Source organism: Ursus arctos, unplaced genomic scaffold (genome assembly GCF_023065955.2).
Source record: "Ursus arctos isolate Adak ecotype North America unplaced genomic scaffold, UrsArc2.0 scaffold_36, whole genome shotgun sequence".
In the NCBI taxonomy this organism is placed as follows: domain Eukaryota; kingdom Metazoa; phylum Chordata; class Mammalia; order Carnivora; family Ursidae; genus Ursus; species Ursus arctos.
Genome location: NW_026623050.1, coordinates 7,059,999 through 7,347,612, shown reverse-complemented (window position 1 = coordinate 7,347,612; position 287,614 = coordinate 7,059,999). Strand labels below are relative to the sequence as shown.

Sequence of the window (287,614 nt, the reverse complement as noted above, 5' to 3'; positions counted from 1 at the left end):
AGATCAAGAGTCACATGCTCTACGCACTGAGACAGCTAGGTGGCCTACATCTTTCAAATGTGTGTAAATGTGGCATTATATTCTACAATTTATCTATATTTGTTTCAATATTAAAAAGCTTGTTATTTTTCTTTAAATCACCCAGTAAAAACTTGATGGGCCCCATTTATTCTGTGGCTTCGAAGACCTCTCTGTATACCACCGTATACTCCTGTAAGAGAAGCTTGGGCTCCATCAGTGCAATACAATGTCAATGTCAATTTCAACTTGTGTTGAATGAAAAGAGAAATTCAATTTCAATTTCTGCAGTAGTGTTGCAAGGGATTGGGCAATCCCATACATGGATCAACGAGGGCAGAGGGAAATCTAACAAATAGCCAAGGAAAGGAGACAAGAGGCATGGGGACAAAAGTTAAATCTTGCACTAAGCCAGCTGTCTACCCTTACTTAAGTCACATCCAGAATCGATGGAATTCTAACAGCAGCTGAGACTGCCATTCTCCCTTATAGGTGGGGCTAGGTCTTACTCACTGTTGTTGCTCTGGCACTCACCACACCGCCTGGTGGACGGTAAGCATTCTATGAATTTACAGGATAATATTAGCAGCTAAGCTTTTTATTGCTGGGTACTTGACATAGTCTAACTCATTTAATCATCACAACATCTTTAGGTGAAACCCCTTAACATCCCATTTTACACAAGAGGAGACCAAGGCCCAAAGATTTTAAATAATTTGCCCAAAGTCACGTGGCCAAAAAGTGGCAGAGCTGGGATTCAAAACCCAGTCCGTGTAATTTCACATTCTGAGCTCTTAATCACTATGCTCTTGTAAATGCTTGCTCAATGAATGAATGAGTAAATAAATGATTTGTAAACGCAAGTGAAAGCAAATATTTTAAGCACAAAACTTCTCCTTACAGTGCAGTTTGTTGCTTCGGCTATTGAGTGGTTCTGGTCCATTCACATCTTTGCTCTTTTCATTATCCTCAATGGGTCGAAAATGAGCCAAAGTTCTCATGAATCCACGGAAGTTTACCTGGTCCTCTCTGATTGGGAAACAGAATAAACAGAACACCATCTCAATCAGGGGATTCTTTCTTATGAATCCAATATACTGGCAACAGTTTTAGCTAGAGTGGCTTGAAAGTCCATTCAATGAGGTCTTTCCCCATGTGCACGATTCTTTAGAGCTCATTAAAATACCTTTATTAGCGTCACCCCAACCTTGTGAGGTAGGTATTATTTTTCCCATGTTATAAATGATTAATCAGACTTAGAGAGGTAACGGAACTCAGCAAAGTCACCTACTGAAGTTCCTTATAGCTCTTTTCTCAAAGGGATTTCAAGCAGCACCAGGGCTACACTATCAGGCAAGTCAGGACCGGAACTCACTGCTTCGAAATCTACAGTGAGCAGGAAGTTAAGCTGTGTCAACCCAATGACTCCCCAGGCACCTCTCATGTTTCCCCTGCACGCACATACACCTAGTGGTATTTTAAGGTTAAAGTATACTACGGAAATGCAGCTTTTAAAATAAGTACTTTGCTATAAAGGCAATAAATACATTTTTGGAAATTTGGGGGAAAAGAGTAGAAAGAAAATACCATTCCTAGCTCTAGCAATTACTACTATTGTTAGTATCTTTTCTTCTATTCATTTTTCTATGATTTTTAGAGAACTGTGAACATACTGCATATCCAATTTTCTACCCTGCCTTTTTAAACTTTTAAGCATGTCTCCAATCAATAGAAACACTTTGAAACATTTTAAACATCTGCAAAATAATTATGTTACTTATTATGATTTTATTATCCCCTCACAATTGGATAGATTTCTCATGATCATAATGCTGGGAGGACTCTTGTAAAAGGCTTTTCCGGTACTTAAGACTACAGAAAATCTTTCTATCATACCACAGGCAAATCAGTAACCCTTTGAGAAATAATTCTAAAACCTGAATGAACAGCGAAGAATATCCAATGTGACATAGTTATTTATCTATGGCAGTCATGTAAAGAACAGGCTGCCTGGTTCCTGTGACTACCTAAAAGTAAATCCCATTCTTTTCTTGCCCCACTGAATCGTTGTGATATGTCAGGTCTCATAAGTGCCAGGCAGAAACACAGATCAGACTTTCTAAGGGCAGCTATCAAATGCCAGCTCATGAGCCCACTGTACTCAAAAGAATGACCGTTAGTTTTTCAAGTCAGCTAGATGGCTAATGGAGCAGATCTGAGGAATCAAGTAATGTGGAATAAGATTTGAGTCATATGCCTGAAAAACAGATTAATGAGTACAAATATTACTGCCATCAGTCTCTGAGTAAAAGAGAACTAAATACCAATGCTCCGCTCTCAAATCTCATTTAAAAAATTCCACATGCATAAGACTAGATAGAGAAGAAAAAACCCAGAACCTGAACATCTGTATCTTATTAGAGTAAGCAGCAGAAGTGCAGCTTGCGGAGAGCTTCGTGGTGTAGCCCAGTGCGGGCCTCAGCTTCCTCGTGTACACCTGCCTGGTGTCCTTAGCAGAACATGACCTAGGATGGCAGGCGACACTGGAGTCAAAACCGCTTGCCTCAAGCTGTTTTTTCTAATAACCAGTGGTTACTGTGGAACTCTGAAAAAAAGTGTTGGCAAAATGACTCTGCTGGGTTTACTTTTCATTGGATAAGGTTTGGATACAAAGCATAGTTGTGAAAGTTATCTCTGGACAGGGTCAATGCTCTGCATGGGCTAATGAGGAGGAAGTAGGAAAAAAAAAATCTTGCATTGCAAGATTGCAGCACAAAAGCCACACCTGAAACAAACAGGGCAGTTCATGGAGAGAAAAAGGGAATAATGAATATGGGCAAGATATTCCTCTGGTCAACATGAATCTGAAGAGAGCAGGTATCAGTTTGATTCAATTCCTGTCTTCACATAAACCAGCTGCTAGTCTTCCCTGTCACTCAGCTTTACTGAATGCCTAACTTCTCAACTCACAAATTCTTTTGCTTTCAGTTCAGAGTTCTAAAATTTCCTCTCCATTTTATCTGATAATATCCTCACTGACACTTAGTCTCATTATTAAGAAATTGGCAACCACTGAACTTTTTAAAGTCCTTTGGGTCATACGGATAAGTCACAAGGAACCAGGAAGAAACTGTTAAAGAGATTACTTAAAATAATATAACATAATAAGCTTTATTCAGAAAAAGGTACCTAATCAAATCGATAAATATTTACTCAGTACTTTGAAGTCAGTGTATTAGGTAGTGAAGCATATCGAAAGCCTAGTTCTACACTAGACAAGCCCAAATCTAGTTGATAAACTGTGTGTGTGGTGGAGCCGATGTTGTAAAAGAAAAATAAAGGCTGTGGAAATGGTCCACATTAAAGGAGGCCAAAGAAACACGACAACTGACCCACACTGGATCCTGTACTACACAGGGAGAAAGTGTTATAAAGGAGATTAAAATAGGAACATGACGGATATATAAGAATAAAATAGACAATGGGAGAAACAGGTGAAGGTGGTCAAAGGGTACAAACTTCAGTTATAAGATGAGTAAGTTCTGGGGATGTCACGTACAGCATGGTGACCATAGGTAACGGTACTGTGCTGTGTATTTCAAAGTTGCTAAGAGAGTGGATTCTAGAAGTTCTCATCCCACAAGAATAGGAACTATGTAAGGTGATAAATGCATTAACTAACCTTACTGTGATAATCATTTCACAATATATACATATATAAAACCACTGTGCTGTATGCCTTAAACTTACACAATATGAGTTATTTCTCAATAAAGCTGGAAAAAAGAATACATAATATGTTATATTAGTATTACAGCAGCTGATCGGTGCTGTAGGTATAAACTACACATAAGATTTCAGAGACTTAATATTAAAAAGAATGTAATAAATTAGTAATGTAAATATATTGATTATATATTAAATGATAACATTTTAAATACACTGGATAAATAAAATATATGTTGACAAAGTTAATTTTTACTTTTTTTATGTGGGTACTATTATAATCAAGTATGTGACTTGATTATATTTTCATTGGCTAGAACACAGGGAGACAGAGAGCACATGACAATGAGGCAAAAGGTTACCGATTTAACAAGAGATGCATCTGGGTCAAAGACATACAGAAGTTCTTTGTATTGTTTTCAATTTTAGCAACTTTTCTATAAATCTGAAATTATTTCCAAATAAAAGTTTTTTAAAGATTTAGTTTTACATTAAAGATAAACAGAGATTAAAGACAGAATTTTGAAAATAGGCTCATATCCCTACTTTAAGAGATATTCTAGATACAACCAAGTTAAGGACGCCCAATATAATCAGGTGGATCGTGGCCTAAAATGACCCCACCAATAACATTATTCCAGATTTGCCTCAGAAAGGAACCCAACCACTGCAGGGACTCACCCCTCTGGAAAGAAGGCATTGATGATCCGGTCCCCCAATGGGTTGATAGCAAGTTCCGGAATTCGCTGGAAATCTTCCCGGCTGCCAAGAGAATCACCTTGAATTAGAGACTACTGGCCCTTAACAGGAACTCATTCGGTCATGCAAGAGTACAACCTAGCAGGAATATTACCTCGTGGAATTTACTTCTGTGGCAAATTATACCAAATAACTGCAAAGAATAGCACTTTAGCAGCTGCCAAGTGTTTCCTGCACCAACTCAGGAGTGGAAGAAGCCAGATTTGACTATGCCGCACTCCAGTGAATTCAGCACACAAGTTACGTCAATAAAACAACTGACGGGCAAACACTGAGCTGTCCCTGTAAATCATTCTTTGAACATTACCATTTTGTACCTAGTTATTAAGTTTGGAGAGTGAACAGCAATGCGAACTATCAACACCACAGAGCTTGGGTATAGCAGCAAAACTCCTGTACCCTTGGTAAGATTTACAATACCTATGAAATGCAAGCAATTCTTAGGCAATGTCCAAGGGAGGAATAAAATGTGACAACTAACTGATTTCCAAACTTCTTGCTCTGATTCTGGCCTTTTCTCCATTGCCTTCTACAGACTCAGACCACAGGAGTATTTAAGCCTTGAGCCTGGCAAGAGCAGTCAACCTCTCGCAACTTGGAAGTTATGCTGAAATGAATAGCATTAGCTGCCATTCACTGTACACACACCATGTGCTGCTCTGTTTATACACATTATCTCATTTCTTTAGGCCAACATTTTACCTGCACCTTTTTCAAGTTGAGGAAACTGAAGTCAGTGAGATAAAGAAACTTGCCCAGTGCTAGGAGCTAGTAAGTGGCAGAACTATGATTTAAATCTAAATTTAAATTTAAGTCAAAGCACATGTTCTTTTTTCTAAAAAAAACAAACCAAAAAAAAATTAAAAACCACCCCAAAACACATTTCTGGGGTGCCTGGCTGGCTTAGTCGGCAGAGGGCATGACTCTTGAGTTTGAGCCCCACATTGTGTGTAGAGATTACTTAAAAATAAAATCTTAATAAATAAAATAAAATAGTATAGAATAGAATAATTAAAAAAACACAGGGCACCTGGGTGGCTCAGTTGGTTAAGTGTCTGCCTTCGACTCAGGTCATGATCTCAGGGTCCTGGGATAGAGTCCCATTTCAGCTCTCTGCTCAGCGGGGAGCCTGCTTCTCTTTCCCCTTCCTCCCATCCTCTCTCAAATGAATAAATAAAATCTAAAAAAAAAAAAAAAAAATACCCCACACTTCTTGGGGTGCCTGGGTGGCCAAGTTGTTTAAGCATTCAACTTCAGGTCAGGTTACGATCCCAGGGTTGTGGGATCCAGCTGCACCCGGCTCTGCACTCACCCAGGAGTCTGCTCGAAGTCTGATCCCTCTCCCTCACCCCCTCTTGCTCTCTCTCTTTCACTCTCTCAAATAAATAAATGAATAAATAAATAAATAAATAAATAAAATATATTTAAAAATTTGATTATTTATTTTAGAGAGAGAGAGAGCATGAGCAGGGGGAGGGGCTGAGGGAGAAGTATACTCCCCACTGAGCAGGGAGCTCAACTCAGGGCTCGATTCCAGAATCTCAGGATCATACCCTGAGCCGAAGGCAGACGCTCAGCAGACTACGCCACCAGGGCGCCCCAATACACACACACACACACACACACACACACACACACACTTCTTTCCCATATTAAACATTCTGAAAGAAAGGTGGTCTCCCAAAAAACGTTTAGTTAGGTATTTTCTAAAAACTTCCTAGTTGATATTCTGTGACAAGAATATAAAGCTGTCCATAATGTATCTGTCCTGTACTCAAAAAAATGAATGTCATGAAGGACAGAGAAAGGCAGAGGATTGTTCCAGGTCACAGGAGACTAAAGAGATACACAACTGAACTCAAGGCATGATCTAGACTAGGAATAACATTGCTACAAAGGACATTACTGAGCCAATAGGTGAAAATGGAACACAGGCCATATAGAATATGGAATTACATAATAGTACTATATCAAAATGCTGAATTTCTTGACTTTGTCACACTGAAGTATGTAGCAAAATATTAACAATTGGTAAATCTGGATATCAAGTATGTGGAAGTTCTTTGTATTATTCTTGGAACTTTTCTGTAAGTTTGAAATTAATTTCAGATAAAAAGTAAAGGAAAAAAAAAGAGAGAAAGAAAAATAGAACTCAAATAAACCTGATTCCTGCCTTCAAGACGTTTACTAGCAGAAGAGATAAAACTTATTCCCCTACCTGCTCTGTACTAAGTGCTAATGAAATATCCCTATTTTATCCAGAACCCTTCTCTGTTTCTCTTAGAATGGTTTAACATTTAGATAGTGCTGAATTAATTCAAGAAGCTCAACTCCAGCACATCCGGTGGTGACACAGGTTGAAACTGACCTAGGGGACTACATGCAAAGCTCTGGAACAATAACTCTGAATTCTCATCTTCCTTGATCACTTAGGGTAATAATGTTTACATCAATGAATGAACCCGAAGAAGTCATTGCTTAAGATGAAAAAAGATAAAGGAAATTACAGAGGTCCTGATTATTTGGTTCCACAAACATGCACTAAGCTCTTATTACATAACTTGTTCTGTAATACGAAGTCCACATTATCACCCAAAATGGTTCCTCTTCTTTGACAGAGGTTAAGAAACAATAACCACTTCCTTTTAAATGAAGATTAAGGCTCATTTGAATTGCATAGCCACATACCTCAGCTTAATGTATAACAAGCTGGAGTAATTTTAGCTGAGAAAAGGCACAGTTTAAATACCAGGTCTAATATTAGGTGGTGAGTACACAACGTAGCCTGAACTTCAGTCTCAAAAGGGATCCAGTCTTGGAATTCCAATGTTAGTAAGACCTAAACCTGTCCTTTGACACTTTTTTTTTTATTCTACTCTTGGAATTTAGATTGTATATACAATGCAGTTCTAGAAGACCAAGAGGAATACTGTTGATAGTATCAAAATTAAAATGAAAGAGTATAAAACAATAGTTGGTAAAATGCTAAACAATACACAGTTCGTTATTACTAGTTCTTCTACAGAAGAATGGAGATCATCTGGGCAATTTTTCTAAAATGTAGCTTCTTAAATTTGTCCACTAACATGAACCTAATAGAGAAAAATATATACTCTTAGCAGTCCACACACAAGTATTTGTTCAAAATTTGCGTGCGCTCATAAAAAAAGCATCCCAATATTATATTCTACCTTACAGTAGACCTAGGAAAATCTTTCTCAAAGATACCTTTTTCCCTCAAAGAAATTTTACGAAAAGATATAACTAGATGTAGGCAAGTCTGAGAATAGAATCGTATATAACAGCGTTCTTTGTGGCCAAGAAATTCCCAATGAAGGGGCGCCTGGGTGGCACAGCGGTTAAGCGTCTGCCTTCGGCTCAGGGCGTGATCCCGGCGCTATGGGATCGAGCCCCACATCGGGCTCCTCCGCTGTGAGCCTGCTTCTTCCTCTCCCACTCCCCCTGCTTGTGTTCCCTCTCTCGCTGGCTGTCTCTATCTCTGTCGAATAAATAAATAAAATCTTAAAAAAAAAAAAAAAAGAAAAAAAGAAATTCCCAATGAAGAGTGGTTTTCCAGACCTTCATAGGCATAGGGACGTTTGAGAGACCAGAGTAACCAGAAGTGCCAGCCCTCTACACTGATCTTCACGATACAGGCCTTCTCTTACCTGGAGAATCAGCCTCAGTTAACTGTTTATATTTCAGGACCCAGGGTCGATGGTGAGATGACTTATACATAACGAGGACATTAAAATCTGTTAAAAGGACGTACTTGTGGGAAAATATTCAATGAAGAAAAGTGTTCTATATTTAAGTGATATAATAGAAATAAATAACTTATTATTTAGATTTAACATTGAAATAATTTCCATTTGAAGCATTTAATCGATATTTTAGTTTACATTTTTTAGTAATCTCTACACCCAACGTGGGGCTCAAACTCACGACCCCAAGATCAAAAGTCACAAGCTCTTCCAACTCAGCCAGCCAGGCACCCCCACTTAATTAATATTTTGAATTAAACTGATAATATAATTTTGTTGTTGTCTTGATAACAGAACCATGTAAAGTGTCAACAGGTGCCAAATCGAGTCTTTGCTAGTTGTTTTAGCATTGCAGGGCCAGACTGGCTAGGCTGCAAGGCTGCATGTGACTTTTGGTTGAATACAGTGGGCACATACACATGTACCTTCTCTCATTCTCTAAAACCACCTGAAATGTCAAGCAGAAACATACACATGGGAATATATCCCTGACATAAACAACCAGGGTGGGAGGAATGTGCTTGTAAACAAGGGATTGTGACAAATTCTGGAAGTCAGAAAATAAATGCAAACGTAGTAACAAGTAAGTCAAAGTAGAGGAGGGCCCATGAAGAGGCTGCAGCACAGCTGAGAGCCATTCTGTCCTACAGAATCTCAGCAAAGCATCACACTCAGAGGTGCCAGGTAAGGGAAGCAGCATTTAGGGCAATTAATTAAAGGAATTTTTAAAGAATAGGCCAGCTGCCCACTGCTGCTTAGTGCCCATCCTAAGACTATAAAACCATCTGTCCCCAGGAGAAAAATGGAGAAGGGTTATGGAAAGAAACAGAAGGTCCTACCTGGGCAGGGCTGCAACCAAATATGGGAAGTTGGCCTCGGCGGAACACAGTCCTTTTATTTGGGGGAAGGGGGCCACTAGTCTGTTCCCTTGCTCCTTGACCCTAAAGTGAGGTCTACCAACTTATTGGCCCTGCTCAGAAAATAGAGGGCCTGAAGTGAGCCCTTCCATCCAGGGAAGACCTGTGGAGAAACCAACCACAAACAAATCCATGCCAGTTTTCTACAGTAATCCATGCAGGTGTTTTCATAAATATGAATGGACAACCAAAGCTCACCAGATATTTTGGGAAAATTAATAGCATAAAAGAACAGGATCAAGATGAATAGAGATAATGATAATTCAGGGAACACATAAAGTTCTGAAAGACTCTAGTAAATAGCCCAATAAACATTCGATACATTTTTACATCTGTAAAGCAAAAATAAGCTACTATGACAGAACAGAGGTGAGAAAACAAGAAAGGTTCTTAGAAGTTAAAAATAAGACTGTGGACTAATAAGAAAATTCATCAAAAGAACTGAAAAATATATTCAAGGATTTCTTTCAGAAAGCAAAGGAAAAAGTCAGTCAGGAATTATGAGTGAAAAGCTGAGTCTTGATGGTCCAATAACCAGCCAACAGATATCCCATAAAGATTTAAAAAAAAAAAAAAGGAGGAAGAAGGAAGGAGGAAATAATAAAAGAAATAACAGAAGAAAAACTTTTCAGCTAAGGGACATATTTTTAGATTGAAAATGTTCATCTAATACTGAGCAATGAATAATGACCCAAAAAACCCCACAAAAAGGTACATCTTTGTGAAGTCTCAGAACGTCAAAAGATTATTTGAAGGTTTCAGAGAGGAAAAAAAGGGAAAAAAAGATTTTCTACTACAAGAGTGAGAATTAGACTGGCATCATGGTTCTTATGTGTGAAACTTCGTTCTGGAATGACTAATAGCAGTGTGTACAAAGCAAATGCTTGTCTGGGACATTGAAATCATCTGTCCTCTGGATGAAGTCAAAAAATAAAGTGAACTTCAAAAGCACTCAGTGTTAAAGCAGATAAATGGCTACCATTCAGGACACAAGCTCCTGCAATTTACAGGTAATTTTTTTAAAGTGATATGTAACAATACAGCCGCTAGTATTTCTCAGTAATAACGTACTTGCAGAGTTTAGTTGGCTTGCACTATCCCCTGTAGTCAACTTAACCTGCATGATTTAATATCCAGAAATATTTTTCATCATTACTTGGAAAAAGTATTATCTGACAAAGAGTCAATATTAAAATTGCACAATACAGAAGAGATTTTTCAAGTAAACTTTTACTCAAGTATAATATACGCATAGAAAAGAGCACAAATCACAAGTATTTGGCATGATGAATTTTAACCGAGTTAAGAGTATAACCAGCCCCCAAATCAAGAAACAGATTATGATCTGTACCCAGTCACCGCCTCACGGTCCTTTTGTCTCTACCTGATCCCCTCCGCAAAGGGTAATCATTATGTTGACTTTTAACACCATACATTAGATCAGTACAGAAGATATTTTTCTTTAAAGATTTATTTATTTATATAAGAAAGCAAGAGAGAGAGAGAGAGAGAGAGAATGCACGAGCCAGCATGAGCAGGGCAGAGGGAACAGAGGGAGAGGCAGACACCCCAATGAGCAGGGCTCCCTCTAAGGAACCTGGGATCGCGACCCGACCGGAGCCAAATGCAGACACTTAACCGACTAAGACACCCAGGTTTCCCAGTACAGATGATATTTAAACAAAAGAAATCATGTTTGTATTCAGATGCTGACCAGATTCTCATCTTGACCTGACCTGCAAAGGGCCACTGTAAGACCTTCACAAGACAGATGCCATTTCAGGAAATCAATTTCAACAGCACTGGTAGAAACATTTTACCCAAAATAACAGCATCTGAAGAAAATAAGATTTATGAGGTTAGAGTATATTCTTATATTCTATGAAATACCAATCAGAAAGATGATCCACGCAAAAAGGAGGTCTATAGGAAAACTGCAAATCATTTGACAAATACTGTTTACAATATTCCCTTCTTGAAGAGGCCCAATTCACTTGAGCATTTTAAAGATGCCAGGAAATTCCATAAAAAAGAAGCCTGTTAAACCTTGCTCATGAAGCTTTGCACTAAGTTCAGTTGATAATTTTTTTTTCTTCTTTTTATTCAACACCTATTGGTCGACCAACAAACTAGTGTTCTGTTAAACATATTTTGGGGTGCAATGCTCATAGCAGCATTGTCCACAACAGCTAAATCATGGAAGGAGCCGAGATGCCTTTCAATAGATGACTGGATTAAGAAGATATGGTCCATATATACAATGGAATATTATTCAGCCATCAAAAAGAACGATTTCTCAACATTTGCTGCAACATGGATGGGACTGGAGGAGATAATGCTAAGCCAAATGAGTCAAGCAGAGAAAGACAATTATCATATGGTTTCACTCATTTATGGAACATAAGAAGTAGGAAGATCGGTAGGAGAAGAAAGGGAAGAAGAAAGGGGGGGGTAAACAGAAGGGGGAATGAACCATGAGAGACTATGGACTCCGGGAAACAAACTGAGGGCTTCAGAGGGGAGGGGGGTGGGGGAATGGGATAGGCTGGTGATGGGTAGTAAGGAGGGCACGTATTGCATGGTGCACTGGGTGTTAGACACAAGAATGAATCATGGAACTTTACATCAAAAACTAGGGATGTACTGTATGGTGACTAACATAATAAAAAATTATTATAAAAAAGTAACTAAAAAAAACACAACAACATACTTTGGGGTGAACTCTGAAAGCACTCCGGAGAGGCTCCATTTCTAATGAAAGCTTTCCATAGTTTCTGCTTTATGTTCCCCCAGGGACTGACCCTGCAAAGGCATACAAATGCTATGGGTGGTACACGGTATAGCCTCTTGCTCTGTAGATCTGGTTTCAGGCCTAGGCCCAGAGCACCACGGAGGAGGGAAGTGAAGAAAATGTAAAAAGGAAATGATCTCTGCTAAAAGCCTTCTTAAGAAAGTGGGCAGGCAACAAAACATTGGTCACTTGCATTTGGCTAAACACCCTGATGGGTTCTGGAAAGGTCAAGACAGGACTTGGGCTGGGTTGGGCAGTAAAGGCTAGAAAGAGCTACATCATACTACACTACAGAAGATTTTAGAGTCCAGTAGGTATTCTCTAAGGCTGGAGGGAGCAGAAAAGAAGATGTGGCTGAGGAGGAGGGTAAGACAATCTACGAGATGGCCAGAGGCAGAGATGGCTGTTGTCCGGAAGCACAGGCAGAGATGGCTGTTGTCCGGAAGCACAGCCAGAGTGACACCCCTGATAGTGGGTGGTCCAACAAAATGATTGACATGTAATATGCTTGTTGTTTACTATGTAATACAATGGGGTAATTTCTTCTTGTATTCAAGGTAGCCTGGGGCTTCTCCCATATTTGAATCCACACCACATGGAGGTCAAAGCACAAATTTAGGACCTAGTGCTTTGTAAAGCTGAGTACAAAAAAATCAGTTAGATACAGGTAGCTGTGAAAAAAAAATTATCACTTTCTACCACCTCTTCCCCAAGAATATGTAGAAACAAGCACTGAGAACAGTGCCTAGCACATCACAGATAACCAAATAATACCTATCAAATGAGTGATTAGCCCACTGGCTTTCCATAGAGCATGAAACAGTGTTTTAAGAATTGAGCAAATCTTAGATTTTAATGAACGGGTAAATACTAGCTGACATCTGCAAAGTTTTCATCCCTTCTGAGAGACAGCTCCTTTTATAAGAGTCTTTCCACTGTTTTTCAGCAAATAATCAAAGTGATTTAAACACACACACATTTACGTATCACTCAGTTTCCACAAAGAAAAGGACTCAAAATGAATGTGAATTTTATATCTTTTTTTTTAAGATTTTATTTATTTATTTGACAGAGAGAGAGAGACAGCCAGCGAGAGAGGGAACACAAGCAGGGGGAATGGAGGGGAAGAAGCAGGCTGCCAGCGGAGGAGCCTGATGTGGGGCTCGATCCCAGAACGCTGGGATCACACCCTGAGCCGAAGGCAGACGCTTAACGACTGAGCCACCCAGGCGCCCCAAATGTGAATTTTATATCTTTACTCAGTGGTTAAATCTGAATTTATGAGGAAGATGTAACCCCGAATTCAAGTAAATAATTAAAGTATTAGAGCTGAAAGAAAAAAAAAAAGATTTCTGGGGTACCTGGCTCACAGTCCGTACAGCAAGCAACTCTTCATCTCGGAGTTGTGAGTTCGAGCCCCACATTGGGTATAGAGATAATTTAAAAATAAAATCTTAAAAAAAAAAAAGATTTCTAGTCTGATTTATTTCTTTTTCTTTTTTTTTTAGCTTTTATTTATTTATTTGTGAAAGAGAGAAAGTGCGCAAGTGGAGGGAAAAGCAGAGGGAAGGGACAAGCAGACTCCACGCTGAGCCCAGAGCCAGATCCCATGACCCCAGAGATCATGATCTGAGCCGAAATTAAGAGTCAGACGCTCAACCGAATGAGCCACCTAGGCACCCCTGATTTATTTTTTCAAGTGCAAATCCACATAGTCTCTTTAACAAATGGTACTGGGACAGGTAGATATCCACATGCAAAAAAATATATATATAAAAGTTTGACTTCAATAACCTCACATCATATATATATAGTACATATGTACACACACAAAATTACTCAAAATGAATCAAAGACTTAAACAGAAGAGCTAAAACTATACAACTCTTAGAAGAAAATATAGGGGTAAATCTTCATGACTTGGATTTGGCAATGGTTTCTTAGATAATGACACCAAAAGCACACAGACCAAAAAAGAAATTAGATAAATTAGACTTCATCAAAATTTAAAACTTTGGTGCTTCAAAGAATACTACAAAGAGAATGAAAAGACAATTCACAGAATAGGAGAAAATATTTGCAAATCATGTCTTTCATAGGATCTAAAAGCTAGAATATAGGAAGAACTCCTACAACTCAACAACAAAAAGACAACCCAATTAAAAAATAGGCAAAGGACTCGAATAGGCATTTCTCTAGAGAAGATATACAAATGGTCAAGCATGAAAAGATGTTCAATATCAATAGCCATCAGGGACTGCAAATCAGTACCACAGTGATATACCATTCACACCTACCAGGACAGCTAGCATCAAAAGACAGATAGTAAGTGTTGGTGACGATGTGAAGAAATCTGAACCCTCAATACACTGCAGGTGGGAATGTAAAACAGTGCAGCCGCTGTGGAAAACAATCTGGTGTTCTTCAGTAAATTACGCATAAAACTACCAAATGACCCACAATACTACTCTTTTTTTTTTTTTAAAGATTTATTTATTTATTTATTTGACAGCCAGCCAGCAAGAGAGGGAACACAAGCAGGGGGAATGGGAGAGGAAGAAGCAGGCTCCCAGTGGAGGAGCCCCATGTGGGGCTCGATCCCAGAACGCTGGGATCACGCCCTGAGCCGAAGGCAGACGCTTAATGACTGAGCCACCCAGGCGCCTCCCACAATACTACTCCTAAGCGCAAGTCCAATGAGAATTAAAACATATGTCCACACAAAAATGTTCACAGAAATACTATCCATGATAGCCAAAAGGTGTAAAAAACCCAAATGACCATCAACTTATCAGCGGATAAACAAAATGTGGTATATGCACACTATGGAATATTATTCAACCATAAAAAAGGAATGAAGTACTGATACTTGCTATATTGTTGAAGAACCTTGAAAACCCATGTTAAATGAAAGAAGCCAGTCACAGAAGGCCACCTACTATATGATTCCATTTATATGAAATGTCCAGGGAGAGAAAAAAGTAGATTAGTCTTTGCCCTTGACCCTGAAATAGGAAGTGACTGCTTATTGGGTACATGGTTTCCATCTGGGGTGATGAAAATGTTCTGTGACTAGATAGTAGTAATGGTTATAAAACATGTGAATGCACTTAATGCCAATGAATTGTATACTTTAAAACCGTAAATTTTATATTATTTGCCTCAATGTAAAAAAGAAGAAAAAGCACCCAGTGTGGTCTTTGCACATGGTAGGTATTCCATAGTTGTTGACAGTAATGACTAAATACAGCATGGTTTGAGTCCATCGCAGCTTCTAGTGACAGCAGATTTTGCCCTGAACAAACATGGCCCTATGGATTTACCAGCATTCTCTAGCTATTCTGCTTGAGGATTATGTACAAAGGCTTAGCAACTATATTCCCCCTTTAGACCACATCCCACAACTGTGCTAGAAGTCTTCCAAAGAATTCCCAAACTACTTCTTGCTTCCTGCCAGCCACCAGAAAAGCTCAGCTTCATTCTATATTAGTTAAAGCTGAGCTTGCTACTGAGTTAGGGTGGGAGGTGATGGTAAGGTGATATTTCACTGGACTATGATAAGACAATTACAAATATGAAGCGGTATAACATCACATTACTCTAAGTCAATTATTAACTCTAGACCAGAGCTTCTCAACTTCGGCATGTTTGATATTTAGGGAAGAATAATTCTTTGTTGTGGGGTGCCTGTCCTGTCTATCACAGGATATTTAGCCGCATTCCTGGCCTCTACACACCAGACATCAACGTCACACCCCAGACAGGACAATCAAACACATCTCCAGATATTCTGTTGCCTATGAGCAAAAGAGCCCTCAGTTGAGAATCACTGCTCCAGACTAAAACACTGAACATCTTATCCAACATTAATACATACAAAGTGGTGTGTGGACCTTAGGGTTAGGGGGCTGGACTGGGAAATGAGAGGAGAAGGCAAAACAATCTAGACCACCTTGGAATGCTAATGGTCGACTTTCTGAAAGCTAACACGTTTGGGAAAGGGCCATGGGAAAACTCAAGCAGAGAGCGCTGAATTCTCAAAAGGAAGTTCGTAGGACCAAAACAATGGCCACCCAAGCTAAGGGGAGTTAAGAGTAAGGCAGAAAGTACCAAGTGATAAACGTAATGCCATTCTTCTGCTTATTTAACTCCCTTGTGAATCCATGATGCTCAAAGACAGTGAAGAACTGGTCCCTGCTCTCCGCTCTCTAGATGCCTATCACTCTGCCCTGGGGATAAAGGCACCTGGTTCAGATATTGCCCGAAAATAAAGATGGGAACTGCCTACCTGAGAGTCCCGTTCTCTCCTTTGTCCAGGCTGGTGAAGCGGCTGTAGAGGCGAGTGATCTGACTGTGGGAAACTAAAGAACACAAAATTAGTCCCATTTGGAGAAGTCACCCTCCACTCAGACAACTAGAGTGTGGCCCTGCAGAAGTCAACTGCCCTTCTGGTCCCAGCCCACCATACACTTCAAAGAGAGTAAAATGGGGAGCTGTCTCAATTCTAACTGATTTCTAGAGTGTCAAAACAGAAATTTTAAAAGCTAAAGAAAGAAAGGAGTTAGAAAATAAATAGAGAGCAGTCAAAATTGACTCTCAGGAATAAAATCTAGGCTTCATTAGGACTATATATTAAATGTCAAGTGGTTAAGATTTAACAAAACAAAACCAAATTTAGTTTCAAAGGAAACTGTGAAATTTTTACCTTTTTTCACATTTTCACCTGACTTAGAGGCTATTAAATGTACACTTTAATTAAAAACACACACCTATTAATCATTTTGATGTTTCAGGCTGGCAATGCCAGGCTGGTTAACTTATACTTAATTAAAGATTGGGGCAGATTCCTCTTCTTCTTCTTCTTTTTTTTTTTTTTTTTAAGATTTTATTTTTAAGGGGTGCCTGGGTGGCTCAGTCGTTAAGTGGCTCAGTCGTTAAGAGTGTGCCTTCGGCTCAGGGTGTGATCCCAGAGTCCTGGGATCGAGCCCCACATCAGTCTCCTCCGCTAGGAGCCTGCTTCTTCCTCTCCCACTCCCCCTGCCTGTGTTCCCTCTCTCACTGGCTGTCTCTGTCTCTGTCAAATAAATAAATAAAATCTTAAAAAAAAAAGATTTTATTTTTAAGTAATCTCTATACCCATTGTGGGTCTCGAACTCACAACCCTGAGAACAAGCGTCGCAAGCTCCACCAACTGAGCCAGCCAAGTGCCCTGGGACAGATTCTATTTTTAAAATCTGGTTTGCTCCTGCACCAGGCTTTAGTGGCTTTCTTTTCCCCCACGACTGACATTTAGGTAAAAGATCACAGGGTCAGGTCAGCCTCTTTCCTGTGATTCCATGAGCTCCACTGAGTTCCCAGTAAAGCAGTGGGCTCCCAGAAAGCAAATTAAGCTATCTGTACAAAGATCAGGTTATCAAGAAATGATATCTACAAGGAAGCTATTTTCCTCTTCATTTTTTAACTCAAGCACAAGCTGGCAATTAAAATGAGGTAATAACCACAGGTACACAGTTAGAGTTTGAAAATGCAAAAAGGAATTTCTGGGAAACAGTTTAGCTTCCTGGCTGATGGGAAGTAGGAGGGTAGAAAAAGGAGAGTTATCAAAAGGGAAAAGACAGGAGCCAAAAAGGGTGTGGTAAGTGTGGACTTTGTCCTAGGCTGTACCTTCAGGGGCTTAAAAGGGGTGGCTGAAGGCGTTCTGATAGTAGCCCTCCTCCCCCAAGCTCAACAAAATCTACTTGCAGTCTTAGGAACAATGGGACAAAGTAAACCGGGGCACAGCGGGAGAAGCAGGAAGTGAATGGCCTAGAGCTAGGATGAGAGGACACACTAGGGGCAGCAGTGAATTCTTCAGCATCAGATTTCACCCCAAGCTGCGCTGTTGGGTACTAGCTCTCCAAAGAGAGCAGAGAAGAATCAATCTCAGCCAGCGCAGAGCCAGCAGGTGCCAGGCAGTGAGAGGCAGCTGTGGACCCACTGCCAGCCAGCGCTCTCTGGTGAGGGTCAGGTAACAGACTGATCCCATTCATGGCACCACCGCCTACCTAGTGAGGGGTGAACAAAAAGGGCTGCGGAGAGCACTAGAGGAAAGCACTTTGGCAGAGTGTCTGGTACAGGGTAAGCACTCCAGGTTAGCCATTATCATCATCGTCCTCACATTGTGAGCCTGAAGGTACATTTCACTGCTGTGCTAATTAATCTCCACCTTTCTCCTGACGCTGGCAGCTGCGTCAGTTTTCTTCAGGAACCTGACCTGTTTACCCTGGCTCTGGCCTCTGGCCTCAAAGGATGCTCTAGAACTACAGTTCCCTTTAGTTTAACAAAAATAAGTCAGTTAAAGAATGACTAACTTTCCCGAACGATTTTTTGAAAGAACAAAACTTGTTCACAATCTCGACACCACTGTTCTCTTTTCTTTATGTACCATCTAGTATCAGCCACTTGTACACTTTCCATAGTTAGAACAGCTTCTCATTTATTCATTTATAATTTTTCTGTGTTGTTTTGGAGTTCTTCTTAATAATTGCAGAATATTTAATCCACTGGGTCAGTTTTTAGCACTTAGACTATTATATATTTCAGATTACTTTCTTTTTAACAAGGAAAACATTGAATTATATTTCTTTTTATACTAGTTTTTCTTTTTTTAAGATTTTATTTTTTAAGTAATCTCTACACCCAACATGGGTCTCAATTCACAATCTGGCAAGAGTTGCATGCTCTACAGACTGAGCCAGCCAGGAGCCCCTTTTTTTAATTTGAGAAAATAATCCACACACATTGCAAAAATGTAGATAGTACAAAGTGTACACAATGAAAAGTCTCCCTAACAATCAAGTTTCCAGTTTCCCTTGCTAGAAGCAAACACTATTACCAGTTTTTGTGAATCCTTCTACACATTCCATATATGTATATGTAAGTATATATAGCTATTGATACAATTTTAAAAATGGCAGGAATGTTGTCATCTAGTCCAACCCCTTCAATTAACAAGTGAGCCATCAGACATCTTTCTAATCTAGATCATCTCAAAGAACCTCTTAAAGTACGATTCTAAAAATTCCCTTACTAAGTACTGATATGGTATTACATCCCATATTTCAGAAAAAAGATCGGCTTATGGCTGGCTTCCTTAAAAATATGGAACGCTTGGGGCACCTGGGTGGCTCCATTGGTTAAGTGTCTCTTGGTTTAAGCTCAGATCATGACCTCATGGGTTGTGGGATAGAGCCCAAAATCAGACTCCAAGCTGGGGGGGGCTGGACATCTGCTTGAAGATTCTCTTCCTCTGCCTCCTCCCCCCTTGCGTGCACATGCTCTCTGTCTCTCAAACAAACAAACAAATAAATAAATAAATCTTTTTTTAAAAAATGTGGGACACTTCACAAATTTTTGTGAACCATAAACCTGCTATCTTCCAGAAGGAACGGGGCTATATGGAAATCACTGGAGAAATGTACAACCAAATGTCAACTTTTAATACAACTCGATATGGTAAAATCTCAATCTATGTTCTAAACCTCAGAAATAATGTTTTGGTTTTTTTTTTTTAAGTTTTTACTTATTTATTTGTCAGAGAGTGACAGAGCTCACAAGAGCATAAATAAGGGGAACAGCAGGCAGAGGGAGAAGCAGACTCCCCACAGAGCAAGGAGCGTGATGTGGGACTCCATCCCAGGACCCTGGGATCATGACCTGAGCCGAAGGCAGATGCTTAACGACTGAGCCACCCAGGCATCCCCAGACTGTTTATTAACAAGAAAGAGAAGGAGAAAGAGGAGGAGGAGGAAAGCAAGCTTTAATTTGGGTGTTTAAATCCACCATGACAGAGAATATAAAGCAGTCTCCAAGGTATAGAGCTCAGAGCAACTTCATGGAGCAGAAAGATATTGGAACTGCCACAAATGAAGGCAGGACAAGTTTCCAGTAAACTCTTCTCACCAGGAGGCACTAGGCTAACAGAACAGGTGCCCCAAACCTGCACCAATTCTTGGTAACCCAAAGGAAGTCTCTGGAGTTGACCTCTCAGAAAAGGCTGTGCACATAGTCATGTCTTGAATGAAACTATATTCTTCTCCACTAATGTGTAAATAATTATTTTATTCTGTTGAAAGATTACTTGAAAGACCCTGCCAATCTGACTTACAGAACTCTCTATCATCACTGCCTCATGCTCAGAGGACAAAGGCATTTCAGAGAAGTACCAAGCACGAGGCAAGAATGACAGAGGGAAGAATACAATGGAAAGGGAGTAAGAAAAAAGTTATTTTTCCCTCACCTTTATCCTAAATCTTAATACAGAAGAACAGACTGATAACCTAGGTAAAGCATACTAATACAACCAAAGGGAACTCCAGATAAAAGATTGAGAAGTTGAAGCCTGAATCTCAACCATTCCACACCCGAACACTTCCTATTTCCCGACAGAGGACTTCAAGGGCTAGCCTACTCTCTAAGAGAACCTATAGATTAAAAGAGACTTAAAAGACATTAAAACAACAACAACAAACCACCTTCTTATAATTGGGGAAAGCTGAATATGGACTAAATGGTAGATAGTATTTTAAAATTACTGTCAATTTTCTTAGGTGTTATTATAGTACTGAGGGTATGTAGGAAAAAAAATCCCTATTCTCAGAAGATACATGCAGAAATATTTAAAGGTGAAGAGTTCCGTTATCTGCCTTTTAAATGGTTCACCAAAAAATAAATATATATATATACACATATAAATAAAGCAAATACACAGCTAAAGCTATATATATTTATATGTAGATAAAGCAAAATGTTAACTGTTGAACTGAAGTGGAAGGTATATGGATGATCATTACACTACTTTAACTTTTCTGTATATTTCAAAATTTTCATAGAAATTGGGGGGAAAAGTACATAGCTTTACAAATCACTTAACCTCAGACCAGCTAAACGTGTTAGTTATATGTGCATTTCCATTTCAATAGGAGCCGGAAGATAGCACCTTCAGGCAACATGGCTTTGCAGGTAAGGGCCCTGAAGGAGTTCTTGCATTTTGAAATAGCAGGAGCCTGAAATTGAACTTCGTGTACACTCTAATCCAGGAAATTATTCTCAAGCAATTGCCTTTGCCAGACTTGTGCTCTTTGTTGAAACTACAGAAAAACCCACACTAGTTCTATCACCACTATACCTTCTCAAACAAAACCTCACCAGCCTGTAAAACTTACTTCCTAAACCTGTTCAACACCATCCCCATATCACACAACACACACCAGAACTAGAAACTAAAATTAAATGAATGTAAAAAATAATAATTAAATTAAATGAATGGGCATTCATTACTACTTCATTGGTTTGAACTGCTTCTCACAGATTAAGTGGCTACTTTTAAAAAATGGTTTTAAGTAATTCACAGCCAGTTTATTGCTACAGTTAAGTCAACTAAGAGTGGAGATTACAGAAACTCCCAAGACCGTTGTGATTTTCCCCCCAATGACAACTTTTATTCAGCTGGGCTTTAATATATGAAAATGCTAATGTATGAAAGAAGGTAATAAAACAAAGACAATATAGCAAATGTTTTATGCCAACGCAAAATGTTTTAAGGGGTGGCTCAGGTGGTTAAGCGTCGGACTCTTGATTTCGGCTCAGGTCATGATTTCAGGGTTTGTGAGATCAAGCCCTGCATTGGGTTCCGAGCTGGGCAAGGAGCCTGCTTAAGATTCTCTCTCTCCCTCTCCCTGTGCGGGGGAACCCCCACCCCCCTTACCCCCAGCCAATCTCTTGCAAAAAAAAGAAAGAGAGAAAGAAAGGGAGAAAGAAAGAAAGAAAGAAAGAAAGAAAGAAAGAAAGAAAGAGAGGGAGGGAGGGAGGGAGGGAGGGAGGGAGGAAGGAAGGAAGGAAGGAAGGAAGGAAAATGTTTTAATTTTTTTAGAGTGGTTTTTTTTATTTTTTTTTTAAAGATTTTTTATTTATTTATTTATTCGACAGAGATAGAGACAGCCAGCGAGAGAGGGAACGCAAGCAGGGGGAGTGGAAGAGGAAGAAGCAGGCTCATAGCAGAAGAGCCTGATATGGGGCTCGATCACACAACGCCGGGATCACGCCATGAGCCGAAGGCAGACCTTAACCGCTGTGCCACCCAGGCGTCCCTAGAGTGTTTTTTAAACTGTTAGAAACATTAAGGAGTCTATTCCTTTAAAGGTTTTACTTCTGTAGAGTTGGGAAAACGACTTGATTTCTATTCCGATGCTCCCTGAAAATAGGAAAACATAAAATGGGGGTGCCTGGGTGGCTCAGTCATTAAGCATCTGCCTTAGGCTTAGGGCGTGATCCCAGAGTCCTAGGATGGAGCCTGAGCCTGGCATCGGGCTCCTCCTCTGGGAGCCTGCTTCTTCCTTTTCCACTCCTCGTTGAGCTCCCTCTTTCGCTGGCTGTCTTTCTCTCTGTCAAATAAATAAATAAAATCTTTAAAAAAAAAAAAAAAGAAAGCATAAAATGCTTTCACCTCTCCATTTATACAGCCCTAGACATAGTTTTATAACTAGCACACACAAATATTTTCCCAATAAGATGACTCTTATCTATGGTTCAAAATAGTAGCTGACACTTACCTGATACTTATATATATCAGGCACTGTTGTAAGTAGTTTACATAATTTATCTCATTTAATCCTCATAAGAATCCTATGAAGTAGATACTATTATTATTCCCATTTACAGATGACAAAAGTGAGGCTTACAGGTAATTCTTACCTAGAATTAGTTTGCCAAACACTTGACAGATTACATTTGAAATACTGGCTAAACCAGTCATGCAAGAATTCTAATCAATTTAGACTTACGGAAAATATGTTTAAATATAATCATCAATTCCAATGCAAAGCTTTCATATTCAATATAAAGTCAGTTTTCCTCAATTATGCCACATTTTCTTACTGGCAAAGGAAGTAGTGAGATGTCATATTACTTGTTCTTAACTTGAAGTATTTCTGATTGATAGGTCCTTAAACTCTTAATGGAACAAGAAGCAGATGAAAACTGGACAAATTCCACTTCTCCACCTCACCCTTGGGTATCTGTTTTTAGTCTTCTAAACCTTTTTTGTATCACGTTACAATTACTGCTTTAAAAATCAACTCCACTGAGGGACACTAACCGGATAAAGTGATAGCTCAACTCCCAGGGCACAGGAATGACTGTGTAGCAAGCTGAGGGAGAAAGCCTGGAAGCCACCCAAAATGCCCTAGGTTAATGTTTCTAAATCTAATTCATTCATGGCTGTATCAGAGCCCAATTCCTGTCCTCTCCCAGCCCAGCCCACAGACTCGGTCTTCCTTGAGACTGAAGGCGCAAGGTACACAATTTCAGCTACCTTATGTGGTAATGCTAATCCTAACTCCTAGGGGCATCTTTTGTCACCATCTGCTTTGAGTACCTAGCACAGTACTAATCACAGACAATGCAAAAATTCAATAACTACTTGTTCTTTAGGCTTTCTGGCTTAACATCATTTGCACTGGTTGTGGTTGAGAATCTCCTTCAGGCTTGATTCACTTTTTGGCAACTAGGAAAACAGCTCTTCCAGAAGTATGCAGTGTTGTTCCTCCACAAGCCACAGTAAACTAACTCCAGTCCTTATAGAGTCCAAGGTCTGCCATTTTGTCAAAGGTAAATAAGCCCAAATGGGATTAGTGCTCCCTTCATCTTGAGGCAAAAATAGCTTTTTCCCATCCTCACTATGGCTTGCACTTTATTATGTGACTTTCTATTTTAAGTATGAATGCTTTAACTGGTGTCACCTTAGACCTAAAGTAGTTCTTACATTTACAAGTGTGGCCAGAGGTCATGACCACAAAATTTAATAAAATGCTTGCTGACTCCAAACTGCCTACATTTCTACTCTTAAGAGTCAGAATGAGTCATCAAATGACCATAAGGTCAAGTAGCCAAACAAGTATCATACATTATAACCAGCTAACTACTTTCTGTCTTCCATCCAAAATCAGTAGGTGGTATGCTCATCATCCTTAAAGGTATTTATGGAGAGGCTATTGGCCATGTGTTAGGGGATGCTAAAAGCAGTAAACCAATCTGACAAGGGTGGGGGCTAGATAACATCCCTTCCAAACTGAAGATTCTAGAAAGTTAAATTTTTTTCTCTCAGGCCACCACTGCCTGTGTAATTCTGTAGTTCCCCCAGCACCCTTTGACCTTACCTGCATATGGGCCACTGGGTTACTTACTGGTCACCTCACTATGAAAGACAGGTTATCCAGAGGGGAGGGGGCTGAGGGGAGGGGGTAACAGGGTGATGGGTATTAAGGGGGGGCACGTGTTGTGATATGCACTGGATGTTATATGTAACTAATGAATCACTGAACACTACGTCAAAAACTAATGATGTACAATACAGTGGCTAACTGAACACAATTAAAAAAAAAGACAGGTTATCATGAAGAGACAGAGCTCAGACAATTACATAACTTATGTAAAATACAAGAGTCATAATGGATTACTGAGAAAATAGTGTATGCATTATCAAGGGCTATACAAAATTGTGTGATGATGTTACACAGAGCTTCTGAATTCCCAAAGCCCTGTTGCCCCTATGTTCAGGCTAATGAGGAAGAGACTGGACTATAAAAAATCAGTTCCTAGTACAAATTTGCACTGAGACTTTGGAGCACATCCAATTTCCATAGCGACTGCATAAAGTACACTAGCATAGAAATCAATATATCTGAAATTAGGATGCAAGCTTTCTCAGTGTGAGTAAAAAAGCTGGTGGTCACAGCATCTGTGCTTTTTTCTCCACAGCCTCAGAATGAAAGAAGTCTCACAATCTCCGATCCCTCATTCTTTTTTAAAGGTCTCCTGTCACCAGGTCACGTCTTCCAAAGCATTACTATAGGATCTTGCTTTCTGGATTTATTTTCCCAGTTGAAGAAAGAATTTATTTGTCATTTCCCACAGTTGACAGTGATTTTAAGTGCTTCCCCAGAAACGTCATAGGAGCGGACTGTTTTCTACAGGATCCATCCAGAGCTCCTGAATTCGAGGTTGGTGAGAGGAAAGATAAAGGAGTTCGGAGGCTTTCATGAGCAGGGGGTAGAGAAAAGAGCGGTGCCTCTGCTCTAAGGGTGATCATGAATCCTGCCTTTGAGGGGAAGGACAGCCCCACAGGAGCCAGAGCCCCGCTCCAAGTAGCCGTAAGAACAGGTCCTCCAGCCCTCGGCCACGAAGCGCCAGCGCTGGAGGCTGCCCAGTACCGGCAACCTCTGGGCACCCCAACTCCGGACCTCAACGACAGCCGCCGTCGGTTCTGAGGCCAGCCAGAGGCGCCCGGCCGCTTTCCCACCCCCTACCCGAACTCACAGCCAGTCTCCTTCTTGATCTCCTCGAGCTCTTCGTCCCGCAGTAACGTGGAAGCCCGAGACCCCATCACCAAACCGGGAGCTCCTTCGGGAGCAGGGGCGTCTGAAGCGACAGCGGCGGCGGGAGGGAGGGTGGGAGGGAAGGGAAGGCCCAGGGTCAAGAAGCGAGAGGGCAGTGTTTCTACTGCGGACCCGGGAGGGAACCCAGGGGTAGCAAGAGGGGGAGGGCGGTCCCCGAGAATGAGCCAATGAGGAGCGAGGCTGCGCCCGGCGCAGGAGCCGACGTCGGCCGTTCCAGCCCCAGCCCCCGAATGAATCAGCCCAGCGCAGGGCCGGGTATTCCTAAGGACGGACCACGCCCCCGGAAGCGTGATGCCACCGGCCTTAAAAAGGCGATGCCACTCTGGCTCTACCGACCGCAATTAAAAGGGAAACGCCATCAACCCACAGTTTTACAGCGAGCTAACCTGAGGCAGGGAGCATAGCCAACCCGTTTCTCACAGAACTCTGAAAGTGGAAACCCCACCCACAGGTGGCACGGATTGCAGAGAGAAACTATAAAAATAGACCAAACATCTCTTGGGGCAACTCTAGGGTGTGTCTCTTGGGAACTGCATGCTGGGAGTTCCACCTCCTCCTTTTTTCTGGAGGTCCTCCCACCTCCTGGCCACTGGGGGCGCTCGGGAGCAAGCCTCCGGGTCGAGCGCCGATTGGCTCCTCGGGAAACAGCCGGGACCTCTGGTTCCGCCAAGCTGGCGTCCGCTCTGCGGTGTGGGTTTTCAGTCCCGTGTACTTTTCTCCTGTTTTTTCGGCTCTGTCCTTTGATAACCGCCAGCGCTGGCTTGGAACACCCTGAAAGTTCTTCCTTACCAGCAGTACCTCCTTTTTTAGTTCAAGACTGAAGCTGAAGGAAGTCACCATTTGGCTGAAATTGGGACAGGATTTCCCAAACTTCCTTCGGGAAAAAAATAACCTAACGGTGGACAAGATTGAATTCCTAGCGTATGGCCCGCCGTTTATTTGGAGTTTATTGTTTTGTCTTAAAAATGAGGAGTTTTGCATTTTATTTTTATATTTTTCTTTGTTTTTCTTGAAAATGTTTAAGCCGCCCGTTAACTAATTTAGCCCTCTGCGTGAACCGGTTCTTTTTCTGTGGCTTTAATGCCTTTTCACCCTCTCTCCACCCTTCTGAGTGTTGCTTTATGCATAACCGGTTTGAGATACGGAAGAACCAAATTCTAACCACTGTCGTTTAGTACCTAAACTACTTTTAAGCTTTACCTACGGTTTTGACGACTTAGCATGAGGCCAAGGTTCTAGTCTCACTGAGTTGTTTTCATGATTGACCTGCTCTTGTCTGTTCTAGTGTTGTCTCCTTTCAAACGCACTGACATGGCAGCCGGATTGGTCATGCATAAATTGTGATAGTTCTAAGCGTCTTATGCTTTGGTTGGTAACAGTGTCAAATTCTGGAAATGTTACTAATGCATAAGAGGCCAGAAGAATTTAGATCCTAGATATTTCTGGGTGGGCAGCTTATGGCAGCATGTATTGGCAAATATTTTGCCAGCATCAGTTTTTTTCACTTGTTTTTTTTTAGTTTTTCTTTCTTCTTTCCTTCCTTCCTTCCTTCCTTCCTTTTTTTTTTTATTGGTGTTAAAAAGATATATGTACGTGCCATTTAAAATCCTCTAAAATGTTCTGCTTGTTCCACTTAGCTAAGGAATGAAAGGTAGTATTACCCCATTTTATAGACAAAGAAGTCAAACCTACAGTGCCTGAAGTCTTATGGCTTTCAGTTTCCCATGTATAAATTAGAGTTGGGGCTTGCAATAGTCCTTTTCTCATTATTGTTCTAAAAAGATGAGCAAAACTGAATTACTCTCATTTTTCTTTTTCTTGTCCCTTCTAGGTATGGGGAAAGGGAAAATAACCTCATTCCCCCCAAAATATTTTTTTAAATCCTGGATCTCTTTTATTTTCAAGTGTTTGGATACTTAAAGAAGATTATTTGAAGACTGCTTTTGGAATCAAATAGCATGGATCCCAGCAGTGACTACCATTTCCTCAATCAGATTTTGTGGAGAAGGGTGAAACTCACATTGGTTTGTGGCATATTTGAGGGGGTACTCCAGCATGTGGACCCTAACAAGATTGTTGTCCTGAAGAAAGGTCTCATTTTATTTGTCGTTATCTTTTGCCTTTAAGAAATTAATAGTTAAGTTTGGGTGAGGGCTCTGGGGGCTTCATTAGCAACTGGGAGGGAGGCATTCCTATTCTAGGGAAGAGTTAAGAGGAAGATTAGAATGCTGTTTTCCCTAACAGAAAACATGGCTGCATCTGTGGGCTTGTCCCCACTTTTATACTTTTATTGACATGATAGTGGAAATTTTCAGTGTATAGATTCTTTTTCATTGGGTGCTTCTTTTAATTGCTTACTATATGCATATTGAAATTAAAATTAGCCACTCTATTAAGTAGAATTACTTTTGGCTTAAACAGACAAATTCACAAAGACAGGGGTTAATTTTTGACATGCAAAAGGTAGTCCAGAGGTAGGCTGCTAAGGAATAGTGCAGTGGCTTGAAGATGCGGGGAGGGACCAGGTGTCTTGTGATTTTGCCACCTCAGGGATGATGTATTATCCTCATGGTCACAAGGTAGCCTCTAACCTCCCAGCTTCAATTCTGTTCATTGTAAGGGTTGCAATTCAGGAACAGTCAAGTGGAAGAGATGCATAGGTCAAGGTCTGTGGGAAGGAGCTCAGAGTGTCCATGCGGCCTCTGGGTGTACCACCCTCCTAGTTCCTACATGTGCTCATCTTTAAGCTCCAATATATAGTTTTTTTTTCAGCTAGAATGTTAACTTGCTAGGGTAGTTGTTCACCTGGCATACGTTTCAAGTTCACAATTGAAACATGTATAAATGGCATTTGAGAGATTAGTGTTATTGTTAAGCCATATTATAAGTTAGAATAGACCTTTGTGGACCATGGTGGGGCTATACCAGACTTTTGTAATATTAATTCATTCAGTAATCATTTATTGATAGTTTTGTATCACAGACACTGTGATAGGTACCAGGGATATAGATAAGAATAACATGGTCCCTGTCCTTAAAAAAACTTAGTGTGGTAAGGAAGTAGAAAGGTATAATGCAGTGTGGTATCCTCTCTGATAGAATGATGCACGAGATGCTATGGAAACACCAAGGTTTGGTTAATTCAGATCTGGGGGTGGTAGGGTTAAGATAGTGGGGAAGGAGTCCCAAAGGTGAGTAAGATTTAACTGGATGGGGAAAGAGTGGTAAATGTTTTAAGCCAGTGATTCTCAAACTTTATCTGTGTATCAGAATCACCTGGGGGACTTGTTAAAACACAGATTGCTGGGCCACCCTCCAAGAGTTTCTGATTCTTAAGGTCTGGGATGGGGCGTAAGAATTTACATTTCTAACAAGTTTCCTGGTGACGGTGGTGCTCAGCAGGAGACCCACACTTTGAGAAAACCATAGTTTTACGTAGAAGTAGCGTCATGTACAAAAAATGTAGACCCATGAAAACTTGGTTCATTCAGAAAACCTAACTAAATTTCCCTATGGGGATGTAGTGAGACTTAAGGATGGAGAAGTGGGTATGGGACTGATCAAAAGGCCTTACCTGGGGCGCCTGGGTGGCGCAGTCGTTAAGTGTCTGCCTTCGGCTCAGGGCATGATCCTGGCGTTCTGGGATCGAGCCCCACATCAGGCTCCTCTGCTGGCAGCCTGCTTCTTCCTCTCCCACTCCCCCTGCTTGGGTTCCCTCTCGCTGGCTGTCTGTCTCTGTCAAAAAAAAGAAAAAAAAGGCCTTACCATATTATAGAATTTGGACACTTCTGAAAGCAATGAGGAAAAATTTGAAAGATTTTTTTTAAGTAGGCTCTAGGCCTAGTGTGGGGCCTGAACTTATAACCATGAGATCGAGAGTTGTTTGCTCTACTGCCCAAGCTAGCAAGACACCCCACAATCTGAAAGATTTTTAAGTGGGAGACATCTAAGTTTTCAGACTCATTGTCTGAGATTTTTAATGCCGTGTTAGTTAGGAACCATGCTCAGCTGCTGGAAAGAGATTCATGTACAGTGGCTTAAAGTAGGAATTTATTCTCTTATATAAAAGAAGGCAGGCCTCTCAGGGCTGCTGTGAGTCTCCCCAGACTTGGCAGAGATCCAGGATTATCCATCTTTATGCTCTACCATTTTCATGACTTCAAACCTCAAGATCCTGTGATGGCCTGGTAGCTGGTAGACATTACAGATAGGAGGAAGAGGAAAGAGGGGTGGGAGGGTGTTCCCCCTAGCTGAGTCAGTCCCCTTAAAGAGATGCCCTGGAGGTCCAAGAAACCACCACTGTCTGTGGGGAGACTAAGCTCATTGCTAGCCTGAATAAATGACATTGAGTTGAAAAGAATCAAGATATGCCACATGCTTGTTCAACATAGCATTCAGTTTAAATGAAATATTTTGGTATATTTCTCTCTAGTCTCTAATTACATAGATTTTATATAGTTGACATAGTAATTTAGGTATATCATATTTTTTTTACTTAACATGATAAAAAGCATTTTCTCATGTTATTTGAAACTCCAATTTAATAGCTAAACTTTTGATTTTTAAAAAAATTTTTTCTTTTTTTTAGAGAGAGAAAGTACACATGAAGGGGGTGGGGGGCAGAGGGAAAGAAAATCTTAGGCAGGTTCTATCCCAGGACCCTGAGATCATGACCTGAGCCAAAGGCAGACACTTTACCAACTGAGCCATCCAGGTGCCCCTAACACTGGAATTTTTTTTTTTTAATGCTGATGTGTATCTTTCCTAAATTTTTGCTAGTTTTATAGGTAAAAAGTGATATTTCATCTTGGCATGTTTAAAAAATATTCCTAAAGAAGTTGAATATATTTCTTTACACTTCTTTACTAAATTTATGCACTACTGGGACAAAGCAGGGAGTATTTTCACTATGACAGCAATGTGAAGGAAGAACTGAATTAGGGAGAAACTAGAGGCAAAAAGCAAGGGATCCAATAAAGGGAACATGATGGGGGTCAGAGCTAAAGCTCAGCAAGGAATGGAAAAGAGAAGACAGATTTTAGAAATACATAAGAGATGGGATAAGTAACCTGGTAATCAGTTAGATAATTAAAGAGCAATGGAAGGGTGCCTGGGTGGCTCAGTCAGTTAAGCATCCAACTCTTTTTTTTTTTTTTTTTTCTGCGAGAGAGCACGAGCAAGGGAGGAGAGGCAGAGGGAGAAGGAGAAGCAGGCTCCCTGTTGAGCAGAGAGCCCTACGTGGGGCTCGATCCCAGGACCCTGAGATCATGACCCAAGCTGAAGCCAGATGCTTAAACACCTGAGCCACCCAGGTGCCCCTAAGCATCCAGCTCTTAATTTTGGCTCAGATCATGATGTCAGGGTCATAAGATTGAGCCCCACGTTGGGTTCTACACTGAGCGTGCAGCCTACTTATGATCCTCTCCCTTTCCCTCTGTCTCTCCCCAGCCCTGCACACGTGCTCTTAAATAAATAAATAAATAGCAATGGAAAATGACTACTACATTTATGACTCAGAAGATTAGGTATATAGTACAGTTATTTTTTTTTAAGATTTTATTTATTTATTTGACAGAGATAGAGACAGCCAGCGAGAGAGGGAAAACAAGCAGGGGGAGTGGGAGAAGAAGAAGCAGGCTCATAGCGGAGGAGCCTGATGTGGGGCTTGATGCCACAACGCCGGGATCACGCCCTGAGCCAAAGGCAGACGCTTAACCGCTGTGCCACCCAGGCGCCCCTATAGTACAGTTATTAATTGATAGAAATTGGAAGAGGAAGTTTGTGGGTTACTAGGAGTAGATAATGATTTCAGTTTGAGAATCTTATAGTAAGCCTGCTACTAGTCATTTGGAAATGAGTGGAGCTCAGAGAAATAATCTGTGCTGTAGAAATAGTGGATATTGAAGGCACAGTCCAAAGAGCATGTGACTCTTGATCTCAGGGTCGTGAGTTTGAGCCCCACATTGGGTGTAGAGATTACTTATGTTTAAAAAAAAAAAAAAGAAAGGAAAAAGAAATGGGGGGGGTGAGGATGTCAGAGGTAGTGGAGGCAGTTGAAGAGATGGGAAGGAGCAAATGAGGGAGACTGTCACATTGGTTCAGAGTTGCATATTAAAATACCCGAGGCCTGGGTTTGAATCCTGACTCTGTCTTTAATTAGGGTGATCTTGACCAAGTTATTCAACCTTTCTCAGTCTCAGATTCGACCATAACAGAGATAATGAAGTGCCTCTCTCGTTATGTTACTGGAGAATTAAATGTAGGCAAATAATTAGCATGGTGCCTAGCTCTGAGTCGGTGCTCAGTATGGTAGCTCTACGAAATTAGTAGGAAAGAACTAAACTTGAAGTGTGTCCTATAAGCCAAAGAAGAAAGGAAAGAACAGTATTGTCAAAGGATACATGGGAGCCAAGGGTGATAAGACTATAAACTTCTTTTTGGATTTGAAAAATAGACAGTTGTGGGGTGCCTGGGTGGCTCAGTTGGTTAAGCATCTGCCTTCAGCTCAGGTCATGATCCTGGGGTCCTGGGATTAAGCCCCACATCGGGCTCCCTGCTGGCCCGGCGGCGGGGGGAGCCTCCTGCTTGCGCTCTCTCTCTCTGTCAAATAAATAAAATCTTAAAAAAGAAAAAGAAAGAAAAATAGGCAGTTGTGATTTTTGACCTCAGTAAGAATATATTCAGTGGAACAGGAGGGTGGAACTCAATTATTTTGGATTGCTGAGCGATATGGAAATATACAGCTGCTGGGACACTTACATCTAGAGAAATGACACCATATTGTAGATAAGACATCTAAACTGCTCCTGACTCTCTTACCTACTCACAGAAGAGCCCTATATTTGGGCTAGAAGTTGGATTATTGTCCTTGACAGTATTTTCGAGCATGTAGCATGGCATGAAACAGGGTGTGGACTCTAGAAGTAGTCAGCTGCCTTAAAATTTTATCTGGAATTAGGCAGAGTAAAAATCAATAGAAATATAATAAATAGATAGTCCTGAGCCTCAAGGGCCCCAAGAGTCTTGGGAGAAGTTTAAATGTACCGTACTACTCCTGCCCTTTAAGTTCCTCTTGGACCATTCTGAGGTTCCCTCTGTTCGTTGTCCTTCTTGTTTCAAGGCTATAGCTTTGTAATTTATTTTTGAGTCTTCATTTCTTGGGGAAAATAATTTGGGGATTTTTATAAAACTCAGATATGGTGCTTTTTAAAAAAGATTTATCTATTCTAGAGAGAAAGTCAGTGAGTGGAGGGAGGGACAGAGGAAGAGGGAAAGGAGGAAGAGAATCCTCAAGCAGAGTGGGGAGTCCGACACAGGGCTCGATCTCAGGACACTAAGATCATGACCTGAGGGGCACCTGGGTGGCTCAGTTGTTAAGGGTCTCCTTGGACTCAGGTTATGATCCCAGGGTCCTGGGATCAAACCCTATGTCAGGCTCCCTGCTTGGCGGGGAGCCTGCTTTTCCCTCTCCCTCTGCCTGCTGCTCCCTCTGCTTGTGCTCTCTCTCTCTGTCAAATAAATAAAAAAAAAATCTTAAAAAAAAAACAAAGAAAAGATCATGACCTGAGCCGAAACCAAGAGTTGGACGCTTAACCAAATGAGCCACCCTGGCACTCCTAGGTATGGCACTTTTGAGAGGCATTATTTTCTTATAATTTTAGGGAAATGCTATTTTTTATTAACTGAATGAATTGTTTTCCGTAACAGTGAAGAATGTGGAGACTGGTCGAAGTGTTCCAGGAGTGAAGATGTTTTTTGGGCATGAGATTCTGAACGGTGAGAGCTGCACGTTCCCTGACTGTTGGTAGTGGGATTTGTGGTAGTCGTAAATTCATTGCTCTGCCTCATTCCAGTATTTGAAAAAAGAAAAAAAAAAAAAAGAGATGTTGTGTTGCCTTTAATATTGCTCTTATGAACTCTTAAAGTTCGTATTTGAGACTTGACATGTATCTTACTTTTTCGGTGGGTACTATGAGAAGAATCGTCATAGAGAATTTTAATCATCTTGGTTTTACAGTGTGAGGACGGCTGGTGCTCGTTACTAGAGACTCAGTCAGTGGGTAGTTAGGAATCTCAACCGCAAGGAATTGTCTTGCTCAGCAATTGAATTTAGCACTATGGAATCAGTACCTTCGCTGTCCCTTATCTGAGCCCTGGGGGCCAAATGTTTCAGAATTCAGAAATCTGGATTTTTGGAAAATCTAACACAGTATATACTCTTTATATTATATAAATCTCAAGCAGTTCTGGGAAACACTCTGTAATAACACATTTCTACAGGGAAACGGGTGGATAATCATTCTAAATGGAATAAAATAGGACTATAAATAGTATGCAGTTAGGTTTTGCTGCCAAAATTTTTAGTTTTTTAGTTTTCAGAGATTTTTGGATTTGGGAATTGCAAGCTGCAGCTCTGTTTTTCACTTCTGCCAGCAAAAACCATTTAGCAAGAGTAGGTCCAACTGTTTGCCAAAAAGAGTAGATGTGGAAGCTCTTCTGGTCAGTGTACTTCAGACGAGCCAAATAGGATAAAAGACACGGGAAGCAAGAGGTGTTCTACTTTCAAGAACTCAAAAGCAGAAGGCCCTCCAAGGAGGAGTAAAGATCAGCATAGGGTGGAGGAGTGGGGAGAGCTGGAGATCTGGGACCTAATAGAGCCGTTCATGTCTTACCAGTGGGGCAGATAGGAGGAAAGGAAAGGACTCCTGCAGACCAGAGGCTACTGCTGCTCAAAAGATTGCTTTGTTTTGTGAGAGAAGTAGAATTGAGAGACAGATGGAAGTCTCACCAAATTAATGACTGCCAATCCAGATTTATTTCAAGGCAGACAGTTCCAGCCAGCTATCTAAGTGTCCTTTCTCACGGAGTATGCTACTAGAAACACTCGTTGTCCCTCGAACACCTTTTTGTAGTGGCTGTGAGGGTGGTGGTTGTAGTGGGATTCTTTTTTTTTTTTTAAAGATTTTATTTTTAAGTAATCTCTACACCCGACATGGGGCTCAAACTCACAACCCCAAGATCAAGAGTCGCATGCTCTACCAACTAAGCCAACCTTGCGCCCCCGTGGTGGAGTTCTTACTGTGTTTTAGCTATTAGCCTTTGCACTGGATCAGAGCTCTGGACTGGAACAAAGCTAGGCTATGGATGGGTTTGTAAAGAGAAGTAAAGGAATCGCTACTACCATCTCCCTAGTTTCAAAGAAGGCTAACTGTTTGACCAGCTTTGTGAACTGTATACATGGATTTCATCTCTTTCTAAATTCTTAAGACTTGGCCTTTGTTCATAATTTTTAGTGCAAAGGACTTCTCCTGCTTTGCCCTGTGGTTCAACCAGCCATGGGTTGAGACTTTTTCTACTCTCCCTGAAAAGCACTTTGAGTAAGAATTATTGAAATGAAGAATAATACTAACTGGAATTTAAACAAAACCTTGAAACAAAAATAAATTTAAAAAATTAAATCAAGAAGAATAATTGACTAGTCAGTATTTTTAGTGACTTTCACTTTATCTGCCCCAGACTCAGCATCTCAATGGTGCTGGTACAGGGGAAAGGGACATTTTGAAACATAGTGACCCCTGAGTGGATCTTCTCTGAGTAATCCTTAAGTATACTTAATTGACTCTAAAATGCCGTTAATTATAAATACACTATTACTTTTCACATCCCAAGAAAGAAAAAGTAGCTGCCAATTAAACTGTCATGTGCACTTACTGTAAATCGTATCTGATTTCAGAGCTGTTTAAAATGTGCACCTTAGACTCAATGATATGCAATATTGCCCTACATTCCCTGCACTGTTAAGTTAAAAATAAAATTTTTCAGAATCTGTGGAATGTTTCATATTTCTTTTGTGATTTCTAGTCTAGCTTTTATTGCCTTTCATGTCACTGAACTGTTTCAATTCACAATAATGGCACCTCGGATAAACCTCAGTGGCTTCGGTACTGCCACTGTGCAAAACTCGCATCACTGAACTGTTAATGCACCAGCTTGTGAGAGTGCAAGGGACCGATCCGGGAAGGATGTGAGAGAAAACCCCCAAACAGTACACGGTGTGAGGGAAGATGCATTATGGTGGGAATTAATAGGAAAGAAAACCTCTCTCTAGAACCAATCTGCACGACTACAGAGGTGCCCCGGACCATGTAGGGAGCTTTCTAATCCTGCTGAATGACCAGTGAAGCTAGGTAGGAACATAATATCAGGTATCTTCAGTACTGTGAATAGGCTCTTCCGCTCTATTTATTGCTCTCCAGTGAAGGACTCTATGGACTAATATTTCATTTCCAATTACTGTGTATGGTACCTAGTCAGACTGTGGTAGAGGGAGACAGGGGAGTGGTTAATTGTGTTCAGATTGGAAACTCTGTTGGAAGCCATTTGGTTATTTTACAGTGGAACTGCTGGATGAAGTGGAACAGGGTGCGATGAGAGAAAAGGCATCTTCTGTCAGGTATGGTGGAATAATTTTCTTAATTATGATTTTAGTCAAATGTACACATTAGGGTAGAAAGCCTTACCTCTAATTCATTAGCTATGTAATTTCTCAAATGGTCTGGGGTAATAGAAATGAGAAGAAATAGATGGGTATTTTCTTCCATCTTTAGATGGTATCTTCAAATCAGTGTAAAAGCACTGGATGAGTGTGGGTCCTCTATGAAACGGAGGTCTAGATTCTTTGCCATTGATGCGTGGCAAAATCTGTGTAAACATCAGCAACAAAGAACAAGTTCATCTGAGTGTTGTTTTTTGTAAGCATAGTCTAAATACAGAAAGAACCAGGATGGATAAAGGTGAAGACCTAGACATATGTGAGCCTCTTTCTCCTGCCTCTGAGCCACCAACCACCTCTCTGCTGAGTGACCTCAAGTACAGCCCATCAGGTGAGTACTGGGGCTCTGAATTGTCTAGCCTCTCTTTATTGTGGTTCAAAACTCTTTAGAGTTGGCATAACTCTGAGTTAAGCTTCTTTTTTTTTTTTTTAAGATTTTATTTATTTATTTGATAGAGAGAGCACACAAGCAGGGGGAGTGGGAGAGGGAGAAGCAGGTGCCCCAGTGAGCAGGGAGCCACTCAATCCCAGGATCCCAGGGTCATGACCTGAGCTGAAGGCAGATGCTTAACTGACTGAGCCACCAGGTGCCCCTGAGTTAAGGTTCTATATGTAATGCTGAGCTAGGCCATTGCTTCTAGGCTCTGAATTAAGATAAAATATTGTGATTCATTTATTTAATAATTGAGGGCACACTATATGCCAGACATTGGAGATGCCAAAACGTGGTGTCTCTGCCTTCACTGAGCTCTGATACAGGAAACGGACACTAAGATAAAGGAGTATAACATAAAATATGCTAGTGCCAAATGCTAAGGAGAAAAAAATAGAAGGAAGAAAAGTGTGTGAAGAGGGTGGTTTAACAATTTTAGGGTGTTTAGGACAGGCCTCACAAAAAATGGTGACATTTGAGCAAAAGCCTGAAGGAGATGAGAGACCAAGCTGTGTGGCTATCTGGAGGAAATGTTTTTTAGGCAGAAAAAAGAATGAATCTAAAGGCCCTGAGATAGGAACATGCCAGGATCTTGAAGGAGCAGCCAGATCAGTGTGATCAGTGTAGTTGGAGCAAGGAGAGAGGTAGTTGGAGCTGAAGTGGGGTAGGCATATCACGGAGGTCATCCTAGATCATTGTAGGGACTTGAGCTTCTACTCTGAAGTGAGAAGGGGAACCATTGGGAGATTTTTGGTTTTATCATTTCTCTAATGACTAAGTATGTTAAGGATCTTTTCATGTCCTTATTTGCTAACTGAATATCTTTGGTGAATTGTCTGTTCACATCTTATGTGTATCTTCTTATTGGGTTGTTATTTTTCAGTGTTGGAAGTTCTTTATACATCCTGGATATAAATCTTTTCTCAGATACATGCTTTACAAATATTTCTGCAAGTCTGTGGTTTGTCTTTTTATTCTCTTAAAGTATCTCTCAAAGAGCAGACTTTTTTTTTTAATTAAACTTAATTGTATTTTATTTATTTGAAAGAGAGAGAAAGCAGAGGGAGCACAAGTGGTGGGGAGAGGCAGAGGGAGAGGGACAAGCAGGCTCCCCACTGAGCTCAGCCCCAAGCCCCCTAAGGATCATGACCTAAGCCAAGGCAGACGTTACCCCCTTCCCCGACTGAGCCACCCAGGTGCCCCAAAAAGCAGACATTTTAAATTTTGATAAAGTACAATTTATCCTTTTTTTTTTAAATGGATTATGCTTTGGAAACCATATCTAAAAAATTTTTTCCTGCTTGGGCACAAAGATTTTTTTCCTATGTTTTCTTCTACAGATTTCATGATTTCAGCCAACATTCGGACCTATGATCCATTCTTAGTTAATTTTTGTACATGCTGTGAAGTATAGATCAACAAGTTTCTTCCTTCCTTCCTTCCTTCCTTCCTTCCTTCCTTCCTTCCTTCCTTCCTTCCTTCCTTCCCCCCTCCTTTCTTTTTTTTGCATATGGATAGCCAGTTGTTCCAGCATCCTTTGTTGAGAAGACTGTATTTTCTCTATTCAATTACCTTTGTACCTTTGTCAAATTTAGTTGTCCATATATGTGTAGGTTTATTTCTGGACACTATATTCTGTTACACTGATCTATTTTTTTGTCTTTACACCAATATTAGAATGTTTGTTTATTGTTTCTTTTGTGTTTTTTTAAGACTGTTGTGGTTTACTGTTGATTGATGATAGATCTTAAAATCTGGTAGTGTTCGTTCTCCAACTTTGTTCTTTTTCAGAGTTGTTTTGGCTCTTCTGTGTTCTTTGCATTTCCCTATGAATTTTAGAATCAGGTTGCCAATTTCTACAAAAAAAAATCCACTGGAATTTTTACTGGGATTGCAACGAATCGATAGATCAGTTTGGGGAATATTGGCATCTTAACGATATTGACTATTCCAATCTGTTAACCCAGTATATCGCTCCATGAGATCTTTAATTTCTCAGCAGTGTTTTGTAGTTCTTAGACATCTTTTGCTGTGTTTATCCCTAAGTATTTCATATTTTATACTATTATCAATGGTATTTTTAAAAATACTTCTTCCTGTTGGATAGTTTTGAGCAGAAGAGTAACATGATCTGACTTCTGTTTTAACAAAGTTACTCTAGATACTGTATGGATACTGAGAGAAGGAGAAAGGTAAAAGCATGAATACGTATTAGGCTATTGAAATAATTATAAGGCGCGTTGATATGGTGGCTGGGACCGCAGTGGTAGCAGTATGGTTGGTAAAAAGTGATGGACTCCTGAATGTATGTTGAGGTATAGCCAACACAGTGTACCGGCGTATTAGATGTGGATGTGAGAGAAAGAGAATTAAGGGTGACTTCCGCGGTTTGGGTCTGAGTATAGCCTGAAGTATGGAGTGCTATTCAACTGACCTGGGGATACTTCTGGGCAGAACAGGTTTTGGGAAGGTGATTAAGCGTTTAGGTCCACGTAAGTTTGAATGTCACCCTAGAGAGGAGGAGAAAGGTCTGAGATGGAGTTACAAATGTAAGAGTTAGCCGATAGATGATAGTTACGGTGTTGAGACTAGATGAGATCATTAGAAAAGTGAGTAACAATTGAGAAAAAGAGGTTCGTGGACTGTGTCCTGTGCCGCTCCTAAGTTTTAGAGGTTGGAGATGAAAAGAAACTATATGTTATGCTATACCTCTAATCTTTTAAATTACATGATTTAAAACCATAATTAACGACCCAGAGAATTCCAGTAGTGTGGACTATGGCCCATCTCCAGGATTGATTTATTTTAAACCATTATTTTTTATTATGAACATCCTTTTAAAAAGTGCATGTCTTGAAATACTTAAGACCTAAATCTATGAGGAGGGAAACATTACTAGATTTTTCACAGGAAATGATTAAATAGTCTAATAGGATGCTAGAGTGTTCACTGTGTGTTGGGCTGACGCAGGTGATAATGAAATAGCATTAGACCTTTGAGCTGCAATAGAGGAGGAATTTATGAGGATGGCTAAAATGAGTGGGAGGGCTATTCTTTTGCCGAGGAAGAAAAACATATCTATTACCATCATTCTCCTGCAGAGGAAGAAGAGGTGACATACACAGTCATCGATCAGTTCCAGCAGAAGTTTGGTGCTGCAGTAAGTATTGCCCTTGATCATTCCAAGTATTGTGTGCATATGGATATCATGTTTATATCTCATACATTTCTCTGTTCTTATAAGATCATTGATGTTTTCCCTAATAAATTCCTAATAAAATATCTGAGTGCCTGCTAAATGTCAGGCATTGTTCTGAGGTCTAGGGTAAAATAAATAATAAAGAGAAAGTTCAAACCATCAAGGAGTTTACATTTTACTTTTTTTCCAAGATTTATTTATTTAATCTCTACACCCAGTGTGGGGTATAAACTCACAATCCCAAGATCAAGAGTTGCATGCTCTTCTTACTAAGCCAGCCAGGCACCCCAAAGAGTTTACATTTTAATGCAAGAAAATAAACAAACAATTGTCTATCAGCTGGTGATAAGTGCTATGAAGAAAAATAAAGTGTGATTTGGAGATTAGAGTTACAAGGAGTTGCTATTTTGTGTAGGGTGGACAGAGAAAACCTCTGTGAAGAGGAGATGTTGGAACAGACATCTGAAAGAAGTAAGGGAGCTAGCCAGGTAGATATTCAACTAAAGAACTTTTAAAAAGTGTGATTAGCAAGTGCAAAGGCCCTGAGGCTGAAGCACACTTAACTTGTGTGAAGGAAAAGCAGGGAGGCAGGACCACAGTGAAGAAGAGTGATAGGAAATGGAAGGGGTCAGAAGGCATATCAGGTAGAGTTTTTTGGACATTGTAAGGAGTTTGAGTTTGGTTTGAATAGATTGGAAAGCCATTGGCAGTTTTAGAGGAGAGTCAGGAATTTTTTTACTTTTAATTTTTTATTTATTTTTAAAGATTTTATTTATTTGACAGAGAGACAGTGAGAGAGGAAACACAAGCAGGGAGAAGAGAGGGAGAAGCAGGCTTCCCGCTGAGCAAGGAGCCTGATGTGGGACTCGATCCCAGGACCCTGGGATCATGACCTGAGCCAAAGGCAGATGCTTAACGACTAAGCCACCCAGGCGCCCCTACTTAACATTTTTTTTTTATTTTATTTTATTTTATTTTATTTTATTTTATTTTATTTTTAAAGATTTTATTTATTTATTCGACAGGACAGAGACAGCCAGCGAGAGAGGGAACACAGCAGGGGGAGTGGGAGAGGAAGAAGCAGGCTCATAGCGGAGGAGCCTGATGTGGGGCTCGATCCCATAACGCCGGGATCACGCCCTGAGCCGAAGGCAGACACTTAACGACTGCGCCACCCAGGCGCCCCCTACTTAACATTTTTTAAAGTCCATTCTACATGCTGTGTATAGGCAGTTTCTGTATAATCATTTATGAGTTTCCAAACATGACAGTAACTATTCAGCCTAGCATACGTTCACAGATGGACTTCAGGGGACTCATTAAGCCTCCTGTAGACGCATGGGTGCATTTCTTTAAGGGAGAGTTAGCTTTCCACAGATTCTTTTTTCTCTAACCACTTAAGTGAGATATAGTTCACATACCATTAAATCCAGCAATTTAAAATGTATAGCTCGCTGAATTTTAGCATATTCACAGAGTTGTACATCCATCACAATGAATTTTAGAACATTTTCTTTGTTTTTTTTTAAGATTTTTTTTTTAAAGTAATCTTTACATCCAACGTGGAGCTTGAACTCAGCCCTGAGATCAAGAGTCACATGCTGTACTGACAGAGCCCACCAGTGCCCCTAGAGTATTTTTGATACCAACAAAAGAAACTCTATACTTCATAGCCGTCACCTCCATGCCTCCCCAGTCTCCCAGCCCTTGGCAACCAATAATCTATTTTTTGCCTCCTATGGTCATAAAGACAGAAATCTTTTGCTGTAGCATGAGTGGTAACACAAGGTATCTGAGTTTTCAACTCCTGTTAGCATTTATGATGATATGAATGATTTATTTTCCAGTTGTGTTACAATTTTGCAAAAACGAAAAAGAAATTAGAAATATTCGGTGTGCCGTGTGTGTGTGTGTGTGTGTGTGTGTGTGTCTGTGAAAAAGAGAAGCTGACTTGTGTTTTGGATTAGTCAAATTGTGTAAGTTTAAAACATCCACTTTGTTAATTGCTAGCCATTTGACTTGTGCCTTTCACGATGTCGTAATCACAGCATTTATTATCTGGACATTTTCCCCTGTTTCTCCCTAGATGCTTCACATCAAGAAGCAGACGGTGCTGAGTGTGGCAGCAGAAGGTGCTAATGTGTGTCGTCATGGCAAACTATGTTGGCTTCAGGTAAAAGATACTTTCAACTCTTTATCTTGAAATAATTGCAGGGGCGCCTGGGTGGCACTGCGGTTAAGCGTCTGCCTTCGGCTCAGGGCGTGATCCTGGCGTTTCGGGATCGAGTCCCACATCGGGCTCCTCGGCTGGGAGCCTGCTTCTTCCTCTCCCACTCCCCCTGCTTGTGTTCCCTCTCTCGCTGGCTGTCTCTATCTCTGTCGAATAAATAAATAAAATCTTAAAAAAAAAAAAAAAAAAGAAAGAAATAATTGTGGATTCCCTGGCAAATTGTTTTTTGTCCTCTTTATGTCACCTCAGTGTCACTATCCTCTAATTTGTTTAGAATGTCCTTTACTCCTCTAGTACTTAGTTTATTCTTTTCAAAAGGAAAGAGCTTCTGTCTCTTCGTAGGTTCACTTTTATAATCAGCATTGCTGTCTCACAGGCTCTGCTTGACGTCTTCTTTCCCAGCTCTTTTCTCTCATCTTAGATACATGAGGAATTTCAAGGGCGGCTAGCTAGCTCAGTCAGTGGAGTGTGCAGCTCTTGATCTTGGGGTTATATAGAGATCATTTAAAAATAAAGTCTTTAATTTTTTCAAGTGAACTCTACACCCAACGTGGGGCTTGAACTCACAGCCCCGAGATCAAGAGTTGAACACTCTACAGACTACCAGGTGCCCCCAAAATAAAATCTTAAAAAATATATATGAAGATTTTTTTTTTTACATGAAGAATTTTTATCTTTCCTTCTGGTTGGTAGCACTCCACAGCAGGATTCTGCCACATCATTTTCATTTTCCTGGGCGTGGGAGATGTCAGGTGAGGATCTCCATTGTGTCAAAAGCTTGTAGTGAGCCTCGAATAGCTATAGGTTGGGCAGCTGCTTTTGGATCAAACTCGGCAGCATCAGTTTCTAAGGAGGGCCGAGAAAGCAGGCTGAATCCCCAACCCATGTCTTCTATTCTTTGAGTCAGGACCTACCGCCACCTACTGAGAGAATAAATGTTATTAGGATTGGCAGAGTGCCCACTTCTCAGGGCCTCATCAAGGTATCTACCCTAAATAATTCAAAATATGAAAAAAATCATGTGAGAACCTAGTGATCTTGGCATCATTTTATGGTGAAAAATCAGAAACCATGTAAGTAGTGAACAATAAGAGACATTACTGTAGTTTCGATAGATCTTATGCAGCTGCCAAAACTTGATGACGAGTGCAATGCAGGAAAATGTTTGCGAAGTTACGAGTGGAAAAAAGCAGGGTATAGATTGGAATGCATATTATCAGAGCCATCTGCATTGTTTGCTTATGAAAAAGGAAGGGAGAGTCGTATGGCATGCATTGGCTCGCTGAAGAAATGTCTAAGCCATCCATGGGCTTGGTTCTGTTCTAGTCGATGCATGTACAGTGGTGAATCCAGCATAATCTCCCCTCTCGCGGAGTTTGCAGTCTAGCAGAGAATTATTTTTCAAACTTTTATAATGTGTCTATTCAGTTTTTATAATTAAAGAGGTAGAGAAAAAGAGCAAGGAGTGACTATATTAGGGGTCCGGTTCTCACAAACAACATGAAAGTTCTGAGAATGGGTGTCAGGTAGGCTTGGCAATTGCAGCAGTATCAACGCTTAGCTCCTGAAATGACAAAGATGACATCAGACTGCCCTGTCGCTGGCTCTCTAGACCTATTAGGATCTCTTTTTGCCTCATTCCCTGACTCCAACCATAGTACTGCCTTTGTGAACTTTATGATCAGAAACAATCTAAGATTCTTATGATTATATAAAATTGATCTAAAAAGTAGTGTCTCACATCCTACCATTTGTGCCAGTTTATTTCTTGCCTATTTAAAACTGCTAGAGAGGGGCACCTGGGTGACTCAGTTGGTTAGCAACTGCCTTCGCCTTGCGTCATGATACCGGCGTCCTAGGATCAAGCCCTGTATTGGGTTCCCTCTCAGCAGGGGAGTCTGCTTCTCTCTCTCCACCCGCTCATGCTCTCTTTCTCCTTTTCAAATAAATAAATAAAATCTTAAAAAAAAAAAAACTGCTAGAAAGCAAGGATCTTCTCTTATGAGTAATTTTATGTAACACCTAACACAACCATGCATATTATGAGACTCAGAAATAGCATGTTGTGTTACTAACAATGAAATGCTGTTCATTCCTCTTAAATCTGTAATCCTTGGAGTATTAAAATGCCATGGGTGAGATGTAAAACATTATATTTGGGACTGTAAAAAGCAAAAGGCTAAATCCACCAGCTTGTCTCTTTCTGCCCTTTTGAAAAATCACAATGAGGGGCACCTGGGTGGCTCAGTTGATTAAGCATTTGACTCTTGATTTCAGCTCAGGTCATGATCTTGGGGTTGTGGGATTGAGCCCAGCGTCAGGCTCTGCACCTGGCATGGAGTCGGCTTGAGATTCTGTCTCTCCTCTCCCCCTCCCCCTGCTCATGCTTCCTCTCTCTCTCTTTCTCTCTCTCTCAAGATCACAAACGATAGTTTCTTTTCTTTATTTAAGGTCAACTTAAATTTGTTTTCCCTAAGAATCACTGAATGCCTATTGTTTTCTTTAAAATGAGGATGTGAAATGTGTTGTCATATACCTTTCTTGATCTCAGATCCCTTCCTTAGTTCCTTTTTACCCTATAATATGTATGTCTGGATGGTCTATTGTAGGTGGCCACAAATAGCCGAGTTTACTTATTTGACATTTTCCTTCTGGGAAGTCGTGCTTTCAACAATGGACTTCAGATGGTATTAGAAGACAAGAGAATTTTGAAGGTGAGTGTGTAAGCTGATTCCCCTGCTAGTGAGATTAGCAACCAGGTTCTAATTACTCCGTCTTTCTTCTGATTCCTTAGGTTATCCACGACTGTCGTTGGCTTTCTGATTGCCTCTCTCATCAGTATGGAATTTTGCTGAATAATGTCTTCGACACACAGGTACAGGAAACCATGATTCAGTCCAGCATATATAGCTCTTTTAGAAGACAGGTCTCTTCTGGTGAGTGATTGAGTCTTTTTGTGTGTGTGTGCCTCATTTCTGCCTTCTTCTTCATGTAAGATGTCTATACGAGAGGTGAGACCATTTGGTGAACTATAAAAGCACTACAGAAAAGTTATGTAAAAATATTTAAAGGGTGCCTGGATGGCTCGGTTGGTTGAGCATCTGAGTCTTGATTTCGCCTCTGGTCATGATCTTGGGGTCCTAGGATGGAGCCCTGTGTCACCGGGGAGTCTGCTTACCTCTCTCCCTCTGCCCCTCCCCCTGCTTATATGCTCTCTCTCTGTCTCAAATAAATAAATAAATAAATAAATAAATAAATAAATAAATATTTTAAAAAAATATTGAGGATTTTTTCCCCCTCATTTTGCTCCAGAATTTGTCAAATATAGAAGCAAGCTCTGGGGCACCTGACTGGCTTAGTCAGTAGAGCACGCAACTCTTGATCTTGGGGTTGTGAGTTCGAGGCCCATGTTGGATGTAGAGTTTACTTAAAAAATAAATAAATAAAATCTCAAAATTAAAAAAAGAAGAAGAATAAGAAGAAGCAAGCTCCATACTCTATAGCATTCAGGAACTCGAAGAGTTTGGGGGTCTTTCAGAAGTTCAACATGAGACACTTAGGGTGAGGTGAATAGTCACATCTGTGCCTTAAGGTCATGTGTATCAGTTAAGACTAATACCTAGTTACTATCTACCTCAGAGGTGCAGGTTATCTTAAACATACCCCAAAAGCCTATTCTGGGCCAAAATAGTCTGATTATGTGTGATTTTTCTCTGCCCTAAAGAATCCTAGAGAAACGAGAAGTCCTTAGTCTATACTAACTAGCTCTTAGAGCTGATGTGAGTTTCTGGTTTGGCTGTGAGAATAGTAAAACCACTAGCTTTCATTATGTTTTCTTTATGTTCTTCTAGTCTTCTAGGTTTATGCCAGTCAGAGGGGACATGTTGAATACATAAGTCTAGAGCCTTTGGAGAGGGGTTAAAATAATGAGTTAGCTGGTTATTTATTATTATTATTATTTTAAGTAATCTCTATACCTCTAGCCAATACTTTTGAGCAAAAATTCCTAAATGCTCAACTTTATGTTATTAAATATGGTTCAAGTTTGCTCTTTATGTATCTTCCCATAATGAACTTTATGCCACTTCTCTTGTTGACATGTTCCTTGGGCCTTTCAGGATCTTTCACTATATAGAGATAATTTCTAGCTTACTCCCAAATGTAAGAGAATTGCTCACTGTTCCCCTGAGGCCATTAGGCTTCTTCATTAGACCCCATATGAACACATTGGCACATCTTTCCATATTTACTTTTCAGATTTCCATAGTACAAGAAGAAAGAATTCAGAATTTTTCTAATTTTTCCCCCTTTAACACAGTGTATTCGCTTTCCTATTGCTGTTGTAACAAGTCACCACAAATTTAGTAGCTTAAATCAACATAAATTTATTCTCTTAGTTCTGGAGGTCAGCACTCTGAAATCATTTTCACTGAACTAACATCAAAGTGTCAACAGGGCTGGTTTCTTTTGGAGGCTCTAAGAGAAGTCTGTTTTTCTGCCTTTTCAGCTGTCACCTGTATTCTTTGGCTGTGACTCCTGCCATCTTCAAAATGCACCACTGCTTGCAGTCACAAATCGGTAGTCACTCGGTGGGCTGGACCGAGAAAACATAAACCCAGTGACATTTGGCTCTGGCCAGCAACTAGAGGGAGATATATAGCTATATAAGTATATAGAACTCTATTTTATTTTAGTTTTGTTTTGGCAAAACAGAGAAATGAGAAAAGCATTTTAAATTTCTCCTGAGTGCTTACGAGCTTGTTGGCGTTTGCTCCGTGGCAGTGGGGTGGGGGTAGAAGGTTAGGAAGGAGCGGTTATTGAGAGCTAAAGGAATCAAGAAGTCTGGAGAACTTCGAGTTTTGCGTGGAAGTGAGCAGTGTTGTTGGCATGAACGTTTTCTAGAGTACCAGCTTTTTTATTGAAACCTTTTTATTGGTCCCAATAAGGGAGGACTGCCCACCGATTGCCCTGAAGCTGAAGTGTTGTGACAGCACATTTGTCTTTTAATAGTACTATGATATTGGCATAAAGAAGTGTGAGTGTGTATGCAAGAAAGAAAGAAAGAAAAAAATTGTATTCGTATTTGGGGAATGACATAATTTTTTTTCTGGGAAAGAATCCCTTTAAAAAAAACGTCTCTAAGTTTTAGAAAAGATGATCAGTTGATTCTGATTGTTTTCAAATAAACAGTTCGTTCCTTTGTTTGTTAAAATACAAAAACAAAAACGTACGCTGCAGTCTCTGCTTCCATCACCCCATCGCTTCCAGTGACTGTAGCCAAATCTCCCTTCGCCTCCCTCTTATTACATTTAGGACCTACCCAGATAATTCAAGAAAATCTTCCTATCTCAAGAGCCTTAACTTAATCACTCCTGCAAAGTCCGTTTTGCCGTATAAAATAACACTTACGGGTTCCAGGGATTAGGATGTGGACATCTCTGGGGGCCATTATTTAGCCTACCACACACAGATAAAGAATTAGTCCAATTCTTAATTTTTTCAAAGATTTTTAAAAAATATTGATTTGAGAGAGAGAGACAGCATGTACACAAGCAAGGGCGAGGGACAGAGGGAGATGGAGAAGCAGACTCCCCACTGATCAGGGAGCCTGACACAGGGCTCAATCCCAGGACCCTGAGATCATGACCTGAGCCAAAGGCAGACACTTAACCAACTGAGCCACCCAGGCATCCCAAGATTTTACTATTTTTAAGTCATCTCTTCACCCAATGGACTCAAACTCACAACCCTGAGATCGAGTTGCATGTTGTACCAACTCGGCCAGCCTGGTGCGCCTCCAATTCTTAATTGTATTAGCTCTCCTTACCTAAACTTTGCCAGAGTTTCTGATAAGTAATACAAATAATTCTTGAAATTTATCTTCCTTTCCCCATTGCCTAAGGCACCAAGGAGTACTAGATAACCATAAGGCAGGCAAACAAAAGGGATGGAAAAGAAACTAGCCAAGGATACATTAGAGTTGGGTGATCCTTTTTTTTTTTCTTCCCTAATTTTTCAGAATTAGTTGACTGAACAATTTTTCCGAATGGCATTTTCTATCATGTGGGTCCTTGGGGAAAATGGTATTTAAATACATTTTTCTAAATATATTTCTGCTATTTCTGCCATGAGATACCTTTGTGTATATTCTATAGACAGGCTTCTGTTTTGTTTTGTTTTGTTTTGTATGCCACAGGTAGCAGATGTCCTTCAATTTTCCATGGAAACAGGTGGCTTTCTTCCAAACTGCATCAGTTCTTTACAGGAGAGTTTAATCAGACATCTTAAGGTAGCCCCTAAATATCTCTCCTTTCTGGAAGAAAGACAAAAATTAATTCAGGTGAGTATTAAAGCATGTCCCATATGACATTAATTTTTCCCAGGGTTTTGAGAGCGGGATCATAAGCATATTATATAGACAAATGACAGCTGCTTCGTAAGCATATGAGCATTGCCAAAATTTTAGCTGTTTCAAGTGGGAAGTTTGTGATTTCAAGTGGATAAAAGCCAGGATTTAGATTTGTTGGTTATCAGAAAGTACTCTGAAATAAAGTTACAGTCCTCCAGGGGAGGTTTTTGTTGGGAATGTTGATTAAGGTGGTAGAAGAAAAACCATCCCAATTATTTCTCCCAAAGTAAGATAAATTTTCCTTAGCTCCTAATAGCCTCACCTGCACACTTAGGTCATGACCATATTGGTTACAGTTTTGGTCCTATAATCAAGTCTACTGTCTTCAGTTTTGAATGAGAAGCCCTGATCGATTGATCAATGGATTGATCTTTCTCTCTCCCTTTCCCTCCCTTCCTCCCTGTCACCCCATCTTTTCCCTCTCACATAGACACATTTACTGTATACATACATAAGGGGTGTGTGTGTGTATTTTCAGAAATATACTATCGTTGGAGAAAATGACGGCAATAGTGTTTCAAGTTAAGCAATCCTTAGATGAACAGTTACCTTTAAAGTTTTCCTTATTATTCAGAGAAAATTGTTTTGGTATTTCTAGGAAAATCCAGAAGTGTGGTTCACACGACCTCTTTCACCCTCCTTACTGAAAATTTTGGCCCTGGAAGCTACCTACCTACTACCCCTTCGTTTGGTGCTCCTGGATGAGATGATGTCTGATCTAACCACCCTTGTGGACGGGTACCTAAACACCTACCGAGAAGGGTCTGCAGATCGCCTGGGAGGCATAGAGGTAGGTGCGGCTGTCTGTGACTGTGTGTTTAGGACTTCCATTCCTGCGCCATTCCTCATGGAGGGCACAGTGATGCCCCTTCTTCACAGCTACAGCAAATCACAAGGCTGACTTGGTAATAAATATTTGAAGGGGCTATAGCTTGAGTTTCATTCGTCTTCTTGAGTACTTTTGCGCAGTATAAAGTTATATTCTGTCAAAGAATGGATAAATTTAAGATTTCATTACTAATTTGTAAGAAGCCAGCACAACATAACAGAACTATAGACCCGGAGCTGGCAAACTATTGCCCGAAGGCCACATCTGGCCCACAGCCTGCTTTTGTACAGCTCACAAGGTAAGAATGCTTTTTATGGTTTTAAAGGATTGTTTAAAAAAAAAATAAATGCAACAGAGACCATTTGTGGCTAAAATAGTTACTGTTTGGCCCTTTACATAAAAAGGTTGCCGTCTGGGGGCACCTGGCTGACTCAGTCAGTGGAGCGTGTGACTCTTGATCTTAGGGTCATGAGTTTGAGCCCCATGTTGGGTGTAGAGATTGCTTAAAGGTAAAATCACTTGAAAAAAACAAACAAGGTTGCAGTCTGCTGCTATTGCCGCTATTAGCCGTTCGTTCTTACTTAGGAATACTAAAGCAAAATCCTAAATTAAAAAAATAGCATTTTTTATATGATTCCTACTTAGATATATTATACTTCTCTTTTTATGTGTTGCTGATTTCTACTTGCAAGCCTGGTACAGTTAGGAAATTCTCCATTTTCCTAGAACAAAGAAAGTCTTATGATTATCTCATATATGCTGAAAAAAAATGTAACCTTTCTGTATTTTGCTCTGACTGTTAAAAAAAAATAGCAACATAAAAATCCTTGCATACTTTGTTCAATCGGAGAATTTAAATGTCTTTATCATTGTGAAACCAAGGAGTTTTATAGCTTTTTGTATTTTGCTCTCACTGTTTAATGCTGAGAAAATGTGATAATATCCTATATACATTACTGATTAAAGTTGGAATAATGATAAAACGTATATCAAGTGAAGCAGTTTGGATTCTCTAGAAGCAGTGTGGAGATGGAGTTTGGGAGCAAGATGTTTGCATGTATGTATATCCTATATACATTTACTGATTAAGGTTGGAGTAATGATAGAACATACATCAAGCAAGAAGTCTACCTAATGTTTGGGAACACTAAAAGCATTCCCATTAGTATTAAGAAAATACAAAAATTGTGACTACCACCACCACTTTAACATTTTTTGAAGCTATTAGCCCATGAAATTTGAAGAAAAAAAAAGACAAACTATAAAAAATGAATAGGAGGAATCAGAACTCTGACTTGCCTATGATACAACTGAAAACTGTAGAAAATCAATGGAAGAAGATTACTACAAACAAAAGAACAATTTGGTAAAATGTGTACAAATATAACATGAAAATTGATAGTTTTCTTGCATCCATATACACAGCAAGAAAATACAATGGGAGACAACATCCATTTTTAATTGTAACAAAATGATAGATTTCCTAGAAATAAATCTTACAAGAAACGTGAAATATAAAGAAAACATTAAAATATTACTGAATGGCATAAAAGCAGACTTAAGTGAATGGGAACACTAAGCATTTTTAGCTATCCATTACTCCTAAATTAACTTTTGAATTCACCTCTATTCCAAGAAAAATACTAACACCAGCATTATTTTGGCAAACTGTGATTATAGTGTTTATAAAGATAAATACATATAAAGAGGAATAGTCCTGTCAGATATTAAGTCATATAAGTCTACATCAAATAAAAATCATTTGTGGGGCACCTGGATGGCTCAGTTGATAGAGCATGAATCTCTTGATCTTGGGGTTGTAAGTTTGAGGCCCATGTTGGATGCAGAGATTAGTTAAAAAAAAACCAACAGTTTGTGACTGGTACATGTGTAGGCGGTTCAGTGGAACATAGTAGAGAACCCAGCAATAGATCCAATATATATCTGCCAGTATGGGGGCGCCTGAGTGCCTCAATCAGTTAAGCATCTGCCTTCAGCTCAGGTCATGATCCCAGGGTCCTGGGATGGAGCATTGGGTTTCCTGCTCACCAGGGAGTCTGCTTCTTCCTCTCCCTCTGCCTGCCGTACCCCCCCACCCCGCTGTGCTCTCACCTGCTCTCTCTCTCTGAAATAAATAAATAAAATCTTTAAAAGAAAATATTTCCCAGTATCGTTGGGATAAAGGTAGAATTTCCAGTTAATGAGAAAAAAATAATCAATAAATGGCTTTAGGTAATTGACTAACCATTGGATGGGAGGAGAGTCAGAGCGAGATTACCAAAATAAATTCCTCAGATCAAGTATTTATGTAAACAATGGGATTATAAAATTATTAGTAAAAACAAAATTGTTTCACAGTAAGGAATGCTTTTCTCCCCCCCCAAATTCATTGAAGAATAATTGACAAAAATAATTGTATATAGTTAGTGTACGTTGTGATGATTTGATAGACATATACATCGTGGAATGATTATCAAGACTAAGATAATTAATGTGTCCATCATCTCACATAATTAACTCTGTGGTGAAAATGCTAAAGATCTGCTCTTAGCAACTTTCAAGTATACAAACCAAATTATTATAGTAAACATGCAATACATTAGATCCTCAGAATTTATTTTTTTACAGTTTATTTTTCTTGTAATTGAAAGTTTGTACCCTTTGACCTACATCTCCCTCTTTTCCCTTCCCCCCAGCTGCTGGCAACCTCCCTTCTGTACTGTTCCTATGAAATCAGCTTTTTTTTTTTTTTTTTAAAGATTCCACATATAAGTGATACCATACAGTATTTGTCTTTCTCTGTCTGGTTTATTTCACTTAGCATAATGCCCTTTTAGTACATCCATGTCACAAATGGCAGGATTTTCTTTTTTTAAGGCTAAATAATAGTCCAGTGTGTGTGTGTGTGTGTGTGTGTGTGTGTGTGTGTGTATCTTACATCTTTTTTTAATCCATTCATCCATTGATGTAAACAGGTTGTTTCTATATGTTGGCTATTGTGAGTAATGCTACAGTGTAAAGGGAATGCAGATATTTCTTAAAGATAGTGATTTTATTTCCTTTGTATATATACCTAGATGTGGAATTGCTGGACTGCATAGTAGTTCTATTTCTAATTTTCTTAGGAACTTCCATACTATTTTTCATAGTAACTGTACCAGTTTCTATTCCCACCGACCATGAATAAGGGTTTCCTTTTCTCCACATTTTTGCCATCTTTTTGACAATAGCCATCCTAACAGGTGTGAAGGGATAACTCCTGTGTTTGGGGTTTGCATTCCCTGATGATTAGTGATGTCAAATACCTCTTCATATACCTATTGGCCATTTTAATGTCTTCTTTGGAAAAATGTCTATTCAGGTCCTTTGCTCATTTTTAAATTGGATTATCATTTGCTTTTTTGCTATTCAGGTGTGTGAGGGAATGCCTTTCTATGCAATGCAAAAATACTCTGAACTCATAGGAGATTAATATATTTGACTTTATTTTTTTTTTATTTTAATAATGATTTTTTATTATATTATGTTAGTCACCATACAGTACATCCCCGGTTTTCGATGTAAGGCTCGATGATTCATTAGTTGTGTATAACACCCAGTGCACCATGCAATACGTGCCCTCCTTACTACCCATCACCGGTCTATCCCATTCCCCCACCCCCCTCCCCTCTGTAGCCCTCAGTTTGTTTCTCATAGTCCATAGTCTCTCATGTTTCATTCCCCCTTCTGATTACCCCCCCCTTAATATATTTGACTTTAAAGTTTTTCTGTGGTGAAAATACTGTGATGAGGGGCGCCTGGGTGGCTCAGTCGTTAAGCGTCTACCTTTGGCTCAGGTCATGATCCCAGGGTCCTGAAATTGAGCCCCACATCAGGCTCCCTGCTCAGCGGGGAGCCTGCTTCCCCCTCTCCCACTCCACGTGCTGGTGTTCCCTCTCTCACTGTGTCTCTCTCTGTCCAATAAATAAATAAAATCTTTAAAAAAAAAAAAGAAAATACTGCGATGAAAGTCAAAAGGCAAGCAACCTGGGAAAAATTATTTGCCTTATATAACAAAGAGGACATTTTCTTAATATAAACTTTACTGTAGCATTTATGTAATGACAGAATACTGGAAACAACCAAATATCCATCCATATGGGTTTAGTTAAATAAATTATGGCATATCCATACAGCCCTTAAAAATGCTAATAGGGAAAAATCTCCAAGACAAATTTTTTAGCTTAAAAAATCAAGATGCAGAAAAATATATAATACTATGATACCATTTGCATAAAATAAATTTTAGAAAGAGTTTTCAAAACAAAAGGTTGGGGGAAAACTAAAATTGAAAAACGCAAAGCAATGAAAAGATAAACTCTTAGTAACGGATCTATATACACAAACATGGGAGGCTATGCAAGAAACTGCTTTCTAGGGGCGCCTGGGTGGCACAGCGGTTAGGCGTCTGCCTTCGGCTCAGGGCGTGATCCTGGCATTATGGGATCAAGCCCCACATCAGGCTCCTCCGCTATGAGCCTGCTTCTTCCTCTCCCACTCCCCCTGCTTGTGATCCCTCTCTCACTGGCTGTCTCTATCTCTGTCGAATAAATACATAAAATCTTTAAAAAAAAAAAAAACTGCTTTCTAGAAGATGCACTCGCTAAGGCAACTGGGAACAGGTTGGAAGGGACACTTACTTTTCATTGTTAATCTTTACACATGCACACACACATGCATAACACACAGTGCACAACACACACACATAAACTGCGGATTCAAAATATTTAACTTAATCAAAAATAGTACTACCGTAGTTGAATACGCTAGAGGGAGCCGTAAGAACACGTTTGAAGTGATCCTCACTTGCCAGATACTGGGAAGTGTAGAAGCGGTCTTAAGGACCATATTCAGAAGTTTAGTTACAGCAGACTTATTTTCCTGTTCTTTTCTTAGCCTACATGTATGGAGCTTCCAGAAGAACTGCTTCAACTCAAGGACTTCCAGAAGCAGCGCAGAGAGAGAGCTGCAAAAGAATATAGGGTGAATGCACGGGGACTCCTAATAAGGACAGTGGTCCATCCAAAGAAATCAGTGACAGAGACAGCAGGGAAAGAGGGGCAAGTAGGGGTTTCCTTACTTTGTAAAAACTCTATGCTAGATGAAACTGCAAGTTTCACATCTCATCAGGACGTAAATTTGCTGAAGGAGGAATCTAAAATTGAACAGACTCCCGCAGAACCTCAACGTCTACCTCCCGTGAAGGAAGAAAGCAGTGAGGGTTGTATCAACAAGCTCATTTGCCCTGAGTCACAGAGGCTAGAGGACCAGAGGATAATAATTCAAGAAGAACATGGTAAGATACCCAAACAGGAGTTTCAGACAAGTTTATCTTTGAAAGAGGAGATAGAACAATTACTGACGGTGGAAAACAAGGAAAATCTAAAATGCACAAAACGAGATGTTTCAGTGTCTCCTTCCCTTCCTCCGGAAACCGGAGTGTCTCCAAGTGACACCTTTCATCCTTTTAGAAAAGCTGTGCTTCCCACACTTCCTCCTTGTCCAGCCTTGGAGAAAACTGATTCTTGGATAAATACTTCTCCAAATTTATCTTAGAGATGTGCAGTTTATTCTTGAGATGGTGAAGGTGGCTCATTTCCTCTACCAATAGGGCCTTCGTCAGTGCTTAAGTTTGTCATGTTGTAAATTTAGTTTTGCCTCAATCACAAAGGAAGGAAGGCTTCAGCGAAAAATTATAGGCTCTTGCTTACTCCTACATGCCTAGAATTTGATTAGGAGGGAAGGAATACGTTAAATAATGGAAGAAGTAAATGTTTTGATTATGTCACTGTGCAGAAATGTTCCCAGTGGTCAGAGTGAATGATTTCTCATAATTTGGGTTTAGAGGATTTGAGGAAGGAAAAAATCTTGGGCTTAGTATCTGGAAGAATCTATACTTTTGAACTTTTTTTTTTTTTTTTTTTTTGGTTAATGTAAGCTCTATGCCCAAAGTGGGCTCAAACTCACAATACCAAGTTCAAGAGTTGCATGCTCTACCAACTGAGCCAGCCAGGCACCCCTACTTTTAAACTTTTGTTGTGTTTTTTGGTTTGAAGGGGGTTGGTAAAAGTTGTATCAAGAAGTTAAAAAAATTGGTGCCTGATAACTTTACCGGTACTTTTTTCTTTTTAAAAATACTCTAATTTGTCAATTATACCTCAAAAAAGCTGAAAAAAAATACTGACTTTAGTTCTGAATTTTTATGTTTTGTCTGTCTTATGTCATAGACAAACAACTAGTTAATGTTATTACAGGAATCAGTATCCCAGTTTTCATTTCTTTTAATTCCATTTACTTTTAGGAGGTTTTGTCCATTTTTGTAACAAAGAAAAGACTTCTTTTGAGTACGTCTGTTATGTAAATTAAAGTTTGATTCCACTCTATTTTCCTGGAGTTGGTATACTTTCCTTTTTTGTTTAAAATTTAAAAAAATAAATAAAAAATAAAATTAAAAAAAATTTTTTATGTAGGCTCCACTCCCAGTGTGGGGCTTGAAGTTACGACCCTGAGATCAAGAGTCGCATTCTCTACTGACTGAGCCAGCCAGGTGACCCAGTTTGATATACTTTCTTAGGGTGAAAGGAAGTCAGCTTGTACTGAGCCCTTTTTATATTGAATACTTGCAAGTTGCTCGCATTCTTTTGTGTATAATGACCAATAAACCTGTTGTGCCATTGGATTATCTCTTCTCTTCATTGGGTCACAGTAGGAATAAGTTGGAATATGTCTGGATTTCTGGGTCTAGAGTCCAGTCTAAAAATCTGTAAGTTGACTCTCATACAGGACTGTATTATTTATTGTGCTTATGGGAAATTTTGGGACAACCTACAATTAGGAACAACCTTGTCTGCACTCGCCAATTCTGAGTGCCACTGAAAAAATAGCCGTGCCCTTCCAAACTTCAGAATGCAGATCTAGTCTAAACTAAAGATGAAGGCAGGTCCAAGAACAGTCAGCTCATCCCTGCAGTTGTGGTTGTCTCACTTTGTCCTTAGTTTAAAAGGTCACTTGGGGGGCACCTGGGTGGCGCAGTCATTAAGCGTCTGCCTTCGGCTCAGGGCGTGATCCCAGCGTTCTGGGATCAAGCCCCACATTAGGCTCCTCCCCTAGGAGCCTGCTTCTTCCTCTCCCACTCCCCCGCTTGTGTTCCCGCTCTCGCTGCCTGTCTCTGTCAAATAAATAAATAAAAATCTAAAAAAAAAAAAAAAAAAAAAACTTGTTTTAAAAATAAATAAATAAATAAATAATAAATAAAAGGTCAGTTGGGGCCAGGGTGGTTTCTGGTTCATCTTGGGTGAATACATCTTCAGGTTGAGCCCAGAATGTGGTTAATCTAGGTTTACTCTGGAAAGAGCATGAATTCTTGTAAAATTCCTAGAACTGAGTTAACTTCCTATAGAACCATTAAATTACCACACACAACATATACACATAAAGGCTACAAAGAAAAACAAAATATTCTTCATATTAAAAAAAAAAAAAGAATTCTTGTTTCACTAGGTATGTTTGGCTATATTTGAGAAGAACTGGGGTGACTGGGTGGCTCACTCAGTTAAGCAGCTGACTCTTGATGTCAGCTCAGGTCTTGAACTCATGGACTATGTTAGGCCTTTGCTGTGCTGCCCTATGTGGTGGCATAGTCATATGTGTGGCTATTTAAATTTAAAATTAAATTAATTAAAATTAGAAATTCAGTTCCTTATTTGCACTTGTCATATTTCTAGTACTCAATAGTCCCATGTGCCCAGAGGCTATAGAGTATTGAATGTCACAGGTGAAGAACATTTCCATTGTTTAAGAAGGTTCTTTTGGACCGTGCTAGTTGAGAGGTACTTTGACTCCCAGAACTAAATGAGCCTTTTGGGTTTCATCACAGTATTTTCTCAATGAAACATTCATACCCGAGAACTACACTCTTCTCCATAACCTCATTATAGCCTGAAGTGCCAACCTAAACCCCATGTGTGCGCCCAGCTCCCACCATGAAGTTCTGTTTTAGCTAGAGTAAAAAAAATCCCTGCATTGTTCAAGCCCTGTTGCTAGTGTTCTGTGCCTTTACTCAGACTTCTTGTCTAAATATTGCCCAGAATTTTGGGAAATCCTGTTCTTGTCCCAGTCTATCACTGAGTTCTTTACTTGGTGTTTTTCTAGTTGAGAGTTAATAAACCGCACTACTTGGTTTCCCAAACTCTTGGGGTCTTGTTTCAGTCTACACTAATTTCATGCATCTCTTCTACTCACGTGTGACTTTTCTGGTATCACCTTTATATATATGACCTACAACTAGAACTTCTTACAAGTAACCTGACCCTTTTACTTCGGGAACTAGGAAACAGAGTTAAATGACTTCCTTGGAAAAAATGCAGAGAATAGAACCATGGTTGGTTTTTGGTCCATTCAATGTTCTTTCTACGTTATGATGAAAATTCACTGCAGCAGCTTTGCGTCCAATCAAGCTGTGGGCTTGATAAATCCTAAAAGGACACAATTGAATTTTAATGCCCTATAGACCTTTCATTGTTTTGACACAAGGCAAGTCCCAGTAGCAAGCAGAGATGAGGCCTGGGGCGAAGTAGGGGGCCTCAGGGTGATTAGCGAAGTATACTCATCATAAAGACATTTATTAAAATAGTAACACAAATAAATACCTTAGAGGAAATTTAGAGAATAGAAAAAAAAAATAACTACCATCCCATATTATATAACCCTTCCTAGTATTTTGGCATTTTTCTTTCAATCTTCTTTCATTCTCAGTGTCTCTCTCTCTCTCTCTCTCTCTCTCTCCCTCCCCCCCTTCCCTCCCTCCCTCTTATCTCCTCTCTCCCTCTCCGCCCCCCCCCCACTTGAAGCAGTCATATCATAATATAAATACACTTACTGTGCCTTTTATATCATGTATTTTTTCATTTCATTATCCTAACAGACTACTCTTTTAGTAGGTATTTAATTTTAATATTTGTATACTATTAAATGGAATTTAGAAAATACTGGAAAATAAAAAATTTACTCTAATTCCTCTAACTCAACAGAAAAAGCAGGTAACAGTTTTGTTAATTCCAGTGTTTATGTGTAGTTCCCCCATATCATTGTAATCATACATATATGAATATATTCTTATGAAGGTTTTCCTATCCTGTTGTACAACCTTTGTGAAGATTTTTAATGACTGCATAATATGTTTTTTAAAGATTTATTTATTTACTGTAGAGAGAGAGAGAGAGCACGAGCAGGGGAAGGGGCAGAAGGAAAGGGAGAGAGTATCTCCAGCAGACTCTCCACTGAGGGCAGAGCCCAATGTGGGGCTCGACCCCAGAACCCTGAGATCATGACCTGAGCCAAAACCTCAATGACTGCCCAATATTTCTAAGCGAATGCTGTATGGTTTGTTTAACTATATTGGGGTACATTCAGCTTGTTTCCATTTCCTCATTTCATGCTTTTTCAAAGCTATCTCAAAGCTTTTTCATGTTTTGGATCATTCTGTTAGAGTGAAATTGCAGAAACAGAAACAGCAGGTCATAGAGGTTTTCTTGTTTTTGTAATTACAAAAATTTTTTAAAGCTCTCACTAAGTTACTTTCCAAAAGTGTTAACCAAGTATATTGCCACCTCCAATTTTTGTAGTAATGATGTACCATTGAGAGCATTAGATTTTTTTCTTGAGAAGCATGGCATACTTTTGACTTTCAAAATTCTAACTTCTTCATTTATACATGTGAAAGGATTCCTGTCATATTTTGTAACTTACCTGCATTGGGTATTATGAAGATTAATGAGAACGTAAATACTGGGGACATTTGAAACCCAATTAATGTCCCTGATCTCTAAGTAAGGACAATATTATAGGTAAAATATTAAATCCTAGGAATCCTAAAATAAAACCAAGGTCTCTATATTCATGACAAAATGTATCTTTGAAATGTCTCAGAGCTCCCTTTAGGGGTATCATAGAAAGTGATGTTTACTGTTATGTAAAACAAGAATCTTAGCTAAATTGGTAGGTTCACCCTAAGATAAAGTTTGATACATTCTATTCCACATACTCAGGATTTGAGCCTGTGACTCTACAATTTAATACACCTACTCAAACAGGAAGAGCTGTCAAATTGTAATCAAGGCATAATCAGCAATCTGATCTTAAAATAACAATCTGATCTTAAGTCATCGCAAAAAAGAATCTATACTGTGCTTCAGTTTAGTCAGTCATGAGCAGCATTTTCTTAAACAATGGGATGGAATAGAAAATATCAGAGTGCATTGCACATATTAAGGGAAAATATTGTTTTGTGAAACTTTTTTTCTCGGTTGTATGCCTGGGGTATGTGTACTTTTACTGTTGGTTACAGTAAAAAAAAAACAAAAAAACAGCTAAAGTTAAGCATAGAAGGAAATTTATATCTTTAAACACTTACACAATAAAACAAAGATCTAAAGTCAATGATCAGGGGCGCCTGGGTGGCACAGCGGTTAAGCGTCTGCCTTCGGCTCAGGGCGTGATCCTGGCGTTGTGGGATCGAGCCCCACATCAGGCTCCTCCGCTATGAGCCTGCTTCTTCCTCTCCCACTCCCCCTGCTTGTGTTCCCTCTCTCGCTGGCTGTCTCTATCTCTGTCGAATAAATAAATAAAATCTTTAAAAAAAAAAAATAAAATAAAGTGAATGATCATAGCTTCTATCTTAAGCTAGAAAAAAAATAGTAAAGTTGGGGTAAGTAGAGGATAAAATGAATAATGATTAGAGTAGAAATCAATAAAATAAAAAAGTGGACAGAGAAAAGCAATAAAACTGAAACCTGATTGGATCAGGCTGAAAAGATCAATAAAATTGCTAAACCTTGGGTGCCTGGGTGGTTCAGTCAGTTAAGCATCTTCCTTGGCTCAGGGCATGCTCCCAGGGTCCTGGGATTGAGCCCCAAATCAGGCTCCCTGCTCAGGGGGAAGCCTGCTTCTCCCTCTCCCTTTGCCCCCTCCCCCTCCCCCCTCCCCACTTGTGTTCTCTCACTTTTTCTCTCACTCTCTCTCTAACTTGTGTGCTCTCTCTCTCTTTCAAATAAATGAAATCTTTAAAAATTGCTAAACCTTTGGGCTGCCTGGGTGGCTCAGTTGGTTGAGCACCTGAGTCTTGATTTTGGCTCACATTCTGATCTCAGGGTTTTGAGATCGAGCCCTGCATGGGGCTCCGCAGTCAGGAGGAGTCTGCTTGAGTTTCTCTTCCTCTCCCCCTCTCAAATAAATAAATAAAATCTTTAATAAAGATTTATTTATTTATTTGACACAGAGAGAGAGCACAAGCAGGGGGTGGGGGTGGCAGGCAGAGGGAGAGGGAGAAGCAGGCTCCCTGCTGAGCAGGAAGCCAGATGCGGGGCTTGATCCAAGGACTCTGGGATCATGACTTGAGCCGAAGGCAGATACTTAACCAACTGAGCCACCCAGGTGCCCCATAAATAAATCTTTTTAAAAAATTGCTAAACCTTTATACTGAGCAAGACAAAAACCAAAAACATGAATTACCAATATCAGTAATGAAAAAGAGATTATTAATACAGATAATGCATATATTAAAAGGATAACAAGGGACTACTATGAACAATTCTGTGCCCACAAATTGAACAACTTGGGTGAAATGGACAAATTCACTGAAAAACACAAATCACCAAAACTAATTTAAGAGGAAATAGAATACCTAGGGGCACCTGGGTGGCTCAGTCTGTTAAGCGTCTGCCTTCAGCTCAGGTCATGATCTCAGGGTCCTGGGATCAAGCCCTGCCTCTGGCTCCCTGTTCTCCCTGCTTGTGCGCACGCATGCGCTCTCTCTTTCTCTCTGTCAAATAAATAAATAAAATCTTTTTTAAAAATAAAAAAAGAAGAAATAATAAACCTGGGGCGCCTGGGTAGTGCAGTCATTAAAGCGTCTGCCTTCGGCTCAGGGCGTGATCCCGGCGTTCCGGGATCGAGTCCCACATCCGGCTCCTCTGCTGGGAGCCTGCTTCTTCCTCTCTCACTCGCCTGCTGAGTTCCCTCTCTCGCTGGCTGTCTCTCTGTCACATAAATAAATAAAATCTTAAAAAAAAAAAAAAACCTGAATAGCCCTAAATCAATTAAATAAATTGTATTCATAATTTGAAACTTTCCCTAGAGCAAACTTCATACCTAGATAGCTCTATGGTGAATTTCTAAGGAAGCAATGATAGTAATTCTTACAGGAAGTAAAAAAGGAGCTGTCACCTCTCAACTCATTTTATGAGGCCATAAATATGGTATTACTCTGATAGCAAAAGTAGACAATAATATTGCTAGGAAAGAAAACTATATTCCAGTATTCCTCACAGAGATGCAAAAGTCCTTAACAAAATATTAGCAAATAGAATCTAGAAATATATAAAAAGGAAATACATCATGGCCAGGTGAAGTTTATTCCAGGAACACAAGTGTAGTTTAACATGAAAATACAATCCATGATTTTAACAGAATAAAGGAGAAAGACCACATTAACATCTCAATAGCTACTAAAAAATATTTTGGAAAATTATATATCAATTCATGGTAAGAAGAAAAACTTTAAACAAACTAGGATTAGGAGAGTACTCCATTACCTAATAAGGTGCTTTAAAAAAACCAAAGGTCTTAAAAAAAACAAATCAATGTAGGTCTGGGCACCAAAAGAAAAAAATAGACAAATTGGGCTTTGTGATAATTTTAAAAATTTGTGCATCAAAAGACACTATTAAAAGAGTAAAAAGGCAACCCACAAAATGGGAGAATATAGTTATAAATCATATATTAATAAGGGATTCATATCCAGAATATATAGAGAATTCCTAAAATTCAACAACAAAACAACAACCTGACTCAAAATGGGCAATAGGCTTGAAGAGACACTTCTCCAAAGAAAATATATAGATGTCCCATAAGTACATGAAAAGATGGTCAATATTGCTAATTATTGGGAAATGCAAATCAAAACTACAATGAGATACCGCCTCATTCCCATTAGAATGGCTACTATCAAAAAGCAGAAAATAGGGGCACCTGGCTGACTCAGTTGGTAGGGTATGCAACTGGATCTCAGGGTTGTGAGTTCGAGTTTACTTTTAAAAATCATAATAAATAATAAATAAAAAATAGCATGTATTGGTGAGGATATACGGGAATTGGAGCCCTTGTGCACTATTGGTGGGAATGAACAATGGTATAGTTGCTGTGGAAAACAGTACCATGTTTACTCAAAAGGTTAACAATAGAATTACCAAATCATCCTTCAACTCTACTTCTGCATATATACCCAAAAGAATTGAAAACAAGGTTTTGAAGAGATATTTGTGCCCCATGTTCATAGCAGTATTATTCACAATGGCTAAAACATGGAGACAACCCAAATATCCACTGACAGATGAATGGATAAGCCAAATGTGATACATACTTACAATGGAATAAGATTTAGCTTTGAAAAGAAAGGAAATTCTAACATATGGTAAAACATGGATGAAACTTGAGGATGTTATGTTAAGTGCAATAAGCCAGTCACAACAAACAAATCGTGCTACCTAGAGTAGAATGAGAGAATAGATGGTGGTTGCTGGGGACCGGGGAGAGGAAGGGATAGGGAGCTACTGTTTAATGGCTATAGTTTCAGTTTTGCAAGATGAAAAGAATTTTAGAGATTAATGGTAGTCATGGTTCCACAATGATATGAATGTACTTAACACCAGTCCTCTGAACATGTGCAATGAACACGATGGTAAATTTTATATGTATTTTACCACTTTTTTAAAATTAGGGGGGAAAAACCCTATTACTAACAGCTCACTTGCCATGTTGAAAGCCTGAATGTTTTCCTCATATGATTTAGAAGAAAGAAAGAATATATGGTCCCACTACTTTGACATATACTATAGTTACTAACTAGTGAAATCAGGCAAGAAAAAAAAAAGCATATAGATTAGAAATTTTAAAAGTAAAATTGTATTTTTTTTAATGACTTTTCATTCATGAGAAAGAGAGAGGGCACATGCTGGAGAGTACAGGCAGGGGAGGAGCAGAGGGAGAGGGAGAGGCAGACTCCCCACAGCTGAGCAGGGAGCCTGACGCGGGGCTTAATTCCAGGACCCTTGGATCACGACCTGAGCTGAAAGCAGACACTTAACCAACTGAGCCACCCAGGTGCCCCAAGAACTGTCTTTTGAACAAAAGTCTGCCAAAACAACTAGGCATCCCTATAAAAAAAGAAAGCCAATCCTTATCTCATACCATCCAAAAATTTAACTCAAAATGAATCATAGACCTAAACGTAAAAGGTAAAATTATATGGGGTGCCTGGCTGGCTCAGTTGGGAGAGCATGTGACTCTTGATCTCAGGGTCATGAGCTTAAGCCTCATGTTGGGTGTAGAGATTACTTAAAAACGAATAAACTTTAAAAAAAGATAAAATTATCAAAAATGTCAGAGGAAACAGAATCCTCATGACACTGAAATAGGCAATAATTTCTTAGCATACAAAATGCACAAACTATAAAGGAAAAAAAACCCCTATGAGTTGGATATCATATCACATCTAAATGTTCTGCTCTTTGAAAGATTCTTCAAAGAAAATGAAAAAGCAAGCCACAAACTGGGAGAAAATATTTGCCATACTTATATTCTGACATAGAATTTGCCTTTAGTATATATATAGAAATCTTATAATTCAATAAGCCAATCTAATTTAAAAATGGACAAAAGATTTGAACAGAAATATCACAAAAGAAGATAATAAGAATGGCCAGTAAGCACTGTATTATTTGTTATCATTCATTATCAGAGAATACAAATTAAGCTCACAAGATACCACCACACACTCACTGCAGTGGCTAAAAATAAAAACCAAACCAAAACAAAAAACTACCACCACCAAATATAGGTGAGGATGTGGAGCAACTCGAGCTCCCGTACACTGCTGGTGGGAACGTAAAATGGTACAAACACTTTGGAAAAAGTTCTGGCTGTTTCTTAAATGTTCAATATTCACTTACCAAACAACCTGGAAATTCAGCTCCTACGTATTTATGCATCAATTAAGTTGATTTTTTAAAAAGATAGATCGATCGATCAATTGATTTTAGAGAGCCCAAGCAGGAGAGGCAGAAGGAGAGGGAGAGAGAATCTCAAGCAGACTCTGTGATGAGCACAGAGCCGGAGCCGGACTCGGGGCTCCATCTCACAACCCTGAGATCACAACTTGAGATAAAACCAAGGGTCAGAGACTTGACCTACGGCGCCACCCAGGCACCCGGATAGCCTTATTCTTAGCCCTAACCTGGGGTCCAAAATTCCAACAACAGGCAACTGGATAAAAAAATAGTGATATATCCATACAATGGACTAATGCTTAGCACTGAAAAGGGACAAACTACAACTCACACAACCTGGACAACTCTCAAAAACTGTTGCTGAGCAAAAGAAGCCAGATGCGAAAGAGTACATACTACACGATTCCATTATATGAAACTCCAGTAAAAACAAAACTAATCCAAGGTAACAGAAAGCAGATCAGTGGTTGCCTGGGACTAGAGGGTGGAGTTGAGGACTGATTGCAAAGAGACATAAGGTATTTTTTCAGGTATATGAATGTTATATATCTTGATTGTGGTGGTTGTTACACCAGCGTATGCATTTGTTGAAACCCATGGAGCTGTACATGCATTAGTATTATTGTACATAAGCTGTGCCTCAAGAATTTATTTTAAAAAACATTTAGAAGCCACTGGTCTAGTGGGTAGAGGGAAGAGAATCATTAGGATTACAACATTCTGTTAAACGATGCCAATGAACAGAAGCCAATGTTATGTTGCTAATGTAATCAGATAAAATTCAAACAAAATTTAAGAAGAAATAGTAATATATGCACATAGTTATAAAATAGTACAGAAGGGCTGAGAGTGAAAATGGGTATCCCCTGCCCCATCCTTCCCCAGCCTCAGCCCTTTTCCCCAGATGCATCCTCTGAATATTTTAATTTCCCTTCCTCTTTTATCCCCAATGAACTGGAGTGTGAACAGATAGATATGGAACCGTTAATGAAATGCACTTAATTGCGATGTAAACCAGAAGGGCCAAGAACAGGCAGACATGGCTCATCTCTCCCCGTTGCAACAGTAGCCTCTCTGATTTGGAGGAGATAACTTCCACATTCTGGAGTTCTCACATTCCCCAGAGTGCTTATTGTTTATAACTTGAAAGCCACCTGATGGCCAAACCCTGAATGTTTTAAATAAAAGCTTTGTAATGGAAACAAATTCTAATGAAAACATTCCTCAGGAAGAGCCGAGGCGGGAAGTTCCAGGAACGAGGGAGATCAGGGAAAAAGCTCTACTAGTTATTGTGTAACTTGTACGGATGCCATCCATAGTTTGCTTTTTAAGAAGCCATTAACATAGCAAACTTTTGACAGAGGCGAGGAAACTTCCTCAGTCCTTTCTGAGAAGGTATAGGTCCATAAAAGAAGTAAAATATGAATGAAAAGATTACATATATGAGTAGCTCATACTTATACTTGCCTCTAAAATATTGAACACCACGCCGTGGCTGTGAAGCGGCTTTAGTGCGGTATCCAACATAGCAGGCTGCTTTTTTGCATTCATTAGAGAACGTTTTGGACACCCTTTTTGGAGCTAGGCACTGGGCTGGTTTGGGGAATCAGAGATAAAAAGACACAGTCCTGGGGCGCCTGGGTGGTTCAGCCGGTTAAGGGGGTTGTGATCTCGGGGTCCTGGGATAGAGCCCAGCATTGGGGCTCTGCGCTCAGTGGGGAGTATGCTTGTTCCTCTGCCCCTCCCTGTGCTCATACTCTCTCTCCCCTTCAATCTCTCTCTCAAATAAATAAATCAGTCTGAAAAAAGAAAAAAGACACAGCCCCTAGTCTCAAGGAACAAAGTGTAGCGGGAGACACGTACAAAATATTATAATTGAAATAATAGTTATGTTCAAGGTGTCCCAGTGCATGGGCGATGGGGGGTGGGAGTAGGGGAGACAGAATAGCCTTGGAGAGGAGATAGCAATTACCCTGGAATTGAGATGTGTGTCAACAGGCTTCTTAAGAGGTAGGGAAGGGTCCTTTTGGTTAAGAGAGCTACAAGGAGTTCACTATTGTGAAAGGGGAAAGCATATAGGGTATGATGGTGAGAGGTAAGGCTGAGAAACAGGGTCCGTGTCTGTTAAGGTTTTTTGGTCATAAGCAAAAAAACTGACTTGGCTAATATGAATGAAAAGAGAATTTATTGGAAAGATTAGTGGCTACAGAATTGACGGGAAAGCTGGAGAACCAGGGCTGGAAATAAGATCAAGGACAGCTGTACAACTCTGGGCAGCAGAAACCACTCAACTGTTTGAGGGAATGAGTGCCAATGCATTTTTTCCCCTTCCCTGCATAATTTGACTCGGGATTCAAAATCCTGAGAGAGAATATAATTGACTTTATGTCATGCACCCACCCATCTAGGCCACCTTGATTTATTGTCCTACTAACATTGCCAACACTAGGGAAAAGGTAATTCCCAAAAGAAATCTTAAGTGCCCTGCCAAAGGAAGGGGGACTTGAGGATATGCCTTGTCGAATTTAGGTTTTATGGTCCTGTAGACCATAGAAAACCATTGAAGAATTATGAACAAGAAACCAAGATGATAAGAAAAGTAGACTTTAGATCATCTTGGTTTAAATTGGAGGATGGATTGGAAAGGGTCAAAAATAGTATAAGGGGGAATCATATAAAAACTCTTGCATTGTTTCAGGTGGGAGATGGTGAATGCTTGAATTTTTATAGGGATTCTTAAATACATTCATATTTAAGAATGAATAGGAGAATGAACCAAATGACCAAATGACCAATTGAATATGGGTGGTAAAGGAGGGGGAGAATTCTTGGTTGATTCCCAGGTTTCTTACTTGGACATCTGTTTGAAAGTTGGCCATTACAGACAGTGCATTGAGAGGGCAGATTAAGGAATGGTGACTCAATGTAAGTTGAATTTTACATGTTTGCCATTTAGGATCCATTTGGAATTTTGAAATGGATATGTTTAATGGGCAGTTGCATATATGGGGATAAGGAGCAAGAAAAAGATCTGAGCTAAAAAAGATTTGGAAGATATCACCATGTAAATAGCCTTTGACGTTATAGACATGTACCATGTTTACCAGCGTTTGAGTAGAGAATAAAAGAGAAAGGAAATGAGAATCACATTCAAAAAGGAGGGTATGGAGAAAGAAACACACAGATACCAAGAGGGAGCAGACAAAGAGGAAGAAAATTAGAATAGTATCACGAGGGGCGCCTGGGTGGCTCAGTTGTTAAGTGTCTGCCTTTGGCTCAGGGCGTGATCCCGGCATTCTGGGATCGAGCCCCACATGAGGCTCCTCTGCTGGGAGCCTGCTTCTTCCTCTCCCACTCCCCCTGCTTGTCTCTCTCTCACTGGCTGTCTCTCTCATTGGCTGTCTCTGTGTCAAACAAATAAATAAAATCTTTAAAAAAAAAAAAAAAGAATAGTATCACGAAACCAGAAGATAACTCACTTATGGTTTGATGAACACTTACTGTGAATATATCCACCACAAACTCTTTCTAATAGCTCTACTGAGATATAATTGACATAACATATAATTCACTCACTGATAGTATACAATTCACTTTTGAGTATATTCTCAGGGTTGTGCAACCATTAACACAACCTAATTCTATTCTCCCCTAAAGGAAGCACCATACCCATTAATTGTCACTCCTCATTTCTCTCTTGTACCTCTTCTCCGACATAAGCAATTACCAGTCTGAATATTTCATATAAATGTAATCATACACATTGTGGTATTTTGCGACTGGCTTCTTTCATTTAGCGTAATATTTCCAAAGTCATTTATATTTGTATCATGTAGATATACCATTTATTTATGTATTTATTTATTTATTAAAGTAAGGTCTAGCCCCAATGTGGGGCTCAAACTCACCGCCCCAAGATCAAGAGTCACATGCTCTGCCGACTGAGCCAGCCAGGTGCTCTGTACCACATTTTATTTATCCATTCATCAGTTGATGGATGTTTGGGTTGGTTTTACATTTTGTTTATTATGAATAATGCTACTATGGACATTTGTGTGCAACTTTTTATGAGGACAGTTTTCATTTCTCTTGGGTATGGAGTGGAATTGCTGCATCCTATAGTAACTATATGTTTAACTTTTTGAGGAACTGCCAAAGTGTTTTTCAAAGCACATTATTATTATTATTATTATTTTTTTAAAGATTATTTGACAGAGATAGAGACAGCCAGCGAGAGAGGGAACACAAGCAGGGGGAGCGGGAGAGGAAGAAGCAGGCTCATAGCGGAGGAGCCTGATGTGGGGCTCGATCCCGTAACGCCGGGATCACGCCCTGAGCCGAAGACAGACGCTTAACCACTGCGCCACCCAGGCGCCCCCAAAGCACATTATTAACCACAAATTATTTTAAACATTTCTTTAACCAATGTTTTGTTTTATTATTATTTTTTATTTGTTTATTTATTTTTAAATAGTCTTCATGCCCAGCATGAAGCCCAACCGGGGGCTTAAACTTAAGACCCTGAGATCAAGACCTGAGCTGAGATCAAGAATCAGACTGATTTAACCATCCAGGTGCCCCTCTTTAACCAATATTTTAGATGTATAATTGCTTTAGAACATAAGCATTTTTAAAAGAGATTTTATTTATTTACTTGAGAGAGAGAAAACACGAGTTGCGGGGAGGGGCAGAGGGAGAAGGAGAAGCAGACTCCCCACTGAGCAAGGAGCCTGATGCAGGGTTTGATCCTAGGACTCTGGGATCATGACCTGAGCCAAAGGCAGATGCTTGACTGACTGAGCGACCAGGTGCCCTGGAGATATGCATTTTTTAAAAAGAGTTTATTTTTAGGGGAGACTGGGTGGCACAGTTGGTTGTCTGACTTTTGGTTTTGGCTCAGGTCGTGGTCTCAGGGTCATGAGATTGAGCCTATTGGGCTCTGTGATCCACACAGAATCTGCTTGGGTTTCTCTCTTCCTCTCCCTCTGCCCCTCCCTCCCCCGCTACTCTCTCAAATAGATAAATAAATCTTTTTTAAAAAAGATTTTATTTTTAAGTAATCTCTATACCCAATGTGGGGCTCAAACGTACAACCCTGAGATCAATAGTTGCATGCTCTTCCAACTGAGCCAGCCAGGCGCCCTTAGGAGGTATTCATTTTTATAGCTTAGGAAGATAAGGTGAACACTCTTATAGCAACCACCCAGGTCATGCAAAAGAACTTGGCAGACACTTCAGAGGATCCCCCACATGCCCCAACTCAAGTACAGTCCTTAACTTTTCTCCAAAAGTAAGCACCATCCTGATAATTGTATTACCTCTGTATCTCTTCCACATAAAGAATTCTGGTTCCTAAGGGCATGGGGGGATGTTAGAATTAGACTATCCTGTAACAACTCATTTCTTTATCAACTTTACACAAGTTTGCACAAGTTTTATAGTATATATTTTTTTAAGATTTTTATTTATTTGACAGAGAGAGACAGCCAGCAAGAGAGGGAACACAAGCAGGGAGAGTGGGAGAGGAAGAAGCAGGCTTCCAGCGGAGGAGCCTGATGTGGGGCTCGATCCCAGGACTCTGGGACCACGCCCTGAGCCGAAGGCAGATGCTTAACGACTGAGCCACCCAGGCGCCCCTATAATATTGATACTAGTACCACTACCACCACCAAATTATGATTACTAAAATCAAAGAATAGTTTTTGCACGGACTTCCCAATCTCCCCATTCTGTTTAATAGTTGTATTAGATCTACGTTGCCAGATCATGTAGCTATTACATACTATTATCTAACTCTTCGCCTTCATTTAGTCTTAGTTCTATAAAAAGCCATGTAATTAATGTTTACTACCAGCTCTTATGTCAATGACTTTCTAGTCATTTTGATTGTCTGAAGATCTTCTTCTAGTAGATTCATTAGCAGGGGCTCATGGAAGCAACCTTCCCTGAGTTCTTGCATGATGTAAAAAAATTTATCTATGCTTTATATTTACAGGTCAGTTTTCCTGGATATAAAATCCTTGATTTGCATTTTCCTTCTTCTAGTATATTAAATATGTTACTCCATTTTTTTCTGGAACAACATGTTTCTATTAAAGTCTAAGTATACTAATCCAACCTTCTTTTTTTCTTTTTCTTTTCTTTTTTTTAAGAGAGAGAAAGAGGGGTACCTCGGTGGCTCAATTGGTTAAGTATCTGCCTTCAGCTCAGGTCATGATCCCAGGGTCCTGGGATTGAGCCCTGAGTTGGGCTCCCTGCTCAGTGGGGAGCCTGCTTCTCCCTCTCACTCTGCCCTCCCCATGGCTCGTGCTCTTTCTCTCTTAGTCTCTCTCTCAAATAAATAATATCTTTAAAAAAAGAGAGAGAGAAAGAGAACACATGCGTGCATGCTCAAGCAAGGGGTGAAGAGGGGCAGAGGGAGAGGGAGAGAGAGAATCTTAACCAGTCTCCATGCTCAGTGTGGAGCTCAAGGTGGGGCCCCAGTTCACAACCCTGAGATCATGACCTGAGCTGAAATCAGGAGTTGGACACTCATCTGACTGAGCCACCAGGCACCCCTAACATTATTTCTAATTTTATGTCACAAAGTCTTCTTGCCTGGACGCCCAAAGTATTTTTTTATTTTTCTTTAAAGATAAATAATTTAAAAAAAAAGATTTTTGGTAATCTCTACCCTCAATGTGGGCTCAAAATCAGCACCCCAAGATCAAGAGTCACTCAGTCCCCTGACTGAGCTAGCCAGGTGCCCCTATAGCATGCCTTTTTAATATGTAGTTTTAAGCTTGTTTTTTAAATTTCAGGAATGATTTCTTAAATTATATTTTTAGTATTCTTTTCCCTTGCTTTGTTTTTATTCTTTAAATGCTTCTATTTTCCTTGTGTTGGATTTTCTTTGCTTGTCCTTCCATTTGCCACTTTCTTTCAAATCCTTTTACTTTCCTTTCACATGTCTTTTTTTAATTTAAAGAATGTTCCTCCTTTTCTTCTCTTTTTCTTGATGTACGCTTGTGTTTATTTGCTTATGTGTTGCTTCCAGTTTAGTCTTTATTTTTAAAATGGTTTATTAAATTGGATTTCTAATTCTCTTTCAGGTTTTGTCACCTCATTTCTGAATATTTCTAATTCTTATTACGTTCTTTCTTATCTTGTATAATATATTTTTTAAGTAGGCTCCATGCCCAATGTGGGGCTTGAACTCAAGATCCTGAGATGAAGAGTTGGACGCTCTACCAACTGGGCCATTCAGGCACCCCTTGTAAAATATATTTTTTTAAGATTTAATTTATTTATTTTAGAGAGAGAGAAAGAGTGAGCAGGGAGAGAGGCAGAGGGAGAGAATCTGAAGCAGACTCAGTGCTGAGCGCAGGGAGCCTAACACAGGGCTCAAACCCATGACTCTGAGATCATGAGCCAAAATCAAGAGTTGGTCACTTAGCCAACTGAGCCGTCCAGTGCCCCTCTTGTATAATATTTTAAATGACTTCTAGCTTGTTACGCAATGGTACATTTGAGTGTTGGTCTGTTTTTGAGTATGTCTCTTTGGCATGATCTCGCTGGGATGTTATTCTGGTTTTTATTCTCTTTTTCCTTATAATAAACTCGTATGGGATTTGAGTGGCATGCTTTTTTTGTTGCCCATATTTACGTGAAAGTAGTTTTCCTAAAATTTTGGTAGGAGGCTTGATTCAATTGTTTTTTTTTAGCTTCGCAGAGCTCCCACTTTTCTTGTTTCTGTATCATGTTAAAACGACTGTGATTTTCTCTCTGAGATTTCCTGGCTCTCTTTTTCTGCTGCACTTCTATCTTGAGCTTCTTTTTCTTTTTTGTTGTCTGCGTCCTACTCAGTTTTGACTCCATTTCTAACAGTTTCTCTTCAGTGTGGGACCCTATCCAGAAAGGGGGCCATGGTTGATTCTTTTCTGGAATATAGGGTCTAGGCTGTTCAAGCCAAAATAAACCTTCACATCGTGGGTACCTTACACTCTTTTGCTATTGGAGTGAACAAAACCCTCTCAGTTTCAGTCTTTGTTGTTGTTGTTGTTTTAAAGATTTTATTTATTTATTTGACAGACAGAGAGACAGCCAGTGAGAGAGGGAACACAAGCAGGGGGAGTGGGAGAGGAGGAAGCAAGCTCCCAGTGGAGGAGCCCGATGTGGGGCTCGATTCCAGAACGCTGGGATCATGCCCTGAGACGAAGGCAGACGCTTAACGACTGAGCTACCCAGGCGCCCCAGTTTCAGTCTTTGTTCTCAAATTGGCCCTTACTTTCTAATGAATAACTATTAGCTATTTTATGGGTTTCTTTTTAGGTCTGTCACATGTCCCATTGTTTCTGTTTTTTCTTACATGGATCCCGGTAGCTCTTGGTGGTTTGTCCTCATCAGCTTTTAAAGTTTACAGAATACTTTGTCACAGAGTTTTGTTGCGAATATTTTCAAGGGTTTGAGGTTATTTAATTATTCTGTTTTTGTGTGGGAATTTGGGAAGATTTAAAAACTATGCCATCATAGCTACTGCTGCCATCCTCCCAGAATCTTGGTATACACTTATTTTCACTGAAAAGTCCAATACTGTGGCTTCCTTCTTGGGTACACTTTCCCTCACTTGCTCTGAGGTAAGTCAGCTTTTGCGTCAGTAGAACACTCGGGCAGTCCTATGGAGAGGCCAACCTGGCAAAAAAAACCCTTAGAACTCCCTCCAGTAACCTGTGAGGGACTGTATCTTGCCAACAACCACATGAGTAACCTTGGAAGTGCATCCTCCACAGTCAGGCCTTCAGATAACTTGCAGCCCCAGCCACCAGCCTGACTGAAATCTCACGAGAAACTCTGAACCATAACTACCCAGGTAAACTGATTCTTGATTACCAATCCTCCAAAATTTTGAAATAATAAATGTTTGCTGCTTTAAGCTGCTAAGTTTTGGGGTAATTTGTGATCTAGTAATGGATAACAAATATACTTAGAAACAGATGATCTCACTTTGTGGGCCTAGATAGCTTGCTGAATTCAGTGTTATTTTTCTAACATCTTATTGTAGAAAATGTCAAACATACAGCAGAGTCAAAAGATTTTACAGTGAATTCCCATGAACCTACCACCTAGATTCTATCAACATTTTTCTGTGGCTTTTAATGACATCATGTAGAATTTGTAAGAAAACATACTTTTTGTAATAATTCAAAATATTTACAGAATTATGGATTCTACATTTGCTGCTTTTCAAGGCAAACTGTTCCCCTTTTTAGATAGTTCTGTTTATTTAAATGTTCACCTTTATTTTGAGTTGAACTTCATTTTACTGAATTTTCCATCTGTTGATCCTCCCATAGTGCCATGGACAATAAATCCTTTCCTTCTCCCAAGGGGTAGCCCTTTGACTTTTTGGAGGTGTTATGACTTCTCTGAGTCCCCCTTTTCCCCCAGGTCCCTCCATTTCTTGCCCTTTCCCTATTCTCCGACTTGTGCTGTTTTCCTGCTGGTGCTGGCTAGTGGGAAGCACTGGGGGAAGATAAAGAGAGGGAGAAGCCCAGCTATTCATAGCCCTTCCCCACTTTGCACCCTCGGTGGTATCTCCAACATTGACCCATGGCTTCATTGCCAGCCTGCCAGGCCTGTCATGGTTTCAGCTTCTATAGACTGATCCTGGCCCCGGTAATACCACTTCCTCTAAAGAGAGGAAGTTATTCCAGTGTAGGTATAGTAAAGCATTCCTGTTGTTGATCATCTCTGGACTATCTCACTATCCACTGTTAACTTCTCATTTCCTCCATCAGCTGTGCAATTAATTTCCTGCATTAAATTCCCTCTGTCTCAAATACGTAGAGTGTTCTATTTTCCTAGTTAGATCCTGACTGATACAGGGATATACTACATAATTTTTGAAGTATATCCTAAGAGGGTACCTGTAGTGTTTACCACAAGCATGTGTGATTTCTCTCAGAGACAGGAAATGATATTGTATGGATTTATGTTTGTGTTATCTGTGCCCTGCCACCCATGTCATGCCTGAGGGTATAAGGGAAACCCTGTTTTCAGATATGCAGTTGGAATTAGATGAGGAAAACTTAAAATGATGATATTTTAGAAAATATTATATTAATGAGTTGTAACTGATGGAAAGGAAGTGGTCTTTAGAGTGATATCCTATAAATGAAGTTAGAAGAAACCTGATAACGAAAGAGGAATTAGGAAGTTAAAGTCAGGCAGATGACTGAAAGCTGAATGTACATTGAAAATCTCTCTTCAGGGGCGCCTGGATGGCTCAGTCAGTTAAGCGTCTGACTTAGGCTCAGGTCTTGATCTCAGGGTCCTTGGGTCTAGCTCTGCACTCAGCGGGGAGTCTGCTTCTCCCTCTGCCCCAACCCCTTCCCCTGCTCATGCTCTCTCTCTCTAAAATAAATAAATAAAATCTTTTAAAAAAAGAATAAAAAGAAAATCTCCCTTCAAGGGTGCCTGGGTAGCTCCGTCGGTTAAGCATCTGCCTTTGGCTCAGGTCATGATTTCATGGTCCTAGGATCAAGCCCTGCTCAGCAAGCAGTTTGCTTTTCCCTCTCCCTCTGTCCCCCTCCCCGCCCCTGCTTATGCTTTCTTTCTCAAATAAATAAATAAAATATTTTTTAAAAAAAGAAAGAAAAGAAAATCTCCCTTCCGTAAGAAAAAAAAAGGCCCAGTTGTGATGGAAGGCAAACAGCAGTAATATTGTACGACTCATTACTCATGTTTAAAGCCAACAGGGAAATCAAAGCATTGTGCATTAGTATCACTTCTCATCATATGACCTTGTTTAAATATTCTTTTTTTTTAAATTTTATTTATTTATTTTAGAGAGAGAGAGAAAGAGCGCATGCATGCGTACAAGTGGGGAGAGGGCCAGAGGGAGAGAATCCTACGCTGACTTCCCACTGAGTGCAGAGACCTACACGGACTTGATCTCATGACCCTGAGATCATGACCTGAGCCAAAATCAAGAGTTGGACGCTCAACCAGCTGAGCGACTGAGGCACCCTGACATTGGTTAAATATTATATTGTAATTTTTCTAAAATCTTAACAATATATCATGGTTATTTTCATTCATCTCCATTTATCCTGTGGGTGTTGAATGAATGATAGGAATTAGGGAAGAATGGGTAATAAATATGTGAATTTCAAAAAATATGTTTCTGGAAATCACCATCATGCAAACATGATCTTAACGCTACATAAAATAGTGGAATAAATATTTTAAAAGAAAAATATGTAGCCTCTAAAGGATGAAGGAATTCTGACTAATCAACAGCAGTGATGAATTATAAATAGTGGACCTTGCCAGATTGGTGTGAACGGATTTCTGGGGGGTTTTTGGATTATGAATTCCAGGAACAAGAGAACAGAAGTGTTAGATAGTCTAGATTGGGCTATCAGTAAAGCATTTTGATCTAGCATCTTGGGAAATCTCAATTACGAAATTAACTTATAGTGATTTCCAGGTGAGAGTGGTAACTGGAAAATTTCAAGGAAGACTTAGAGGAACAAATGAGCAATGACAGGGAATTTTTAAAAACTTTTTTATTGTGAAATATACATAGAAGTTTATATAATGAAAACTTACTGTTTAAATAAAAATCTTAAGTGAACACCAGTTCAAGAACTAGAACATTTCCACTACCATAGAATCTTACCTTGTATCCATTTTCTATTACAACTCCCTCCACAACCCCACCCCTAGACATAACAACTATCCTGACAACCATATCCTTGCTTTTCTCTACAGGGTCGCTATCTGCCTATCAATTCCACAACAGGCAATTAGCTTTGCCTGGTTTTGAACTTTATATACATCGAATTATAAAGTATGAGTTCTCCTGTATTGGCTTCTTTTTATGCAATATTATTGTTATATGTTGTATATGGCTGTGTCTCATTAAGTTTCATTTTTGGTATATACCAAATTTATCTATCGCTGTGTCTGTGATGATACCAGTCAGGAGGGAGTGACAGGAATTTCTACTGGTGAAAAGATTACTTCTCAAATCAGTGTCTTTCAAAGTCTGGCCCAGGGCTGCCAGCATCACAAGCACTGTGTGCCTATTTATTTATTTATTTATTTATTATTTATTTTTAAAGATTTTATTTATTTATTTGACAGCGAGAGAGACAGCCAGAGAGAGAGGGAACACAAGCAGGGGGAGTGGGAGAGGAAGAAGCAGGCTCCCAGACAAGGAGCCTGATGTGGGGCTCGATTCCAGAACGCTGGGATCACGCCCTGTGCCGAAGACAGACGCTTAACGACTGAGCCACCCAGGCGCCCCTGTGTGCCGATTTGTAATGAAGATTCTGGGGCTTCTCTCAGGCCCTTCCGAGTCAATTTCTGGAGCCGGGCTCAGGGAGTCTGCCCTTGAAAAGCTCCTCAGCTGGTACCCTGAGGTAAGCTCCCTGTAACAGTTTGCTCCGTCAAACTGGCTATGTGTGAAACTTCCACCCTCTACAACGAACAGACTTGTGGCTCTGTTCTCAGAGACTGGGGTTCAGTAAATTTAGGGTGAAGCCTGAAAATATATGTAGTCAAAAAGCAGGTGCAAGTCCAGCAAGCACAGAGTATATTTGGACATACCGACTTGCCCAGTGTGATTGGCAATGAGAATTTTTTCCCCAGCAATTTATGAGAATAGTCATGAAACCCTCTCATTTATTACATATTCCATAAGTCTATTATTATTTACTTTATGCAAACAATGTGCTAAGTAGTGTGAGAAGTGGGAAGATAAATTAGACATAGCTTTTACGTTTAAGGCTTTTAAATTTTTTTTATTTTAAGTCATCTCTACACCCGACGTGGGGCTCAAACTCATGACCCTGAGAACAAGAGTGACATGCTCCACTGACTGAGCCAGCCACGCACCCCTATGTTTAAGGCTCTTAAAATTGGAAAAATAAGATGTGTGGACATAATTGTTATAATGACATGGCTCTCAGATCCACATGCTGGGACCTTCTAGTAAGGACCTTAGAATAGGGGAGACCAGGATGAACATGGGGGCCTGGGTTGAAGCCCCATCACTGAGTCCAAGTTAAATTGTTTGGGGGTCAGTCTCTGAAGGCCCCAAAGCGAGGGGTTCAGGACATGGTTACAGGATTTCTCATCAGCAGATACTGGCCAACAAGTAGAAGAGAAAGAATTATAAAATCAGTGTAAGTAATACTGCATAAAGGGATGGTGAGAAACTTTGCAAGGGGTCAGAGCGTTGACTGAAAAACAGGCTCCAGGGGCAGGATGCAACTCTGGAAGGAAACTGGAGTGAGAATCAAGGACCCAGGCCGGAGGTCTTTGTCTAGACTGATCATGCACGCTGGAGGGGTAAACAGGAAGACCTAATTCAGTGTTCTGCAGACATCCAACACTGTCCGCACTAGGCCAAGGGCAGCAGACTATATCCTCAGCAGAGGAAAAGGAACAGGAATTGTGCCAGGTCAGATCCTCATTAGTTTGGGGCTGCTGGGGCACAGTCTGTAGGTAACAGGCTCTCAGTGCCTACAGATGTCTGGGGCAGGGGCAGGAATAAGCAGGAAGCTGTTCATAAGAATGTGATGGGATCCAGTTTGACTAGAGTTAAAGAGAGAGAAGGAGGAATCAGGAAAAGTTTTATGGAGGTGTAGGAATTTGAAAACAGCTTACGAAATCAATGCTAAGTAGGGAAAATGAAACCTACTGGTCAGAGTTCACAAGGTCACTTCTGGAGCTCTTCTCAGGATTAAGAATTGTGTAGCAAATTCATCAAATCTTGGCTCAGTGACCAAGTTAAATTTTTTCACTTTTTGTATGCAATTGAATCCTAGCATTTTTAGAAATCTGGAATGTATGCCATTTGATTCCAGTGACTTTTTTCCCAGTATCTTATTATAAAAATGTCAAACATACGCACAAATTATTCTATAGTGAATACTACATCTAGTACGTAGATCTTACAATTGCCATTTCATCGTTGCATGCTTTTCAGAGTAAGTTAGAGACAACAGAATACTTCGCCCAAACACTTGAGCTACGTAATATTAAGTAGTAATCAGTATTTGGTTATTTTTTAAATAAAATTTACATACCATGAAAGGTATAATCATTAATGTACCATTCGATGACTTACGACAGATGTATACAACTATGTAACCCCAAACCTCTATGAAGAGTCAGAAGATCCTGAGCAATCTAGAAAGTTCTCTCATGCCCTTTCTCAGAAACATTGCCTCCACCCTTCAGAGGCAACCTCTGTTCTGATTTTTTCCATCATAGATTAATTTTGCCTATCCTAGAACTTCATATAGACATACTGTACAACATGTACTCTTTTTTAAAATATTAGTTTCAGAGGCAGAATTTAGTCATTTATCAGTTGCATATAACACAGTGCTCATTGTTATCAGGTGTCCTCCTTAATGCCCATCACCTAGTTACCCTGACCCCCCACCCCTCTGCTCCAGCAACCCTGTTTGTTTCCTAGAGTTCAGTGTCTCTTATGGTTTGCCTCCCTCTCAATTTTCATCTTATTTTATTTTTTCTTCCCTTCCCTATGTTCGCCTGTTTTGTTTCTTAAATTCCACATAAGAGCGGAATCATATGGTATTTGTCTTTCTCTGATGGAGTTATTTCACTTAGCGTAATACCCTCTAGTTCCATCCATATCATTGCAAATGGCAAGATTTCATTCTTTTTGATGGCTGAGTAATATTCCATTGTCTATATACACCACCTCTTCTTTATCCATTCATCTGTCGATGGACTTCTGGGCTCTTTCCATAGTTTGGCTCTTGTGGACATTGCTGCTGTAAACACTGGGGTGCATGTGCCCCTATGAATCACTGTATTTGTTTCCTTTGGATAAATACCTAGTAGTGCAATTGCTGGGTTGTAGGGTAGTTCTATTTTTAAGTTTTTGGGGATACTTCAGACTGTTTGCCAGAGTGGCTGCACCAGCTTGCATTCCCATCAACAGTATAAGCGGTTTCCCCTTTCTCCACATCCTCGCCAACATCTGTTGTTTCCTGACTTGTTAATTTTAGCCATTCTGACTGGTGTGAGGTAGTATCTCATTGTGGTTTTCATTCGTATTTCCCTGATGCCGAGTGATGTGGAGTGTTTTCTTCGTGTGTCTGTTGGCCATTTGTAACAACACGTACTCTTTTGAGTAGGGCTTCTTTCATTCGGCGCAATGTTTTTGAGATTTATCCATGTTGTTCCATGTAGTTTGTTCTTTTTTGTTGAAGAATAGCTTTTCATTATATGGTTATACCACACTTTGTTTATCGTTTTTTGAGTGTTTTTTATTTTGACATAATTTCAGATTACAGAAAAGTTACAAGAATAGCACAAAGAATTCCTGGACATCCTTCACACAGATTCTCCAGTTGTTAACATTTACCTATACTTGCTTTATCTCTTCTGCCCTCTCTACTTTTTTTCTGAATTATGTCAAATTGCATACGTGATGTCCCTTTCCTCCCTAAAACTTCAGTGTATATTACCTAAAACAAACAAGAAATACTCTTATACCACTGGCGTACATTTAACAAAATCAGGGGATGAGAGGGACACAATGTGATTTTATAATCTATAGGCTTTGTTCAAATGTTGCCAATTATCTCAATAATATCCTTGATAACAAAAGAAAATCCAAGATTCTGAGTTGTCATGACACTTTAGTCTTCTTTTTTCTGGATCAGTTCCTGAATCTTTCTTTATATTTCATGACATTGACTTTTTTTTTTTTTTAAGAATATAGGCAAGTTATTTTTTTTTTAATTTTTAAAGTTGGCTCTATGCCCAACATGGGGCTTGAACTCACAACCCCAAGATCAAGAGTCACATATGCTCTTGACTGAGCCAGCCAGGTGCCCCTAGGCAAGTTATTTTTTAACTAAGTTCTTAATGTGAGGTAAATATAGAGCTGCATGCAGTTCTAAGGAATATTGTAGCGAGAGCTCATGTACCCTTTTCCCAGTTTGCCCCATTGGTAACATCTTGCAGAACTGTGGTATAATATCAAAAGCAGGATATTGACATTGATACAGTCAAGATATGGAACATTTGGGGCACCTGGGTGGCACAGCGGTTAAGCGTCTGCCTTCGGCTCAGGGCATGATCCCGGCATTATGGGATCGAGCCCCACATCAGGCTCCTCTGCTATGAGCCTGCTTCTTCCTCTCCCACTCCCCCTGCTTGTGTTCCCTCTCTCGCTGGCTGTCTCTATCTCTGTCAAATAAATAAATAAAATCTTTAAAAAAAAAAAGATATGGAACATTTATCACCAGAAGTTTCCTTCATACTGCCCTCTTACAGCCACCTTCATTTCCCTCCCACCCCTATCTCCTCCTTAATCCTGGAAAGCAGTACACTGTTCATTTCTCTAATTTTGTTTCAAGAAAGTTATATAGCCAGAACCATATGGTATGTAACATTTTGGATTGGCGTTTTCCACCCAGCACAGTTCTCTGGAGATTCATGTAGGAATTGTTGCGCGCAGCAATCTTTCCTTCTTGCCGAGTACTATTTCATGGTATGGATCTACTGAAAGACATCTGGGTTGTTTCCAATTTTTTTACTGTGATGCATAAAGCTAATATAAACACTTATATAGAGGTTTTGCTGTGATCCTAAGTCTTTCTCTGGGAGAACTACCTAGGAGTGCAACTGCTAGGTTGTATGATTGTTATATGTTTAATTTTTAAAGAAACCATCAGATTGTTTTCCAAAGTGGCTATACCATTTTGCATTCCCAGCAGCAATGTAGGAGCAATGCAGTTTCACCAAATCTGCGGTGACACTTAGTATTGTCTGTATTTATTATTTTTGCAGTGTGAATGGGGTGAGGTGGTAGCTCATCAGGATTTTATTTTGCATTTCCCTGATGGCTATCGATGTTGAGCAGCTTTTCATGTGTTTATTTGCCGTCCGTATATCTTCCTTGCTGAAATGTCTTTTCATGTCTTTTGTCCATGGATTCTTTGCTTTTGGACTGTTTGCTATTTAGATTGTTTCCTATCTACTGTTAAGTTTGTTGTTCTCATTGTTATCTCCATTGCTTAAAGTAGAAGGGCTGGCATTGTTTTTTTGTTTGTTTTGTCACTAGATGTCTTGGATGAGCCACTCAAGGAATATCACCTAGTCCAACTGGATGCAACCTATCCCACTGCACACTGATGCAAACACTGCTGTCACTTAACTGAGGCCTTATTTCCAGACCAGATTGTGCAAGATTTGAGCAAAGGTAGCAAGAGCAAGCACCTGGCTGGATTCTCATGAGTGGCTTCAATGGAACTGGTGGTGACCCATCTCGCTTTAATGGATGTGAGAAGGCAAAAGGCTACTGTTGAGTTTTGAGAGTTGTTAATATATTTTAAATACTTGTCCTTGGACAGATATGTGGTTTGCAAATATTTTCTTTCAGTCTGTAGTCTGTCTTTTCATCCTCTTAATGAAGTCTTTCAGAGAGTTTTTCATTTTGATGAAGTAAAATTCATCTGTTTATTTTTATGGATAATGCTTTTGGTTTCAAGTCGAAAAACTCTGCCTAGTCCTATATTCCAAAGATTTTCTGCTATATTTTTTCCTGAGAGTTTTGTAGTTTTACAATTTACATCTAAGTCCATGATCCACTTTGAGTTAATTTATTATGTGGTGCGAGACTTAGGTCAACGTTCATTTTTTTCCCATTATAGGTGTGCAGTTACTCCAGCACCATTTGTTGAAAAGGTTATCTTTCTTACAATGATTTGCTTTTGTAATTCAGCTGGTCTTTGTGACCTTGGGTTTAGCAATGGTTGCCTGGATATCATATCAAAAGCACAAGCCACAAAAGAAAAAAAATATATATGAGGGTGTCTGGCTGGCTCAGTTGGTGGAGCTCTTGATCTCAGAGTTGTGAGTTCAAGCCCCATGCTGGGTGTAGAGATTACTTAAAAATAAAATCTCAAAAAGAAAGAAGAAAGAAAAATATATGAATTGGACTTTATCAAAATTAAGACTTTGTGCTTCATAGGTTACAATGCTAGATTTATACGTAAATATTTCTTTTATTTTCCTGAGTGATCTAAATGCTATTGTATTTTAATCCAAGTGTCCACATGTTCATTGCCAGTAAATCAAAATGCAGTTTATTTTTATATGGTTATCTTGTATCCTAAGATCTTACTGACCTCGCATATTGGTTCTTAAATTTCTTTGGTAGATTTCTTTTCCTTTTTTTTCTACGTAGACAATCATGTCATCTACAAATGGGGCAGTTTTATTTCTTCCTTTCCAATTTGAATGTGTTTTATTTCCCTTACTTGCCTTAAAGTACTTCTAGAACTGCCAGCATTCTGCTGTTCCAAATATTTCCTCTACATATATTTAGAACATCAGACAGTGATTGTCTTAGTCCATTTGGACTACTATAACAAAATACCATAGACTGGGTGGCTTTTATTTATTTATTTATTTTTAAAGATTTTATTTATTTATTTATTTATTTGAGAGGCAGAGAGAGAGTACAGGCAGGGCGGGGAGGAACAAAGGGAGGGGGAGAAGCAGGCTGCCTGAGCAGGGAGCCTGACATTGGCTTGAACCAAGGACCCTGGGATCATGACCTGAGCCAAGGGGAGACGCTTGCTTAACTGACTGAGCCATTCAGGTGCCCCAGACTGGGTGGCTTCTAAACAACGGAAGTTTATTACTCATAGTTCTGGATGAAGTCCAAGATCAGTGTGTTGTCATGATCAAGTTCTGGTGAAGACCTTCTTTTGGGTTGCAGATTATACTGACTTCTCACTGTGTCCTCACATGGTGGAAGGGGCTAGGGAGTCCTATGGGGTCTTTTTTTATAAAGCCACTACTTCCACTCATAAGAGCTATAACCTCATGACCTAATCACCTTCTGAAAGCCCCATCTCCTAATACCATTACCTTGTGCATTAGGTTTTCACTATATGAATTTTGGAGGGACACAACATTCAGCCCATAGTAGTGGTATAGTTTTTGCCTCAACTGTCAAACATAATCAGCAGGAATATGTTTGACAAACATACAACAAACACTAAGTCAAACAAAATCGAGGAGAAAAAAAGCCATATATATATTTTTTTTTTTTTAAGATTTTATTTATTTATTTATTTGACACAGACAGAACACAAGCAGGGGGAGCTGCAGAGGGAGAGCGAGAAGCAGGCTCCCCACTAAGCAGGGAGCCTGACCCCAGGACCCTGAGATCATGACCTGAGCTGAAGGCAGATGCTTAACCGACTGAGCCATCCAGGCGCCTCTACCTTACATTATTTTTACTTATCGTGTTCCTTTTTCTTCCCTGATGTTCGAAGTTCCCTTCTTTCATAATTCCTTTTAGAGAACTCCTTTAGCCATTCTTTTAGGACAGGTCTTATGACTACATAGTCTCTTAGTTTTTCTTCATCTGACAATGTCTTGATTTCCCCTCCAACCCTGAAAGATATTTTCACTAAGTATAGGATTCTGAGTTGGCAATTCTTTCATCATTGGAAAAATATTGTGCAACTCTCTTCCTGTCTCCATGATTTCTGATAAGAAATTCACTGTAATTTAGGGGTACCTGGCTGGCTTCGGTTGGTAGAGCATGTGACTCTTGATTTTGGGGTTGTGAGTTTGAGCCCCATGTTGGGTGTAGAGATTACTTAAAATAAATAAATAAAATTTTTAAAAAAGAAATTCACTGTCATCTCAATTATTTTTCCTGAATAGGAAATGTGTCACCCCCGTTATTTTAGTCTCAGCTCTATTAATAGTCTTTTTATCATGAAGTTAGAGATGTTAATTCTTGGTGATTCTCCACTGAAACCTGGACATTTTCATCTGTGTCTTCAAATATGATTCGCGGTCTTTTTTAGCCTGTTTTAGTTGGCCTTCTCTGACAGCACGCCAGCAGGGGAAGGGAGTTGTGCCATCTTGTTACTGTCAGGTGGAGGTAGAAATTCAGGTTCTTCACTTGGTTTCCATTGATATCTGAATGTGGGGGCTCCCTGTTAGGCTGGTGGGAGGTTTGAGTTCCATATCTCCACATGGTCTCTCTCCACTGATGTCTTGGGGTAGGAGGACTTGCTACCCCAAGATAGGATGTAAGTCCTGGCTCCCTACTTGGCTTTCTTTGGTGCTATCTCATAGGGGTGTTGGGGCACCTTGTTATAGGCTGCAAGGGCGAAAGTCTAGGCTCCCCAGCCAGCCTTTGCTGGCATGGATGTGGGCTGGGCCATAGTTTTTTTCCTGTGTTATTTGGCTGGAGTGTGATATTTTGTAAAAATTTTCTGTCTTGCCAGGCTGCCCTTTTCCTGGTTCTTTGGCTAAAAAGTGGGTTTTGGGGGGGCTTTTTTAATCTGTACCCATTGGTTTCAAGTTTGCCAGCTTCTTCAGATCCAAACCTGGTACACAAGACAAAAAGAAAATCCAGGGATCTTGCCACTATGTCATTCCTGATGTCCTGGTGTTCCTTGCTGGTTTGTCTTCTGTCCACCATTCAGAGTCTTATGTTTGTTTTCTAAATAGTGTTTTGGGGGTTTAGTTGTAATTAACAGGAACAGAGAAGTTTGTTTACTCACCATCTTTTAAACCTAGTTAATTTTTGAGCTAATGTCTCTCAATTTGACCTTCTCTGACATTAGATTTAGGTTATGTTAGTTCAGCTGTAGTTCCACAGAAGTGATGCCAAGTTCTTTTCAGTGCGTCGTAGCAGAAGGCTCACACTGTCAATTAATACCATTAGCAGTCCCTATAAAACAAGTGCACACTGCCTGTGTCCTGGTCAATAACTTGGGCTCTGGGCATCCCCACAACCTCTCCTCATCAGAATGACGAGAAGGAGAAATCCCCCCCAGCAAAGAAAAGATAATGAGTCTGTGGCCTCTGCCACAGAACTGATGGATATGGATATAACCAAATTGTCAGAAATGGAGTTCAGAGTAACAGTGGTCAAGATGATGTGTAGGCTTGAAAAAACTATTAATGAAAATATTAACGAGAATATAGAATCTCTAAGGGCAGAAATGAGAGTGAGTCTGGCAGAAATTAAAAATGCTATGAATCAAATGCAGTCTAAACTAGACGCTCTGACGGCCAGGGTAAATGAGGCAGAAGAACAAATTAGTGAATTGGAGAATGGGATGGTAGAAGAGAAAGTTAAAACAGAAACTTGCCTCAAAAAAATCCAATCTCAAAAATTTAGATTACGGGAGATTACTGACTCAATGAAACATTCCAGTGTCAGAATCATCAGCATCCCCGAGGGGGTGGAGAAAGAGAGAGGTCTAGAAGAGATATTTGAACAAATTGTAGCTGAGAACCTCCCTAATCTGACAAAGGAAACAAGCATTTGTGTCCAGGAAGCAGAGAGGACCCCTCCCAAGGTCAATGAGAACAGACCTACATAATGTCATGTCATAGTGCAATTCGCAAATATTAGATCCAAGGATACAGTATTGAAAGCGGCCAGGGGGAAGAAAATCCTTACGTACAGAGGGAAAAATATCAGAATAACGTCAGACCTGTCTACAGAGACCTGGCAGGCTAGGAAGGGCTGGCAGGGTATTTTCAAAGCTCTATCTGAGAAGAACCATGCAGCCAAGGATCCTTTATCCAGCAAGGCTGTCATTCAGAATTGATGGAGAGATAAGGACCTTCCAGGATCGGCAGAAACTGAAGGAATTCGTAACCACCAAACCAGCCCTACAGGAGATATTAAGGGGGGTTCTATAAAAGTAAAAAGGCCCCAAGAATGATGCAGAACAGAAATTTACAATCTATAGAAACAAAGACTTCACAGGCAACATGACATCGTTAAAATCATTTCTTTCAATAATCATTCTCAATGTGAATGGCCTAAATGCTCCCATAACGCCACAGGGTTGCAGATTGGATAAAAAGACATGACCCATCCATTTGCTGTCTGCAAGAGACTCATTTTGAACCTAAAGATACATCCAGACTGAAAGTGAAGGGATGGAAAACCATTTTTCATGCCAATGGACCTCAAAAGAAAGCTGGGATAGCAATTCTCATATCAGACAGAGTAGATTTTAAACTAAAGACTGTACTGAGAGATGCAGAAGGTCACTATATTATTCTTAAAGGATGTATCCAACAAGTGGATATGACCATTGTAAATATCTATGCCCCCAACAGGGGAGCAAATAGATACATAAACCAACTCTTAACCAGAATAAAGAGACCTAGGGATAATAATACATTAATAGTAGGGGACCTCAACACTCCGCTCTCAGCAATAGACAGATGACCTAAGCAGAAAATCATCAAAGAAACAAGAGCTTTGAATGACATACTGGAACAGATGGCCCTCATATATATAGAACACTACATACTGGAACAGATGGCCCTCATAGATATCTATCTATATCTATATCTATATCTATATCTATATCTATATCTATATCTATATCTATATCTATATCTATATCTATATCGAACACTACACCCCAGAACAACAGAATACTCATTCTTTTCTAATGCACATGGAACTTTCTCCAGAATAGACCATATACTGGGTCACAAAACAGGTCTTAACCGATACCAAAAGACTAAGATTATTCCCTGCATATTCTAAGACCACAAAGCTTTGAAACTGGAACTCAATCACAAGGAAAAATTGGGAAGAAACTCAAACACTTGGAAACTAAGAACGATCCTGCTTAAGAATGATTGGGTAAACCAGGAAATTAAAATTCAGTTTAAACAATTTCTGGAGACCAATGAGAATGAAAACACATTGGTCCAAAACCTGTGGGACACTGCAAAGGTGGTCCTAAGGGGAAAATACATAGCCATCCAAGCCTCACTCAAAAGAATAGAAAAATCTAAAATGCACTTTTTATATTCTCACCTCAAGAAGCTGGAGCTGGAACAGAAGAACAGGCCTAACCTAGACACGAGAAGGCAGGTGATCAAGATTAGAGCAGAGATCAATGAATTAGAAACCAGGAGCACAGTAGAGCAGATCAACAGAACTAGAAGCTGGTTCTTTGAAAGAATAAATAAAATCGATAAGCCACTGGCCAGACTTATTCAAAAGAATAGAGAAAGGACCCAAATTAATAAAATTATGAATGAAAGGGGAGAGATCACAACCAACACCAATGAAATAGGAAGGATCATTAGAAACTTTTATCAACAGCTTTATGCCAATAAATTAAACAACCTGGAAGAAATGGATGCCTTCCTGGAAACCTACAAACTACCAAGACTGAAACAGGAAGAAATTGATTATTTAAACAGACTGATTAATTATGAAGAGATTGAAGCAGTGATCAAAAACCTCCCCAAAAACAAGAGTCCAGGGCCTGACGGATTCCCCGGGGAATTCTACCAAACATTCAAAGAAGAAATAATATCTATTTTCCTGAAGCTGTTTCAAAAAATAGAAACAGAAGGAAAACTACCAAACTCATTCTATGAGGCCAGTATTACCTTGATCCCCAAACCAGGCAAAGACCCCATCAAAAAGGAGAATTACAGACCGATTTCCCTGATGAATATGAACGCCAAAATTCTCAACAAAATCCTAGCTAATAGGATCCAAACGTACATTAAAAGGATTATCCATCAAGACCAAGTGGGATTCATCCCTGGGATGCAAGCGTGGTTCAACATTTGCAAATTGATCAGTGTGATAGATCATATCAACAAGAAAAGAGTCAAGAAACATATGATCCTCTCAATTGATGCAGAAAAAGCATTTGACAAAATACATCATCCTTTCCTGATTAAAACCCTTCAGAGTGTAGGGATAGAGGGTACATTCCTCAATTTCGTAAAAACCATCTATGAAAAGCCTACAGCGAATATCATTCTCAACGGGGAAAAGCTGAAAGCCTTTCCCTTAAGATCAGGAACACGACAAGGATGCCCACTCTCGCCATTATTATTCAACATAGTACTAGAAGTCCTTGCAACAGCAATCAGGCAACAAAAAGGGATAAAAGGTATCCAAATCGGCAAAGAAGAAGTCAAACTCTCTCTTCGCAGATGACATGATACTCTATATAGAAAACCCAAAAGACTCCACCCCCAAACTACTAGAATTTATAGAACAATTCAGTAATGTGGCGGGATACAAAATCAATCCTCAGAAATCAGTTGCATTTCTATACATGAACAATGAGACTGAAGAAAGTAGGAAATCCATTACATTTACAATAGCACCAAAAATCACACATTATCTCAGAATTAACTTAACCAGAGACGTAAAGGATCTATATTCTAGAAACTACAAATCACTCTTGAAAGACATTGAAGAAGACACAAAAAGATGGAAAAATATTCCATGCTCATGGATCGGAAGAATAAACGTAGTTAAAATGTCTTTGCTATCCAGAGCAATCTACACTTTCAATGCCATCCTGATCAAAATACCAATGACATTTTTCAAAGAACTGGAACAAACAGCCCTTAAATTTGTGTGGAACCAGAAAAGACCACGAATCTCCAAGGAATTATCGAATAGGAAAAACAAAGCTGGGGGCATCACAGTGCCAGATTTCAAGCTATACTACAAAGCTGTGATCACAAAGACAGCATGGTACTGGCACAAAAACAGACACATAAACCAATGGAACAGAATAGAGAACCCAGAAATGGACCCTCGGCTCTCTGGGCAACTAATCTTTGACAAAGCAGGAAAAAACATCCAGTGGAAAAAAGACAGTCTCTTCAACACATGGTGCTGGGAAAATTGGACAGCTATATGCAAAAGAATGAAACTTGACCACTCTCTCACACCATACACAAAGATAAACTCCAAATGGTTGAAAGACATCGATGTGAGACAGGAATCCATCAAAATCCTAGAGGAGAACAGGCTGCAGCCTCTTTGACATCGGCCACAGCAACTTTTTTCATGACACATCTCCAAAGGCAAGAGAAACAAAAGAAAAAATGAACTTGTGGGACTTCATCAAGATAAAAAGCTTCTGCACAGCCAAGGAAACAGTCAAAAAAACTAAGAGGCAGCCCACGGAATGGGAGAATATATTTGCAAATGATGCTACAGAGAAAAGACTAGTATCCAAGATCTACAAAGAACTTCTCAAACTCAATACACGTGAAACAAATAAATCAATAAACGGGCAGAAGGTATGAACAGACAGTTTTCCAATGAAGACACAGAAATGGCTAACAGACACATGAAAAAATGTTCAAAATCATTAGCCATCAGGGAAATTCAAATCAAAACCACATTGAGATACCACCTTACGCCAGTTAGAATGGCAAAAATTGACAAGGCAGGAAACAACAAATGTTGGAGAGGATGTGGAGAAAGGGGATCCCTCTTACACTGTTGGTGGGAATGCAAGTTGGTACAGCCACTTTGGAAAACAGTGTGGAGGTCCCTTAAAAAGTTAAAAATTGAGCTACCCTATGATCCAGCCATTGCACTACTGGGTATTTACCCCAATGATACAGATGTAGTGAAGAGAAGGGCCATATGCACCCCAATGTTCATAGCAGCGTTGTCCACAATAGCTAAATCGTGGAAGGAGCCGAGATGCCCTTCAACAGATGACTGGATTAAGAAGATGTGGTCCATATATACAATGGAATATTACTCAGCCCTCAGAAAAAACGATTACACAACATTTGCAGCAACATGGATGGGACTGGAGGAGATTATGCTAAGTGAAATAAGTCAAGCAGAGAAGACAATTACCATATGGTTTCACTCATTTATAGAACATAAGAAATAGGAAGATCGGTAGGAGAAGGAAGGGAAGAATGAAGGGGGGGTAAACACTTGATCTTAGCCAAAAGGCTGAGAAGCGATTGAAGGGGGGGGTAAACAGAAGGGAGAATGAACCATGAAAGACTGTGGACTCTGGGAAACAAACTGAGGGCTTCAGAGGGGAGGGGGGTGGGGAATTGGGATAGTCTGGTGATGGGTATTAAGGAGGGCACATATTGCATGGTGCACTGGGTGTTATATGCAAGTAATGAATCATGGAACATTGCATCAAGAACTGGGGATGTACTGGGGCGCCTGGGTGGCACAGCAGTTAAGCGTCTGCCTTCGGCTTAGGGCGTGACCCCGGCATTATGGGATCGAGCCCCACATCAGGCTCCTCTGCTATGAGCCTGCTTCTTCCTCTCCCACTCCCCCTGCTTGTGTTCCCTCTCTCGCTGGCTGTCTCTATCTCTGTCAAATAAATAAATAAAATCTTAAAAAAAAAAAGTTAAAAAAAAAAGAACTGGGGATGTACTGTATGGTGACTAATATAACAAAATAAATATTATTTTAAAAAATACCATTACCAGTGATGTTAACTTCCCTTGCTTTTGTTCACTTGGTTAAGTTGATGTTTGCCACGCTTCTCCACTATGAAGTTACTTTTTTGACCTTTTTTGGTTAATAAGTATTTTGTACGGAGATACTTTGAGACTGTGTAAATATTCTCTTACTCTTCGAACTTTCACCTGCTAGTTAATGCAGTGATGATACTTGCCTGAATCAGTTATTATGGTTTTCAAATGATTTTCCAATCTTATCATTCCTTCCTCATTTATTAATTTACATTTAAATGAAAGAAGAGCTTTCCCTTCTTCACCATTCATTCACTCGTTCATTCATTTATCTATATATCTATTCATATCAGCTTATGGAGTCTTTTATTATAATAATAATTCTGTACTATGAGTATTTATTTTGATGTTCAAATTGCCCCAGATTTGGCCAGTGGGATCCCTCTTTAGTTATCTCTTATATCCCTGTGACATGTCTTTATTCAAAGACAACAAGATCAGGGGTGCCTGCCTGGCTCAGTTGGTAGAGCATGTGACCCTTGATCTTGGGATCATGAGTTCGAGCCCCATGCTGGGTGTAGAGATTACTTAAAAAAATTAAATTGAAAAAAACAACAACAAAGACAACATGATCATCTACATAGAAAATCCTAGAGAAGCTACAAGAAAACTACTAGAACTGTGAGAATAACAGTGTTTTAGGATACAGATTAATAGACTAAAATCAGTCATAATTCTACATAATAGGAGCAAGCAACTGAAAATTAAAGTGTTAAAAATACCATTTACAAGAACAAAAATAACATGAAATATCTAGGGATAAATCTAACAAAATATGTGCCAGATTTGTATTTTGGTTTTTTTTTTTTTTTTTCAGATTTGTATTTTGAAACTACAGTTGATAAGATAAATTAAGGAAGACTTAAATAAATGGAGAGACCTACCTGTTTATGTATTGAAGAGTCGTAATTGTTAAACTGTTAATTCTTCCCAAATTTTGGGTAGAGATTGGTAAGCTGATTTTAAATTTATATGAAAAAACAAAGATCTCAAATAGCTAAAACAATTTTGAAAAAGGACATAGTTGGAGAACTCATACTATCTAATAAGACTTATGCTAAAGCTATAATAATCAAGACTACGTGGTATTGGTATAAATATAGACAAATATGTAAATGGAAAAAAATGAGTACAGATTGTCAATTCATTGTCAACAAAGTTTCTAAGATGATTCAATAGAGAAAGGATAATCTTTCAAAAAATGGTTGTGGGAACTATTGGACATCGATATATAAAAAATGAGCCTTGACACTTGCCTAACAACAGATTAAAAAAAGTAACTTAAAATGGATCACAGACCTAAATCCCTAAAACCTAAAATATAACTTCTAGAGGAAAGCACAGGAGAAAAATCTTTGTGATATCGAATTAGGAAAAGATACCAAAAAGAGGACACAAAAATAAACTCAGTAGCAAGAAACCCCAAACAATTCCTTTAAAAAATGGGAGGAGTTGCTGAATAGACATTTTTCCAAAGGAGGCATATAAATGGCCAATAGGTACACGAAACAGTACTGCACAGTATTAATCATCAGGAAAATGCAACTTAAAACCACAGTGAGATATTACCTCACACATATTAAAATGGCTATTATCAAAAAGGTAAGTGTTGGCAAGGATGTGGAGAAAACTGAACCCTTGTGTACTGGTGGTGGGAATGTAAATTTATATAGCCACTATGGGGGGTCTTCAAAAAAATTTAAAATGGAACTACCATATGATCCAGCAATCCCAATTCTGGGTGTATATTCAAAGCAAATGAAATAGATCTCAAATTGACACCTGCAGTCCCATACTCATTGCAGCATTATTCACAATAGCCAAGCTATGGAAACAATATGAGCATCTGTCTGATATTTCTTCTCTGTTAGTTAGTAGCCAGCTTATGATTAGATACAGAAAATCTTAAATCCCTGCAGTTTATAATTCTCCCTGACTTTTCCAAAAGGCTCTGTATGTCTATTTGGGTACACCTTTAATGCTCTAGCTTTCTCTTCTGGCTTACATATTAGGTGTGAAACAAAGGATCGATGGTATTAACAAAATGAATTCTGTTGAGCCACCCTACAGCCAGAAGAGAAAATACAAAACTGTTGAGGCCAATAACTATAGAAAGAAAACTGGCTAAAGAAACCCAAATCTAGTAGCATAGCTGGTTGAAATGGGGATAAGGTGCCAGAGTCAAACTCTAACATCCCCTGGATCAAGGCATAGTAGGTCACCTGAAAGGACTTGCCACGGAAACACTGTTTGAACCCTTTCACTCTCTCTACATCCAACTAGTCAAATTGACAATCGTTATGTCTTTTTCTCCAGGGGATCGATGGGTTAGTTTTATCACTGTGGTTGGGTAAAAACTGAGTTTCTAAGATCAGTCAATATTATAACTAGAGTGTGCTGACATATACTAGACAGAACTTTTCCCCTTTTTTAAAAACCTTTTCTGGGACGCCTGGGTGGCTCAGTTGGTTAAGCATCTGCCTTCAGTTCAGGTCATGAACCCAGAGTCCTGGGATTGAGTCCCGCATCGGGATCCTTGCTCAGCAGTGAGTCTGCTTCTCCCTCTGACTGCGGCTCTCCCTGCTTGTGCGCTCTCTCTCTCTGGCAAATCAATAAAATCTTAAAAAAAAAAAAACCACCACCAACAAAAAACCTTTCTTACGGAAAATGTCTAACACACTTTAAAGTATGTAAAAGAGTATAATAAATCCCCAGGTACTCATGATTACACTTGCATAATTATTAATATTCTGTCATTCTTGTTTCATCTATTCTTTTCATTTTTTCTGAAGCATTCTTTAAAGATTTATTTATTTATTTATTTATTTATTTATTTGAAGGGGCGGGAGAACCTTTATCGTTTTATTTTTCCATTTGACACTTTTACATTTTTGGCGACCCAGAGGAGCACCCCATGTTTTTGGAAATCTGTTGTCCCCCTCTACAATCCGATGGTTCTGGTAGTGGGTTGTCTGTTGTAACCCACTGCTCCAGTTCAGCCCGTTGCGGATCAGAAGCTCCTTGTGTATATAGAGGAAATTTCGCTGGCATACTGTAGTCTTATTACTGATATTTACCTTGATCACTTGGTTAAGGTGGTTCTGCCAAGTTTCACTACCGTAAAGTTACCACCTTTCTCTTTTGTGCTAAAATATATCTTGGGTGAGACCCTTTGAATCTATATAAATCCTCAAATTTTCACCAGCTAATTTGGCGTCCATCAGTGGGTTTTGTCTGCAACAGTTATTACTGTGGTGTTTGCTTAATCGTAATTTTTGTTATCCTCCTACCTTCTATATTTATTAAACGGAATTCTGCTCTGAGAAAGAGCTGTCTGGGGGCACCTGGCTGGCTCAGTTGGAAGAGCATGTGACTCTTGATCTCAGAGTTGTGAGCTCGTGCCCCACATGGGGTGTAGAGATTACTAAATAAATAAATAATGAAAGCGCTGTCTCTTCTCCCTTATTCATTTAAATAACCAAGTACTATATCAGGATAGACACAGAACTGTTAAAAATAAATATCTTTGGGTCATAATGCAATACTATCATTATGTATTTTCTGTTTTGGCTGTTAGGAGCTCTTTCAGGTTGGCTCCTGTGTTTTCGTGATGTCCTTTGTTGAGTATTGTTTCCTGGCATCACAAGATATTCCAATCTCATCTTGAATCAATCATTTCTTCAAGGTTCTCCTGTTCTTTTTATTGGAGAATGGTGTTTAGAAATCAGTGTCTGGGGCGCCTGGGTGGCTCAGTTGGTTGAGCGACTGCCTTTGGCTCAGGTCATGATCCTGGACTCTCAGGATGGAATCCCACATCAGGCTCCCTGCTCAGCAGGGAGTCTGCTTCTCCCTCTGACCCTCCTCCGTCTCATGCTCTTTCTCTCTCTCTCAAATAAATAAAATCTTAAAAAAAAAATCAGTATCTGTGTACTAGGTATCCTCATTGCTTGTAGATACTCTCAGCAGACAACTAGCAAATATATATGTTTATTTACAAATATATTTATATTAATCCACACATACACACCAATCTATATTTCCGTACTTGTACATATATTAAAAACCATAATCTTATACTGATACCTCAGATTGCAGTCCAACACCACAGGCTTCATTTTAGTTTTCCCCTTTTCTTTAATAACTTTTTTCTTCAACATTGAGAAACTCCGCTCATGATCTACAATATATTTGTTTAATTCTAGCATACACATTAGTTTCAAATTGCTCATCTACCTCCCACACCCCTGAAAAAAACACTTAGTATGTAGACGACAGCATTTCTGTACAGTATATTTGATCTTACTCTTAGGTATCCAGTCGATATACTATTTACCTCGGTTATTTAGGTGATTTCTTTTCTTCCCTATCCTCTGCAGAGTGCCTAGGTATAATCACAAGGATCCTGAAAAGGGTAAGAGTTGGTTGGATATGATGTGAGAAGGATCCAACCTGCCATTGTTGGCTTTGCAGATGGGAGGCTTTGGAACTGGAAGCCGAAGAATGCGAGCAGACTCTGGAAGCTGGAAAAGGAAATAATTCTTCCATAGAACCTCCAGGAAGTAAGACAGCCCTGCCAACACCTTGATTTTAGCCCAGTTTGAGATCTATTTCAGTTTTCCTATCTATAGAACTTAAGATTATAAGTTTGTGTTATTTTAAGCCACCGCATTTGTGGTACTCTGTTTGCACACTGATAGAAAAGAAATACAAGAGTCATCCTATACTTGAACTTTATTTTTTAAAAGATTGTATGTATTTGACAGAGAAAGCGAGAGAGCACAAGCTGGGGAAGCAGCAGAGGGAAAGGGAGAAGCAGCCTCCCCAATGAGCAGGCCCCTGAATCATGACCTGAGCCAAAGGCAGAGGCTTCACTGAGCCACCCAGGCGCCCCTACACTTGAAGGTTCTACATCTTGGTCCCTCTAGGGGCTTACTGACTTATTCCCTTTATTCTTTTCCTTTCGGTCTATGCTACAGTCAACTCATTGTTACTCAAATATTATCCTAGTTGTTTTAGGTGTTTATTTTTGGGGGTATGTGAAACACAACTATGGTTCAAAGAGTCCTATACAACAATATTTACCACACTCTTCTCAATCTTGTTACCTTGTTCCCATTCCTCCCCACATTCCCACCCTTCTAAGACACCATCACTTTAATTTCTAGTTTATTCCCCCCCCAGCCCCGCAACAGATACTTGTGTGTTTTCTTATGTCCTCTTTGTTGTTTCACAAAGGGTACTGTCTGTATTTTTGCCTTTAAGCAAAACTTTCCGAAGTGCAGTAAGTTTAGCACAAGAAGAGTACTGAATGACCTTATGGAAATACTGTTCTACTTAAATGCGAAGGGCCAGATCGAAATGAATTACAGCATTAAATGTGAGGGAACTGAAACACTGTAGCATAGTTAACTTTCAAGGAAATCTAATTCTTATCTTCAGTTAGGCTTTACACTAGGTACTTCTAATCACAGATCCTGGTAACTGAATCTCACTAACTTTAGTAAACGTGGGTAGCGGAGGGCTTGAACTGTGGAGCTGGCACAGACAAATCAGGCTGAGTGGGTGGGTTTGAAAATAGAAGACATTTCCGCTGACAGGTCTGTGAGTTTCCACGTCCTTGAATCCTGGAGCTTTCACTTAGGCATCTGCCTAACTATGCCACAGCATCGTGGTCTTGGTCCCTAAGCCCTAAAGGGGAGCTCAAAACTGTACTGTACTGAATGAGCAGCTCCACATAGCGGCACTTTCCCAACGATGTACAACCACGCTCAACGTGGCCACAAACAGGATAAAATATCGTACCCCAGCCTGATCTTTCCCTCAAGTGATCTCAGGGTTCAGTGGCCCCTAGCAAACTAATCACTAGCATCCTCCCACCGCCTGCCTGCGGAAACGAATATTCCCAGGATCCCGGGCCGTTTCGATTGACGTTACTTCCGGGGAAAGTAACCTTTCTCCGGCGGTTGCAGGACCGGAGAGGTCTCGCGACATTTGCTCCCGCGAGATCTGCTTGCTCACTCTAGCGATGACATCCTCCTCCTCCTCCCCGCCGCCTTTCGGCAATCTTCGCCAGTCCCAGCCCCGACCAATCTGCACTCAGATGGCATGGATCAGGGTCTCCCCCCGAACCCCAGTCCGCACTGGGCGTCAGGCGGCAGCGGCGGGGTGCGAGCTGCACGAGGCCGACGGCGGCGGCACTGCGGGAGGCCACGGGCTGGCGACGATCTGCGAGCGTGGGCGGGGCAGGGGTAAGCTAGCTGAGTAGCGGCTCGATTGTTCTGGCCTGGCTATGGCGCCTCTCCTCCCCCCCGCCATGGCTCCCCGTGTCCCTGCTCCGCTCCTCTCAGTGAGTGAAAGTGGCCGCCGCCGCCGCCGGCCCAGCGCCCGCAGCCGCCTCAGCGCCGCCGCCATCTTGGGGTCCCAGGAGCCGCCGAGGGAGCGAGCTAGGAGCGTCCACGCCCAACGCAGTCACCGTCCCCCGGCCTCAGAGAGCGAACCGCGGCTCCACCGTCGGCGGGGCGACCCCCCCCTTCGGACCCCGCCCGCACCCCGCCCCCCCTCCGCCGCCGCCGCGGCGGCGGGGCCCGGCGGCCCGAGGTGAGGCTACTAGACGTGGGCGGGCGAACGGAGGGGGGGTTGTGTAGGCCCCGTTGCGCCCCTCTCTGCGGGCGACGACTGGGCCGCGTCTTAAAGGGGCCGTCGCCCCCGGCCCTTGGATTTGTTGGGGTTAGTGGGGAGGATGGGTGTGGACACTCCACGTAGGGTTGGGACCTCAGGGACTTGGGCCTCGTCCTTTCCCCTCTCATACCTCTAGAGACCCGGGGTCACGCGGTGACCTCAGATAGCCGAGGAAGCCCGTGGGGCGCCCACACGTGGGGAGTGTGTTAGACCAGGTGCACGTGGGACCCGGTGGGGCGGTGTCGGGCTAACACGTGTGTGGGTTTGGGGGTGGGGTGGGTCAGGGCGGGGGCTGGTTGAGCTCGAGTGGGAACCCTGTGAGGGCTTTATCTGTCCTCTTAAACAAATGAGATCTAAGAGCTTGGTAGTATGTCAGTTTAGGGGGAGCAAGTTGGGTTATGGGTAAATAAATGGTGCATGCTGCTTGTTGGTGTTAGGTGGGGACAGCCTAACACGTGTACTACTTAGGAGTGTGTAGGGGATACCCTTTGTGGTCTTTTAGGCTTTTGTAGAACGTCTAGGCAAGTGTCATCCTATTTTGACATTCCTTCTTGAGCTTGCTGATGAAAACTACTACTTCCGTAATCAGCTAGGGTGGAAGCCCCCTATAGTTAAGGAGTGATAGAGCCCAAGAAGGCACTCACTATTTTAGTTTACAGCCAACTGTGCCCGAATTTTTTGATTCATACACTGCCTAGTTTCATGTTTGAGTACTTGTTGGTAGGATTTGGAGATGGAATTAGTAGTTAGACTTCTCTAGAATCACAGGTAACCAGCTTACTTTTCCAATCAGTGACTTTTCATGATTTCCTTTTCCAAGGAGATTTTCCTTGTGGTTTGTTGGTGGCCGCATTTTATTTATTTTTAAGTAACAACTTTTTTGCAATATAATTCCCATACCAAAAGACTTACACTTTCTAAGTGTACAGTTCCGTGATTTTTAATATACTCATAGAGTTGTACAGCTTTCACCAGTATGTAATTCATCACCCCAAAAAGAAGCCCCCTTAGCAGTCACTTCCTCATCAGCCCTTCCCCTGGCCCCTAGCAACCACTAATCTATTTTCTGTCTTTATAGATTTGCCTATTTGGGGTATTTCGTACAAAGGGAATCATACAGTGTGTCTTTTTGTGACTGGCTTCTTTCACTTAACATGCTCTCAAGGTTCATCCATGTTGTAGCATGTGTCAGGACTTTGTTCCCTTTTGTTGCCAAATAATATTCCATTCCCATTGTGTTTTATGCTTGAAATTCTCAAGCTTTCCTTTAAATCAACAATTTGTGATTATTATATGTGGTAAAAGTCACATGCCTACTACATAATAAAATGAATTTGTGCTTTGGGGTTAAATTCTGTTATTTTAGTTTCCTGTGTTCTTTTCCTCTTTATTTTGCTTCAGAAGAATCCAAACTAATATTTAAAGATCCATGTCTTTTAATAGGAAGTAACTATAAAGAGCACAAATTGATTCGAAAACTTTATGACTAATAAAAACATTTTGAGGACATAAGGTAGAAATGTGAATAAGTCTAAGCAACAGACCATAAACTATGGTGTTATAGCTTCACTTAATAAGAATTTGTCATAGTACTACCAAGGAATGGTATTGTAACAGCTTTTGAGTGCTGTTACTTGTGTAGACATAGGGCTAAGGAGAGAGTAATAGACACCTCTCTGCCCTCCAGAAGATTAAAACTGGTTTGGGGTTTTAACATGTCAACACATGAGTTCACACAAAATATAAATGCTGGGATGCAGTGAATTTTTGAGATATTGGACGGGATAGGGTTAATGTGACACTTTGAATTTGTGTGGGAAAATCAGTGAAGTTGATGACAAGTTTTAAAGTTGAATCTTAAGCATGAGCATTTTGATATGATAGGCTGTAGCATGCAGAGGATGAGAAGAGCATAGTTGCTAATACTTACTAAACACCTGTTGTGGATACTCATCCTAATCATGAGGGCTCTGGTCCCCCCCAATACCATCATCTTTGTAGTTAGGATTTCAACATATGATTGGGGGAGCACAGGCGTTCAGACTGTGGCTGTACATTAAGTTAGGAATTCAGCTATAGAGCTTTGGATTCGCTTGCTAATCTTGATGGCGTAGGTTTGCTTAGTGTTGAAAAGATCACAAACCTTAATGCTTGGCTTTAATAAGTACGTTAGAGAGATTTCTATATATGTTAGGTCAGAATTAGGAGATCAGTAATAGTAAATAGTTGACAAATCAGATACTAAAAAAAAAATCATTGGGACTAAATGCTATCCATATTTTCAGTGGACTAAAAGACAGTGAATCAACTGTGTGACATGCTTTTATAAACCTTCAGTACCAAGGATTGATAGCCTGTGTGATGGTCTATAAAGCAGGGTTCTTTTTTTTTTTTTTTTAAAGTAGGCTCCACGCCCAGTGTGGGGCTTGAACTCACAACCCTGAGATCAAGGGTCGCATGCTCTACCAACTTGAGCCAGCCAGGCACCCCTATAGAGCAGGGTTCTTAATGTTTTTTATGTGTCCTGGACCCTTTGCAGTCTAAAGAAGCCTGTGAATGCCTTCTCAGAATATGACATTTAAATGTATAAATATAGTTCACATATTTAGAAAACAATTAATGATGTAAGAAATTTCCTTTTTATTACTGAATTAAATGACTAGTGAAAGTCTCATACCTATGGGCTTTGCTGCCTACATTCAGAACTGAAGGAAATGCTAATTTCAGTTATAGGTTAGTGAAAATAAGGATGGAAATTTTTTTCCATCCAGGTTTATGGACGCGCTAAGTGATTTCATATGGGGCAAACCAGTGTTTTCCTATCAAGAAGTAGGATTATTGACTCTTAAGTTCATGTTCACAAGAACATGAACATGACTTCTTATGGAAAGAGCAAGGGATAGTTTAGCTAAGGGGAAACCTGGTAGTGTGATATAGGGACATTGTTTTTAGGCTAAAAAAGATTTGGGTTTGAGTCCCACTTACCTATTGGGTAAGCTGCTCAACTTTTTTTTTTTTTTTTTTGAGATTTACATATTTATTTTAGACTGAGACAGTGCACTCGGGAGTGTGAGTGAGGGGAGGGGGAGAAGGAGAGAATCTCCAGGCAGACTCCTTGCTGAGCATGGAGTCTGACACAAGGCTCGATCCCAGGACCCATGAGATCATGACCTGAGCTGAAACCGAGTCAGATGCTTAACTGACTGAGCCACCCGGGTGCCCCAAGCTACTCAACTTCTTTCAGTTTCAGTTCTCCTTATATGTAAAATGGGGATAATGATTTTCTCTTCTGAAATTAAATGACATATTAACTATAAGACAGCATATTGATGAATGTTGGTTTATTTTTGTCTTTGAGGAAATAAACACACCAAAGGCCATGACGTACATTTAGTTTTTATTTGGGAGACGGGAAACTATTTGTTATGTAGTAGAAAGGAACGGTCCATATGGCATATGGGATCTACTCAGGGTATTCAGATCTAGAGTTCATCTTTGATGGTACTAATCTTTTGGTGGTAATGGTACTAAAACTATTTTTACTTTTTGTAAAAGAACAAACAAGGCACCTTCAGGTTTGCATGTGCGAGCTAGCTCTTCTGTGGAAGAAGGTGGTAGCTAAGTAGACCAAACTGTGGGTAAATCTGTCATATTTTTGTGCACGAACAGAAAAATGACTAGTGAACAGCAGTATGGTAGAAAGAACGTTTGGGTCACTTTATCCCTGAGAATGTTGCCTGAGTGTTGCCGGAAAGCCAACAAAATGTTAGTCATTCCCTGGAGAGGTATGTAAAAGAAAATATAAAAACGGACTGCATTATCTTGGTACAAAACCACAATACATCCACTCGTAGACTATAGAATGGATTCCAATTATTGCACCTCAAGGAAGAATAAATTTATCAGGAGGGAAGTTTTCAGAAAATGTCAGTATAAATATGAAGGCACTGGTAAGGCTTTCACCTGAAGATAAAGAAATTTGACTCGATAATGGAATGATGAAGACTGGGATGGACTGTGATTAAATTATATTGAATTAGGAAAACCATGCATTGTAATCCTGGAAAATTATAACTAGCTTGAAAAATGAATATTGTTTGACAGGTGTATAATGAGTGGTTTGTTTATGAAACTTATTAGGACAGAAGGTTGGTTAAGGCTCAAGAACAAGCCAGACACAATGTAAGGGTTACAAAGCCAGAGACTTGTGATCCAGTCCTAGTTCATTTCAGGTCAACAAACCATTTAATGATGCTTGTACCTAATGGTTTATGAAACTCCTTATTTTGTTCATTCAATAAATATTTATTGAACGCCTAATGAGTGCTTTTTGACCCTCCCAACAACAATTTGTTGAGCATCTGCCACACTCAAGGTACTGCGGTAGACTCTGGGGGTTTTCAAGTGAATTAATCCAGGTGTGTGTGTTTGTATGGAAAGTGCAGAGGGGCTCTGCAAAGATAAACATGTGGTTATGCAAACTCTAGGTGCCATAGAGAAGTATGAACCTAAATATTCTTTTGAGTTGCTGATAGGAATTAGTAGTACTTAGTTGTTTTTTTATTTAGTAAAGAATTTATTTATTTGTCAGAGAGAGCATGCGTGAAACAGCACAAGCAGTGGCAGCGCCCCTCAGAGGGAGAAGCAGGCTCCCTGCTCAGCGAGGAGCCCGATGTGGGGATGTGGGTTGTGGGACTCCATCCCAGGATCCTGGGATCATGACCTGAGCCGAAGGCAGACACTTAACAGACTGAGCCACCCAGGCGTTGAGTAGCACTTAGTTTTTAGTCTTAAAAAAAAAAAAATTATTGAGACCTTGTTTTTATTTGTTTAAAGGCCCGAATCTGCCTTGTTAACAGAGCATTGTAATCTAGTGGCAGTGTATTACAGTTGAGCCCCTTCTAGATCCTAGAGCCAGATTAGCTGGGTTCGAATTTTAACTCTCCCTCTTATTAACTGTATGACCTTTGGAAAGCCATTAAGCTTCAGTTTCTTCATCTGTTAAATTAGGAGAATAATTGTACCTACTTCGTAGAGGATAATCGTGAGAAATAAATGAGTGCATAAATGAGTAATTGCTTAGAATGATCTCTGGCACATAGTGCTTTCAACAAGTGTTAGCTATGATTGAGGGTACCGTTTTATTTTCACAGTTTAATTAGTTTTATCTAAAGTTTTAGTTTATAAAGTATTGAAATCTGAACCTTTTGAGCAGAAAATATCTCCGATCTTTTTCTTAGATAAGGTGGGGACAAATACACCAATGAAGAGAATAGTTACAGCGCATTAACCTTTGTGTTGATGTAATGCATACTATTAGATGTCAATAGAAATATCTTTCTAGTTAAGATTATAACTCAAAGAGGTGGTATTTTGCAACATTAAACATTTTAGTTCAGGGTCTAAAATGTTTCTGTCTTGGATGTTATTCTAATATTAGTAATAGTTTGCCTTTTTTAGGGTCATTCTTATAGTGTAATAGTAGACTCAGGCTTTAGAGCAGGGCTTGGAAATGTTTTCCTGTAAATGGTCAAATAATAAATCTTATGTTTTGGTGGTCATACTTTCTCTGTGGCAACCACTGGGCTCTGCCCTTCTACAGTGTGAAAGCAGCCATAGTCAATATGTAAGTGGATGAGTGGGGCTATGTTCCAATAAAACTTTATTTATGGGCCCTGAAATTTTAATTTCGTATAATTTTCACATGTCATGAAATATCATTCCCCCCATATTTAAAAATGTAAAAACAATTCTTTCCTATCAAGAATAAAAAAATGGGTGGTGGGCTGGATTTGACATGCAGGCCATACTGTCCTGACTCCTGCTCTAGAGTCTTTACAACTCCCTGGCTAGGTGATTTTCTGCAAGCTAGTATGAAGCCTTAATGTCTTTTTTTTTTTTCCTTGCGATTTTATTTAAGAGAGAGAATGAGCGGTGGAGAGAGGCAGAGGGGGAGAGAGAGAGAAAAGCAGACTTCCACTGAGCAGGATACCTGATGCAGGGCCCAGTCCCAGGACCCTGAGATCATGACCCCAACTGAAGGCAGAGACTTAACCAACTGATCCACCCAGGCACCCCCTTAATGTCATCTTTTAAATGGAGATAATAGTATCTACTTCATATAGTTGTTAGGAATAAGATAATCTATGTTAAATACTTAGCACCATCCCTGACACAGTGTTTAATAAATGCTATATATATATATATATATATATATATATATATATATATATATATATATAATTATCTAATTGAACCCCCCTTATTTTACAGTGAGGCTCTTGGGACCCTGAGAGGATAGCCAATAGTCCTGAAGTCTATCTGTGGCTTGTCGATAGCATTAAAGTCACAGGTCTTGACTTCAACTTCTCTACCCAACCATGTTCCTTCCATAGAGGATTGTAGTACCTTGTAATTTATTATTATTTTTTTTAAGTAGGCTCCAACTCAAGACCCTGAGATCAGGAGTTGCATGTTCTACCAACTGAGCCCACCAGGTGCTCCTAGTACCATGTAATTTAGTTAAAATATTGCTTGATAAAACTATTTTATCGAATACCGTAATGGTGGATAGGACATGAATTTTTCAAAACCCATAGGGCTTTATGGCACAAAATAAACTTTAATGTGTACAGATTAAACAAAAATCAATTGGGAGGTGGAGAGGTCCCAGGAAGGAATGTAGGCTGTGACAAGAGAATCTGATTGTATTAGAAATGTATGAAGAAGGGGTGTGCTGACCTAAGGAACCTTGGAAATGAGTGGAATCTAAAACGAAAGGAATTTTACATAAGCACTGTAATCTAATTCATAAAGTTGTATCCCATGAAGGTACAGGTTAATTTTGATACTGTTATACATGTATACTGCAATTGAACAGTTAGTAAATAGATGGTAAGAGACCGGCTTCTCACTGTTAGTGTGTGAATTTACAGATAAGCAAGGGAAGGAGGCTAGAATGATTCATGTGGTAATAGATTAGAGTTGGGAACATTAGCATGAACTCATGTTTAGCTTAATACAGATGGTTACATGGGGTGCCTGGGTGGCTCAGTCGTTAAGCGTCTGCCTTCGGCTCAGGGCGTGATCCCAGCGTTCTGGGATCGAGCCCCGCATCAGGCTCTTCCGCTGGGAGTCTGCTGCTTCTTCTCCCACTCCCCCTGCTTGTGTTCCCTCTCTAGCTGGCTGTCTCTATCTCTGTCAAATAAATAAATAAATAAAATCTTTAAAAAAATACAGATGGTTACATATTGAAATACTTATATACCTGTATACATGCTTGAGTTTATACCCACACACTGTGCTGTATCAGCTGAAGTTAAAAGAAACCCAGGAGCAACACCTAAAACCCAGATGTTAGTTTCTAATACCATTACTTAATACAAGGAACAAGAGCTCCTTAGAGAAATGGCTGATTCTAGGACGGGGCAGGAAATATACAAGATGAGCCTGGAACATCCTGTAGTGCCAGAAGGTAAGGAAGTGCTCTAACAACAACCACCCACCACCACCACCACAGCACAACCCCATGATGAGGAGGCTATGTCAGAGGAGCACAGCAGCCAGCTGAAAGAGCTCTCAGTGGCCCAAACTGCAATGATTTGAGCAGCAAAATAAACTAAGCAGCATTGGATTATAACCCATAATATAAAATCAATATTTTTTAGTCTAAAATGCTCTAAATAAATGGTTAGATAAATGAATATACTGTTTGGAGTACTGCATTAGCATAGTTTTATGTCCTCAGAGCCACTGGTTTGCTTGAGGTCTTTCAGACAATACTGGAGTTTAAGCATGTGGGGCTTTGGAGTCAGACTTCTTGGATTTCAGACCTGGCTCTGGCACTTCTGGCTGTGTGACCTTGGGCAGGTTATTTAAGCTCACTTTCTTTATCTGTAAAATGAAGGTTATAATAGTGCCTCTGTCATAAAAGGATTAAATAACTTATTGCACATTTAAAGTACATATGCATATAAAATGTTTGGCACATAGCTTTCTTTTTTTGTAAGATTTTATTTATTAATAGAGCATGAGCAGAAGGGGGGGTAGAGGAAGAAGGAGAAGCAGACTCCGGACTGAACAGGAAGCCCGATGTGGGACTTGATCGCAGGATCCTGGTTTTATGACCTGAGCCAAAGGCAGATGCTTAGCCGACTGAGCCCCCAGGCATCCCTGGCACGTAGCTTTCAATAGAATGTGTATATAGCCTCCTTATTACAGTGGTATTTGATAGAACAAGATCAAAAAATTTGGAATCCCATTTGGAATTGTTTGTAATGGAGTCTCCCTCCTTACCCCTCACAGTTCTTGAATAGAAGAAAAAGTCTAACTTCAATTTAACAAATGTTCATCGAGGGTAGTTTGATGTACACATACCTGCTTTTCCTAATTGACTGTATAGACTGTATAAGGAAGAGAATGAGAGTGAATTTATTTAGTGTTAATAAAATCCTTACACATCTAAGTGACTGAAATATCTAACCAATAAAAAGCAAGATCCATTTAGTATACAGTTCAACTTGTGCTTATTTACAGATGGTGTGTCCCTAGGAAGAATTACCCGAACTTTGATTTCTCAGGCTTCTTTGGAGACCACAGTTCAACACAACTGCTCTGTTAGTGTGTTCACTTTCAAAATGAAAACTGACTTTTAGTATAGGACAACTAAATATAAAAGTGAATTTTGGAACATTGAGTATTTATGGATACCTCTTACTTTTTATTCTCGGTAATAACCTTTCACCATCACTCATGTAATAATGGAGGATTAACTGTATGGAACTGAGAGCTAAACTTTCCCCGCACTTTGTGAGGCTTCTCACTTTTTCACAAGTAACTGTTAAGCAAGCTAATGGTATCTTCCCTTTGCTGAGGAATGAAATGAGTTGCTCACGTTTTCTGGGCTGCTGAGTTCAGTCCTTTAATTTGTCTCTTCTATGGGAGCGTCTTTTTCTCAGCGGTCTCATTCCTTGGAAGTGATGGATCTAGCTGTGAAATTTGTTGAAATAACTGGTTTTTCAGTAAGAGATCTTCAGCTATGTTTTCAAATTTTTATTTTGATAAATTGTTATTAAATGGGTGCTTTTCATTGTAAGACTTATGAAAATATAACCCAGGGACCTCTGTCATAGCATAACTTTAAAAAAATAATATATTTTTAAGTTACCGTGTGGAAAGGTCCATTAGATACCTCAGGAAACAGTTCCTCCCTTTTGGATTTTTGATTTACTAATACATAAACCCGAAATGCTTAAATGAGGATTAAACTTGTTTGACCAAAGGTTCTGTCTGTAGTGTATACTATAGAACTCCATAGAGGCAGTCGTGCTAGTAAAGAGACTTCTTTTATTATCCGGTAAGATGTTTTTGTTCCCTATCTTGGTGAAGATACTTTTCCAGGAAGTTGAAATGGTACTTTCCTAGAGGAAAGTACATGCATTGTAGTTGATTCTACATGCATTGTAATTGATTCTTTTTCATCTTTGGTACCGTATTTCATTTTGGTATAATAGTCCAGTGTCATTAATGAAGAACAGTGGGGAAGGGAAAATGTGGATAAGCATTTTTTTCTTCCCCACAATATGCCTTTGAAGTAGGCCAAAATATTTTCTTTGCCATTTTTGAAATTTATGAAAGGGCTATCCTTTTTAAGCTAGAAGTTCTTTATTCTGTTTAAAATGCGGGTGTTATTATTTCTGAAACTTTGTGTTTTGGGTAAACTCTGGGCTTGTTAATTTGCTAGACTGTACCCATGCTATTATAGTGATTCCTTTGAGTGATTGTTTCTGGCCTGCTTGTAGAGGGCTCTGTCAGCCTTTGTTCCTTGAGGACAAGGTCTGGTATATAGTAGCCTTTTAGTGAATATTTGATGGTCCGAAAGGAAAGTTTTGGTTCAACTAGGGTTTTATTTAAAGAGCGCTTTGTGATTTATTTACTTCTTACTTACCATGTGCTGGGGTGACCAAAAGTTTATTGTTCAATTGTGGATACTTTTGAAAGTGAAGGGTGAGGGACTATTAGTAATTATGCTTAGGACAGTGAACTTACACGGTGTTGGCAAACCAAGGAGGAGGTGTGGTCACCCAGATAAGGAAGCTTCTTTGCTTTGGTTACAGAGGTCTGGTGGTGAAGAATTGGAAATTTGGTGTCACCAGCAATAGATCTGAGTTCTAATTCTAGCTTGGGCAAATTATGTAGCTTAACTAAAATGAGAAAAAGATTTCAATTGTTGTGAGGATTAAACGGGCTAGTATTATCATGAAAGCACCCAGGAAAGCCCCTCACGCTAATGTCCTCTTGCTCAGTGTAGGTGCCTTGTCTTCTCCCATCACGCCACCCTAGAGTCTCTGCTTTCAACTGAGGCTGGCTTTGAAAGCTTTTTTAATGGTTAAGAGTAACTGAAACATTGTACTAAAACATTTTAGTGAATGCAGGAATGTTTCCCAGCTAAGCCAGTGAGCTTATTTTTTGTTAACTTGTGTAATATGGTGAGCCGGAAATGAATGCTCAATGAAACCTAATTACTCTTACTCTTTCTCAAAATATTCATGAAAAACTTTTTTTCCCAATTATCTTTTGCAGAATTGCTGAAAGATGTTTTAATAGTTTCATTTTGGCAAAATAGTCACTTGTAACCTTTATTTCAACTTAGTGGATGCATACAAATTTTACTGGTTAGGGAAAAAAGGATTTAAATGAAAATTTCATTAAGTTTCTTATCAGTATTTATACTGTGCAGAATTATGTTTTCTCTTTGGGTATTTAAGTTATTTTTCCCCCGTATTTTTTGATATTTTGCTCAAATTTTAACTTTTTAAAATTTAAAATTTTCAAATCTTAATCTTGCTCAAAGTCAGTTTTAATTATTTGTGATTTTTAAAAAAGGAAACCAAAGAAAAACAGTCTTCATGGACTTCATGCCTTTAGTATAGCATCCACACTGTGAACCAAGGGGAAGTATTCTGCTACCAAGACCTCCATCTGCTTCTGGTATTGCCTGTGATTCCTTACTTACCAAACAGCAGATAAGAAAATAATGTAGAAAGACCTAGGGTTAAAAACAATACAGTGATATAGCTGCAACTAAGAGAAAAGGGTATTACTTAGTTTGCTACTTTTGGCGTACATTAAATTCTTGCTTCCTGTAAAATATTGGAGAGTTAGGGAAGACACTCTTGTTTATTTTATCAGTAAGGAGTATTACTTAAGCACAGTGTATGTTGTGCGAGCTTTTAGTATCTACCTTAGATTGGTACCGGAAGAACACAAAAAAATACTTTTAAGGCCACGGCTGGAAGTTGGATCCTAATTTGAGCTGCAAAAGAGAAAGTGTACCAGGATCTTTTGGGGTAAACCTGGGTGGCCTTGGAACTCCTCAGACTTCATGAGAAGCCTGATAAGGTTATGACATTTGTGTTAGAGGGAATTTGTACCTCTATTTGGTATAGAGTTGCAAATGGAGCCACTTAGCTTGATTACATATTATTTGCATTGCCCTCTGCAGGCTGACTTTTTTTAATGTCCTTGAAAACTGATAAAGAATAAAACCAAGCAAAGAATGATTAACAATTTTTAAAAAAATATTTTATTTATTTATTGGACAGAGAGAGACAGCGAGAGAGGGAATACCAGCAGGGGGAGTGGGAGAGGGAGAAGCAGGCTTCCCGCTGTGCAGGGAGCCTGATACGGGGGCTCAATCCCAGGACCCTGGGATCATGACCTGAGCTGAAGGCAGGCGCTTAACGACTGAGCCACCCAGGCGCCCCTAACAATTTTTTTTATGGAAGTTTTTAATTTTCATTAAGTCAGTTAGTATTTTCTCTCATGGTTAGTGCTTTCTGTGTCCTAAGAAATTTTTTTTTTAAGACTTTAAGTATTTATATTTTTGGAGAGAGAGCGAGAACAAGAGCAGGGCGGGGAGGCAGAGAGAGAAACCCCAGCAGACTCCAAGTTGAGTGTGGATCCCACCACAGGGCTTGATCTCATGACCCTGAGATTGTGACCTGAGCTGAAATAATCGGACACTTTATCTGAGCCACCCACACACCTGTGTGTCCTAAGAAATTTTTACCTGCTCCAACTCACAAATATACGTTCTTAATGTTTTCTTTTAGAAGCTTTATCATTTTCGCTTTACATTTAAGTCTGTGCTTAATCTTTCACTTCATTTTTGTATATGGTATAAGGTAGGAGTTTGAAGTTCACGCCCCCAAATATGGATTTCCAGTTGTTTCAGCACCATTTCTTGGAGAAACTTTTCTTTCCCTGTTGGATTGTTCCTCAAGAATTGGTGTGACCATGTAAGTGTGGGTCTTTTTCTGGACTGTGTTCTGTACCATTGGTTTGTCTGTCCTTAGGCCAGTGCACTATACCATCATGATTACTGTAACTTTTAGCAATTCTTATAATCACATAGTGTGAACTCCCAGTTTTGCTCATCTTTTTCAAACTTGTCTGTGCTGTTTTGCTTTTCCATATAAATTTTAGGCTGAGCTTGTCAATTTCTTCAAAAATCCTTCTGGTGGGGCAACAGGGTGGCTCAGTTGGTTAAACGTCTGCCTTCGGCTCAGGTCGTGATCCCAGGGTCCTGGAATGGAGTCCCGCATCGGGCTCCTTTCTCATCGGAGAGCCCGCTTCTCCCTCTGCCTGCCGCTCCCCCGCTTGGGCCCCTCTCCCCTGACAAATAAATCAAATCTTTATTTGTTTTTATTTTTTTTTAAAGATTTTTATTTATTTATTTGACAGAGAGACAGCTAGAGAGGGAACGCAAGTAGGGGGAGTGGGAGAGGGAGAAGCAGGCTTCCTGCCGAGTGGGGAGCCCGATGCGGGGCTCGATCCCAGAACGCTGGGATCATGACCTGAGCCAAAGGCAGACGCTTAATGACTGAGTCACCCAGGTGCCCCTAATAAAATCTTTAAAAAAAGAAGTACTATGATTAGGATGTTGGGCTCCCTGCTCTGCGGGGAGTCTGCTTCTCCCTTTCCCTCTCCCCGCGGCTCCCCCTCTTGTGCTCAGTCTCTCTCTGTCAAATAAATAAATAAAAGCTTAAAAAAACCCGGAAACAACATAACCCAAAAAAACCAGAAACCCTTTTGGCATTGGATTGGAAATCTATAGATGAGAGGATATATAGGAGACAACATCTTAATAATAATGAATATTCCAGTCCATGAACATGTGGTAATGCTAACACATATGTCTGACAAAGGAATTATTTGTATAATATATAAAGGACTTCTGTAACTCAGCATTTTCAAATGTGGTCAAAAAACTTTAACAGATAGTTCATAAAGGAAGTTACATAAACAGCCAATAAGTATGTGAAAAGGTGCTCATCAGTCACCAGGGATGTACAAATTAAAATCACATCAAGGGACGCCTGGGTGGCCCCGTCGGTTGAGCGTCTGCCTTTGGCTCCTGTCATGATCCCAGAGTCCTGGGATTGAGTCCCACGTGGGGCTCCTTGCTCGGTGGGGAGCCTGCTTCTCCGTCTGCCTGCCATTTCCCCTGCTTGTACTCTTGCTCTCTCTCTCTGGCAAATAAATAAATAAAATCTTTTAAAAAAAATAAAATCACAGTGAGATACTATTATAACACCAGGTGTTGGCAAAGATGAGAAGCAACCAGAATTGCTGTTCATTGTTGGTGGGGGATGTAAAACAGCAGAACCTTTTTTGGAAAGTTTTTGGTGGTTTGTTATAAAGTTAAACATATGCATCTAACTGTGGCCTAGCAGTTCCATTCCCAGGAATTTACCCAATGTGAAATGAAAATCCAAGTATCCATCAACAGGTGAATAAACTCTGGTTATAGTCATTCTTATGATGGAATCTGTTTCAGCAACAAAAAGTAGTGAATTCCTGATGTATGCAGTAACATGGATAAATCTCAAAAACATGCTTAAAAAAAAAATCCAGACACAAAAGTGTATGTGCAATATGATTCCCTTTTTCTAAATTTCTAGAGCATACTAGAAATTAGTTAATCTGTGGTCATAGATATCAGAATACTGGTTGCCTCTAGGGTAGGAGCAATTGACTGGGAAGAAGCACAAGCCTGAGAGAACTTTCTGGGGTAATGAGCTATTCTTATATACCTGATCGGGATGAAAATTAGACATGTGTGTGCATAGGTCAAAACTCATCAAACTATGTATTTAATATTTGTTTCAATATATAAGCTATACCTCAATTTAAAAATCTTCATAATTTTTCATTTGAAAAAATTACATGCAGTACATGGTAAGAATTTTGAAAAATATTGAAATTAAAAAATAGAAAACGGAGTTCCCTCTTGGTCCAGTTCCCAGAAAGAAACACCTTAAGTTGTTTGAGATGTAACTTTTCAGACATTTTCTAATCTTACGGTGTTAACGGTTAAAGATGAGGGTTTGGGGCAAGCTCTCCCTCTGCTCAGCGGCAAGTCTGCTTCTCTCTCTCCGTGATCTCTCTCCCTCTCAAAAAATAAATAAAGTCTTTAAAAAAAAAAAGAGGGGGTGCCTGGTTGGCTCAGTCAGTTAGGCGTCTACCTTCAGCTCAGGTCATGATCTTGGGGTCTTAGGATCGAGCCCCGCGTGGAGCTCTCCACTCAGTGGCAAGTCGTCGTCTTCCTCTCCCTTTGTGATCTCTTTCACTGTCTCTCAAAATGAATAAATAAAACCTTTAAAAAAAATGATGAGGGCTTGGGGGTCAGATTATCTGGATTCAAATCCACATTCCATGTTAAATTGTACAGCCTTGAGCAAGTTACTTAAAATGTGTAAGTAACGTGGTTCCTCATCTGTAAATGGGATAATAGTAACAATCTCTGTTTTTTCCTTTTTTAAACATTTAAATTCACTTAATTAGCATAATCTTCACTTTTTTATTTAAATACAATGAATTAACATATACTGGTAACAATCTCTTTAAACAGTAAATTATTGGGCAGGTTCTGTGTTCTTAGAGGTCTTATAGTATTGCTCAAATTTTTTGAGAACCGTCTGTATGACACTTAAATTGGTAAACTTGTAAACATTTTTCACAATTTATCATTTACTTTTTATCTCTGTTGTTTTGTCTTGTGCAGAAATAATACAATTTAAACATGTTTATTGAGATATAATGCTCAGTCTGTAGAATTTACCTACTTAAAGTATATGTGGTTGGAGCGCCTAGGTGGGTCAGTTGGTTAAGCGTCTTTCTTTGACTCATATCATGATCTCAGGGTCCTAGGATCCAGCCCTGCATGGGCTCCCTGCTCAGCAGGGGAGCCTGCTTCTCCCTTTCCCACTGAGTGCTACTCCCCCTGTTTGTGCTCTCTCTCTCTGTCAAATAAATAAATAAAATATAAATAAAAAATAAAGTATATGTGGTTTTAGTATGTTCATTATCTTTAGTATATCCACAGTTACAACCACCACCACAGTCTTAAGTTTAAAACATTTCCATTAGCCCAAAAAGGAACCCCTACCCATTAGTAGTCACTTCCCATCCTGCCACTGCGCAGTACCACAGTCTGCACCTCCCCCTTCCCCATGCAACCACTGATCTACTGTGGCGTTTTCTTTTTTATGGTTATTTCTTGTAAATGGTATATTACGATATGAGGCCTTGGTTGAGTAGCTTATTTACCTAGCATAATGTTTTCGGGGTTCATCCATGTTGTAGCATCAGTTAGTATTTAGTTCCCTTTCAGTTACCAAGCAATATTCAATTATGTGGATATATCACATTTTATCCATTCATCACTTGGTGGACATTTAGGTTGTTTCCATCTTTTGGCTGTTGTGAATGTTGCTGTGAAGATTCATGTCTGAGTTTTTTTGTGGACTTAGTTTCCATTTGTCTTGGGTACACCTAGAAGTTACATATGGTAACTTTATGTTTAACCTTTTGAGGAACTGCCAAACTTTTCCAAAATGGCCACACCATTTTACATTTCCACCAGCAGTATAGGAGGGTTCCAATTTCTCCACATCCTTGTCAGCTCTTCTTATCTTTCTTAAAATCTATACTAGTAGGTGCTCAGTATTATCTCATTGTGGTTTTGATTTACATTTCCCTGTGGCTAATGATGTTAAAACTTCTTTTCATGTGCTTATTAGCCATTGGTATATTTCCTTTGGAGAAATGTTTATTCAGTTCTTTGGCCATTTAAAAATTTGGTTACTTGGGGTGCCTGGGTGGCACAGCAGTTAAGCGCCTGCCTTCGGCTCAGGGCGTGATCCCAGCGTTCTGGGATCGAGCCGCACATCAGGCTCCTCCGCCAGGAGCCTGCTTCTTCCTCTCCCACTCCCCCTGCTGTGTTCCCTCTCTCCCTGGCTGTTTCTATCTCTGTCGAATAAATAAATAAAATCTTTAAAAAAAAAAATTTGGTTACTTGCCATTTTATTATTGAGTTTTAAAGAGTTTTTAAAAAATACTTTTAGGATATCAAACCCTTATCAGATAATATGATTTGGAAGTCTGTCTTCCCAAGTGTTGGTTTTCAGTTTCTTGTAGCTTGGTTTATAGCACTAAAGTTAATTTTGATGAAGTCTAATATATCTATTTTACCTTTTGTTGTTTTTGCTATTGGTATAATATCTAAGAAACCATTACCTCATTCAAGGCCATGAAGATTTACCTCTCTGTTTTCTTCTAAGAGTTTTATAGTTTTAGCTCTTAAATTTACCTCTGTGATCTCTTTAGTGTTCATTTTTGTGTATAAAGAAGAGATCCAACTTCATTTTTTTGCATGTGGCTGTCTAGTTGTCACAGTACCATTTGTTGAAAAGGCTCTTCTTTTGCAATTGAATTATCTTGACAGGCGTGTTGGTAATCAGTTGACTCTCAAGTTAAGGGTTTATGTCTCAGTTCTGTTCCATTGATCTATATGTCTAGCCTTATGTCCTAGCACATGTCTAAACTAATGCAGCTATGTAGTAAGCTTTGAAATTGGGAGTTTGAGTCCTCCAGCTTTGTTCTTCATTGTCAAGATTGTTTTGGCTATCCTAGGGCCCTTGCCCTTCCATATGAATTTTAGGACCATCGTGTCTATTTCTGCAAAAAAGCCAGCTTGAATTTTGTTAGGTGTTACATTTAATTTATATACCATTACTGTCTTCCTAATATTAATCATTTGATCCAAGAACCATAGAATGTTTTCTCATTTAATCATTTTCAGTAATGTCCTGTTTTCAGTATAAATGTCTTGTAGTACTTTCATTAAATTTGTTCCAAAGTCAGTCTTTCTTTTCTCTTTCCTTTTTTCTTTTCTTTTCTTCTTTTGTTCTTGTATTTCTTCTTTCTGTGTTTTGTTCTTTTTGATGCTATTGTAAATGGAATTATTTTCTTCATCTTATTTTCAGATTATTCATTGCTAGTATATAGAAATAGTACTGATTTTTGTATATTGGTCTTATAGCCTACAGGATTACTGAGCTTGTTTGTTAGTTATAATCATTTTTTAGTGCATTCTTTCGGATTATCTATCTATCTATAAGTATCTATAAATAATAGTTTTACCTCTTTCCAGTCTGGGTGATGTTTATTTTAATTTGTTTTGTTTTGCTTTCCTAATTGCTCTGGCTAGAACTTTAAGTACAGTTTTTTTGTTTTTTTTTTAAAGATTTTATTTATTTATTTGACAGAGAGAGACAGCCAGTGAGAGAGGGAACACAAGCAGGGGGAGTGGGAGAGGAAGAAGCAGGCTCCCAGCAGAGGAGCCTGATGTGGGGCTCGATCCCATAACGCCAGGATCACACCCTGAGCCGAAGGCAGACGCTCAACTGCTGTGCCACCCAGGCGCCCCTAAGTACAGTTTTGAATATGAGTTATGAAAGCAGACAACCTTGTCTTATTCCTGATTTTAAGGGGGATAGCATTCTTTCACCATTAGAATGATTTTGTGAGTGTTTTGTAAGTGCCCTTTATGGGATTATGGGAGTTCCCTTCTAGTTTGTTGAGGGCTTTTATTTTGAAATGGTGCTGGATCCTGTCAAGTCATTTTTCTGTGTTAATTGAGATGCTCCGGTGGTTTTCATCCTTTGTTCTGTTCATGCGGGTGTAGTACATTAATTTGCAGGTGTTCTACAAACCTTCCATTCCTAGGATAAATTCTGCGTGTTAATGGTGTATAATTCTTTTTATCTGTTGCTAGATTTAATTGTTAATATTTTATTGAGGATTTTTGTTTCTATAAGGGATTTTAGCCTGTAGTTTTCTTGTGATGTCTTTTTGTGGCTTCAGAATCAGGATAATGCCCATCACATAGAATGATGTGGCAATTGTTCTTTCTTCTGTGATCAGGAAAAGTTTGTGAAGCATTGGTATTAATTCTACTTTAAATGTTTGATAAAATTCACCAGTGGAGCCATTTGGTCTGGGCTTTTTTTTTTTCTTTTCCTTTCTTTTTCTTTTTTTTTCTTTTCTTTTTTTTTTTTTTGGTGGGAAGTTGGAAACATTAAATTTTATATGATCATCAGACTACTTGTTTTCTGTTCTTTTGGTCATAAATACATAGAAGGATCTTCCATATCCTAACCTGCTGTTTCCTCATCAAAGATGTAGATATATATAACCTAATGTAGACAGTAGGATTGACCGATTCCTTATATGACATTTAACATGGTCTAACACTCATAAATATTCATTTTTTCCTGAACTCCGTGGCACTTTATCTGTACATCTTTTAAGTGACTTCCCAAGTGTGGTTTTTATTGTTATTTATGTTTGAGTCTTAACCTCCTCTATGAAACTGAATTCTCTGAAGGAAATACCTTCTGTCTACACTGTGCTTAGAGTTCAGCAATTGAATGGCTGAGTGAATGAAAATGTTACTCTAATGTTTATGTTAAAATTACATCCCACTTCTTTTTGGTCTTATTCTATCTGTTAAAATATTATGAAGTTCATTTATTTGGCCTGATCCTGCTATTTGTGCTATAGTCCTGCAAATTATCCGTGTAACCTGTTGATCTGATTCGGTAGATCACATTCAGTCATAACGGGTTTGGGCTACAGAGTGTCTGAGTTACAGGGGAGCAGAGGTGAGAAATTCAGTTATTTTGTTCCCTTAATGGTTTGGCCTTTTGTATAAGCTAGAGCCCATAGCTCCTACAGGCTATCTTAGTCCTGCAAATGCTTTCGAGCTATGTAGTTTGGGGATGCCCCAGGGGCTCAGTCTGTTAAGCATCTGCCTTCGGCTCAGGTCATGATATCAGGGTCCTGGGATGGAGTCCTGCATTGGGCTCCCTGCTCAGCGGGGAGCCTCCTTCTCCCTCTCCCCAGCCCCCCCCCCACTCTCCCTCTCTCTCTCTCTCTCAAATAAATAAATAAAATCTTTAAAAAAAAATGTACTTTTTTTTAAGCTTTTTTTTTTTTTTTTGTTAAGAGCTATACCTTCTTTTGGCCTTTTCTGTATTAGTCTTGGTAAGTTTAAGAATTATTTATTTCTTAAAAAAAAAAAAAGAATTACTTCTTAAAGGCATATATAATTGAACTCTTTTTAGATATTTGACTGAATCATTGATGCCCCATCTGGTCTTCTCTGAGTTATTTTGATAGGTATTTTGACGAAAATGGTCAAATAAGTTTGGAATTCCTTTTGGAGAGAGACTCTGAGTACGTTAGCATATTGAAGAGGAAAAAATTTTAGGCCTAACATTAATGGACTTTTGTATTTTTTCATTTTAATGGACATTTGTTAATATCTTTTTTTTTAAGATTTTATTTTTATTTATTTGACAGAGAGTGAGTGAGCACAAGCAGAGGGAGCAGCAGGCAGAGGGAGAGGGAGAAGCAGGCTCCCCGCTGAGCAGGGGCTCCATCCCAGGACCCTGGGATCATGACCTGAGCCACCGAGGTGTCCCCCATTTGTTAATATCTTGAGCTAGTATTCAGAGAAGCAAAGTTGGAGAAATGCTTCTATAAATGATTGGTATGAAACCAATTTTGGGCAGTGTCTATAAAGAGAAATCAGAAGTGAAAGTAGAGTTAAGTGTGGAAAGGTTAAATGTGTAGTTGTTCAGACAAGTACTTGTTAATGGCCATCATTGTAATTGTAGTACTTTATGAGGGGGTCATTATTTGTCACGTCCTTACCATTGCTGTTAGGAAAAAAAAAAAGATTAAAAGTCACCCCCACTCTATTTAAAAATAAAAAACATGGGGCGCCTGGGTGGCTCAGTCGTTAAGCGTCTGCCTTGGGCTCAGGGTGTGATCCCGGAGTTCTGGGTTCGAGCCCCACATCGGGCTCCTCCACTAAGAGCCTGCTTCTTCCTCTCCCACTCCCCCTGCTTGTGTTCCCTCTCTCCCTGGCTGTCTCTCTCTCAAATAAAATAAAATCTTAAAAAAAAAATTTTTTTTTTAAACCAAACTAAAAACTGTTAGATTAGGCTACCATTTGAACAGTGCTTCCTAGTTTATCTCCGTCCAGAGATAGGGTGGCTTTCTCTCCAAGTAATTTTTGTTAGGCTTTTTATTTGGAAGAAGATGAAAATCCTGTCCTTGTGTAAGAATTGGCAGTTGGTGCAGGTATCCTTCAGATTCTTGTCTAGAAGTAACACTTTGATCTCCTCTCACCTCCCAGTATTTATCTAAAGCTTGTCTGATACACAGTTTTTATGTAGGATTGCCCAGAAGATTTTTAGTACATGCATTCTCCTGTTCAGCAAGTATGGATAATGGATGATCGCACCCATTCTGCTTAACTTTGTTACCTGATTTTGTATCTTTTCATTTGTTTCATTTAAACTTTCATCCCCAAATCGTGTGTCCAGGATAGAACTAGAGCCCCATGGTCATGGACTATAGATTGTCTTTATATAGGATCTAACATTAGAACTAGAGTTTTGTAGCCTTGACCTTTGACACTATGCATAAAAAAGCAGATTAATATGGTTATTTGTAAATATCAGAACCATATAGATTCATGAGATAGGGACGCTGCTCAAATAGTGTATAGTTTAGTAAGAGATAAGGCATGCATGTATATAGTAAATAGACTGTAAGATCATATAAGTGCCAGGCTTACTATAAATAACCATTTAGAACTTCAAAGAAGAGAGAGAATAGCCTTAGCTAAGCTAGGAATAATCCAAAAGTATTTCCTGGAATGGGGTGTTTCATTTTGTCTTTGAAGGATTTTGGTTTAACTTGGTAAGACTTCTTACAGAAACATCATTCACAGGACAAGGGCAAGACAGCTTCCATAGAGACATAGCAGTAATTAGAGAGTGCAAAGCAATCAGTCCAGGATCACACATGGACACAGGTAGGGTGTATGTATGTGGGTGTGATTCAGAAGCAGACACTTTACCATGGATATCAAACTGAATCAGGGCTGCTGAAGTATGATCAAAGTCCAGTTGAGGATAACCAGGATTAAAGAGCCAGAGTTCAGGGTATGGACCAGGCCAATCAATGGTGAATTGCTCTAACAACATATATTAATACTCCTTCCATTCTTTGAAATTGTTAGTATGACCCTGTGATCAGATGAATTTTAAAGAGCTCTTCACTTGAAGATTAGGATGGGTCTGACGGGTAGTTAAGAGACATCTTCAGGATGTTCTTAATTTATCTGGAGTGTGGGGGGATAGTAAAAGATTAAATTGGAAAGGTAGCTTGGAGCCAGATGATAAAGGTCTTTGAATTTCAGGCAGAGGAATTTAGACTTTATTGAATTTTGGAAGCAAGTTGGAAAGCAGTTGAGGGATAACAATGTAATCAGAGTGATGTTTTGGTAATACTGAGATTAAAGTGAGAAGAACATAGAGGTGGGGAGCCAAATTAGGTTGCAGTAGTTTAGGGGTGATATGATAAGAACCTAAATGAAAACAATAATAAGAGAAGGACAGATTCTAGACATCATCCCTAAAGAAGTATTGACTAGACATCGAGACCGTTTGGGTGTAAAGAGAGAGGTAGAGAGGAATGTAAAAACTGATGCATAGATTTTGAGTCTGACTAACTAACTGTTGTGTAAATAGGAAAGACAGATGGACTAGCTGCTGTAGGGGCAGATGAAAAGTTTTGAGTTTGAAGGGGTCAGTTGTCTATCAAGGGTGGAATATGCAAGCATCAAGAAATGTAGATTGTGTACTTTTAAAATGGAGGCCAGAAAGTCAGCCATACAGCAGTACTTTTTTTTTTTTTTTAAGATTTTATTTATTTATTTGACAGAGAGAGACAGCCAGCGAGAGAGGGAAGACAAGGGGGGGAGTGGGAGAGGGAGAAGCAGGCTCCCAGCGGAACAGGGAGCCCAGTGCGGGGCTCAATCCCAGGACCCTGGGATCGTGACCTGAGACGAAGGCAGGCGCTTAACGACTGAGCCACCCAGGCGCCCCAGCCATACAGCAGTATTAATCCAAGTTAGTAGCGGATGAGGTTTACTAAGGGGTAAGAATGGATGACAGAACTTGGGTGGACTCCACATTTAGAATAAAGAAATTTCCATTAAGGAGGTAAAGAAGTAGTTGAAGAAGTTGTCAAAGACATAGAGAGTATCCAGAAGCAAGTGTCAGTCAACAATTTTGACTTCTGTTCATACGTTTTGATAAACAGTGCTTTATCAGACAGAGCGGTTCTCAGCCATTTCAGACCCAACTCTCCCTTTTTTATTATTTATTTTATTTTATTTTTTAAAGATTTTGTTTATTCACTTTGAGAGAGAGAGAGCATGAGCAGAGGAGGATCAGAGGGAAAGGGGGAAGCAGACTCTCCCCTGAGCAGGAAGCCCAATGTGGGGCTCCATCCCAGGACCTGAAGATCACGACCCGAGCGGAAGGCAGATGCTTAACCATTTGAACTACCAGGTGCCCCCAACTCTCTTTTTTTAAAAAAATATAGTATTTTCTTTTCTATCCTTAAAATAAAATCTATAGGTAATATTTTGTACATAAGTATGTATCAACTTATATGTATATATAAAATTAAAAAGCAGTATGATGCCCCAATTGTAATATATTGGGGGAAAAATAAAATAATTTGTAATAACTCATGTATTTTAAATTGTGACTGCATGGGTCTGACCGACAGTGGATGACGTAATGAAGTAGTCCTATTTTTACACCAGACGTAGAATACCTTGACGGGAGAGTTATAATGTAGACTGATAAAGTCTACTTGTATTTGTGGCTCAAATACCACAAAGAATAAGAGAAGAAAAGAGGGAATTATAGTAGAATAGAAAAGAATGGAGAGATTTGCTTCTCCTCAAGCCCTTCCAAGATGAGGGGGAATGAGTTCAGAATTTTGAGGAAGAGGGGAAAATGTTTGAAATAATCTTTGTAGGGAATGAGAAACAATTGATAAGAGGTGGGTAAAAGGGTTTTTGAGAAATGTCATTTGCTCTGTTGAAGTTGGATAACAGCTCGTGGGTCAGGTTAGCATGGCCCTGTTGTTTCCTTGTGAAGAATGAGAGAAAGACAAGTTTAGGAGGTGAAAGTATAGGCTATTAGAGAAACAGCTTTTTTTTTTTTTTTTTAAGTAGTCTCTACATCCAACGTGGGGCTTGAACTTACAACCCTGAGATCAAGAGTCTCGTGCTCTGCTCACTGAGCCAGCCAGGTGCCCCAGAGAAGCAGCTTTTAGCAGACTGTCCAAGGCAACTGGGTTGAATAGAGAGGCCACTAGTTTTAAAAGATGATTAAAAATATAATTGAGGATGGTGGTGATGGCTGATTGGCACGACTATGTGAATGTACTTAATGCTACTAAACTGTACACTTAAAATGATTAAAATGGTAAATTTTACGTTAAAATATATTTTACCACAATAAAAGGAATCTAATTGAACACTTAAAAATATTCCTTTACTCTCCAGGTATAATCTTAAGACTATTTGTGGAAATATGTCAGAAACTTCATACTTGAAGTACCTCCTCTCTTTAGCCTTGTGGAAATAAGGGAGTGCATCATGCTTGCCATTTCAGCCATTAGTGGTGATATGCTACAAAGTAATTCTGGGAGACTCTCCCAGAATTGGGATTGATGGGTACTGGGAGTCACATGGAGACACATATTGAGTATCATGAGACTGTAGAAGTAACTGCGATCTTTCCTGGACAGATTGGTTTTGACTTCATGTTCATATACAGCTTAGTTACTGAGGAATTATTTTTTGAAAAGAGTTCTTTTTGAATCACCCAGTATTACTTTGTAGTCATACCTTCATACTTTCTTAATCATTTTCATTATCAGCCAAAATAAGTACATGAGATCAATTATTATTTTTTTTTTAAAAGATTTTATTTATTTATTTGACAGAGACAGCCAGCCAGCTAGAGAGAGAACATAAGCAGGGGGAGTGGGAGAGGAAGAAGCAGGCTCCTAGTGGAGGAGCCTGATGCGGGGCTCGATCCCAGAACGTTGGGATCACGCCCTGAGTTGAAGGCAGACACTTAATGACTGCGCCACCCAGGCGCCCCGAGATCAATTATTTTTTAATGAAACATTTAGGAGGGAGCCAAGTAGCAATTTTATATGCTTTGATTTTTATGTATGTATATCTAGATGAATTATATGCATTCTCTTAGAGAATTTTGCTGTGTTTTTAAAACTGTTTCTTTGAAATCTTTTGGAATGGGTACATGTTAGCTCTCACACTGAAAAGTAGAACCTATTGAAGTCTTTAAAAATATTCAACATTCTTTTCTCTTTGACTGTGTTACTAAAAACTATTTTAAATTCATGAAATTTATCTCATTTATATGTACGATTGAGTGATTTTTATCAAACTTACAGAATTGTACAACCATCAATCCAGTGTGCGTTTAGAACATTTCCAACTTCCCTAAAAAAGAGGTCTCGTATCTATTTACAGTCAGTCCGCCTTTGTACACCTAGCCAACCACTAATCCACTTCCTGACTATAGATTTCCTTTTCTGGATATTTCATATAAATGGAATCATACAATATGTGGTCTTTTGTGCCTGGCATTTTTTTTTTTTAACTTAGCATAACGTTTTTGAGATCCATTCATGTCGTTGCATGTATTAACATGTTTATTACTTTTTATTACTAATAATATTCTGTTGTGTGGGTGTACATTTTGTTTATCCATTCACCAGTTGATAAATGCTTGGATTGTTTTGCTTTCTTTTCTTTTCTTTTTTTTTAAGATTTTCTTTATTTATTTGACACAGAGAGACAGAGAGGGAACACAAGTAGGGAGTGGGAGAGGGAGACACAGGCCTCCTGCTGAGCAGGGAGCCTGATGTGGGGCTCGACCCCAGGACCCCAGGATCGTGACCTGAGCCAAAGGCAGACGCTTAACAGCTAGGCCACCCAGGTGCCCCTGGATTGTTTGCTTGTGAATAGTGCTGCTGTGTTCACATTAAAGGCTTTGGGTGGACATATGTTTTTATTTCTCTTGAGTAAATAACCAGGAGTGGAAGTGCTCGGTCATATGGTAACTTTATATTTAGAATTTTAAGAAAGTGCCAAACTGTTTTCTATAGTGACTATAGTAGTTTACATTTTAACCAGCAGTGTGTGAGGGTTTCAGAAATTGTTATAATTTTTCTTTTTTATTATAGCCATTCTGGTGAGTGTAAAGTGGTATCTCACTGTAATTTTAATTTGCATTTTTTTGATGTTGAGCATCTTCATATACCTATTAGCCATTCGTATTTCTTTGGTAAAATGTCCGTAAAAGGTCTTTTGCCCATTTTTTAGTTGTCGTCTTTCTGAGTCATAGAGTTCTTTATGTATTATGGATACAAGTCTGTGTTCCCCTCCCCGATTGAAACCTAGTAATACTTCCTTATATAATTCACTTGAATACAAAGTTTAGATGAAATAGGTTATATAGTGAAGATTTTTGCCATCTGAGCAGTTAAAAAAATCTTAGCTTTATGAGCCTTGCCACCGTTCTTCTATTTCTTAAATTCTCCCAGTGAGATTCTGTTTGAGTAGACATAGCGTAGATTCAACCCAATGTCCAAAAGGGTTTTTTCCGTCTAATTTATTTATTTCAGAGAGAGAGAGAGAAAGATTGCGAGCAGGGGGAGGGCCAGAGGGAGAGGGAGAGAGAAAATCCTCAAGTAGACTCCGGCTAAGCTGGGAGCCTGACGTGTGGCTCTATCCCAAGACCTGATACGATCCGAGCTGAAATCAAGAGTCAGCTACTTCACCAACTGAGCCACCCAGGTGCCCCCAAAAAGGTTTTCTTCTAACATATAACACTATAAACAAATTAATGTGTTGCCTATTTAATCTAAAAATTAATGCCGGCATCCTCTTCAATAATTCCAAGACTAAATTTTTACATCAATATTGAATTGAACTTCAGGCAGGAGTATTCCACTATTAACATGTTATTCTGCTTTAGTGTCTTTGTAATCACATCAGTTAAAAAACAATGATTATTGACAGCTTATATTGGCCATTTATTGACCTTGAACTAAGGGCTAATCTGTTTAGCTTAACATAGATCCTATTTGTTCTTTTATAAAACCCTGCACCTCAATGAGCAAGAATGGTTTCTAAACAGGTATTTCAAATAATGCAAATACTAAGTGATCTTTATTCTGTAGAATTGGTGCTTTAAAAATATTTGGCTCTTGGGATTGTGTTCTTCACAAGATCAAAGCATACACTCGAGCAGCTTAAGAGGTAGATCCTGTCTAGGGAGACAGTTTGCCGAGATTGAAGAAGTACTGGTTTAGGAACTAGGAACCTGGCTCTGCAAAAGAGCTCACATTATTTAATCTTTCTGGTTTTTAGTTTCTTCATCTGTAATATGACCCAGTTGGACTGGATAATCTCGGTGACCCCTCCCAACTCTGAATATGTGAGCATACACTGAAAATACTTTGGCATTTCTTATAAAGCTCTTTCACATATACTTCATTTTGTCCTTAAAAGATTGAAGTAGAGAAGGCAGGTGTTTTTTAGAGGATAGATAGAAAAGTTGGGTATCCCGTTTTTATTATTTTTTAAAAGATTTTATTTATTTATTTGAGAGAGAGCATGAGTGGGGGTGGGGAGGAGGCACAGACAGAAAGGGAGAAGCAGACTCGCTGTTGAGCAGGGAGCCCCATGCAGGGCTTGATCCCAAGACCCTGAGATCATGACTTGAACTGAAGGCAGATGCTTAACCGACTGAGCTACCCAGTCACCCCTATTATTTTTTTAAATATTAATTGAAGTATAGTTGATATACAATGTTATATTAGTTTTAGGTGTACAACATAGTGATTTGACAGTTCTATACATTACTCAGTGCTCACCACTCAGCATAGTCCCCTTCTGTTACTGTTGTTATATTATTGACTATATTCTCTATGTTATACTTTTCATCTCCATGACTTTTTTATTTTATAATTAGATATCATATACAAGTCCTTTATCAGATAGACAACTTGCAGATATTTTCTTCTAGCCTGTGGCTTGTTTTCCTCTTTTTAATAATACTGCTTAAATACAAAAGTTTAAAATTTTCATGGCCTAATTTGTCAGTTGTGGTTTTTTTTTTTTTCAATGGATTGTGCTTTTGATGTCATATCTGGAGACTTTTTGCTTAACAAAGATCATGAAGATTTTCCCCCATGTTTTCCTGTAGAAGTTTTACAGTTTGGGGTTTTACACTTAAGTGCCTGATCCATTTTGAGTTAATTTTTATGTATAATGTGATGTAAGGTTTTTTTTAAAGGTTTAAATTAATCTTTTTGTATGTGAATATCCAGTTGTCCAACACAGTTTGTTGAAAAGACGGTCTTTTCTCCCATTGAATTGCCTTGGCACCTTCATTGAAAATTGACTATAAGTGTAAGGGTTGTTTGTTTGTTTTTAAAGATTTATTTATTGATTTATTTATAAAGATTTTATTTATTTATCTGACCCAGCGAGCAAGCAAGAGAGCACAAGCAAGGGGAGTGTTAGGCAGAGGGAGAAGCAGACTGTGACTCCCTGCGGAGCAGAGAGCCCCATGCGGGACTCAGTCCTAGGGTCCTGGGATCATGACCTGAGCTGAAGGCAACGCTTAACTGAGCCACCCAGGCGTCCCATAAAGATTTATTTATTTATTTTAGAGTGAGAGCGTGCAAGCACGAGTCAGGGTGAGGTGGGGGGCAGAGGCAGAGGGGAGAGGGAGGGAGCGAATCTCAATCAGACTGCGCTGAACACAGAGTCTGACATGGGGCTTGATCTGATGACTTGATATGGCCTGAGGAGAAATCAGGTGTCAGACGTTCATCCAGCTGAGCCACCCAGGTACCCCGGTTTGGTTTTTTGTTTTTTTTACCCCAAATATTTTTTTTTTGTTTTTTTTAAAGTCAGCTCTATGCCCAGTGTGGGACCTGACCTCAAGACCCTGAGATCAAGAGTCACATGCTCTACCAACTGAGCCAGCCAGGCACCCCTGTAAGGGTTTATTTCTGGATTCTCAGGTCTGTTCTATTGGTCTATGTGGTTATCCTTATGCCACTATCACACTGACCTGATTACTGTGGCTTTATAATATGTTTTAAAATCAGGAAGTGGGGGTACCTGGATGGCTCAGTTGATTAAATGTCTGCCTTCAGCTCAGGTCATGATCCTGGAGTCCTGGAGTCCTAGAGTCCGCTTCTCCCTTTCCCTCTGCCTCTCCCCGTGCTTGTGTTCTCTCTCTCTCTTCCTCTCTCTCTTTCACTCAAATAAATAAATAAAAGCTTTTCAAAAAATAAATAAAATCAGGAAATATAAGTTATTCAACCCTCTTCAGTTTTTTTTTTTAATATTTTATTTATTTATTTGAGAGAGAGAGAGCATGAGTGGGGGTCAAAGCGAGCGGGAGAAGCAGGCTCCCCAATGAGCAGGGATCCTGACCTGAGGCTCCATCCTAGGATCCTGGGATTATGACCTGAGCTGAAGGCAAACACTTAAGCAGCTGAGCCACCCAGGCACCCTGAACCTTCTTCTTTTTCAAAATTATTTTGGCTATTTTTATTTCTTTGCATTTCCATATAAATTTAAGAATTAGCTTGTCAGTTTCTGAAAAAGAAAAGGAAGCCTGCTGGGGAGATTCTGTTCACTCTGTACATCAACTAGAGTAGAATTTTTAACATGTCCTTAAGAATAAAGATTATATAGGAAACTTTTAAAAACTGTAATAAAAAGAGAAGATGCTCAAAGGTGTTATGATTTCCTTTAACACCACAAGGTAGCAAAGAAAATGCTCAGGCTGTATACCTCTGTTTCTCACTCTTACACTCTCTTTGGTCCAGTTTTCTAAATCATTTCTTTATTTTACACTTTAAAGAATGTTTACAAGTAAGTAAAATACTCTGACAATATCTCTCTTCCCTTGTAAGTGGAATATCTCATACATAATGTACAAAGGTAAATACAAAATGAAAAAGGAAGAAGCAGCTGTTTTGAAGGTGATGCTGGGAACAAGTGTTCCTCTATGAGGTGTGCAAGAGAGCTTGTGGTGTAGAGTTAGATGATTGTGACTAATTGTTAATTGTAGGACAAAAGGTAAGTGGGTGTAAATTTTAAGGTACTCTTTCAAAAAAGTATAATATGAATTTTTGTTCTGACATATGACAGTATTTCTATATTTTGATGTTCTCCTCATTCTTTTAACTTCTGCCTTTGCATTAGAAAAAAGTGCCTAACGAGAACTTTATTATGATCTTTCCATAGACTGCTGTCTTCTTGACTTGTGTTCTAGAAGGTCCGATTTCTCTTCACATTGATAGTAAGCAAGCAAAATAAAGGGAGAATAAATTGTATTCTGTCTTTCACTTCATCTCCATTCTTCAGCCGAGAAGTCGGAGACCCTTGTGCATGAAGACAGATTTGTTCTATGGCCTCGGAGTTGGGTGCCGGGGACGATGGCGGCTGCACTGAGCTGGCAAAGCCCCTCTATCTTCAGTACTTGGAGAGGGCCCTCCGGTTGGACCATTTCTTGCGACAAACATCAGCCATCTTCAACAGGAATATTTCTAGGTATGCAGTTACATATTCCCAGTATAATGTTTGACCACTTTCTGATTCCCATTATCTCTGGTTTTAGGGTTAAAGTATTTTCTGATTTTTGGTATGTTGGTATTTTTTTCTTCCTTCTTTCAATAGAACACAGTCAACTTTATTTAAAGGATCAATTTCTTCTGTCTGCTAACCGTGTAGAATTTTGCTGGATTAGCTGTGATTGTAGATTTATTCTTCAATTTATAGTGATGAGAGTGAAGATGGACTGGATGACAGTAATCCTTTATTGCCCCAGTCTGGGGATCCCTTAATACAAGTTAAGGAAGAACCTCCAAATTCATTGCTTGGAGAAACTTCTGGAGCAGGCAGTTCTGGAATGTTAAACACATACTCGCTGAATGGAGTTCTACAGTCAGGTCAGTGTGGTGTGAGATCCGTCTGTGGGCTATCAGTTCTCTTGGGGCAGTCTTCCTTTCATTTTTGTTATTCTTTATGTTTCTTTACACAGAATCAAAATCTGACAAAGGGAATTTATATAACTTCTCTAAGTTGAAGAAAAGCAGAAAGTGGCTAAAGGTAAGAGATAAGGCAAATGCTTATAATTCAAATAACCTACTAAAATTACAAATAGAAGGGAAGGTTATTGACTCATTCTGACACATTAGCGGATATTTTTCTAGACGCGAATCTTCTACTGTGGGTGTGATTTTTTGTTGTTGTTTTCTGAAGAGATTATAGAGGAAAATCTAAAGGCCTCAATGAAGTTCATTTTAGCAAACATTTTTGAGTATAAAGCACTGTGCAGAGCAAAGGAGTAAAAAAATAGGTAAGATCCTTGCCCTCCCTGGCTCACATTGTAATCAGGATTATTAGTGTCCTTTTCATTAGTTCTTGAGTTGTTGAGATGTTGATTGAGTATATCCTACCTCCAGATACTGTTGTAAACAGACAGGGTTCCCGTACTGTAGAGCTTACATTCAAATGGGGGGAGGCAGTGAGTAAGTCTATAAACAAAAAAATAAAAATGGCTTCTTTAAAGAGGTAACATTTCAGCTGATTTCTGAATGATCAGAACTATGTGAATGTTTAAGATAAGAGCATTTCAATCGGAAGGAACATAACTGCAAAATTCTTGAGAAAGGAAGCAATTCAGTATGTTTGGAGGAGAAAGAAGGCTAGTATAGCTGGAGCACAACGAAAGAGGGGATGGTAGAAGATGACGTACGCCATGTTAAAGAATTTGTATTTTACCCTAATAAATTTCTGTTCAGTGTTTATAGGCAATATAGAGTGTTTCTATATTTTCCGTGAGTGTTTATAGGCAAGGAAATGGTAGACTCTTGTTTACAGTCTTACAAGAGTACTGTCATTGGCCCAACTGAGTTAAGGCTAGCATTTCTTCTGTTAAAACTAATTATTTCTCTATTGCTTTCTTTTCTTGTGAAGAGCTCAAAGTAATTTAAAGGTACTCTTTCATTATCATCATGAAGTCCTTTAAAAGGTTTGTGTATAAAGGGCCTAATTTGATTCCTATCAGTGAGGCTTTAAGCTGTTGGCAATGCAGAAATCTTTGTTTAGCCATCACATTTTTAAAAATTGAGATACAATCCACATGCCATAAAATCTACCCTTTTAAAGTGCGTATTGTAGTAAAGTTCTGTGCAGCCATCACAACTAATTCCAGAACATTTTCATCACTCTAAAAAGAAACTCTGGTTATTAGCAGTCACTTCCCATCGCTCCTGGCAGCCACTAATCTGTTTTCTTTTCGCACGGATTTGCCTATCCTGGACATTTCATATAAATGGAATCCTATAATATGCAGCTTTCTGTGCCTGGCTTCTTTCACTTAGCATAGTTTTCAGTTTCGTTCATGTGGCACATATCAGTACTCCATTCCTTTTTATGGCTAAATAATACTTCATTATTTGGATAATAACAAAATCAATTAATGATTTTTTGGGTTGTTTCTCCTTTATTAGCTATCACGGCTGGCTTGCTTTCTATATTCCTTTATACCCTAAAGGTTGTGGGGTTTTGGGGGGTTTTTTTGGTTTTTTGTTTTAGTTTTTTGCCTTAAGTATTTGACAGTTAAAATATCCTACATATATTTGTTAAGTACTTAGTGAAATCTAGCTTTGTTGCTGTTTCTAGCATTTCCATATGTTAGTGCTCTTGAATTCATGCCCACTAGGTTCAGTTGGTATCCTTTTCTTTTCCACATGAATTGGGAAACTGGAGTGACTCTCTTCCAGCTGTTTTTGTCCTTGTGTTGGGAAAAGATGCTTGGGTCATAGAAGTTCTTGCTCCATAGTGACAGATTCCATTCCCATTTCCTCCCATTTGCAGAGCATTCTGCTAAGTGATGAGTCCAGTGAGGCAGATTCTCAGAGTGAAGACAACGAAGAAGAAGAAGAAGAGGAAGAGCTCCACCTCAGCAGAGAAGAGCTTCATAACATGTTGCGACTGCACAAGTATAAGAAACTTCACCAGAATAAGTATAGCAAAGACAAGGAGGTAAGAGAGTTTCAGGGGGAATCTCAGACCTTTGCGCTGGGTATTTAATTTAGCCTTTAGTTAACATTCATTGAAGACGTGTCATTTCACCTTTATATTTAGATGGTGGTAGTGGTGGTTCTAATACAAGCTTTATTGAAATATATTTCACATACCAAAAATAGCCTTCTAAAGTGTACAGTTCAGTGGTTTTTAGTATATTTATAGAGATATGTAACTATCATCACTATATGATTCCAGAATGTTTTCTCACTCCAAAAAGAAGCCCTACTCCCCTTAGCTGTTGTCTTTCATTTTTTTCCATTCCCCTCAGTCCTAGGAAGCCACTCAGCACTATAAATGTGCCTGTTCTAGACATTTCATGCAAATGGAACAACATGTGGTCCTTTATGTCCATCTTCTCACTTAGCATGTTTTCAAGGTTCATTCATGTTGTAGTGTGTATCAGTACCTCACTCCTTTTTACTGCCAAGTAATATGCTGTTGTGTGCAGACACACTGCATTTTACTCTCCATGTATCACTTAATGAATTAATTGGATTGTTTCTACTTTTTGGCTTTTACAAATGGTAGCTATGAGTAGTGAGTTGTTTCTACTTTTGACTGTTACGAATAATGCTGCCGTGAAGATTTGTGTACAGGTTTCAGTGTGGACATTTGTTTTCATTTCTTTTTTGTGTATACCTATAAGAGGAATCAGTGGGTCATATGGTAACTGTGTGCTTATCCTTTCTGAGGCACTGCCAGGCCGTTTTCCAAAGTGGCTGCACCGTTTTAATCTAGGGGTTCCTTTTTTATTGCACTTGCTCTTTGGAAGTGTCCCTATCTTGAAAAAACTCCTTTTCTTTACGTACTAACATTAGATTGATGATAGTTTTTAGTGACAACTATTTGAATATTGTTACCAAAGGCGCCTGATTTTTGTCAGAAGTGTGGTGCTTTGAACATGATGAGCAATAGCATATTTGAAGACCGAAATTCTTTTTAACAACTGATTAACATTCAAAGTTAGTTCAGAAAGCTTTGAATAATATGCTAAAGATTTGGGGCGCCTGGCTGGCTCAGTTAAGCATCCGACTCTTGATTTTGGCTCAGGTCATGATCTCAGGGTTGTGAGATCGAACCCTGGGTCAGGCTCTGCACTGGGCATGGAGCCTGCTTAAGATTCTGCCTCACCCTCTCCCTCTGTTCACCCCGCCCCTCACCTCCCCACTTGGGTCTCTCTCTCTAGGGGAAAAAAAATAGGTAGATAGATAGATAGACAGACAGACGTGTATATAAATGGTGAAGTTTATAAACATGCAGAAGTAGTAAATAGTAAGATATCTGACTATTTTTGACTTAGAGTTCCTTCTTAAAGTACAGTGCTAGGCATTTGGTACTTGAAATAGTTGGTCTTTTTTTTTTTTTTTTTAGCGTAGTTGACGTAAAATAATTAGTTTCAGTTATACAACATAAGTGATTTAACATCTCTATACATTATATTGTGCTCCCAAGTGTAGCTATGATCTGTCACCATACAACACTATTATAATATTGACTGTATTCCTTGTGCTGGGCCTTTTATTCCAATGATTTACTCATTCCATAACTGGAAGCCTGTATCTCCCACTCCCTTTCTCCCATTTTGCCCAACCCCCGTTACCCTCTTCCCCTCTTGATAACCATCAAGTTTGTTCTCTCTTCAGGTCTGATTCTGCTTTTTGTTTGTTTTTTAGATTCTGCATATGAGTGAAATCATGTGGTATTTGTCTTTTTCAATCTGACTTATTTCACTGAGCATGATACCCTGTAGGTTCATCCATGTCACAAATGGGAGGAGCTCATATACATGCGTACGGGTGTGTACGTGCACGTGCGCCACATTTTCATCCATTCACCAGTCAGTAGACACTTAGGTTGCTTCTGTATCTTGTCTGTTGTAAATAATGCTGCGGTAACCATGAGTGCATGTATCTCTCTCTCTCTCTCTCTCTCTTTTTTTTAACATTTTATTTATTTGTCAGAGAGCACAAGCAGGGGGAGCGGCAGTCAGAGAGAGATGCAGGCACCCCACCGAACAAGGAGCCCAGTGTGGGGCTCGATACCAGAACCCTGTGATCGTGACCTGAGCCGAAGGCAGCTGGCTAACCGACTGAGCCACCCAGGCGCCCCGCACATACCTCTTTGAATTAGTCTTTTTATTTTCTTTGGGTAGATACCCAGTAGTGGAATTATTGGATATGATTTTCCCACTTTTAATTTTTTGAGGAACCTCCATACTGTTTTCAAGAGTGGCTGTACCAATTTGCATTCCCCCCAACAGTGCATGAGGATTCCTTTTCCTCTACATCCTCACCAACACCTGTTATTTCTTGTGTTTTTGACACTAGCCATTCTGACAGGTGTAAGGCGATATCTCGTTGTAGTTGATTTGCATTTTCCTGATGATTAGTGATGTCGAGCATCTTTCCATATGTCTGTTGGCCGTCTGGATGTCTTTTGGGAAAGTGTCTATTTAGGTACTCTGCCTATTTTTTTAATCATCTTGTTTGTTTTTTGTTGTTGAGTTTTACAAGTTCTTAACGTATTTTGGATATTAACCCCTCTTTGGATATATAATTTGCAAATATCCTGTCCCATTCTGTAGGTTGTCTTTTTGTTTTGTCGATGGTTTCTTTCACTGTGCAAAAGCTTTTTATTTTGAAGTAGTCCAGTAGTTTATTTTTGCTTTTGTTTCCCTTGCCTTAGGAGACATATCTAGAAAAATGTTGCTATGGCTCATGTCAGAGAGATTACTGTCTCTCTTCTCTTCTAAGATTTTTATGGTTTTAGGTCTCAAATTTAGGTTTTTAATCCATTTTGTTTGTGGTGGTAGAAAGTGGTCCAGTTTCATTCTCGTGTATGTGGCGGGTCCAGTTTTCCCAGCACCATTTATTGAAGAGACTGTCTTTTCCCCATTTTGTATTCTTGCCTCCTTTGACATAGATTAATTGGCTATATAAGCATGGGTTTATTTCTGAGTTCTCTGTTCTGTGTTGAAATTATTTGTTTGTTTGTTTGTTTATTTATTTATTTTAAAGTAAGCTCTATGCCCAACACGGGGCTTGAACTCATGACACTGAGATCAAGAGTCACATGCTCTACCAACTGAGCCAGCTCGGCGTCTCTTATTTCTGGGTTCTCTGTTCTGTTCCACAGATCAGTGTGTCTGTTTCTGCACCGGCACTGTACTGTTTTGATCGCTGCAGCTTTGTAGGATACCTTGGAATCTGAAATTGTGATACTTCCAGCTTTGGTTTTCTTTCTCAAGATTGCTTTGGCTACTTGGGGTCTTTTGTGGTTCCGTACAGATTTTAGTGTTGTTTCTTTTAGTTCTGTGAAAAATGCTGTTGATACTTTGGTAGGGATTGTAATACTTGGTCTTTTTTTTAGATTGAAGTAAAACATATATGGGAAAGTTCATAGATTTTAACTATATAGCTCAAAGAATGCTCATATAATTTTGACCATTGACAGGGGACCTCATGATAGTTCTCCATGTCACTCTTCTGTCCTAGTTTCGGTTCTTGAACTGGCTGTAATCTAGGAAGGAGATTCAACAGTGGACTGTTTAATTTTATATTCATATTTATCCATTAGTAATAAGTGAGACAAAATCAATGTGAGCTTTGGGGGTCAGTTTAAATGCAGTGTTTGAAAGAATCTCTGCCTGGACAGAAAAAAAAAAATCGATCATTCATATGTTAGGAATCTGACAATGTAGGCATTATCCATAATATTGTCAACCTCTATTAGCGGGAGATATAAAGAGTGAAAAGACTTGAAAGATAGGAGAATTGGGATGGCTAGTGACTCTCTGAACCAGATAGAAGACCAAAAGCCAGAATAACAGGTATCAAAACCTTATTAAATCTGAGGACCTATTGGTAAAAGAAATACGGTTTCTTTCTTATTGATGACTTCCATGCAGAGCCCTTTCTGCAGTTAATTGTATCTCTCAAATATGTGTCAGTTCCAAACAAATAGTCTGGTGGAAATTCAGAAGCATGAAGCGTTTTCCTTGTTTTCAGCAGTTTACCATGTACATAGCTGATGAACCCATTTTGTTTTGAAGTAAGGAAATAATTCACCTGGAGATACTGAATCTTTATTGGTCTTTTTGTGGGATGAACACCATATTTAGGATCTGTGGTTTTTCTCTGGCTCAGCTTTTTGTAGTGAAGGTGATGTGAAGGCAGGCTTAGAGCACAGACGAGCCCTTGTAAGCCTCCCTGTCTTTGCCTGCTTCAGTTGCAGCAGTACCAGTACTACAGTGCAGGCCTGCTCTCCACATACGACCCCTTCTATGAGCAACAACGGCACCTACTTGGACCTAAAAAAAAGAGATTCAAGGAGGAAAAGAAACTTAAAGGTGAGCATACTGACCTGCCTTCTATAGTTCCTCATTCTTAGTTTCAGGGTTGTGCGTAGCCTTTTGGTACATTTGGACTTTGAACATAATCCATGTATTAGAAACTTGCTTTATCTGAGAAACCCTAGTCTTCCCTATCCAAGTAATATGGATTGTTAACCTTATTTCGTATTTGGTTTATGATCTTTTCTAGCATTATAAAGACGTAAGGACTATGGATTCCTAGCCAAAGGTTTAAGCCAATTAGTTTATTCCTTTTGTCTTCTGCACACTCTTCCAAATGTTGAAAATGTTCTGGGAGAGGAAGAAGTTGGTTATGCGCAGGGAAGTACGAAGAACAACCCGAAGTCTTGGGAATAAGTCATAATTGTTGCTGTATGTGGAACTTTTAAATAGATCACCGCTTGCTAATCTTGTGTAGTGTTTGTTTGCATGTTTGCCAGGAAGTGTGTTTTCCTCCCTTACTGAGCTCCAAACAGCTGGAAATCAGGAAGGAAGTAGGAAGGGAAAGTTTTAAACTATCTGTGCGAGACAGATTTTATTCCCCTGAAGGTATGAACTCTACTCAGAATTTCTGTTCAGCCTTCTTCCCTTTCTCCCACATCTGCTAGTTTATCTCTGTTTTCTCATCCTCCACACTCTCACCGCCAAATAAGTTTTTTATTCCGTGTATGATTTTCTCTTCATAGGTCATAATGTCCTATCAGCTCGTTTTTTTCTTTCTTTGTTATTTCTCCTTAATCACCTTACATTGCCGCCAAGTAGAAATGTTTCCTTCCTCTTGGCTATTACTTGAGTTCGTGGTACTTTGTAAGTCTCCCTTCCTGTTGTTGGGTTCGACAGAAATTCAGTTTTTAGATTTTATTTTGTGTTTCTCTTTCATGTAAACATAGGGAGTATCCAGTTTTCTTTTCCAAGGTAGTAAGATCTTCCTCTTGGAATATTCATAGTCCTGAATAGATAAAGAGATAAACATTGTCAGCCTCAGGTGGAAGGAGGAGAGAACCTTGAATTGTCTTAGAGCGAGGGATGGGCAGAAATGCAAGATTCTCAGTGTCTGTTTCCTTTGCAGCCAAGTTGAAAAAAGTGAAGAAAAAGAGGCGAAGGGATGAAGAGCTTTCCTCTGAAGAATCTCCTCGTTGCCACCACCATCAGACCAAAGTCTTTGCCAAGTTCTCTCATGATGCACCTCCTCCTGGCACCAAGAAGAAGCACTTATCCATTGAGCAGCTTAATGCTCGTCGCAGGAAAGTATGGCTCAGCATTGTGAAAAAGGAACTACCAAAGGTACGTGAGTGCCTCCAGCGTAGGGGATGGCAAGAGTATTTTGTCTCCCTGCCCTCTAAAGAGGAGCTGTGAGAGCTACATACCTTCACAGTGTTCAGAAAGGAAACTGATCTCTTGGAATTAAGATCTTGTTGAAGAATACTCTTGTCAATCAACTGTTTCCCTAGATTTTGGTGAGAATTTACAAGACAGTTGTTATATGATGTTCCTTGTCCAAAAAATGGAGGGAAACTTCTTTGAGAAAGGAAAGCAGTTTTCTTACTTATAGCAATAGAGATCTGACAGCAAATTGATAGGTGATAATAGAGGAAATTAAAATGAAATGGTAGAGTTATGTTTCTTGGAGAATCTAGAAATACTTGGATGTTACTGAGTAATCACAGGCATTAGGAAAAAATGTGAATGATGTAAGAGAAAGATATATAAGCATTCTTTTTGCTCTTTTAATTTGTTTGGTTTTGATAACATTTTATTTTGATATAACTTCAAGTTTGAAAGTTTCAGGAATTGTTAGAGGAATGTCCATATACCCTTTATTCAGTTACTCACCAGTTGTTTGCATTTTACTTAGTTAATAGCCTTATAAATTGTGTGCGATCCTAATAGAAAAATGAACAGGCTATTTTCTGAATTTAGAAAAGTTGATACTAACCTCAAGGAAAAAGTCAGTGTGTAAGAATTGCTGGAGAAACACTGAAAAAGCACAGTCAAACTCTAAAATATACTATAACCCTCTGTAATTAAAACAACGTAGTACTGCCATATGAATAGACAAATAGAACAGTAGAGTAGACTAATGCACTTTTTAATAAATTGTGCTGGAACAAATAGGTAGCCATTTGGAAAAAAATAAAATTAGATGTTTCTCACTCATATACTCTGAATGTATTAGGGTTCTCAATGTAAAAAATGAACCATACAAAGACTAGAAGAAAGCTATTACAATCCTATTTAATCTTGTCATAGGAAAAGTTTCTATGTGTGTCCCAGAGGCAATGAAAGAAAACATTGGTAAATTTGACTAAATACAAATAAATTTTTTATGACAAAAGACAACTGACAAAGTGGGAAAAGTTATTTACTTTGTATATCACAGTCAAAGGGCTATTATCTCTAATATATAAAAAAACTCTTAAAAATTGAGGGACACTTTTGACACAGGACCAGAGCATGGGGACACAGCTAGATCGCAGGATGTTAGGCGCAGGAGACCTTCCTAAAAGTAACTTTGTGAGAGAGGAATTTTAGTCATCACCGACTATGCTTGGAACTTCTGAGCCTGCAGCAGCAAATGCAGGTTTAAAGGAAAACACCAGAAGCATTCACAAAGGAAATGAACAATGTTCACTGAGAAACACTTGGCAGATTTGGAATTCTTGTTCAGGAAAAACCCCTACCCTGCTCCCAGCCTTAAGAAAGAAGTGGTTTGAACACTGGAGATACATCCCACAGTACTTTGGGTTTGGTTCAAGAACCGTAGAGCAAAACTCAAGAAAGCCAAACAACAGCAATGAGCTGTGGTGGAAGGTCCAGACCAGCTCTTCCAAGAGAAACATGGATGCACCTCCAGCATCCCCCAGTGGTGCCTGCCCTGCTTCCCTGTTATATACAGATCATCCAGTACGTTCCTTCCAACTCAGCATACGCTCCAATTTTAAGGCTCTCCCAGACCATTCTTTTGGCCACAAAATAGTCCATTTTGTCTGCTGGCAAGATCCTAACATCTACTCCCTTTGTCCCGTTATGGAATCTCAAATTCTTTCCACGAGCTTCACTGCTAATTCTTTTGGTTCTTCATCTCCACAAAGAACTTAATGAGAGAAACCAGACACAAAAGGTCCCATATTGTAATGATTTCAAATGATTCCCATACAAGAGACAGATATGAGATCTACACAATGTGGGTGCATTTCAAAAACATGCTCCGTGAAAGAAAAAAAACACAGAAGTGCCCTTGTGGTGGAATTGAGTGGAAAGAGGCACTAAGCAAACTTATTGTGATGGGGATGTTCCATGTTGTAATTAGGATGGCAGTAAGCTGCATGTATAAATTCATCTAAAGACACAGAACTGTCATACTATATTACGTACACTACAAAAAACAACCGTGACGGGATGGAGGTGTCAGCTAATGCTGTGGTGGTAATCATTCTGAAATGTATCAGATCAACATGTTGTACACCTTGCATTTGCAATGGTGTACGACAGCTGTGTCTCGGTAAAGCTGGAGAAATTTTTTAAATTACAAAAATCTCAATAAATGTATATAATGAAAAAAATCGAGGGACAAAGGACCACAGATTCAGTAGACAAAATGACATGAATAGAAATTCACAAAGAAAGTATAAAAATGGCCCTTGGGGCACCTGGGTGGCTCAGTCAGTTAAGTGGCTACCTTTGGCTCATGTTATGATCCCAGGGTCCTGGGATTGAGCTTCACATTGGGCTCCCCGCTCAGCGGAAAGCCTGCTTCTCCCTCTCCCTCTCCCTCTGCCTGCTGCTCCCCCTGCTGTGCTCTCTCTCTCTCAAATAAGTAAAATCTTTTTTTAAAAAAAATTGGCCTTCAAACATGAAAAAGGTTTAAAGTCTCTCGTAATTGGAGTAATCTAAATTAAAATAATACCTAGATACCATTTTGTACTTAACCACAGTGGCAAAAATTTTTAAATATGGTAACACATTCTGTCAAGGAGGCTGTGAGGAAGCGGGCACTTTCATACATTGCTGCTAGGAATGCAAATTTGACAGAACTCTTCTGGAGGGCAAGTTGGCAATACTTAACAATCTCCATATGCATTTACCTTTCAAACCAGCATTTCCGCTTCTAGAAATTACCCTGAGGCTAAATCTCTGGCAATACAAAAATACATGTAAACAGAGTTACTCATTGCAGCATTATTGTTACTATTTTAAAATTTATTTATTTATAATTTCTACACCCAAAGTGGAGCTCGAACTCACAATCCCAAAATCGAGAGTAGCAAGCTCTACTGAGCCAGCCAGGTGCCCCACAGCATTATATTTAATTGCAAAAGAAACAACTTAAGTACCTATATGTGGGGCTTGAATTGAACTATGGTAGATCTACACAGTGGATTATTATGCTGTAGTTAAAAAGAAATAATGAGGAAGGCCTTCTTGAGATGATGTGGAGTAATTTCTAGGACGTACTGTTAAGTGAGAAAAGCAAACAAAAACAGGTATCTGTAGTATTTACCTTTCATGTAAGCAAAAGAGGCATATAAGAAAATATATAAATAAATCCTCATTCATGCAAAAGAAATTCAGGAAGGGTAAACCAGAAATGTGGATTTTTTATAAGGGGCAGGTTGGAAAAACGTAGAAAGAAAGGGGGGAATGGACAGGTTAGCAGGGATGAGGGGGCAGTCTTTAAGTACATCTTTTATGTATAGGGCTGACTTTCAGAATCCTAGTAATGTTTCATGTACTCCTCACATACTCACATACTCCTATAGTAAAACCATTAAAACCAGCCAGGATGTGGGTGAAGAAGGAGGTTGAGGGGATATGTGGGCAAAGTTGAATAAAGACAGGAGCAAGTGCTTAACTGCATTAGAAATGAGTAACATAATCAAGTTGCAAGGAGTGGGGAAAGAAAAGGACTCATTGAAGTAACGGAGGAAATCAGTATTTTGACTGCATATGTAAGGCTAAAGACCAAAAGAACTATACATAAATGCTATGATTAGTATAGTGAGTGTTTCTTACAAAGGAGTAGGTTAGTAATTTTAGAACTACTTTAAATGAGCACTAGAATTGAACAAATAAATATGTTGTAGTTGACAGCCAGTTTGTGACTGTTGGGAATGCTAAAGTGAAGCCTTTGAAATTTGATTGGAATCAGAGCTATCAGTATAAATTCATGGGTTTTTATATATATACAGATAGATATGTACAGAAATATAGTTGTGTGTGCATGCATAGGTTAGTATGCATATATACTTACTTTTTAGCTCTGTTTGCTGAGAGTGCCTGGAAACAGTGACGCCCCAGTAACAGTGTGGGTATCTTGTGCCCAGGTCTTGATTTCTAAACACCTTTTATTCTCTAATAAAATGAACCAGAGCTCCTTGGAGAAGTAGTTTATACCAGAACTTGGCAGGGAAAATACAAGATGAGCCTTAAACATCTTGGAGTACCAGAAAGTAAGGAAGTGCTTAAAGAAATTTGAGTGTGTGGAATTGTCAAAAAAACACAGGGGCAACTTGAAGGAGCTCCTCATGGTCAAAGTTAGAATAATTGAGCACCAAAATTGATAATGATAATATTGGGGTACCTGGGTGGCTCAGTTGGTAAGCATCCACTCTTGATTTCAGATTAGGTCTTGATCTCAGCGTTTTGAGTTCAAGTCCTGCAATGGGCTCCACACTGGGCGTGTGGCTTACTTAAAGAAAAAAAAAAAAAGATAATACTGAATTTTAACACATAGATTTAAAGAAATACTTATGAGTCCATACGGTTTTAAATAAATAAGCAAATAGATAAGGTAGAAGGAACAACTCTTCCTGACAGTAGAATTCCAATTAATGAGTGCAGAAGAAAGGAAGTAGAGAGCCATCATTACACAAATACCACAGTGATAATTGTTGCAGACTGGATCCATTGATGTAGACTGAAATTAGAGGATGAAGGTTAGAAGAGAAGCAGTTTGCACAGACTAAAAGCATCTACTCAGCATACATATTAGCACAAAAAGAAAGATAGTAACTATTATGGTGAAAATTGGCAGAATCTACTTTACCCAAATGATCTAGGGAGTCCCTTGTAATATAAATGTTGACATCGTGAACTTGACGTGATGCATGAAGAACACATCATTTCTGTGGTATTCTTGCCAGAATGCATAACATCATTCCATTCATGAAAAAATACCAGAAAATCACAAATTTGGGGACATTCTACAGAGTAACTGATTGGTGCCTTTCAAAAGTGTTGAGGACATAAGAGAAAGATTGAAGAAATGAAACATACAGGAAGAGACTAAGGAGAAAAGCAACTAAATACATGGGATCCTGTTACCGGATGCTGGAACAGGAAGAGGATTTTAGTGGAAAAATTGTTGACACTCAAATAAGACTTGTAATTTAATATTTTACCAGTGTTATTTTCCTTTCTTAGTAATTGTATTCTAGTTATATAAGATGCTAAAACTAGGGAAAGCAGCAGGAGGGATGTAAAGAACCTCTATTATTTTTTGCAACTTTTTCTGTAAATTTAAAATTAGTTCAAAACAAGAAGTTTTAAAATAATATGAGAAGAATAATGCAAGGAACTTCCATGTAACTTTTACTCATAGTTAGCAATTGTTTGCTTCCTTTGCTTTGGTTATATAAATGCATGCTTTTTTTCCCTCCCCCATTTTGAGGGTTAGTTTGACACTTTGTACTGAACTTTGTAATAGTTCATTGTATGTTTCTTAAAAGGACATTCTCTCATACAGTACCACAGTGAAGTTATAAAAATTATTTTCTGGTCCACAGACCATATTCAGATTTCTTATCAGTTGGCTCTGTAACGTCCTTTATAGGTTTTTTTTTTTTTTTCTTGATTCAATCCAGGATCCAGTCTGACTCCGTGTTTCATTTCGTTGTCACCTCTCTTTGATCTCTGACACAGGGTGCCCTGTAAATCCGACATAGTATACCCCTGTTGTTTTGTACAGTGTTTCTGAATTTGGGTTCATGCGAGTCCTCATGATTAGATTTGGGTTATGCATTTGGGGCAGGATTACCAAAGGAGTGACGTGTCCTTCTTGGTATGACACATTAGGAAGCACATGACACGTGTGTCCCAGAATGATGATACTAGCTTTGAGCCCTTGGTGTGTAGGTGCTTCTCTACTGTATAATGGCTGTTTTTCTCCCCATACCAGTTGTAAGTATTTTTGGAGAGAAAGTTTAGATAGGAACATTTTTGATGGGAGAAGTAATGGGGAAACCCTCTTTGTACCTGGTGAAGAGGCTTCAGAATGATGCCCTTCCAGGGCACCTGGCTGGCTCAGTGTGTAGAGCACACGACTCTTAATCTCAGGATTGTGAGTTCAAGCCTCACATTGGGTGTAGAGATTACTTTAAAAAATAAAAATATTTTTTAAAAAATGATGCCCTTCTGATGATCAGGAATTCACTAGAAATATCTGAGATTCTTGTCTTTAAAGTGGCAGTAGCTAGCTGCTTAAGCAGTAGTAAAAGTTTTTTTTTTTTATAAAAAGCCTAGAAATTCCTATAAGCAGACAGTCTGAGGTGGGAATTTTATATAAATGGCATTTGGGCTGTCAGTAACTTTGTACCCACTGTTTCTTCAGAATTAGGGGGAGAGTTCTTTAACAGCCAGAGCATCACTCAGCTGTGCCTGTGCTGTGTCTTCTCCCATGTCAAGTGGATCATCCTGGGAAATCAGGTTTCTTTTATTAGGTTTTTTGTTTTAACTGAATTGCAAGACAAAATAAGCAGCTTGTGACTGGTTTGTTGGCTGCTGAATCATCTTGTGTTAGGTCTGCCTTGGAATTTTTTGTTTGAGAAGATGAAGCTTAAGTGTTGGCAGAAATGAAGAGTAGCAGCAGGTTTGTCCTGGTTGGAGGATAGACTCACAGACTGGGAGGCTAGTTTCCCTCTCTCCTAACAGGTTCTGTGTGTGAGTGACTACTATCGCAGCTTCTTTGCAGATTGGCTCTGGAAAGCAGTGTGTTTTAGTCAGGATGGTATACGTTGGGTATGTTGTTATACTTTCCTAGTCTACGTCAAGCCTAAAATATAACTGAAATTCTTTCCAGAAGGTTGCAGAAGACTCTATTTAAGGCGGCCACAGGACTAGCTTATTCTTCTTAATACTGCTCTAGTAGCTTTGCGTGGGGTTCTGAGTTGGGGCGTTTGGATGACTTTTTTTTTAACCCTCGAGGAATTGAGTAGAAGACCGTGTCAGTCTACATTACCTTATTTCAAAAGGACTCCTAAATGAAATAATTTGTTTTTAAATATTTTAGGCCAACAAGCAGAAAGCTTCAGCTCGTAACCTGTTTCTCACCAATAGCCGAAAGGTAAATTATAGTTTTGTATTTCCCATTTTATGTTGTGCTGGAACGTAATTTATGTTTGCTGCTCTTGTCTCTTGTGACCTGTTGATAATGAATCTAGTAGTACCTAAGAGGATTTCTGAATGTTCTCAATTTATTTTAAAAATAAAATTGCCGAGGCGCCTGGGTGGCTCAGTCGGTGAAGCGTCTGCCTTCGGCTCAGGTTGTGATCTCAGGGTCCTGGGATCGAGCCCCACATTGGGCTCCCTGCTCTGCTCGGGCCCTGCTTCTCCCTCTGCCTGTCACTCTGCCTACTTGTGATCCCTCTCTCTGTGTCAAATAAATAAATAAAATCTTTAAAAAAGAAAATAAAATTGCTCTCCTCACATTTCTGGTATTTGACCCTTTTTGGATGAGACCATAGCCTGCTCTGATTCCTTAAGCAGATCATGGAAGCTTCCTGTGCTCAGTCTCTTTATCTAAGAAATGATGATGTTAATATCGATACCTTCCTTCAGAGGGAAGTAGCACAGCTTCCTTTGAAAGCTGTGAGATCGGATGAGGTAATGTTGTTAGTTCTGTTTCCCTGGGCTGGTCACTCATCCTTAGTTTCCTCATCTGTAACATGAGGATGTTGATACTACCAACTTCATAGAGTTTTTGTGAAGAATAAATTAGTTAGGCTTAGAGTGGAGCGTAGCATATAATAAGCATTAATAACTATTACTATTAATGTGTGTGATAATACTCTAACTTCCCAGCACATCTCAGATCGTTACGCTCCCCCCCCCATCTACTAAGGCAGTATGTGTATATATTTCTCATTCCTTGTATTACCTCGGGGTTGGGTCTGGGTCTGGGTCACAGTACTGTGCGGGAACATTAATCACGTAGGAGGAGAAAGAGATGTGACCATAGGAATACTGTGTGCACTGAACAGACTGAGGAGTTCTGTAGTTTATAGTTCAGGGAGAACTGGCCCTGGTGTTGGGTCTTCTTCTTTGTGAGACTGCTGTTGTCATCTGCAGCTTGCCCACCAGTGCATGAAGGAGGTGCGTCGAGCTGCCTTGCAGGCCCAGAAGAACTGTAAGGAGACCTTGCCTCGTGCCCGCCGCCTCACCAAGGAGATGCTTCTGTACTGGAAGAAGTATGAGAAGGTGGAGAAGGAACACCGCAAACGCGCAGAGAAGGAGGCCTTGGAGCAGCGGAAATTGGATGAGGAGATGCGGGAGGTATGACAGTAGTATAAAATTTTGAAACCCTGATTGCTGCAGCCATATCCAGAGGTTGGTGTGTACTACGTAAGTTGCAAGTTAATCAATGAAATCATTGGAAAAACATTTTAAGACATAATTTTGAGGATAGTAATTGTAGTCCAATAAACCGATTCTGTTTTTATCCTTTCAGTAAGGCCCTCTTCCTGGCCTTCACCTCTCTTTTTCTATGCCAAGTTTTTCTGTTCTTTGTAGCCTTATTCCTCTGTATATTTCTTGAGGAGCAAAAAAAAGGAAAAAGAAGAGGGATAAACGAAACAAAAAGAAAACTGCTTACAGCTTATCTTGGCTTGGTTCCAGGCACTGGCTGCAGTTTCTTCCTTGTTGGAAGGACAGGGCTGGCTGCCAGATTTAGGGCCAGATAGGAACAATAGACCGCTAGTTCGGTTTTGAGACCCATCCCCCCACCTGCTTCACTGTTTTAACTTTCAGCCAGTACTCTTTAAACTCGATGTCAGCTAATGTAGGTGAGTAGATTGTTCAGGGAAGCAAGAAGAGAGGGTAGGAGAACGAAATCATTGTGTTGCCGTGGGCAAACCAGTTGGGATGTGTGGAAGGAAAGTTGAGGTCTGGAGGAAGGGAATCAGCGGATCGGTTAATGTTTCCTTTCAGGTATGGGTAGTACTCCTGTCAGAGCAGAGCTGTGGCTGTTTCTGAGCTCTTGATCTTCTGTCCTTTATCATGCCTTTGAGGATGAATATGGATTTTGCCCAGTTCTCTTAAGTCCTCTGGGTAACGTTTATCTTTGCATGCAAGATAGACATATTAGTGTGTTAGGAAACATTTGATGCTATCTGGAATACTTACTGAATTTAGAGGCATTTGAGAGTTAGTCACAGATCCTAAAGTTTTGCAAGCACCAGACTTCTAGTCTAGGTTTGTGAGACGTTCTCTCAATTTTGTCGATAGTTAACCAATGAGTTTCCTTCATGGTTATATTTATGTCTTTCTCCGATCTTTTGAAATAAAACTATTTGTGATGAAACTTGATTGTTCCTTTAATTTACCTGGTTCATTTGAACACGTAGTATTTGACTTTTTTTTAAGGTTAAAGCAGATATTACTGTTCTGTTTTAATTTGGAAAGGTTTTTTTGAAGTATGTTTGCTTTGCTAACATACTAAGCATAAACACCTGTATCCATTATGGAAAGTAACTCCATTTTCTGTTAAACTGTCTTTCAGATTTCCTACTCACTTGAACCTGGCTCAAGTACTGTAAAATCGTAAAGAGAGAGCATAGTTTTGCGTAACATTTTTTAGGACTGGTCTCCTTTCTTGGCTAACTTCCTTGTTATGTTTTTATTTTTAATTTGGGGAGGTATTGGATCAAGGATAAATCAGCTGTACCTCTTAAGAGTTTTATTGTAAACTAGTTCCTGCAGAGCAGTGACCGTGTGCGTGTGTGTATTTGATCTATAGTCATCCTTCGTAGATCATTATCACAGATGAACTATACACTGTTTTCAGGAGGATTTTCTTCCTTTGATTGGCTTCTCCTGCATTGACTTTTCAGAATAATTCATAGCTCCTAGTCACTTATTTTGACTTTTGGTGATGAAGAAGATCTTTTCACATGTTTACATTTTTTAAGATATTAAAGCTGTACACATGTATCTGCACCCAGGTTGTGGAATAAAATGCGTTGGTTGAGTTTAGTTGGTGTCTCAGTGCCACTCTAGGAAAATCATACAGTAAAGAAATAAGCATTTTAGACAGAAGCCTAATAGAGAACAGATTTCATATTGTAAATGAGAGCAAAGCCCATGTTATTATTAAATATAAGTAAAGGCTATTCTTTGCTTTTAGTACCCCTGACTTGATTATAATAAAATTGTGTGTTAGCAATTAACTACCTTTCCAAAGACAAAGAATTTGTAGAAGAATTATATGCAAACTATATATAGATTTGGTGAATTCTATTGATCACCTTTTGTATGTGATTCACTCTCTTTAGTGAAAATAACTTTCTTCCCCTTTAGGCCAAGAGGCAGCAGCGAAAACTGAACTTCCTAATCACCCAGACAGAGTTATATGCCCATTTCATGAGTCGCAAACGAGACATGGGTCATGATGGAATTCAGGAAGAAATCCTAAGGAAACTGGAAGACAGTTCCACCCAAAGACAAATTGACATTGGTGGAGGGGTGGTAGTTAACATCACACAGGAGGATTATGGTGAGTCCTGAATCAGGAAGTAGAGGGAGTGGGTATCCTCCATTATTTTATACCTAAGGCTATACACATGATTAGTTCTTATAAGTTTTATCTTGATCGGTAGGTAATGATTAGTAAAGGGGAATTTATTGCACTGGAGTAGGGAAAGGATGAATAAAACAAACATACAGAATAACTTTTATTAAAGAATTTGAAAAGGAAAGGGTGTGTTTATATAAGTTTGGGAATATTTTATATGTTTTGATTTGTTGGTAGAAATGGAGGGTATTATATCAGAAGAATTCAGTGAACATGTCTCAGCAGAGAAAATCATCTCTCACATAACAAGGTTCTTGGTGATACAAGTCAAGCATGAGAAAGAGACTGTTCAGTTGTGGTGGTTTTTTTGTTTTTTAGTTTTTTTTAGATTTATTTGAGAGAGAGGGAGAGAGAGATAGCGAGAGAAAGCACAAGTGGGGAGGAGAGGGAGAAGCAGGCTCCCTGCGAGCAGGGAGCCCAATGCAGGGCTCGGTCCCAGGACCCTGGGATCATAACCTGAGCCAACTAGGCGCCCCTGTGGTATTATTTTTTAGAAAGATTTTATTTGTTTCTTAGAGTGAGAGCACAGGCCAGGGAGGGAGAGAGAAGGACAAGCAGACCCCTTGCTGAGCAGGGAGCCCAATGCGGGGCACTATCACAGGACCCTCAGATCACGACCTGAGCCAAAGGCAGATGCTTAACTGACTGAGCCACCCAGTTGCCCCTCAGTTGTGGTCTTTTTGTAACCACAAGGGGAGGGATGAATTGGGGTGAAATTCAAGGGGAATTTCATAGAGAATAGTGATCAAGATCGCTTTGAGCTCTGAATAAAAAGAATGAGTGTGCTTGCAAGGCTCTTGGGGTTTATACATGTTTGGATTTCTTCTTTGGGAATAGTTTCACCCAGCGGAAATCTATCACAATTTTGAATCCTCATTGTTTTGCTTTTCTTTGCTTTGTGCAAGAAACCCAGGATTGGGAGATGAGCTCAGTATTCTGGTGGTTTCTGTGAGCTTCCTGTGGCTATGGAGACCATGGCAGCCCTCTGCCTTCATAGCCACTTCTAGGTCCTTACCTCTGTCATGTAATTTGAACCTTTCTACACTCTCACTCCCTGTGAGCTTAGGGATGAGTAAATTGGGGGAGTTAGGGATTGACAATGTTCGCGTGAGTTGCGTGTTTGAAGGAGATCAGTTAATGACATGTGATAATCTCTAAGTTTTCCTTTTCAGATAGTAACCATTTCAAAGCCCAGGCCCTGAAGAATGCTGAAAATGCTTATCATATTCATCAAGCTCGGGTGAGTCTTAAAAATGAAAAGAAACTGTGAGGGACTCTGGAAGTACCCTACAGCCTTTCATTTGGGTGGTCTTCCTTTATTCTTCCTCATATTTTCAATTAAAAGCATTGGCAGATGTGTATATATGTGACTGTATTGGGTGCAGGCTGTGTCTCTATTTAGTACAGTCGGAATAATTGAGGAAAGGTGGAAAATGAGCATTCACTTGTCTAAACTTTAGGAGTGTGTTGATTGAAGCTAGGACAGTTTACCTATTTTTTTGTTGACCTGAGTAATCATGGGTAATATAGTGTTAAATGCATCATGATTGTTTAGTGGAAAAGACCACACTGGTGCTTGTTAAGAGAGCTGTATCATTGCCTTAAGAATACTGCTATGTTAGGACCTTCTTTCATCTTAGTAATAACTAGCTAATTCTTGATGTAGTGCTACTTCATGAAATCAGAAGAAACTGCAGTTAGATTAAGTTGAAGTTGAAGTAAGTAAAGAAAGTAAAAAAAATATTGCATAGGAACCCCATGTAACAGTGTCCAAGTCAGAATAAACTTGACCTTCTCCACACCAACCCCAGCTAAACAAATTTTATATCAGATTTTTAACACATTCCTTGATTAAACAAGTGGTCATGTAATATGGTTTATAGTCTTGTAATATGTCTGCTCATCAAAAGCGTATTCTTAATATAATTGTTAAATTAATGTAAAATATTAGTAGTGTTTCATATATTGTGCTTTTTTTTTTAATTTGAAGAGAACATGAACAGGGGGAGGAGCAGAGGGAGGAGAAGGCTCCCAGCTGAGCAGGGAGCCCAGGCCAGGGCTCAATCCTAGGACCCCGAGATCATGACCTCTGCTTAACCAACTGAGCCACCCAGGCGCCCCTCGTATATTATACTTTATACATAATATGTTACATAATGTTATCAGAAATTTTGTTCCAGTTACCACAAAGTAGATATATTATCATTATGAACTTTATTTGAATTTCATTTTTTCCCTCTTATTTTTCTTCTAACACGTTTTTATTTTCCAGACAAGGTCATTTGATGAAGATGCAAAAGAAAGTCGAGCAGCTGCCCTTCGGGCAGCAAACAAGTCTGGCACTGGGTTTGGGGAGAGTTACAGCCTGGCAAACCCATCTATCCGGGCTGGGGAAGATATTCCACAGCCTACAATTTTTAATGGCAAATTAAAAGGCTATCAGCTGAAAGGCATGAATTGGTTGGCAAATCTCTATGAACAGGTGAATTTTAGAACTATGCCATACCCACTCTCTTTCGTTACATTTTCCTAAAGTCACTGGTTCAGTGTATTGTGAAATGAGCATGAGACAATGTTTTAAATTTCATCCCTTTGAAAAGCTGTATCCTCTGACAAGAGTCAGAAAGATGTCTTTATATTTTTAATCTGAAATTTTATTGGAGAATATTTGTATAGTGTACATAGTTTGTCTTATGTGGTCTTGGTAAACGTGATTGCTTTTTTGCCTAGATTAAACTAGCTGAAAAACTGGCTTTGGCCTGTTCACCTCAGATAACCATGATTCATAGTTGTAGCTATGGAGTTGGCAAAAGGAATCATTACAGCAGTGGGTAATAGTAATGAAATGGTATTTCTAGCCACTTCTGTTTAAATAAGACTGAGAGTTTGGTTAGTTTTGGGGGACAGTAGATTGAATCCTGTATGATGGAATGTGAGAGGTTATTGACTGTATTTTTTTTTTCCAGGGCATTAATGGCATTCTTGCAGATGAAATGGGCCTTGGTAAAACAGTACAGAGTATTGCCCTCCTGGCCCATCTGGCTGAGGTGGGTAGCTGCAGTCCTTCTATCTTCCCCACTCTAGAGTCTGGAGCGGGAATCAGCCATTATCAAGCATTATGCTAGGCTTTGTAGCATATGAGAACAGCAGGTATAGTGGCAAAGACATTGTAGTTAGTTAGAACCAGAAGACCCAGGTTCACATCTGAACTCTGTTGACTATAAACAATGTAAACTGGCAATTCATCTGATCTCTTTTGCTCTGACTTCACTTTAATTCTCTGAGGTTTAGTTTCTACTTGCACAGAGTGGGGATAATACCTACTTTGTAGGAATTCTGTGAAAATTAAATGAGAAAATAGGTGTAGAAGCATTTTGAAAATAGCAAAAGCTCCAATAACAGTAAAATTGTTACGATCATCTCGTATAAGGGAAAGCAATACATACAAGTCAGGATATCATAAGTGCTTTGTGAATGATAGAAATTAGGACCTATAAGTGGTGGGGGTGGGAGTAATTGCTTGGTATTTTCTCTCATGGTTTTTCTGAGCAAATTCCTTGCCTGTGTTATTATTAACATAGGATATTATTACTGAGTATTCAGATGTGGGAGCTAGGCACCATTTCTCATGTTGTAATGTATTATTTATTCTTGAACTGCTCTTGTCATTGATTATAATTTTGAACTAAGTATCTTCAGTTTTCAGCAGTTAGCTGACCCAGTTTTGTCTTTCAGAGAGAGAACATCTGGGGACCTTTCTTAATAATTTCACCTGCTTCTACTCTTAACAATTGGCACCAGGAGTTTACTAGATTTGTTCCTAAATTTAAGGTAAAAATCCAACAAAAATTTCTTTTCCTCTTTAAAATAAACTTTCTGACTTTTGTTTTGCTGCCTTACTTAATTGCTCTAAGAGTTTTAAATTTCTTGCATTTTTTTCCAAAATACTTTAAGTACATTCCCTTTAAAAGTTACTGATGGGTGGAGCGCCTGGGTGGCTCAGTCAGTTAGGGGTCCAGCTCTTGATTTCTGCTCACGTCATAATCTCAGGGTCCTGGGCTCCATGCTCAGCGAGGAGTCAGCTTGAGATTCTCCCTCTCCTTTCACTCCTCCCTTCCGCGTTCACTCTCATGCGCACACTCTCTCTTGTCTCTCTCTCTCTCTCTCTCATGCCCTCTCTCTAAAATAAGTGTATCTTAAAGAAAAATTACTGGGGTGCTTGGATGGCTCAGTTGGTTAAGCGTCTGCCTTTAGCTCAGGTCATGATCCCAGGGTCCTGGAATTGAGCCCCCTGTTAGGCTCCCTGCTTAGCGGGGAGCCTTCTTCTCCCACTCCCTTTGCTGCTCCCTCTGTGCTCTCTCTCTCTTTCAAATAAATACATAAAATCTTAAAAGAAAAAAAAGTTACTGATGGGAGCAATAAGAGGGCATATTACATCCTTACGTTTCATAAGTGAGAAAGCCAAAGTCCAATTTGAATGATTTGCTGCATTAGCCACATAGATTGATACTCCTGGTCAAACTGCCATAGAAGAAAATATCTACCTTATTTGTTTAACAGAGATTTTGGCAAATCATATTATCAGGGCACATACCCTATAATTTACTGCATGGTCGTCCCCCCATATATTCAGAAATAATTTATTTTCTTGATACTCTAAAATCAGATCTTTAGTCCTAGTCCAGACTATAATGTCTGGCGTAGATAATAAGAAAGTTGATTTTAACTAATTTAGAGGAAAAGAAGTGAGATTGAGGTCGGAAGTGATCAGCAAGGAAGTATGTTCCACTAAGTTGGGTAAGATGTGGATAAGATTTATTAAACAGGGTTTAATTGTGGAAAGTTATTGGTATGTAAGAAAGAATGGGTAGGATTTATTATATTGCTTGCAAGTAAAAATGGTGAAATCTGTTAAATATGTGTTCTGTCCCTGAAGTAATATAATGATGATGAAATTGCATGGTGAGGAGGATCTTATAGAGTTTCTATATCAAGAGTTACTGTTATGGTCTCCCTGATTTGGGGTCTCCATGATACACAGGTTCCATGCAATTTAAAGGGCACAGGATAGGGTGGAAGTGGGGCGGGGGGTCATGTGTTTTCTCACTTATATTTTGTAGGGAATAATGACACGTCTGAGATATTCCACTTTGGGATACCTTTGTGGCTGTGGTCCACCTTTGTGGCTAAGTTGTAGATTTAGAAACTGTTTACAAGGCACATTAAGTGTATAACTTTTAACTTTGCTGACTCATTTTTAAATTTCTAAGAAGATGAGATTCTAAAGCAATTTGTTGAGTATTTTTCTCTAGAGTTCTTTGCCATTGGGAATATGGAGCTGCCATATTTTTTATTCATTCGTTCGTTCGTTCATCCATTCATTCATTTTTGTTTCCTTTTCCGGTACATGTTGAATAATCAGAAAGTTTCCACCAAACCACTTGAGTTTTCAGTATTAACTTCCTGGCCATTAGATGGCAATGTAGTACTGCTTGCATCATTGATACCTCTCCTTTGATTTTGTGCCTAGGCCTGGAACTGAGCACTCGTTTCCATGTTGAGCTTCCTTTTGGTATTCTAGGGGTCACTAAAATTCCAGTTGCCACTTTCATTTGTCCTAGTTTGTTTTGTTTCATTGTTTTAAATTGTGATAAAATACACATACATAAGGAGAGCACCTGCCTCGCTCAGTCAGTAGAGCATCCAACTAGATTTCAGGGTCGTGAGTTCAAGCCCCACATTGGATGTAGAGATTACTTAAGAAAAAAAAAAACCCACACACATACATAAAAAGTCTAAAATGTACCGATTTAAAGTGTACAATTTACTAGTATTATGTACATTTACAGTGTGGTGCAATGGTCAGTGCTGTCTGGTTGCAGAATTTTTTCATCATCCCAAACAGAAACCTCTTCCCCATTAAACAGTCACTTCCTAATCCCCTTTCCCTCTAGCCCCTGGCTACCACAAGTCTGCTTCTCTGGATTTGCTAATTCTGGATATTTCATCTAATTGGAATCATATAATCGGTGGCCTTTTATGTCTGGCTTCTTTTCACATAACACAATATTTTCATGTTTTAGCATGTCATTCCTTTTTATGACTGAATAATGTGTCATTATCTGGGCACACTATATTTTGTTTATCCATTTATCTCTCAATGGTATTTGGGCTGTTTCCACCTTTTCGCTATTGTTAATAGTACTGTTACGAACATTCATGTACAGGTTATCATTTGAATACCCGTCCTGTTTTCATTTCAGTTCTTTTCGTATATACTTCAGAGTGGAATTGCAGGGTCATTCTGTATTTAACTTATTGAGAAATCTGCCACCTGTTTTTTTGTACAGCTTGCAAGCTAAAGGTAGTTTTCATGTTTTTAAACTGTTGTAGGTATATGTTGAGACACAGCCATGCTCTTCCATTTCAGTGTTATTTATGGTTACATTCTCACTACAGCAGCATAGTTGAATGGTTGTGACAGAGATCATATCGCCTGCAAAGCCGAAAATATTTATCATTTACCTGTTTACAGAAAAGGTTTGATGACCTCTGCTCTATTGATTCATTGCTTCTATTGCCATTACTCCTTTAGATCGTCAGAAATGTACTCACTTCCCTACAGAACATAGTTAAATGTAGACTCTGCTCAGATTTGTAGTTAGTTTGCATTCAAAGATACTTTGATCTATGATGATAACATCTGAAAGTTCATTTTATTTGGCAGGTATCTGAGTAACATTTGTTTTATGATTCTAGTATGATCAATGCCTCTGATTCCTCTTTTTTCCCCGAGAAATATGGCTTACATTTTTTTCTATGGTTAATATTCCATTTTCATTCCTGAAATTGGCTCTTTTATGTGTTTTCTATTTCATTCATTTCTGCTCTTTTATTGTCTACTTTTTTGTGCACTTTTTTCTTTTTCTAACATCTCTGGATGGAGCTTAGATTGTTGATTTTCAGCCTTTTCCAGTAAGTGTATTTAACGGTATTAATCGCTTTCTAAGCATGACTATAGCCATCCAAAGGTTTGATGGGCCACATTTGCATTATTCTTTAATTCAAAATAATTTCTAGCTTCTATTTCAAGTCCCTGTTTGATTCATGGCTTGTTTTAGAGTGGTTTTTGGGGGTGCCTGGGTGGCTCAGTTGCTTAAGCATCTCCATCAGCTCAGGTCATGGTCCCGGGGTCCTGGGATTGAGCCCCACATCAGGCTCTCTGCTCAGCGGGGAGCCTGCTTCTCCTTCTGCCTGCCACTCCCCCTGCTTGTGCAGGTGCATGTGTGCGCACTTTCTCTCTCTGTCAGGTGAATAAATAAAATCTTTAAAAAAAAAAAAAAAAGAGTGGTTCTTGAGGCACCTGGCTGGCTCAGTTGGTATAGTATGTGACTCTTGATCTCAAGGTTGTGAGTTCAAGCCCCACATTGGGCGTGGGGCCTACTTTAAATAAATAAATAAATAAGGAAGGAAGGGGGGTTCTTAATTTCCTAACAAAGGACGATTTTTTAGGTATCTTGTTACTAATTTACAGCTTAAATTTACTGTGATAGGATGGAAAACAGGCTTTTTATGATTTTAATCCTTTGAAATTTTTTGAAACTTTTCTTTTACGGTCCACCATATAGTCAATGTTGATAAATGTCTTGTATCTGTTCGTAGGTAGTAGGTGTTATGCAGTTGTTGAGTGCAGCATTGTATATGTGTTGATTAGGTCAGGTGTATTTCAGCTCTTCTGTATCTTTACTGATTCTTTTGTCTGCCTGTCCAAATACTAACTGAAAGAAGTATGTTAAAATTACCACAGGGAGCCTGGGTGGTTCAGTCGATTAAGCATCTGACTTCGGCTGGGGTCATGATCTCAGGGTCCTGGGATAGAGCCCCTGTTGGGCTCCCCACCCTACCAGGAGTCTTTGTGTTCCTCTGCCCCCCCCCTTGCTTGTGCATTCTCTGTCTCTCAAATAAATAAATAAATTTTTTTAATTACCACAATTAAGGGTTTATCCATTTTTGTTTTCTTCTGCCCATTTTGCTTTATATTTTGAGGCTGTGAGTTGTATACAAGTTTATAATTATTTTTATCTTCCTGATAAATCAAACCTTTTATTATCATGAAATTTCTCTTTTTAAGACTTTTTGCCTTATTCTTGTTTTCTTTGGCATTAAATAGATTAGCTTTGTTCTGGTTTTTATGTGGTATCTCTTTCTTTCTTTTACGTTTAACCATTCTGTTTACATTTAAGGTTTTTCCTTGCCTTTTATTTTTTAATATTTATGCTGACTTTTAATGTAGTTACTGATACATGGATTTGAAATCTGCCTGGCTGTTTGCTTTCTACTTCTACAGCTTTCCTTTTTCTCCTTTCTTGTGTCCTTTGGATTGATTAGATTTTACTACTCTTTTTTTTTTTTTCTTCTTCTTCATTCCTTCTTAGCTTGCTAATTATATATTCATTTTATTCTTAGTAGATACCCAGGAGAATACCTAAGAGTCAAGGAACATGCATCCTTGACTTTTAAAAAAGTAATATAAATTAGGGGCGCCTGGGTGGCACAGCGGTTAAGCGTCTGCCTTCGGCTCAGGGCGTGATCCCGGCGTTCTGGGATCGAGCCCCACATCAGGCTCTTCCGCTATGAGCCTGCTTCTTCCTCTCCCACTCCCCCTGCTTGTGTTCCCTCTCTCGCTGGCTGTCTCTATCTCTGTCGAATAAATAAATAAAATCTTTAAAAAAAAATAAAAATAAAAAAAATAAAAAAGTAATATAAATTAATACTATTACTGCTTTCCAGACAGTACAAGGGCTTTAGTGTACTTTTTTTTTTTTCCTTAGAGTTTGAGAGAGAGCCCGTGAGTGGGGTGGGATGGAGGCAGAGAGAGAGGGAAAGAAAGAATCCTAAGCAGGTTCCACAACCCTGAGATCATGACTTGAGCCAGTATCAGAGTTGGACACTTAACCAAGTGAGCCACCCAGGTGCCCTGGGCTTTTAGTATACTTTACGTACATTCCTTTTCTGTAGACTTACGTTCTGTTGTTGTTTTAAAGATTTTATTTATTTATTTGAGAGAGAGAGACATGCTGTTGTTTTTGTGTATATTTTCTCTTTGAAACCCCACAAAGCATTTTATTATTACTATACATTTTAAATTTGTTTAGATATATTCATATTACCTATTCACTGTTTCCTCTGCTCTTCATTTCTTCTTGTATATTTATACTTCATCGTGACTGAGATTTTTCAAAACAACAAAAAAACGTCAAGCTACAGATCCAAGAAGCACTTTGAAAGAAAACCACACCTAGAGACGTCACAGAAAAAGTGCTGAATTTTGCATTCTTTTGTTTCACCATGCTTTAGTCTAAATATTTCCTTCTAACCTAACATCTGTTTCACTAATTTTCTCTAAGCTGCATCTAATCTATCATTAAACCCATGGTTGAATTCTCAGTTTTAGTTCTTGTGTTTTCCAGTTCTAAAAAAACTCCCTTTGGTACTTTATAGTTTCTGGTACACCACTGAAATTCCCAAGCTTATCTTTTAATTCCAGGAACAAATTAGCATCTTTTTTAAAAGTCTGTTTCTGATATTTTCATTATTTGGGTCTCCTCTAGTTTTATTTCCTGTATCTGTTTCTCATGTTGGTTTTCAGTCATGGGGTCTAGCCTTTCCATATGTCTGGGGCTTTTTTGTTGGTTTTGTTTATTTGTGTTTTTATTGTATGCCAGACATCATATAGGAAAAATTCTAGAAATAATTGTGTGCTCTGTTTTCTTCTTCCAGAGGGGACTTATGTGTGTTCTGGGTTGGTGGTGTTTGTTTTGTTTTTGGCCTCTAGTAATTTGGTGGGGCCGGGTTGGGGGGGGTGGGCACTAATAATCCAAAGTCCCCACCTTAATCTGGTCAGGAATTGAGATGATTCAAAGTTGGCATTCAGTACTTGGTAAGGCTCATCTGTCTGTAGTTGACCTTTACTGCCCATGGGTATGTATCCTGTGATTCCTGTCTTAAGGCCAGGGAGGTGGGTGGTTATCTAATCCTTCCTCCTTGAACTACAGGTTTTGTTCTGTAGGCCATGCATCTCTTAAAAAAAATACTCTGCTCAATTTCTTAGCTTCTCAACTAGAACTTTTAGAAAGGATCAACACCTTTAGGAAGGACACATACCAGGTGTCAGGCTTTACTTTCTGGAAAGACTTTCTTTTCTGGATCTTGACTCTGTAATTCTCTGCCATGGTAGATTTCTGATGCCTTCTCACAAATGTTTTGTATGTGTGTTTTAATTCAGTCAGCAGGAAGCGTACTAGTGGCAGTGACAGAAGAGGAATTCCTATATTTGTTTTTTAGGTTCTTTTAAAATCATTCTGAATAACATTTGTGATCATACTTTTAAGATTATAAATAGGAAATAATCTGTATAATGGTCCTTTTTCCAGGTGCTACCATACTGGGGAAATCCTCATGATAGAAAAGTTATCAGGAGGTTCTGGAGTCAGGTAACTTTCAGCTTATTGCATATACACATATGCCCATGCATACACACACACACACATACATATGCAATCATTTCTCCATTTTATTTGAGTAATTTCTTGTGTATAAAATCTTATATATATTTCTAGACACTAGGCCAGTGCACTTTTTTTCTTCTACAACACTTTTCTCATTATAGACAATCAGCTGGACTTAAAGTCCAGGATTAAGTAAGAACTCTTAAATAAGCTGAAGATTAATGTTTAACATGGTCTGTAATTAAGGTGAGTACTTTAAAAACAGTTATGGTTTAATTCAGTTTACATCTGCTACGTAGGAGAAGCACATCTTTAGTAGGACTGTCTTAAACTTCTTAGCCTTAGAAAATAAAATCCATTCCTCATTATCTTATGAATTATTAGGTACCTATTTTCATTCTTCCCTTCTTGTATTTACAGAAGACCCTCTACACTCAGGATGCCCCCTTCCATGTGGTTATCACCAGCTACCAGCTGGTGGTGCAGGATGTAAAGTACTTCCAGCGGGTCAAGTGGCAGTACATGGTATTGGATGAGGCCCAGGCACTCAAGAGTAGTTCCAGGTAACATGATTAATAGAAACCAAACTCTGTAGACTGAGGCTGTGTAGATATATAAATATAGGATATAGACATATGTATACACACAGGTGAATAAAGATCAGAGAGGTTTCAGAACATGGCATGATATGTTCTCTGCATATGCCATGTATCTGACCAGAAAGCAAAAATTTCCTTTTGCATTTTACATGGAATACAAATATTAATGTTTAGAATACAGGGTTTTTCTTAACTTCTATTTCTCTACTCAATAATTATTGCATCTTAATAGGTCTTTGTTCTTCCAGGAACATTTTTGTAGGAGAAGGCTTGTCTGCCCTTTGATTCAGGGAACATTTTGAACAAGAGATCTTAGGAGGAAGTAGAATATTACATTTTATAGATTGTAGGTTCTGTCTGTGTTATGCAGGTTGTCCTAGTCCCTGATTGGTTATTAGAGCCCCAAGATCTTTTTTATTGGAAGTTACATGTTTAAAATATTCTATTACCTTCAAAGTAACAAACTGAATAGTAAGTTGGTGTTTGACTTTAAAGTATTACTCAGTGGTATTAAATGTTGCATTTGATGCATTTTTATTAACTCTTGGTGAGCCCCTAAGACTTTCTTGGAAATCCATTTTAACTGACAGGATGGTACTTTCTATCCTCTGATGGTCATTACTTCATATTCTGCTCTTCTGAAGTAGGACATGCTTACTGCTGGGAGCAATATACTCCTTTTGCATTTTCTTCTCACACCCTTCTCCTTTCTCCATTGATCTCTCTAAACTCACACTGGAAGCGCACAGATTAATAATTGTAAAGCTTTCTACTACAGATAAATACCTTATAATTAAGTGGCTCGTGTCAACAAAACTGACCAGAGGTAGTAGAGCACTTTGTTAAGCCAGAAAGGATCCTACTCTGCCCATTTGAGAGCTATTTTTTCTAAACCCGAATACCATGTTTTCTGTATGCAGGAGTCATTTTCTGTCCTCAGCTTTGTTGAATAATATTTTTCAATGTGTACACGGTGGAGTACTTGATTCTGGGTGTTTGGCAGTTTTTTGGAAAGCATGTTTAGAAATACAGGATCTTAGTAGGGTGAAGAAAGATTTACTGCTAACTTGGAATTTCTAATTCATTTACTGAACAGTGTTCGTTGGAAGATTCTCTTGCAGTTCCAGTGTCGGAATCGGCTTTTGCTAACTGGGACCCCAATTCAGAACACCATGGCAGAGGTAGGCATTAGTAAAGGCTTCAGTTTTCTGTCTGCATTAAACAGAATGGGTCTAGCACGGAATAGAATTCTTTTCCCATGCCCACCTGGAATATTAACTGCTCTGTACAAGTTATAATCCCCACATAAAAGGAAGAGTTTGACCATAGTTTGCCCTAAATGGGTTTTCTGGGCATCATTCCTATTTTATTATTCTCTGGCATGGGCAAATAAATTAATGTATTCCTTTGTATTTATGGAATAAATAGTGACTACATTAGGAATGTTACCTATCTAATGCGGAGATGTTTTTGTGACAGAATGAAAAGGTTAATATTCTTTGGCACTGAGAGGAGCTAAAATTCCTTATTTAGAAAAGATAAATGATCATCTAGAACAGGAGTCAGAAAACTTTCTGTAAAGAGCGAGACAGTAAATTTTTTTCTCAGATAGTAAATATTTTACACCATAGGCCATATTGCTGCTATTGCAGCTGCTCAGCCTTGCCATTCTAATGTGAAAGCAGCCATAGATGACACATAAGGGAATAGATGTAGCTATGTTCCAGTAAAACTTTATTTATAAAAGTAGTTGGCAAACCAGCCTTGGCATCATAGGCCATAATTTACTGACTCCTGATTAAGAGTTACTATTAGCAAGTTATGCGAGTTCAGATTGTGTTCGGTTGTGAAATGGATTTTTTAATGTATAAAATCTTTAAAACTATCCCATTGCAAAATATGAGCAGGACTTTTACTTTCAGACTTTTAGTTTGAAATTAATTGAGAAATAATCTCATTTTGCTATTGCATCTTAGAAAATAAGGGTTGGTTGATGAGGCATGTGCTTCCACACTCATTCTTTTTCGCCCACTTGCCCACACTTACATCTGTTCCTAGACACACACACACACACACCTGCAACTTTCACTCTCTCCAAACCCTTGTCATATCCTCACACACTGTCATTTTGTTGTTCTACAGTTATTTCACATTTCTTCTGTTTCCAGCTCTGGGCTCTGCTGCATTTCATTATGCCAACATTATTTGATTCACATGAGGAATTTAATGAATGGTTTTCCAAGGACATTGAGAGCCACGCCGAAAACAAATCCGCAATTGATGAGAGTGAGTGCTTTTATGAACTCTCTTTCTTTCTGCCTATTAGTGTAGGCTACCACATAATTGAATATTTTCTTCTATTAAAGAGTTTTTCTTCCAGTATTCATAGAAGGATCGGGGGCGGGGGGTAGTTTTTTCTCTTATTAAGTATGTGCTTTGTTCATGTTTAAAAGAGCCGAAAGGACTAATACAGGTGATACTGCTGTACTGTTGACTATTGAATCAAGGTAGAACAGGCAGAGTTCAAAAAGTGCCACATTTTGGCTTATAGAATCCTCATTTTCCATGTAGATCCTGAAAAATTCATATCAGAATGATATTCCTTATGGAATGAGGTGAGGTTTTTTATCCTGTGAGAAAAACAAATATTAGAGGGGTCATTTTTGTGATTTTTCTAATACATATTAGGATTTGTTTCTACAGTGAATATTTTAAACCTAATTTATCAATACTTTTGACCTTGTTGAATAATATCTTTTAAGAGAGTAATGAAGTGTTTATTACATAGATATGAACTGACATCTACCAACTATTAGAAAAGTCCTAAAGTCATTTCTTATACTACAATTTGTTAATTTGCTGACATACTTTGAAAAAATGATTTTAGAGGAACACTGGGAGGCCCAGAGAGCAGATATCAATAACAGGGTTATTGATAAAATGATCCTAAAACAGTCTGAAGGTGAATTCGAATGAAAATAAAGTTGTCCTTGCTGGTGTGAGTAAATGATAGAAAAATGCATTTGCCCCATCAACTATAGGTGGATGCTATGGAAATTCAGACTCCTTGGTTTCCTCCTTGAGGAAAAAATTAAGTTTTAGTCTTCTTTCAAAGGTTCATTAAGCCAAAAAGTATAGGGACATTTTAGTGAGAGATCATGATATTTCTTTTGTTTGTGTTAAGTCAATATAATGTATTATTTGTCGGGGGGCCTCCTGGCATTTCAGATCAACTCTCTCGATTACACATGATCTTGAAGCCATTTATGCTGAGGAGAATCAAGAAAGATGTAGAAAATGAATTGTCTGACAAGGTAAGGAAAGAAGACTTCATTAGTTTAAGCCTTAATAGGCACCACCTTAGGGTTCCAGGACAAAAAAAATTCCTTGGTAAATGTTTAGTTGAAGGGTGATTAGTTCGATTGAGAGAGGACCGTTAAACTTGAGTGGATCAAAGAAGACTTAAAATGAGTCAGACAACCAAGGCAGGTAATATTTTTTCTTCTTTTTGTTTTATACTTTTTATTATGGTGAATTTGAGACATTACAAAAGTAGAAAAAATAGTATAATGAACCCTCTTGTAACCACCATACAGCTTCAACAGTGATTAACTCATTTCCATCCCCGTCCCTCTAGATTATTCTGAAGCAAATCTCAGATGTCTTTTATTTCATTTACAAATATTTTCATCTGTACTCTATAAGATTTAGTCTTTTTTTTTTTTAAGGATTTAGTCTTTTTAAAAATACATAACCAGGTGGCACCTGGGTGGTTCAGTCGTTAAGTGTCTGCCTTCGGCCCAGGGCGTGATCCCAGGATCCTGGGATCGAGCCCCGCATTGGGCTCCCTGCTCCACTGGGAGCCTGCTTCTCCTTTTCCCACTCCCCCTGCTTGTGTTCCCTCTCTCGCTGGCTCTTTCTCTCTCTCTCTCTGTCAAATAAATAAATAATTATTTATTATTATTTATTAAAAAAAATAAATTAATTTATCACCTCTGCTAAAGGAGACAGTAATTCCATTATACTATCACATATCCAGTCATTGCTCAGCTATCCCCATTTGTCCTGGTGTGTGTTTCTCTCTCTTCCCTCTCTGTCCCTCCAAGTTCTGTTCTCTGCCTCCCTCTATCTCTGTTAAAGAATTAAAGATTTTTGAAATCAGAATCCAAGCAAGGCCCACACATAGCATTTGGGTGATAAGTGTCTTAATTATCTTTTAGTCTCCCTACTTTTTTCCCTTGTTGAAGAAACTGAGTTATTTGTCCTATAGAGTTTCCCACATGTAGGATTTTGCTAACTGCATCATTGTGGTGTTGTCTAACATGTTGTGTGGTCTCCTGTATTTCTGTAAGCTAAGCATTAGATTTAGAAGCTTAATGTGCTTCGGGTTTTAATATTTTTTCCTTATACTAAGCCAATAATTTTGGTTTGTTGGGGTGTCCAGCTGGCTTAGTCAGTGCAACTCTTGATCTTGGGGTTGTGAGTTCAAGCCCCACGTTTGGTGTAGAGATGACTTAAAAATAAAAGCTTAAATTTAAAAAAAATTTTGTTTTTAATTTATAAATATCTTTTTTTGAATCCTTACCAAACTTCTCTTGTTTTTTTCTTATCTTCTGTGAATCCTCCCTATATTTTCCTTTCTTCTTTTTTTCCTCCCAGTTCCCAGTCCTTCTTTTCCCCATCTACCATAGATTCCACCTGTTTCTCACAATTCTTCTTTCTACCCAAAAGGCATCTCTCAAGGTTCTTGATAATATCAGGTGGTTCTCCTTTATCACTGCCAAAAGGTTAGATTATTTTGAAATTAGTAACTCACTTTGAAAGATTGTGGTGGGGATGTACACCTTTAAAATGTGGAGTACCTTTTTGTACCTTCGTTTTATTTATTTTTAAGAAATCTTGATGACTATTTTGTGAACCTGGCTGACTTTAACTAAATAGCAGTGTTGCACAGATATACCTGATAGAAGGAAAATACTTTATAAAACAGTGAATCCTTTTATATCAGAAAGGGCTTAAAAAACTATAGCGGTGTCATAATTTTTGTTATTTGGTGGTGAGTAGGGAGGTGATCAGAAGATGTAGTATGGTTCTTAATCACTGTGCATAGTATTTTCCTCAAGATTTCTTAAACATCAGTATTGTTTCTGATCTATTTTTAAATAGTATATTTCTTTATTAAACTCTTATTGCCTGCTAGCCACTGATATATAAAGATGTAGTATCCAGGTTCTATTCAGATTTCCAAGGGAGATGAATACATAACCAACTAATACTGTATCAGAAGAGATACAGTGATTATCTATGTGAAGTACAATGGGAACACAGATAAGGGAGTACTTCTGTTAGGGAAGGTTAGAGAAGGCATTAAAGCAGAGATGACTTGTGAGGTAGGTCTGGAATAATGAATTGGCATTTACTAGGAAACTAGTAAGCAGGTGTTAGGCGACAGGAGCAATGTGAACAAAGGTAGAGCAACATTCAGATAGGTAGCATGTTTAGCAGACTTTATTCAGAGCATTGTTGCTAGGGTATATAGGAGGACGTGGTGATGAGACTGGGATAGTAGGGTTGGTTAGAGTATGGGAGACCTTCTCTTCCTACCAGAGAATTTTTAATATGTTACTATAGACAGTAATGTACATTGAAGGTTTTTTAGCAGTTGGAATCACCTTATAATATTTGTATGGAAAGTTTCTTAGAACCACTGAAGACTGTATAGGCAGGAAGACACACCCCCCTTTCCCCCAGATAGTAACAGTCTAATATGATGAGATTCTGCAGTAAGACAATGGGAGTGGTCAGAAAGGATGATTATTAGAGGTTAATTTCCTGGTGGATTTGAGGGACTTAGGAAATGATAGAACATGGGCATGAGAAGGAGAAAAATCAGAGCTGGTTGAAATTTGTTTTTGGGTGACTGAGTGAGTGGTAATGCTGTAATCAATTTAGTAAATTCTGGAAAAGATTTTTTTTCCGTGCTGACTCTGAGTGGTACGATTGTAATGGGTAGTTGAAAATATGGGGCTGGGAATATTAGGGAAAGTGTTTTTGCAAGTCGCTGCAATGGATTACAGTTGGTGCTATTGAAAATGGAAGAGATTTCTCAGGGCGAGCATGTAGAGTGGGTGACAGGGAAAAGTGTCAAGAAAAGAATATTTTTCTGGATAATTAGCCACATCACAAATTTATAGAGATAGTGAGTTTCTAGAGATATGTATATTGTCTGTTCAATCATAATCTGGCTTGCATGTGTTTCTTATGCTGATACTGAATTCTCTTAGAAACTGGTTTTCAAAATATAAATGTCCTCATTGATTTTTAGATTGAGATTCTAATGTATTGCCAACTGACCAGCCGACAGAAGCTGCTATATCAGGCACTAAAGAACAAAATTTCTATTGAGGATTTATTACAGTCTTCTATGGGCTCTACCCAGCAAGCACAGACCACCACCAGCAGCCTCATGAATCTGGTCATGCAGTTTAGAAAGGTAAGATTTTAGGTCAGCAGCCTTGGACTTGTCTCATTAACCCATTTCAAGAAGAAGGCTCTAACCTTGGTCAGATAAGCAAAGGCTGTTAAAAAGAGATGAAATGAGAAAGTATATATTCACAAAGGTAAGCATTAAATGTTTGGGATGCCCCAAACATTTCTGAGAGTGATGTCTGCATGTTTCAGTGGTGTCTTGTCATTTTCCTTTCTCTTAGGTGTGTAATCACCCAGAGTTATTTGAACGACAAGAAACTTGGTCTCCATTTCATATTTCCCTAAAGCCATACCAGATTTCTAAGTTTATCTACCGTCATGGACAGATCAGGGTCTTCAACCATTCACGAGACAGGTGAGCACATACTAATATCTGTTTATTCTAGGGTGTTTTTGTAATTTGGGGTTTTGCGGCTTAGTGCTTTTGGGGGTTTAGTGGAGAGTGTTTGAGTTCCCCAACAATAAGGTATTTAAGCCTAGGGTGGACAACTATTTATTGAGGGACGTTGTGAGTAGGAATCTGTGCAGTATCAAGTGTTTAATTGGATGACCTTAATAGCTCTAGCCACTTCTGGTTGCTTTTCTGATTGGGGAATGCGCACGTGTGTGCATATATGTACTTGTACGAGGACAGAACACCGTATGTCTCTGCTCCAGTACTGAAATTGTTTTTCAGTGGCTTATTTTATACTTGGAATAGCACTTGTGGGAGAACTGATTGGATTTCAGATTAATCAAATTTACCTTCCTCCCAGAATCAGCAGTGACGGATTTGGTTAAAGGTGAAATGTAATATGCTAGAGATGAGTTCCATTCAGAAGAAGTGTGCAGGTCCATTCTACACATGGGAGTGAGGATATGCATGGCTTCTGGATTTTTTAACAAGCTCCCAAAGGATTTTTGTGCACATCATAATTTGAGAATCATGGATTTAGAAAGTTCCATCTGTAGAGAAAAAATATAAGCACCATTACCAAAATAATCATCAACAATATTTAGCCTAATGAAACTGAAGTTGAGACACATTTCTTGGGTTTAATAAGAATTCTTTGTTTATGGGATGCCTGGATGGCTCAGTCGATTAAGTCTCTGACTCTTGATCTCAGCTCAGGTCATGATCTCAGGGTCATGGGATTGAACCCCGTGTCTGGCTCCCTGCTCAGCTGGGAGTCTGCTGGCGATTCTCTCCCTCTGTCCCTGCTCCCATGCTCTCTCTCTCTGTAAAATAAATAAATATTTTTAAAATCTTTGTCTGTGATAACTCCCAGGGTATTACTCAACTAGATGGGCAGGGGGAAACAGACCAGAGTTGTAGTGCTATCTGTTTCATATGGTATATGGCAACTTACAGCTTTGAACTGTGATTCTCTGAAATGAAATGAGACTACTTTGAACTTGTATTACTTCCTTTTATCTATATTAATTACTTAGCACTGTACTTGGTACATGCCATGAGTTTTGCCTGGTAATATGGCAGCAGACCTCTTAAAAGTAGAAACAGTTTCAAATCTAAAAGATTCTTTTTAGTGTTGGACCTCCAATCTAGTTCATTTCCCAGTATTTATATTTAGGTTTGGATTTGATTTATTTACTGATTTTACAGGTGGTTAAGGGTTCTTCTTTCTCCGTTTGCACCAGACTACATCCAGCAGTCTCTCTTTCACAGAAAAGGTAGGTGTTTTGATTTGGGGGAAGGAAAGTATGCCAGGGATTTAGTAGGATGCTCTTTGTTTTGCTGAGTGATTGATTTTCAATTAGCAATGGTTTTGCCTGCACGCTAGGTCTTTATTTATAAAGTCTTAATAAGCTTTAAGTAAATTAGTTGTCTTCATTTGTAGATGCTATGATTTGTGGCTATAACAAGAAGCAATGAAAAATTATTACATTGACCTTCCATCTTTATTTTATACCTGCCTCTTAAGAGTTTCTTACACCCTTGAAACTTGACAGAGACAGTGCAGGACTTTCATTAATGTGACTTAGTTCCTTCCTCTTTAGTCTAAGGGAAAGGAGCAGCTCACCTTTGAGCATTGTCCATGGTATTGAGGCAGAGGTTCAGGATCTTTCAACTCTATGCTTTTCTTGCCACGATGAAAAGAGAACGGCAATTAGCCGAGGATCCAAAAAGCCCAAAGGTAGCTGATGAGCCACCTCCACTCTGGCCCATATATGCCATATCTCGTAGGTCTGCCTCTCCCGCTTGCGACTGTAGTACACAAATGTGACACCCTGACTTTCATCATAGTGGCTGGGTCAGAACCTTTAGGTACCTTTTCATTCTTGAACAGAAAGACAGCAGTTCAGTAACTTTAGTTGACTGTTACCTCTTGGCTTGCTGTTGGGTTTAACTTTGTTCATTGGTATTCCAGGTGTTAATGAAGAAAGCTGTTTCTCCTTCCTTCGCTTTATTGATGTATCTCCAGCAGAAATGGCAAACCTCATGCTTCAGGGACTTTTGGCCAGGTGAGAAGTTTGTGTAATTTGATGAGAGAGCAGTTGGGAATAAACAGGCAGAGACTTTGAACTGTGAAACTAAATACTTAATATTGGAGCCTCTTATTTTTTTCTTGTTAAGAGTAAAGATTTTTATAAGGGAAACACAGTTTTCTTTTGATCATTTAATAATCGCACGATGCTTCATGATATACCTTAAATACAAATTATTTCGGCTCTCCCCCCAAATGCTACCAGAAGGTCTTTAAGTCTTCGTAATTTCTAGTTAGTCTTCTGTGTTGTATTTGCTTCTGCAGGGCAGATGATGGCCAGTGAGTCCTTCACTTGGTAGTGATTGCAGCATAGCCTGCCTTAAGTATTCTGGGAAACTTAGTTCTGTGTTCTTTTTCTTTGGAATAATGGTTTTCACTTAAGTTGTTATTTTGTATTTATGTAATAAATAGCGACCTTGTTAGAAAAGTTTATCTCCCTAATTATGAGGATGTTTTTGTAATAGAATTTTTGTGATAGAGTTAAATATTCTTTAATACTGAGTGGAGCTTTACAGAAGATTTTAGTTTTCATAGTAGGAAACCAGGTCATGCCAGAGATAGAATTTATAGAAGAAAAGTGTGAAATGGCTTCATCTGAAAGTAGGGAAGAACTGTTTCTAAAATGCTCAAGATGTACAAAAGAGACACATAAATGAAAGACAAGGTTCCTCGCTGCTCTGAACTACCCTCAAACCTCCATGGAGCACTGAATAAGCATGTCTGCTGTGGTCTGTTTCAGATGGTTAGCTCTTTTCCTGTCTCTGAAAGCCTCCTACAGGCTCCATCAGCTGCGCTCCTGGGGAGAGCCAGAAGGGGAGAACCAGCAGAGATATCTGAGAAACAAGGATTTCCTTCTTGGGGTTAACTTTCCACTCTCCTTTCCCAACCTTTGCAGCTGCCCTTTGTTAAAGGTAAGCACTTATTTCAGCTTCAGCTCTCCATAGTAGTACTCACTTCCCTTCTCTTTGCATCAGTCAAAGGAATAATAAAGTCAGTGATGACCTCATGGAGCCAAAAGTTCCTAGAGGAGTGGGAGCGGTGTACTGAGTCATAACTTACTATCACTTCATAGACGTGTTGTAGATGTATGGAGATATATAGATATATAGTGTGTGTGCATGTGTGTATATTTAATATATATTTTGTATATAACTTTACTGTAAAGTTCACAGAATTTAAATGTACAACTCTTTGAATTTATCAATGTGGATACACTTACGTAACGACTAGATTATACCTAGATTAAGGTATAGAACGTTTCCAGCACCCAGAAGTCTCCCTCATGCATCTTCCCATTTAATACCTCCATTTCAGAACAAACCAACAAAATAACTGTTCTATCACCATAGATTATTTTTGCCTGTTTTTGACCTTAATGTAAATGGAATCATCCAGTATGTGCATTTTTGTGTCCATATTATGTCTGTGAGATGCATCCACATTGCATTGTAGCATTCTTTTGTAATACTATGAAGTAAGCCATTGTCCGAATAGACCACAATTTATTAACCTGTACTACTGTTCGTGGATATTTAGGTTGCTTCCACTTGGGGGCTATTGTAAATAAAAGTGCAATGCATATTCTTGTACATGTCTTCTGATAAATGTAAGCACCAATTTTTGGGGGTTTATATCTAGGCATGAGATTGCTGTATCACCAGGTATATGTATGTTTAGATTTAGTAGCCACTACCAAGCCTTTTTCCAAAATGGTTTTAGAAATTTATACTCCTACTAGCAATATGAGAAGTTTGCTGCTGTTCATCGTCCTTGCCAGTACCTGATATTGTCAGTCCATTTTGTTGCATTTGTAGTGTTACCTCGTTATCTCGATTTTAAATTGCATTTCCATGAAAAATAATGATGTTGAACACTTTTTCATATAGTTGTTCTGGCCATTGTAGAGTAGGTGAGAGAGAAAGTGACAGGAAATAACGTTATAGATGTAGGTCCAGATCAGTACTTGCAAGGATTTGGATTTTATTCTGAATGAAATGGGTAACACTGGAGAGTTTTGAAAAGAGATTTGTATATCTATATGTTACAGTCCTTCAACAAAATTAAAACTTAAGAAGGCAGGATGTTTTCCTTGGGTCCTCTAAAAAATGTAATGGGTCATTAGTCTTACAGTTCATTGCTATTGAATGCTGGATATTCTTTGGTTGGATCTGGTATTTGCCCCCTGTACACTGAAGAACCCATGTGACTTCTTTCTCTTTTCCCAATTGGTTTCTTAAGCATTGCTCCATGTGCTTTTTTGGACTCTGGAGAGAAGATCGGTAATTCAGAAAGGAGAATAGAATTAGGTTCCAGTCCTGTTGGAATAATGTAGTCAGTGGTGGCAGGGCAACTTCCTACTAATGAAATATTGCTGTAGCTGGTCAAGAGTTGCTTAACTTCCTGTAGACTGGTTCACCTACATCTGGTAATTTATATTACTATATAGTTATAAATTGTTGCTAGTTTTATTTTTGGTACAGGAAGCACCATTCTCCGATGGGTTTATTATGTCTTCTTATGTAGACACCTGCATCTTACTAAACACTCAAAGATCCTCCTTCCCTTATTTGTATTCTTCTGCTTTCTGAAAATACAGTAGTGTATTCATTGTGTCTGTTCAGTGAGGTCCTTGTATCAGTTAATGAATTTCCTGAGAAATTCAGGTATGGGCCATATGCCTTATGGGAAATTGGTAGTGAAATCTGTAAGGTTATCTCATTGAAGTTAGATTCACTTTCATTTCCTCTTTAATTTTATTTCATGCTGTGGATGGACATTTGCTCTCATAGGGGCTTACCATGTACACAACCAGTAGGTCGCAGGTGACTTAAAGCTAGTTCTGTATGTGTAGAAACACTGCTCTGCTTTTGGTTTCATCATCCTTATCTCCCAACAGGTATATATTGAAATATCAACCAGGCAGTGTATTTTGCCAGAGTTTGTTGATCTGTTTTAAGAACTTGTTGCTTTCAACCAAGCAGAATGATCTTTACATGGTATCTAGTCTTAAAGATTGACCTAACTTCTGAATAAAGAATTATTTTCTTGAGACTCCATGTGTAACAATTAATAAAAATATAATAAAGCCCATTATATCTGTGGCTTTTGAAGTGTGACCATAGCTCAAGAATATTTTTTAAGAATATTTTATATCACCACCTAGTAAGTACGTAGATAAACGAAATACTAAATACATGTACATAAATTTTTATAACAAAATATTCACAAAACAATACTTCATGTGCAATGAACTCTGATTTTTTTCTTTTGTTCTTTTTTTTCTTAATGTTAGGTTAGAATCTACTAAAAAATGATTTCATGACCCTTACTAATCACAGTTTGAAAAATGCAACATTATATGACCTCATACTATTAGAATAGTCAGAGGACTAGAAAAATAGAGTCACCATGTAGAAGATTCTGGATCATTCTTTTTAATAGTAAGAACAAAACTGACTTTTGAAACTTAAGGAAGAGTTTCACTTTCAGAAGTTTCTCCGAGACTTGAATGCACATATGGAATCAGAGTTTTTTGTTTTCACAGGAAATAGACTTATAACTAACTATGCTTACTGTTTTCAGTAAATGTCCTGACAGTATAACTTGAGATTATTTGCTATAATTCAAATGGTGAATTACAAACTTAAGAAGGATGAGAAAAGTCTTGAAAGATTAGAAAAAGACAGACATAAATGTGGGGTCCATCTTAAAGCTTGTGGGGGTAGGAAGAAAATTTGGGAATGATAACCAGTACCCTAATGAAGTTATTAGGGAAGTTAAAAAATTTTTTTTTCTAACAAAATTAATTAGCAACTATTTGAATTTATGATTCTCAGAAGCAGCTAACTTGATTCTGAAAAGATGAGCATTTGCTTTGCTTTAGTAAATAACAAGCCAAGTAGATTAGAGAGGCAGAAGTAATCAATACAGCATATTAAACTTTTTTTTTTTTTTAAGATTTTATGTATTTATTTGACAGAGATAGAGACAGCCAGCGAGAGAGGGAACACAAGCAGGGGGAGTGGGAGAGGAAGAAGCAGGCTCATAGCGGAAGAGCCTGATGTGGGGCTCGATCCCATAACGCCGGGATCACGCCCTGAGCCGGAGGCAGATGCTTAACCACTGTGCCACCCAGGCGCCCCAGCATATTAAACTTTTTATATCTTCTCTTTTGTTGCCTTAGCTGTCCTTCTAGAGCTACTAACATGCATATGGGAAAGTGCACAGATCATAAGTGTACATAGAGCTGAGTTACTTCACAAACACTCCTGGAACTCCGGAAGTCCCTTGTGCCCACTTCATTCACTTTTCCTCTCCGCTGCCTTGCCTTCCCAAGCGTTACTGTGCGTGATTTGAGTGATTCCTAGTTTTTGTTGTTACAGATACTACTGTTGTGAGTGACAAATATTTGGGTGATTCCTAGTTTTTGTTTTTACAAATACTACTGTTGTGAGTATTACCGTAAACATCTTTTAGTGAAAATTCACATGCAGTTTGTAGGGTATAGATCGAGTAATCAAATTGCTGGGTCATAGAGTATGCATATGGTCATCTTCAACAGATAATGCCAGTTTTCTTAAACAATTGTATCAGTGTTTTCACTCTCAGTAACAGCATATTAGAGGTTCGAGTTGTTCCACATCCTTGCCAGAATGTTGTATTATTTGTTCATTTTAGCAGCCTTTCTGTGTGGTTTTATCTCGTTGTGGCTTTAAATTACATTTCCCTTATGAATAATGATGTTGAATAACCTTTCCTAATGCTTCTTAGCCATTTGGATAACCTCCTTTATGAACTCTTATTCAAGATCTTGCTTATTTTTCTGTGAGGCTGTCTGTTTTCATAGTGATTTGTAGTCCTTATGTATCACAGACGATATTCTGTTCTGCAGCTTACTTTTGCACTCAGTGGTGTCTTTTGTTAAATAGTTAGCATTTTGTGTCTTGTTGAAGAAATCTTTGCCTATATACAAAGGTCATGAAGGTAATCCTCTACGTTTTTCTCCCAAAGTTTTATTTATTTATTTATTTATTTACCTTTCACATTCCAATCTACAGGGAATTGTGGTGGTGTTTTAGTCTGTGGTGAGGATTGTCTTTTTTTTTTTTTTTTTTTTTTTTTTTACATATAGATATCCATATCCATTTGACACAGATCCATTTATTGAAAAGATCGTCTTTACTTCCCTCCGCATCACTTTTGCCAGATACGTGGCTGTATATGTATGAGTCTGTTTCTGGGCGCTTTTTGTTCCAATGGTCTATTTTGCTGTCCTTGAACTGTACCACCCTGTCCGAACTATAGCTTCATAATAAGTCTTGATGACTGGCAGCACAGATCTTCTAGCTTCATCTCTCATCAGTATTGCCTTGGCTGTTCTTAGCTTTTTGCATTCTTATGTAAATTTTAGAATCAGCTTATAAATCTTATTTTAAACTCTTAAGCATTGTAGATATATAGGCCACTGGTCCCCAAATGTTTTTTGATTATGTCCCCCTGTTATTAAAATATATTTAATCCATTTTGACTATACCTGTGTATTATTTTCTTTAAAATGATACACTTGGACTAATGTGTAAATATTATTTACCTTGTGAATCTTGCATATGAAGCTTTGTAGACCACTAGTCTAGATAGTAAAAGAAGCCTAATTGAGTAAGGAATGGTGATAGAGAGGAGGACCCAGTATTTACTGGGGGAAGTACTCCTTTTTCTTGACACACCCTTTTCTTTTTCTCTCTTAATGCTGTTTTTAATTGTTCAGTACTAAGGCCAATTGGAGTGAATGGGTGTATCAGTCTATATGTCAGAAGACCTGACTGATCGAATGAATCTCTGGTGGTAGAATGTGATATTGGCTTAATGATCAGGGGTTGTCGGATGCTCCTTTTTTTCTGGTCAGACTACCTTTAGAATTGCCTCCTTTCAATGTCAGTCTGCTCCCACAGAGAGCATATGTAATTACTGTTGTTTACCAACCTGTTAGTCAGCAGTGTCTATTGTGGGCAAGGTGTGTTAGCAGTCACGGTCCCTGTTTTCTGGTTTGAAAAATCATTCATGCATGTAGTAAAAACACACACATTTTAAAAGACTTTATTTTTTATTTTTTAAAACATCTATTTATTTGAGAGAAAATACACGGTGGGAGGGGGAGGTGCAGAGGGAGAGAGAGAATCTTGAGCAGACTCCCAACTGTGTGGGGCCGGGGATAGAGCTCAATCTCACAACCCTGAGATTGTGACCTGAACCAATACCAAGAGTTGGGCACTTAACCGACCGAGCCACCCAGGCGTCTCTTAGAAAGACTTTAAAAACAAAAATGACTGAAGATAAGAGTTGAAAGAAGACATAATTAACTGCCAGATTGATGGTGGATGATTAATGGTAAAGTTCAGAATGGGAAATCGCCTTAGATTGAAATGGACAAAAAAGTCTTTCTAGAAATGGTGTTTTTTTATTTTTTTTTAAATATTTTATTTATTTATTTGGAGAGAGAGAGGGAGGAAGAGTGAGCAGGAGTGGGTGAGGGACAGGGGAGAGGGAAGAGCAGGCTCCCTGCTCCAGGGAGTCTGACATGGGGCTCGATCCCAGGACCCTGAGATCATGAGGTGAAGGCAGATGCTTAACTGTCTGAGCCACCCAGGTGTCTGAAATGTTGTTTTCGTTGGACTTTGAGTGATAGAGATCTGGGTAAGAGGAAGGATATACCAAGTTAAAGACTGGAGCTAAACAAAAGAAAGGGCCAGAAAGGTAAGTTGTAGGAGTCTTTAAATGCCAGTCTGTTGGGGTTCAGATATTAAACCAGGAGTTTTAGCCTTTTTTTGGCTTATGTTATTATATAGATGCTATAGTTGTAGTCTTGGGGAAATAAACTTTTGGTGGCTACTATCAAGCCACTGGAAGGAGTAATTTGGTAGCCAGTTTCAGGAAGGCCACTTAATCACTCAAATCACAAGCACAGCAGTGGGGATCTCGGTCATTGGTATTTAATAAAGATTAATCTCAGTGTGTGATGTCACGAAAGACGGGACACCAGGGGTCCGTGTTAAGGAGGATGTTTTTTTGTTTTGTTTTGTTTTTTAAAGATTTTATTTATTTATTCGACAGAGAGAGACAGCCAGCGAGAGAGGGAACACAAGCAGGGGGAGTGGGAGAGGAAGAAGCAGGCTCACAGAGGAAGAGCCTGATGTGGGGCTCGATCCCGTAACGCCGGGGTCATGCCCCGAGCCGAAGGCAGACGCTCAACCGCTGTGCCACCCAGGCGCCCCAAGGAGGATGTTAAACAAAGGTTGCAATGGTAGTAACTAAATGTGAGGAAGGGTCAGTGGAGCGCTTGGGTGGCACAGCTGGTTAAGCCCCCGCTCTTGAGTTCTGCTCTGGTTATGCTATCATGGTTGTGAGATTGAGCCCTGTGCAGAGTCTACTTAAGACTCTCTCTCCTTCTTTCTCTCCCTGCCCCCCCCCCCAAAATAAATAAATAAATCTTAAAGAGAGGGTCAAGGGACTCTGATTTGGATATGGATGATTATTGTCAGTGAAGGAATCACTTCCAAAACCCAGAGTTCAAGAGAAGATCCAAAAGAATGATAAATTCTTTTTTTAAGTTTAAAGCAGATACACCGGGATAAGATTAGTAGCTTTTGTTGTTGTGAGTGTACATAGAAGACAGAAGACCCAGGTGGAGGGATTTACAGGGAGAGGGATTCTGGTTAGAAAGTGTAGAGAGCACATGAAGTGTGCAATGAAGTGTGACAGTCAAAAAGAATAGGGAAGTATTTCAGGAGGGACACTGGGTTTAAGTCAAAGTTGAGTTTGTAGGGGAGAGGAGACTCAGATTTGAAGATTAAAATGGAAGAAGCCTGCAAAGAAGGAAATTGAACGTGAGAGAGAGACGACTGGGGGGATTGCAAAGTGGTTAACTACCCTTTTTATGTGGTAGAAAACTCCAGTAAATACTGGTGGGAGCTCTATAATTAATGGAAAGGTACTCTCTACCACAAAGAAAGTTTTGCTAATTCTAGAAGCTCTGAAACTAAGCTTAACATGAAAAAAGAAAGTGTTACTAAGCAGTGCTTTCGTTTTATTTTTTATTTTATTGTTTTGTCATTCCTTTTTCTTCCCCAAGTGAGAACACAGTTCATGTGTTTGTATATTTTATATAGTCCCTCTTGTCTTTGCGGACTTGCACAAAAAAAGTTAAGTAAATGTTTCCTGAATGATTTAATAGTGGTGCTTTGTATTGTATTTGTGTTGGTTTTCCCTTTGGAATTTGATGTGTATTCTCATCTGAGGGAATGTTCTCCAGCCTAAAATTATAACATCAGTATTTAAAATAGAATTTTGTGAAAAGTTCTAACATTCCTTTGGAGGTCAAGAAATGTGGGATTGGTAACTTGTTTGATCACTCATTGATTTTATCATACATCAGTTGTTTTTACCCTGCAGTTTCTGTTGATCAGGAACTTGGGAGCAACTTAGCTAGGTGAGTGTAGCTCAGAAAATCTTACAAAGTTCCAGTCAAGATGTCAGCTAAGGTTACAGTTATTTGAAAGATTGGCTAGAGCATAGGATTTACTTCCAAGTATCTTATTTACATGCTTAGGAAGGTGATGCTGGCTATTGGCTGGAGGCCTCAGTTTCTTGCTGTGTGGACTTTTCCATGGGGCTGCTTGAGTGTCCTCATGACATGGCAGCTGGCTTCCCCCAGGGTAAGTGATGAGAGAGAGAGAGCAAGCGAGGAAGAGGCACAGTGCCTTTTACGATCTAGTTTTAGGAATCCTAGGAGAGGGGAAGGAACTAGGCTCTACCTTTTAAAGAGAAAGCTACCAAAGAATTTGTGAACATATCTTAAAATGACCAGAGCCTCTTACTGTTGGGCTGATGCCTTTATATTGGGTATTTCATTGTAAAGTTTGTTCTGGTATTCCTAGTTCTGAGATTTTGGCCTAGGCTATTGATGGGTTCTGAGTGTGACATCATGAAAGTTCTTAAATTGATTAAAGGCTGTTGGTGTCTCTCCCTGCACTCCGTGTCACTCATCTTGTTCACAGTTTTATTAGCCACAGCAGTGTCAGCTGGGGAGAATATTAAATACTGGATGATATCTGGCTTTCATCTTCAGCAGAAATTCACTGCAAAGTCCTTGTAGGCAAAATATTTTCATTGCAATCTCTGTTGTATTCTGTATCTTGCATTTTCATTTGATTTGCCACCTTAATTCTGATTATGTAACCTTGATTATTTATGAAGAGATGCTATTTCTCCAACTCGTTGCTTTGCTTTCTTTTGTAGTCCTAAAAAGTGGAATAGCCTTGTTTTTATGCAAGGTAAATACCAATTGTGTTTCAAAGTTTTGGGGGGAGTGGGTCACCTGGCTGGCTCAGCCAGTGGAGCGTGCGACTCTTGATCTTGATGTCGTGAGTTTGAGCCCACGTTGAGTATAGAGATTACTTAAAAAAATAAAATCTTTAAAACAACAACAAAGTTTTGATGAAAGAACATAGGAATGATTCCATGTTCAAGTTCCGTTTTTAAAGGTGAAGTTTGGGGGTATTTCTTTTCTTTTCTTTTCTTTTCTTTTCTTTTCTTTTCTTTTCTTTTCTTTCTTTTTTCTTTTCTTTTTTCTTTTCTTTTCTTTTCTTTTTTTTCCTTCCTTCCTTCCTTCCTTCCTTCCTTCCTTCCTTCCTTCCTTCATTTCTCTGCCCATCATGGGGCTCAAACTCACAGCCCTTAGATCAAGGGTGGCATGCTCTACCGACTGAGCCAGCCAGGCACCTTTGGGGTTATTCTTGAGTGTATAGACCTGAGAGCAAAGAGAAGAGGAAATGCTAAAATTGGAAGCAAGTGTAGAATTCTTTCTCTTGTACTATTCAAATGACAATTTCAAGTAAAATTCCTTTGGAGCTACCACATTAGCTTTGAATTAATGTTTCCATATGCAGCTTTGTCCTCTTATTGCAGACAATTCTTCATTCTCTTCTGCGCCTTCATTTGTTTTATAAAGAGTGGTAGTTATTGTTCCAGCAGCCTGTCTCCCAAATACAGCTTCCTACCATCAGATCAGGTAAAGGCTTTGTTCTTATTCCTCTAAGAAGACAGGTAATGAGTGTTGACTTGGCTACATGTTGTCATCTTGTTCAGCTACCTCAGATCCCATACTACTGAGTCATTCGGCAATCTAACCCAGTCCTCACCTCATTCTTTCCCACTGTGAATATGAATGAATGTGGGCAGTGAGAAGCTTTCTTCCAGGGGTGCCCGTAAAACCCTTGTTCTCACTCTGCAGTGAATGTTAGGTTTGAATTCTGTGTTACAGAGGTCAAGGAAGTACTAGTCTCATAATACTGGCTTTGGGATGATATGTAAACATGAAGGAACTAGGCTAAGGACACAGATCGAATGACACTTAGGGGCGTTTTAAACAAAGTTTAGGGCCTTTTTAACCCTCTTACTTGATGTGAATGCTTGTCTGATATTTCTTTCTTTTGTGATACTTGTGGAACAAAAGCCAGCATGGTTCACTGTGTTCCACTTAATTTTATTATGCTCCACCCTGCTTTACGGGTGAGAATTTTGAGAAGGAATAGTAGTTCAAATTTTTCATAAATTCATTCTCACACACCTCCTTCCCCACTGTGAGCTCTGGCCAGAACTCCTTTCTTGTACAGTTTTGTAGGGGTTAAAGAGTACAAGTCTCACACATAAGAATCTTCTTCTTTTTAATCTTGTTTTGCTTAGAAGAATAAAGGCAAAATCCAGAATCTATAGGATATATACCATGTGTAGTGATCTTTTGGGGAGGGAAAGCAGATTTTATGCTATATCCAGTTAAAAATGATGATTGGCAGAAGCAGATTACAAGGCGTCCCCCACTTCAAAAGTTCAAGGTTATGCCACTTGACTTTTACAAAAAACCTACTTTTGTACCTGTTTTACGAATCAAAAGAAGTCTGAGGAGGACTTTTGCTTTTACCAAAAAAAAAAAAAAGACAAAAAGTAGAACTAGAGTTCAGCATTTGTTTGGCACTGAGCCGTTACAGAGCTCTGTGCACTGGAGCAGTGAGAGTGGCACCGCCGAGCTCCTTCCCCAGGAGCTGTGCTCAACCTTGAGCTGCCATAGCTTTGAACTGTGTGTGTGAGCATCTGTGCTTTATTTCAGTTTATTTTGTGCATCCTAAGATATCAGAAAAGCCTAAAAGAGGTTATTTTTGGGGGTCTGGTAATGCTCAAAAAAATTTCCATATAGATTAATGGTAATTGCTTCTTTATTTTTATGCTGTGTCAGCTTACGAAAGTTTTCAAAGGAATTCTCTACTTTGGGGTAGCAAGGGAAACCTGTACCAGCACTGATTCCATCTCCTAACTCTGTTTCAGTGAAACTGTTGTCATGGTAATGGGCCACTTAGGCATCATGTGTGTCAAAAGCTTTACATACTCCACAGCTTTTGTGAGCTATCTCATAAAAATTGGGGGCAGTTCAGATTTTGCAGTTTAAAATGTACAAAAGGATCTAAACGTAAAGAATTGTTTTTGAAAAGAGTGGTATGGTTTAAGTTTTAAGCACTGTTCTCTATTAAATGCTTAGAGAGCTTTGACTGGCTATTGATGAAGAATCCCAAATAGGAAGTTTTCAAAAACTCATCTGCTAAATGTTAATTTGCAACTACAGTATTTATATATGTCATTATTTCCTGAGATCGCGAAGGCTGCCAGCGCCTCTTGTGGAAAGCTCTGAGAAGCCATTGTATTCAGGGTTTTTCTGTGCTTTATTTTCTCTCTTTTTGTTTGGTCACTTAAAATATCTGAAAATAGAATCCATTTAGTCTAGCAGTTGATCTATAAGCACTATGCCCTTTCATTTAAGGTGAGACCTTTCCTCACAGACTCTTAATTATAGAGAACAAAGTGACGGTTACCAGAGGGGAAGGGGGTTGGGGGAAGGTTGATGAGGATTAAGGAGTACACTTGTGATGAGCACTGGGTGATTTTTGAAATTGTTGAATCACTATATTGTGCACCTGAATCTTATATACTGTATGTTAACTAACTGGAATTAAAATAAAAACTTAAAAAGCAAAATAATAATAATAATAAAGTGAGACCTTTTCCCTGTACCCATGTTTGATGTATTTTTTAAGAACAAAAGCAGAAAATTAATTTCTGGGTGATGAAGACCTAATGGTAACATAAACGCTCCTTTTAATTTTAAACAAGACATGGAGGATAAAGTATGGCCCCTTGTTAAATGGGTAAGTCTGTATCTGAGGGGAAAAACATCTGTGTGTTTTCTGTGCTATACTGTGGCAAGAAGTTTACAGCTGTGGGATCGGTCTTCCTGCCCTACTTACTTTCATTTGAGAGTTTTGCGTGTTGCCAAGACTCTTTACAAAAGCCTAACTTCTCTGTTATGTGCATATTGTGGTTCTGGTAGCAAGACACACACAGCTGTCAGTGCCTACAGGGTAATGAAGACACTCAAGAGCATGAGGAAGAGACAACAGAACAGCAAAACCTGTGCCCACATCATAACGCAATCATGTCTCCCATAGTGTGACTTTCTGTGTCTTTTTTTCCTAATTTGTTCTAGGCCAAAACAGGTTAATGTAGTAATGAACCTTCTTTTCTGTCCCTCCTGTACCTATTCACCCAAGCATCTTATGCAGTGGTGCTTAAGGTGTCCTTTGTGTTCCTCTGCGTTAAGCATTAAATTTTTTTGTAGGTAGCAGTGTCTGGTAGTTCATGTCATTATGTGAAGAGAATGTGGGTAGTGTGGTATTAAGGACCACCTATACTAAGGAAGAATTGATGGAACCAATGTTAAGAGAAAATAATGTAGAAAAGTACAGATTGAGTAAATATGCTGGGAGTGGCCAGGGTTTCTCTGAAGCTAAGGCTGTGTGTGAGCATTTTGAACTAGTGATTTTTTTTAAATCTAAAATCAGAAAGCTACAAATCACCTTGCCTTTAGTGAGTTCCACTGAGAATACATCATAACCTAGCTCATGTAAGACAAGTGAACATGTTTTAATTTGGGAATGACCACCCCTAGGAGTAGAATTATCATTAGATGTTTTCCAGAAAGGTGTCACAAATAACATATTATGTTAAAAGGACTCCCTACAGTGAATGTTGTAACCGTTTCTTACTAATAACTATAATGCTGAAGAGAAAATTACTGACGGAAATGTTCATTCTTTCATCTTTTACCTTTATATTCTAGGAATGAATTAAGAAACAGGCTTTATTGAATTTTGCCATTTGAGAATACTTAAAATGAGGGTGACTTTAAGAGATCCCTGGCAGAGACATTGTTTAGTTACTGTTCATAGAAGTTAGTAGACAATTCAGAGGTCTTTAGGTCCTCTACTGCTGCTGCCTCAGCCACCTGGGTGGCAGTAGACACCCTAACTAGCAGTCTGAACTACTCCTGTAGCTCGATGACATGAGCCATAGTTACTAGACTCTTACCTCTTCTCTCCACCCTCTAGGAGGCGCAAGGGGGCTTACCACCAATAATAGAATATGTGCTTGCCAAAAACAAGATTGACTACCTTCATCTGTGCTTTAGGAGTAGGAATTTTTTTAAGTGTTCATTCTTAGGTATCCAGTATCTAGTATTGGAAGAACAGCGTGATACCTGGTCTAATAATCTTTGTAATGTCCTCACCCTAGGCATTCAGAAGGTAATGGGCATAAATAGGTAGCAAGGCAGATGAACTTAAATGCAGATGCTAGCCAACATACAGATGAGAATGCAGATATTGTTGAAAAACCATCAGAAGGTTAAAATTCTTTTCTCAGTAATGACAGGGACATCAACATCTAGAGGAGAATATCAAACATGTCAAAGCTACGTGGACCCAATGTTGTAATAAAGCATTGTAAAGACTTCCGTACAGTGTGGTTAGAAACCACTGGAGACTGCCCAACTCTCCTGGAAACAGTTCAGGCCTTTCAGTTTGTTCATGACCACTATTCAGAAAATGCTGATTGGTTTTTGGAAAACAGATTGTGATACACATACCCTGCTGGACAGCTTTAAGATGGCGTCTCTCAAAGTGTGATCCTGAAGAGCCCATTTACTTTGGGAAAAGATCTCTACGAACAAAGAAGCCTTGAAGAGATTCAGTCCTGAAATCTTTTGGTACTAGAATTATGACTGTTATTCTTCTGTACAGAGTCCTGGTTACTGTTCATCTTGCAGTTTGTTTTCTTGACCTTACACCAGTGTATAAATTCGCCTACCTTGTATATGTATTATCTTCATCTGTATGGGCATTTCGGTTACCAACCTGCCTTTCTGAGAAAACTAAGAAAAAAAGTGAAGTAATCAAGAATGAAGATCAAAAGATAAAATGTCTAATGCACTGAAGAAAGAATTGCATTTGCACTAAAGAGCACTGTAATCCCACTGACAGATTCTTTTATGTGGACATTCCATACTTTTTTTTTTTTTAAGATTTTATTTATTTATTTTGAGAGAGAGAAAGACAAACCAAGAAAGCAAGAGAGGGCACTAGTGGGGAGGAGAGGGAGGAGCAGCAGGGTCCCCCCTGAGCAGGAAGCCTGTCGAGGGGCTTGATCCCAGGACCCCAGGATCGTGACCTGAGCCGAAGGCAGACTCTTAACCAACTGAGCCACCCAGGCACCCCAACATTCCATACTTTGAAAAAATCTTTCGCATGAATGCTTATAAACTGAAGCTTTAGTATGAGCTTTTAGTCTGTTAAAATGTGTTGATATGGTAACATAAATGAAGAATTTATATTTTTAAAAAAATGGTCAGATAAAGGAACTAAAGCAATATTGTTTCCTTTTTCCTGAGCACTTGTATTGATACCACTGAATACGTGAAACAGCTAACCTTGCTAGAACTACAGTTGACTCTTGAACAACGCAGGGGTTAGGGATGCTGCCCCTCTCTGCAGTCAAAACTCCGCATATAACTTTTGACTCCCCAAAAACTTAACTACTAGTAGCCCGCTGTTGACAGGAAGCCTTACCAATAACATAAGCAGCCAGTTAACACATATTTTGTATGTTGTATGTGTTATATACTGTATTCTTATAATAAAGTAAGGTGGAGAAAAGAAAATTATTAAAATTGTAAGGAAAATACATTTACAGTATTGTGCAGTTACTTTTGAGAAAAATCCATGTATAAGTGGATCCACACATTTCAAACCCATGTTCTTCAAGGGTCAGCTGTGCATTGCGCTGTTAATATACATGTGTGATGCTAAACAGATGTGCCTTACGCCTGGCTGGCTCAGTCAGTAAGTAGAGTATGCAACTCTTGATCTCGTGGTTGTAAGCTCGAGCCCCACGTTGGGTGTAGAGATTACTTAAAAATAAAATAGTTAAAAATCTGCCTTGAAGAAAAATTTAGAAGGAAATATTGTTGGCCACCATGTTTTTAATTTACGATGTGAGTTCGCATCCGTGGTATAACAAATGAACTAAACTTCCCCCCACATATACGTTGTTCTGCCTAATGAAAGTTATGTTCTCAGTATTTATAATTAGCAGTATCTCTTCCAGAAAAAGATAAAATTAGGAATGCCACTTGCTTACAGTATATTGATAAAAACCATGTTTCAAAATTAGCATGAACCTTGACTATGTTATACATTTGGTTCTAAATACTGGTTTATTATTTATTAGAATTAATAATATTCACTAAGAAGAATGTGTTTAAGTCAGATGTTTAATACGTGACATTTTTTCCATTTTGCTTGCATTAAACATACTTGCCAATGGCACTAATTCGCATTTTTGTTTTGTAGTCTCTGGTTTTCAGCAGCCACTGTAAAGCAGTGAGTGGCTACTCAGACCAGGTCATCCATCAGCGGAGATCAGCTACCTCCTCACTTCGTTGCTGCCTGCTCACTGAACTGCCATCTTTTTTGTGTGTGGCCAGTCCACGAGTAAGTGCCACAGGAGGGAAGAGACAAAATACATGATACTTGAAGAAATAAACCAACTTTTAAGAGATCCACTTCTTAAACAGAACTGTTTTAAGCTGTTTGGACCTTGAGAAACATAAATCCTCAGTATTTATTTATTTATTTATTTATTTATTTATTTAAAAGATTTTATTTATTTATTTGGCGGAGAGAGCAAGAGAGGGAACACAAGCAGGGGGAGCGTGAGAGGGAGAAGCAGGCTTCCTGCGAAGCAGGGAGCCCGATGCGGGGCTCAATCCCAGGACCCTGGGATCATGACCTGAGCCGAAGGCAAACGCTTAACGGCTGAGCCACCCACCCCAAATCCTCAGTATTTAGAAGACATACGTGGTCCTGGCTTTCCCAAGACAGTACTCCTCCCTTTAAATTGTGTTGGTTTGAGAACTGTTGTATGGTAGATAGGAACGGCTTCTTTCCCTGACCATGTCTCTCCTGTGTAGATCCTCTCCTTTAGTCAGGGGCTCTAAACTACCATGGTAGCAAGCCAACTGTTAGGTAGATTATCACTGAACAGCAGGGTCAGGGCAGTGCAATATTTGAAAAGGAGAGGGAGCCATTTGTTACCTGCATTGAGGTTTTTGAGGATTTTTTTTAGAGGAGGCGGCCATATTGGGAGGGAGATTTGATCTGGCCTTATCACCTCAGTGCAGTCTCCACATAACAAAAGGAAACATAACACTCCAGCATCAAGAAATTTCTTAGTCTGGTGTTCTCTCGCTTTCCTCAGCAGCCCTACCTAGACTGTGGTTCACAGGTATGTTCCCTTTGAAGAGTGACTGTTGTGCTCTGTTCCCCATTCGGCAGCCATAATTTTATTTGCAGGTTGGGAGCAGTTTCTGTTGTGGTTTCAACATTGAGCACCTGTTAGTTCCTTCCTAACACTCCATTTATCAAAACAGGGCACTCTGGTGATTGCCAACAGCATCGCTGCAAAGGCTCCCCTTTGTACGGTGCTGTTTTTTACTCTGCTTACCTCTTCCATTCTTTGTCATTGATCAGAGCTAGACGGAAGCTGTCTTACAACTCTGAACAAATATATGAAGGGAGAGGGGCAAAGCAGAGATGTGCTAGACTCTGTGATTAGAGCAGAGAACAAGTTTCTGTCTTCCCAGCTCATTTCCTTTTTGCTCTAAGGAACATCTTTCAGTTAGCCAGGAAAATTCTTAAGAGGCCAACGTTTCTCACCCTTCTGTGTTTTATCTTGTTTTCTCCACTCATTCTAGAAGGTCTAAAGAAGGTGGAGCCTTTTGAATCTTTCTTAGTGATATTTTTCTGTCATTATTTACATCAGCTTGCATCTTTATTAAGTTATCAAAGGTCAGATTCTGGCAGGGGTCCCAAGAAAGTTGATAAATGGAAGTGAGATGATGGTGGTACTGAGTCCCATTGACTCCTCCCTGCCTTCCCTTCTTTCTGCTGACCCTGTACTACATGAACTTGATTCCCAGGCCACCTGCCAACTATGATTTATATTGGCTGTCTAAATAGAAATTATTTAGATTTTCTATGTATCCTGTTCTTCCAGAGCATTTTTGGTCTTAAGTCAATGCAGGGAAATGCACCTTTTCTAGAAAACATTTGAAGTCAGCTGCTTTTATAGGAAGTGGTCTTCAGGCTTCATAGTTGCGTGGTTCATTTCCTTTTCACCTTCCCAAGCTGATGTGTATACTGAGAGGCCTAATAAGAGGAAATCTGGATTTCAGAGAGGGATGTTTAGATATTTTTACTTCTCATATCCCTACAGATTTATAGAGCCAATTAAAATGTAAGCTGCCTTGGGCTGTCATTGCATTTGCAGGCATAAAAATTCCTCATTTGTTCCACTCGGAGCTCTGTAGCCATCCACTCTGAAGAAGAACCCCACTCTTCCCACATGCTCACACATGCAGTACCCCAGCTGTACAACTGGAGACTCGTTTTCTGAGGAGCCCAAAATCTAAACTGTCGTGCCTGGTGCTGCTGTTTCCCTAAAGAACAGTAAATAATGACTAGCTTGAAGAAGGCTAGAATAGCATAAAGGTGGGGTGGCAGGAAGGGAACAGAAGAAAACTTCTTATCATTTGGCTGAAATGTTCTGCCCCAGCACCCTCCTTTCCTACTCAGCCCCTCTCTCCATAATTGTTTGTAGAGTTTCTTCACATAGCAGATGCCAAACCTGAAATGGGAGTAATTACACTGTGGTTATATGGACAGGAAAAGGAGTTTTAAATATGTCTGAATATTTTTTACACTCATATGCAAGCTTTTACCTTTCAGATCAGGCCTGGAGTGTGAATAATCCTGAGATACCTTGATTATCTTATATTGATTTCTTTTTTTTTTTTTTAAGATTTTATTTATTTATCTGACAGAGATAGAGACAGCCAGCGAGACAGGGAACACAAGCAGAGGGAGTGGGAGAGGAAGAAGCAGGCTCATAGCGGAGGAGCCTGATGTGGGGCTCGATCCCAGAACGCCGGGATCACGCCCTGAGCCGAAGGCAGACACTCAACCGCTGTGCCACCCAGGCGCCCCCTTATATTGATTTCTAACGCAAGACTTCCTTTAAAGTCTTTTTTTTTTTTTTTTAAGATTTTATTTATTTATTCGACAGAGATAGAGACAGCCAGCGAGAGAGGGAACACAAGCAGGGGGAGTGGGAGAGGAAGAAGCAGGCTCATAGCAGAGGAGCCCGATGTGGGGCTCGATCCCGTAACGCCGGGATCACGCCCTGAGCCGAAGGCAGACGCTTAACCGCTGTGCCACCCAGGCGCCCCATAAAGTCTTAACCGTAACCTTGAGGCTAAAACAAATTAATATCCCTGTCTTGTGGTGTGGAAACTTTAGGATCAGTTTTGGAAGAACTGTGTCCCTAAGGAAGGAATTACAGGAGCTGTTTTCTCATTAGCCGAGGAAATTAATTCTGCAGGGTTAATAAACCAAGACCCTGGAAATCCATCTCACCACAAAACTGAAGCGCTTGGAGGGGTCACGCTTCCTAGAGCTAGAGCAGGAGTGTACACGTCCTCAGGAAGGACGCGCTAAAGGCTTGAGGAGACAGCCCTTGAAGATACTATAGTTTAGGATGTTAATGAAGCAAGAAGCAGAGGTTAGTTCATGTGAGACTGAAGGGAGTATGCATTTCCATTTGTGGGGGGGGGGAGAATGGTATGTCATGCTCCATCTCCCCCTGCTTCTGAGCCATCAGGAAGGCCACTTGGGGTTAGAAGAATGGGTGGAGGCTGTCTAGGATAGAGCGGACTTGGGAAGCACAGTTTAATTAGAAGTGGACTTGTTTGCCTCCTTTTGGACCTCATGAGTTCACTGCTTACGTACTTATGACATGATATTCTGTGATTCTGCATATATCTTGATCCAGGGCTCCTGCCAAAGAAGCTTATCAAAACATTAAGAAATATTTCACTAAGAACTGGGCCTCACATACCTCCTAGTTTTCAGTCCTGGACTTGGAAGGATATCAGCAGAATGAAATTGGAAAATGGATGAAAGTTCATAACTGGAGAAAGTTGTTTTGTTTTTAAACTGTAAGAGTGCCTAGGAGTGAGTTCTAGACAGGAAAAACATTTTCCCTGTGTCAGTGTTCCCCTGTTCCTTTGTGCTGAGTTTCTGGCTTTTGATTTTTCATCTGGAGAATCTGGGCCCAAAGTCTATATATATTTTCTATTTTTATTATTCTTATTATTATTTTAGAGAGAGCGCATGCATGAGAGCAAATGGGAGAGGGAGAAAGGGAAAAAAAATCTTAAGCAGGTTCCACATCCGGCACAGAGCCTGATGTGGGACTCGATCTCGTGACCCTGAGATCATGACCTGAGCCAAAATGAGGAGTAGGACGTTTAACCCGCTAAACCACCCAGGTGCCTCCCAAAGTCTGTATAAGTCTAGTATAAGTTCTGCTTTTCTACAAAATAACAACAACAAAAACAAAGCAGTTATCTTTGAGTGTAAAATTCATCAGTATAAGTCTCTCATTAGAAAAGAGTAAATATGCTTTACTCATCCAAAAGCATATATACTATATAGAACTGGTCATACTTCTGCAGTCGAACCACTGCTGCTTTTATCACTGTTACGAAAGTACAGCCACCATTGATTGTGAGGTTCTGGGACTCGTACCCTAGATGGTAGATAGCTGCTGAGTTACTGCTAGGACAGGCCATAGCACGAAAGATCCAGTTTTTATCCACCTGTTTTTTATTTCTGTCTTCGTTTGTCTATGGTCAGCTTTCGGTGGGAAAAAGGAGTAAGTTGGAAACAAGAGAACAAACTCCTTTTGGAGTGGGTAAAGATGATAGGAGATTACCAACACCTTTGCCTGGTACTGTGTGTGAAACTGATTCATGTGTGAGCCTGTCTGGGCTTTGGAGCTGCAGGGGCCCAGCTTGCTGTGACCCTCCCTGTAGTTTTGTGTCTGGACTGCAGATGGCACTGTTCTCTAGCAAACTCTGTTCAGCTTTATCTGTAAGCCAGAGTAGAGGACGCTGTGGTAATTAGGAAATGATGCTCCTTCTCTTGTTTTAGTATTCTCTAGTCTCCAGCAGAGGCACCTGCAGCCCCGCAGTCAGCTAGCTGACTGTTAACGTACTTTAAGGCAGCATTAAGGCTTGGCCTGAGGGGCCGTGGTTTCGTTAAAAGCCTAGAGCTACTGGCTTCTCCCTTAGACCTTCTGGATCAAAATCTGCACTTTAGATAAGCTCCCAGGAAGGTTCTTATGCATACCAAAACTTGACAGCCATTCCATTGCCCTGGAGATTGATGTGCATGAAGATAGAAAAGTTAATAACAAGATATATTTTCCCAAATGTCTCACTTCTGGGAAATAATAGCAACAGTAGAACTAGCTAACTAGTTACGGCTGGTGTTCTGTGTTTTCTCTCTCATTCCTCTGCACTTGCTCCTTATACCCAGTTTCTCCCCATTTCTTGGTCTTCCTCCAAGGTTTTTCTCAGCCATTTAGTGCATATAATGAGACTTCAGCATTTTTATCAGCCTGAGCTTGCAGATAATCACAACCTCCAAATTTCAACAGAACGTAACTCAGGCTTCTAATCAGGTGATTTCACAGCTATCTGAATACACAGATGCTTATTAGAGTGGGACAAGACCCAGATCACTAAAGGATTAAAAAGCCTGTTTCTTAATTGGCGGGAGCCTTCTATTCCATGGAGAGGCGGCATTTCAGTGTTGTTGCACCTTGTAGGGAGATAAAAATATGTGCACAGCCTCTGTCCTAATGAATCCACCACTCTCTAGCAGTTGCTTTCTCCACCCTCCTCCACCATATCCCAGCTTACGGCCTGAAAGAAAGGTTCTCTTATATTTCATTAGGTTTGTCAGTTAGCAGCTTTGTCAGGAAAGAGGAGAAAGAAGTCTTGATAAACTTGGGAGCTTTGCCACAAAAACATTGAAGATAGTTTCAAATGCACCAGGCCAATACCTCTTTTCGTTCTTTAGTAATGACTGCGTAGCTCCAGCTCCCTTCCTGATCTCCCCATTCTGTGTATGGCTAACAGAACTTGGCGAAAAACACCATCCAGCAATGAGGGGAGGTGGCAGAGTTGGATCAGAAATACACAGAACCGTGGTAGAATTATTCGTGACCTGGTATCCTAGTTTTCCTGCAAACTCCAGCACTCGGGATCTTTAGTTTGCTGCAGATTTATGTTATAAGACGTTGGCCTTTTACTTGGACCAGCTCACTAAGTCAGTAATTAGGGGCAGCTTATTTGTCAGAACGAGGAAGTTAAAACCACTAGCCTAAAAATTACCCACATTGGTCTGATTTCAAAGTTGGGGTGTAGAAAATGTGCAAGAGCTATCTCATGTGACTGTCTCACTGCAGGTTACCGCAGTGCCATTGGATTCTTACTGCAATGACCGAAGTGCAGAATATGAGCGGCGAGTGCTGAAAGAAGGAGGGAGTCTGGCAGCCAAGCAGTGTTTGTTAAATGGGGCCCCTGAACTGGCAGCAGATTGGCTAAATCGACGATCCCAGTTCTTCCCAGAACCAGCTGGAGGACTGTGGAGCATCAGGCCTCAGAATGGCTGGTCTTTCATCAGAATTCCAGGTAAGTTCTCTGTTCTCTTGGAATGTGTTCCCAGCTCTGGCAAGGGAAGAGGAACCGAGGAGATACTCCATGTGATGGCTTTAGATATTTGGTATTCAAAGTTCTTGGGGTTTGTTTCCTGTTTTGCCCTTACTAACTTTATATGTAAAAATACTTAAGTAATTTATGACTTAAGAGAGAAATGTTTTTAGATTTGTGCTTACGTACTCTCCTTTGACAAGCTTACAACTGAGAAAGGAATGCCACCCTTGGAAAAAAAGGGGGGGCTTTTTTTTTCTACCAAGAAATAAGCTTGGTAGGAAAGGCTTCAGGTCGAGTGAGTACAGTTGTCTTGTGCCATTGCCGGCAGGGTGAATGAGAATGTCGTCACTCGCAGAAAGCCTAGTTGAAGTAGCATAAACAGTGTCCTGCACGGAGCACTAGAGATCTGAATGATAACCAGAAGAAAAACAGTGTGTTTTGTGCCAAAATGCTAGCAGATTCCCAGACCTCGTAGAGTCAAGGTCGAGGGTTGAAAGGAAACTAGGTTTTCATCTTTGCTTTAGTGAGACTACTGTTAAGGAAACTGAACACAGGGTTCATAAGCTATGTTCTTTGCTTACACCTGCTGGCAGATTGGAGTGGTAGTTGAGAGCTACCGTGTTAGTTTTGGTTGTCCAGGTTCTCTGATACTTTGATTGTATTCTTTTTACTGGTTATAATGGAAGTAAACTAGAGCTGAGCGTTCAGAAGAGAGACTCTGCCAAGCGTCAGGGGACTGGGTCAGCCTGGTAGTTGCTGTGGGGGTGCTTTGAACTAGAAGGTGCCATTGTGAGATTGTAAGAGCAATATAGTCTGCGGCCTGCTAGTGGACTTAAAACACCTGAAGGCAGGGGGTGAAGGTGTACTGTTGGAAAACAAGGGGAAAGCCCAGTTGTAAAGCAGGCCTACGTTAGTAATGGGAATAGAGGACTAAAATCCAGCAGGTCTGCAAGCCATCGAGTCCCAGGCAGAAGATGAGCACAGGTGTTGAAAGAAGCAAGACAACACCTTATTTCTTCCTTCCCCCTTCTTCATTCTGGCTCCTGAGTTCCCAGTACAGGAGTAGAGGGCTTATTGCTGGCGCTGTGGGAATCTCTTGTGGCTTTTCCTGTTCTTTGAAAGAAAAATGGACCTTGTTTAAATAGCAGGAAGTGTCTGAGTTCTTTTCGCATCGATAAAAAGCGCCAGCCTCACTGGCTGTTTACTGTGAGAACCAACCAGCTCCTCACTGACCCCATTGTGCTCTGTAGACTAGCTGGGGCAGGGCAGTGAGGGGTGGGGGGCTGCGGGGTCACTGGAACCTGTATTTTATCTCTTTTTTTTCTCTGTACTTTTACATTTTCTGTTTCCTTGGGAAAGATTGGTTCTATTATAGTCCCCGAAAGACCAGAATCTCCTGAATTTCACATCTTGAATGCATCTCCCTGTTTGACCAGGAGAAAGGTGTATGGTCCTTTCAAAAGTCTCCTCTCCTTGGAAAAAGGAGATATTTCCTCTATTAGCCTAGTTTTACTGCCATGGGATATGTTCATTTTGTCCCTAAGCAGGCTCTTACACTGCGGCCAGTAAGAACTCGTGTCTGAGTGAAAATATTGAAAGATTGTACTATAGGATCGTAGAAATTATTGCAAGAGAGTAGAATAGGTCTGTACAACATTTTTTGAGATCCTGTTTTAAAGAGAGGTTTGACTTGGCACAATCAGCCTAATTTCTAGGGAATTGTGCTCTTTTTGGCTCTGTGCCCTGCTTAGCAACAGGTGGTGCTGTTGTCCGGTGCAACTTTGGTAGCTCCTAAAAATTGGGTAATGGGTGCCAGGCCCAAAAGATCGCAATGTGTGCATGGAAAGAAACCCATTTTTTCTGCCTATCTTTCTAAGGACAAGTACTGGGTTGTTGAGTTAACATGCTTAACAGAGAAGCAGAAATCCTGTTCATTGCTTCAGTATTCGAAGGCTATTGCTGCAGTCTTTCTGCTTAGGCCTTTTCTTTCAGGGTAGTCCAGAGAAATCCAGTGCACCCACCTTCGCTTCCCATGTACACAGTAACAGCTAACAGCGGGCACCGCTCTTGCTTCTTTCAGGTGCATCAGAGTCTGTGTGCATCTTCATCTCTGAGTCGCCTCTCTTAGCATCAGGTCGTTCTGGTTCACAGAGGAAAGGAGATGTGGGAAGCAGGAATGTCTGAAAGCCATTGAATCATGATTTTGAGATGAAACTTCTCAAAATGCAGACATGAGACAGATTTACGTACACTAAAATATTTGTGTGGAGAGAGTAGATGTGAATGGAGAGAGAAAATAAGCAGGCTGCAGAAATCTGATGAGCTTAGCTTGCCCACTCTACTCAGCAACTGATTCTCTTTTTCTTTTCCCACCTTCCTGTGCTTTTAATGAAAAAAGAAAGAAACTTATTGTCTAAAGCTGATTGGTAGCTCTGTGGGGAATGTTTAGGAGCTACCAAAATTGAGGGATCCCAGGGAATCCAATTAAAGGAGAAAGGTAATTGTGACAAGGAGAAAACGTTGAAGTTGTTAGGATAGTGTAGCCGCCTGATCAGACTTGGAATTCATACAGGCCTCCGTGTCTGGTGCCAGGGAGAGGGCCTCGCATTTGGTTCTGTCCCAGCTGCAGTCATTTGATTGTGTTGGTACGGAGATCAACAAAAAGAAGAGCATTTCAATAATCTAAACAGGACCAAACAAAGAGGCTGAACAAAGGTGTGTGTGCCACAGCATCAGGGAGGGGGTGGTGGAGGGAGAGATGTGGCCTGGCAGCGTTCCGAAGGTGGGAAAAGGCAGGCAGCAGTGCAGAGGAGTAAACATCCAGGGCCTGTGGCTTTGTAGCAAAAACAGAGTGGCTGATGATTTGTTATGGTGCTGTCAGCACATCCGTTCTCGTTTGGTTTATACAATGATTGTGCACTTGGCAAATAGTGGCGAGAACAGAGAAATATCCATTGAGAACTCTTGGATTGCTCTCAACAGTCAGCCTCTGCAGTTCTGAGGGGGAAAAAAACCATGGGTTCGAACCCAGAAACTAGGCATAGACTGTATGTTTTTTTAATAGTTCCCTTTTTTCCTTTTAGTGGTTAGTTGTCTGTCGTCTCTCTATCCTTTTTGTCTCTCCCTTTTTGCATCCCACAGCCACTTCCACATATACTCTTAAATCTCCAAGCTCCTTCAGCCTCATTTTTTCCCCCTCTTAGTGGCAGCGATTGTTCAGGGCATGTTTATGGACCAGTCTGCAAACAGGAAACTCTACTTCCTGAAATGTGATGGGAGTTGAATGATACTGAATGGATAAGATGAAAATTTGAGAGTTAAGTGCTCTGTAAAGATCTCTGGCTAAGATGTTTTTTTTCTTTTTTTAATGGGAAGTGGAAAGAGAAAGCGCAGGTTAGTGAGTAAAAGCAGCTTCCATTTCACAGAAACCCAATGTCAGTCCTTCTGAGAAGCTGAACAAACCTTAGTGTCTTTATTGAATTACAGTTTAGGATAATGACATTTACCAGCCAACCTATTTGAAATCATCCAGGAGGAGTTTGGATTTAAACAGAGAGGCAGGAGTGGATATGCGTATTTGCATTTCTCGGTATTTAAGTTTCTCCAGGGACAGGCAAGAGTAGCCCTTGTTTCCCTACGTTTTCATGCTTTCAGGAGGTGTAAACAATTTAGCCACAGATCTAGCAGAAACAGATATCTAGAGATAGGATGAAGAAGGAAAAACAAGTTTCTCAGGTCATTTAGAACAGATACGACACGGACCTCACTCTTAGATGTCCACGTGTACCTGCTGTCCCCTGAGTAAGGACGTGGAGCAGGGAAGCTTTCAGTTGTCTTAGCAGCAGATACCTGATTGGGAACTGTCCGTTGGAAGGGAACCTACACCTCCCTCTTTCAGGATACTTCTTCCCAGAGCACTACTGGATCTCGACTTAACAGTGCTTGCATTCTTCTCTAGAGTTACTTTCCTGCTCTCATGATGACAAGTATCCTGGTTGTAGTAATTTTGGCTACATACAGCTTTGCAGTGAGTGATTTTGCTGCTTCAATTAAATACAGTTTCCCCCTCCTCCCCCCCCTTTTCTTCTCCCCAGGCAAGGAGAGCCTCATCACTGACAGTGGAAAGCTGTATGCCCTTGATGTCCTCCTGACTCGGCTCAAGTCTCAAGGACATAGGGTCCTTATCTACTCCCAGATGACCAGGATGATAGACCTGCTGGAGGTAGGAGAAGGAACCTTGGGGACCTAGGACACCTTGACATTTAATTTGCAAGAATCAGATGTCTATGACTAATGTCCGTCCTACTTAATGGGAACCCAAAACTTGTCTTTGTGATTTTACTGTCTATAAAGGGAGGAGAAGCAGCTCTTGGCAGATAAGAGAATATGCAAAGGACTTCTACCTCCTTCCCTACTCCAGTGAAAATAGAATATCACCTACTCCTTCCTTTACTAGGGAAGGAATTCCCTAATTTAAAGGAGATCAGAGTTTAGGGATTACTTAAGAAGTCCTCTGAAATACTGTATGGAAAACAAGATTCAGGCCCCTATATAAAAAACCAGAGAGCAGCTGTTCAGTCTGACTTAATGTAGTGGCCTCAGCTTGGCTCAGGATTGCATCTCCTGGAGGAGCTTTAACAAATACTGATGTCTTGTCCCATCCTCAGAGATTGTTATTTAATAACTTTGGAATGAGACCTAAGCATCAGGATACTTAAGAGCTCCTGAGGTGATTCTAATAGGCAACCAGAGTTGACAACCACTGGCTTATGCTGAAAGATACAGCTTGTTTTACTGTGCAGGGCAGCTTCTGTTTCTTCAGTTACTTCTTTCTGCATGTTGTCTGAGTGAAGGTTAATTACTTAAGGGAGAGGAAGTCATGGACAAGGAAATAGGAGAGTGAAACTGAGGACAAATAATCACAAACCACCAGAGTTAGTGTTTAGTGCTAGAAAGTTGGAAAGCCGCTGGGGTCGGGGGGCTAAAGCACCCGAATGTAAGTAGTGTATCAATATTCGCATATTTTTCGATGGGCTTTTTATAGTTAAGGCTTCCTGTTGTAACCCTGCTACTCCAGGGACTAGCTGGTAGTAAATAAGTGGAAATTGGACCATGATTACCCCTATCTAGGAATAAGGAAGTAGGGATCATATCAACACAGAAGGAATGAAAGCTAGCGTAGGGAAGAAGTTTTTGGTTTCTGGAAGCCAAGCCTGGCTTGCTGAATTTCTCGGTCAATACTTTGGTAATTCGGTAGCAGGCTTTTTTTAATAGTCTGGCAACTTCTTTTAGCAAGAGACATAGCACATGATACTTGAGGTCACTTTAATCACTAAGTCTGGCATTTAACCCAGTGTTTAGCCCCTCAAATGCTGTCAACAGGCTGAACTTTCTGTTTTGTCCTATAGAATAGGTCACCTATTTCTAAATGATGGAAAAATGCTTATTGGTGGCAGTAAATCACTGTAAGAGAAGTAATTAAACCATTGTGTTTGATGCAGATCTTAACTGTGTTAAAGGTCCTAACAGCAGTAATCCAGAATAAAAGGACTGCCTGCATCTTTAATGTTCTGTTCAAACCAAATGATGCCAACGGCCCAAACAATATGAGTAACTTTCCTTCAGTGGGATCCTCTTAAAGTGCACTTGCCTTGTCCTGAGGAGTAAGGGAAGTACAGATGAAGGAGTGATCTTGCATTGTTGTGAATTACAGAAAAAGCAGTATGCTAAAGATTTTGTAAGGGAAGTGATGGATCTGTTTTTTTCCCCCAAGACTATGTCGGTGTATTTTGGAGTCCTTAAAATTTGCTTCATGTTAAAGGCAAGTTCAAGAGTAAGTGGGGTAAGCTACCAAAAAATAGCTAGCTCTGAGAGCTGAAGGGGAGTGTAGATGGTTTAAATTTGATATAATCCTACATTTGAGTTCCTCATTCTATATATTACACACTTCTAGGTACTCCGAAATACTACCGAAATAAGTGATTCTCAAAGTATGATAATGAGCTTTGTTCAGGATGAGTGCTGTAAACCCTACCCACCAGGGTCACTTCCTACCTCTTTCTAATCCAGCAGGTTTTTGGGAGAGGTTTGTGAGGATGTGGACGTTCTGGGTAGGTTGTGCAAACATGGCAGCCTGAGAATCTTCTCTAAATATAGTTGTATCTCACTATGGGGAATTCTAAATTAGGGAAAACTGAATTTCACAGCTGCTAACATTCCTTAGCCGTATGGATAACATGCATCTAGGGTGCTGAAGCCAGAAAATGTTGCAACTGTTTACGTGTTTTACTGAAACTGTTGTCTAGTTTTTTTTTTTTTAACACTATACTGTTCTTTTTCCTTCAACATTTACATTTCCTAAAAGTTCATTTGTCCTTTCTTTTTTCTCTCTATTTGTTTTAATGTTGTTTACTCATATGAACCACATTCTGTATTTCAGGGGGTTAAATCCTCAAAATTTATTTTGTGGGCATGGAGTTAAAATGCCCGCAGTGCTTAATATATGTCTAATCATTTATTGGAATGTAAATGTATTGTGGATCATAATGGCAATGCAGGATTAGGTCTGCATTTCTTTACCTTTTCAAAGAGTTACTCTGGGTTTTTTAGTCATTGTCATAATAGAAGCTTTCACTGTAAACATTCATTAGAGCCGTGTTTCAGCTTTAAAACATGACCTGGCATGTGAACCTAAGGGTCATGTTATAGAAAGGCCCTTCTGTATAGATGCTTTCCCTTGAGTACACTTGACATTTTCTTTAAAAAAAAATACCTTAACCCTTGCCTTGCTTCTTCATTCTCAAATGTGTTGTGGGTTTTGTTTGGTTGGTTAGTTTTAGATTAAAAAAAAATTTTTTTTTCAGGATTCTCTTTTTTACCTTGACATCTTACACCTTGTATATCAAAAAGGGAAAGAAAAGCTTCCAGTAGATCAGAAGTAAGAAACTCATGTGGGGGAATTGAAGCTCTGTTGTGTTCAAACTGTAGAGCACATCAGCATCTCTTTCATGCAACAGCCTTTTTGGGCTTTTTGTTCTGTGCCTTCACCTTGGCTCTTTGTTTCTAGGACTCAGAAGAACCAAAAGACGGTAAAAATCCACATACTTCTGTATGACCAGTTTTCCATTTGGGGAGAAATACTAGTTCTGGGAACTTAGTATTTGCTCAGTATTTTTTTGAAGTGATTAATAGCTTCTTCCTCTTGGGCAAAAATCTGATTTTAAGTTTCTTATGAATATATCAGATCTTATTTCAAATAGAATTCTGTATTCAGAAATGTCTTATTCTTTCCCATGGTATCTAAATACTATTTCTGGATAGGGGATAAAAAAGCAGACTGCTAAACTTCCAGGGCCAGGAATTTTTAGTGTGCCACAGGGAGTAGTCAAAGTCATAGATAGGGGAGGTTATGCTATCACTAAATGTTATGTTACGGATTTGTTTTACATTTACTGAGTCACCTGTAGGGTCTTTGCTGGTGGGGTACTGTGAAAGCAGACATGGCCTTTGTGCAGTTGGGATGGTGGTATCCAGCCGGATGTCAGACAAAACTCCTACCGCCACCATTTTTACCCTAGTTTGGAACCTCCCCACTCTCTACCACCATATTCTGACAGTTGCAGAAAGCTTTTAACTCACTACAGATGACTTACATCATCTCTGCGTTGTCTCATTTGAGGTTCATTCCTGTTGCATCAAGCAGCTGAGTCTATAGTTAAAGGAAATAAGTGTCAGTATTTTCTATCCAATACAAAAGTACTGGGAAAGGTCAGCCAGCTGGTACTGTATGTGGTGTGATTGCTAAGTACTGAAACCCAGACAAATTTTGTATTGCACCAGTGTATGAAAATAGTGCAATACAGAATTAAATCCAGATAATCTGTAGCTAATGACATTTGAGACGCTAGGTTGTATAACTCGCCCAGTCAACACGTACCTCACTTGGATAGGATTTATCCTGAACAGACGTTCTATCATTTATGAGCTGGCTTCTATTAAAACTCCCAGCTACCTTTGAGAACTGTGATTCTGAGCATACTGGGAATCTGGGTACTAAAACTGCCCCACGGAATGAAAAGCAAATTGGGGTCACTGTTAACTAGCATTTTGATTAGGCTTTAGGAATGATGGAAGGAAGTGTGTCAGCTTCCAACCACACCATATTCTGTTTCTTTCATTTCTTTTCATGCTGAGCATGAGGAAGGCATTGTGCTTAGGCAGATGTGAACATAAGTTAAATGTGGTCTTTGGCTTCAAGAAGTGTTTCTAGTGGAGGATATCTCTCTCACACACACACACACACACACACACACACACACAACTGTCAAGTGTACCCTGATACCAGTGCCCAAAATGAACCATTAACAGAACTGAAGATAGCAAGACGATACGTTTATTTCTAACTGGGTCACTTGAGGAGGGGTTCCCACTGATAGTAACTTCTAAACTGAACTTAAATAGAATTTTAACCATCAGGGGCGCCTGGGTGGCACAGCGGTTGAGCGTCTGCCTTTGGCTCAGGGCGTGATCCCGGCGTTATGGGATCGAGCCCCACATCAGGCTCTTCTGCTATGAGCCTGCTTCTTCCTCTCCCACTCCCCCTGCTTGTGTTCCCTCTCTCGCTGGCTGTCTCTATCTCTATCGAATAAATAAATAAATAAAATCTTTAAAAAAAAAAAGAATTTTAACCATCAGCGAGAAGGGCATTCCAGACTAAGGAAGCCAGATGTAAAAAGGCACAGAGATGGGAAGGTATAAGACATTTGGGGCAGACTAGCTCAGTGTGACTGGAGCATATGGTGTAGGAGACAAGGGTGAAGGCAGATTATGATGGGCCTATGTATGCCTTGTAATTAGGTCTTGCTCCACAGGACTCTTTGTATTAGATAAGGGAAGGGTGGCTGCATATTTCACTCATTTGGTGCAATTATAACTGTAATAGAGACTGTGAGAGGAGCCTTACTTTTTGCTGGTGATATACCCCAAAGATGGAAAGTGGCATGTTCAGGAAGTAGTTACACCAGTTCTGCAGGTTTGTGGATCATACTGAGTCTTTCCCCCAGTTTGTTTTGGGAGAGTGAAATTGGGTTGAAGTGAATAGCAGAGGCATCTTTGAAATAGAAAAGAAGACTCCTAACGGAAGGTTCAAGTTAAAGATGTACAAACATTTGCCTTTATTTTTTTCAAATGCCCAGTTATCCTTTTTTTATGATGATAGTGGGTGGAGGTTATGAACAACATGTATTAACCCTATGTGGCTTCTCCCCGACACACTACAACCATCTTTTTTTCCCTGGTGGTGGTGAGCTTCAGTTCCATGTGGAAAGCAGTAAAGGGATTAAGCCAGAGGCTCTGGCACCAATTAACTTGAGTTCCAATCCTAGCTCCATTACCCGCTGCCTATGTAACGTTAGAGACCTTACTTAACGTCTGTTATGTGGGAGGGCCGATAACAACACCTATCTTAAAGACGACTATAGTGAGGATTAGATAGGCAGGACCAGGTAAAATATACAGAATAGTGTTTGTCACTTAGTAAATGCTCAGTAAATGCTAGCCACCATCATCACCACTCCTTCAAGATGAACCTGGTCCCTTGTAAGACACCACTGGGTGTGTGAATGTTTGCTTTTATTTAATGTACTTTAAAGGAGTGAGTGGTACTTGTGGAAAGTAGTTTGAATTATACTGATACCTCTGCAGCTACTGCTTTAAAAGTGATTTACAGATCTGATCCGGAGCCGACTAGTCTCAATGTGTATTCCAGGAGTGGTTTTCAAAGTGGTAGTGTGGGATAGAGGACAGGAAACGTAGTAGAGATTAAGCAGATGGGGCCCTGGACTTCCCCTTCTTCATCAACCAGAATAATAATGCTTTTTATGAATTTTATATTAGAGGGGTTTCTTTTCTTTTTTTTTTTTTTTTTTTAAGGTTTCATTTATTCATTTGAGAGAGTGAGAGAACATGAGCAGGGGCAGAGGGAGAGGGAAAAGTAGATTCCGCTGAACAGGGGAGCCTCACAGAGCTCAGTCTCAGGACCCTGAGATCATGACTTGAGCCAAAGGCAGATGCTTAACCAACTAAGCCACCCAGGAGCCCTTAGAGGGGTTTCATACAAGATTTCACTTGGAAAAAGAAAAAGTTCCAGTTCTTTTAAAATAGTATAAGGATATTATTCTGCAACAGTGTTTCTGAAACTTAAATGTACTTATAAGTAATACATGTTAAAACACAAATTCTGATTCATTAGTTATGGGGTATATCCCTCAATTCTGCATTTTTTTTAAAAGTAGGTTTCACAAGCCCAACACAGGACTTGAACTCAACAACCCTGAGATCAAGACCTGAGCTGAGGTCAAGAGTCGGATGCTTAACTGACTGAGCTACCTAGGTGCCCCTCAATTCTGCATTTTTAACAAATTGCAGGTGTTGCCAGTGCGGCTCATCTGAAGGCCGTGCTGCAATAGCAAGATTCTGAGGGACCCCGTCCTGCCTTCTCTTTGTAGTGGTGGTTCTCAGCTGCAGATATAGGGTATCTATTGCACTCATCTTTGAGCTTTTTAAAAATAAACCAGTCCGGGCCCTATCCCAAACCTACAGAGTCTGAATCCCTGGGGTGGGTCCAGGCACATGTATTTTTAATCCTGGTTGAGAATCACTATTCAAATACCAAGAGTACATCTTGTCCATAACCCCTTTGGCTTCTTCGATAATTTTTAAAAATAGTATCTACCAGGACTGTATAGCTCTCAAGACTTCCTAAATGTTAAAAGCCATAATTTTTATTTTATTAGTTCAAGCAGTGTTAGAATTTACTTTGGTTAGTAGTTATTGATCCACAAGAATCCACTTGAGAGTACTCATGTTCATATTTATCTAATTAAAGGAGGATACTAAATTATGAGACTTCTGGAAGAAGAAGGTCTATATTTGGTTTCTCTTCTCTCTTTGCTTCTTTAAGTGGAGCAAAAAGAATTGCTTTACCAGGCTCCAGGAAATTTAATCATACTGGTGGATCATTTTCTAAGTCTTTCCTAAATACCAAAAGGGACTTGGATAAGAGATAGCCTTGTTGTCTACAGAGTACCTTGTGTAAGGAAGGACTGGATAATGGTTCATCTTTCTGTTCCATAAGCCTTCTTTAATGCACAGGAGTGTTAAGCGTGACACAGTTCCTACAGACCATAGTAGTCATCCAGCAAGTATAGTAAAATCAGCCAGCAGTGGTCCTCAGACATGGGAATGAACTACAAAGAGTTGGGGCATGACTGGAACTATTTAAAATGGATCTTAGAAAACCTTATGATGTAGAGATTGTTAGATGGAGATATATATATATATGAGATAGATTTTTAAAATAAACTTTCGAGGGACACCTGGCTGGCTGAGTCAGAAGGGCATGTGACTCTTATTTCAGGGTTGTGAGTTCAAGCCTCACATTGGGTGTAGAGATTATATAAATATACATAAATATCCACAGTGCTATGACTTATCATTTATTGTTAGCATTTGTGTTCTGATTGTAACAAAATGGAATTTGATTTTTAAATCTTTAGACCTTTTTAGATCATAGGAAAGCTGAACTAAGCATAGAAGTGGTCTTGAATTTAGAGTTTGAGGTCTTGAAATTAGAGTTTGAAAGAAGCGAGGCATTTCTTTCCAGATTAAATGAAGTGTCTTTTCTAAACCACCCAGAATTGTAGAGACACATCTAAAATAGCTTTGGTATAGCCAGAATTTGTGAATGAAGGAAACACTGAGTTGCTTTTTTAATCTCTGCCTTTATCTTTTAGCTGTTTTTCTGTGGTGTGAGGATGTAGACGTTCCTCTATTCTGCTTTTAACTGCTTTTTTCATGTCCATTTACTTGTTGTTTTGAAGCTATTTACTGAAATCGGATCTAAACTCATCTAAGCCTTTTGAAATCCCACTGCTCCCCTGGGTAGGAGAGCCAAGGCTTAAAGCAGTAAACGGAAAAGATGCACTTCTGTTGCCTCAGTAACAGGCTCTCTGTAATCAGCGTTGGTTTGATTATGGTCCAGGATTAGTATCTCTGGTGTCATGCTGACCTTGACATATAACTGATGTCAACAGGAAGTTCTACAAGAAGATTCATTCATCAGTGCTCACTGAGGTTAGGAGTTCTGGTTCAGAAGGCAAGAGTGCCTGTGCAGAAAGCCCACCTTGTGGTAGAAGTCCAACGTGCAAATATCTCTGGGTAGGATCTAGTTAGTTGGACGTTCTGGATGGCAGCATCCCTGATTGGATTGGCTACCAAGCTATAGCTAGTCTCTAAAGACTATCCTCATGCTCTCATTTTTCATCTTTTTTCCCGAATCCTTCCTTATCTAAAACACCCCTTACTCTTCTATTAATCCAGTCCCATTATACTGCTATACCACTAAATCTGAACTTGAAACTCTCCTTTGAATATGTTCTATCCCGCTTTGATTATCAAAGCCCTTAAAGAGCCACTTCGGAAAGAAAAAAATAGTAAAAATATATACAAACCACAATGAAGATGTGTACCTCGATGAGGTTGTGTACTTTGTCAACCAGCCCCGCCTCATAGGTGCTCTAGCCAGAGACCTCTGTCAGGCCATTAAAGGAGTTTTGGTACTCGCTTGCTCTGAGAGTGGGCTGCCACATGCACTGTACTGGCCGTCCCCAGCTGTAGCAACCTTGTGTGCTCAGATACCCAGCCAGGTGTAATAAGAGCTACATAAGAGAATATTGCAGTAAACGAACATTTGACCATAGAGAATTAACACAGACTCTCCCAAATGTAGAAATAACTAGTCTTTTTCAATAGGAAAAAATTACTTTAGAACTGAAATAATTGTTTCATGGTGTTCCTTATAAATGGGCAGCTGTGTTGCGTTTTTGATAATGGTTCCTCTACAAATGGACTTCTTGAAATGTAATCCATATAATCGGGTAGGAAAGAGGAAATCAGTGCTCATTTGGACATCATCTGTAAGAGGAATTGCAGCTTTTAAAAATGGCATTATGTTCTCTCCATTGCATCTCTTGAAGTTTTTTCTCCGTTCTTTAAAATTGTAATTCCTCTTACAGGTAATGTCCAGAACATGCTCTGCCATGGAAAGTTATCTTGTCTTCTGTTCACTCTGATGCCTAGCCTTCGCTTAACGAGGATGCGTGCCCTGCTGGGAGAAGGAAACTTAGGCTGTAAACTCAAGGATATTGGTCAGCAAGGATATGTTGGGGAGAAAAACACTAGGGCAAGTTACTTAGGGAAGGAAAACTAGATATTCCGTAGCTGTGAGAAATATCTGGTCGCTGACTGAAAGGCCATTTTTGTTTGGAAATTTCATTTTATTTTGTTGGTTTATTTTTATGAAACCTACTGAAATCTGCAGGAATATGATGGTTTCCAAGTTGAAATTGAGGGTGGCTGTAGTCTTCACAATACGCCCAATTTTCATATACTGGCAATAAATTCATTTACAAGTTAAGTTCTTCTACTTTTGAGATTACTTTCTTCTTACTCAGGATATAATGACTTGCCCCCAGTAAGGATGAGGTGGAAGGTGGGTAGAGATTGTGGGAATTAGAATACAGTAATTTGCATCTGACTTCTGTTTGTTTACTCTGATTGGCAGGAATACATGGTTTACAGGAAGCATACCTACATGAGGCTTGATGGCTCATCAAAGATCTCAGAGAGGCGGGACATGGTTGCTGATTTTCAGAACAGGTAACGTTAATAGAAATTACAAAAATTCTCACTTGATTTTCCTTTAGTGCTTAAGATGATGAGTTTAAAAGAAATGTCAACATATCTCATATTGTTAAGCAATCATGATATAGTCATTTTAAGAGGTAGGTAAATCGGTTTATATTGGTTCAGATCTCTGTGTGTGTGGGAGAGAGAGAGAAAATGAATACTCAATAATTTTTGTATTCAAAATATGCCTTCTTATCAAATCAGCACCCTTTTATTTGGGCAATAAAAGAAATGATTTCTGTGTATGAACCAAGATCCTCCTCCTTTATATGGATAATATATATGTAGAAAGAAATCCACAATGCTATATTTCTAAATGTTAACAGTGGCTATTCTGAATATTGACTTATAGTGGATTTTAAAGAAAAATACCTTCCTTTCTCCTGCTCTCCCTCGAGCACTGTAGTAATACTACAGTGTGGCAGAGCACAGTGGTGCACAGTCCACTCAGCTGGCAGCTCTCAGTTACAGTACTTCTCCCACCTGATAATGAGCCTATGAAATTTCAAATACCGCCTGCTGGATGCTGATGGCTTACAGAGCCATAATTATCCTAAGTGCAGGTTCTCACTGTAATAAGCAGAGTCTGGTTACTGCTCCCTCCAAGGAGAAAGCCAGGCTCCACTAGCCAGGAACAGGGCTGCTGACCTCCACCCTTGAATTTTCTTCCTTAGACCTGGAATAACTAACTAGAGTAGATGTTAGTGTGCTATAAATCACAACAATTCTGGATTTTTGGACTTGAATCGCATAGTTTGTTAATATTTAAGTTTTAAATTCTTGGGAAGAAAAGTAAGCACATAGTCATTTGTATTTAGATTATAATTTTTAATTTCTTTCATTTCAGTTTTAAAGCATGGTTTACGTCAGATATAAAACAATTTAGCCTAAAGCAAATTCATAGTTCAACATAGAGTGCCCTCTGATTGATAATTTCTGCTATTGCATGCTGCTTTATAATGAAGCACGAGTAAGGAGATAAAAACCCTGTTTTGGTTTACAGTCTTACAGTCAAGCCAGGAACTCCTAAGTTGAAACTATACGGCAGAATTCGAGTGGTTGTGTAACGAACAATGGAGGGGGAGGAGGGGGAAGATCTGCTTTGAACCTATTTCACTTGGTTACCTTGTTGGAACTGTGTGGATGGCCTAACCTAGCTTCTCACCTAGCAGAAGCTATTGGCAGATTCTTAAATTGATTATTTTAGACATGTATAAGTCTGATACAGTTGACCCTCAAATAACATGGTTTTGAACTGTGCAGGCCCACTTATACATGGGTTTTTTTCCAGTAAATATAAAACAGTGCTATAAATGTATTTTCTCTTCCTTGTGCTTTTCTTAATAACTTTTCTCTAGTTTATTTTATTGTAAGATTATAATATAAAATACACATAACATCCAAAATATGTATTAATCAACTGCTTATATTATTGGTAAGGCTTCTAGTCCACAGTAGGCTATTAATAGTTAAGTTTTTGGAGAGTCAAAAGTTATATCCAGATTTTCGACTATGCCAGGAGATTGGCTCCCCTTACCCTCCTGCATTGTTCAAGGGTCAACTGTAGTGTCTCCAGACCCCATCATACTGTTATGCGCCCCCCACAAAAAATTTTTTACCAGCTGACCTTAGTCTTTTCTTGATTCTGAAATCAAATGAAACATGTTTTACTTATTCCTTGCCTGCTTCAACTCTTACGTATATCCCTCTGGTCTTTAATATGTGTGTGGTTGTTTTTACATGTTGATACCATATTGTAGATATGATTGTGTATCCTGATTTCTTCCACTTAATATATATTAAACATCTTCGCGTATCATTTAAAAAGTCTTTGTAATCATTTTTAATGACTGATATTCCATTACACTGTATATTTATACCAAATTTCTCTTGTTAAAATGTTGAGTGAATATCTTTGTTTACAAAGTTTTATCACCATTTTAATTTTCTTAATAGAGATTCAGACAAGGAAAATTACTTAGTGAAGGGATATGCATATTTAAGACTTTGCAAATTATCACATTGCTCTGTAGAAAGTTCTGCCAACTTAGAGTCCGACCAGAGCTCTGTAGTATGTTGATTTATAGTGATTTCAATCTTCTGAATTATAGAGGTACAGCTCTTCTAGCTGACCCAGCGGACATGAGATCCCAGGCTAAGTATATTTTACAGTGGTCTTTTAGTGGAAAGAACTAGTAGATGTATCTAATTTATTACTTCTGAAAACTTCTATTTAACTTGTGGAACAGCTGTTTGGGCAATCCCAGTATCGCACAATAGTTCTGAAAAGTTTAGCTCTAAAAGAAGGGTATTTTCACCATTAATTATATTGGATGTGTTTAGTAAATACTTGCTTTACACAGCTTGCTTGGGAAACCTTACTTAGGCTTCCAGACCCTACACTTGAGAGTTATTTAGGGAGCAGTGATTTTTATTAAGATTCAACATTTGCGTAATCATCAATTTAACACCTGTGTCTAGTAATAGGCAAAATGAGAAAAAAAAAGAAACAGACTAATGTCTCCTTCCCTGCCTACATGATGAGGTGTAGGTAGTGGACTGGAGTTGGAATTATGAGTAGGACATAATCTCTTCTTCTCATACATAGAGTTTGAACTGTGCCTATGCTGATAAGAAGCTTATCCAGCAGACCCCTCCAAATGGGAAGAAGTTATCAACTTCTAAATTTGAGTGGCTTATGTAGCCTAATATAGAGAAAAAGACAGGTGTTTTTGAAAACAAAAAAGCATGCCTTGCCAAATATTTTCATTATTATTAATGAAAAGACATCAAAAGAAAAAAATGTAGTTTCAACTGAAGAGCCCTGTGGCTCAAAGGTCAGCCAGAGTAAACAAGAACTCCTATAAAAAGCCATTTACATTCCCTTCATACAAGATTTATTTATGAGGGATCCTTCCAGGAAAGAGTCCGACTGAGACTAAAGACTGTTTGGCCAGGATGTCCTGACTGGGCAACATTCAGAACATGTGATCAGTGCATGATCCTAGAAGCCATTCACAAGGTCTTTGCTCTGGAGTACCTCGGCCTTTGCTTCTCTTCCTCCTACCCCATGACATTTACCAAATGGATCAGCCCCCTCCCCCCCAACATCTGATCCCTCAGAGTGACCCTTTGGAAGACATGAGAAAAAGTTAGTGTAGCATCAATTTTTCTTCCTTGGTGAGAGTGTTGTAGAGTTCCAGCCTCTTCTTTCATTCTGGCTCTTTTTCAGTCATTGAGCAAGTCTTCATTACAGTCGGTCAGGCTGCATGCCCAGGACTGTTTGGGTATTTTGGTGCAGAGTGGCCTCAGTGGGTCCTTAAACAAGAATAAGAGTGAGACCTTAGCATGTCTTTGCTACGTGATTTCATAGGCTCCTTCACAGACCACCCAGAAGCCTGCTTGCTGAGGCCTGTTGCAGCGGAAACCCTGAATTGAAATTCTTTTTCAGCCCCCTAGAGGGCACCCAGACCATCATGTTGCCTTCAGGGAGTCTGTTTTCTTCCCTTTAGTCAGAGCCCCCAAAACAGTAATTCACATTATCAATACTAGATTTATTAAGTTGAAAGGAATTTTTCAGCAGTTTGATTTAGATGTTTTTGTTTATAAATGATCCAGCAGTGTGTTCTAGGATGGACAGTAGTTTATTTTAACAACCCAAGGTTTCCATAATCCTTATCTTTCCATTTCAATATGATAAAGTTATCAAACCTTGCTGCTTACCATCTAACCTTATCATTAAAAGGCATCTTTTCAATACATAATTAATATCCAGAAAAAGGCGTCTTCCACTGTTACATTTCTAAGTTTTGCTACTGATTTATTTTTACCTAGATTCCCTTCACTGCTTTTTCTACATATGGTCCCTGTTTGTAATTGATTACCATAGCTGGGGACTTACCTCTGGCTGTCCAGACTATGGAAGTGACCTATCTTTCTGCCTCTACCCTCCCCCCTTTTAAAGATTTTGTTTATTTATTTGACAGTGAGAGAGTACAAACGGGGGAGCAGCAGGCAGAGGCAGAGGGAGAAGCAGGCTCCCCACTGAGCAAGGAACCTGACTCAGGGCTCGGTCCCAGGACCCTGGGATCATGACCTGAGCTAAAGGAAGACGTGTAACCCCCTGAGCCACCCAGGCGCCCCATGGGGCTTGAACTCACTCACGATCCTGAGATCAAGACCTGAGCTGAGATCAACAGTCAGATGCTTAACCGACTGAGCCACCCAGACACCCCTGCCTCTACTCTTCCGTATATTGCAGTTCCTAACTGCTTTCTACCTCCCTCCCTGTCTCATCTCCCTTCCCCCACGCCTACCCCTTGCTCAGGCTCTGAACTTCTTTAGGAGTTAGCAAGAGTCCTAGCCTTTGGGTGGTTCCACCAGCTCCACACAGGTATTGAAGAGCAGCCTTTGACCACTGCTTCTGTATCCACCAAAGCAGGAGAGAAGTATGGGGAGGAGCAGTCTTCTCAGGGTCAGAGAGGGAAGAATTTTTCTGTAGAGATTAGTACACCCCTGGAAAGTTCAATTGGTTTTTATTTGCAGCCTCACAGTGGTTAGATACTGTCCTCTGGGCTGTGAGGTATCAAGCTTCCATTTACATTATCTCATATCTGTGGGAAAATGTGTTTGCAAACCAGCATGTGTCTTTTAACTTTTTGGTTTGCCCTATATGTATTAACTATAAACGAGGACATTTTATAAATTAAATAAAATTATGAAATATTAAACTTGATAAAATTCAAGGATAAACTAGTAGAACTTCAGTGGGAGTATATAGCTTTTGGAATATCTGGCCTTATAACAGGCCTGCAGACATACTTTGTTATCATTCCTGCCTCTAGGAACCTTGTGTTTAACTAAATGCAAATAATGGACAGATTTCTCTAGGACCAGCACAGCTTAGTGATTAATCAGGAGGCTAATTTCAAAATAGTTCCTTCACTGATACTCATGTTTACTGTTGATATGTCATCACGTAGTCACTTCAGCTATATTCAGAGCACCCTCATTTTATAATCCAGGAAACAGACCTTCAGCAGTCAAATGACTTTACCAAGGAAGAAGAGCATCAGGGAATGAGAGCATCCTGATACCACTGTGTTTCCTTTGTTTTTAAGGGGGTTTGGGAACCAGCAGAATAAAATTCATTTTACATTGGGATTTAGTACCTCTATGCCATATCTAAACTTGAGTCGTATGCTCTTCTGACTGAGCCAAGCAGGTGCCCCTGTGTTATAATATTTTCTAATCTGTTCTGTTCCTTTCTTTAATTTGTTTCTTTAATGTGGTCCAGATCTACCAAACTAATTTCATGACCAGGTGTGACTTTCAATTTGAATAACACTGGTCTAAGTGAATTTCTAGTTGTACTCTTCATTTTAATCATGAGAAAAGAGATTAGCAGCTTGATTTAAAGGACTGTAAAGTTTGCTCACTAGGTATAATGGAGTTCCTTTCTCTCTCAAATGTTCTGGAAAATAACCTCGGGTAGCAAGAACATGAAAATGCAAGAGAGTCTTTAAAAATATGCAAGAATTGGGTTCAAACTGAGCCCTTAATTGTATGTGTGTACATAGATAAATCTTATAGTCCAGGCTTGCTTGCTGTGATCTGACATGGGCCTCGTTCCTAGAAGGTGTTCAGTAAATATTTGTTGTCTGAATGAGTGGCAGTGGCATCTACTGGTTTATTTGTAATTCTGTAAAAGGACAAAGGATGTCAAGACAACTATATCTAACCATCAGGGTTATGTTGCCATTCATTAAAAAGTACTTTAATTCCAGCCTGTCTCCATAGATTGATCCTAAGTTCAGCTTAAGATATAGAAGTCTTGAGCTGTGTCTTAGTCCTGACCTCAGGGTCATTTTTCTGGAACTGACTTTATTCTTCTGAAAATGAGTACTTTGGGAATTATAATCATTAGTTCCCAAATTATTGAAAGTCATGACTCCTGAGGGAAGCACCAAGGAATACTGATTTTTGTCCCCTCTGTATGAACTAGGAATGGTTTGACTTGCTTGAACTATGACTGTTACATAACTACTTCCATGATAACATATTTTTCTGTTATATTTGCTACATGTTGTAATTACATTGCCTATGAGTCTGTCAGTATTAGTGGGCCGCAGAAGTATATCTGCAGATTAGAAGATGACAGCCATGATTTCATTTTAACATCAGAGCACCTTGGTACAATGTGTCAAGGAATGTGGGTCAGGCCTGGGTAACCTTTTCTAGCCCTGGACACTATTCTGTTTTCAGAGATCCCTGTCTTTTGTCACATGCCGTCTTTCTCTTTTAGTATTCCCTTTTAACGTATCTTCTTCCCTTTTCTGCAGGAATGACATCTTTGTGTTCCTGCTAAGCACACGAGCCGGAGGACTGGGTATCAATCTCACTGCTGCAGATACAGTAAGTAAAGAGAACACAACATACCAGATGTGCAGGTTTTCTAGTATAAATATGTTGTCCAGTTGGTATTACCCTTCGCTTTGGGTCACACTTTTTATTTCTTTGCCTCATTATGTTAAAAGACAATAGTTGCATTTTGGCTGGAACTAAGACATTTTAGCTTTCCTTCTGGACTTTTCTGTCCATTCTCTGTGAATAAGTTTCTTACACATTCATTCAACAGATATTTAGGGAATGCCAACTATGTGTCTGATACTGTTCTAGACACTTGGAGTACCTCAGTGAATAAACAGACTTAAATAATCTGGCTGGATTAACAGTTTTTCTTAGTAGCTATAACTGAACAAATCTGAAATGATTGTTTTATTGCTCTTATGCATTATTCCACCAGGGGAGGAAGTCATACTTTTTAATCCCAAACTTCAAAAGGTGGTTGGAGAGCAATGAAATTGGTAATTTAAAAAATAGGGGCGCCTGGGTGGCGCAGTCGTTAAGCATCTGCCTTCGGCTCAGGGCGTGATCCCGGCGATCTGGGATCGAGCCCCACATCAGGCTCCTCTGCTGGGAGTCTGCTGCTTCCTCTCCCACTCCCCCCTGCTTGTGTTCTCTCTCTCGCTGGCTGTCTCTGTCAAATAAATAAATAAAATCTTTTAAAAAAATAAAAATAAAATAAAGACATTGTATCAAATTATTTATCCTTTCTTACCCAGTCTCCTTGGAAGAATACTTCAGTTGACTAAAATGGAAAAGAGCATTCCTTTTGAATCTCAGAATTATTCCCAGTGTTCAAATATGTTTAATTACAATTTTCGTAACCTTGAGACATAAAAATGCATAAGTGGGAAATTGTTTTGTAGCAAGTATGACATAAAACGGCATTTTATGTGGCTGTTGTGGTGCTTCTCTGTGAAACACAGAGCATGAAAATTCCAGAAATGGGATGAAGGTGCAAACTCTGGAGGGTCATGGAGAGATGAGGTAGAAGGGGGAAGAGGCTTGAGTAGACTCACAAGCTGCAGAGCTAGAACTAGGGCTCGCATTTCCTAGTCCGCGCCCCTAGGCTGTGTCCACTCCCTCTCCTTATTTCCTGCTGTATGGTAGAGCCGCCTGACTTCGAGAAAGAAAAGCAGATTGTGACATCACCTAGTAGAATATCAGCCACAGGACTCCGCTGTACCTTCCTTGGCATGTTAAGCTCATCAGCCAGTTAACCAGGTTTCCACAAGGCTTCACGGCCTGAGGACTGCTGGAAGCCTACCTAGGTAGAGGCTGGATCTAACATGCACATAATCAGTTTCGGTCATCCTAAGGCAAGGCTGTCATTGGTGGTAGGTGTGTTCTTGTGGGTTCTCTGAGGTGGTGTCACATCAGATAGCAGAAATTTGGCTTTCTTTTTACTCCTTGCTTCTTGGCTCTATTTTTTAAGCATTCCATATAGTCCTAACTTAGTCATACTCTCAGTGAGTACAGGAGTCACCACTTTCTCCTAGTGAATCTTTTGGACTCCAGTCTCAGCCCCCAGCCCCATATTTATTCTCTTGGTTTATTTATACCATTCTTTTTTAACCATGCCACTCCCTTTACCCAAAATTCTCAGGGAATCTCCATCATCTTATAAGACAAAGGATAGGCTCCTTTACATGGCATACAAGGCCCTTCATTTTGTGGCCTTTATCCTTTCCAGTCTAATTGCCAGATTGACTTCCCCCTTCCCAGAATTTTACGTTCCAGAAATAATGATTGACTTTTTGTGCCTGAACGTACCATACTGTATTAAAACGCTGCATGAACTGTTCGCTCAGTGCGTCTTCCACCTGGTAAACTTCTGTTTATTCTTCAAGACCCCATTCATGATCGGGGGTGGTGGTTTTATACGGAGTGATATAGCTTCTCTGATAAGGCGACACTTGAGCCAAGATCTGAAGAGAGTGAGGAAACAAGCCAAGCATGTATCTGGCAGAAAGAAGAGCATTCCAGGCAGAAGAGATAACTGCAACACCCCGCGGCAAGAACGTGCTTGGCATGATCAGGCCATAGCAAGCAGCCCTTTGTAGATGGAACAGAAGGATGAGGGGGAAAGGTTGTCAGATAAGTGTTGTGAAGCAGATCGTGGAAGGCTTCATGGGCCGTAGTAAGACTTTTGAGATGGGAGGCCGCTGGAAAAATTTGAACAGAGAGGTAACTTGATTTGACTTGGGTTTTAAATATGTCCCTCTGGCTTTGGGGGAGTAGTAGGGTGGGAAGATCTACAAGGAGAAAGGTAGAAGCAGGAAGTTCAGTTAGGAGTTAGACGCTAGGGAGAGCCTGGGTGGCTCAGTCGTTAAGCGTCCGCCTTCGGCTCAGGGCGTGATCCCGGAGTTCTGGGATCGAGCCCCACGTCAGGCTCTTCTGCTGGGAGCCTGCTTCTTCCTTTCCCACTTCCCCTGCTTCTGTTCCCTCTCTCTCTGGCTGTCTCTCTCTCTCTGTCAAATAAATAAAATAAATCTTAAAAAAAAAAAAAAGAGACGCAAGGTGATGGTGACTTGGATAAGGGTTGAAGCAGTGGAGGTGGGGCGAATAATAGGAATTTGCATGTATTTGGGGGGCACAAGCAGTAGAGTTTGCTAATACATTGGATATGGGATGTGTAGGAGGTGTCCAAACTCCAAGGTGTTTGACCCAGGCAACTGGAATGATGGAGACATCAATTACCAATTAAGGGATAGATGCCGGGAAGAAGGGGTTTGAGAGGAGAAATCAAGAGTTTGGTTTGGGGTGTATTCAGTTCAAGATTCTTAGCAAACACTAAGGGGCAAGGTCACCCAGGCAGCAGGGTCTGGAGTTCAGTAGATAGCATAAATTCATGTGATTAAATCAAAATGCATCTCAGCCTGCCTATCTCAGGTTTGGTCTATGGTTTCGTCAGGGATAGTTCCTATGGCGCCTAGGTGGCTCAGTCAGTTAAACTTGATTTCGGCTCGGGTCATATCTCAGGGTCTGCTGGGGGGGGGGGCGTGTCTGCTTGTCTCCCTCTGCCCCTCCCCCAGGTCATGCGTGCTTTCTTTCTTGAATAAATAAATAAGTCTTAAAAAAAAAAAAAAGGAATAGTTCTTGTCATTTATTTGCATAGTCAAGAAAAAAAAAGATTTGAGCAAGGAGATGCTGCTTTATGCTTCCAGTATTCACATAATTTGCCCTGGGGGAGGTTAGGAGCTCCTGCCAGCCTCAAAGAACCAAAGTAGGCGGAACCCATGGCTAGAGAAGTAGAAGTAGGAATTCCCTTTTCATCCTAGGGACTAAAGAGAAAGGCTCTGAATATTCTGAGTTCCCAATTCCAAAGTAATTTACATTTAATTTTGAGGGAAAGGCTTGGGGACTCACTTGTAAATTAGAACCTCCTGGAATACTTCTCAATAAAATGTTCCTCAAGATTGAAATGAATTTCTAGGTTATGCTTTGTATGAAGTCGAAGTGCGCGGTGTGTGTGTGTGTGTGTGTGTGCGCGCGCGCACGTGCATGATTAGAGAAACAATAGGCTTAACTGCTTGCCTGGCATTCTTCCTTTGTCCTGAGATTTATTTAGCTTTGGAAGATTCCCCAGAACCATTTATGGACAAGGAAGAGGTTAGTCAGCCTAAAATGTCAGGAAAAACTTAATGTCTTATGATTGAAAATGCATATATAAATATGTATTTTGTAAACAGTGGGACTCTTGCCCACTCTGTTAGTAAAAACATGATTTTAGCGTGTGATTAATGGCCCCTTGCTGGCTGTTTTGTTCTTTGTATATTTTTCCTAAAGTAGGGATCTCTTTGCATTTGACTATCTTTAGTGTGGGGTTGTTATAAACTTGACTGTTTTGTTCCTGTGTCTCACATGTAGAGAGAGAAGAAGGAGCTTTTCTCTCTTGGTGGCAATGTAAGAATTCCTATATGTCCCGTGAGACATGGGACAGACAACTTTCAGCCCTCCCAAGGTACTGAGCTCCCACCCATTCTCTCGGGTGAGAGTTTCACCCTTCAAGTGTTGGTCCAACTTTTTCCAGTTGTTCCTCTCGAAATTTTCCTGTTTTCTATTTCACTCCCTCATCCCCTGAAACTCCCTCTCATTGATCTGTAAAGCCAGTGCCTCCACCCCTTCTCAGCTCTCACTTCCCTCCTCCCCTCGTGCCTGTCCAGCTTGGCATGTACAACTTCATGAAGGTGCTGTCTATTAATATATCTCCCCTTAGTCATTGCTTGGTCATGCTTTGTGGCCATCCATTGACTTGCTTTAATCTTTACTGGCTAAGTTAGTTCTTATCCTTTAATTGTTATTTGTGTTTCTCTAGATTGTCTCACTGAGCTCGGTAAACCTGATTACCAAATCTAGGTGTCATCTCTTTTCCACTGTGGTGGGCATTGTCTCCCCCAGCACCCCTCCTCACAGCCCCCAGTTCAAGTCCGGATTGATTCAGTGTTCATTTCATTGTCAGGTTAGATAATAACCATCTATCTGGCTTGGTTTTTTTTTATTTCTCCCATTCTTGGTTTTAACTTACTAGTTTATATATACTTCATACTCTTTTTCCCGGTTAAGTATTTTTCATAATAGGATCTTATTTTATTCTGGTCCACCCAAATTCCCCACCTCTTTTAACCCATTTAAATGATAATTAGCCACTAAATGTGTGGGTTGTTTGAAGTTAGATTGCTGACCTGTCTCCTTAGCTTTAATTTTCTTACCTTTTATGAGCTCAGAAAACCCAAGTTGAATCAGGTCTCATTTGCTGCTGAGACTTCCAGGAAAAAATGTAAATGTTAAGGAAGCACCTCTGAAATGATTCATAATATAGAACTTCCTATTACGAATTCCTGCTGCACCATTGCCTCGGGCTCAGGTAACTAAAGGTACTGTCTTTTGGATGAGACATCCCCTGTCATTTTCCAGTAATAGTCATTTTAGGTGTGATGGGCAAGTAGTTTCTCCCCAGTCCAATCAGAGGCCTCGTTTTCATTAACTCTGTCTTGTCCTTGTTCTCTCTGAAAGTTTAAGGTAGATTTTCTAGAATTTTGCATATCCTGTTGAATCTCCAAAATATTCTGTCTTTACTCTGCTCCTCTACAAATGGCAAGCATTGTGTACTTCGAAGTCCTAGGTCTTTGGACACTGTGGATTAGCAGTGAGTTTTCACAATGATTTTCTTTCCTTTGGCAGGCAGTTAGTAATTTTCTCCCCAAGGATTCTGACACTAAAAATTGCGGGATTATACCACACATAAAAGCAAGACAAAAGGAGCAGCATCAGAAAGAGCCAGCGGGGGGTTTACTATTGTAGGCAAGAGTGTTGAAAATGCCAGTGCCTTTTGTCCATCTTCACTCAAAGTCTGAGTTCTGCAGAGAATGGCAGAATTGTGTCCAATTTTAAAAGAGAGAACAAATAAATTACTCTGGAGTGAATCATTCAGTTTACATTTTTAGGCTTGCTCTAGTGTTGATCGATTCCCTTAGAAATTCTAGTATTAATCAACTAGTATTTGTGGAATTCTACTTTGCACTGATGGCTGCTGTCTGTCTTGCAATATGACTAGATAGGGAGATTTTTAAAATAATACACATGAAATAATTGGGCACCCATAGAAGATAGTCGGTGATTCAGTGGAACTTGGACCAGGATAGGCAGTGCAAGGTATTGTTAATAGTGCAGGTTGTAGAGGGTGACTGTTAGTACTGTGAGCTCAGGCCAATGTCTTCCTGATTGATAAGATGAAGGAAACACACAAGATTTTCGTGAAAATTTAGTGAGATATGTACGTACACTAGTGCCAGATACATTGTAAGCACTGAACAGATTTTTTTTTTTTAAGATTTTATTTATTTATTTGACAGAGACAGCCAGTGAGAGGGAACACAAGCAGGGGGAGTGGGAGAGGAAGAAGCAGGCTCCTAGTGGAGGAGCCTGATGTGGGGCTCGATCCCAGAACACCGGGATCACGCCCTGAGCCGAAGGCAGACGCTTAACAACTGAGCCACCCAGGCGCCCCAGCACTGAACAGATTTTAACCATTATTATTTCTAGTAGGAATCCACGAGGAATAGGGAAAAGGGACATTGTTATAGGCAGGAGAAATCAGGGAGGCCTTCTTGAAAGTGGGAAGCTTGAATCAAACCTTAAAGGACCAATAGGGAAGACTTGAGGGGCTACAGGTCAGAAAAAGAGCTTGATCAAAAAGTGGTGCAAACAATCATGAGTGAGGAGCGCTGAAGAGACCTCTTGACAAAAAGGAAGGGGCGTGTTTATTTTAGAAAAGAAGAAAAATTAAGTTGGCTCAGCATAGCAGGGACTGATTATTGAGGGGAGTTTGGACTTGGTGTGTTACCGCATAACTGGCAGGGAAGTAGAGTGGCCTACAGTAGACTAAAAAAAGACTAAAGAAGAGAGACTGAGTTCTAGAAAGCCTGCTGGTCTGACATAGGCAGCAAGCCAGGTGTAGGTGATGAGGTCCCAGTCTAGGATAGGGACAGTGGGACTGTAAAAAGGAGAGGTTCATTTCTGAAGAAGCAGTAGCTGGATATGGTGACTTGCTTGAATATTGATGAGGACCATTTGGAGCTGGCTTTCTTTCAGAAGGTCCTGTATATTCAATAGTAGCCTCAGGGCTGAGGACCCAGGAGTCTATTGGCTGTAGGATCACTTGTGGGGTAGAGGAGAGGAGGGTACATTCTGTTGTTGTTTATGTTTGTTGTTTAGCAAACTAAAATTAGCTTCCAGGGAACCCTTAAATATGTCTTTGCTGAATTCAAGGGATAGGAAATATGAACTGGAGAATGCCAGGAAAGCCATGCCTATCCTTTACCCTGGTAGACTTAGTGTTAAAGAGAAGGCTTTCAGGGATGCCTGGATGGCTCAGTTGGAAGAGCATGGAGCTCTTGATCTTGGGGTTGTGAGTTCGAGCTCCACGTTGAGCGTAGAGATTGCTTAAATAAATACATGAAAACTTGAAAAAAAAGAGAGAGAAGGCTTTCATATCCCCTGCCTCATAGGCCTACCATGTACTTAGGCTCTGTGATCTTGGATACATTCTGTAATTCCTATGTGTCTCAGTTTCCTCATCTGTAAAATGGGGCTCTTAACAGTACCTAAATCATAGTGATTGTAGGATGTGAGTTGATACACATAAAGCAACTAGAACAGTGACTGGCAGATAGTAAGCATTAAGTATTCATTAACTGTTAATATCATTGCTGTTCCCTCTTTGTAAATGAAAATACTGAAAAAAAAGCTAGAGTATGTCTATTTTGCCCAAGGCAAGTGAAGAAATGGCCTTGGTTTTATGAGTGGATGTCTGCTCATCTTAATATCCTAGGAAAAAATCTGGCATCAAACTGCAAATGACAAGTGGCTGGGTCGCTCTCAGAATTCCCAGTCTTGCCATAAGAGTGTCTCAGTCTTTGCTGTATTCTTGTCCTGCCCGTGCAGGTGATTTTTTATGATAGCGACTGGAACCCCACTGTGGACCAGCAGGCCATGGACAGGGCCCACCGCTTGGGGCAGACAAAGCAGGTTACTGTGTACCGGCTCATCTGTAAAGGCACCATTGAAGAACGCATTCTGCAGCGAGCCAAGGAGAAGAGTGAGGTAAGCAGCAGTCAGAGGAAGTACTGTCGTGGTGGAGAAGCTGGAAAGTCCAACCGCATTTACTGGGCTAAGACCCTTGCCTTCCGTGGGTCAGGAAGGGGCGGAAAGTTCTTCTGAATAGAAAATAAAATCAAGTCCGGTACTGCCCTGGCTGTTCTTCCTCACTCCTTTTCTAGCTGAATGGTGTCTACAGCCTAGATGGGGCTGTCGTTCATGGGGGGATGACATCAGTCATGGTCCTCCTGTTTCACATACTTTCCTGTTCAGGGCAAGAAGGAATGACATTTGAGCTCTCATCCTAGTACTCTCAATTTGACAGCCTCTAAGTTGTATGCCAGGTTTGCTAGTTTCCGAAGAAATGATTATTTGGGGGGGTTGTTTTTTTATCTTGATTTCAGTATTATTGGATCTTCTAGCTATCAATTAGCAGTCCCAAGCAAAAGAACTTCTCATTGTTCTTTCTGTTGGACAAATAATCTGGATGAGCCAGTAAGATGAATGAGAAGAAATAGGGAATCCAAGTGCCAGAGGAGCAGATTGAGAAAGATGTTGCCTTCTTTCTGGATATTAGCCATAGGAAATGGGGGCCTGGTGGTGATGTTTTGATCTGCTTTGGTATAGATTCAACGGATGGTGATTTCTGGTGGGAACTTCAAACCAGATACATTGAAACCCAAAGAGGTGGTTAGTCTTCTTCTAGATGATGAAGAACTGGAGAAGAAATGTAAGTACTCTAAACCTCTTACTAAAGCTCTCTCCTCCCTACAAAAGATGTTTCTCTGGCCCCACCCATCCAAAAATGGTAGGACCCCTTGGCTATATGCCAAGGGTAGGCAAAGCCAAGGACTGTATTTGGGGAGAAACATTTTTTATGTTAATAACCTATATTAAAACCCAAACAAGAATGTGTGATAGAGTAGAAGACAGACTCTCATATATATTAAAAGTACTATGACTTCCGGGGCGCCTGGGTGGTGTAGTCGTTGGGCGTCTGCCTTCGGCTCAGGGCGTGATCCCAGCGTTATGGGATCGAGCCCCACATTAGGCTCCTCCTCTGGGAGCCTGCTTCTTCCTCTCCCACTCCCCTGCTGTGTTCCCTCTCTCGCTGGCTGTCTCTCTGTCACCTAAATAAATAAAATTAAAAAAAAAAAAAAAAGTACTATGACTTTGAATAAATTTGCATGAGGGAGGCTATATCCCTAGACTCCTCAGCAGTAATGAATTTACTCTGTTCTGCCCAAAGAAATGTTTTTATGGAGAAGTTGGAGAAACACATTGCTGTAGCACTTCTCCCATGTATTGCTGGCTTTTGAGAACAATTGGTTTCAGAATTACCTTGTGAGCCCCTGTGGATGTCAGCATCACATCAGGAAGTATGAAGCTCCTTTCTTACAGTGCTCATATTTGCCACCACCTTCTAAAACCCTTTCAGGACTCTACAACCATACTTGATCTGTGCAATGCAGAGATATTAAAAGGCTAAAAAGAGGGGCGCCTGGGTGGCTCAGTCGTTAAGCGTCTGCCTTCGGCTCAGGGCGTGATCCTGGCATTCTGGGATCGAGCCCCACATCAGGCTCCTCTGCTGGGAGCCTGCTTCTTCCTCTCCCACTCCCCCTGCTTGTGTTCCCTCTCTCACTGGCTGTCTCTCTCTTTGTCAAATAAATAAATAAAATCTTAAAAATTTAAAAAAATAAAAGGCTGAAAAGAAAAGGAGAAAGAGTAAAGTCAAGGAACGGCCCATGACAGTTAAACTGAATGATAGTTTGAACCCCAAAACTGTTAAAAATCCAAGAACTCTGTTCCGTCTCCAAGTTAAAAAACCACCAGTTAATCTGTCCTAGACAGAAGTCCTACCCTTAGAACATAAATATCAGATGGTGTGGCCACCTTAATTTCAGACAGTGAGGATTATGATTACCACAGATACTTCATCAGATCTTCAGATCTTTTTAATTTTCTTGATAGTGAGACTGCGGCAGGAAGAGAAACGGCAGCAAGAGGAAACCAACCGAGTCAAAGAGCGCAAGCGCAAGCGGGAGAAGTATGCAGAGAAGGTATCTCAAGCTTCGGGTGGCTGACAGGGACCGGTGGGGGACAGGGCAGTGCTTACAAAAAGGCCTTGGGTACATGGCTTATCATCTTGGTTACTGGTTGGTATCCAGCTCCAGCTGTATATGGTAAGTAACAGCTTTGTGCTGATTGACATTTGATTGGGAGAAATGCACCCTTGGTAGACCAGTAGTCCCCACACAGACCTACCTTGTCTGTGGTCGCATGTAATTATGGAAACCATTTGTCAGGGCTGTTGCAAAGCATAAGGCTAAATGTGGAAAAGGTGGATCTTACTTACATTACAGATTCCATAGAGTCGTAGAAGGGGCCTAAGAGGTCATTATGTCCAATCCTACCTTAATTCTGCTAGTGTTCCATTCAGTGTCGTCTGCCGTTGGAAAGAGAAATCACTGGCCAATCTGTTCATCTCTTTTTCTCTAATTTATGCCAAAGATGTGTGCTGTTTTTTGTCTCCCTTCTCACATTTCCCACTTGACCCCACCAGCCAGCTACAAAGTGGAATGTAGTGCCGCTTACATTTCTCCCTATCTTGCTGTTTCTACCAGAGTTTTATTTCAGTGATCCTTATTCCTGGTCTTTATTGACAAGTAAATCAAAGTGAGGCCTTCAGGATTTATTCTTGTTTCAGTGTTTCAGGAGTCAGTCCACTGGTTCTGACCAGGTTCCCAGATGTAGCACCAAAGGATTGTTGGTTCAGAACCATTTTACTACCTTCCAGAAAGTATGTCCCAATTTTTTCTGGTGGGTTTGGCTTACCTTTGGGTTGTGCTGCCCTTCCCATCTTTATCAGCCTTCGTTGGGCCCCTGGTCTCGAACAAGATAGCTACCATGAGCTTCAGGCATTTGGGTAGCTCTGGGTCCTCGAGCCCAATAGTTGTCCATGCTTCGTTTCCCTGGACTGTTTAGTTTGTCTGAAGCATGTTGTGTGGCCACATGTTCAAATTGCTTCTGTCGTAAGTGGAGGTTGACTTCTTCCCCTTATCCAGGCTGATATTGGGCCTCATGTCCCTTGTCGCTTTGGCCATATGACCTTGATGATCAGCAGCCTAGGAACTTGTCTGTATTATTTGATCATCTTCAGTAGATTTACCAACTCTTCCTTTTGTAAAATCCACACCCTCCTTTGTACCTTCTACTGAGCAGAACTATCTCTAACCTGAAGGATGCCCTGGTACTCACTATATCAAAGATGAAAAATCCAGAAACTAGGACTCCACCCTCAAATCTCTAACCCATTACTTACTACTATTTATAATTAAGGTAGCTTTAATATTCAGAAACAACATCAAAGAAGAAAAGGTGGTGGTTTTTGGGGGGTGGGGGTTGTTTGCTTTTTATTTTAGCCTAAGTCCAGTAAACTTATTTTGCAAAACAGTTGATATCCTGAGCGTTACTGAGCCAACAGAACATCAAAATAAAAAGTAGTCTGAAGTTAAAGGCAGGGGCACCTGAGTGGCTCAGTCGGTTAAGCGTCTGCCTTTGGCTCAGGTCATGATCCCAGGGTCCTGGGATCGAGTCCTATATCAGGCTCCCTGCTCAGTGGGGTGCCTGATTCTCCCTCTCCTGCTGCCCCTGCTTGTGCTCTTTTCTCTCTCTGTCAAATAAATAAATAAATCTTCCAAAAAAAAAAAAAAAAAAGTAAAGTTAAAGGCACAGTACGTTAATAAACAAATGACCCTCAGTCACAAAATTATAAATGGCAGTTTGGGATGGACAGGAGGGGAGTTAATCCAAACTACAGCAGTGAAGTCTTTGAACCACAGAAGGTGGTTTTCTAATACAGGACACTGGGGGGGTTACTGAGTTTGCATCAGAAGCCATTCCTGCTCTGAGTAAAGAAGTCTCAGATAAACATCCAGTGGTAGTATAAACTACACAAAGACATTAACCCTAACATAGGGGTCGATACAAATGCAGTTAGATACAGTGAGTGGATGTGATTCCCATAATTTTCCAAGCACATTCTGCGATTTCAGGTCCGTACACGGTGACAGAGCCCTACTGAGCTTTGTTCTAGACCTGCATAATGTCGCTCAACCCGCAAGTATTTATATGTAAACTAAGAAAATAATGACAAAAGCAACCCATTATTTCTTGGGTATGATAAGAACAAAGCTTATCATAAGAACGTGGCTTCGTGCAGCCCCGATTCAGTGTGACTGGCCTGCGTCTCAACTCTGTATTACGGGGGTGGAATATACATAAATTCTTATGCATATTTTAAAAGAAGCAGAGTGAAAACAGATGTGCCGAAAATACACTAAAGGCACTGGGCCTCCCTCTTGTAGGACTGAATCAGTTCCACCCCTGTGAGTGCTGCAGCTCGGACATGCCCCTCATGGGTCAGGCCTCGTGCAGCCCTGATTCAGTGTGACTGGCCTGCCTCTCAACTCTGTATCACTGGGGTAGAATATACATAAACTCTTCTTAAGCTATTCCTTTCCTCCTTCCTTAGGAGTTTTTCCTTCCTTAAAAGTATGCTAATTGAAAAAAAACAAAACAAAACTGAGTTTACAGAGAGTCAGCTTTCTGTCATCACTTTCTTTTCCAACCCCACTTTTCTTTTGGTGCCTATCTTCATGCTTTTTCCAAATTTCTTGATTTGTGTGTTCCCAGAAGAAAAAGGAAGATGAATTGGATGGGAAAAGGAGAAAAGAGGGTGTGAACCTAGTGATCCCATTTGTTCCCTCGGCTGATAACTCCAACCTCTCTGCTGACGGGGACGACTCCTTCATTAGCGTGGACTCGGCCATGCCCAGCCCTTTCAGTGAGGTGAGGCTCCTTTTAGATGCCTTCATCCTAGCAGTGGGGACTACGTCCTGACCTTGTAGCCTTTGCTTCTCCTGGAGTTCTGCATTGGGGAAGGGGGCTGCACATGGAATCCATAAGGAGAAAAGGAAATGAGGACAGGCTGGCTTCTCTGGAGCCAAAGCCCGGGATTTCACCCTTAGGAGTAAAGCCAGGCAGGAGAGGGAAATAGTGATGAGGCCTAAGAAGCACATCCTCACGTGGGTATGAGGGCCATGGGCTGTGGGCACCAAGAATGGTGGTGATCTCAACCTTTCCTCTTCCAGATCTCCATCAGCAGTGAGCTGCACACCGGCTCCATCCCTCCTGACGAGAGCAGCAGTGATATGCTGGTCATCGTGGATGACCCAGCCTCCTCAGCCCCCCAGTCTCGGGCCACCAACTCTCCTGCTTCCATAACGGGCTCCGTTTCAGACACGGTGAACGGTGAGTGGTGCTGCAGTCTCCTACAGCTTGGGCCTGGTCCAGTGCCTCAGGAGAGGCATTGGTTTCATGCTGGATAAAGTCCCAACTCCTTCTAAGATCATGGCATTTTCTACTGTCTAAAGAAGAGTGGAGTGGAGGGAAAAGAATTGATAGGCTTATTCTTTCAGTAGCCCTGTCAAGTGAAAGGGAGAAAGAACTTTATAAAGATTTCAAACGTCTTTGTTTTTTAGTCAGCCCTGTCTTTCATATTTCACCTTTATTTTTGCTAGTTTTTAGTTAAAGTCGGCTTCTCTGGGCCTTTCCTCACTTTGTTCTGTGGGACCCAGTGGTGCTATTTCTTGAGCTCTAGCTTTAAAACTTGGGGGTAAAAGTTGACTCTTCAAGGCAGGAGCACATTGAAGTGTGCTGGTGAATCACAGGCAGCACACCCCTGGGGTTCATTTAGTAATGAACTAGTTTAAAGAAGAAATTCAGGAGTAATGGAACCACTCTTTTAGAATGAAAAGCAGCTTAAGCAGTCAGGCTGTTTTAGCTGTTCAGAATTCTTACTAATTCTATGACTCCTTGGCCCAGCCATTAAATGGGGATGGAGCCCTCCCTGGGAGTCCTGAAACACCCCAAAAGCCAGCCCTCCCTGTCCGAGGAAGATTCTGTTAACATGGAAGAGACTGACTCTTTTTCCCTCTTGGCCCATTTGTTCCCACAGGAATTTCCATTCAGGAAATGCCAGCTGCAGGACGGGGTCACTCAGCTCGAAGCCGAGGCCGCCCCAAAGGTTCAGGAAGCACAGCCAAAGGAGCCGGGAAAGGCCGGAGCCGGAAGTCCACCGCAGGCAGTGCTGCTGCAATGGCGGGAGCCAAAGCGGGGGCCGCGGCGGCCTCAGCAGCCGCCTATGCTGCATACGGGTACAATGTGTCTAAAGGTGCGGAGGCCCTGGGGTAGGGGTGAGCTGCAGGCGCCATTATGGTGAGGGACAGTCTGGAGGGTCTTTGGAGTGTTCTGCCCCGAGAGCACGTAGGGCACCCCCTGGGCCAGGAAGCTCCTTCCCGGAGGCCACGTTGGGTTCTGCCGTGCTGAGCATTCCTGACTCTGCCCTTGCCCCGGTGACTTAGTACATACAGTTTCACCTTCGAAGTGGAAGTAACTACGAAGAGAGAGCTGAATTTCTGGACTATACTGCTTTATTTTAAACAATCACAGTTCTTCCTGCTTTGAGAACTGATGTTTTTTCCAAGACGCACATCTCAGTAATTCTATTTCAGTAATACGGGCTAACATAGTCAACATTTGCCATCACCCGTGCTGTGTGCATGAGAGTGTAACACACGGCCCCCGCTCTGGAGTGCGTAGTAGAAGTGAGAAGAGGGAGCTGTCTGTGGAATATGTTTAACAGCATACACGACAGTAGGCTTGTGCTGAGTGACAAAAAAGGGTGAGGCCTTAATTATAGCTGTAGCTCAGAAGAAGGGGGAATCCGTGGACCTGAAGACAAAGTTGCCAGGCTGTAATTCAGAAAGAAGGAGAATGATGACAAAGGAAGGGGCATCTCCGGGGTCACCGAGCAGGTCAGTCAGGCCGTCCTCAGGAGGAGCAATAGGAGTCAAGAGTGGAAAGACACGGCAGGATCTGATGGACAGGAGCTTCTCAGGTGTGTGATGAGGAGCTAGAAAGTTTGAGAAGGGAGGTGGCTGTGGTGAGCACACCGTGTGGAGAATAATGATAAGCGTAGCCTGTAGGACAGCTGCAGGGGGTGAGAAGGGGAGCACCGTTTACTGGTCTCTCTCCACATTCACAGCCTGGGAGTTAGGTGAGAGTGGTGTAGCAGGTGTTGCCCAGTACTGGATAGAAGGTGCTTAGTAAGTGTTAGCTCCCCTCCCCTTCCTCCTACGGCAGGAATCTCTGCTTTCATTGGTTTGTCCATTCAATGAATTTGAAGTATAATAGCCTAGTCCAGCATTTCTCAACCTTTTGTCGGCTTATCACATCCTTGGAAAATAGCAGTCGTACCAGCAGTGAAGGCTGCCATGGCATGGTCTCCCCCACGGACAGGCGGAGTACAGCACCCATCAGGCTTTCCCCTGGAGATCCGGTCTGAGAAGGGGCGGGAGGTGTGAAGGAGGCAAAGTGTCACAAGAAAAATGAACAATTGCTTGGTGACCGGGAATGGGAAAACCAGGGAAAGGACTGATTCAGAGATGCCCTGCAGGGCCATCCTCCACGGTGGATGGGAAGAGACAGTTGTGTGCCCACCAGGCGCTTACTGTGCTTTTTCAGGATAGTCAGGCCAGCCCGCAAGAAACAATTGAAGCATATCAGACAGTGTGTTATGGGGTGTAAGTGGATTTGGCTCATACAAATAAGAAAGAGTTGTCACCCAGGGAGCCATCACTGGGGATGAGCAATTTGAACTGGGTCCTTGAAGCAGCAGAGCTTGGGGAGTAGAGGACATCTTGTGAAGTGAAGGAGGAGTGATTAGGAGCAGCTAATCACAAGTGGTGTCCCAAGGAGGAAGAAGGAACACGTAAGAAAATACCTTCGTGCCTAAGAAGTTACACACCATCCTGCAGCCTTGGCTTCCCCACGTTCTGTAACATGTGCTCTGTCCTTGAGCTTCAAGGTGACATCTTACTTCTTGTGGATGAGGTGATGTGGAGAAGGCGGAGCGCGTGTTGTTTTTCCCTGAAAAAAGCATCCCTCTTACAGAACAGACAGTTGATAGGAGAGCAAGCAGATGTGCTAAGAAGAGGTTGGCAAGGAATGGGAGGGGTTCCCCCAACCTCACCTCCAGCCCAGACTCCAATAACCAAGGTCAGGCATCGGGGCAGCTCAGACAGGCCTGGTGCCTATACTCTTCTCATCTCTTTCTCCATCCCCACAGGAATCTCTGCCAGCAGTCCTCTGCAGACGTCTCTTGTTCGGCCTGCTGGCCTTGCTGACTTTGGACCTTCAAGCGCCTCTTCTCCCTTGAGTTCCCCTTTGAGCAAAGGAAATAATGTTCCTGGGACTCCCAAGAGCCTCCACTTGACCAGCAGCCTAGCCCCAGACTCCCTGGTCCGGAAACAGGGCAAAGGCACCAACCCCTCTGGAGGACGGTAACCACCTGGACCCTCTAGCTTCCTTCAACCAAACCAGGGGCCAGAGTTCTGGCCTGCACATGGTCTTTGGATGGCTTGCCCAGTGCAGCGTCTTACATCCCAGGTCAGAGGGCAGAGGTGAACCAGTTGCAGCAAGGCAAGGACAGGCAGGTGGCTGGTGTGAGCACTTTTCTAACCTGTGTCTCAAGACGAGTGCTCTGGGGGGCCTATTAGGAAAAAGGCCCAAGGACAGAGATCGGCCTTGCGGCATCTCAAGTGAACTTTACAGCCACATCTTAAACCTCGCACTGGGGAAGGGCCTGACATAGACCCCTTTAGATGCTCAGGCACACAGTCTCCATCCCCATTCCACTCTGGGGCTCTGGCCATGTCCCTTGCAGAAGCTCTGCAAGTGCTGTGAAGAACCTTCCACAGTGGAGACCTCTCTTAGGGCTGTGATTTCCTGTAGGGCTAGGAAGGGAGGAAATCATGTGTCTGGCATCCTCGGTCTTTGGGCAGCTCCCCAGGTCTTCAGACCCCGTTTGACAGAGTGTCAGCACCGAAGAGAACAGTGAGTGCGAGAAGGTTAGCGGCTCATGAGGGTGACAGAGGCTAGAGGAGGCATGCCCGGAGGCACTTGTTTTCCCAGCATTTCCTCCCCTGTCCTGCATGGTTCATGCCAGAGAACCTTCAGGTCCCACCAGCAACCGTAGCAGCAGCTTCCACCCCGGAACTCCCAGAAGCCAGTAAAGAGACCAGGAGCCACCTCAATCAGCAGGACATCCTCACTGTCCCTCTTGCAGACTCCCCTTGCCCTTCCTGAATGCACAGTCTCCCCACCCCTGCCCTTCAGCCCCCTGCTTGGCTGTATGCACTGTCTGTATTGCACTGAGAAAGGAAGGGACAGCAGGAGTGAGGCGGAGGGGATGGAGAAAGGGCAAAGCTCAGCACCAACCCTACTGGCCCCAACCCCACGCGCCTGAGCTTGCTTCCCCCCTGAGAGAGGCAAAGGGGTGGTGTTTGCATGGGAGGAGTTTCTTCCTACCCCCAGCCTGATGTCCCTGGTGGAGCAGGTGCTTCCGGGCGGGCCAGCCTCTAATTTGCACACCTGAAAATCGCGGAATTGAGTTTAGACAGATTGATTTTTAAAACTTTTTTTTGGAGTAGGGGTGGTAGGGGAATCATTTAATTTAAATCATTAAGATTCCCCTGCCCAAACCCAGACTCTTGTGTACAGATGCTATTTAGAGGGAATCAGAAAAATGCCAAGCCTTTTTTCTCTTTGAATGTGCTGTCTATTTTTATAACTGAACTTGTACATATGTATAAAGAGAGACACATCTTTCTTTTACTAACTGGAGAAAAAAAATCTTAAATAAAATGGAGTGAGATAATTTTATGTAAATCAGGGTGTCTGTGGTCTTTGCAGCTGCCTCTCTTGGGGGCATAGAGGGTTCTTGGAGGAATGTGGCAGGGTAAAGGGGAAACAGAGCTCTAACATCATTCCTGTGGTCAGAGAGGACAGGTCGTCATTGGGACGAGGAGTGCTCTGTGGGCATTTCCTCAGTGGCTGTGGGCATTTCCTTAGTGGCATTTTAAATCAGGCTTAGGAATTTGCCTGCAGCCATCAGAGAGGAGGTCTGACCAGTCCCTGGCATGCTGAGGCCAAGGCCCTCGGGGTGTGAACTAATTATGACTCAGGACCTAGACTCTCAGGCTCAGGTGTGTACGGCTTGGTCTGGTCCACCGTCAGATAGCTTTCTAGTGGTAATCTTAAGACCGACAGGTTCTGTCTCCAAAAACCACAAGTGAGAGATGATCCTGGCAATGTGTAATGTGTCAAATCCCCAACTAATAGGAACAGCTTTATGGTCTCACTTTCTAAAACTGTGGTGTATGTACACGAATGTGTGCGTTGGCAGTTCCAGGACACTGCGTGTGGGTCGGTTAAGGCAGCGGAAGTACTAACAAACTTTGAACGGAATTCAGTGTTCTCAGTGTTAGCCCTGCTTGTAAGAATCATGAACGAAAATAGTGAAATACGTTGCAATGATTCCAAAGACATCCACGCTTTGAAAACTTAGCTCTGAGATCAGTTGGTAAAAGAGCAAGTTCCCAGCCTAGACTGGCAGTTGGTGTTTCTCTGATTGAGCGGAAACACTGATATGCTCTTGCGTCACCTTCAAGCAGGGCTCGTGCTGTTCCCGAGTACGTTGCTGTGTGGCCTCCTGAGCCTTGGCTCACCCTGCATACCCTTGATCGGAGTGGGCTGGCTCCTGAGTAGCGGCTGCTCACCCAGTCGCAGGGGTCAGCCTTTTCTTCATTTTGTTGATCCCCAGTAGCACTGTCCTACGCGCCAGGTCTTGTTTTCCCTGCTGCTGGTAAACTTGACCAAGGCCTCACACAGAACAGACCAGTGTCAGTTTCCCAACTAACCATGCTCTCTTGTCGTCACCACTGTGGCTTGTGGTCACAACAAGCCCACTAGGATGGGTCCTCTGCAGTTCTCATCACTCAGCAAGGCCCCCAGTGACGTTCCTGCTGGAGCCTTGCCAACGTTGGCAGCGGCTACCTCTCTGGAAACCTGACAACTTGGATCCTGTCACAGCTTCGTCCAGATGTGGGTAGGCTAATGACCCTGACTGAAAAGCATGTTAAGTTTTGGATCAGAGACCTTTAGTCTTCTCAGTCCCCAAACATGCTACCATACTCCCCTTTCACCCATTTTTAATCCAGTGCTGAAGAAACACCGCTAACATTTCATAATGATAAACACTCACCGCCTTAATGTTCCGCCTCACCTGTCCCTCCCTTCCCTGAGGATAGATGGATGGAACTTGAATCTTAAAAGTGAAAGCTTCAAGCTCATTAACCAGTCCCCGAGTCATAACTCGTGCTCTGTCTACCCACTTTCTGAAGACTTGTCCATCTCCCATGTGAGAGAGCCCCAGCTCTCTTAGGAACTCAGGGAAGCAGTGCCCTAACACGGAAAAAGGCTGGGGAGGCTCCTGCCTGCTAAAGGAAGCGTCTGTCGGGAAGCCTGGAAGCCCAGGCCTTCGAGTGCCGGTCTGGCCTGGATCACAGTGAGCCTGTCCCTTTGGCCAGGATCACCTCGCCACACAAGTCTACTCTGGGGCCCCTAGGTAAGTGAATTTTAAGATTGTGGGTCTGTATGAGCAGCCCTGGAAATGCAGGGTCTGTGGTGGACTTACTATCCCAGTGTCTATGTGTAGGGATTTGTTGAGGCATCCAGGACTCTCTGGGGACACACCAGGGCTTGTTTGTGTCTCTCTAGTCCTGAGGTTGGGCTGGGCAGGAAGCAGGGCAATGCAGACTGAGCAGTGAGCTGGGTTCTTCTGCACAGCTTTGCCCTGGTGTCCGCCAGCATGTTCCATCTGTAGAGCCTTGCTGGCTTGCGAGTGCAGTCCACACCCTCACCTATGCCCCTCACAGCAGGCCATCTGTCAATAGAAACAAATCTCCCTAGGGGTACCTAGCTGGCTCGGTCTGAAGAGCATGTGACTCTTGATCTTGGGGTCCTGAGTTCAGGCCCCATGTTTGAGTAGAGATTACTTAAACAATCTTAAGAAACATCCCATCAATGCCAAGCTAGGAGCTGAGGCGAGATTAGCAAGTTTTAGCTGACTTCAAGTTTTAGAGATCCTCAGATGTGCCTCAAAGGCTGCTGTGAGTGAGGAGCAAAGGGGTGTGGCCACCCCAGTTAACCAGCATAGTTCTGCTTTTACTGCCAGGTAAAGAATTTGTGTGGCGTTCAACTGTAAGGAAAGAAAAGAATTTGAAACCTGAACCATCCCTTAAGGTAGTGTTTCTCAAACTTAATATGCGAGTGAGTCACCTTGGGATCTTGACATGCAGATTGACTTTTAGAAGGTCCAGGGTGAGACGTGAGACTGCATTTCTAATGCGTCCTAGGTGATGGCGATGCTGCTAGTCCTTGGACCACACCTGGAATAACAGGGCCTTGGAGCTCCCTCGAGCCCTGCCAGTCTGAGGAAACTGCCTCTGTTTGGATGTCCCCACCCCAGCCAGGAACCCCTGTGCAGGAAATACAACTTTATTCTTTCCCCGATTCCACTTAATCCACCTGATGACAGAAAATGAAAGCCCCGTATTTCCAGGAAAATTCGGTCCCATATGTATTTTTTCAGGGGTTTTTCGTTTTGTTTCGTTTTTCATTTTAAAACTGGCAGTTCATGATTTTTCCCATCACCCCTCCCCTCTGGGTAGCATCTGTTAGACGTGTTAGGTACGCTGGGTCTCTGATCTGCTGTCTCTCTGTCCAGTGTAGCCTCTGTCAACATGTAGCCTCTGAAGTTGGCGGGCAGTCACTGGAGGGTCTGTGATCCCGAGACGAACTATTTTGTGCTGCTTGTCTTCTTATCATGGCCACCAGATTCCTCGGGGTCAGTTAACTTTCTCATTAGCATATTGCTAAGCCCTTCCTTGGAGACCACTGGCTGGGAAGCCATGCACTTTGGGAGGCAGCTGTGGCCAGTGGTGGCTGCCTGCAAGCATCTTCACACGTTCGTTCAAACCACTCAGATGGAAAAGGTGTATGGAGGGCAGGGTTTGTTCTAGAGAAATCAGGGCCTCTGGCTGTCTTGAAAACGTGTGCCTGGGTATTCGCTCTTTGGCAGCAAATGGAGCTGGGAAAGGCCCCTGTGTGGGGGCTCCTGAGGCCTGGGGGCAGGAGCTTGGGCTATTTCAGTCCTCACAGAAACAACCCACCCATTTGTCACCCTGGAAGTGTCTGGGGCAAACAGTGCCAGGCCTGGGCTGTGGAGATACGGATCCTAGGTGACAGTCAATGGGGCTGGGTTTAAAAGGTGAAAGGAAGGAGGAGGAGGAGGAGGAAGGACATGCCTGAGGCCCACTTCCTGGTTATTAAAGACTAGACGTCTCCCTCCTCACCAGACCTCCCCTCCCCACACCCCCTGGGTGGCTCAGTCGTTAAGCATCTGCCTTCGGCTCAGGGCCTGATCTCAGGGTCCTGGGATCGAGCCCCGCATCAGGTTCCCTGCTCCGCTGGGAGCCTGCTTCTTCCTCTCCCACTCCCCCTGCTTGTGTTCCCTCTCTCGCGGACTGTCTGTCTCTCTGTGTCAAGTAAATAAATAAAATATTAAAAAAAAAAAAAAGACTATCTCAGGGTTGTGAGTTCAAGACCCATGCTGGGTATGGAGATTACTTTAAAAATAAATAAAAATAAAAAATTTAAAACTGCCACTACCCATTCTCTCATTCCACCCCTTCCCCCCACCCCATTATGGCAAGCTGGAGGATGTACCCCTGGTTTTCTCCTAGCTACTGCTAAAAATGAGCATCTTGCTTTTTTCTGTATTAAGGGGTTTCTTGCTCATCAAAACAAGGACACCAGGGAAAAGCGGAACTGGACATAGGAAGTTACAAAGCTCAAGATGTATATCACAGTTCTCAAGGAGTCTTTGGTTCCTAGTTCCTGGCACCTTGGGTGAGAGAAACAAGGATTCCAGAGAGAGAGGCTCCCCAACTCTTTCCTTCCTCTTAGGTAAGAGTTCTTTCCCCAAAGGCAGAGGACTATGCTCCTGCGAGCAGCCCTGTGGGGCCTGTGCCTCTGCTCTCCTCCCTGTGGGATTTCTTTGTCTTGGGACCCAAAGCTCAAGAACAAAAGCCTGGCCCCGGGTGCTGAGTGGCCTCTCTGGGTCTGACCTGGACTGGGGATTAGCCTGTAGCAGCCTCCCAAGGCAAAAAGGAAGCAGAGGCACAGAGGGTCAGAGTCACAGGAGACAGTGGAGAGTTTTCTAAGCTTCCCCAGCCCCAGCTGGTGACCCCAGAGAGCAGCTCTACGGGAGAATACCCAGGAGCATTCTGAACGTCTTACCTCTTCCACCACCATCACGCAACCACAAACCCCACCTGAATCAAGCCCACCTGGGGCTCTTCCTTCCACCAGAGAAAGAAAGAAGGGCTCCCTTCCCAATTCCCAGGTGAGGGGTCCTAGAAGATTCTGGGTGGCTTCGTACCTTGTCCCCGTGGAGTCCTGGTGCCACTTGCCTGGGAATGTCTGAGGAAGATGGGGGTGGAGGGTGGAGGGCTCAGATCCAATGGGCTGTTGGGGCAGTGTGGCTTCAGTGGTCTCAGTTTGCCTTCAGTCCAGTGTATTTCGAAAGGGCAGCATAAACTCTGTTACCCAGAATCTTTCTATTCTGAGTAGCTAAGTCTTTCAGAGAGCTGACATTTAACCCTTTGAAGCACCAGAATTTATCTTGGTTAGAATTCTTAAGAGATTTTAGGAATGTCACTGCTTAAGCACACCGTGCTAAACATATCTTAACATGTCCTGAGGACCTGGGTCATGTGAGCATCTGGTGCTCAGGCTCACTGCGGTGACTACTGTGTGCCCAGCGCTAGCTGACCCCAACAGCTACACAGTTCTTAAGTCTACTGTGAATAGGACCTGTGCCCCCTCACTGTTTTTGTGCCAATATGAGGTAGCCCTCTCCTAATTTACTTTTTCCAAATTTGGGGGGGGCTTGGAAACCATTTTACCTAATTTGGAACTTCTGAACCAATGAAAAGTACTCTGAAGGAGGAATCAAGGGGTCTCCTAGGAATAAAGTAATTGAGCTTCAATGCACGCCCCCTGTTTGGCCTGCCTTCTGGCCCTCCGCTGGCCTCCAATACCTTCGTTCTGGATAAGCCAAGTACCTTAGATGAGTGTGTTCTGGTTTTTCACCAGTTCACTAAAGCTTATTGTCTGTATTTTTTTTCTCTCCTTTTTTTTTTTATTCTTAAAAACCAAAAAAATGTATTGATTAACTTAAATAACTAGGAACAGCTCTGCCAAGGGGTCTAGGCAGTAGCTTGGTGCATGCTCACTCTCAGAAGGCAATCCAAAAGCAATGTGAGCAAAAGTAGTCCATCACCTACCCGAGCTTAGGGAGAGCAAGGAAAATGAAATGGGTGATCTTAAAGGCCAGTGTCATTGAACCTGATCTCCTGATCTCCACTGCCCTGTGCTTCGTCTTTATGGGAACAGGCTGGTCATCCCAAAGGACTAATTGCAGATGTCCACTGGTTGGGCCATAAATCCTCTGACCAAATAATATCATTGCTTACATTGGCTAGGATAGCACACAGTGCTGTAACTGAGACCCCAAAATGCAATGGCTCAAATAAGCTATAAATCCATATTTCTCTCACATAAGAGTTTGAATTCATATCTGTTCTACATAATCATTTAAGGTTCCAGGTTCCTTTCATCTTGTTTCTTGCTACCTCCGTGCGTTGTCCTCATCTGCATGGTCAATGCTGGTTTGCAAAAACATAAGAGGGTTTGAAAAGCTAGGGAGGAGGTTCACCTGCTATCTTAAGAGTTAGACCCTTAAGTGGCTTATAGCACTTTGGTGGCTCACATTCTCAGAACAAGCTATAGACCCAAAGACCTGCCTAACTGCAAAGGAGACTGTCGTACAGTAACAGAAAAAGAGAATAGATTTGAATGGACGGCTGTTAGTCTTGGACACAGCACTCCAAAGGAAAATGGGCAAAGCCATTTATTCAGGATTTATTTATGAAGCACCTTCTGTGTGACGTACATGCATAGAAAATGCACACACGTGTGTGCAAATGTTAATCATACAGAGAAATGTTCGACCTCAATAGTTAAAGATATGCAAAATAAAATAATGAGATTCTAAGCTTTTCCTATCAGAATGGCTGAGATTTGTTGTTTTTTCTTTTTAAGATATATTTTTTTTTCTTAAGATTTTTTATTTATTTATTGGACAGAGAGAGAGAGACAGCCAGCGAGAGAGGGAACACAAGCAGGGGGAGTGGGAGAGGAAGAAGCAGGCTCCCAGCAGAGGAGTCCGACGCGGGGCTCGATCCCAGGACCCCGGGATCAGGCCCTGAGCCGAAGGCAGACGCTTAACGACTGAGCCACCCAGGCACCCCTGAGATTTTTTTTTTTTAAGACTTATTCATTTGAGAGAGAGAGTACACATGTGAGAGCTGGGAGAGAGGGGCAGTGGGAGAGAGAGGGGGAGACAAGCAGACTCCCTGCTAAGCACGGAGCCCTGCCATCTCATGACCCTGAGATCATGACCTGAGCCGAAACTAAGAGTCGGATGCTTAACCGACTAAGCCACCCAGGCGCCCCTGAGATTTGTTTTTAAATGACAGTTGCAGGAGTTGGGAAATACACAAGGAAATGGGCCTTGTCACAAACTCCTGGTAGAAGCAGAGGCTGATTTACCGTGAGATATTACAGTTTAAGCTTCAGGACACCTCACTTTGGAGGGGCCTCCTTTGCACAGATGGCATGGAACACTGCTTCAGCCTGGGGGAACCCCTTGGCCTTGGAAGAGGTGGTCCTGGGGCTGTTCTTCAACCTCCGGTGAAACTCTGACCTTGGCCTTCATCCAGTGTTCAGATCCCATTGTTAACCCCAAGGTGAATGATCTGAACAAGACACTGTTCCAGCTTGACCTTGGATTCACAGCCGACAAGCCCTCCAGGAACTGGCGTGGTGGGTGGCACCCGAACAGTAAGGCCCTGGTTGGCTGGACCATGGGAAATCATGTTTACTGAGATCAGTGAGCAATGCCTCGCCTGAACAGGCATCTCTGGGGAAGTCACAGAGGTAGCAATGGGACACTTCCCAAAACGATCCATAAAAAAATGTATATTAAACTTTTTCAGGGCACCTGGCTGGCTTAGTCGGAGGAGCCCAGTGCCTTTAGTGGATCTCAGGATCGTGAGTTCAAGCCTGACGCTGGTGTAGATATTACTTAAATAATTTATAAGAAGGTATTTTCTTCCTATTTTTTCTACAGAAAGTACAATTGCAATATCATTATTGCTTGAAAAGGCCATCAGAGAATATGCAGCCCTCCATACCCACTAGAATAACTATAATTAAAAAGCCATCTGATAATAACAAGTATTGATGAGCATGTGGAGAAATCAGAATCATTCACTGCAGGAGGTAACATAAAATGCCACAGGTGCCTTGGAAAACAGTTGGGCAGTTCCTGAAAAAGTTCAACATAGAGTTACTCTGATGGTTGGTTTTACTTATCAATTTGACTGGGCCACAGGGTCCCCAGACACTTGGTCAAACATTGTTCTGGGTGTTTCTATGAGGGTGTTTTTGGATGAGCCGAACATTTAAGTCAATAGGCTGAGGAAAGCCGACTGCCCTCATTCAGTAGGTGGGCCTCCTACAATCAACTGCAGGCCTGAATAGAACAAGTCTCGCCCTCCCTCCAGTAAGAGAGAATTAGTCCTCGCTGACTGCCTTTGAACTGGAATGTTGGCTTTCTCCTGCCTTCAGACTGGAACTGAAACATTCACTCTTCCTGCCAACTCCCAGGCCTAACTACACCATTGGCTCTCCTGGGTCCCCAGCTTGCTGGCACATCATGTGGTTCTTGGGACTTGTCAGCTTTCATAATCACATGGGCCAGTTATGCTAGATCTATCTTGTCTATCTGTATGTTAATTATTAGATAGATGATAGATAGATAGATAGATAGATAGAAGATAGACCTATTGGTTGTGTATCTCTGGAGAGCCCTGACTAATAATGTGACCTGGGAATTCCATTCCTCCATATAAACCCAAGAGAAATGAAACACATTCACACAAAACCTGTACACAAAGGCTCACAGCAGCATTATTCATAATAGCCAAGAAGTAGAAACGACTCAGGGTGCCCGGGTGCTTCAGTCTGTTAAGCATCTGCCTTCAAGCTCAGGTCGGGATCCCAGGGTCCTGGAATCGAGTCCCCACATCAGGCTCTCTGTTCAGTGGGGAGTCTGCTTCTCCCTCTCCCTCTGCCCCTTACCCCTGCTTGTGCTCTCCTCCTCTCTCAAATAAATAAATAAAATATTTTTTAAAAAGAAACAATTCAAATGTCCATCAACTAATGAATGGATAAATACTGTGTGTTCTGTCCATACAGTGCATTATTACCAGCAATAAAAAGGATTAAAGTACTGACATGTGCTACGACGTGGATGAAGTTTGAAAACGTTAAGTGAAGGATCCCAAATACCAAAGATCATATATTATATGATTGTGAAATGTCCAGAATAGGCAAATCGATAGTGACAGACAGTAGATTCAGTGGTTGGCTAGGGCTGGGGCATTGGGTGGTAACAGGTTAGGGATGTGAGGTTTCTTTTTGGGTTAATGAAAGTGTTCCAAAGTTGACTGTGGTGGTAGTTGCGTACCTCTGTGAGCCACTGAATTATACAAGTTAAAGGGTGAACTGTGTGGAATGTGGATTACATTTCAATAAAGCTGTTGGGTGGGGAGAACAATACAGCCAAAAATGTAGGGGAAAAGTGTTAGTTTGAACAACAGGAAATTGTTTGTTAGCCATATGTGACTTTTTTACCTATAAATATGGCAGTTTCGTATATTTCAAGCTATTGTTAATTTAAAATAATGTTATTTTACAATTTTTGAGGTATTTTTCAGCTTTTTTATTCTAAATGTTCACTTTTGTACTTAATTTTATATTCTTTTTTAAAAAAAGATTTGAGAGAGTGCACACACATGTGCAAGCGGGGGAGTGGGGCAGAGGGAGAGAATCCTTAAGCAGACTCCCCACTGAGCACGGAGCCCGATTTGGGGGGGTGGGGAGCTGGATCCCACGACTCTGAGATCATAACCCCAGCGGAAATCAAGAGTTGGGCTCAACCAACTGAGCCACCCAGATAACCCTGTATTCTTTTTTCTTAAAGATTCAGGTTTTCCCAAATTGGCTTAAGCTTTAGACCTCACACACACAGATCCCAGGGTAGGCAATGTAGAGCGATAGAGCCTGATTTACATAGGACAGTTTGACCATATTTATCATAAATTGTAGAAATATCCACACCCTTTGACCCAGGCACTCTAGTGTTAGGGATCTATTTTTAGGCGATAGTCAAGTTTGCTGCAGAACAGGTCCTCTCAGTTTTCATGCGCAATCTCCTGAGTGGGGTTCTTATTAAAATGCAGACTGAGATTCAGTAGATGTGTGGAGGTCCCTAGATTTCCTCATTTCCAATCAGTTCCAGACGATGTGGAGGCTGCTGGTTCTCAGACCCCGAGTCTGAGTAGCCAGACTGCAGAGGACATTCTTTGGCTGTCTAGCTTGCATTTTCCCTCTCTGCATTTGTGCAAAAGCCACAGGGGTAGACCTAACCTCCCCACACACCCAGCCACAATGACCTAGGCAAGGGTGGGCCAGAGGCCAGGCCCAAGGCAATCAGAGCCTAGTCTCCCTCCCTCCTGGCTATCTTGTCATACATCGGCCAGAGGGAAACAGGCCCTGAGCCCGTGTGAACTTGAAAGCCTGTTGACCAGGGGCTGAGGGTGAGGTGAGAAAAGAAGCAAAAGCCCTGAGCCTTGCCAGAAGCTCCCTTTTAACTTTTGGGTTTTGTCAGTAAATCCTATTCGGCTTAATTAAGCCCACTTGAACTGGATTTTCTGTTGCATGCAATTAACCTAAGAGGTTCATAGCAGTATAATCAAACCTTGCAAAAGATTGGAAACAACCCTGATAGAAACTATAGGATTGGTTATGTGAATTTCTGTACGTTGCTATGATGGAATATTAGGTAGCCGTTACAAAGCATATTTTCAAGAATATTTGATTACATAGGAAAAGCCTCACAATTTAATCTTAGGCAAAAAAGTAGGACAGTGTGATCAGAGGGGTCTTTTCACTTGCTTTTGTATATCATGCAGGTTTTTAAAAAATTTTTTGTTTACTAATAAACTTTTTACTTTGAAGGGATTTGGGGTTCACAGAGAAGTTGCAGAGGTGGTGCAGAGAGCTGCTGGAGCCCCTCACTCGGTTCCCCTGGTTAGAAGGTAGGCTTTTAGTAGAGTAGTAAGAGGGCAGACTAGAAGAAAGGAAGGTTTCCTGGATGGTGGAACTGTGAATGAATTTTTAATGCTTTCTACCATTCCATATTTTCTTTTCTCTCTTTTTTTTTTTAAGATTTTATTTATTTATTTGACGGAGAGTGACAGCCAGCGAGAGAGGGAACACAAGCAGGGGGAGTGGGAGAGGAAGAAGCAGGCTCCCAGCAGAGCAGGGAGCCCGATACGGGGCTCGATCCCAGGACCCTGGGATCACGCCCTGGGCCGAAGGCAGACGCTTAACAACTGAGCCACCCAGGCGCCCCTACCATTCTGTATTTTCTAAACTTCCCACTGTGGTTATGTATTGTTTGATATATAATTATTAATAAATGAAGTAAATGTTTCTTAGGGGAATTCAGGGGAAAAAACAACAACTCAAAAGCAAGAAGAAATACTTCCCAGAATAAAAGCTTTCTTACAAGGCGTCTCCCTGTTTCGATTTGGTTCACGTGATGAAGTAACATAGGACCCCCCACCCCTCCACACATACAATAACATTTTCAAGGGGACTCTGGAGAAGCTGTACTTAAGGCAGAGGCCTGGGCTGGCATTTCACGTACCTTGGGGAGCTAGTTTAAAGCAGATACGTCATTTTTCTTTCTTTCTTTTTTAAGATTTTTTTATTTATTTATGTGACAGAGAGACAGCCAGCGAGAGAGGGAACACAGCAGGGGAGTGGGAGAGGAAGAAGCAGGCTCCCAGCGGAGGAGCCCGACGTGGGACTGGATCCCGGAACACCGGGATCACGCCCCGAGCCGAAGGCAGACGCTTAACGACTGCGCTACCCAGGCGCCCCAGATACGTCCTTTTTCATGCCTCAAGTTAGATTCCGAGCATTGATAGGGTCCCTGCTTCTTGGAAGGCTGATGTTCTGGTTTACCTGGGCGTAGGGCCAGCTTTTCCTCTGGGTGGGAAAGGGAGCCCCCTGCATGGCCCACCACCCAAATAAGTACTCTTAACTGCTCAGGGTTGTTTCCACCACTGCTTTATGCGTGGGCCCCTTTTCTTTTTTCAAATCTGCATTGTATTTTATTATATATTTGATTCATTTACTTATGAATAAGTAATAAATTTATATCATTCAAAATCAGAAACATACAAAAGGGCGTAAGAAGAAAAAGTCTCTCTCCCATTCCATCCCCTGGCCTCCAGTTCCCCTCCTGGGAGGCAAACCGTGTTGACAGTTTCTGGTGATTCCTTCCAGACATATATCTATGCTTTTTAAAAGACATGATTGTATTCATACTATGTGTCTAACATTGTATGCTTTTTTTCTCTCTCTTAACATTATATGGTAATGTTAAGAGAGTACTGTGTGGAAAGTAACAATAGTAAATATTCTTACTAAATATTCACAATGACTGCAAATATGCCATGGAAGGTGGTGAGCCATTTGGTTGTCCTACTGCTGGATGGTTAGGGTTTCCCCCCCGCCCCCCCTGCCGCCGAAAGTCCTCTTTTTCTCTCCAAACGAAACTACCGCCTGGGTTCAGCCAGCAATTGCATTTGGTTTGGACAGCGATTGGCCGTTGGCTCCCCTGGGACACAGGGCTCTGGGGTGAGGAGGAGGCCCAGGGCCCAGCCCAGAGGGACGAGCGGGTGGTCCCTGGCCTTCAGGGGCTGGCTGTGTGGTCCTGGCCTGCAGGGGAGATATATTTAGCTGGGTCAGAGGCTGCTGGCTCTGTCATGACCCAGGAGGACTGTGCTGTTGGTAAACAAGCCAGAATGGAGTGACTTCAGCCAGCCTGTCCTTCCTCCTTCCTCTCCCCCATCTTGCTGGCAGGGCAGGGCCTGAGAGAGGTGGAGGAGGGCCTGAGCAGGGAGCAGGCTCATACAGAGGGGCCTCCTGCAAGGCACCCAGCAGTGAAGCGGCCTGTCACTGCCCCAAGTTTGTTTCTGTCATTGCCTGCTTGCTTTTCTTCACCCGCCCTCCCCAACTCGGCAGAGCCTGGGCAGCCCAGGGCGCTCCCTTCCTCCTCTGCCTCCTCCCCCTTTTTCCCTTTGTCTCTCCACCTGGTCAGCCTGACTTGACCACCGTGCTCTGGGAAGTAGCAGAGTTTGTTTATGTAGTCATTCGTCCAAGTCAACTCAATTATCTGCTTATTTGTCCAGCAACTGTTTTCTGAGAGCCTGAGATAAGCCTCTGTGCTGGGCACCAGGGACAGAGCAATGAACGGGAAGGTGCGAGCTCCGGACCCCATGCAGCTGACACTCTAGTGAGGTTGGAGGTAATCCAGTATCTAATTAGGTGTTGGTGAAAATAATAGTGTTAAATAGTAACAATAAGCAACAGTCACACAGTGCTTTCAGGTGTACAGTTTTTCACTGATAGCTCGTCTAGTCCCAAGAATGTGAGAGGTAGTTATGATTATCAGTGTCACTTTAAAGATGAAGAAATTGCTGCTCAGAGATACTGAATAACCAGGCCAGGGACTCACAGGCCACTCACAGGGAGCCTGGCTCTTGAACCTAGTCCCTCTGACCCCAAGCCCGTGTCTCTCCTGAAAAAGGGGAGCCACTGGAACTGGACGAGAACTGGCAGCTCTTCATTTTCCATTTGCGAGGATGGAGCCAGAGAGAGGAAGAGTGCCTCGACTGAGACACAGCTTAAAACCGGAACCGGAACCTCCGGATCCCAGGTCAGTGCTCGCTCTTTGCCTCTGAACAGCCGTTGGATGCCCCGACTGGGCCCGGTGGATGCAGGGTGGGGAGTGTCGTAGTCGGTCTGTCTCCTTCCCTCCCCGGCACCCCTCCACAGCTCAGGCCCACTGCCGCATAGACCCTCTTACGGGGAGACAGCCCAGAGTGTTCTCCCCAACCCCCATCTTCCCCTCACCAGTGCCTGCCTCTCCGAGGTTTTCATTTAACAAATGTAATGTGAGCACCTACTGTGGGCAGGCTCTGCCGGAAGCTGGGAGGCAGACAAGAACCACGGTGCTATCAAAGCAGCAGGACAGGGGCGCCTGGCTGGCTCAGTCAGTAGAGCCTATGACTCGATCTCGGGGTTGTAGTTCGAGCCTCATGTTAGATGGAGAGATTACTTAAAAAGTTTTTAAAAGGCTGCAGGAGAAAAGCACAGGTATGAGAGACACATGACAGGGTCCCAAAGTCAGGCTTCCCAGAGAAGGTGACCTCTCAACTGAGCCCTGAAGTTCGAGTCAGGAATTAGCCAGGCCATAGCTGGCAGGGCGGGGACTACCAGGGCAAGGGACTGGAGGGCGCAGGACAGGGTAAGAAAGCCCCCCGCATGTCACAGGCGTGTCGCAGGCTCCTGTCAGGTCAGCTCCCGTCTGCTCGGCGTGTGCATGCCTCTCAGGGCTGCGGGTGTCCTGTGAGCAGGAACTGGGTCTCCCTTCCTCTGGAAACCCCCATGGGCGAGGGCCTACTCCTGTGGGCAGATGACTCACACCCCACGTAAACAGCTTGTCATCAGCTTTTACCCCCAAGGACTCACTGTCCCTCCCAGCCAGAGCCACTGGCATGTGTGACACTCCCCATGCTCTGCACCCTCCTGACCTGACACAAATGTGACGAGACCCGGGAGGAGCTGTGCCAGGCTGGAGGCTTCGAGTGCGGTGGGGGAAAGCCACTGTCGCCCTTCTCCCCACCCCAGCCCCCCTCACCAGTCCCCTCCGGCTGTGCCTGGGAAGACCAAGCACCCTCTCCTGTGGGGACAGGGAGCAGCACCCCATGAGGGAGGCACAAACAGCCCTCTGGCTTAGTGCCCAGAGCAGGGAGGGGGAGCAAGGGCATAGATGGTGCCCCTTACTCTGCATGCCAAAGGGTAGCCCTTCTCCTTGTGTATGTTTAGGACGCCCTGGCCTCTCCCAGACAGACTAAGAGGGAGAGTGTCCAGCCCAGGATGGCAGCCACCAGTGTGGGTCGGTCCTGACCCAGTCAGGTATGTGCTGGGGCTGCCCATGCCTGGCTGGTCTACCCTTGCCCTTGTGATTCCCTGTCCCACATTCCTGGGCTGTGCACATAAATATTCAGATTGAATATTAGCAAGGGGAGGGAGCTTGGCACTTTCCCTTGGCTACGACTGAGGTTTTCATGTGGTCTTTCCCTCCAAAAGGACGTGTGACACTGCTTTCAGAAGAGTGTCTCTAAATTAAACTCCCTTCCCCCTAGGTTCCCTGAGTTCCTATGCAGCCCCAGAGCTGTGCTATGAACTGGGATGCACGCAGTTCCTGCCTTGGGGTGTTGGGGGGGGCGGGGCTCACTTTAGTGGGGCAGACCTGCAAAGGGATCACACCAGTATGACCTGGTGGGTGCAAAACAGAGATGGGGCGGGGGCCTGAGGAGGGGCACCAGCCATCGGGGTCAGCAGCAGCTTCTGGAGGCCTGCTGCTGGCACTGAGCTCTGAAGGATATCAGAGGCACGAGCAAAGTGGTCAGGCAAGGACAGCAGTGGGAGCAAAAGCTTGGTAGCCGGAAATTGCATGAGGTGGGTTAGACATGGGGCCGGCACTAAGGCTGCAGGGACATTTATCCTGAGGGCCAGACAGAGGTACTGAAGTTTGTCAGTGTGGAGGGTTGTAGCCAGAGGTGCATTTGACATTATGGAAAATGAGTATCCAGGGAGAAAACGGGAAGGTGGATCCGTTTGGACACATGACAACCGTGCAGGGAAGGAGGGCACGTGTCAGGGCAGTGGCAGTTGGGCGGACATAGGAAGCCATTAGATCCCAGACCGGGGGAAGGTTGGAAGCGTGGGTGAAAGGGAAGCGTTCACTGGACTTTACCTTACTGATGAGCCAGTGGTCCAGGGAGGGGCAGGATCCAGAACAAAGCCAAGGAGGGTCTGAAGTTCCAGGGGAAGGAGCAGAGCATGAGGGGTGAGTGTGCAGTGCCAGGTCCAGCACTAAGGAAGAGGGTGTGTGGGTGCAGATGGCGCCCTCTCCCTCTAGGAGGGGAAGGGCCAGTGACCAGCGAGCAGCTCTGTGGCGGAGCCTTCAGAACCTGTCAAGTGCTCTCTCACACCCCAGGAAGTGCCCAGGCTGAGGGTCTAAACCAGGAAGAACAGGCCTGGTAGGGACTCTCCAAGGGCAAACCAGGAAAGGGCAGAGCAGAGTGGCCTCCCAGGGCACTGGGCTAGGGGTGAGGGTCCAGAGATAGGACGAGGAGGACAGAGGGAAGGCTGATCGGGGCTTGGGTCAACCTCCTCTGACAGCCGTCCAGTAAAGCAGAACCGCTCAGCCCCAGTTTCCACAGTCACATGCAATTTACTGTCCAAACCTGGATGCTTCTGAGAGAGAGAGTAATAATTATTCCAGGACAGCAGGAGTAAAGTAGGCCTGTCCTGGGCACAGTGGGATGTGTGGTCACCCTAGCCATACCGCACGAGGCTGGTCCTTGTGCTAGGACTCTGGCCTGCAGGGACACTCTCCCTGTGACTGTTGCCTCACCTAATCTAGCCCCGGCCACTGAAGCTGGGTTCACACCCTGGAGCACCCCAACCTTCCTCAGAGCCAGGCCTGTGGAAAGCGGGGTACATCTTCCCACACCCTCTGCTTTTTGGATGACTGACATGGGTACCACAGTGTGTTCAGGGAATTAACAGCCTCCAAAGGAATGTGGTCCTTCCTGGGGCCCAGTGGGGGGCAACCCAGAGAAACCCTAGGAGCCTGCCCACCCTAGAAGGGTTCAGAGGCCAGAGTGGGGTCACCCACATCCCCCTGCACTATCCATGCCCCCCACCTTGGCAAAACCCGGGGATCCCTAGTCTCCCCCCTTCCCGTTGCCTCCCAATTCCAACGGGCTGCCAGGAGGTGTCCCCACATTCCCAGTTCCTGGTTCTGGCTCTGTCCTCCCCAGCCCCTGCCTGAAACATTGCAACAGGCGCCCTCCAGGTCTCGCAGCCTTCAAACCGGCTTCCCTGCCACAACACGTAAACCCAAGCCTGAGCACAACACTCCAAGTAGACAAAACAAAAAGAACAAAAACAAAGACCCTCTGTGGGAGGAAAAACACATGAAAAAACAAAAACATCACCATAGAACTCCACTTCCCCACAAGATACAGTCTAACACTTCCTCTATGAACTGACTCCAAAGCAGCTCTCAGCCTTGTCCCCAGCACTGGGCTGCTTACTAGCCCGCTGCTCTGTGTCCTTCACCCCTTTGTCGGTGCCGCTGCCGGCTGGGTTCCTGCGGCTTCTTTAAGGCCCTCCCAGACCTGACACTTCTGCCCCAACCCCGGAGCTCCAGCTGCCCCTACCCCAGACCAGGTGTGAGGGCGCTTCTGTGCCTTCCATCTCCCACAGGGGGAGGGTGGCCTACTGCAGACCCAGTAGCGGTTGAACTGGCTGATCTTCCCACTCACGCCTGCTTCTCCAGAAGCGCGCCCTGAGGGATGGACAGGGTGACTTCCGAGTTCCCTGCTAACTCGGAAATCCGTAATGCTGCAGCCTAGGGCTAGCCACTTAGCCATCACTATTTGAATCCCACCAGCAAAAACGAAAAAAAAATTTTAATGCTGCTATACCAGAGGTCTGAAGACGCGGCCCAGGGACCCCTGGGGGTCTCCAAAACCCTCTCGGGGGGCCTGCGAGATCAAAACTATTTTCATAGTAAAACTAAGACGTTATTTGCCTTTTTGCTGTCATTTCCTCCCAAGTGTACAGTGGAGTTTTCCAGAACTATCTGATAGGTGGATTGGCAACAGATGAAGCAGAGACAAATGAGAACCCAGCTGCTTTCATCAAGCCAGACATTAAAAACACAAAACAATGCCATTCTCTTCACCAAACTTCAGAAAATAGAATCATTTTTCTTTAAAAATATGTTAACATGTAATAGATTTTTGTTTTTAATTTAATAAATACATTTTAAACTTCTCCATTTTAATCTCAAATACAGTAAAATGTTGCCAACTGTTATGTTCTGTGTAAATAACTCCTGGGGTCTTCAGTTCTTAATTTGTAAAGGGGTCCTGTGACTCCTATGCCCCCTTCAAACCCTTGGTCAACCCTCTGCTTCTCTCTCAGCAGCTAGTTTCTTGAGAGTGATCTCCTTCCCCTCCTACAGGCTCCCCAGTTCTGACTTGTGGCTTCCGGCCACTCTTCCTGAAATTGCTCGCACTGCAGGCACAGAGGACCCCCTAGCATTTCATGCAATGGACGCTCCTGTGTCCATATTTCCTTGGCCATTCAGCAGCATGACCCTGGTTCTCCTCCTCCCTCTCCAGCTGCCTGTTCTCTCCAATTCTTGCTTCACTCAAGCCACTAGGGCTGGGCACCTCAGGGCTGGGCACCTCAGGGCTGGGCCTGGGCCCCCTTTTCTCTCCACTTCCAAGGCTTTCAAATACTGTCTCCATGTGTATGGCCCTCAAATCTCTAACTCCAGCCCTTATTTCTCTCCTGAATTGCAGACCCACATCCCCAGCTGTCCTCGAACATTCCTGTGGATGCCTCTGCCCCACACAGAAACCCCAGCTCACACACTCACACAGGGCCCATCTCTACCCCTGCCCTTCCAACCCTACAGCTGTACCAGCAACCCTGGCCCTCTAGCCCTCCCTCCCTCTCCCCCTCAGCCAGCCACACCAACCCCTGCCAGCCTCAGGCCCTGAATGACTCTCAGATCCATCCCCCCCCCCCCATTCCCACTGCCACACCTTTGCTCAGGCCGAGTTCACCTCTCCCCAGCCTGTCTTTGGCCTTCCTGTTCCAACCTGACACAGAAGCCAGGGTTCCTCTCAAGCAGTCTCTTCCCTGCTCAGAATCCGCAGGCGGCCACCACGGACCCAGGAGGAATGCCACCTCCACAGCACAGCACAGATGACCAGGCCCAGACAGCGGGATGTTGTCCTGCCCCCTGTCCAGTCCCACTTCCCACCCCCTACACCACTCTGTCCCCTCTGTCCCAGCTGGTCTGACCTCACTTTCCACCCTGGCACAGGCTGTTCCCTGCCTCTGTTCACCAGAGACCGCTTCTCAAGTTCAGGGTTCAGCCTCATCATTCCTTCCTTCAGGAAGTCTTCCCTGACTGCTCCTCTAAGCGGAGTGCCCTCTTCTCCTCCCATCACAGCACACTGCATGCTAAATGGTCACCATTCAAAAAATAGAAAAGAAAAGAAAAAAGAAGAGAGAGTCACCATTCAGAGTTTCTAGGCTGAGTTCCCTAAGGAGGGAGATTGCTTCACTGCTGTATCCCCAGTGCCCAGGTCAGTGTCTGGCATATAGCAATTTAATAAATAGTTCAACAAATGGCTTGAAGAATGTGAGCCCAAGTACGGCTGGCAAGCAGCCCTTCCCACCCGTACTCAGCAGAGAGTAGGGCTCTGCTCTGAGCACCCGACTTGGCTGTCTGGCCCTGCCCTGGCTCAGGAGGCCGCTGCCCAAGCCTCCTCCTGCCATGTTGCCCTCACGAGCTCCCAAAACTTGGCTGAACTCCACACTTCCTCCATCAATGGCAAGACATGAGGTCACCAACACACCAGGCACAACGGCTGCCCAACTGGTCAGAGCTGACCCCGCTGGGGACATCCAGACCAATCCAGGGCACCAGCCACAAGAGCAGCAACCAGACCGACCATAGCGCGTCCCAGTGTAAACTGATGCTCAGAGGGCTGAGGAGTTTTCTGGAGGTCACTGGGCCAAGGAGGGAAGTTTCTGCAGTGCAGCCAGGCTCTTCTGCTATGAAAAAGCTGTCACATGGGCCCTGTACCCATTCTGCGGGTCCAGGAAAAAGCAGCTGAGCCCACTGAGGGGCCATTCTGAGATGCTGGGGGCTGGGCTTTGCACTCGGGGATGGGGGTGGGGGTTTGGGGGGAGCAGCAGCCAGGGGCAGGCAGAGAGTAAACTAGTAGCCCGGAGGGCACCCTGGCAATTCATTCCATGGTGAGCAAGAGTCCTGGCAGGTGAGGTTAACCGAGAAGGCACAGCCCACACCGCAGACCCAAGAGGCAACAGTTAGCAAGCACCTGAATCTCAAAATCAAAGGCCACTTTCGGCCTCAAAATCGAAAGGTCCTCCAAAAGGTGGTCAGCATTGTTGAAGTCATCACCACCGTCCTCTAACCCACATGCTCCTTGAGCAGGAAGCCAGGGGTCTCCTCTCGCAGGTCAGCAAGAGGCGGCTGCTAGAGAAGACCTGGTCTGACCTCCAAGCCTGCCAGCCTCCTGGGGACAGCTGAGAGGAGACGCAGAGCACCACAGGCACACGGGGCTGCCAAGCAGAGCCCCGCAGGCGAATTCTGCATACCTCGGGGCATTTTTTGCCTGCACTAAGACGGGAAAGGTGCCCATGGAGTGGTGCAACCCGGCTGGCAGCCCTGCCTGCTCGGCTGCCCCCTCCCTGCGAGAGAGGGATGGAGAGAAAGAGGGAGCCCTTGCCCCTCCCACGTCACTTGCCCCAACAGCCCCTCTGAAGAAAGAACGACATTCTAGCATAACACAGATAGTAAGAGATCAGTTTATGGATAACAGTACAGGACAGACTGGGAAGGGACCAAGGCCCATAGTGATGAGCTTCCCAGGAACAGACCGACAGACAAGCAAACAGACAGACAGACAGGGAAACAGCCAAATGGCTAAGAGGCCCAGGCCCAGCCTCAGCAGCTGTGCCCGGGCTCCAGATCCAGTTCTGCCCTGGGAACCTGGGGGGATGGGGGTTGGTGAGCAGGACCCACAGGTGCCTCAGTTCTCATAAGGCTCCCTTCTCCTCACTCCCTCCTGTCCCTTCTCAGCAGGCTGGGACTTTTCACATGTGGTCTATTTCCAGGGCTGAAGAGTGGTTGGTCTGGGGGTGGGGAGACAGAGGCCTGGGTGGTATGGGGTTAGCAGCAGCACTGGGGGGAATCGGGTCAGGCACCAGGTGCCTGAGGTGGGGCACCGCTCAGCAGGGCCCCTATGACCAGGGCAGGCCCCCCACCCTGCCCACCACACCAACATGGTGCAATAAATAGTTTCAAGTAATAAGTCAGCGTCAGGCAGGAGAGCTGGAAGCTGGTGGGACAGGCAGAGACTTAGGGAGAGAAGCTCCCAGCCCCCCGCCAAGTCCTTTCAGCGGGCTCCAGTTGTACCAAGTCCACCGTGGGCACAGGAGTGGGGACCTAGCCCCATGTCTACGTGGACACTCCCTGCAGGGGCTCAGCCCCTCAGACCAGTGCCAAAGCCTGCTCGGTGGGGCAGAAGCAGGGCAGCATGGTGCCCACAGCGTCCACAATGGCTGCCAGGTGCTCGTCCTGTGCCTGGGGCCCACAGAGCTGCATGAAGTCCGCCAGGCGCAACAAGTACTCGAGGTTGTGGCCAGAGAAGCCTCGGCAGGCCAGGATCTGTGTTGCAATGGCCTCCTCAGGCGCAGGGCCCAGGTAACCAGGATTCTGGGGGGTGGCCACGTAAGCCAGTGCCTTGAGTGGTTGGTCAGGGGTATCTTGGGGGTAGAAGGTGACTTCCTTGGTATCATAGCCGCCAAGCACTGCTTCCCGCACGTTCAGGTACTTCAGGGCCTCGCTCACCTGCTCCCCTCGAACCTGGTATGCCACACCCCAAGTGCAGCCCTAGGAGGAAACATGGACATCGGGGTCACCCCAAACAGCTCCTGGCTAGTCCCACCCCAGGTCTGTGCTCCAGAAGGAAAGTGGGCAGAAGACTGATAGTAGTATTGTATTAGGCTCTTTCTCCCTTTCTTAACAAGGTTTGACCAGGTGGTCTGGCCCCAAGGCCAAGAGGATTCCTACTCTGAGAGTGGTTTGAGAACCAGTGGCATCATCTATACAATTAAGAGGAATGGGAGTTTCAGGCCACCCTCCAATCCTACTAAATCAAAATCTACATTTTAAGAAGGTCCTCAGGTGGTTCTAGTGAGAGGCACCAGGCTAGACCACCTTCCCCGCCGCCTGGGAGGCATCTAATCTAGCCTACAGCCAAGGACCCCTGAGTTCTGTCTGCAACCCTCCCTGCTAGGCCCTGGGGGGGGGGGGATCTCTCTCTTGACTCGGGCACTTACCTCACGATCTTCAAGGAGGGTCACGACCCGGCCAGGCTGAGGAGGAAGACAGATTTTGAAACAGACAAGTTAGAAATCAGCTATCACCAGTACCAGAGGAAACCCTTATGAACCCTGCTGGTCCAGGCCTCAGAGAGCCCCAGTCACCCAGGGGGCAGTGGAGAGAGTGATGCATGGCTGCAGGAGAAACAGATACATGGCAGTGGCCCAGACTGGTCATCAGAAATATTCATCAACACGGCGATCCACAGGTTCACACACTGCAGCCATCACAGGCAAGCACTGGGCACAGAAATTTAAGCCACAACCCCCAGGCGCAGGTTTATACACTTGCCCCGCCAGCACGGAGTCACCCTCTGCCAGTCCCGGGCATTCCAGGCACTAGTGCCCACTACCCTGCCCCCACCCCCTTCATTCCCCTGAGCATGGGCAGATACTCACCATCTTGTCGCTGCCCCGATGGAAGGTGTCTCCCTGCCAGAAGCGGCGGCTGTAGCCGCGCACGAAGCCCACACGGCTGTCGCTGTAGGCGAAGTCGGGCCTCCACACCAAGGATCCGTACCCGAAAATCCACAGCGCTTGGGGATCGCCGCCATCCCGGGGATGCTGCGCGGGTGACGGGAGGGGTGGCGATGGGGGTGGCGAGGGGGCCGGTGAGAGGGGCGGCGAGGCGGGCGGGGTGTTCTGGGCTGTGGACTCCTGCTTCATGGTGCCGGGCACAGGGACGGGCCCGGCGGCCTCCGAGACTGGTCTCCGGCGCGGGCACGGAAGGACCGACGGACGCGCACACCTGGCCTGGCACCGCTCGGTCGCTCCAGCTGCGCGGCCCCGGCGGAGGCGCCTTTTAAACCCTCCGGCCGGGCAGGTCCCCGCCCACCGCTCCAGCTGCCGCGGTGATTGGGGCGGGGCAAAACCCCTTTTGACCAGTCACCTTCGCGTTTTGCTTCCCGGTTAACCGCGCCGCCCTCTGAGTGGGTAACCGAGCGGCCTGCCCCAGGCCCAGCGCGCCCGCTGATTGGCTCGGCTCCACCTCCGTAGCAAATCTGGCAGGAGTGATGCAACCGCGGGGGAGGTTTCCCCAGCCCCGGCATGCAGCAAGGGCACCTCGGATTGCGTCAGGCTGCGGGCAGTGGATAGTGGGCACGAACGCGGGCGCTGGTCGTCCCTTCGGCAGCCCCTCCATGGCCTACGCCCTTCAGGAACCACGACCGGCGTGTCCCAGGCGGGTGTCTCCCAGCAGCTGTGTCGGTGCACCTGGTCGGGTCAATACCACCCCAGACAGCACGGACTCATCAACAGGGCCAGGGCAGGGCACGTCCCGAAGGAGCTCTTTGAGCGGCGTAAATGCCCGTCTCTGGGGCTCCGCCTAGGAGCACATACTCTAGAGAAGCCTCGGAGGCACGCTCTGCATTCCGCACAGGTGCCTCACGCGGTTGGCGCGCGTGAGCAAATGGAGAAACTGAGTCACGGGGCTGGTTAAGGTTTCTGCAGAAGCTGCGAGGCTGAGTCAGCGCGGGCGCCGGGAGCTTGCGGGCCTCACGTGAGGGCTACTGCCAGGGCCAGGTGTGGAACCCCCTGAGCCCAGGTAGGCTTGGGGTGGAGCCTTTCAGCGCGCTCGCCACCACCGCTGTCACTTCGGCGGTGGTGTCCAAACCCGCAGAGGGAAGCCGTGCAGTGAGGCCGCTTCTGCCCTGAGGCGATGGGTTTAGTTCTGACCAAACTGAAACTTCAACAATGGTTGCGTTAGTCCCTAGGCGCAGAAATTCCGGGAGCTTCCGGATGCGGCGAGCCGGGCGGTCAGATGGAGGCTCCCAGGCAGCTGAGAGCAGCTACCGGCTTTCTCTCTCGGCTACTGGCCTCCTGACCCACGGAGGGTCGGCCGGCCATCTGGAGTTGACCCCCTAAGCAGGGACAAAAGGCTGGCCCCTGGGGATGTCAGTGGCTGGAAAGGGGGACCTGGAGAAGTCCTGCCTCTGGACCTGCAGCACTGAGTGTGGGAAACAGCTAGTGAGGTCCAGGGTGAGCCCTCTGGCAGGCGAAATGGGCAATATTGCTTCTCTTTAGAGTCTAACTAGATAGTTAAACTAAACGTTCTCTGTGCACTGTAAGTAGTCGTTCCAGAAGTGCGTAAGATATATTCTCCAGTAGGAATGTTGCACTGCAGTGTGTACAGTCTGACGCTAGTTCTTTTAAAACAAAGTAAGTTGGGGGCGCCTGGGTGTCTCCGTGGGTTGAGCCAGGTCATGACTCAGGGTGTTGAGATCTAGCCCAGGGCCAGGCTCTGTGCTCACGGGGAGGTGGACTTGAGTTTCTTTCTCTCTGCCCCTCCCCCTGCACTCTCTCTCTCTAAAATAAATAAATAAATAAATTTTTTTTAGAAAGATTTTATTTATTTGAGAGAAAGAGAGAGGGAGAAGTAGACTCCCCGAGGGCAGGGAGCCTGACTCGGAGCTTGATCCCAGGACCTTGAGATCATGACCTGAGCCCAAGGCAGAGGCTTGACAGACTGAGCCACCCAGGTGTCCCAAATAAATAAATCTATGGTACACATTAATATCTGTAAAAGAAATAATCTGGGAGAATATACCTAAACTGTTAGCAGAGCCTATCACCAGAGAACTTTCCTTTTTTATTTTTTTAAGATGTATTTATTTATTTATTTGTTTGTCAGAGAGAGAAAGAGAGAGCTCATGCATGAGAGAGCACAAGTAGGCAGAGCAGCAGGCAGAGGGAGAGGGAGAAGCAGACTCCCTGCTGAGCAGAGAGCCTGATGTGGGGCTCGATCCCAGGACCCTGAGATCATGACCTGAGCTGAAGGCAGATGCTTAACTGACTGAGCCACCCAGGCGTCCCCAGAGAAGAATTTTCAATATTAAATGGAAACGTTTACGGAAACGTTTGTTGTTGTTGTTGCTGGTTTTACAAGGAGCATGCATTACTTTTCCAATAGGAAAAAAATACAGGCAAATGGTTGTTTCTGGTCATTTGTTTCTCTTTCCCTCCATTCTCCATGTTCACTCTCCCCTCTTCTCTACTCTCTATGCGGTCCCCTGGCCTGTCCCCTTTAGTCCATATGAGCATCTCCTGTGCTACTAGCTTCTTAAGGAGAATATTCCCCCCTCCATCTACCACCTTGGGGTAGTGGGGTAGGAGGCAGGAAACTGGTACCAGCACATTCCTGGAAGTATCTGAATTGGCACAAACAATGCTTAGAAAAAGCAGCTTAGTGATATAAATCAAAAGTCATAAAATGGGGCGCCTGGGTGGCACAGCGGTTAAGTGTCAGCCTTCGGCTCAGGGCGTGATCCCGGCGTTCTGGGATCGAGCCCCACATCAGGCTCCTCTGCTATGAGCCTGCTTCTTCCTCTCCCACTCCCCCTGCTTGTGTTCCCTCTCTTGCTGGCTGTCTCTATCTCTGTCGAATAAATAAATAAAATCTTTAATAAAAAAAATTTTTTAAGATTTTTTTCCATCCGTTTGACAGAGCGAGAGAGCACAACAGGGGAAACAGCAGAGGGAGAGAGAGAAGCAGGCTTCCCGCCAAGCAGGGAGCCCAACGTGGGGCTGGATCCTAGGACCTCAGGATCATGAGCCAAGCCAAAGGCAGATGCTCAACCATCTGGCCGCCCAGGTGCCTCTAGTATAACTGTTTAAACTTAAAAAGACTATATGTGTTTATTTGCATAGCAAAAAATCCACAAGAACAAGTAAAAAGTTTCCGTGATTACCTCTGAGTAGTAGGAATACATGAGATTTGCATTTTCTTTCTTTCTTTTTTTTTTTTTTTTAAATTTTAGTTATTTGACAGCGCACAAGCACGGGAAGCAGCAGGCAGAGGGAGAAGCAGGCTCCCCGCTGAGCAAGGAGCCCCATGCGGGACTCGATCCCAGGATCCTGACCTGAACTGAGGGCAGACGCTCAACGGACTAAACCACCCAGGTGTCCCTGCACTTCTTTTTTATGCCAGTTCAGATTGTCTGGAATTTTTGAAGAGAACATAAACCACTTCTATTTAGAAAAGAAAAAGTCACAATAAAAATCCATTATGAAAACAATGTCGTAAAAATGCCCAGGGCCAGAGTCAGGCAAAAATGCAAACTATAAACATACACTATGATTAAAGCTATTAAAACAACAAGAACGAGATACACGAGGAAAAAGATGGGGGGCATCATATGCCAATGATGGATGTGTGGAGGCATTAGGATTATGGGTGATTCTTTTCCCTCTTTTTCAAGGCTTATGAAATGTAATTTTTTGTAATAAAAAGTTACTTTTAAAGAGTAGCTCATGGTTTTCTGGTGGCTAAGGGGTAGAGAGTATATCAGAATTACCTGGGGAATATTTTCAAGATGCCCATTGGCAGACTTCCTCCACCAGAGCAAAGCCCTATTGGCGAGGTCATCAGTACCTCCAGGTAAGGTAGGCACTTCCTCCTGTGCGCTCCCACAACCCCTCACCTCACTTCTATTTACCTGTCCCCTCCACCTCACGCTTCCAACAGAAACAATCATTTGTTGAGTGCTTACCCTGAGCCAGGCAGTTTGCTAAATGCTTTACATTCATTCTAATTACAAACTTCTCCCCCACTTTGTGAGGTAAATATCATTTCACAGATGAGCAAATGGGAGCACAGGAAAGGTAGGTAAGCCACTCATGGGGATACCCGGCACATCACCTCACGGAGCCTAGGTCTGAAGGCAGGTAGACCAACCCCAGATCCTCCCTGCTGGTAAGCTCTTGATCTCCTGCTTCCTGAGAGCTCCCTGAGAGCAGACTTCATCTTTGAAGTCCCCGGGGACCCACACAGTGCTGGCTCATGGAAGGTTCTCCACAAGAGTAGGTAGAAGAAGTGGAGCTTTTACTTTGAAAAGCCCAGGGTACCCTGAGGTTCAGAGGAGGAGGAATCCTGAAAGACACAGGGTCCACCCTGACCCTCTCAAAATAGGAATCCCCACAAAAGTTGGTCCAGGGGTCTTGGCCACCTTCCTGGGAATATATCTTTTCTGTTCCCATTCCTTGTTTATCCTTGCCAACAACATCTGTCTCCTTTCCTTCCAAAAGTGGGACATTCCCAGGCAGTAAACCATCCCACTCAGCGGATTCCTCTCTAATTTCTACAGCAGCCGTCCCATCTTTGCGATGAAAATCCCCTCAGGAAGGGGCTGCAGATGTCATCCCCACAGAAGTACCACCTCATGAGACAGGATTACCTCCATCTCAGAGTGCCACATGATTCGCACATGAGGTGCACATGGTAGCCTCCTTTTCTGGACCTTTCTCAATTTAATCTTTCCTTATTGTTCCCCTTCAGACAATCACTTCTCATTTCCTTATGATCTGTTCCTTCCCACTTCTCATTCCAGTCATTGCAATCAACGGCTGGTGTTAGCGGGCACAATTTTCTGAACTGAGGGAAGGGTGTGTTCTAGGAGCTCGGGGACCATGCTAATGTATTATCCTAAGTGATGAGGCTGCTTTAGAAAGCTGCTGATTCCCAAGGGATGAACAACAAACCTTCCCAGACACGGGCTCTAAGGTCAGCTTGCCCAGATTTGAGCCCACCTCCACCATTTACCATCAGATACACTGTCTCTGGTTCTCTGTTTTCTCAACTTTGAAATGGGGGATAATCGTATCCACCTTGTGGGTTCTGATGAGCATTGAAAGAAATAACACCTTAGCCAGCACCTGGCATATGGGAGCACTTAATATAGTTGGCTCTTTATTTTTACTATAGACTTTTATTTTTTTTTAAATTTTATTTATTTATTTGACAGAGATAGAGACAGCCAGCGAGAGAGGGAACACAAGCAGGGGGAGTGGGAGAGGAAGAAGCAGGCTCACAGCGGAGGAGCCTGATGTGGGGCTCGATCCCACAACGCTGGGACCACGCCCCGAGCCGAAGGCAGACGCTCAACCGCTGTGCCACCCAGGTGCCCTAGCCTATGATTTATGATAAGAAATATATAGGGGCACCAGGGTGGCTCAGTCAGTTGGCGGTCCGACTCTTGGTTTTGGCTCAGGTCATTGGGGAGGGGGGTCCTGGGATCAAGCCCCAAGTTGGGCTCTCCATTTGGTGGGAGTCTGCTTGTCTCCCTCTCTTTCTGCCCCACCCACCGCTCACACTCTCTCCGTCTACTTCTCTCTAAAATAAATGGATAAATCTGAATATATATATATATATATTCTGGCAGAAGGAGAGGGAGAAACAGGCTCCCTGCTGAGCAAGGAGCCCGATGTGAGACTCTATCCCAGGACCCTGGGATCATGATCTGAGACAAAGCCAGACACTTAACCAACTGAGCCACCCAGGTGTCCCTATTTGCACCCTATTTGCTGGAACAATCTGTGAATTGCACGGCAAGAGTGGAGGGTGAGATAGGTAGATAGATAGATAGACAGACAGACACACACGTATATATACACACATACATACACATTTGGTCTTGATCCTGCTCCTGGCACAGAGCTCTTAAAACCCTTGGAATTTCCTAAGTGATAAGAGTGATAAAGGTATCTTTTGTTATTCATAACAAGCCCACATTAACCACACCTGAATTTAGTTAATGGGTTTTTTTGGGAAGTCCCTAAGGATGGGTTGGTTGCCAGAGAAACCAACCATGTGATTAGAACATTGGAACTCTCAGCCCCAACTTCCAACTTCTGGGTAGAGAAGGGCTAAAGACTGAGTTCAATCACCGGTCGTTGATGATTTAATCAATCACACCTATGTAATGAAACCTCCATAAAAACCCGTAGGGACGGGGGTTCGGGAAGCTTCTGGGTTGTTAAATACGGGGAGGTGCTAGGAGGGTAGGGCAACCAAAGAGGACGGGAAAGCTCCAGGTCCCTTCCCACATCCCTGGCCCCATGCATCTCTTCCCTCTGGGTGTTCCTGAGTTATAGCCTTTTATAATAAACCAATAATCTAGTAATCTGAGTTCTGTGATGCACTCTAGCAAATTAATCAAATCTAAGGAGTGGGTCGTGGGAACCTTAGCTCTGCAGCCGCTTAGAAGCACAAGTAACATAGACTTGTGATGGGCATCTGAGGTGGGAGGCAGTCTTGTGGGACTGAGCCCTCAGTCTGTGGGATCTGATGCCATCTCGGGGCAGACAGTGTCAGGACTGAGTTAAATGGCAGCACACCCAGGTGGCGTTGCACAATTACTTGATATGTGGAAAGCCTAGCGGTCTGGTGTCAGAAGCGAAGTAGTGGGGGCGCCTGGGTGGTTTAGCCAGTTAAGTGTCTGCCTTCGGCTTGGGTCATGATCTCAGGGTCTTGGGATCTGGCAGCGTCGGTCTCCCTGCTCAGTGGGGAGCCTGCTTCTCCCTCTGCCCTTTTCCCTGTTCATTCTCTCCCTCTCTCTCTCATAAATGAAATCTTCAAAAAAAAAAAAAGTGAGGTAATGTCGTAGAAGAGTGTTGAGAGTAGATGAGATGCAAAAGGAGAATGTTTTCCTTCACCCTCTCAGTCTAACACAGTTCAGAAGAATTGAGTGGGTCAAGAAAGCGGTCGTGGTATTTTTGATTCAAGGGAGGAAACCTCCACCTATCTCACCCTCCATTCTTGCCATGCAATTCACAGATTGTTCCAGCAAATAGGGTGCAAATAGGGGCACCTGGGTGGCTCAGTTGGTTAAGTGTCTGGCTTTGTCTCAGATCATGATCCCAGGGTCCTGGGATCGAGTCTCACATCAGGCTTCTTGCTCAGCAGGGAGCCTGTTTCTCCCTCTCCTTCTGCCTGCCACTCCCCCTGCTTGTGCACGCACGCACTCTCTCTCTCTCTGTCAAATAAATAAAATCTTAAAAAAAAAAAAAGGCAGATGGGTGATAGTCTGCCCCAAGCCCACTATTAATAGAATCGTTGCTTGAGCAAAGAGAGAGATTTTCTGTGTATGCTTGGAGGGGAGAAATACTAAAATAAATAAAAAAAATAATCTGCAATCTATGAGGGGCTATACCTCCCACAGACTTCTGAGAAATAAGTATATCCTCAGGTCCTTGGCCCACGAGCAAGGACATAGGTCCTGCCAATACTCTGGCAAAAGGATGGGAAGAAGGAGTAGCTGAATCTCTCAATACAGTCTGCCTCAGATGAGGGAGAGAAGACAGTACTCTGCTGGTTATGCCAGCTGGATCCTGGGCCAAGGGTGGAAAGCTACTTGGTCCCCTGTCTGCGAAAGCAGGGACTATAAGGATTCCCCCCTGTCCTGACAGAAGGGTGCATGGGATGGTGAGAAAACTTGGCTCTATTTCTAGCTTTTAAGGAGGGAGGAAGACACAGCTGACAAGAGTACCCAGGGAGCCAATGTTCTAGTTATTCAGACCTTGGGCCTGGTCCACCTGGCAGGGGAGGGGCCAGGGCTCCAACAGAGGGCTGGGATGGTGGGGTCTCTTTCCCAATTCCAAGGAGAGAGGAAGGTGTCCTTCGTGGCGGCAGCCAGTGGCTGGATGCAGGGTTGAGAACTGCAATGAGGAGCATTTCAGTGGAGTGGCAGGGATGCTGAGAGGAGGCCCATGGGGTCAGAGTCAAGAGTCAGACCTCACAGAGATGCTGCAGTGTGATAGGACCTGGCTTAAGAGAACTCTAGAAAAACAGCCCATGTGGAAAAGTTTGACTCAGCCCCCTAGAGAGCCAAGGAAGTAAAGCCCCTTAAATGAGAGCAGCTGGGACACCATCCCCCATGAACTTACTGCAAATGGAAAGGAGATTCCAGAACCTTTTAGATCTCTTTTAACCAGAGAGATACAAGAGGAAGCACCGAGTGAAGGGAGCCACTGGTGGGGATGATACTGAACAGACCAGGCCTAGAAAGATGGGCCTGGCCTGATGTCTGCCAGTGTGAGAAATGGACAGCAATTCTTGGACAAGCCAAGTGGCACGCGCCTGTCTGCTAACCCCCAGGTCTTGCTTTGCCTTCAAACTGAGCCAAGGAGCGGAGCACTGGAGACAGACAGGCTGGCCATGGCTGACAGGGCTTCGGCTCTGCCCTGCAGGGGGTGCCATGACACAGGACAGGCTCCTGCCCAGAGCTGACCTGTTGCAAAATCCAGACTCTGGAGATGCTAGTTACCTTGTGTCTGTCGTAGCTTTGGCTGGCTTTTCAGACCCTGCATTGTGGACTCAGAGGGTCTTTGGGCATGAAGGGAACAGGCTGAGGCCACTCTTTGCCAGAGCATTAAAAGGGTCCCAGAGGCCAGGGGAAATGTGGCGAAAGCCACTTGTGACAGATCTGCAAGGGGAAGGGGACTCTTGAGGACTTGGGGTCCTGCCATCCCTTCCCAGAGCCAGGGTCCCCTTCCAGTACTTCCCACATTGGAGGCTGACCTAAACTAGGGGTGTTCCTTAAAGACAGGGGCACAGGGGACGCCTGGGTGGCTCCGTTGGTTAAGTGTCTGCCTTGGGCTCAGGTCATGATCCCAGGGTCCTGGGATCAAGCCCTGCATCGGGCTCCTTGCTCAGTGAGGAGTCTGCTTCTCCCTCTGCCTGCCGCTCCCCCTGCTTGTGGTCTCTCTCTGACAAATAAATAAATAAAATCTAAGAGAGAAAAAAAGACAGGTGCACAACAGTAAACCATGGTGGAGACCAGGTGGGATCTCAGCTGCCTCGTTGGTCCTAGGGCTGCTGCTGGGACTATCCAGCCAGCCTCCAAGCTCCTCTCTAGCCCACCCCCATCCTGTGGGTTGGGAGAGTGGCAGCTCCAGAAAGTGGTTTGTTGGCGTAACCTTGAGAAGCATTAACCAACCAGTGGGGAAACTCCTTGCTCTCAAATAGTTTCACACACCAACTCACTTCAAGCTCCCAGTAACGTGCAAGACGTATCAGCATCCTCTGCGAGGCTGAAGATTAATATCTGGATGGTTGAGCTCCTTGGGCCGAGACCATGCTTTATCGCCAATGCCTGGCGTAGGAAAGGGGCTCCATCAGTGTGGAAGGAATGAAGAAATGGATGCACGTGTCCCAGGTCACCTGGCAATGAGAGGTACTGCTAAAAGGAGCTTCAGCCTCCCAGCTCAGACCCGGTGCTCTTTCCAGCGCGTCCCCACTCGCTGGAGTCCAGGGTGCCTGCAGGTCGGGAGTGGCTGGAGGACTGCGAGGCGGGGAGGGCGCTAGCTGTTCGCGAAAGGGCCCCGCTTCTCGGGATACCCTGAGGCGTCTCTAGGGGACCGTGGCCTGAGCGCTCTGCAGTTTACTCTCTCGGGATCGGCGCCCTAGGGAGCTCTGCGCGACTAAGACCAACACCGAACTCCAGCCCGCCGCCCCCTCCCCCGGCTCGTCCCCTCGGGCCCCGGGACGGAGAAGGGCTGAGCCGCGAGGCCCCGCAGGAGACGGCGGCCCCCGACGGCCGCGCAGCGCCCTCTGGTGCCGGGCAGCGGGGCCCGGGCCGTCCCTCCCGCCGGCCCCGCGCGGGCTCCCAGGCCCGGGGCGGGATTCGGGGAGGCAGGAGGCGGAGCCCGGCGGGCGGGGGCGTCTCCGAGAAACTCGCGGCCTTCGGCGGCTTCCCGGCCCGGGAAGTGAGCCGGGGTCTGGAGGCCGCAAACAGGAAGTCGGGTCGGGCTGTAACAAAGAGCGCTGGGGGGCTTGGCGGGGGGGCGCGGGACCTCCGGGGCGCCCGGCGGCCGCGGCAGGTGGAGGGCCGATCGGGCCAGCGCGCCGCACCTGCCTTTTCCGCCGCGCCCGGGGCTCCGGGTCCGCCGGGATGCGGCCGGGCCACGGGGCCGAGCCGTGCACCCTGGGCGCGAGGGAGGGCGCGGCCACCCGGGGAAGGCGCATCCTCTCCCCGGGAAGGGACAGTCACAGTTCCCTGAGTGAATCACTTCCATCCCCTTCCCGGAATGCAGCAGGCCACGTGGGACGGAGGGCTGGGTTCGCCGACCCTGCGGGACCCACGAGGAAGGGCTGGGAGAGATGCAGGGAGGGGAGAGCTCTGTGTGTGGGTCCCCGCAGGGCTGGAGTTTAGTGGCCTTATTTAGCCCGCGATGGAGGGCGGGGCGGGGGGTGCCGGATAGGAGCCCCTGTCTTTTTGCTTCCTCCCCTAACTAGTCTGACCGTGGCGCTGAGGCAGGAGCCCCCCCCCCCCCCCCCCCCCCCCCGCTGAAGAAGCGGGATAAAGGCATTCCTCCCTTCTCAGCCTCTTCCTGACTCACCTCCCGCCCCACAGAGATACCCAGGTGGTTAGCCGCCAGTGGGCCCTGGAAAAGCAGCTGTCCGCAGAGCTGGAGTTCACCATGGGGTCAGATGAGCCTTTAGGCTGGGCACTGCCTGCAGGCTGTTAGGAGCCACGAAACTCTGAATTCTCTTAGGAAATACTCTTACGAATTAAGCAGGCATTTGCTTAACCATGGAGAGCCCTTCCCAGTGCTTTGTCTGGCCTTGTTTCCGCCAAGCCTGGGACCCCTCCTGTACACCTGGACACTCTCTCCAGAAAGTCTCGGGTACCTCACCTACGAGAAGCGGCCGGACCCTCAGGGGTGACCTCCAGGCTAGGCACAGGAGGGCTTTTGCTGTGGCCCGTTCACACCGCAGCGCTTGGCCTAGCTTCTGCCCGTCGCTGGAGGGGGAGCCACGGCTTGGAGCTGCCTAGCCCAAACCTCCTTCCCCGGGGAGCCTGCGTGGTGGGCTCTCCCAGCTCCCCGTCTAGGGCATCAGAGTGGGCGAGTGGGTTTAGCTAGCCAGCCCGCTCCGAAGCTCTTCTCTGAGCCGCTGGCGGCCCGTGAAGCCCAGCACAGCCCAGTTGTGTGGACGTGCAGGCTCGCGGGTGTCCTACCTGTCCCCCACATGGGAGCCTCGTCATCTGCCTTGTGTCCCAGCCCAGTTTCCCCAGCCCCCAGGGCCCGGGAGCCGCTTTCCTGTTTCATTTTGGGCAGGAAGAGTGAGGTCGTGCTGTTCTTCCCCCTGCTGCCGGCGCAGGCTGTGGGAACGGTTCCCTGAATGCTTTCCTGTTTGATACCCTGTGTGTGCAGTGAGGGGAGCAAGGGCAAGGCGTGGAGCGTGCGCCTGTGGGTGAGGGTGGGTGAGCCTGCGTCTCTTGCTCCCATGTCTCTGGCATAAGCTCCCAGGTCAAGGGCGGGCATGGCCTGTGTGTCAGGGAGAAAGAGGAAAAGGGAGGGCGAGGAGCATGCATGTACTTGGACGCCATGGGGAGCAGCTGGCGCGCCTATTTTGCTTTACTATGGACAGGCTGGGAGCATCTGCTTGGCCTTTGTCAGTGGCTCAATTTTTTCATCATTTGCTCTCCATGGGGTGTGTCTGTGGCTGTGGAGAGAGGACTGTGGGTCCCCCCCATCCTGCACCCCCCCCAGGGACCATCCTGCACCTTACAGGAAAGTAGACATGTAGAGACTGAAACTCCTTCGTTAGTGCCTCAGCCTGAGAAACCTGGACTCAGGGAAGGCCACCTCCTCGTCCTCCTCCTCTCCCTGCAGTCTTCAATTAATCCCTGCAGCTCTGGGCAGACCAGGTGCCCAGACTCCACCTTCCTGGCCAGCTCCAAGGAGGACAGGCCTAAGGCGAGCGCCCCCCCTTCCCCCAAGACCAGTGCCCTGCTGGGACTGAGAAAAGAGTAGGTAGGTACCGGTCTAAAACCCTGCGGTGGCAGGAGGAAGGACCCAGATGTTATTCTGGTTCACAGACCCCATTCTCCAAGAAACGAATCCTTTTGGAAAGAGGAACACAGGCAGAATCATCCCTTCCCCCAAATTCCGTATCCCCAAGGCTGACTAGGGAGCCCAAAATTTTTTTAGGTTTGAGGAGAGATAGGGGGATAGATTCGGGTCAGGGGGCATATCTCCCAAGTGATGGTGCAAGCCACAGCAGCCTCAAGACAGCAGGCACGGCTGGCTGGTCTAGGCCTGGGACTAGATGGGTGAGCTGCAAGGACTGGAAGGGGACAAGGGTCTGGAGCACACCAGGCCAAAGCCAAGTGCATGCACAGTTCCCGGCGGTCCCAGCAGGGCAGCCGGCAGCAGTATGAGAAGGGGAGTCAGAGGAGAGAGCATTCCCACTTTGCCATCACAAAGACAGGACCCAAGAAGTAATAAACTCCTGTACACATCTGTTCCATATTATAAATACACATTATATACAAAATAATGTTATAAAATGTAGAAAGGTCAGTGCTTCTGATTCTTAAATTATTGAAATACTAGACTCCAAAATAAACTACAAAAAACAAAATAAAAACTCATATTATTGATTTCTGAAGATCGGCTTCAAGGGTGGTCTGGGGGCAGTAGTGGGTTGGGCAAAGCCCAGGCTCGAGGCTGTAGGAATGGTTCAAGGGAGGAAAGGGCCTAGGTGGCAACGGCACCTCATTTCTCCCTCACTGGAATTTCCAACAACACTGCCCTGAGTTCCCCAATTAGGCCTGGATCCCCTGGCTGGCCGATGGGGCAGGCCCTTCACCTATCTGCTCACGGGAACCCAGCGGCACCAAGGCCAAGGCTGGGGAAACCACGGAAGGCTTACCACCAGCCTTGCCCAGAGGGCCAAGCCCGGGGAGAAGCTGGAGGGTGTTCTGAGCAAGGCCCACAGGCAGTAGTCGGGGGCACAGGGCAGAAAGTGCTCCTCCCGCTTCAGGCGCTCACGTCACCTGCAGCAATTCCTGCCCAAAGCACCCGGTGGTATCCTGGCCCACGGACGGCCCTGCCTGTAGTGGCCTCCACTCTCCTCTCTGATTTGGACCCAGCTGTCGCCATGGGGCCTGGGCCAAAGGCACTTTCGGAAACACAGATGCCAGTGGAGGCCACAGCAGCTCCAGGCCCCATGGGGCCACTGCCTCTCCCTCTGGAAAACAGGCCAGATCCCCAAGGGGGCCCTCTGAAGGCCACTGCTGGCAGGGCGGGTCCCAGGGGCACGTCTCTTCTCTGTTCCCCTGGCTGGCGCGGCTGCCAATCTGATGCCAGACAGACACCCAAAGGCGTGGAAGGGTACTGCGTCTCTTGGCAAGTTCACAGTCTGTCCAGGTCATGCCATTCCCTCTTCCTCCTGAGAGCAGCACGTTGCATATTAAAAATGTCCCGTCCAGGATGCAATGTAAACAATGCGGAAGGAAGATCCAGCTGCTGGGGCGGAGCTGGGATGGCCTGGGAAGGCTCCTGCCTTATACCTGGAGGTCGGTGGAAAGCAGGGAAGCCAGTTACCCTGGAGGACAAGCGCTCCCTCCATGGCTGCCCTGCGCCTCCCTGGGAGAAGCCCATCAGGCAGGCAGGGTGAAGGGAAGGTGGGGCAGCCCTCCCCATCCTTCGGCCCTGATGCAAGCACAGGCCTGGGAGCCTGTGTTCATGCGGTGGGCCGGTGGAGGGAGCAGTGAGGAGGGGCAGGAGGGGCACAAGGCAACCACTCTCACCGCCCCCCCCCCCAGCAGCTGGGAAGCAGTGCCGGGGAGCTGGCCAGGTGCCACAGCCACCCAGCCCAGAGCTAACAGCGGGAAGAGCTAGGCCCCCACTCACCCCCACGGCTCCTGTTTCACACCCTCTGCGGCAACGGGGCCAGCAGGGCCCCAAGAGCCACTGAACCTGGCCCGCCAAGGAGGGGCTCTGACCCACCCTTCAGGAGCGGCCCCTGGGGTTGAAAGTCACCAGGCTACTTTCCCATTCCAGAATGGCAGGAGGGGACATGCTGGAGGGAAAGGCGAGCCCAGCACTCACCTCTGTGGCAATGACACATTCGTTCCTCTCTTCTGATATCAAACACACAGACTGGTACATGGAGTCCCTGGGGGAGCATATCGCTGATATCCGACACTCCGGCTTTTCACTGAGGGAACACAAGACAGGCCGGTGAAGGGGGGACGGGGAGAGGGCTGGGGGACAGGTGGGGTGCTAACCCGGACCCTGGAGTGCCAAAGGGCACTGGCTCTGAGAGAAGACACAGGGACTGGTGATCTCAAGGCCAGCTTGGGGGGCAGTTAGGAACCGGCCCTCAAGAGAGCCACAGGAACCCCAACCTGACCAGGGTCTCAGGCCTGGAAAAAGCCGGCATTGCTCCTCCAGGCAAGCCATCCCATGGAAAGATGGAAGTCCTAAGAAACACAGTGTGATCCCTTGACATTTGTGAATGAATGAACGAGAAGGAGGGACAAAGGACCCCTCTCAGGAATCTTGTCAGAGGAGCCTCCTGTCAGTAGCAAAACCCCCGTCTGCTGAAAAGCAGTCAAGGGAGTCAAGGGCCTGGTGCCAGCCTCGCACCTGTCCTGGGGGAGCCGAGGGAGTACCACGCAGGGCTCTGTGGCCAGGCCCTGGGCCTCCAGGGCTGCTCACCTGTGTAACCGCAGTGGCGCCTTCTCCCCTAAGCTCTTATCACTGTGGGAGTACTTCCCCAGCATGGTCCCTCGCCCCAGAGGCCCTGGGGCCAGATTATAGTCCAGTGTGTGGTTCTGCTGTTTCCCACAGTTGGACTTGTCCAGGCCACAGTCCACTTCCAGCTCCTTCTTCTGGTTTGTGTTCTTGAGCTGGGCGGCAGGGATCAGGTTGTCCTTCTGGAAGTCCGACAAGTTGTTCATGGCCTCCCTGCTACCATCGTCAGGCCGCCGAAGCCGCAGCTGCCGCACAGCCACTGCCACCATGCCCAGCAACACCAGCACCACCACCAGGCCCACACCCAGAGAGACAGCCACCCAGGGGAAGCTGGGTGGCATGCTCACAGGGAATTCGCAGCGGCTGCCCACAAAGCCATAGGGACAGTTGCAGACGAAGCTGTCCTCGGAGAGGCCAGGGTAGCAGGTGGCCCCATTGAAGCAGGGTCCCGAGGTACAGGCGTCGGAAGGTATCCGCACCTCGCAGCGCCGGCCAGAGAAGCCAGCGGGGCAGGTGCACACGAGCCCGTTCTCCAGCTCGTGGCAAGTGCCGCCGTGGGCACAAGGGTTGCGGGCACAGTCGCTGATGTGGAGTTCACAGTGGGGGCCTGTGAAGCCAGGACGGCAGCGGCACACACGGTTAGGACCACGGTTCAGGCACTGGCCCCCTGTGGGTACACGTGGGTCACAAGTCAGCCATCGCCTGGGAACCCCCCCGGGGCAGAGGGTGAGCGCCCTACCGCAGATCCCACCACAAAGAGCACCGTACCAGGAGTCAGGAGACCTGGGCTTGAGGGTGCCTCTGGCCCCGTACGCCTCAGTGAGCCGGTGTGCGAGAATGACTAGCGTCTCACAGAGCCTCGCAGAGGACTCGGACGGGTAAGCTTGGCTCTGGATCGCAGTGTGTCTCAGGCTGAAGGTGACCTGGCACCTTTGCTTTGCCACATTCTGAGCCTCAGCTTCCTCCCTTGTTAAATTAGAGTATAATGCTGTCCCGTCCACAGGAGACCTCTGAGGCTTAGGTCGGATGACGCATGAAGGCAGGAGCCCATGCCTGGTGTATAGTAAATGCTTAAATAAATGTAATTATCAGTTAACAAAGTTAACGGGGCGATTAGCCAGAGAACAGACTCTGTTTCAGCTGTTCCCACCCCTCTCCAGCTCCTGAGGCTTCTCTCCTGCATGGTGCCGTCTGCCTGCCTCACAGAGGGTCATCAGGAGGCCAAGGAGACAAAGATAACCAGCGTGCTTTGCACCCCAAAAAATGCTGAACATTTTAGATGCCCTGTGCCATGCCAGGCTCTGCGTGGCCACGGGGCAAGGTGAGGCCTTGCGAAGTTGGGCCCTGACTGTGCCAGCCTCCCTCCAGGAGGGACACGAGGCCTCATAGGTCCCTGTCCCTAGCCCAAGACTTTCTGGGGAGGGTCAGAAGCCACCCCTGCCAGGAGAGGGCTCCGACATAGGAATAGGACCTGAAGCAGGATGTGCACCTCTCCTCCCCCTAAGGCCCGCGCCCTCTGCCAACCTGCATCTCTTCCATGCCAGCTCTTCACCACCCAGAGCAGGGTGAGGCCATCTCAGCCTGCCCAGAGGGACAGCCCGGCCTTTGTCCTCTCCTGACTCTCCCTCACCAGAAGGCTCTCTGAGTCCGAAGCCTGGCTCCCCGGGTTAGCAAGGCAACAAGACTCACCATTGGCACAGGGGTTGCTGGTACACCTGTCCACTTTCTTCTCACAGTTGGAGCCCATGAAGTTGGGGGGGCATTCACAGGCATAGCTGGCCCCCTGGCTGCGCTCCCGGCAGGAACCCCCATTGAAGCAGGGGGAGTCTGCGCAGCTCAAAGTACTGTGTTCGCAGTGCAGGCCATAGTAGCCTGGGGGACACAGGCAGCGGTAGCCATCCTCCTGGTCCTGCAGAGAGACCAGGAAGAGGCCCAAGTCAGGCCCTGGGGGGCAAGGATGCATGGCCTGGGGCCAGACCCCACCCCCCCACAATGCCACGGCCGCACCTCCGCGGGCCGCCCGGGTGAGGCCACCGGGGCCCTATCTGGCCAGACCTGGGCCGCCCCGAGGCTCACCTTACAGCTGCCCCCGTTGCGACAGGGGTTGCTGTCACACTCGCTGAGCTCCAGCTCGCAGTCCACGCCAGTGTAGCCTGGGCGGCAGGTGCACGTGTAGCTCCGTTGCCCGCTGTTGGAGCACGTCGCCCCGTTCTTGCAGGGGGAGTGGTGGGTGCAGTAATTGAGATCTGCGGAGACAGGGACCAGCCAGCTGAGCGGGGCTGTACAACGGTCCCCACTCCAGGCTCCTGGTAGTGCAAGTTCACTGCCCATGTGTGGCCCAGAGGCTTCAGCCCAAAGTTGTCCCGCCCCAACTACCCTTCTTCCTTGACCCATATCTGACCTGTGCAACCAACCAAAGTTAAAAAAAAATACAGTTGGACAGCTGCCTGCTAGGTAAGCTCACAACCACTGGCCACCAGGGTAGAAGGAAGGGAAGGAAGAGGAGGGATGGCAAGGCCACATGTGGAGGAGGAAGTCAGAAAGGGCTTTGTGGAGGAGGGGCAGCTGAGATAAGCCTGGAAAGGAGGGATAAAATGTTAACAGGTGGAAATGGTAGAGAGGAGGCAAGAGCCCCCTTAAGTAGTGACCAGGCATTTTTTAAAGGGAAATGCATTACGAGAGTATTTCGAAATACAAGTATTTGTTTTCTTATTTGGGAAGAATAGGGAAGGAGCAAATACAGAGCAAACAGAGAGACTGGAAGGGCTGTGTTTGCCTATGATGAGTATACGACGGTGTCACCTGGGAGCAAATGTGGGGAGAGGAAAGACAGCGGGCAGGAACAGGTGTGTACGCGTGTTTGGGGTAGGGGAGAGGAGGGAGAAAGCAACACACACACACACACACACACACACACACACAGAATACAGGGGCTGAATTCCAAGCCCTTGCTGCCAGCAAGTCAGGGTCCAGGCAAGTTCTTTCTAGCCTGGCAAGCCCCCTGCCCAGCCTCCCAAGGCTTGTGCTGGTGTCTCCATGGCAGCAGCCACCCTCTTTGACCCTGAAAATGGGAGGCACACGCTGCAGCTGGCTGCAGGATGAGGGAGCAAAGGCTCCCTCCCCCACGGTTAGCGCTGGCCGGCCCCCCACAGCCGGAGTGACCAGCCGCCCTCCCAGACCCAGAAGGAGATTGTGGGCTCAGGCAGCTGCCTGGCAAGCACCCCCGGGGGAGGAACAAGGGAGGCCGTCTCTGCCCCACACCAAGAAGTCGGTTAGATGCCACTCCGCCCAGAGGCCCAGCTTGCCCACAGCCTCCGGGCAGCTGGTGGGCACACCCCACTAGACAGCTGTTTAGGGGAGAGCTGCTCAAACAGCCCTGGCAGGTAAGCAAACACTTAGGGGGTTAATAGGTAACTACAAGGTAGAAAGAGGAACTGAGCCCAGCATCCCTCCCCCTGGGCCTTGCTAGAATTTGAGTGCGACCTCCAGGCTGCCAACCTGTCATGCTCCTGGCTTCTCCAGCCACCCTGCCTCCCCAGCACCTGCAAGAAGGACCCACCATCTCATTCTAGGCCAATCCTAAGCATCCTTATGAGCCCCACCTCCTTGAAGGATAATGGGGAAACCAGCCGGGCAGTCACCAAGCAAGAAGGGGGACCGCTCTAGTTCCCACCCCCTACCCATCTCTCCCAACCCCTCTGCGTCCTCTCTCTGCCCCGACTCACCTTGGTCACAGAAAAGGCCGCCCCAGCCCTCATCACAGGTGCATTGCCAGGGGATGCTGCAGGTGCCATGGCGACAGCCATTGTGGGGGATGCATTCGTTGCAGAGGCGGCCCTGCCAGCCTGGGCGGCAGCTGTTGAACAAAAGGGAGGCTGAGGGTGAGGTGAGGGCTTGGTCGGGAGGGCTCCCTCCTCACCCGCTTCCTGTCCCCTACTCACATGCACTCGGCTGGCTTGCTGCAGTAGCCATTCTGTTCATGACAGCCAGAAAGACAGACAGCTGAGGAAAGAAAACAGAGCTGGGTGAGGTTGGAATGCCACGGACTCTGAAGCCCCACTCTCCCTCTCCTGGCCCTGGGGGTGCCCCCAGCTCTACTGGGCTCACTTCCCACTCCTGGCCTCTCAGAGGAGCCACGGCTGTTATAAAGGGCAACAGTGGCACAGGGAAGGAGAATCCAGGCTGGGTGGAATGCGATTACGGGGTCCTTGTGGGCTCTGGCAAGATGGGGAGGAGCACTAAGAAGAGACAGATCAGAGTCCACGCCTGTCCTAAGCATCCCCACCTGTTCCTGAGGCCCGGCTAGTGGGCAGCCCAGACCTGTTCTGTGAGGGCGGTAGGCTGTGGCTGTAAAGAGGCCACTGTGTTTGCTCTGGGGACCCCTGCCAGGTAGGCAGGAGCTTGGCTGCTTACGCTCTTCGCAGTACTCCCCAGTCCAGCCGGGGAGGCAGGACAGGCTGCCATCTGGCTGGCACACGTAGTGGCCGAAGTGGTCATTGCGCTTCTTGCACAGGCGCGAGCAGCTGTCCCCATAGTAGTTGTCACTGCAGATGACCCGGTAAGAGTAGCGCAGCCTCGCTGAGGGGCTGGTCTGCTCATCCAGTAACCAGTTCTTGCCCACAGCTAGGGAGCCCTGGATGGCGATCTTGCTGATGAGCGCGTCTGGTGGCAAGGCCTCTGAAGGGGCAGAGGGCCAGGTCAAGGAAGGGCAGCCAGTCCCGAGAGTGCCAGCAACTGCTGGATCAAACCAGCTGTCCAGATGACCCCCAGCTGCCAGCAAGCACAGGCCAGAGGAACCCAAGTGTCCCACTGCTTAGCTGCTGCTGTGTGTGTGTGCGCGCGCGCGTGCGGGCGTGCATGTGCAGAAGACCCGACATCATTTAAAAAGGGGACAACAGAAGGATGTTAAGATATCCCAGTGTTCTGGGGGCAGATAGACCAGAAAAGAGGAAAAGAGGTCCACATGGGGAAGAAAAAAAAGAGAGAGAAGGGAAGGAAGGAGGGAGAGAGGGAGGGAGAAAGAAAAGGAGAGAAAAGAGAAGAGAAGAGAAGAGAAGAGAAGAGAAGAGAAGAGAAGAGAAAAGAAAAGGAAAGGAAAAGAAAGCCAGGCCGGAGAGGACCCTGGGAGCAAGGGGTCCTCTGGTGCCCATTCACGGGTTCTGCCCTCAGAGATGGGTAATGCTTTTCTTTTTCCTTTTCAAAGTGAGAATTGTTGTGCTGCTGAAATATCCTTTTCCTCTGTGTCAGAACAACATCCCAAAGCCATTATTCCCTTTCCAAAGGAGCGGAATTCGCGAAAGGTGTAAAATACAGGAAGGGGCCCGTCAGCGGCGCTGGCAGCTTCGGCCTTTCTCACCGCCGTGCTCCCCGCGTTCCCACGCCAAAAATAACCCGCAGGAAACGCAATTGTGCTCAGAGTCCAGGCAGCGAGCGGAATCCGAGCGTCCAGCGCGGGGCGCAGCTCCAGGCGGAGCTTAGCGTCCTGCACCCCCACCCCCCACCCCGCACTTCCCCCGCCTATTACAGGTTAACTCTTTCGGCGCTGCGCCGTGTCGCCCCCCTGTGGCGGCGGAGCGAGCTACTCACCTGGCCGCAGGTCGTCTCCTGGCGCGTGCCAAGCTTCGATGATGAGTGAGAAGGTACCCTGGAGGCCAAAGGAGGGGGCGGGGGAAGACAGAGAGAGAGCGAGATGAGCAGGGGCGGAGAGGTGGGGGTGCCTTGCGGCAGCGGGTTTAATTAATCTAATTGCAGGATACAGTTACAGCTCCCGGGTCAACATAACGGGTCTGCGCGCTGCATCGCGCGAGCAGGAAAGCTGAGAGGAGAACCCCGAGTAGGAGGGTTAAGAGATGGGCGCATGTTAGTCACTCGAAGGTGGGAAACGCGCCGAGATAGTAGGTGATGAAAATCATATCCCAAGAGTTGGGAGAAGAGGGCATAGAACTGGGAGGAGGGAGACTGGTGATATCCTTCCTGAGGCTGAGGTCCCAGGAGACGGTCGGAAGAAAGTATCAAAAGAGAGCGCCCTGGTTTTGTTTTGGTTTGGTTTGGTTGGAAGTGAGGAAATCTAGGGGGGGGAGGGCTTTGGTCCCAGGGAGCCCCCTTCTCGTCTTTCGTGACCTCCCAGTGCACCCAGGCTGTGCTCACCGGCCAGGTGAAATTGAAAGGCAGTTGAAGAGGGTTGCGGACCCCGCCGCTACTATCGTCCCCGATGGCGAAGGAGTTGGTGCCCAACACAGGTGTAGAAACGCTGCCGAAGGTGCAGGGCCCGGGCGACACGACCGCCTGGAAGTGTTTAAGGCAGACACGGAAGAAGGTCCTGCAGCTGGGTTCGCACGGCCGCCCGCTGGCCAGTACGCCTCTCTCGTTGGCAAACTCCTGCAGCTGCAGTTGGAAGACTCCGGAGCAGGCTGCGCGCTATTGCACAGGGACCGAGGGAGGAAGGAGGGGAGCGGTCAGCTCGGCGGACGCCTGGGGCTCAGGCTCCGGGCGCGGCGGGAGGGGGTGGAGGGGGCGCGGGACGTTACCTGCTGCCAAAGTGCCACCAGCAGCAGTAGCGCCCAGCCAGAGGCGCTACGGGACGCGGCTGCCATCCCCTGGAGCGTCGCTCTCTCCCCGCGCCCGCCCTGGAGCTGGCTTCTTTCGGGACGCCGCTTTCCCGCGCGTCTATCCGCCGGAGGGGTCCCTGAAAAGCCAGGCTCTTCTGGGGCTTTCCTCCCGCTTCGCCTTCTCGTTAGCTCTGTTCCAACTGCGGCGGTAGGTAATCCAGGTGAGGGCGGCTGGGCGGCGGTCGGGCTGGGGACGTGTCCTCGGGCTAATCCTGGGGCTGCAAGCGGGCTAGTGCCCGGTACACTGCGCTGAGGCGGCTGGAGCTGCGGCTCTTGGCCTCGTGTTCCCAGCTTGCGCTCTGCGCCGCTACTGAAACCTGCGCTCTCGGGAGCCTTCCTTATATATATTGGCTCCTCTCTTCTCCGCCTGTCACTCAGAGCCCATGGTCACTCTCCCCTCCCCTCCGGGCCTCTAGCGCTACAGCCCCAGCAGGGCCTGGAGGGGGCCTCCGCCCCCGCCATCCCCCGTCCCCGCCAGCCAGTCACGCACAGGTCCCCGCCCCTCCGTGCCGCTCTCAGCCCCTGGGTCCCCTAACTCTGCGCGTGCCAAGGTGACTAGTTCTCCGCGGCCGAGGGGTTACGGTCCGAGACCCCGGCTGTGAGAGGAGGGGGAGGGCCTGGGGGAATGGGGCGGGAGGTGAGCGAGTGGTTCCCGGATGGTCGTGGAGGCGGAGACACTGGGGAGTCCCCGTGGGCGGTCCGTCCGCCGCCGGAGCTAGTTACCTTCAGCCTTCGAGCAGGTAAAAAGAACTTAAGCTCGGAAAGCGAAAGCAGGGTCGAAGAACTCGAATCTCCTTCTTCCCGGAGCCTTGGAAGCTGTCGCCACCTCAGTCCCCAACCTGTGAGCGCCCACCCACCTCGGGTCCCCGGTGCAACAGAGAAACCAGCGGACGCTTTAACCTCTCTGTGGCCACACCGGGCAAGGCGAGGGCTTTGAGTCTAAGACTGGGGGGCTCTCGGGGGTTCCCTCCCTCCTCCTGGTGGGCGTCTCCCTCCCTAGTTGCGGGGGGCGTGCCCAGCGCGTGCCTTCTCCCTTCTGCCCCCAGCCTGGGCTCTACTGGTGCCAGCCCCTAGACCCGTGGTCCCGGAGACGGGGGAGGGGGGCGTGGTCCCCGCGGTACGAGAAGGGGGGCGCGTCCTCAGCTGTATGGTAATGAGGGTCTGGCCCCTCCTCCAGCGCCTCCCCTCACCTGGGTTCAGCTTCGGCTCCACCGCCCACCGTCTCCCCCCACCCCAGCAGCCCCAAGTCCCCCTCCCCCCGCGTCCTGTCGCTCCGTTGGGGCAGGGAGGAACTCTCCTGGCTCCAGCGTTGGCTCAAGCCACTGGAGAGTCCTGGTGAGGGACTGAAGTCAGGCAGACCCGGGTCCTCTCCTCATAGGGGCGAGATGTAGGGTGGAACTGAAAGCGCGCGGACTAGTTTGGGTTTCAGACGGCTTCGTCGGTCTCGCCTTCGCGACTCCCCTGGGTGGCCCCACTTCGAGCGGCGGCAGTGCAGCTGCTTTCCCGGAACCCGGCGTGATCCCCGGAGGCCTTAGACCGGGGAGGGCCGGCTTCTCCCAGTCTCGGGGGGTGCCGGGGATCTCTCTGTCTCTGCGACGCTGAGGGCAGCGGGGGCCCGGTGGCTTCAGCTGTCAGCCCGCCCGCACAGCGATGGCTGTCGTCGAGCGATAAGATCGGCGCGGGGGGGGGGAGCAGGGACGCGGCGCGGGCCCGGGGGAGGCCGTGAGGGGGGGAGGCGCGGCAGTGGAGCACAACAGCTGCCTATGCCTAGCACGGTCTGATTTTTTTGACTTGGGGGTGGTGGTGGAGGATTGGGGGGAAGGATGAGAAACAAGAGGTTGGAGAGCGTGGGTTGGGGGAGGGGCGAGATGAGGAGATGGGCTCCGGGGTCCCCCACGCACGGCCACCCCTCCCAGCCACCATCTGGCGCGAGCGGGTTGGCGTGGGGAACCGAGGTGGGGCGGGGGCCGGCAGATGGGCCCAGGCTGCGCTCCAGAGTTAATGTAGGTTATGGGCAGGCGGAGTCCCCAGGCCCGAGAGAGGGGGGCCCAGGGCTTGCCTCCCAGCGATCCTGACAAGTGGGTTCCTCACACTCGCTCCGCCCATACTCTACGGTCCCTAGACCTGCCCAGGGTGCCAAAGAGTGTCTCTAGCTCTCCTCTGAGCTGGCATCCATCCCTACCTAGTTCTGTTTGCTTCCACCTCCAAATCCTGGCCTAGGAGTTCGTAAGAACTCGCTCCTTTACTGGCGCCGGCACTTGCCTGCCTCTCAAGGGAGACATCCAGTCCTACAGAATGCCTCTTGCTCAATACTGGTAGATCTGGAACTCTCTCTACCCCCTCTTACACATCCTGACTTTGCAAACAGTGAAGGACCAAACAAAACCGTTATTATCCTCAGAGACACAAAATGCAAGGGATCCCAGAGACCTAGAAATCCTTTTTAAGGAGGAAAGGGTTAAATTCTCCTTGCCATCAAAAGGCATTTATGAAATATCTATTTGCCACGTGGGAACTCTCCCAGAAGTTCATTATCCCGCTAAGATGCCACCAGCAATCCAGTTTGCTGGAGTCCCTCTTTGCCCACATTTGCTGAGCGAGAAAGGGTCCCGGGGCGGGCTCAGAACTGAAATGCAAGTGTCCACAGCTGGGACTCCTCCCTTTTTCTCCCACTAGAGACCCGTGTGTCCTGGGTGCTACCAAGAGCAGGAGTGCTGTGAGTCCATCGGAGGCCGCAAATCACAGCGGGGTTGGACCCACCTGGACATCTGTTGACCCTGCCCCTATGCAGACGCTGGGCGATGCCCTCGAGAGGGAGCATGGATGCAAGGTTCAACCGACCGGGGCTCCCCTGAACTGAATGTGGGCCCTCTGAAAATCCACGGGTCCTCATCCCCACTCTCACCGACAAGGCCAGGAGCCGGAGCAGGGTCCCGGCCTGGCTTCATTCAAGGTCCACAGTCTCCCCTTCAGGGGCCTTCTGCTTCTGTCGTCCTCCCCTCCTGGCCCCTACATACAGCCCCCCAGCAGGCAGAACCCTCACCTGGGGCCGTAACGCGCCAAGGTTGTCTTCCAGCCGCGCCCCTAAGCTGACCCCGGGTTTATTGGCGTACCACGGGGGCCGCGTAGAGCCTCGGGACCCCTCCCCCACTGGGTAGCCTACTCGCCCTCCCTACCCACCCCCCCGGAGTCCGCGGCGCAGCTCCGAAGCTTCTAGCGTCGTTTCGCCCACCCCCGACTCGCGTTCTCGGCGGGGCAAACTGTGGCCAGGTAGGTGCATGGCGGAGGCCGGGCCATGGAGCCCGTGGGGCAGGCCAGGGGCGGGGGAGTGGGCCTGGCTTGGGCGGGGCGCTTAAGCCTTGAGGGGCGCCGCTGCGGTCGCGGCCGAGAAGGGGCCACGTGCAGGGAGCCGCGGCCGGGGAGCTGCACAGAAGGCGGGGAGATTTGCAAACTGTTGCTGCCACATGGCTGCTCCTTTCGATCCATTCACATTGAAATGAGGCCGGCGCGTGCCTCATCTGCCGCAGGGCGCTGCCACGCGTCAGCCCGGCCCGCCGCGTGCCAACTGGGGCAGTGGGGCTGGCAGGGCCTGCCAGCCGTGGGGGCGCAGCCCGGGGCCCTGAGGCCGGGAGGGGGCGGGGAAGGGAGCCGAGCTACCCTAGCCGCTCAGGCGCCGCCGTTCCGCGGACCTTGGCCCTGCGATTGGGAGCGAGCCGACGAGAAAGGGCCGGGACGGACGGGTTTCGGAGGGGGGCCGGGATCGATGCCGCCGCTCCCCGCAGATGCGCCCCGGCAGCGCTACTCTCCATCTGCCGCTGCTCGCACCTGCCGGTCAATAAATCGATTTTACAATTTAATGCAGCAGCTTCCCGCCCGCCTGGGACAGATGCCGCCGCAGAACCACCTCCGCCCTCACCCCTCCCCTCGAGGGGCGCCAGCGGTTAGGGCAGGGATTCCCGCTCGGCAGGCGGTGCCCCGCGGGGCCTTGTTCACCTCTTTCTCGAGTCCCTACAAGGAACTGCCCGCTCAGGGTCTTTCCCGCGGAACAGAGTGGGTTTCCCATAGGACAGGCCTGAGGCTGGTGGAGGAGAAAAGATGATGACTTAGTGGTGGCCCTGGGGACTCATTTGGGGGCTTTATGGGGAACAGGATGCCGTGGCTGATAATAAGATGTGAGAGACCCTGTGAGGAGAAAGGGGTAGGACTTGGGGCATGGGCGCTGAGAGACCATGAGTCCTGAGGACTCCCCATGGTCCCGATGGGGAGGGTTGAACTGGAATGGGGCCTCCCCCCACCCCCACCTGCTCTGGCTGAGTCTGGCGAATAAGCAGAACATGCACCAGGGTTTTGGCACTCCTCAGCCACGTAGTCTTGGGGCCTTGGGGCTTGTAATTTATTTTTATTTTTTAAAAAAAATTTGGGGGGTTTGCTGCAGAGAGAATCTCAAGCAGGCTCCTCCCATGCACTGACCCTGAGATCATGACCTGAGCTGGGCACTTAACCAACTGAGCCATCCAGGTGCCCCTAAATTTTATTTTTAAGTAATCTCTACACCCAGTGTGGAGCTCAAACTCACAACTCTAAGATCAAGAGTCACAGGCTCTACTGACTGAGCCAGCCAGGCATCCCTCTTTGGGCTTGTAATTTAAACCCCTGGGTTTTCTTATCTGTGCAATGGGGGTAATAATAACAGTAACACGGGAGGGTGACCGAGGGACTGACTATATGTGATTACACATTTGCAGGGCCCAATAAACACTAATTTCCTTTCCCTCAGGTGACATCCTGACAGCCAGGGGTAGACTTGGAGTAGAAGGGAGATTGAGGTCCAAAAGGAAAGGAAGGAAAAAGGAGAGCTGAAAGCAAACAGTCATAAGGGAGGAAAGCCAGGTTGGGCATGGAAAGAGGTGGGCCCTGTGGAAAACCTTGAGTGTAAGGGCCTTTTGTGGGAAGAGGATGTGACAATGTTCTTGGGTGGAGAGAGAAGACTGGAGCTTTGAGAATGGGTTTGGAGAAGAGATGAAGGTTGGAAGAACCAACTGCCCATGGCCTTGGACTTCCAGAGAGGATTATCCTGCCAAGGCCAAGTGTAGGTCTCAAGATGGCAGCCCTCTTCTTTCCTGGTGGTGTTTCAGAGCAGAGGTGTGTAGGAAGAAGGAGAACTCAACTTCTGAACTCCCCTGGTCATTGAGGCTCCTAGTAGCTCAGGGAACTCAGCCCTCCCCACATCACCAAGAGGGCTGGGTGGTCCACAGACTAGGCTGGACTGATGGTCCATGACTGGTGACCCACTGTCTCAAGGAATGATGTCCAAGTGGGTAAGATCATTGAGCATGAGTCAGAGTGCCTGTTCTGGCTCCTTGTGAGACCAGGAGCACCTCCCGCCTTCAACCTCCCTGATTTCCATGGAGCCTGAGGGCTGAGGCTAGCCTTATACACTGCATCCTTTGCTTTCTTGGAACGTCAGCACAGGTGGCACCTGGAGCTGGAGTAACTGGTGTGGACGCGGCCCTCTCCTTTTCAAGGAGAACACTTTGGCCTGCAGAGACAATGGACTCAAGAGAGGAGAAGGTGAGGGCCCCTGACCTGAGAAGCCCCTTTTAACTGTATCAGAAGGAAGCTCTCCCCAGGCCTCCTGTGTGCTGATCAAGAGGAAAGGAGGGGCAGGGTGGAAACCTCCTGGCTGGAGGCAAGGGTCCTCACTGGTGGTGACCCAGCAGCTGCCCCAGCTTCATCTGCCAAACCCAGGGGATGCCTGGAAAGCTAGGGCCAGGAGCCATGCAGCGGGTATTTCCAGACAGAGAGGAGTCCGGGGTTTATGGTAGCCTCCACGGCAACTTTCCCAGAGCCCCTGGCTTCCCCTTCCCTAGCTCCTTCCTGTCCCCACCCTAGCGAACGAACAGGGAGGCCGGGGGCGGGGGGAAGGGAGGGAAGGCTAACGGAGGCCTCTGCGTGAAGACCCTCTGGCTGTAGGCCCGCACCCTAGCCTGCCCTTGCCTCCTGCCCAGATCCCTCTCAGGGCGCGGACGACTTTGAGAGGTGGCTCACAGGGCTAGAGAACAGAGGGTACAGGGCAAAGACATTGCTCAGAGTGATGGGATTGAGAGAGAACCTTCTGCCAGCTTGTGCTGAAGGCCTGAGGGAATTGGGGCAGAGCCTGAAAGCAAAGGTTCAGGCACCCCCTGGGCCCTAGATCTTGGGCCGGCTTCCTTAGCTGGGGTTTTTCTTCCTCTAGAGAAGCCTTTTCACTCACTTGTCCTCTACCCCGGCTGACTAGCCTCCACTGTCCCTCCCCAGCATACAGGTCACTTGTCTCTGAAACCTCTCTTCTCTGTTAACTTTTACAGGTGGGAAGCCCTCCCCAGCCGCACCCTCCCGCTCAGCCCTCACTCCTCTCTTCTGGCTCTGGCCTTCCATTGGCACCCAGGCTCAGCGTTGTCCCTGGGTTCCCCAGGTTCCCGGGTGCCATTCACCTTCCACTGACCAACAACTCATCTCCTGAAAGGAACTCTGACCTCTCCTCATTTCTCCACACCGCTTCTGATCTCTGATCCCAGCTGCCACCCAGGACTTGAAGCGAGCAAGAGATAGGGGATGGGCAGCCCCAGGAACCTGGGAGTGGGGACTACTCAGACAGCCTCCCTGGAAGAAAGGATCAGGCCCGAACCAGGAAGTGTCGTGTTTCAAATACTCTCATAGAGAGAGAAAGACATCAGGGACAGGTGCCAACTCTGAACGGCTGCCTCAACAGGCAGGGCACTGTTCCCTGGAGAAGGCTGAAGAGCAATCTGACTGCCATGGTCAAGTAGGTGATGGGTCTGAAGCAAAGGGTTGTGACAGGCTACCTCCTTCTCCCACCATGGTCAGAATGAGAGGAAACGGGCTTCAACTGTGACAGGAAGGATTTAGGTTAGACATATGGGAGAACTTCCTGTGACAGTGTCTACCCTATGTATCCCAGTTGTTCGTCCAGGTTGAACTCTTCCCTGGAGTTGATGAATTGCATGTTGTTGCTTGCTAATGAGTAACTTATCTTGCCTGTGATTAGCAAAGAACCTCCAGCCCAGACAATGTATGTGTCCAGACTCTTCCCCAGGGAAGAAGTCCAGAGAGGCCTGGGTGGCACCAGGACCAGAGCCCCCAGGGAGTTTTCCGGACAAGCTTAGGCCATTGTGAGCCAGTGTCACTTTGCCTCTCCTGCCCCCAGTCCTCTGGCCACCATTCTCACAAGCCCTACGGAGCTGTCCAGCCACAAGAACTCTGAGGCAAAGGGGCAGGTTGGATTTAAGGTGTGGGAGCTCACAGAGAATTTCCAGAGCAATGGTGAATACTCAGGGTCTTCAGCCCCAGGGATTTCAGTAATAGCTTCAGTTAACTCTATACATTTAGAAATAGACAGGCTTCGGCCCTCTATTGTGCCCACTCCCCCCAGTCTCCCGAATCCTGCTTGGGCAACACGAATACTCCTGTTGTTGGAGCATTCTTTTTTTTTTTTTTTTTTTAAGATTTTATTTTATTTATTTATTCGACAGAGACAGAGACAGCCAGCGAGAGAGGGAACACAAGCAGGGGGAGTGGGAGAGGAAGAAGCAGGCTCATAGCAGAAGAGCCCGATGTGGGGCTCGATCCCATAACGTCGGGATCACGCCCTGAGCCGAAGGCAGAGGCCCAACCGCTGTGCCACCCAGGCGCCCCTAGAGCATTCTGCCACCAAGATCCCTGTGTCGCCTTGTGACCAACTCCCCTGTCTCTTGCTTCCCCTCCTCTCCTAAGTGACTTGATCTCATACCCAGATTACCGTAGCCCTTCTCCAGGTGGAGAAGAAGCCAGGGAGACCCAGGACAAATCCATCAAACTGCCATCAAAAGAAGAGAATGCAGGCAAAAGATGTGTGCACCCCATGGCTAGCCTTCTGGGGGCCACATGTGTATGCAGAGTTTGGGTCCATCAGTCAACCAATTGTGGATGAGGTCTAGTACCGGGCTACGGTCAGCGAGGCCAAAGGGAACACCATAGTTCACTCCTGATGCCCATGGGATGTGGGGATGAAACTGCGGCTCATGAAAACAAATGCGATGACCTTGGGAACCAGGGTTCAGAGAGGGAGTGGGGCTTCAGGGGTCAAAAGAGGCTTTGTGGGAGAGGGGGACTGCACTGAGCCTGGCTGGAAAAAAGAGTGGAACTTAGAAAAGAGAGGGCATTCCCAGCAGGGAGAATGGAGAGAGGAAAAGGATCAGGGTGGAAATGGCGTAGGAAGAGCTGGAACAGATTTCACACGTGGTGGGTGGGACATGAGGTTAGATAGCTCGGGTTTGGGGACCCAGCAGGCATATTCGGACTCGACTGAGAGGCAGTCAGGAACCTGTGGGCTCTAGAGCTGAGGCGGGCGTTCTGGCAGTGGCATACAAGGTGGTCTAGAGCGGGGAGGTCCAAAGGGAAGACCAGAGGCAGCTAGGAGCCTTTCTGCACCTCTGGCTGGGGGTCAGGTGTGCACTGACGCCTGGGTCCTGCCCTTGAGATGGCTGGCCACCTGAGAATGCCAGACCCCTGATGACCTGCATAGGGAGCCCTGCAAACATGACCAGTGTCAGGGCTCCCCAGCTCCAATACTGAGGATGGGGGCCACTCTGGCCATGCCACTTCCCCTGCCAGTTCTCCCCACTTCCTCCTTTTACTCTCAGAGGCCCGAGGCTCTGCATGGGAGCCCAGACTTGCCTAGAAGAGGATAAAGGGTTGGATCAGGCCCGGGTGCATCTAACCTCAGGCCTGGAACGCACAAAGGGAATCCATAAGCTCAGGGTGAGGGGAGTTCTCAAGGCCACCTAGACCACCTAGACGAACCCCATGTTCTGTAACCAAGAGCTTGAATACCTCCAGGGATTGGATCCTCACCCTGGCTCCAGGCTGAGCCTGCAGTTTAGATAGTTCTGGTGATAGAAAGTACATCCACTTATTGATCCAAAAGTCCCGCTGTGGTCAGTGTGGCCTGGTGGCATGGGAGGGCTCTGTTTGAGCTGGGCCTCGCTCAGGGGCTTCTGGAATGGCGCTGCCAGAGGTAGGGTCCCCCAGCCTCCTGGATCTGGGGCGGTTCTGCAGGATCCTGTGGGCCCCCTGCTGCGCCTGCTTGGCGCCCTGGGCTGGGGCAGTTTAAGCGTGAGAAGCCTGGGTCAGTTCCCAGCTCAGCCCGGGGGTGGGGCAGCCAGGGTGAGGCCAGCCCTGGTCAGCCCTTCTCAGCCTCACCGGGGAGGCCAGGCTCAGGTCAGCCTGTCGCAAGGGCCGTCCCTCCCCAGGCTGAGATCATCGCCCTCCGGCCTCCATGGCAGCCCCCACCCCCAGCTGAGCTCACTGCCCTGGCCCGCTGGGGGACATTGTTGTCTCCCGGGCCCCTCCCCCGGACTCAATGAGCTGTTTGTTGGCATGTCCGGCGCGGGCAAGGGGAGGGCGGGCACAGGGAGCCCGCACACAATGGGGATTCCGTCCATTCTGAGGTGGCTGCGGGAACCAGGCTGGCTTTGTCCCTGGGACCCTCATTCCCACCATTTAGCGGAGCCGGAACTCCAGGCGGAAGGCCCCGTATAAGAACAACAATGTCGTCACCCTGTCTGTGGGGGAGGGTGCTGCAGGCCAGGGCTCCTGGGGCCCAGGGGACCCACAGTCTGGGGCAGCTGGAGGGGCACTTGGGACAGGTCTTAGGGCTGAGGCCGTGCCAGAGATCCGAGGAGAACTCAGGAGGCAGATGGGCGCTCCCCCACCTGCCCTGCCCGGTCGTCAGCAGCCTGTGGCAAGCATGGAAGGGGGCTCCCTGGTCTCACCAGCCATGCTCTGCTCCTCCGGGTGCAAACAAGAGCCCTAAGGTGCAGAAGGGACGAATGCATCCCGTAAGCCCTGTTTGGTGGTGTGCCATGGAGGGACTGAGTTAGGGGCAGCCTGACCCGCAGGCCTTTCTGCATCCGACTTGGGCAAAGAACTTTGCTCAAAGCTGGGCTGAGGCCCATTTGTGGACCACGAGCTTGGCTAGCCTGCCCCTTCGGAAGTGGCGGGGGCTGCTCAGACAACAAGTGTTTATTTTCTAGTGGGGGGGGGGACAGGACGTCATGGCGTTTCCCTCCTGCCTAGTGCTGCAGTGGTTCTCACAGTCTGGGCACTGGTGACATCACCAGCCTTTCCTCCTCAGCCCTGGCCTCCTTGCCTCCCCCTCCCACCCTACCCCATACTCTGGCTGGGCGACACAGTTCTGAAGCTTCTGCTTCCGGTGCGGGCACTTCTGAGCAGGTCCTCATGGAGGATGTGAGCAGCTGGGAAGTACTAGACCATCCCCTTGTCACTGCCCTTGGCATTCAGGCTGAGCCAAGGGTAGCCCCTCTGTGCTCATGCTCCCCAGAATTGTTGGTGTCCCACCCGGGCATGCTCCTAGTGTGATGCTGGCCCTTTAAGGGTCTTGGGAAGCCAGAACAACAGGAAATCCAAACGGCCTCATTAGGCAGCTCGGAGCTCAGCACAGTAATTAGTGCCCTGAAAACAAAACAAGGAAAAGCAGGTGGTGGTGCCCCCCCTCAATCTCGGCTGCCCCCGGCATGGCCTGTTAGTACCCAGAGCTAGGCAGCTGGGATTGGAGCCCCTCCCTTCTAAGCCCCCTCACCCCAAGCTCCTGAAGCCGCCTGCCCACTGCCCAGGCCAAGGGTCAGAGCCTAAGCTTCTGGGGAGCAGGCAGTGGCTTCTGAGCGAACTGTTTCCCCTGGGGAGACTGAAGCCCCAGGGGTGAGCATTGGGGCTTCCCCTCTTCCGCAGCCAGGTGGCCACTTGTCCACAGCATCCTCCACCTGTTTGGAAAATGCTGTGATGGGGGCTGGGAGCTGGGGTGAGCTCCTCTAGCGGGAAAGGGAGACCCCTGGGAAACCCAAGCCAAGAAGGCCCCCTTAGGAGAAGGGAAAAGCCTGCTCTGTGGTCCTGCCTCTCAGGATCTGTGGTGATTCTCCAGGCAGACAGGACCACTTGGGCAGAGGGGATGGTAACCCATAGGCCCTCTGGACAGACCCTGGGGACTTCCCAGCCCCCTCTGTTGGTTAAAAAAAAAAAAAAAAAAGGCCTGGTGGGAGGCAAAAAAGGATACTAGTGAGTTCTCCTGAGCCGGGCTGCAGGCCCTGGCTCATTTTATCCTTTCCCCTCCCCGTTGATGCAACTGGAGCCTCGCCTTGTTGCTGACTCCTGAGATATCTCCCTTTATTTGTACAGCTAGGGGAGGGATATACTATGCTCCACTTAAGAAACGAATATTCATTCAACAAACATTTATGGAGTAGTTGCTATACTCCCTACACTATGCCAGGTGTTCCTGAGAAGGTTTCAGAGAACTCACTGTGATAGCTCATTACAGTCCTTCTCCATCTCTCTAAGTAATCTCTATGCCCAACGTGGGACTTGAACTCACAACCCTAAGATCAAAAGTCACGAGACCCAGGAGCCCCAGTCCTTCCCTGTCTTGAGAAGGCCTTCAAGTGGAGGGACTATGGCTCTCTTCAGGTGTGTATCTCCCCATAGACCTAGCATGTAGGTGACTGCTGCAAGTTTATGAACAATTAAAAATGAACCAGGAATGGTCATTTACCATGTTACTTACCGTGTAAGTTTACCAGCAGCAGCATCCTGACAAGGCCCCCAGCCCTTGGTGATAATCATAGCTCCTGTGCTCAGAGCCCAGACCTCCAGGAGGGCCCTAGGCTTTGTGTAAGGGCTGAGGACATATGGGGAAGGAACCTCGAGTCCTCCTGAGAATAGAGCTGGCTATGACCCTGGGATGTGGGGAGCAGTTGCCTGGGTTACCGGCTATGTGAGGAAGGGGGACGCTGAACAGGAGAGCTGGGCAGGTTGGGTGTGGAAGGTGGCCAGCCTATGGCCGGTGAATGGGGCTGTAATTAAGCTGTGGGTAGGTTTCTGGTCACAGAGCCTGTTGGCTGAGAACAAAGGCCGCAGACTTCATTGCCCAAGGGGAAGAGAAGGAGCAGAGGGAAGGGGCAGCGGTAACCCAGAGCCTCCTATCAGGTTGGTCAGGGAACTCTGCAGGCATCTCAGAGGCCATCAGCTAGATGGGGGGGAAATTTCTGAGGGGCTTCAATCTGGAACTGAGGGGCCGGTGCTGATGGTAGAGGTGGAAGGGACCAGCCAGCGACCAAAGCGTCACAGGGTCATGGAACAGGGGTTTCTCAGCCCTGACTACACTACAAGAATCACTTGAGCAGATCCCTAGAGATTTTGACATAATTGTTCGGAAAAGGGGCCTAGGAGGCACTGGTATTTTCTAAAAGCTCCCTAAATGACCCATTGCGCCCCCAGGATTGAGAACCACTTCTCCCGGGGAGCAGAGGGCCCTGCTTTAAATCCTAGGGTCTCATTGGCCCCTCCCCAGAGCCTACAGTGCTCAGAGGCCACACCCACTGGACCAAAGAGAGCAAGTGCCCTGGGGAAATGGGCAACAGAGTCCGGTCCGCTTGGGGGTGGAGCCTTTGGAGCAGCCCTCCCCTTCTTGGACCCCCAATCCCAGTGGAAAGTTACCCAGGGAAGTAACCGCGGGGCAGATAAGGAGAGAAGCCTGGGGGGGAGGGGTGTCCGTGGGGTGCCCTTGGCCTCTCCAGGCCCCCTAGCAGGGACCCCGCCGCCTAACCCTCTAGGCCCCCAGGCCCCGGGGACAGCGCCCCCGGAGAACAGGCCGGGGACTGGAAGGGAAGAGAGGTAGACTCGAAGCACCTGAGCTGATGGGGCCTGATCCCGCTCGGGACGTGCGCGCTCCTGAATCATTTCCCGGATACAGCTCAACGGCCCAGACTTCAAGGTTTTGGGGGGGAAATCTTTTTTCCAAGTTCCTCGATCTGTCATCCCCCTCCCCCGCCGGCCGGATAGGCCTGGACCAGTGTCCTCTCTCGGCTCCCCCTCAGCCTCCCAGCTCGGGCTTCTCCACTGAACTCCCTGGACATTGTTTCCCGCCTCAGGAAGTCTCTGATGCCCTGCGCTGGATTTTGTTTTCCTTGTTATCGGGACAACTAATATTTTTTCCTGTGCGGAAAAAAAAAAAAAAGATTTTCCCAAGCAGATTACAGCTGTCAGTGAGGGGGGAGGGGGCTGGAGGTTGAGCCCTCCCTTCACCCGCCCCTTCTGCCACCCTTACAGGGCTGAGCTTTTGAATGAAGGAGGAAGCACTGGCCCCAGAGCCTGCCCCGGCCAATTGGAGCTGGGGCAACTCTGGCCCTGGCCTTGGCAGAAGTCAGACCCCTGCCCTCTGCCTGTGGGGCCCCTGCTCCCCGCTAAGAGGGCTGACCTGTGGCTGTGTCATATTTCCAAGGACAGGGAGAGGGTCTTGAGCTGGCCTTCTCTCTGGGGAACTGAAAAGGCCGGCCACCCCGCAGTGGCAGCAAGGCAGGACCTGAAGAGAGACACCCTGGGAGGAGCGGGTGCACACAGGAGACCCAGCTCTGTGGAACTACGTGACTTTGGGCCATTCCCTCTCCTCCCTGTGCCTCAGGCTCCTCCCCTCCACCAGGGACATATTGATAGCTACTTCGCCTATCTCAAGGGTTCTGCTGGGACAATGCAGATGAGATAAGGAATATGATTCAGTGGCAGAGGTTCCTCTGACTCAGGTCAAAAGGGTTAATGGCAGGTGTCTCAGTTCAGTACCTTGTGAGCTGCACGAGGCCCCAAAGCCAGCAGGACCAGAAAACAGAGGCTGTCCCTGAGCAGGCTGTTGGATCGACACACCCGGGTGTGCATGCACACAGGCACACGAACGTGAAACACACACATACATACGCGGGCCTGTGCATTCTTCCTTGATAAGTGCTCCCTTTCTGCCCGGGGTGTTGTGGCTCTAGGGACAGGCTGCTGGGGTCTTTTGGGGCAGGGAGCTGTGGCATGACCACCACTGCAACAAAAGAGACTTTCCGAAGATGACTGAGGTTCTTTTCAAGTTAACGACAACAAATAGAAGAGTTTCAGATGTGGGTTACTCAACTGTTCGTGATTCGCAAAGCCCCCCCATGCCCTGTACCCTCCTGCAAGGTGGGATGGTCTGCCATCAGTGCAGTGGGCTCCTTGGTGGGCTGAGGGCAGGAGTGAGCAAGGCCGTCTGTCAGGAGGTGGGAGGAAATAGGATGATTTCCATTTAAACTTACTTTCTATCTAAAAAAAAAATTGAGCTTTAATAATATTTCATACAGGTTTTGACTCTAGTGCGTAATTTATGCATGAATGTTCATAATCAAAACAGTTTGGAAACCACTACCCTGGGAGACCCAAGCCCTGTGAAGGCTTTATATCCTATCAGAAGCCCGGTTCAGACCGGGTGCTGGGTGAGGGAAGGGAGCTGTGGAGGAGGGGCTGAGGAGCTCTGGGTACAGGATTGCTGGGGCCCTGTCAGATTCCCGGATGCCACCAGCAGTGTGGACCTTCCTGGCCACCCTGTGGCCTCCCTTCTCCCTGCCTACGCTTTCAGGCCTGCTTAAGCCCCTGTAGGGCTCTAGGACCTTTGACTGCCATGCTTCCTGCAGGGGAGAGAGTGGTCCTGTGTGACACCCCCTAACCCCCTGGAAGCTGGCTAAAGTGCGGCCGGGGTCCCCGTAGCTGCCCTGTATGTTGTGTCACCCCAGGAGAAAAGTCCCTGGCGGGAGGCGGCCTTCTGCCGGGAGGCTGTTTCCTCAACCAGCCAAGGTAAGAAGTGGGGGATTTCCAGTCCTGTCCACGGGGCTGACTTTAGTACTGGGGGCTCCTCTCCTCGCTCATGCAGCCCAGACCAGGGTGAGGACAGAAACTCCGGTGTTAGGCCCGCTTATTGGCAGATGGGTGTGAGGGAGAGCAGTCAGCTAAGCCCACAAGCCTGCAGATGCTGCTCCCTGCCTCTGAGGGAGCTGAGCCCACCATGCCACCCCAGGGCTACACCTGGGACCGGCAGGAACCCAGCCCTGGAAGACCCCGACAGGCATGTTGGTGGGGAGGGGGTGCTGGAAATCCAGAGCCACGCTTACTCATGGGCCTGTGGGGAATGACTCAAATTGATGAATGCCCCTGCCTAACCCCAGCCAACCCTGGTTCTGGTGGTAAGGGGAATGACAGCTCTCCATCTCACCCTTGAAGCCTCCCCTAACTGGCCGATACTTCCAAGGATGCTGGAGTCAAAGGAGCCACTGCGAGCTCCTTAGGTGGGGGCCAGAAGCCTTACATTCCAGACATCCTGCCCTGAAAGCATGACCCCTAGGAATGGGAAGCCGTACCCTAACAGCATTCCCTGTATTCCTGGACAGTGGTCAGCTGAGCAGGGAAGGCAGGTGCAATCCCGGGGCGGGGGGGGCGGTGCGCTGAGTGGAGAGAGAGGTAGGCACTTGTGGTAACCTGGTGACGGTGGTACAATGCCCCAGCTCCAGTGTGGTTCTGCTCAGGCCCAGATCCGGGCTTAAGACACTAGACTCGGGGTGCCTGGCTGGCGCGGCCGGTGGAGCATGCAACTCGTGATCTTCAGGGGGTGCAAGTTCAAGCCCCACATTGGGTGTAGAGATTACTTAAAAAGAAATAAAATCTTAAAAAAAGAAAGAAAGAAAGAAAGAAACAAACAAACAAACAAACAACTGGACTCTAACTCCACCTTCATGGAGATTCTCCTGTGCCTCAGACGCTTGCGAGTTTTATTTCATTACTTGGCTCGTATGTATTTGCTGTGTGCACATGTGTCTGTGTTTCACGTACACATACACATGCTTGCAGCTTGTGTGATTGAGGCATGCCAGGTGGAGGAATAGGCTGGGACTCATGCGAAGTCCCTGAGTGGGAGAGTGAGAGGTGAAATCATAAATCCAGCCACCACCAATGCAGGCTAGCAACACGCCATGATAATGTGTGTTTGTGTGTTACCATCCATCTACACAGCAACCAGTCTTCCGAGGATGGTGCAATGAGCACATCCAGACATCTAGGTCAGGATTTGAACCCAGGTCAGCCTAAGGCCACGCCAGAGATCTCTCTACCAGGCTCTGTTGGCAAAGTCTTCCTTAATTACCCTCCATTGATCCTTGTCTCTGAGACCCTGGCTGCCCTGGTCTGAGGTCACAGGCCTTTCCCCTCTCCTTCTTTCCTCCCCTCCAGTCCAGGTGGCAAAACAAAGCCTCTTCAAGGCCGCTTGGAGCCCAGGATGCTGTGCCCGGACCTTCACATCTAGCCTGTCCCCAGTTCAGAGAGGGTCTGGCTGGCCCTGGGCGGGATCAGCTAGGGCTGAGCTTGGGCAGCTGTTTACAGTAAACAGAAAGCTCCTGAGGAAGGAAGAAGGGGAGGGGCTGGGGTCGCCATGGAGACAGGGACTGAGCCGCAGGGCCTCAGGCCTGATCCACTAGCACTGCTAATGCATCCCTTCCCCTTCTAGAGCTGAGGAGGCCCAAAGAAGGTCCAGTCAGGGCAGCCTGAGCAGGAGAGGCAGGGGCGGGTAGGCTGGGCCTCAGAGCTGTGCCCACCGAGAACACACTGCCACCTCATTATGTATTTCAACTTACTATTAACAACAACTAATGTTTATTGACGTCAGGTCCTTGAGAATATGTTTTCTTATTTAAACCCTAACAACAACCAGGAGGTAGGTTCAATAGTCTCTAATTTATAGACGAGGAAATCAAAATTTAGAAAGATTAAGCCATTTGTCAAGGTCACAGAGCTTATAAGTGACAGAGCAAAAATGTTGGATCAAAAACTCTATTTAGCCAGGCAGGTAGGAGATGAGCTAGCTGGTAACGCTCTGAGTCCCTCAACCGATGGGGAAACTGAGTCCCTTGGATACCAAGGGGACTTTCCCAGGCTTCTGGCGTTAGTCAAAGAGATTGCTGGGGACAGAACCCATGTGTTCCAGCCCTAACCACTAGACCACACGGCTTCTCCATGGCTTGAGCTGGGAAGGTCCAAAGAGAAACTCCCTTTCCAGCCCCAGCCTGGAGTGTAGACTCTTCCCCAGCTAACAGGCTGCCCCTGTGGAGGCCAGGCTGGGCCAGGGTGCCGTGGGGGATGCTGGGGGGTTTCTGCCCACACATATGGTTTCCAGATTCCAGGGGATGAAAAGGAGGCCCTTTGGGGCGGAAATGGGGGATGTGTGATGACAAATTTAGACTGATTGCTTAAAAAAAAAAAAAAAAAAGGCCAAGAAACCCTAAAAAATAAAAGCAAAAATTCCGCTAGAAAACCAAAGGGAATATTTGATTGTGAAACTGAGTTGCCGTGAGGTGCAGCACGGTTTAATGTGGAACAGTATGAAGGGTCCTTTCAACTTTGCGCAGAGGCTGGAGGGAGAGGAGGCTCTGTCTGCTGTTCTTGGCTTGGCCTGCTGAGTTCTGGGACAGAAATGAAGTCAAGCAAGACAGCTGGGAGGATGCCTGGAGTTCAGGAGTACTTGTTGAAGGCAATCTCCTATAAGGCTTGGGCCCTTCAGGTAGCTAGACTCCAAGGGTCTTCCCTGCTGGCTTATGGCCCAGGGTCCCCCCTGCTCCAGTAAGGAGCCACCGCAGGGGATGCTCCAGCTGGCCTGTACCAGAGAGCATGTGAAAGGATGAGCTGTAAGGTGGGGGTTTGGGGTATCTCTGAGTTCCAGCCTTAAAGGGAAATGGCCAAGAACAGAAGGTAAAAGAGAGGACAGCTGCCTGGAATTCTGGTCTGCAGCAGGCCCAAGGGGTCAAAGGTCAAGGGGGGGACAAGGGGGACTTCCTGAGGCTCCCAGGGGAGTGCCAGCCAGCCAGCCAGCCAGGCTGTTGTGCAAGCTCGGGCTGGACCACGAGGGCAGGCTGGCAGAGGAGGCACGCCTGGCCCAGCCCCCTCCACCGATCCTATCTGTTCCGTGGAGCAAGAGTAGTGTCCTCTCTCCTCCAGAAACCGGGACCCCACTCCCCAAGGCAGCACTCCTGTCCCACCTCAGGGGCCATGTTCTATATGGCTGAGGGATTCCTCTCTCACACTCATACTGAGTCTCTTCCCAGAACCGCCATCTTTTGAGAAACCAGAAGAGCCTTCTCAAGCAAGCCTCTTTCTTCCAATCCCACCCTGATTCCCAAAGAGGAGATCAGAGGGGTTTGTGCGGGAAGAGCCACGATAGGGCTTACAGAGTCCCAGCCCCTGAGGGACGAGGCACAGAATGACGTGGAAGAGAAACAAGCCAACAGGAATGGCTCAGGGGCCCCGTGCTAGGCTAACCTCGCAGGTGTGCTGCACTGTTCTTGGGCCTCCAAGTTGTTCTCTTCATTCGCATTTTAGACTGAAGAAATTGAAGTTCTGAGGGGATGATTAAACTGACAGCTGGTAAACGGCAGAGACTTACACTTGTTCTTTCCAGATCACCTCCCTGTCCCTCAGCTCAACGCCCTTTAGCTGGAGAGGGAGAGCCAGCACAGTGAAGCCTAGGACAGTGTTTGGCTCCTGACGGGCACAGGGGTCACTGGTGACTGATGGTGAGTCTTACGGAGAAGGGACAGGATGCTGGCTGGAGCTTCACGTCAGCCCCTGGTTTCTGCTCTGAGATTCAGCACCTGTAAGATCAGGAGGCAGACTGGCAGCAGTGGTTTGCCAGCATCCTGGCGTCCCACAGAGATTGGGGCAGGGGAGGAAAGGACAGTAAACAGGGGCGTGGGCCTCCCAGCCCAGCGTCCACCAGGGAGGCCCAGCATATCCATCTCAGGCGCGAACACCCACGAAGGCCTTTCTGTGAACAAGAGCAGCTGAGGTCTCTGCCGCACTGAGC

The 287,614-nt window shown here is 43.2% G+C and overlaps 5 protein-coding genes and 1 long non-coding RNA gene across 12 annotated transcripts in view; 3 read left to right on the top strand and 3 right to left on the bottom strand.

Moving 5' to 3' along the window:
* CHP1 (calcineurin like EF-hand protein 1) overlaps nucleotides 1-25,645 on the bottom strand; it is a 45,935-nt gene extending 20,290 nt beyond the window's left edge. Inside the window, exons 1-4 of the mRNA XM_026479982.4 lie at nucleotides 25,329-25,645; nucleotides 16,264-16,336; nucleotides 4,426-4,506; nucleotides 920-1,047 (exon numbers count right to left, since the gene is read on the bottom strand). Coding sequence (XP_026335767.1) covers nucleotides 920-1,047; nucleotides 4,426-4,506; nucleotides 16,264-16,336; nucleotides 25,329-25,395 — 349 coding nt within the window. The 5' untranslated portion in view covers nucleotides 25,396-25,645. The remainder of the gene's footprint in view (nucleotides 1-919; nucleotides 1,048-4,425; nucleotides 4,507-16,263; nucleotides 16,337-25,328) is intronic.
* A 346-nt stretch (nucleotides 25,646-25,991) lies between these two features.
* EXD1 (exonuclease 3'-5' domain containing 1) lies at nucleotides 25,992-55,778 on the top strand. 5 transcript variants are annotated; one of them, XM_044377507.3, is made up of 12 exons: nucleotides 25,992-26,098; nucleotides 27,314-27,499; nucleotides 33,116-33,184; nucleotides 35,804-35,861; nucleotides 36,170-36,291; nucleotides 39,495-39,553; nucleotides 41,679-41,765; nucleotides 44,432-44,536; nucleotides 44,617-44,697; nucleotides 48,019-48,162; nucleotides 48,830-49,021; nucleotides 53,996-55,778. In XM_044377507.3, the coding sequence occupies exons 2-12, from the start codon at nucleotides 27,367-27,369 to the stop codon at nucleotides 54,653-54,655; spliced, it is 1,710 nt and encodes a 569-aa protein (XP_044233442.2). In that variant the 5' UTR covers nucleotides 25,992-26,098; nucleotides 27,314-27,366; the 3' UTR covers nucleotides 54,656-55,778. The 5 variants fall into 5 exon arrangements, with proteins under 5 accessions (XP_044233442.2, XP_026335768.2, XP_044233441.2 ...); XM_026479983.4 differs by having other exon boundaries at nucleotides 25,993-26,329; XM_044377506.3 differs by having other exon boundaries at nucleotides 25,993-27,499.
* Nucleotides 55,779-96,524: 40,746 nt separating this feature from the next.
* Nucleotides 96,525-225,490, top strand: INO80 (INO80 complex ATPase subunit). Of its 3 annotated transcripts, none has more exons than XM_026479989.4 (36): nucleotides 96,525-97,092; nucleotides 126,887-127,072; nucleotides 127,301-127,470; nucleotides 127,563-127,630; nucleotides 129,404-129,571; nucleotides 133,844-133,964; nucleotides 135,037-135,251; nucleotides 142,255-142,308; nucleotides 143,313-143,516; nucleotides 145,539-145,734; nucleotides 146,985-147,052; nucleotides 148,085-148,294; nucleotides 148,779-148,859; nucleotides 149,548-149,643; nucleotides 156,246-156,305; nucleotides 156,741-156,883; nucleotides 158,016-158,100; nucleotides 159,088-159,205; nucleotides 160,148-160,233; nucleotides 163,245-163,412; nucleotides 163,630-163,763; nucleotides 165,012-165,079; nucleotides 165,778-165,871; nucleotides 166,634-166,805; nucleotides 181,680-181,820; nucleotides 187,702-187,927; nucleotides 192,043-192,170; nucleotides 201,570-201,664; nucleotides 208,036-208,108; nucleotides 215,546-215,704; nucleotides 216,326-216,428; nucleotides 217,670-217,758; nucleotides 220,397-220,549; nucleotides 220,852-221,011; nucleotides 221,718-221,933; nucleotides 223,890-225,490. In XM_026479989.4, exons 2-36 carry the CDS (start codon nucleotides 126,930-126,932, stop codon nucleotides 224,105-224,107), a joined length of 4,683 nt encoding a protein of 1,560 aa, XP_026335774.1. In that variant the 5' UTR covers nucleotides 96,525-97,092; nucleotides 126,887-126,929; the 3' UTR covers nucleotides 224,108-225,490. The 3 variants fall into 3 exon arrangements, with proteins under 3 accessions (XP_026335774.1, XP_026335772.1, XP_026335773.1); XM_026479987.4 differs by having other exon boundaries at nucleotides 96,526-97,092; nucleotides 220,394-220,549; XM_026479988.4 differs by lacking the exon at nucleotides 96,525-97,092 and having other exon boundaries at nucleotides 125,860-127,072; nucleotides 220,394-220,549.
* Nucleotides 225,491-243,617: 18,127 nt separating this feature from the next.
* On the bottom strand, nucleotides 243,618-247,764 carry CHAC1 (ChaC glutathione specific gamma-glutamylcyclotransferase 1). The gene is made up of 3 exons (XM_026479990.4): nucleotides 247,400-247,764; nucleotides 246,959-246,994; nucleotides 243,618-246,509 (listed from the first exon to the last, which is right to left on the bottom strand). The coding sequence occupies exons 1-3, from the start codon at nucleotides 247,664-247,666 to the stop codon at nucleotides 246,108-246,110; spliced, it is 705 nt and encodes a 234-aa protein (XP_026335775.1). The 5' UTR covers nucleotides 247,667-247,764; the 3' UTR covers nucleotides 243,618-246,107.
* A 12,235-nt stretch (nucleotides 247,765-259,999) lies between these two features.
* On the bottom strand, nucleotides 260,000-269,262 carry DLL4 (delta like canonical Notch ligand 4). Its single transcript, XM_026479991.4, has 11 exons — nucleotides 268,789-269,262; nucleotides 268,409-268,678; nucleotides 267,848-267,905; nucleotides 266,675-266,938; nucleotides 266,203-266,263; nucleotides 265,987-266,117; nucleotides 264,338-264,507; nucleotides 263,951-264,170; nucleotides 262,226-262,928; nucleotides 261,614-261,722; nucleotides 260,000-261,072 (listed from the first exon to the last, which is right to left on the bottom strand). Exons 1-11 carry the CDS (start codon nucleotides 268,852-268,854, stop codon nucleotides 261,067-261,069), a joined length of 2,058 nt encoding a protein of 685 aa, XP_026335776.1. The 5' UTR covers nucleotides 268,855-269,262; the 3' UTR covers nucleotides 260,000-261,066.
* Nucleotides 269,263-272,598: 3,336 nt separating this feature from the next.
* Nucleotides 272,599-275,894, top strand: LOC130542505 (uncharacterized). The gene is made up of 2 exons (XR_008957109.1): nucleotides 272,599-274,440; nucleotides 275,217-275,894. It is a non-coding gene; the product is annotated as an uncharacterized LOC130542505 (long non-coding RNA).
* Nucleotides 275,895-287,614: the final 11,720 nt, after the last annotated feature.

Bases quoted from the DNA above. Each gene is read 5' to 3' on its own strand.
- EXD1 (XM_044377507.3), top strand. From the start codon at position 27,367: ATGGATCCCAGCAGTGACTACCATTTCCTCAATCAGATTTTGTGGAGA. The intron at 41,766-44,431 runs GTAAAAGATACT...GGTCTATTGTAG, and splicing joins GCAAACTATGTTGGCTTCAG to GTGGCCACAAATAGCCGAGT. The intron at 44,698-48,018 runs GTACAGGAAACC...TGTATGCCACAG, and splicing joins ATAATGTCTTCGACACACAG to GTAGCAGATGTCCTTCAATT.
- INO80 (XM_026479987.4), top strand. From the start codon at position 126,930: ATGGCCTCGGAGTTGGGTGCCGGGGACGATGGCGGCTGCACTGAGCTG. The intron at 129,572-133,843 runs GTAAGAGAGTTT...TGCCTGCTTCAG, and splicing joins AGTATAGCAAAGACAAGGAG to TTGCAGCAGTACCAGTACTA. The intron at 163,413-163,629 runs GTAAGATTTTAG...CCTTTCTCTTAG, and splicing joins TGGTCATGCAGTTTAGAAAG to GTGTGTAATCACCCAGAGTT.
- CHAC1 (XM_026479990.4), bottom strand. From the start codon at position 247,666: ATGAAGCAGGAGTCCACAGCCCAGAACACCCCGCCCGCCTCGCCGCCC. The intron at 246,995-247,399 runs GTGAGTATCTGC...CTTCCTCCTCAG, and splicing joins ATCGGGGCAGCGACAAGATG to CCTGGCCGGGTCGTGACCCT. The intron at 246,510-246,958 runs GTAAGTGCCCGA...GTTTCCTCCTAG, and splicing joins CCCTCCTTGAAGATCGTGAG to GGCTGCACTTGGGGTGTGGC.
- DLL4 (XM_026479991.4), bottom strand. From the start codon at position 268,854: ATGGCAGCCGCGTCCCGTAGCGCCTCTGGCTGGGCGCTACTGCTGCTG. The intron at 266,118-266,202 runs GTGAGTAGGGGA...TTTGTTCAACAG, and splicing joins AGCAAGCCAGCCGAGTGCAT to CTGCCGCCCAGGCTGGCAGG. The intron at 262,929-263,950 runs GTGAGTCTTGTT...GTGTACCCACAG, and splicing joins CAGCAACCCCTGTGCCAATG to GGGGCCAGTGCCTGAACCGT.